This window comes from Solanum dulcamara, chromosome 9, assembly GCF_947179165.1.
Source record: "Solanum dulcamara chromosome 9, daSolDulc1.2, whole genome shotgun sequence".
Taxonomy (NCBI): Eukaryota; Viridiplantae; Streptophyta; class Magnoliopsida; order Solanales; family Solanaceae; genus Solanum; species Solanum dulcamara.
In genome coordinates, this window is record NC_077245.1 from 7,062,588 (window position 1) to 7,307,020 (window position 244,433).

The following is a 244,433-nucleotide window of genomic DNA, read 5'->3' on the forward strand; positions in this document are numbered from 1 at the left end:
AGACAAAGAAGTAATAGTTTAGATAGGAAACTCACGCTCCAGTAGTTTTAGGCATAAAACTCAAAAAAGATGAATAGTTTAAATGTGTTTTTGACACTTATCTCTTTACAAATATATCTTACTATCAATGTCTAAACATAAAATTAAGCACCAAATACCCAATCTTAAAACGTCAAGTTTGATATTACAGAATTTTGCAGAGATAATTAGATTTTCATTAATTAATTAGTTCCAAAAGTAGAAAAGACATCTACAATCAGTAATCCAAAATATTATAAAGTTACATGTGACGATCATCTATTTTCAACTATGCACATATGAATGAGATAGAATTATTGACATGAATATTAAAAAGCTAGCAGTAAATTATGCGAAAGAGCAGGAAGATAAAATTGAAGCAAAAATTAAAGAAATCCAAATGACAAACCAAAACAAAAATCCATCTACAGAAACCTGTTCCAAGCCCCTGATTTCAATACAACGAATTCAATTTTATATTAATTTTCTATAGAGAAACTGAGTAACTTTAGGAGCGACGATGAATGTGGAGAGAGGGATTCATAACAGGGAAGAAGAGCAAAAGTTAAAAGATAATTATGGAGAAATTTGAAATATAACCAGATAAAAGGGTTATTTTTAGAATTAAAATCATCCTAATTTATTTTGTAGGAAGGAGGTACAAATATGTAAAGCAAAAATTTAAAGTTGAATACCTAAAATACCATTACAGCAGCTAATTAAGATTGAGGACAGATTAGATACTTCTTTAAGATTATATTTTGTAAAAAAAATAAAAATAAAAAAATCATCATTTTAAATTTTGCACAAAAAGACATGCTAAAAAATTGTTCGTACCATGTTTAAAAATTATATTAAAAAATAAGTAGGTAGTTTTACTATTATTGATGGGTAAATTTTTATAAAATTATGTGTATTTAAATATTTGTAATCGCAAATATTTATTTATAAAATAAACATGAAGATATATGATTTATTATGCGCGCTTTAGAATATTTTGCTATCTCATTTATAAACTATATTTTGCTCATTTGATAGGATTGTATGTGATTTAACTAGCTTGCTTTCTACCTTGTTTTGAATTTCTAAGAAGATATTTTTGTGGTTCAAGCTTAGCCAAGTTTCGAGCTTCAAAAATGTCGTCGTTAAAATAAATTGACTTCTTCAAAGTTTATTTTTGTTAATTTTTAAAGAAATAATATCTTAGATGATTACTCAACTTAAGATAGTTCACTTAAAAAGTTATCTAATTTTTTATTATAACTCAAAAGTCACTCAACTTAACTAGCATTTGGCCATAGATCAATTCTCAAATACTTTTGCAAAGTCATTTTTGGGTGAAGTGACCATGTGTTTAACCATATTTTTTAGGAGAAATATTTGACTTTTAAGAAATATAATTTATACCATAAGTTTGTATTATCATTTTATAATAAACATATTCCGTGAAAAGTCATAACAACGAACACAAATAATATGAATCTCAAAAGATACCATTGATTTGTATACAAAAACTATTGTTACTACTTATAGTTGAAAGTGACTTCGGAAAGCAAGTTCGGATAAAAACTGTATAAAATAAGTATATAAATGTACACATTTCTTACAATGAACTAGGACTGAAAATCAGTACAAAATTTAAATGATGGATGTTTTATAAAATATAATTTAGGTAATTTTTAAATTTTTAAAAATTCCCAAATAATAAAATATATTTAGCTCAAATACTAGTTTTTTTCTAGTATTTGAAAATTTGATTTGTTTGCCAAAAATACTTGTCAAATAATGAAAAATCGTATGGCTAAACAGTATTTGTCAAGTTTTTTTCCAAATATTGTTGGCAATATATATGGCCAAATAGGTTAGCTCAGTTAGAAAGTCATACAATTTTGTTATAGAACTCAAAAGACAAAGAAAGTCATCCAACCAATTTAAATAATTTTTTAATTAAAATTTGTTGAATTTAAATTTTTATTTTAAAACCAAATTTTTAATAAATAATAAAATACCATTTACATTGATAATAAAAATATATATAAATTGAACTTGAACAAATTATGATTGCCGATTTACACCAAATATTATAAGTAATTGAGTGTTTACACCAAATCAACTCAACTTACTTATCATGATTTAATAATGTAAAAATATATTAATTAAGCATGATTAAGTGATAAAAATACATGTACAATCAATAGTTATTAAAGGTCCCTCCTAATTTATATCGTAAAGGACTTGATGTTTACGAAAATGCTTTTCTGATTTCTTTCTTTTCCTCTTACTCTCTCTTGTGTGGGGGTTGGGGGGTTGGGGGGCTCATGGGGGAATTAAATCATGTAATTTTTCATCGAAAGGAGTTGGAATGAGCCTTTTATATCCTTACCTAGCTCCGCCCAGATGTATATGTTCTTCCTTTTGTACCAATTCATATATTGAAGCACATGCTGCTATGCTACGATAGAATTTTTTTAAGCCGTTTGTCCAATGTTGTGTTTGCTCTAACAAACTAGACATAAAATTCTAGCTTCAAACAAGTAAAGACGTCAACGGGATAATGTTCTCCACAAAACAAACATGAGACGATCGAGGACCAATGTTGCTGCTAACAAATCTTAAGCAGCAAGGAGTAGTTGAAGAGGTAAACAGAGAAATAGCAGTGGCACTATCTACACTTGCTGTTGCTAAAACATGTGATTCCTTCGTCTTGTCATTAATCCTTTTTGCTCCAAACCCAACCTCAATAGTCTCCACTCTCTCAACAGGAATACGAACCCTGTCAACGTGATTGTATAGAACGAGAACAGGGGGCCGGTTTGTGGCCGAAATAACTATAACATAGAGACAAACTTTCCCTCCACGATGGAGTTCGAATTGAAGGAGATTGGACGGGTCACCCACGTGGGTCAATCCAGATCTATGAGAGATTAAATATATAATTATGTATTATATATTAATAAATATAAAGGGAAAGATACAACTATTTAAATGGAAAAGACATAACTATCTGAATAGTTGTATCCTTTAGGCTTATAAAATATTTCTGTTGAAAAAAACAACACATCTTTTTCTTACTAAAATTAGAAAGAAAAAGTTCCTTCATGAAGATTCTTGTGAAGAATTCTTCTAGAAAGAAAAAGTTCCTTCTTGAAGATTCTTGTGAAGATTTCTTCTACGAAAAACATTGTTACTATTCTGTGATAAGGTACGATTCATAAAATGTAATTTTTTGGTGTAGTTCGTGTTTATATACATGTGATTACACTATTAGACGAGTGAAACAAATTCAATAATCCTGCAAACTGTGTGTTTGAATTAGATTCTTCACGAATACTATACCAACGTATGTCGAAATTACTTATTGGTTGATATGGATGTAGATGTGGTCGTGAAACAAATCCAAATTTCTCTGAGCTGAAGTTGAAGTAGGCCAAGCAACTGGGCCAACCGGTACTCAAATTGCTTCGATAATATTATTCCCTCATCATGTGGCAAAGCTTTTATTTCCCTTGTGGTGATATTGTATAAACAAACTTGATGATCTTTATAGCTATACAAGCAAACAAGGCCCATTGCAATGATCTCTGCAAATAGTCATCTCAGCAGCGTGGCAAAAATAATCAAGCTGTAATGAAAATCCTTGCATGTGTTTGTTCATCATGATTAGGATTTGTTTTGAATTAAAACAAAATTCGGATAGCTGATAGGACTCATATTCTATAGCATAACCTAATCATGATCCGTTAAGGTTATTCAGTCCATTTAAAAGGAGAAAATCACACCACAAAACCTTTAAAAAAAAAACTTTTAAATATTTACCATATATAATTTTATATTACAAAACGGTTGAAAATCATTTACACCACTCAATTATTTATAATATTTGTATAAATTGCCAATCATAATTTATTCAACTTCGACTTATATATATTTTTATTATCAATGTATAATATGTGTATACAGGATAAAAAAAAATAGTTGAACCGATCAACTATTTATGTAAAGATTTCTATTATAATCCTTTATTTCACCAACCAAACCAAACTACTTCTTAAGTAGATACTTTTATGGCGGCAGTTTAGTTAATAGGAAAAATGTGATTCAAAAAAGAAATATAAGGTCAAATATGGTTCACTTTTATAACGGTGACTCAGTGATGTAGTGGTGTGTATTATTTGGATTAAACCAAAAAATCAAGTTAAATTAAATCGAATTTTAATTTGAATTAATTTTTTGGTTTGATTCCGGATTAAAAAATTATTTTTTTGGGTTTTTTGGTTTGATTTTGGATTTTGAAAAATAAAAACCGAAAAAATCGAATCATTTTATATGTTATATATATATATATATATATATATTACTAATTACGTATATAATATTTAGGTTAAGAATTAAAGTTATAATTAACCACTTTCATCTCTTTTTTTAGGTAGATTATTTTTATTAGGGTATTAGTAATTTACCGTACTAGGATATTTAGGCCCGATTCACTGGTCATTCTTATTTTACTAAGTATTGTATTTTAAAGTTTTACTCGTGACTTATATTATAAAGTATATTTATGAAATTTAATATTATTACTTCTCACTGTATGTAATTTTTCTTTTTTTTTCTAAGCATATAAGTATAATGTTGATTATGCTATTAATTATTGACATAATCGAATAGCTGAATAAAAAAAACAAATCAAAAAGAGAAAAATCGAACCAAATCAATTTTTTTTATTTGAATTGGATTACACTTTTTTAAAATCGAAAATCAAAACCAAAACCAAAAAACACAAAATCAAAACGAAAAATCGAATGGACACCCGTACAGTGAGGGTAAAGAAATGCCAAATAGGCAAATATTAACGGAGGGCAAATGTGACCCTAGGCGTATAATATGAGAGAAATTTCTACTTTTTCCCATTTTTAAAATAATAAAAACTCTTAATTTCTTAAAACTTGATTAAATAGATTATAAGAAAACAGACGAAAACATTAAGAAATTAAATATGCACTATCAATAAATCCAACACCAACTACTTATTTGACAAGTAAGAAGCAAAAAAATCCCAAAACTACATGAAATATGAAAATATCGATTACTCACGTAATAATTTTGATAGAAAATAATAAAATAAAATAATTATTTATTTCACTAGTGATCCTCAGGAAGTAGAATAGGGGTAAAAAAGGGGGTATTTTAAGAAAAATATGAAATACATCATAGCATACAAAGGGTGATTGTGTAATTTCGGGTTTTCGAGACCCACCGCCTCCTTACCCTATATAAGGCCTTCGCTATGAAAATTGATGTTTAAAAATCCCCGATTCTTCTCCCTCTCTTCAAGGGCCAACTGTCACAGACTTAGACTTCAACTAAGACCTCCGTGCGGCACTTAACAACTTACTCATAAATCTTTCACGATCTTGCAAGCTCAAGTAAGCCTTTGAGATTAGATCGTTAAGGGAACGCTAGATTGTAAGAAAAACAAGAGAACTTGAATGTCCCCTCTATTTATACTACTCCTAAGGGGCTTAAGTGTAAATAAAAATTGTTATACAAGTCCTTCCATATTTACAAAGAAGTCCCTACTCTAGAATTCTCTACACACTCTAGAGAATTCTAGAGCACTCTATGTCTTTCAAGACTTCTCTACAATATTCTACAAAAATCTAGAGTCTTCTACAAACCTCTCCAAGACTCTAGGTTCTTCCCCCTTCTTCAAGATCAAGTCACGGGTCATAACATTCCCCCCACCTGATGTGGCGACGATCGTGGCGCACTGCTGCTGCAAGAACTCCCGGATTTTATCTTTAAATTGTCACGGGTCTTCATATCTCTCTCAGGTGGACTCCTCTAGAGATTGTCCCTTCCAATGGACTAGGAACATAGTAGTGGCCTGTTGTTCCCATTTTTGCTTTGCTTAGTAGTCCATAATGGCCTCGATGTCTCGATCATGGGAGGCGGTAATTGTGAGTGGCGCCCGACTTGATTCTCCTCAACTAGGATCATTCTTGTCCTCATGGTACGACTTGGGGACACTAGCATGGAAAACAGGATGAACCTTAAGATGCGTTGGTAGCTCCAACCTATATGAGATCTTGCCAACCTTGGCAACGATCCTGAACGGCCCCTCATACTTTCGCACCAAGTTTTGATGCATGCCTCACAATGCTTTAAATTGCCTGGGGTTAAACTTGACCAAGGTAATGTCTCCAACTCTGTAATTCGTAGGACGACACTTGTGATCAACAAACTTCTTCTTTTTTTCCGCTGCCTTATCCAAATAAGACTTAGCAGTGTCGAGCTGCTCCTCAAAATATTTGTCCATGTGATAAGCCCCTAAACTCTTGCCTTCAAATGCGGCTGGTAATGAATGAGGAGTTTGTGGTTGTTGGCCTATGGCTAGATCAAACGGTGTCCGCCCTGTGGCCTCACTCCGCTGCAGGTTGTATGAGAATTGGGCTACGTCCAATAGCCTTGCCCAATCCTTTTGAGAGAATCTCACAAAGTGCCTCAAGTAGCATTCTAGCAAGGCATTGATTCGCTCCGTTTGGCCATTTGTCTGTGGGTGGAAACTAGTCGAGAAATGCAATCTCATGCCAAGAATCTCGAACAATTCTCTCCAAAAGTCCCCGGTGAAGCGTGGGTCTCTGTCGCTAATGATGTGCCTTGGCAATCCCCAATAATTCACCACATTTTTGAAAAATAGCATGGCAGCCTCTTTAGCAGTGTAACCTGCTATGGCGGGCATGAAGCTAGCATACTTGAAGAACCTGTCCACCACGACCATAATTGTCCCGTACCCATCGGACTTCGATAGACAAGTGATGAAGTCCATGGTCACGCTCTCCCATAGATGCTCCGCTATGGATAGAGGCTCCCAGGGCCCTTCTAGTTGGCGCTGCTCCACTTTGTCTTGCTGGCACATAAGACAAGTCGGCACATAGCATTAGATAGCGTCCCTCATGTGTGGCCAGTAGTAAATTGCCTCAATCAAAGCCCTTGTGCGATGCTGCCCTGGATGCCCAGCCCATAATGTGTCATGGCATTCCTTCATGATCCGCCGCCTGATGCTTCCGAATGTCGGCACGTAGATCCTTCACCCGGTGATAAGCAGAAGTCCATTTTCTATCCAGATGCGCCTTGTCTTACCCTGAGCGGCTAACTCCATAAGCCTCTTTGCCTCTAGATCATGCTGCAAGTCATCCTTGATTGCATCTTGGATGTCACAACGTGCTGTAGAAATAGAAGTCTGCTCGAACTTTTTGCTCAAGGCATCAACCACAACATTACCTTTTCATGGCTTGTACTCTAGCTCATAATCGAACTCGGTTAAGAAGTCCTGTCACTTAGTTTGCTTCGGCGTGAGCTTTTTTTGTGAGTGGAAGTAGCTAGTGGCCACATTATCGATCTTGACCAAGAACTTGTAACCAAGTAGGTAGTGCCTCTACGTGCGTAAGCAATAGACGATGGCCGTCATTTCCTTCTCTTACATGGTGTACCATCATTCTGTCTCGTTTAACTTACGGCTCTCAAAGGCAATAGGGTGCCTCTCTTGCATCAATACTCCCCCAATGGCATAGTCAGCGGCATCCGGCACTTCAAATATCTTGGAGAAGTCAGGCAATGCTAGGACCGGCTCCTCTGTCACGACAGTCTTGAGGTCTTCAAAGTCCTTATTGCACTCCTCGCTCCAAACCCACGGCTTATTCTTCTTCAGTAGCTTGGTAAGTGGAGCAGCTTTGGTGGAGTAGGCACTTATAAACCTGCGGTAATAGTTAGCAAATCCAAGAAAAAATCTAAGTTCGGTTACCTTTGTGGGCGCCTCCCAATTCTTGATGGCCCAAACTTTTGCCTCGGCCATCTGTAATTCTCCCTAGTGATAACATGTCCTAAGAAGTGCACTTCATGTTGGGCGAACTCGCACTTCTCTTATTTGATGAAAAGCTCATTCTCGCGCAAGACTTGGAACACTTTTTTCAAATGCTCCACATGCTCCTCCAAGGTGTTGCTATATATGACTATGTCATCCAAGTAGACTACCACGAACTGATCCAAGTAGAGGTGGAAGATCTTGTTCATTAGTGTGTAAAAGGTGGTGGGTGTGTTAGCCAAGCCAAAGGGTATCACCAATCACTCGTAAGCTTCGTACCTCATCACACATGCTGTCTTCGGTTCATCTCCCTCTGCTATGCATACCTGGTAGTAGCCCTTCCTTAGATCTACCTTGATAAAGTACTTGGCCTGTCCAAGTCTATCAAACAAGTCGGGAATGAGCGGGATGGGATACTTGTTCTTCACGGTCACCTTGTTGAGCGTCTAGTAGTCTATGCATTGGTGTAACGAGCCATCCTTCTTCTTTTGAAATAAAACCGGCGAGCCATAAGGTTGGATGGACGGATATGACCAGCGTCAAGGAGCTTCTTCAACTGCTTCCTCAGCTCCTCTAACTCTAGTGGATCCATGCAGTATGGCGAGTATTCGGGCGGCCTCAATCCTGTCTCCAACTTGATCTTGTGGTCTACCTCGCACCTCAGAGGTAGGTGTCTCAGCAACTCTTCGGATATCATGTCTTTGTTTTTTTCAACCACCTTCTCTATGCAATGTGGCAATGCCTCTTTAGCACCATTGTATTCATCTGAGCCCGTAATGGTCGCTACGGACGTCGGCTCCCCCTTCTTTGGGCCCTTCACAAGTTGCATGGCTGACAGGTAGGCTTGTCATTCCTTTTTTGGCACCTTGACTAAAGATACCATGCAGGGTCCCTCTTGCTCCATCACCAAGAGTTGTTGGAGATAGGGATCAATCATCATATGGTATCATTGGAAGAATTCCTGCCCAAGTATTATATCAAAGATATCTAAAGGGGCGACAGTGAAGCTGGTCTTACCTTGCCACTTGCCCAACGTGTTGTCTACTCCATGAGCGACTCCACACACGGAAGTCAGTGGGGCATTGAACGTCTTCAGGTGGGTGTTGCTTGGCCCATAACTTAGCCCCAACCTTGTTGCCTCCATTTTGGTCATGATATTGGATTCTACTCCAGAGTCCACCATAGCACGAGATGGTCGTCCGTTGATGGATATGTCAATATACTGTGCAGAGTAATCTTCCACCTTCTAGACTTGCTTCACGATGGCTCCACATAACCCGATCATGCCTAGCTGGGTCATGCCCGAACTCTGCCCTTGGTCCACTTCCTTGCCCTTTCGCTCCAACAGTATGGCACCACGCTTCTTCATCTTCGGTCACTTAGCATAGCCGTGAGTACCTCCACATATATAGCAGCCGCTTCCCTTCGTGGTCTACTCCTTCTTCTCGACATAGCTTGTCGTCCGAACTTCCTACCGTCAGACTTGTTGGCATCATGGCTCTTGGTGGGAGGGTGTTGCTCTTTGCCCTTGTTACGATCTCTCCCACCTTTGGCATGACTACTCTTTGCTTCTTTTCTCTTGCTCTTGTCATACCTAAAGTCCATCAAGGCTTCAGCTTGGGTGATGGCCTCATCGATGGTGCTAACTTGACGACGTTCCAACTCCATCTTGGCCCAACTTTGCAGCCCATCCATGAAATGGAAGAGCATGTCTTCATCCGTGAGGTTGGGTATTTGAAGCGTAAGGGCAGTGAACTCCTTCACATAGGCCTATATGTTACCCGTTTGCTTTAATTCCCGAAACTTGCATTTGGCCTCATAGATGACATTGTTGGGGAAGAAGGTCTTCTTAAACTTGTCCCAAAACTGCTTCCAAGTGTTGATGGTGCATAGACCCGTCCCGATCTCGGACTTCTTATGCTTTCACCATAACATGTCCATCTCCGAGAGATATAGCACGGCTGTGTTGATTCTCGTCTCGTCATTCTTCACTTTGTTACACTTAAAGTAATTCTCCAAGTGTCAAAAAGAAGTTTTCCACCTCTTGTGCATCACGGTCACCTTTGAACATATGTGGCTTGGGAGCCTCAATCTTGGCCTCCCTATTCGCATTGGACATCATGCATCTCTTCGCTTCTCTGTCTCACTTGAGTGCTGTCATCTCGGTCTTCGTGGTCTCTATCGTGCTTAGCACATCCATGAGCTGACACTCCAAGGAAGTGATCGTCTCTTTCATCTCGTACTCAGCCACCTTGCGCACATCCAAATCCTTCTGAAAGTTGTCGTTCTCCTCAAGGGTGAATTTCTCTAGAGACTTGAACTTGTCGTCGAACTTGTTCAAGCGCTTGTCCAATATCTCTACAGCCTGCTGGGCAGCATCTACCCTTACGATCCACTCCATTCCGGGCGTGACGTCCACAGGATCCTCACCTCGCTTATCATCACTTACCTCGATGGTCGAGGGTGAGTAGGATGTTAGGGCCTCGCTTGGTGTAGGCTCGAGTGGCACCTCCTCATTTCTCATAGAGTTCTTCTTTCCTTTGCGGTGCTTCTTTCTAACATCTTGCTTGACGTTGGTGGCGGTAGTGGCATTGATGTCTCCCTGACTTGCCATTCCCCTTAATAGAACCTTGCTCTAATACCATGTTGTCACGGACTTAGACTTCAACTAAGACCTCCGTGCGGCACTTGACAACTTACTCACGAATCTTTCACGATCCTGCAAGCTCAAATAAGCCTTTGAGATTAGATCGTTAAGGGAATGCTAGATTGTAAGAAAGACAAGAGAACTTTTATGAAGAAGGTTTTATATTACTTGGAAGAATGCTTGATTTCTGAATGGTTTGTTACAAATGAATGTCCCCTCTATTTATACTACTACTAAGGGGCTTAAGTGTAAATAAAAATTGCTAAACAAGTCCTTTCATATTTACAAAGAAGTTTCTACTCTAAAATTCTCTACACAGAGTGCGTAGAGAGTTCTAGAGGACTCTATGTCTTTCAAGACTTCTTTACAATATTTTACAAGAATCTAGAGTCTTCTACAAACCTCTCCAAGACTCTAGGTTCTTCCCTCTTCTTCAAAATCAAGTGGCGGGTCATAACACAACGCTTTCTATCTCTGCTTCAACTGAAACTAAAATCCTGTTATTCGGATCCATTTGTATCCATCTCGACTAATTTCATGAAATATCTTCATCGAGTTATCGAATAGATGGAAAAAAAAATCACCATAGTGTTTATATTTTTATTGGAATTTGAACCTATGGGTTTTTTAATTCTCATTGAATTACGCCACATCCTTCCTTGTTATTGTTTTTTTTCCTTGGAGGGGCAGGGGTGGAAGGGTTGGACTTTTTAGTGTTTCAGGTGATCAGTTTGTTTGTTTTTTAACAATTTATTAGTACTTTTTTATTTTTGAGTTAACATTAATTTTTATGGCAGGTCGTGTGGAGGTGGAAAAATGGCGACTTTTGAGCTTTACCGGAGCTCAACTCTCGGAATTAAGTTGATGAAAACACTAGATGAGATGCTCAGTAAGCGTAAGCTTATAAAACCGGAGCTTGCCATTAAAGTTCTTGATTAGTTTGACACGGAGTTACCTGCATTTAGCAGCGAAATATTACTCATTCGTCTTAATTAATGAAATCTAAGTTTTGATGTGACATCTTTCTTTTCCAAATTTAATTTTTTTGACTAATGCTCCTTTTGATACTTCTTTCTACTATATTTTAGTATTAATATATATATGTTAAAAACTTAGTGGTCAAATTAGAATTTTCATTAAAGGGTTCAGAATATGAAGAAGTAATCAAGTTGAAGGGTTTCAACATTTATTATATAAGTACAAAAAAAAATTGTTTGGATGAACCCCTTGATTTTGCCTGACTCCGCCCCGGGTCAATTAATTGAGATGGAAGGAGTATATGTGTTTACATTATCACATATAATTGGATTCCTATCGTGCATAAAAAATGCCTTTTTTCATGTTAAGTTATTTGTTTTGGGCTGCTACCTTCTACATGTTTTCTGATGTTGTATGTTTGCAGTCAATGGCTGAAGCTCTGGAGACTCAAGTAAAGAGCAAGGTTTCCATTAAGGTACTTTTTATCGCTTTTGATATTTATTTGGGCTTAGTTTAGGTCTATAGTTTTGGGTTTATGTACAAAGTTCCACGTTGGTAGGTGAAAAGAAAAAGTAAGCTACTTATAAGTTACTAGATAATTTTAAGGGCAAATTACGCCAAAAGACCATTCGGTAAACTTAATATACCCAAAAAATGGCCAGTTTGTTCTTTGTCCTTCTTCTTCGACCTTCGTTGTCGTCTTCTTTTTCTATTTCGTTCGTCGTCTTTGTCCTCCTTCTCCTTCATCATCTTCTTCATTCTTCTTCATTATGCTTAGTCTTCTTCATTCTGCTTGGTCTTCTCTTTTTCTTTTCTTTTTTTAATTTGACATACCGAAAACGAAAATCGTTTTGAGCAAATTATATGTCAAAAGACTCAAAACACCAAGATGATTTCATATCTAAATTTTTGGGACTGTTTAGAGATGATTTTGAGTTGATCGAGATTGAATAGTCAGTGTATACTTCATTTATAGTTGAACTATATTCAGTTTTTTGAGTGTATCATAATGTATAGTCAGTGTATAGCTCATGTATATATAAGTTGTATATTGTATAGTGAGTGTATATTTTGTATGACTTTTGACAAGCTATATTATATAGTCCGTGTATATTTTTTATGATTTTTGCTACTTTTTATGTAAATAAAATGTGGTTATATTTGTTGTAAACTAATTACTTTATTGTCAGGCCCTTCTCCGGACCCTGCGCATAGCGGGAGCTTTAGTGCACCGGGTTGCCCTTTTTTTTAATTACTTTATTGTATATATTTGAAACTAGCCCAAATTTTAATGGTGTGAGACATTTTAGGGAAAACTATGTCGGTTTTGCCCAAAGCGGATAATATCACACCATTTTAAGCGTATCTTTGGATTGTTTTAGTCCAATAAGTATGACCTCACGGAAATAGACATTAGACGAAGGATCTCATATACTTCGCATAAATGGCTTTGCTTTTAAACTGTGAGGTCTTCCTCTTGAATCTTGCTTTCCTTAATTCCTTGTATCGAAGCTTGTTGTATTACCTAGAGCAACGAGTTTTTTCTGTTTTTGGCTAAGTGGTAGAACTCACAGTTAGGACAGTGTTCCTTTGACATGTTTATTCAATCGAAAACCAGAGGTGTATCCAAAATTTCAAGATAATGGGTGCACTATTACAAAAAAGTGGATCTAATATATAAATTTGACTGATTTGACATTTAGATTTATATCAATTAAATTCGGTAGACATTTAGAATAATAGGTCCAAAATTAATTCTTATTTATTCAAATAGTGATTTTATATATATAGCTATATTTCATGTTGAAGGTGTTGAGATCGTTTGAACCCATTGAATGTATGTTATATCATTGAGTACTAATAGTTTTAATATACGCATTTGGTTTATTTATATAAAAAATTTATATTGCTAAATAAATTAGGAATTTTCAATGTGACAAAGTTGAAAATTTTGAAAGGTTAAAACAAAATATATACACATACATACATATATATATAATGAAAAAGAGAAGATAATATAAGATTTAAATTTTATCCTCACTTAGAGAGGTGCACTCAATCATCATCATGTTATATGATATTTTGTGTGAAGGTTCACACATCTATATTTAAGTATTTTAAAAAAATATAGCACTACTCTGCATGATTTCGGGAGGAGAGCATGGGTCCACAGGAACCTGGTGAACGCTTACTGTATACGCCTCTATCAGAAACAACATTTCTACCCTACAAGAGTAGGGGTAAAGTCTGCGTACATCGGACACTCCCCAGATCTCATGTGGGATTTTACCGAGTATATTCTTAGAGGACTGCATCTTGGTGCATTATTATCTAGGTAATGAAGTCCAACTCAAAGAGGTCTTGACAGGTGTGTAAGCCCGATTGAGGAGGGAAGTTTCCGTTGGTGACTTTGAAAGTTGTAAGTCTTGGTGAATTTTTTCTACTTGCTACTGAGTTGTTAAGAATTAGAAGAAACACTAACTGTACCTGGAGAGTGATTAGAGGAGGAAGAAGTTGTATTTATAAAGAGGTGGCTGAGACAAGAGTCACCAATAGTTCAAATGCAATAAAGTTTTCAAGAGGCGTAGTCCTCCTTGATAACAAAAGATGAAACGGCACAACTGCTTGAACCAATATTTTTCCCTCAGTAGCTCTTTTGGTCCTCATTATTTTTTAGTACTACTCAATTATCGCGGCAGTCCTATACTAATGTTGTTATTCTTGCAAACAAATGACGTTTTACTTCCTCAACATCAATTCTTAAGTGAAAGATACAATCTTCATGTAATGTCTTCTTTGAATTAACTTCCATTCGGGGAGTAGTTTCTCATATTGCTCTAATTTATCATACTACTTTTTAAGAAGAAAAGGTGACAATGCCATTTCAGTACATGCTAAAACATAGCAAATCGGCTTTCTGATTGGCACTTTGGCTCATTGACTGAGATGAGTGATGTCAGTAAATGCTTGGAAAATTTTCCGGTGTCCGCCCTCTGTTCGTTTTACCTCTTCTTGTTGGGTTTATCCTTTCTGTGTGCTATTCTTGAGATCCCACATTTCATTCTGGAGAGCAAAGCTACTTGTTTGTGCCTTTGACCCTGCTGCGTTGGGCCTCCATTTCTGATTTCTTGGTTCCTCGAGTTCTCAATTTAAATTTTTGGCTCTGTGCTTGTATGTGCTACAGAATTTGGCCTCTTGACCTTAGTTGATGCACCCCATTTGAATCAGGGGTGGAGCTAGAGCTAGAGTATTTGTTACTGTTCGGCTAAACTCAATAGCTTTGGCTAAAATCCTGCTTTGTGTTTAAAAAAAATCCATTTAATATGTATAAATAATTTATTTAAAATTTAGTATAAGCTGTCTTTTCTAAAATATAGAACTCATAAACTCAAAATTCTAAACCCGCATGTGATTTGAATGCCATAATATCATTGCAGGGACATCTTCACACCTACAGATTCTGTGACAATGTGTGGACTTTCATCTCGCAAGATGCTGTGATCAAGAGTGAGGAATGTCAGGAGACTGTTAGCTGTGTTAAGATTGTGGCGTGCGACTCGAAGCTGCTCACACAATGAGCAGACACAGATGGAGAAAATTTCCAGTGGTCGTTTGTATATTCCTTTCACTACATCATTAATGTCCAAATCTGATTCAAGAGAAGCAGTCACAACTCACTAGTACATCTGTATTTCCAAGGCAGCAAATTAGCTCTTAACTTTAGTATAAAGTATAAACACAGCTATATCAGTCAGAGCTTCCATGTCTATGAAGGCAGTATATTGGATATTTAATCTATGTTGATTTCCCTTTTTAGTAATATTGATCTTGACATGAGCTTCAACTATTAGGGGTCGTTTGGTAGAGTGTGTTGGCAAAAATAATGCATGTATTAATTAGGTGTATTAGTAGTACCCTGTTTGGTATACTTTTTCATGGCATGTATAATTAATGTCTTGCATTAGTTATACAATCTATTGTGTATTAAGATTTACATTACTAATACCATTGATTTCTAGGTATTAGTAATGCAAGGGAATTTAATGCTTGCATTATTATTGTTAAAGACTCAATTACCTCTCAAAATTCTTTTTACATATTTCCTATCATAATTGTTGAGGATATTTTTATAAATATTTTTAAAATTCAATACATGTTATTTTTTAATACACTAAATCAAACAATGTATAAGAAATATTTTATGTATAATTAATACAAGCATGACTATTACAAGCATTATTAATATACTCTATTTAGCATTATTTTAATACATTTTACCAATCGACCCCTTAGTGTTTAATTTAACTTCTTACTTCCATGCACTTGGTGACTTTGGGGCAGAGCTATCCTCGTTGGAATTCAAACAGCAGGGAAAAAACTCTATTGTGGTAACTCATTTCATAAAATTCAAATAGTAGGGAAAAAATAATGAAATATTCCTTAAAAAAACAAAATGAAGTGATGGAACAAATGATAAGACTAAATCAACATGTCACGTCTACTTTATAGCTGATTCATCAATATTTTGGAAATTCGGTACAAGAAAAGTATAATAGATAGTTCCGATTAGTCAAAAGAGCATTTAATAATAATAATATAGCAAAGTCCAATTATATGACTATTGTAAAATTAGAATTCCAAATATATATACGTCAATGAGACACATAAAAAGGTGAACATTCAGTACAAATATGCTAGTATGCTACCGAATTAGATGAAATGAGTATGGCAATGATAAGAAGTTTTTTCACGAATTGCCTCTTAAACGGATAGGTGTTTAATTTTTGTTCTCTGATGAAAAATATATACTTTGATTAATGATGATAAATGTACTTTTTAAGAGAAGATTTTAGTTAGTTTTTTTTTTTTTGGGTGTTTTCATTCGGTGTTCGGTATCCGTAATGAAACCTGATTAAATATTAACAGATAAAGTACTTCCTAATAAAGGTTACTCCATACTCAAAGGGATTCAAACTCGAGACCTCTGATTAAAGATGAAGAAATATTTACCACTCAACCACAATCTTTATTGGTTGAAGATCGTAGTTATTGTAAACTATTATGAGTAAGTGGCCTAGGGGCGATTTTATGTGCAAATTTTGAGCCACGGGAACCCGTGGTCATCCGACTAGTTTATATATAACTTGTATAATTCTAAAAAAATGTATTAAATATTAGCAAAAGGAACCCATGCTCAAAGTTATGAGATGGTTCATTGGTTTATGGACTTACCTAGCCAACATCACAATTCGCTCATTAATTTTTATTTTTGTAAAAAAGGTAGGCTCCGATGAAAAATTTTATTTATAAAAAATCATATAGGGTTATATTATATCTTTTTGACATAAATTATTTTTTGACTTATTTAATTATCGCTATTTGAGTTTCTTATTCTTATTTCATTTTCTTTCTTTCAAAGGGAAAGAGAAAAAAGTAAGAAAAAAATTATTAAATTTATTTTTTTTGCTGCTATGTTGTAGTTTAAATATTTTTTTTGGCTATATTGTAATTTAATTTTTGTATTTATAAAAAAAAGTTGGGGCAATCATAGTAAATTTTAACAATAAAATTAGTGAAAAAAATTTGACCATCAAAATACTAAATTCGAATTAGCCGTTAAATCAAAAAAATCTGGAAAAAAAACATGTGAGAAAGATTAAATATATCCCTACATGGATTATTTTTATTAATATTAAATTTTGCACTTACATTAGAAGAAAAAAGTATATGTGATCTATATATGTAACAGTAAGAGCATACATAAGTCACTTTTATAATGAGAGGTATATCAGTGTAAATGACAAAGTTAAGGAGTATATAGTTCCCTTTTCCTATAATTTTAGATCTAATCCCTAAAGTAATGATGCACCTGTCTTATTGATATAGTAAATCTGATTATAATCATATATAGGGCTTGGTAATATAGGCATCTAAATCCCATTAGAGACTTTTTGAAACTTATGAACTTATAACATATAGGACTTAAGGCAAATGGGTCATTTAATCTTAACGCTTTATAACATGGAAGATATGCTCGTTCAAAATTTCTCATACAACTCGTTTAGAAAAAAATTGTCCATAATGTCACATATAACTTAACATGTACTAATATTTTTTTAAGCCATTAAATTTTTATTTTATTTAATTTTATATTGAATATCTTAGTCTTTAAACTTTGATACACTCTTATTCTTCCACACTCTTGAGCATAGTCGGAATCATCATAACTGGAGATTAGTTTAGATCATGACAGATTGAGGATAAGTATTTATAATACTTTTGCAATATATAAGGATGGATGTACTGTTTGTGAAGAAGTTCGACATGACTTATTAGCTTTGATGGAATTTTTATATCTATCTTAAAAAATTATTTAATATGTACAAATTATAAATCTAGATTTTAATCACTCAACAAAACAAAAATCAAGATTCATAAATTTTAAATTTTGATTCTATCGTTAATGTACATTGAAATTGTAGATGAAGAGCTTATCAAATAAAAAAAATCGGATCCACACTCTTTTCTTAACTAAGAAGGTAGTTATCCAGATATTGAAAATATTATTTAGATTTTGCTATTTACGTCATAAGTAAACTAGTAAATATATGATCATATTTAAGATTTTTTTTTCCAACGAACATCCTTATCACTTGATAACCTATTTGTCGATAGTATTTAACAGCTAAATTGTCAAGAATTATACAAATACAAATAATATACTATGTAATAAAAGTTATAAGTTCTTTATTTTTTGTGTTGCAATCATTTTATACTTTAATTTGTAATTTATGCAAAAAAATAATAAATAACAGTCTCCACTTTGAAACAAAGGAAAAAGTTATGCCATCAATAATTTTGAAATATATTTTTGTTTTGAGAAATAAATCATCAAGTATTGCAAATATTTAAAATTGAAAAAGTTCACATATTTCTTCTTATTACGAAGACATTAAAAATACTTTTTGAATTTTGTTATTTATATCACAATCTTATATGGTTTTGTTTAACAAATATCTATGATGACTTGAGAACTTAATTATTGTTTTACATAATTAAAATATCAAGACTAACAATTCAAATACGTATAATACTTATAAATTATTTATCATTAATTTTTTTTTTGTGTTGCACTTGCTTTAACACTCAAACATATAATTGAGCAACAACCTCTACTTTTGGTAAAAAATCATGACATCACAAATAATTTGACTTTCATTTACATATTATCATTATTGAGGAAATAAATTAACTAAAATGTGAATATTATCATATAAGTTACCGGTCAACTTACAAATATATGACATTCTATCTAATTTTATATCTTAGCCAAAATTCATAAAAATATGGAAAAACTCCTTCCTTAATTTTTTCCACCACCATGTTGCAATATTTGTCAAGCAGTTAGATTCAATATCCGTACATTAAGGATAATATCAATTTTTTATTACTATTATTGTTCTAATTTTAAATTAAAAACATACAACTCTTGATACATTAATTTGTATTTTTTTATAATTATGAAAAATTATATTTAAAAGAGATGATATATTTTAAGTGATTATTTAACTACCTAATAGACGAATGAAACACACATTTTTTGTTATTGTTGAAATTTGAACCGAAAATATCTAATTTGAACACCTTAATAGAAGTTGAGGTGTTCAATTCAAATTTAACTTAGTTTGATTGTCTAAATTAAATATACTGATAAATTTAAGAGAATGACTCAGTATTAAGCCAAAAATAAGAACTCCAAAAGGATCATTTGATACATGAGATGGAATAAATAAAGATATTCCACAAGTTTAGACAACAATCATACTATATTAATAAAACTAATAAAATAAAGTAATTCCATAATTTAATACCTACAAAAATTAATTTTAAATTTTATTCCAAAATTATTGTACGTATCCCATATACCAAATGACCTTAAGAAATAAAAGGTAAAATTAGAAGAGAGGGGAAAAAGAGAGGACCAAATAGCCAAACCGACTTGAATAGAAGTCCCTGAAATAGAAGTAGACTCAATTTGTGTGCATCTCTACGTGTATATAAGCTTCTCCCTGTCATCGTTCCCAGGGTTAGTACTAGTTAAACCAATTTCACACACAAAAGGCAAAAGGACCCCCCCTTACCCCCCCCCCTCTCACCATTTTTCTCTTTCTTGGCTTTGGGGTTTTCCTTGTTCTTCTCCTTCTTCTTCTCTCTGTAAACCCTATTTTCTGTACAGTCTCTGCAACACTCTCTGGATGAGTCACCCGTCCGTGACTTTGTTAACTCAGGTACCGATGGAAAGAAAAAACTCACTATCGATTATGCTTTTTCTGTGTGTTTATTTGATCGATTTAATGTTCTATGCGTTTTATTCTGATGTATCTGAATGTGTGAAGAGATTTTTTTTTAAATTATTATTTTGGTTATTTTTGCTCTGATTTGTGTGTTGGATTTGTGTTTTGGGCAGTGAATACAAGGAGAGAAAGTAGAGGTTGGATATGACGACCTTAAGATCGAGTTTGCCGTCCAGGTTACGGCAACTTCTCTCCAGCGAAGGAGCCATTGGTCCATCTATTAAACTCGACTCTGAGCCTGTATGTACTTGTTTTACTCTATTTTCTTACTTTTATTTTACATATGGTTGATGCTGTATGTTGTTTAGGGTTTTCTACCAGAGCAGATTGTTTTGGATATGAACAGTTTCTCTTTATAGTTTTTTTGGAATTATTTCACAATGTGCATTTTCTCTAAGTGTTGTTTTATTCCAGACGTGGAATGTGTGCTGTTAGGGTTTTGTCTTGATGTAGAGTTGAGAATTAGAAGTTCATTATTGAATGTTCTTTTGTTTTGTAGGGTTTGGTTTGATTGGAAATCATATTTCACAATGTACCTTTTCTCTATGTGGTTTATTGATTTTAACTGTTTATGCAATCTATACTTCTATTATCAGTCATCTGCCTTTTTTTTTGTTCTTTGAATTTTCTTATTTCTTATGATTGGTACATGGAAATTCTCTGTTTATGTTACAAATGTATTTATGCCATGTGAGTCAAAAATTCATTTTTTTTCCTTGTGTAGCAAGAACAGAATTTATAACATACCTTGAGTTTGATTTTGCATTTGGTATTTGGTTACAAGATACTGAAAATATCTAATTGATTTTATATTTTTGCCTACCTCTGTTTGCCACTGGAATCACATGTATGGTTCTTTGTGCTGCTAAACTTGTTGTTGATTTACTTGTTTTTTTTGTGGTCGCAAAGAATTGGGAATTGCAGCTATTTGTTTTATGATTCCTTTGGGTTCTTTTTGTGAAATTTCTATTACAAGTACCCAGTCGTGCTAATTGTTACCATGGTGGAGTCCTAGCTTTGCGTTACTGCTACATACTCATTTCCTCTTTACCAAGAAAGCATACCTGTCCTTTCTTTCCAGAACTGATATCTACATGGTCTCAAGCTTGTTTGAGAGCTGACACTACTAACTATATTAAGGTCATTTATACTTAATGTATCAAAATTAATATTGAACTTGACTATCTTAACCAATTTTTACCAGTCAACATCACAACTTTGCAACCACTCATATCAAGGAGATGCTTAGCTCTAGATCCTAGGGTTTTAGTTTGGATCCTGTCAGGGTTGATGAGAGTTGAAGTTGTAGGCTAATGTATAAAGGATTTATGGATGGGCTATAGTGCTGCATGAAGTAGTAACTTCTTGTGATATGCACAATTTTTTTGGTTCTAATCACATTTGACTTTTATGTGTGGAGTAACTCAATTTCTGTAGTCAACGAGTGGCAAATATCTGCCATTGCTCAAAGAAGTCCTTGGTTGTAGCTAGTTGGACATTATTAAAGATAAATTGAAAACAAAGAGAACAAGTTGGTACATTATTTAAATGAAGCGGAAAATATTAAGGATAATACAAGGGGTCAAAGCATAAAGTTCAAGATTAATGAAGTTGGTGTTTTATGTGTAAGAATTTAGGTGAAAGTGTAGATCATATCCTGTAGCATTACAAGGTGGCTAGTTGGTTATGGAGGGTGGCCCTCAGTTTGTTTAGGATGCAATGGGTGATGCCAAACATAGTGAAGGTGACTTTTGTTGTACTTAGGAGGTCCATTTTTGTATAGAGGATTGAATCTCTTTTGTTGATAATCATATTTGATGTAAAAGAAAGAATATTTTCCCTTTCAATATTATCCCGAGAATCAGAGAGCTAATGAGAAGGATTGGAGGTGAGAATTGAGACATATTTGGGCGACTTCCAGAGAGAATTACAGCGAGGGGATGTCTCTTGTCTCATTTGATTGGCTTTGATCCTTTGCTCAGCATTTTCTGCCGACTCCGCCACTCCCTTGGTTGGGGGCTATGCCGCCCTGCCTTTCGATCGATACAATGCCCAAAGAAAGGAATAAACTGCCTTGGAGCCTTCCTGAACAGTGCCATATACTTCAGCGCTTTGACAGCGAGCGAGATCTTTGAAATTCAATCAAAACAGTACTGGGAACAGATTGCCATTTTCTGTTATCAACATGCAAGTTACAGTAAGGGGAGAGAACACCCGGACCGACGGTATGCCACAAGGTTATCCGAGTTCACAAGTGTCCTGGGATTGAAGAAAACCAGCATCCACATAAGCAAATTTGGACAAGTAAACTTCTGGGCCCAACCGAAACGAAGGAAAAGTCCTCAAAAATGGACAAAGCGAACTGAGTTGTCCCCATTTAATAGCTTCCATGGACCTACAAAAAAGTATTTGTTCGAGAAACCCGCCAACCCAACCCCTTCCTTCGTAGAGCCCGAATGGCGTGAACCACATGCGGGGAGACCCGCACGTACGGTTTTTAGGGGGATCCGGTCGAATCGCTTCCATTAGGAGCCAACCCAACTTGTTTGGGACTAAGGCGTAGCTGTTGTATTTGTAGCATGAATATTTTCCACGAAAAAGCCTACTAGTGTACATTTCGAAAATTTCATTTCACTTTGGCACAAAAAAGGATTAAATTATGGTAGATTGATGTCTTCCTTTGAGGATGGTTTGAGTATGTGGAGAAGATACTCAGATGCCTCAGTGAGGAGGTGTGAGAGGTTTGTTATGGTAGCCCAAGGAGAGGTAGAGGTAGGCTGAAGAAGTATTGAGGAGAGGTGATTAGTTAAGACATGACATCCTCAACTTATTGAGGATGTGACCCTACATAGGAGGTTATAGAGGTTGATTATTAGGGGTAGAAGGTTAGTTGGTAGTTGAGTGGTGTCTAGTTTCCCTTGTCACTATTATCTTAATTTCCAATTTTTTTCTGTCTGTTGTTTTTATTACTTTTTTGCTTAGGTTATCTTAGTATTTTTTATTGCTACTATTTTTTTCTCTATTATTTTCAGCGTAACTTCTTCACGACCGTGTTTCCTTTTCATACTGTTTTTTATAAGGCTACATACACATTACCTGCTCCAAACCTCACTTGTGGGATTACACTGGGTAAGTTGTTGTTGAATGCCTTCCTTTCCATGCAAATCGAACCTTGGTTTGTGTATACAGGCACATATGGTACTCAATGCTGTTATATTCCTGAAGAAAAACTTCTCTGATCCTACTTATCAACAAAAAAGAGCTCTGTATCTTTTCTATTTTTCTTATGAATCAGGAGAAGGATAGTGCTTGAAAAATGAGCTGTTTGTAGTCATGGATATTAGAAATTTGTTACACGCACTATGCGTATTCACCATTCTATTTTGTGAAAAACATTATTTAGTCATGTTGAATTTTGATTGTGAAAGATTTTAAGTGAGAAATGAACATACAGTTAGGAAGCTGACAGTGGGGGATGATGCTTCAAACTATGTGGAGTGAAATGTAACATAACTTCTATTTTGTATGGGTATAAGCAATTTTGGGTTTGTACATTTGATAAAGGCGGGTCTAAGATTTAAATTTTATGGGTTTGAGATTCTACCACAATTTGTTTGATTTTCTGGGTTCGAAATCTATTATTTGTATGAGTCAAAGCTGCTAGATCCGGATGAACCAGTACCATTAACACTACATAACATCCACTGCTGACCTGAAATGAGCTAAATATTCTTAAAAACATCATATGACTTATGAGGCTCCTATCATTGTTCTTTTTTTTTTTTCAATATTACTTGCAATATGATAACATCAAGCGTGCTGGTTGGATATTACTAAAATTGGGTCTCATTATTGTGATCATTAGCGTGTGATCTTTAGAACCTCATAATGAATTTAATGGCAATAATTACCTAATAGGATGATGAAATGGGATGACTCTGGGATTAGATATGACAGGAGCTGGTCTAATATGACACTGTCAATTAAAATTTTATAATGTACATGTGTGATCCTCAACTATATTTAGATCTCTAAATAAACAAGATCCATTCATCTTGGCCTCCTTTAAGGAGCTGGAGTTATCTGATGTTTCCATTAAAGTAGCTTTACTTTTTCTGAAGTTTTTTGAGTTATCATTTCATCCATCATTACATTTTAAAAATGTTTTAGTACAAACCAAACTGAGACCTATCTGGAAAAAAAAAGATAGTTTCAAACTGATAGTGGTAAGGCTATTACTTTGCCAGCATGCATTTTTTTCTTGAAGTTCAACTTCAATCTATTATTTTTCTTTGTCCTTTTCTTTTCCCTGTTACTTCTCAATATAACAATCTGTCAATGAGCTACTTCTCAGGTCCAAACTAGTTGAGGTCAACAATATGATTCTCTATTTTCTTTTTTGCTCTACTCAGGCCAGTCAGTTTTGTTCTGCTAATGGTAGATATCAATAATTTGATTATTAGTATCCATTTTACTTTTCGAGCCAATTCATTTTCATTCGACAGTGGTCAATATTTGTTTTTTAAAGTCAAATAGGAGCTCCTTAAAACACTTGTCCCCGTAAGATTCAAGTCTAACCAGCAATTTTGGCAACATCACATCTGAGCTAATGTAAACTTGACCAAACAAAGAGTTAATCCTATATGGGCAACTACACAAGTTTTGTGTGCAGTCTATATTTTATATACAACATATGTTACGTTCTCCCAAAAAGATACAAAGATTTAATCCTGACTAGGTGGGTACTGGTAAGAATACTTCTATTTTGCTGCTACCTAAGTTCCTGTTGTTTCTATGAAATTGTGGGAGGTTTTGCGACAATTTTCATCCACTGATTATAAGGCTCTTCTTTAGTGTCTTTGATTATCATTCTGTGGCGCATGTACACACATGGACCATTCATTTTTTTTTTTGAAACTTGTGATGTTGTATTCCTCAGCATTTAGGATATGCTGGCGATCTCCCCCCAAAAAAGCTGTAACAAGCCAAAGCAGAAAAGTAATTACAGTAATCCTAAGAGATCTACTATCTATTCTGCATCTTCTATACATTGTTCTTTACACCAAAAATAGGAAGTTGCAATCCTTTGATTTTCTGAATGCTGTTGAATCCATATGGGCCATTCATTTGGAGGACTACATATAATGTGTCCAAACAATCACAGATGAACTTATCATTTATCCTCTGTATGTGTTTCTTGTACCGTCTTATTGTATGTGCACCTCTTTTCTCATGTCTTGTTGAATCTTGTATCAGTGCACAGTTTCATTTCTACGACAATCATTGAATATGATAGTAATTCTCTTCCTTATTATTTTTCAATGAGTACTCTTTTATGTAGCTGACGATGCTGGTGTGTTTTGAGGATCGTAATTATTTATCATGGTTAAAAATGTTGTGTGGCTCTTATGTTTTCTCGGTGTGTTTAATGTTTCTAGCACTGTTGTGTTCCTTAACATCAGGCAACACCATACCTATCATAAGAAAACAAGAAAAAAGGCAATACCATAGTATATATATTGCACCTTTTACATTTTATTTATTTGGATGAACTGTGGTTATTCTCATAGGAGTATCTCTTAAGTTTGTGCGAGCCATCTAAACATCTTTTCATGGATCTAGTAATATACACCGATTTAGTCATATGCAAGGAAATAATAAAGCAATAAATCATCTGATTAGTGTCTTGACTTCAGCTGCTTGAAAGAATTGCACGGACTTCTGCTTTTCACTACTGTTCTCTCTTGCAGTAGATTCCATTTCTATCTTTCCTGCTTGTATCTTTCTTTTCAAGCTTTCTCTCCATTAACTGCTATGATCTTATTGTGCATTTTATCTGAATGTCAGCCCCCCAGAATAAAGGCTTTTATTGACAAGGTCATCCAGTGTCCATTACAAGATATAGCAATACCTCTTTCTGGTTTCCGCTGGGAGTATGGCAAGGTAAATACATCTTACCTCTGCTTATCCTGCCTTTACTTTGAATTTTTACTTACTTGGCCTTCTCTTTTCAGGGAAATTTTCATCACTGGAGACCATTGTTTCTACATTTTGATACATATTTCAAGACGTACTTATTTAGTAGGAAAGATCTTGGCTTGTCTGATAACATATTAGGAGATGATAGCCCTTTCCCCAAGCAAGCAGTTCTACAGATCTTACGTGTGATGCAGATCATATTAGAGAATTGTCATAACAAGGGTTCATTTAGTGGCTTGGAGGTAAGCTGAAGATGCTAAATCTTTTTGCTCATTTTTAAATGAATGTCTGTAACAAGAATTCACATGTACTGATGATGTCTGAATTATTTACTTTGAACCTGGCAGCATTTCAAGCTTTTGTTGGCTTCAACAGATCCTGAGATCCTCATTGCTTCTTTAGAGACTCTTGCTGTATTAGTAAAAATAAATCCATCGAAGCTGCATGCAAGTGGTAAATTGGTTGGGTGTGGTTCTATAAATAGCTGTCTCCTGTCACTTGCGCAGGGGTGGGGAAGCAAGGAAGAAGGTCTGGGCTTGTATTATTGTGTTACTGTAAATGAAAGAAGTCAGGATGAAGGCCTATCTTTGTTTCCATCCAATGTGGAAAATGATGGTGACAAGTCACTTTATCACTTGGGGTCCACCCTTTATTTTGAGTTGCATAGTGCCAATGCCCAAAGCAATACTGAAGCTGAGGATGGTGCAGTATCAACAAGCATGAGTGTAATTAACATACCTGATCTCCATGTACGGAAAGAGGAAGATCTGTCGCTAATGAAGTTCTGCATTGAGCAGTACAATGTTCCTCCTGAGCAAAGGTTTGCGTTGCTGACAAGAATCAGATATGCACACGCATTCCGTTCCCCCAGAGTATGCAGGCTTTACAGCAAGATATGTCTTCTTGCTTTCATTGTGCTTGTCCAGGCTAGTGATTCCCATGATGAACTTGCATCCTTTTTTGCTAATGAACCCGAATACACAAATGAGTTGATCAGGATTGTCAGATCTGAAGAAACCATCTCTGGAAATGTTAGAACACTGGCAATGAATGCCTTGGGGGCACAATTAGCTGCTTATGCATCATCACATGAGCGGGCGAGGATTTTGAGTGGATCAAGCATCAGTTTTGCTGGTGGTAATCGCATGATCCTCCTGAATGTTTTACAGAGAGCAATCTTGTCACTAAGCAGCTCAAATGATTTGTCATCAGTATCCTTTGTTGAAGCTGTTCTGCAGTTTTACCTGCTACATGTCATATCCTCTTCAAGCTCTGGTAGCGTTATTCGAGGGTCTGGAATGGTGCCAACATTTCTGCCTCTTGTAGAGGACGCTGATCCTGCACATATACATCTTGTTTGCCTGGCTGTGAAAACACTGCAAAAGCTTCTGGATTATAGTAATGCAGCAGTAACCCTTTTCAAAGATCTAGGTGGAGTTGAGCTTTTGGCTAATAGGTTACAGATAGAAGTGCACAGAGTGATTGACGTGGCTGGAGATGATGACAATTCTATGCTTATTGGTGAGCTTTATAAATCTAATGAAGAACAAGTATATTCTCAAAAGAGACTTATTAGGGTCTTATTGAAGGCACTTGGGTCTGCTACCTATGCTCCTGCAAATTCGACCAGATCACAGGGTTCTAATGATGCATCTTTACCCGCCACTTTGTGTCTGCTATTTAGTAATGTGGAAAAATTTGGAGGTGATATCTATTCCTCGGCCGTGACTGTTATGAGTGAAATAATTCACAAAGACCCGACATGTTTTCCTGCTCTGCATGAGTTGGGTCTTCCTATTGCTTTTTTGTCTTCAGTGATATCTGGGATACTACCGTCTCCAAAAGCTCTTACTTGTGTACCTAATGGTCTCGGTGCAATTTGCCTTAACCCGAAGGGACTGGAGTCTGTAAAAGAAACTTCAGCATTGCGTTTCCTTGTTGACATATTTACCAACAAGAAGTATGTGGTAGCTATGAATGAAGGTATTGTCCCATTGGCAAATGCTGTAGAAGAGCTGTTGCGCCATGTATCTTCACTGAGAGGTACTGGAGTGGATTTAATAATTGAGATTGTGAACAGTATTGCTTCACGCGGTGATGGTGAACATGCCGAGTCATCAGGGAAATCAAGTGAGACTACTGCAATGGACACGGACACAGATAACAGAGAGAGTGTTGCATCCAGCTCATTGGCTGAATCAACTTATTCAAATGGGGAAACTATCAGCAATGAGCAGTTCATTCAGTTGGCTGTCTTTCATGTAATGGTACTTGTTCATCGTACAATGGAGAACTCTGAAACTTGTCGGTTATTCGTGGAGAAGTCGGGCATTGAATCTTTGTTGAAACTACTCCTACGGCCGAGTGTTGCACAGTCATCTGAAGGGATGTCCATAGCATTACACAGCACCATGGTCTTCAAGACTTTCACCCAACACCACTCTGCTGCGCTGGCTCGTGCTTTCTGTTCCTTTCTCAAGGATCATTTGAAAAAAGCGCTGTCTGGATTTGATGTGGTTTCTGGTGCTTTTATGTTGGATCCTAAAAGTATTCCAGATAGGACATTCTCTTCACTTTTTCTAGTTGAGTTTCTTTTATTTCTGGCTGCCTCCAAAGACAACCGATGGGTAACTGCTCTTTTAACAGAGTTTGGAAATGGCAGCAAAGATGTCTTGGAAGATATTGGTCGTATTCATCGTGAAATTCTTTGGCAGTTGGCGTTGCTTGAAGAATCTAAGGTTGATGTTGAGGAAGGTAGTGCTGGTGTAACTGATGAGGCACGACAGTCAGATTTGAGTGCAACTGATTCTGAAGAACAAAGGTTAAATTCCTTCAGACAGTTCCTTGACCCCTTACTTCGCAGAAGGATGTCAGGGTGGAGTTTCGAATCACAGTTTTTTGATCTGATCAATCTGTATCGAGATCTGACTAGAGCTTCTAGTCTTCAGCAACGTCAGACCACTGATGGTCCTTCAAATGTCCAGATAGAAACTAGTCATCAATCACAACCAGCAGGTTCTCTTGATGACGCTGGTGCCAGTAATCGAAAAGAGGACAAACAGAGGTCCTATTATCATTCCTGCCGTGATATGGTGAAATCCCTGTCAATCCATATCACTCATTTGTTTCAAGAGATGGGCAAGGTGATGCTACTTCCATCACGTAGGCGGGATGATACACTCAATGTGTCAGCTCCGTCAAAATCTGTTGCTTCAACTTTTGCTTCAATTGCTATTGATCACATGAATTTTGGAGGTCATGTAACTTCTGGATCGGAGGCATCTGTGTCAACCAAATGTCGTTATTTTGGCAAGGTTATTGAATTTATTGATGGTATTCTGCTGGACAAGCCTGATTCTTGCAATGCTGTTATATTAAATTGCCTTTATGGGCGTGGGGTTATTCAGTCAGTGTTAACCACGTTTGAAGCTACTAGTCAGTTGCTCTTTGCCGTCAATAGAGCTCCTACTTCTCCTATGGAGACTGATGAGACACATACCGGGCAGGATGGAGTTGAGGATGCGGACCGTTCATGGATATATGGTCCCTTAGGTTGTTATGGGAAGCTGATGGATCATCTGGCGACTTCATCTTTAATTCTATCTCCTTTCACAAAGCATTTACTGACTCAACCTTTGGTAAGTGGTGATATCCCATTTCCACGGGATGAGGAGACATTTGTGAAGGTTCTTCAATCCATGGTATTGAAGACTGTACTTCCCGTTTGGACTCATCCACAATTCACAGAATGCAATTATGATTTCATTGCATCTGTTCTCAACATCATTAGACACATCTACTCTGGAGTAGAAGTCAAAAACACAAACAGTACTGCTGCTCGTGTGTCTGGTCCTCCCCCAAATGAAACTACAATTTCTACTATTGTTGAAATGGGGTTCTCCAGGAATAGGGCGGAAGAGGCTTTGAGGCAGGTTGGTTCAAACAGTGTTGAGCTGGCAATGGAGTGGTTGTTCTCGCATCCTGAGGAAGTACAAGAAGATGATGAACTCGCCCGTGCCCTTGCCATGTCACTTGGGAACTCTGGATCGGAGGTAAAGGAAGATGTTCCCAAAGAAAGCAGCGTGACCATTGAAGAAGAAGTGGTTCAGCCTCCTCCTGTTGATGAGTTGTTGTCCACATGCCGAAAGCTTTTACAGATGAAAGACTCTCTTGCTTTTCCTGTCAGGGATCTTCTTGTGATGATATGCTCCCAAAATGATGGTGAACATCGGTCAGCTGTGGTTTCATTTATCGTTGAACAAGTGAAGCTTTCTAGTAATGTCTCCGAGGATGAAAACCGCAGCATTCTTTCTAATCTCTTTCATGTTCTTGCTCTGATTCTTAATGAAGATACTGATGCCAGAGAGATAGCTGCAAAGAATGGTTTAGTGAAGGTCTCGTCTGTTCTTCTTTCACAATGGATTTCCAGTACATTTGATAGGGAGAAAGTTCCCAAATGGGTGACAGCAGCTTTTGTTGCTATTGATCGGCTTGCTCAAGTGGATCAGAAGTTGAATGCTGATATACTGGAACAGCTGAAGGGAGACGATGCTACACAGAAATCAGTTTTGATAAACGAGGATAAATATAATAAGTTGCAGTCTTCTTTGTCTCCAAAATATCTGGATGTTCAAGAGCAGAAGCAGCTTGTTGAAATAGCTTGTGGTTGTATGAGGAACCAGCTTCCCTCGGAAACAATGCATGCTGTGTTGCAGCTGTGTGCAACTCTTACAAGAACTCACTCTGTTGCTGTTAACTTTCTGGATGCTGGTGGATTGCAGTTGCTGCTTTCCTTGCCAACAAGCAGCTTGTTTATTGGGTTTGACAATATCGCCGCTACTATAGTAAGACATATTCTTGAGGATCCCCAGACTCTACAGCAAGCTATGGAAGCAGAGATCCGGCATAATGTTGTATCTGCTTCTAATAGACAGTCAAGTGGAAGGCTCACACCTCGTAATTTCCTGTTAAATTTGACTTCTGTTATTCAGCGGGATCCAGTGATTTTCATGCGGGCTGCTCGTTCTGTGTGCCAGGTGGAGATGGTTGGTGAACGACCTTATGTAGTCTTGTTGAGGGACCGTGACAAGGACAAAAAGGACAAAGACAGGGAGAAAGAGAAATCAGAAGACAAAGATAAAATGCAGAATGCAGATCTGAAGTCTGGTGTTGGTAATGTGAGCCATGGAGTACACGGCAAGAGTCTTGATGCGAGTTCTAAGAATGTCAAAGTTCATCGAAAGCCGCCTCATAGCTTTGTAAGCGTTATTGAGCTTCTTTTGGATCCAGTTGTCAAGTTTGTTCCTCCATCGAAAGATGAACCGGCAACAAAAGAGAGCCTTAGTTCAACAGATATGGAGATTGATATGTCTGCGAACAAGGGTAAAGGGAAAGCTATCGCCTCTGCTTCTGAAGCAAGTGAAGCTGATAACCATGAATTGTCTGCATATATGGCTAAGATTGTTTTCATTTTGAAGCTTCTGACTGAGATTCTTTTGATGTATACTGCTTCAGTTCACATTTTGCTTAGAAAAGATTCTGAAGTTAGCAGTTGCTTAGCTGTTCCTCTACGGACAGGGCACCTTGCTGGTGGAATTTTTCATCATATTCTTCATAACTTTTTACCGTATACCAAGTGTTCCAGGAAAGAGAGAAAACCTGATGTGGACTGGAGGCAAAAACTTTCAAGCAGAGCTAGCCAGTTTCTCGTGGCATCTTGTGTTCGCTCCACTGAGGCAAGGAAAAGAATCTTTACAGAGATTAACAGTGTGTTTAGTGATTTTGTTGAGTTTGGAAGTGGTTTTAGGGCACCTGGAATAGAAATTCAAGCTTTTATTGATCTTCTCAGTGATGTACTGACGGCTCGCGCACCTACAGGTTCTTCCATCTCAGCAGAAGCTTCAGCTACTTTCATAGATGTCGGTCTGGTTCAATCTCTGACACGAGCTCTTCATGTCTTGGACCTGGATCATACTGATTCTTCCAAGGTTGTTACTGGTGTTGTGAAAGTTCTGGAGTTGGTAACAAAGGAGCATGTCCATGCTGCTGAGGCCAATGCTGGGAGGGGAGAACAGTCAACAAAAACTCAGGATCATAATCAATCTGGAACTACTATTGATGCCCTTGCAGTCCTGGCTAATGAAACTTTATCACAGCCTAATGTGAATTCAGTGCCAACAGATCACATTGAGCCCTTTGGCGCAGCTCAAAACTTTGGTGGGTCTGAAGCTGTCACTGATGATATGGAACATGACCAGGATATTGATGGAGGTTTTGGTCCATCCAATGAAGATGATTACATGCATGAAAGTACTGAGGACACTAGAAATCTGGAAAATGGCCTTGAGATAAGATTTGAAATCCAGCCTGATGTACAAGAGCATCTTGACGAAGATGAGGATGATGAGGACGATGATGATGATGATGAGATGTCAGGTGATGAAGGAGATGAGGTTGATGAAGACGAAGAGGGGGATGAAGAACAAAATGATCTTGAGGAAGATGAAGCTCATCACTTACAACATCCTGATACTGATCAAGATGACCAAGAAATAGATGAAGATGACTTTGATGAGGAGGTAATGGATGAAGAGGAAGAAGAGGATGAGGATGAGGAGGATGGTGTAATACTTCGTCTGGGTGATGGAATGAATGGAATAAATGTATTTGACCATATTGAAGTTTTTGGTCGAGAGCATAGTCTCTCCAGTGAAACTTTACATGTTATGCCTGTTGAAGTTTTTGGCTCTAGGCGCCAGGGGCGTACGACGTCCATCTACAATCTTTTGGGAAGAGGTGGTGACAGCATTGCTCCTTCACAACATCCCCTTCTGGTGGAACCCTCTTCCTTGCTGCAATTGGGTCAGCCACGGCAATCAGGTATCTGTACTACTACTGGTTAATATCATAATTTTATCTGATGAGGAATCTCGTTACTTTTGTTTATTGGTTTCAAAAGAAATCTCATTGCTTTCTTCCTTCTCATCACAGAGAGTATTCGTGATGCTTATTCCGATAGGAGCTCAGAAGGAACCTCATCGCGCTTGGATTCTGTTTTCCGTTCTCTGCGGAGCAGCCGCCACGGTCAACGGTTCAATTTTTGGTCCAATGATAACCAACAAAGTGGTGGATCAGGTGCCTCTGCTCTTCCACAGGGTTTTGAGGATTTGCTTGTTTCCCACTTGAGGCGACCAGGCACTGAGAAATCAGCTGATCGAGTTACTACAGAGGGGTCTCAGAATAGAGGTGAGGCCACCCAATTTGCTGGATCAGGTGAAATGGCAACTGAAAGTGTTGTGGAGAACAATAGCAACAATGAAGCCAGAGATGCCTCTGCCCCCTCAACAGTTTTGGATGAATCTGGTGGTGCTAATGTGACACCTGTAGCAAATGTGTCTTCTCAGGGAACAGATGCACCAAGTAGCCAATCTCAACCTGTCGAAATGCAGTTTGAACAGAATGATGTTGCCATAAGGGATGTTGAGGCAGTTAGCCAAGAAAGCGGTGGAAGTGGTGCAACTCTGGGTGAAAGTCTTCGAAGTCTTGATGTTGAAATTGGAAGTGCAGATGGGCATGATGATGGTGGCGATAGGCAAGGTTCAGCAGATGCTCGAACTAGGAGGACTAACGTATCGTTTGGAAATTCTACTCAGGTAAGTGCCAGGGATGTCGCCCTTCACAGTGTATCTGAAGCTTCAGAACATCCAAATCAAGAAGCAGAACAAAGTGGACCCAATGAGGAACAGCAACGTAATGTAGATGCTGATTCTGGATCAATTGATCCTGCATTTTTAGAGGCGCTTCCTGAGGAGTTGCGAGCCGAGGTTCTCTCAGCTCAACAGGGTCAAGCAACTCAACCACAAAATTCCGAGCCTCAAAATGGTGGAGATATTGATCCAGAATTTCTGGCAGCCCTTCCGTCTGACATCCGAGAAGAAGTGTTGGCACAGCAGAGGGCACAGCGGCTGCAGCAGTCACAAGAATTAGAAGGCCAGCCTGTTGAGATGGACACTGTGTCAATTATTGCTACATTCCCTTCAGAACTACGGGAAGAGGTACTACTTTAGATGAATTAAGTGTAATCAATGTGAATTTTATTTCATTTACTCTATTACAAGTAGAGATCTTGTTTTCCTATTTCTTTTTTGTTTTTACAAGTTACGATTTAAGTTTGGTTTTTATGAATTCTTTTATTGCTATTATTGGGTCTTACATTTTAACTCGCAGGTCCTTCTGACATCTTCTGATGCCATTCTTGCTAATTTAACACCTGCTCTTGTGGCGGAAGCAAATATGTTGCGCGAGAGGTTTGCACGGAGGTATAACCGAACACTTTTTGGTATGTATCCTAGAAGTCGTAGAGGCGACTCTAGGCGGAATGAACAATTGGACAGGGCTGGTGGAACCCTTTCACGTAGATCAGCTGGAAGTAAGCCTCTGGAGGCCGATGGGTCTCCCTTAGTCGACACTGAGGGCTTAAGAGCTTTGGTGCGGTTGCTCCGTGTATTTCAGGTATAAACTTGGTGAGGTTGAATTACTGTTTTCTTGCCTCTATGATTTGAACGTTGACCCTCTGGTTCTTTTGCAGCCAATTTACAAAGTCCCTCTACAGAGGCTGATGTTGAATCTCAGTGCACATGCTGAAACAAGAACTGCTTTAGTGAAAATATTTATGGACTTGTTGATGCTTGATGTCGGACAGCCTGCTAATGATCTGAATACTGCTGAACCTCCATATCGACTATATGGTTGCCAAAGTAATGTGATGTATTCGCGTCCTCAACATCTTGATGGTGAGACCTTATCATCTTCTTAACTTTTTGATCATGTATTACGTCTAGTGTTACTACTGTTGTATTTGTGTTGTTTTTTGCCTTGGCTAAATTTTATTCATCTCATGGCTTGTAGGAATTCCTCCATTACTATCTCGGCGTGTTCTTGAGACACTTACATACTTGGCAAAGAACCATTCTTTAGTTGCAAAGACGCTACTTGAATTCAGGCTCCCTCGACCAGTGCCAGAAGGGCCAATAGTTCCGGATCAGAGGCGAGGAAAAGCTGTTATGGTTGAGGCTGATGGACCAGATAGATGGCAGCTTGAAGGACAAGTATCTCTTGCATTGCTTTTGGGCCTTTTGAATCATCCCCTTTATTTGAGAAGTGTTGCACATCTAGAGCAGGTAGTTTGCACAAGTAGGATGTCTCTTTGAGTAGTCATTATCTGGTGTTTTTTTGCTGTCATTAACTATTTTCCTTTTTGTATCTAGCTGTTAAATCTGCTAGATGTTGTAGTCCAAAATACCGAAAGCAAATCGAATGCACGTGAAGAACCTGGCACATCCTCTACAGAGCAACCGACTGGTCCTCCAATCCAATCTGCTACTGAAATGAATAATGAATCTCATGCAGCTTCATCTGAGGTTGAGGACAAATCTGGAGCATCATCCTCTGTCGCAGGCAGAGACCAAAGTACTGAAAGTATTCTACTTAGTCTACCACAATTAGAACTTCGACTCCTGTGCTCATTGCTTGCCAGAGAAGGGTAAGCTAGTTCCTAATCCTGTTATGTACTTATTCAAAGCATTAACCTTATGTGGTTCTACAAGCTGATTCCTCTTGGGTTAACTGGTTTTTTAAATGTGTATATAAAATTGTAGATTCTATGGTTTTATGTGACAAGTTCTGTAGATATTACTTCTGTGAGATGCCCCTTAATTTATAGACTTGTGTGTTTGCCAGCAGGTTGATATACTTCACTAATTTTGCACATTGCATATTTTCTGTCTTTTATCAGTCTTTCAGACAATGCTTACTCTTTGGTAGCTGAGGTACTAAAAAAGTTGGTGGCCATAGCTCCCGCCATTTGTCATTTATTTATTACTGAGCTTGCTGGCTCTGTGCAAAGTCTGACCAGATCTGCAATGGATGAGTTAAACAAGTTTAGGGAAGTAGAAAAAGCACTGCTCAGTACCACTTCCACTGATGGCGCTGTGATACTCAGGGTTTTACAAGCATTAAGCTCTCTTGTTGCTTCAATTGGTGACAAGAACAACGATAATCAAATTATTTCTGAGAAGGAGCACGGTGCTACTATCTCCCTGGTTTGGGACATTAACACAGCTTTAGAACCTCTATGGCAGGAGCTGAGCACTTGCATTAGCACAATAGAGAGTTTTTCTGAAACAGCACCCAACCTGTCTCGCTCATCCATTGTTACCACATCTAAACCTGCTGGAGCAATGCCTCCGCTCCCTGCAGGCACACAAAACATTTTACCGTACATAGAGTCCTTCTTTGTGATGTGTGAGAAGTTGCATCCTGGGCATTTGGGTGCAGGGCAGGAGTTTAGTAATGCTACAGTTCCTGATCCAGAAGAAGCTACCGCTTCTGCTATGCAGCCGAAAACACCTACATCTGCAACGAAAGTTGATGAGAAGCACATTGCTTTTGTAAAATTTGCAGAGAAGCACAGAAAACTTCTTAATGCTTTTGTTCGGCAGAATCCTGGACTACTGGAGAAGTCTTTCTCCATCATGCTGAAGGTTCCTCGTTTTGTTGATTTTGACAATAAAAGATCCTACTTTAGATCTAAGATTAAACATCAACACGATCATCATCACAGTCCTCTGAGAATTTCTGTGAGAAGAGCTTATATACTTGAAGATTCATATAATCAGCTGCGCATGAGGACAACTCAAGAATTGAAAGGGAGATTGACTGTACATTTCCAAGGGGAAGAAGGGATTGATGCTGGTGGACTAACTAGGGAATGGTATCAGTTACTGTCCAGAGTAATTTTTGATAAGGGAGCACTATTGTTTACTACGGTTGGCAATGAATCAACATTTCAGCCAAATCCCAACTCTGTGTACCAAACTGAGCACCTCTCATACTTCAAATTTGTTGGGCGAGTTGTGAGTATTTTCCTCCTTGGTCTGTTTGCTTGAGTCATTTAATTTAACAATATCTAATGTGCTTTATGTAAATATTTTTATGTAAATATCCCAGGTTGGGAAGGCGCTATTTGATGGTCAACTTCTTGATGTTCATTTTACACGGTCCTTCTACAAGCATATACTTGGTGCTAAAGTGACATATCATGATATCGAAGCTATTGATCCTGACTACTTCAAAAATTTGAAATGGCTGCTTGAGGTGCATTGTTTTCTCTGTTCTCTGTGATTATGGAAATTATGGTTACATATTTGCTCTGCTCACATTTCTTGCTTTGTGCAGAATGACATAAGTGATATTTTAGACCTTACATTCAGCATTGATGCTGATGAAGAGAAGTTGATACTTTATGAACGCAATGAGGTATGAGTTCTTCAGCGGCAATTGGATTTTCAGCATTTTTGTTACAGAGGCTCTGATTGCAATTTGTGTAATGCAGGTGACTGACTATGAACTAATCCCGGGTGGACGAAATATCAGAGTTACTGAGGAAAATAAGCAACAGTATGTTGACTTGGTTGCTGAGCATCGGTTGACAACTGCTATCCGCCCTCAGATAAATGCATTTTTGGAAGGATTCAGTGAATTGATTCTGCGGGAGCTGATCTCTATTTTTCACGACAAGGAACTTGAGTTGTTAATTAGCGGTCTCCCAGACATCGATCGTATGTTTCACTATTTCCTTTATTTAATAATTCATGTGGTAATCCTGTCTTAGTTAGTTATTGTCAATATCAAGAAAGAGTTGCTTCTTAGGATTAATTTCCCCTTGCTTTGCAGTTGATGACTTAAAGGCAAATACAGAATATTCTGGATACAGCCCAGCTTCACCTGTTATTCAGTGGTTTTGGGAAGTAGTTCAAGCTTTTAGCAAGGAAGACAAAGCTCGCCTTCTTCAATTTGTCACTGGGACCTCAAAGGTAGTTTGTTGCTTTCATTTGATTACAGTTGCATGTTATATATCTCCTGCAATCATCTAACAAACCTTTCTCAACTTCTCCAGGTGCCGTTGGAGGGGTTTAGTGCACTGCAAGGAATTTCAGGTTCCCAGAAATTTCAGATCCACAAAGCTTATGGCAGTGCTGATCACTTGCCTTCAGCACATACATGGTAACTATTTAATCATCTGAAACTACACTATGATTGCCCTTGTGATGCTGAAGATTTCTGTTAAAGATCCGTGTTGCTTCTCTCCAAGTTACTTATCCTTCTTTCATTTATGTTGCCATTCTAATTTACCTGTATTGCTGAAGATACCAGTAGAAGTCCATGTGTCTTCCTCTGTCCAAATTACTTCTCTTGCTTTCCTTTTTATGTGCATCCTAATTTACTCAATTGAATTGACCGCCCTTCTCTCTGAGATGGGAAAGCTTTCTTATTAGTATTAGTATTATCCTAATCCTGAATTACATTTCAACTACTGACAGCTAATAAAAACTTCTTTCTTTGAGATCGGGGGGAGTGTTGTGAATTCTACCTGCATCTCTTCTTTACTTATTTACTGTGAACACTCCTTAACTAATATTTTCTGGGTGCAGTTTCAACCAGTTGGATCTACCAGAGTATCCCTCTAAAGAGCATCTAGAGGAGAGACTACTGCTTGCCATTCATGAAGCCAACGAAGGATTCGGATTTGGTTAAAACACCAGTGGGTCTCTGAATTAGATTCTGTAGATAATTTCCATGTTAAAAAAGAGATTTTTTTTTATACAGGAGAACAGTCCAAGGGCATTTTAAGTCTGTGAGATACCTGTCTATAATGCTGTACAGTCTATTTGCTATGCCAAATGATCCTGGCAGTTCTTTTTTTGCCAATCGTTTCCTTACCTTCTCTTTCCCCCTTTGTTTCTCTACTTTCTGCTTGCGTTTGTTGTCCGTAGGAGAAAAGCATAGAGCCTTGCAAATTTCTTACTCCCATGCTTGCTTTTCTGAACGCTTTGCGAGAGTAAACTTCTTTTTTCTTTGCGATGTTCTCATTATTGCTGTTCATCAAGTACCCTTGAAGGTCAATTGCGATGCAGATCAAAACTTATATTTGTAGTATATATAACTAATGATGCGACATTTTCGTGAGGACGTGTAAATTGAACCATGATATGATGCTTTTACCACCCACACCAGTACAATTTCTTGTGTACTTGTACGATTGTGCTTTATTATAAGATATAAAGTTGGTGTCAAAAGTTGTGCTATTATGAGGATGTCACTACGTTTATCAGTAAAAAGGAGTAACAACTACAGCCCCAAATAAAGGACTAGAGAGAATTTGATCTCAAGGAGGGGGTATGGGGAAAAACAAGAAGTATCAGTAATGGCAGGAAGTATACTCCCTTGTAGCAGCACCTCAACTTAAAACACATTCATTTTTTAAACGAGTTAATAGTTAAAATCATGCTTAAAATTGGCCCACTTTATCAAATGCACATCTAAACTATGAGAAGTCTTAATTACCCCCTCAAACAAAGATTCTTGGAACTATTTACCTCCCTAAACTATGAGAAGTCTTAATTACTCGCTCAAACATGAATTTTTGGAATTATTTGCCCCCTAATATGCCACATGATTTTAAAAAATTATTCTGTTTCAATTTATATGACTCATTTTCTTTTTAAGTAAATTTCAAAAGGAATAACACATTTTTATATTTAGTAAAAAATTTATTTTCGTTCCTATTTATATAATGTAGTTCGACTCGAAATGAAGTTTAAAAAAGATGTGATCTAAAATAAGTCATAAATATTTGTGTGGCAACAATTATTTCATTATGGGTAAAATGAAAATTTTAAAGTTAATTTTTTACTAAATATAAAAATGTGTTATTCTTTTTGAAATTTACTTAAAAAGAAAGCGAGTCATATAAATTGAAACAGATTAATTTTTAAAAATCATGTGGCATATTAGGGGCTGATAATTTCAAAAATTCAAGTTTTAGGGGGTAATTAAGACTTCTCATAGTTTAGGGGGTAAATAGTTTCAAAAATCTTTGTTTGAAGGAGTAATTAAGACTTCTCATAGTTTAGGTATGTATTTGATAAAGTGTGTCAAATTAAGGGGTGATTTTATCTATTAACTCTTTTTTAAACTACGGAAAATGGTCAAAACTATCCTTTAACTATTTGAAATAGAGCACATATATCCTTAAACTATATTCTGGTTCAAAAATACCCTTTTCGTCATACTATTGGCTCACTGCTACCCTTCCGTTTGATGGAATGAAATATGACATTTCGTGTGTATTAATTTACGTCATATAGGATCTCCACACAAGCACCACCTCACCCGATTAATGAAAAGATCAAAACCTACCCATTAAAAGACCAAACCCAACCGTTGTTTCTTCTTAGTTATATAATGTCTCAAAAAAGTTATTTAATCTTACTGGAGATCTTTTTTCTCAATTATTTTATGGCGGTCTTCATAATTCATAGTAAGCCACACCTAAGATTGACTAACAACAAAATCTCCACAAAAAAGGACATTTCCATCAGCAATAAAAACACAGACAAAAAATCAAAGGTAGAATAAACTAGATTAGTATAAACTTCTATCCAAATTGAAAGTGGCAACAGAGAAGCAAGTATAACATATACTTCATCTACAGCTACCCTTTAGAACTTCGAGTTATAACAGTACAAGGCCTCAACCAAGCAACACACTCTGTAGTTAAATTTATTTAATAAATAACTTGGTTCGAAAGAAATGATTTAACTCAAGTGTAAGTTTGATTGTTTGCCCCAACAATGTAATTATTGACTCAAGCATGACATTTACCGGATTGTGTACTTATCTATTAAATAACATTTGTGGGAAAGCTTAGAAATGGAGAAAGGGACAAAAATTAGGGTGTTTTAATGGGTGGGATGAGTTTGAGTCTTTTAATGGGTGGATTTGAGTCTTTTAATTGATGGGGGTGGGTAGGGTGCTTATGTGGAGATTTTATGTGTCGTAAATTAATACACATGGATGTCACATATATGTGCTCTATTTCAAGTAGTTAAAAGATAGTTTTGGCTTTTTTCTGTTTGAACTACTAAAACTTCAGTCAGGTAGACTTTAGTTTAGACTTCAACTTTTATTGCTTTTACTTGAGGTTTGTAGTTGAGTTTTGTCAAAGTCTAACTTCATACCCAAAAATTTGAAATTTGAACTCTCAAATTCAAAATTTTGCACTTGTTTTAAATCAGTTAGGTGTTTGGATCAAATCTAATGAAGTACGAGAGTCATAAACACAAATTAGTGCAAGCATGAATATTTTTATGACTATTTAGCCAAATATAAATGAAGGTCGTCAATAATATCTTCAATTTTAAATAGTTTAGTAATTTTTGTAATAATTGGATAAAGATAGTTTAATAATTTTTAAATTTAAAATTAAATGAATATTAATGAAACGGAAAATTAACGATGATACTAGTGGAAATATTTTCTACAATATATCCCTTTCTCTTCCCCTCAATCCTATGTAATAGGAGGGAAAAAATAAAAAAACATGCAAATATTTGGCAGAAAATTTACGTTGTACCTCAAACTTTATTCACCTACCCAAATGCAATAATTGTTCAGGATTTTATTTTTATTATTTATTTTGACATGTAGGTTTGGACGTTTAGTATGACTTATTTTATTTTATTTTTGTATTCTATGATTATTTTTTTTAATAGAAAGCATTTTGTCCAAATGAGCTCAATATAATAGAAATTAGAATTAATAGCTCTAATATGAATATTTTTTTAAAAAAATTGTTTTTTTCCCCTTTTCTCCATATTGGATAAATGACCAAGCTGTCCAAGCATTGACTCCTTAGATTGAAAGTCTCTTCGTTCCTTTTCTAGTTCCCACTATGATGTTTTTCCCCTTTGCTTTCCCCAAAACCAATCAAATACTAAGACATGCATGAATTATAAAAAATTAATATAAAAACTCAAAAATTTGGTTCAACAAGGAAAGCAAGAACTTGGACACAGCACTTTGTTAGTGACAATGGGTCTGATCAGCTTTATTCTGATTTCAGCCAAAATTTTGCTCTCTTGGTAAGTAATATCCCTTCCTTTCCCAGCAAATCTCTTTCTTGACCAGAGAAAAAAGACAAAATCTTGTTTTAGTTTCTTGACCACAAAAGACAAAATCTTTTTTTTTTTTTTTTAAGATTTTCATATTAAAGACATCATGGGGTTAAATAATCATAGGATAATTTTGGATTTCGATAGTAGTTGTAGCGCATTGTGCTCTTGTGGGTTGTCAATTTTTTATCCTATTTTTCAGGTATTTGTTAAGCCCCTTTCTATATATACACATGTAGAAAGAGAAAAAACAATTTAGCCTTTAAGTTTTGTTTTTGATCAGCTGCTCTTGACTTCATATATTTGATTCTCTCTTTGTTTTTGTAATAATAACAATAATAATAATAATATGATTATTGTTTTCTGTTTTTTGCCACAGTTCTTTCTGGATATTTTGCAGACCATCAGTGACATTGCTTTGTCCTCTGTAAGTTAGGAAAAAGAGATTTTTTTTTCTCTTGTTTGTTTGAATTTTTGTTGGATATGTGAACTAGGATATTTAGGCTTTTCAAGTTTGCTACATTCTTGATGAAACAGATATGCATCAATTCGGGCGATAGAGAGTGATACAGAATCCAGATACCAAAAGTGTCTTCAATATTGGGTCCTATTTGGATTAACCACAGTATTGGAATTTACTCTTGCAAAGCCTTTGACAGGGTAATCTTTTATTTTTCTTTCATCCATATACATGTCTTTAGAATTCTTATGTGTAGGTTTGTTATGACAGAAGGACGCAAATCCGAAAATAGAGAAAATAAATAACACCAAATTTAACGTGGGAAAACCCTTCAAATCGAAGGTAACAACCACGGGATCTTCGAAATTCGAATTGCTCCACTATAACAATAAGATGGTTACAAATATTTTCCTAAATGGCTACACAACAATTGTCAAGCAAGGAAAAACAATAGTTATACCAACAAAAGTAATAGGAAGAAAACCACCCAAAATAGAGCTACTGTTCGGGACTTAAACTGGGATGTTGATGACCTTCAAATCCGATCTCCACCGTTCAAATCAAAAAATAAGATGTTAGGAACAATCAGTAAAAATTTCAGTCCGATCCAACGGTTAATGAATCGGCAAACACAATTGAAGGTTTCTGGTCGGAGAGGCAAAACTGCTGCGGAAAACACCCTATTCTTCTCTCTTGTTGAAAGCTCTCACAAAAACCTCTCTTATGTACCTAATGTCTCTCAAAGCCACTACCAATGAGCAATTGCATAATTCTCTCAAATCATCTTATCTATAGAGTGATATTTTTTCCTAAAACCAAAACCAACTCCAAATAGGATTATAATTCCAAACCTTTTCCAAATAGAATTGGGAACCAAATTAGGAGAATTATTTCAATTCTTTTACAAATAGGAATAGGCCATGAGCCTTTGGATGGAACATGGGCCATAGCCCAACAAACTCAATCTCCAGCCAAGGGGCCAAATGGACTTCAAGTGGAGGAACTTTTGACAGGCTTCATGCCTGTCATTGTTCTACAAAACTCTTGTTTTTCTGCGATCACCATTTTTGTAAGCATATATGGAGGATTGTCATCAGTGTGTATCTTCTCAACCTCAAATAATTTCTCTTCCACGACCATTCTAATCCAATGATACTTTCCACTAATATGCTTGGACTTAGAATGAAATGTGGAGTGCTTGGTGAGATAAATAGCACTCTGATTATCACAGAATAAGACGAACCTTGACTGCTCAAAGTTAAGATCTTTCATAAATTCCTTCATCCAAAGTAATTCTTTGGTACCTTCAGTGATAGCAATATATTCGGCTTCTGTGGTGGATAGAGCTATGCACTTCTGTAGTCTAGATTGCCAGGAAATAGCTCCCCCTGCAAAAGTGATCAAATAACCAGAAGTGGATTTTGAATTGTCAAGATTGCCTCCCAAATTAGAGTCTGTGTAGCATACAAGTTCAGGCTTGCCACTACCAAAGCACAACTCCATATCTGAAGTGCCTTTCAAATATCTTAGTATCCATTTCACTACATTCCAGTGTTCTTTTCCAGGATTAGAAAGAAATCTGTTAACAGTACCAATAGCATATGCAATATCTGCTCTTGTGCAAACCATAACATACATTAAACTACCAACTGCAAAAGAGTATGGAATACATGACATCTCCTTCTTCTCTTCATTAGTAGATGGATTCTAGATCGTACTCAACTTAAAGTGTTTAACAAGAGGAGTACTAACCACTTTTGCTTCTGTCATATTGAATCTCTTGAGTACCTTGTCAATGTACTGCTTTTGGGATAATGATAACTCCTTCTACTTTCTGTCTCGATGAATTTGTATGCCTAAAATTTTCTTTGCTGGCCCAAGTCCTTCATTGCAAATGATTTGCTCAACTCCTTCTTAAGGAATACAATTTTAGATTTATTTCTGCCAACAATCAGCATATCATCCACATAAAGTAGTAAGATAATAAAATCATCAGAGTACTTCTGAAAGAATACACAATGATCTGAAGAAGTTTTGTTGTATCCTTGATTTTCGATGACAGATTCAAACTTTAAGTGTCACTGCCTTGGAGCTTGTTTCAAGCCGTACAAGCTCTTTCTCAATTTGCAGACATAGTTTTCTTTTTCTTTAACCACGAAACCTTCAGGCTGGTCCATGTAAATTTCTTCTTCTAAATCACCATGAAGAAAAGTAGTCTTGACATCCATCTACTCAACCTATAAATCTAGACTTGCAGCTAAGCCAAGAACCATGCGAATAGAAGACACTTTCACAACAGGAGAGAAAATTTCATCAAAGTCAACACCCTTTCTCTGGCCAAAACCTTTGACAACTAACCTCGCTTTATATCTAGGTGCAGATGTATGTTGCTCTTGCTTTACTCTGAAGATCCATTTATTTGTCAAAGCTTTCTTACCTTTCGGTAACTCCACTAACTCATATGTGTCATTCTCATGAAGTGACTTCATCTCATCTTCCATGGCTTCTATCCACTTATCTCTATGAGTATCTAGCATGACTTTATCATAATCTTCAGGTTCTCCCATGTCAGTCAAAAGTATATACTCATTAGGAGAATAACGTGTTAACTTTAGCTTCTCCCTAGTAGATCTTCTACAAGAGGTTTCTGGAGCATCTGGAGTAGTCATTTGAACATGAGTTAGTGGATGATCAATCATAACATCATTACTAGGAGCATCTTCAAGTTCTACACTCTGATGATCATTCTGATCTTGATCCCCATCGACATTTTATCTTGGGTTCCTTCATGTGCAAAAGATGTGTCAGTACTAGGAACTGTTTTCTCAGTCTTGTTAATATCTTCATTTGTTTGGTCTTCAAAGAACACAGCATCACGACTTCTGATAAGCTTCTTATCAATCGGATTATAAAAGCGATATCCAAACTCATCTTGACCATAACCAATGAAGATGCACTGCTTCATTTTAATGTCCAGTTTTGATCTCTCATCTTTTGGAACATGCACAGAAGCTTTACACCCAAAGACTTTCAAGTGATCATAGAAGACATCCTTTGCAAACCAAACTCTGTTTGGAACATCACCATCCAAAACAACAGTGGGAGACAAATTGATAACATAAGCAACAGTGTTAAGCGCTTTCGTCCAAAAGGAATTTGGAAGTTTAGCCTCTGAAAGCACACATCTAACTCTCTCAACAAGAGTTTTATTCATCCTTTCTGCCAAGCCATTCAATTGAGGCGTCTTGGTAGGAGTCTTCTGATGACGAATTCCTTGCGCTTTGCAGTAGTTGTCAAAGGGACCAATATACTCACCACCATTGTCAGTGCGAATACATTTTAATTTCTTTCCAGTTTGTCTCTCAGATAAGGCTTGAAACTCTTTAAACACATCAAGTACTTGATCTTTGGATTTTAAAGGATATACCCACAACTTACGAGAATGATCATCAATGAAAGTTGCAAAGTAAAGTGCACCACCTTTTGATTTTGCTTTAAAAGGACCACATAAGTCAGAGTGTACTAGCTCCAGTAGTTCAGACTTTCTTGAAGGAGGATGACTGTGAAAAGAAATTCTTTTCTGTTTTCCAGCTAAGTAATGAACACATCTTTTCACCTTTACTTGTTTCACACCAGCAAGCAAATTCTTCTTAGCCAAACATTTGATCCCCCTCTCGCTCATATGACTGAGTCTCTTGTGCCATAATTCTGAAAAAGTCTCACTTTCTACCAAATTTATAGAGTCCTCAAGAATTGAACCTTGTCTCACGTATAAATTTGAATGCTTTCTTCCTCGAGCTACAATCAATTTGAGCCTTTGGTGAACTTCCATTGGCCATTGAACAAGTCATTATGGTAGCCATTATCATCTAGTTGTCCTACGGAGATCAAATTCAAAGGAATGTATGGAGCGTGCTTGACATTCTGAAGGACTAACGTTGTACCAAGATTGGTCTTCAAACAAACCGTGCCAACACCAAGCACCTTAACCTCACCAGCATTACCCATCTTTAACACGCCAGAATTAACAGGAGTATAAGATGAAAATAAGTCTTTCCTCGGTGTGACATGCGAAGTAGCTTCAGAATCTACTATCCAACTTGTATCTTGAGATACAAAATTGATTACTTTTTTATCACAAGCAAAGAGAAGGTCATCTCGGACAACATCAACAACATTGTCTCCATTATTTTCTTCTTTCTTTCCTTCTCTAAGGTCTTGCTTCAACTTATTGCAAAATCTTTTAATATATCCTTTCTTTTTACAATGATGACATGAAACATTTTGATACTTGGATCTTGACTTGCTTCTACTTTTACCTCTATTTCTCGAACCTCTTGTTTTACCTCCCCTTGATCTTTTGTAAAGAGAACGTCTGAATATGAGGATGTGCCTTGAGATCTTCTTCTGACTTCTTCATTCAACACACCACTTTTTGCATATTCCATAGTAACCTTACCACCGGAAGCAGAATTTGTTAAAGAAACTCGAAGAGTTTTCCAAGAATCTGGTAGAGTATTAAGAAGCCAAAGTCCGAGTATTTCATCATCAAAATTGACACTCATTCCTGACAATTGATCAAGAACACCTTGAAAATCATTTATGTAATCAAGAATAGGACTGCCCTCCTTGTATTTAAAGGTCATCAATTGCTTTAGCAAAAACAACTTGTTATTGCCAGTTTTTGAAGCGTAAAGCGTCTCCAACTTTTCTCACAATGTTCTACCATATGTCTCATTCACAATATGGTTGCGAACATTATCTTCAACCCATTGCCTTATATATCCACATACTTATTGGTGTGCAAAATCTTAATTTTCATCTGTCACATTCTCGGGTTTATGAGCAGCGAAAATGGGAAGATACATCTTTTTCACGAACAGTAAATCTTTCATCTTACTTTTCCATATGTTGTAGTTACTCCCATTTAAACACACTATCTTGCTCATATTACCCTCCATTAAAAAATTCTTGATAGACAACCAAGGCTCTGAATCACTTGTTATGATGGAAGGATGCAAACCTGAAAACAGAGAAAATAAATAACACCAAATTTAACGTGGGAAAACTCTTCAAATCGAAGGTAACAACCACGGGATCTTCGAAATTTGAATTGCTCCACTATAACAATAAGAGGGTTACAAATATTCTTCTAAATGTCTACACAACAATTGTCAAGCAAGGAGAAACAATAGTTATACCAACAAAAGTAATAGGAAGAAAACCACCCAAAACAAAACTACTATTCGGGACCTAAACTGGCATGTTACTGACCTTCAAATCCGATTTCCACCGTTCAAATTAAACACTAAGATGTTAGGAACACTCAGTAAAAATTTCAGTCCGGTCGGAGAGGCAAAACTGCTGCGGAAAACACCCTATTCTTCTCTCTTCTCTCTTGTTGAAAACTCTCTCAAAAACCTATCATATGTGCCTAATGTCTCTCAAAGACACTACCAATGAACAATTGCATAATTCTCTCAAATCATCTTATTTATAAAGTGGTACTTTTTCCTAAAGCCAAAACCAACTCCAAATAGGATTATAATTCCAATCCTTTTCCAAATATAATTGGGAACCAAATTAGGAGAATTATTTCAATCCTTTTACAATTAGGATTAGGCCATGGGCCTTTGGATGGAACATGGGTCATAGCCCAACAAGGTTATGAGTTATCTATCTTATAATATTGGCGATTAAATTGTAGGAACATCTTAATGCTTGGTATTATGAATGCAAGTCAGGTTATGGATTACTATAAGAGATGGAATTGCATTCTTTGTTAATCTTGGGAGCTATGGTGGCTTTATGTATTGTTGTTATTATCCGTAATTGTTTTCAGTATTGGCTTCTTAGCTATTGTATTTGTTTTCTGGACATGCGTTACTTGAGCTAAGGGTCTATCGGAAACAACCTCTTTACCTTTATAAGGTAGGGGTAAGGATGTTGCGTACACACCACCCTCCATGGACTCCACTTGTGGAATTGCATTGGGTATGTTGTTGTTGTAGCTATGGTGCTTTATACTAAGAATCTAATTCTACTTCATTGTAGCAAGCGTTGCGTAACGCTTATGTTAGACATATATTTGTTTTCATAAATGGCTGGTCATTGATGAAATCTATATGGCATAAGAACTACCAAAAAAGAAGCCAATGCTCATTTTAGGACTACCTTTTCATTCATTCCTTGGATGCAATCTTTACAGTGACTCCATCTTTTTTTGATGAGAAAATGTATGGAGTTATATGTTAGTAATTACAAATTCAGAATCTTTATTGCAAGTTTTAGTTGAGTTTTTGGCTGTTCTTATCGTGCTCGGCTCATGAGTCTCACCAAGGGGTATCTCAAACCTGAAGGACATTTTTCAACAATAATCAAGTTTGACCCAAGTGTGATGATTTCCTCAGGTTCTCTCTTTGGCATTATGCAAAAGGATTAGCATCCCTCTTGCTCGTACTGCCTCAGTTTGGTGTTGCTTCTTATGTGTATATGAACTTTGTTAAGCCTTGTCTTTCCCCGAATCCATGCATAGAAAATGTCACAGAAAAGAACGAGTGCATGCCCATGGAGCTGTGCAGTGATTATATTGATGCAGCACCGAGACATTTGGAGCAGGATGAAAAGGACAACCTGCAAAGTTTTGTTGTTTATGAGGTAATGATAGTTTCTCCCTACAATTGCCTCTCCTATGCTCTAGACGGTGACATGTTCATGAACATTTTGTTTATAATTCTGTTTCAGGCTGAATCTTCTCCTTCATGTCATCGGACAATTCATCCTAAGAAAGTTCAAATGGAGTGGAGCTGCGCGCTCTGTCTGGTGAGCGCTTCCAGCGAGAAAGGTCTAAAGCAACACATCAAAGGTAAGAAGCACAAACTAAAGGAAGACGAAGAAAGGAAACATGAAATGATCATGGCAAGTATAGTAGCTAAATTTGCTTCGAAGTTGGAGGGAAGTTATTTAACAGATTTACTCGAGAGTTTGAACCACTTAAAATCTCTGAAGTTTGTTGAATTAAGAGGCTTTAATTTGCCTATCAGAAGACCATTTAGGTATTGCACTTGGAGAAAGCCTGAGCCTGGATGGATAAAACTAAATACAGATGGATCTATAGACCGGAAAAGAGCTGGTCTTGGTGGTTTGCTTCGTGATTATGAAGGTGTTGCTATTTGCGCTTGTGTCTCTGAAGTTCCATGTGACGATATCTTCTTGGTTGAGTTACTGGCTATATGGAGAGGTCTTACACTTGCTGTCAGTATCGGGATCAAAAGGATATGGGTAGAATCCGACTCAATGAGTGCAGTGAAAGCTATTAACAAACAGCAGCCACATAATCAGAAGGCTGCTAGCTGTCTCCAACACATTTGGAAAATGTTGAACAAGTTTCAAAAGTACCAAGTCACTCACTCGTGGCGTGAAACAAACCGAGCTGCTGATTATTTATCAAAGATGGATATATTAGGAAGTGACATTGTGATGTGGCCTACAGATTTTCATAAATCCCTTTGCAAAATTATTGCAGAAGATGCTCAAGGAAGCGTGTACCTTAGACGATAATCCATGGCTCGGGAAAACCATATATCGGATGGGATTCAGATTCACAAAGAAATTGTTATATGCATCAGCTTTTTGTTGTAACAGAAGACTACCGCCTGAAGTTGCAGGCTTGCTGTCGGTGCCAACTTGTACCCACCTCGACTAATCCACTGGATACCTGCTACCTTCCGCCAATACCAATTAAAGTAGTTAAGGTCCCAGTTGCAAATATGTTCACTAATGCATCTTGTCTACTGATGCGCTTCTTGTAATCAAGTTTCTAATCAATCTTGTCTTTCTTGCCTTATTATATCATGGAAGTACAATGCTTATGAATAGAAAGTATCAAATATTGGTTAAAACTTCCGACTCCTAACTAAATATAAAAATAATTATCATTACATCTATCATATGGTTGAGTCGATCTAATTCGTTCTTATCTATAGATAACGCAAAAGAGAACCTCCAACTTGAAAAGGTACGAATGGAAACTTCTTTGCCATTTGGATCAGAAAAACAGAACCAAGCATCTCAAACACTGACAAGTCGACAGAATTATATTCCATTTAACCAAAATTGGAAACATCTCATGCATCAAGGTTTACTGCTCCTTTTGAGTACTTGTTAGAAAAATCTCATGATCGACTCTGCCAATGTCATACACTCCCTCTGTTTCATTTTACTTGGCTCATGTTTACTTGACAAAAACTTTTATTAGGGTGTATTTTAGTGAATTAATTTTATTATTGATGTTTCGGAACTCCAAATTTGACTACCACCACTACTACTTTATTAGAAGTGTATTTTAGTGAACTAACTTTATTGTTGATGTTTCGGAACCCTAAATTTGACTACCATCACTACTACTTTATATAGTTATTTAATATTAAGGATTGTATGAGGAGAAAAATAACAAAACTCTCTTGATTTGCTAAAATGGACAAGTAAAATAAAAATTCTATTTTTAGTATATGGGTAAAGTTAAATGTAACGGAGGAGTATCTTAGAACTGATCAAATAAAGTAAAAAAAGCAAGGCAAACTCAGGTAATAGAATACCTTGTAGAAATTGCACCCGGTCGCCAGTTTGCACTCTGCTCTATTCAGCTTTCTTAATATTATTTAACTTGTAGCCAGAACTTCAAACATAAGTATAACATAAAATTTGAAAATCAACACTGTATGATCTTATTTTGTAATATGGATCTACAGCAAGATGTATATATCGAGTGCACGTCATGAACTTGGACCTTGTCAGACGATTACTATTAGTATTAAAATATAAGTTGAGAAAAAGTGTGTTTTGTGTCTAAAGTGCTCTGTTAGAGTCTACTTTATGCTATTCAAACTTCATATTTAAGGTCTGAAGTTAAGCATTGGTAATTCAAATTTCATACACGAGGTTTGAACTTCAAAGTTTTAACTCTGAAGTTTGATTCCGAGGTTTGAAACTTCAAATACAAATTCTGAAGCGCCTTAATGTAGAATGTTTTTAAGAAAAGTCGCTATATTTTAAATAATACCCTTAAAATCAACTATTTGTGCCAAAAAGTACGGACTCTTCTTGGGCCAGTGTAGGTAACACAGCCCAACAATTATGAGGAGGATTTTCTTCGAGATAATATAATTTTGAAAAAAGATAATTACAGTAGATGGTAATTCGGTCATTTTAATTATCAAAGAAGGTCATTCGGTGTATATTGATGTATACTCAGTGTATATTTCATGTATAAAATGTATCATAACGTATATTCAGTGTATAACTCGTGTATAAGTAATCTATATTGCATAGTCAGTGTATACTTTCTATGACTTTTGCAAGCTATATTGTATAGTCACTGTATATTTTCTATGATTTTTGGCTATTCTTTATGTAAATAAAACATGACTATATTTATTGTAAACAAATTAGTTTATTGTATATATTTAAAATTGTCTTTTTGAAAATACCTTTCGTGGTTGAACAATTATACTCATCTATCATAAGAAAAATAGTTATGATTCATGGCATAATCTAGACACTCACATTAATTCTATAGAAAATTTAAAACATCAAAATACGGTGTATTATAAATAGGAAGATGAAGAGATAAAGGTAAGAAGAATAATCATGATATTCGAAAAGATGATAGCAAACGCAATGTACTCAAGTAGCTCTGCATGCAGTAGGAGCCATTCATAAATTTATTACGTTGTGAAACCATAAATAAGAATTATCAGAAACTCTACACAAAATGAACTACAGTGGTAGATAAAATTAAATGGCTGTACCAACTACGAACCATAAATGACAACCTAGTGATTAACTTAGAAAAAAAGAGTCAAAACTCCATCCAACAAAACTACTCGTCATCATAATATTATTAAGCTGGTCGTCAAGGTCTAAGAAATCAAGCCACTGTGGTAGAACTTCTGCGACACTCACACACCATATTCATGTAAAACTGACATTTGCTTAGGTCGCCTCCATTATTGAGACACTGCAACAATGAAAGACACCTTATTATCAATAGTTTTACAATGCCAAACGAGAAAAAATTAGCTCAGTTGGTTGGCTACTGAACTCCCATTTTAATTTGTTGGTGAGTTCGATTCTCTGCCTTGTACCCCCAATTTTATAGCATCAACAAGCAAATGCAACAGAGAAGCTATAGGAAATTAGCATATATACCTCTTGGAAAGCTGCCATTGGGGCACCACATCCAACAGCTGTAGAACCAGCTGAGGGGGCAGGATCAGCCACCTTAACCTCATGTTTAAAATCCCGTACGCCTAACACAGCATCCGTTACCGTATGGCCGACTGCATTTCCACTACCAAAGGCCATTCCTGTTTTTTACCAACAAAATATCAGCATTGAGCATATACAGATTAAAGCTATCAGAATCTGACCATGATTGATATCTAGATTTTGTCATAGACCTAATTAATTATTTTCAATTACGTAAATCAATAGTTGTAATTGCACTCAAAGGTAAGGCATTGCCCATTTTAATAGGAACTTTTGTACGAGAAACAATATTATCAGAATCTGCCTATGATCTATCTGAAGCAACTACTAACCATCGGTAAACGAGGAACCAAGACCTCCTGCTGCAGGTTGACTCTGTACCGGAGATGGAGGAGAAGGAGGAACAGGAGCAGCTGCAACATATGGGAACCAAAATTCTAAGTCATACAACAACAACATACACAATGTACGTAATTCTAAGTCATCATTATAGTAATTAATTTGAGGCGCGGCCAAAATTGTAGAAGGAATTAATAAGATGATCATGACTTGCCAGGCTTCCGTGGACTCTTCAGCGGCTTATCAGCAGCAAGACGAGGAGATGAGCGAGATCTTGACCATGGTAACCAACTTCCTGCAAAAGAAGCTGCCATCTTTTCGTATCAAAACTTTTTGATGATATCAGAATATCAGGTTAAAGTAATTACATATGAAAATGGTAGATAATTTAAATTACAGTTAATTTCTACTTTCGTTGTCAGTCTTAATTCACTCCAACTGAATCAACCTCCTTTATAACATTGCCTTTGTATGATTTTTTTCCCTTCAATTTTATAAGTGCCTTTGTAGATAATTTTTCTAGCTAAATGGATAAGTCATGATATGAATTATCCTCCTACCCTTGAATGTTTCTTGAAGTAAAAAAGTCATTATTATTAGTTTCAACTTAATTATATATAGAATTATAAATGTTATGAGAACTTGTATAAGTAGAAAATACTTTAATTATCATACTCAATCGGTTAAGAAGTGTTATTTTTAAAAAGATATATATATATATTTATATTGTTTTTATAATAATTTTAAAAATTTATATACCAACTACGTTATTGTTGGAAAAGAAGTTCGAAACTAAAATCAATAGAATCTCACATTATATCAATAGTTTCAAGAATTTGTACGCAGAAGGTCTTAGATTTTTTGAAATAATATTTCTATATTAGAATCACAATAATTAACAACTTAAAATATTTAAAATACTTGGAAAAAAAAAACTTAATTGAGTCTCAAAATTTCAATTGTGTTGCTTAAAGTCACAATAAAAGCTTCAAGTAGATCAACCTCTTCAATAATATCACGCTATCCGATCCAAACGAAGGACAAAACACACATTTTTTTTCACTTCAAAAGGAAAAACTAAAAAGGAGCAAAGCAACATTATGAGAAATAGTTATACGACATATATACATAAAGTGACGCCATTTTACATGACATGCATGCACACAAGTCACAACGACTAGACCCTATAAACAGTGCAATATTCATTCTACCCACGCATGAGACTGAATAGCAAATGTAATTCACTTTAAAAAAAATATGCATATACATTCCTACATATACTTAACAAATAAAAAAAATAAAAAAACAAGAAAAATAAAAAATTACGGACCTCCGCTGCCACTGGATCTGAACCCACCACCACCACCACTACTTCGGCGACCCATGATATTCAGAAGAGCTGCTGAAGAAGAAGTGAAAATGCCAGACTCAAGCTGAAGGGGCTTGGGTTTATATAAGGGAGTGGGGTTGGAGTAGCTTGGGGAACAAGATGGATTTCTATTGGCCAAGTGCCAACACGTGGCGATATTTTTCTTTTACCACACTCCTCATATTTTTGATATTATCTTTGAGAAAAAAACTATTCATATTTTGGGTCATTTGCACTTTTATCCCTATTTTGCCTTATTTTTAATTTATATAAATATTTTTTTAATGTTCCATAAGTTTATATTTTCGCCAAAGATAAAAATTAAATTTCTAATAAATGTCATATATACTTTTTGGCCGTTCAAAATAGGGTAAGTCACTTAGATATATCCAAGTTCATAAAAAAAATTAAAAGTTTTGTGAATGGAAGTAAACTTTGAAAATATATGAAAATTTGAAAATATGATTAAATTTTATGATCAAACAGATATTTGAAGATAAATTTTCAAAATCTATGATCAAATGCAAGCAACATAAGAAAGCAAAATGAGAATAATTTAAATTGACGATTATAAGTAATCCCATAATTGAAAAACTTTACGCCTTAGCCTTAAGTCTGAACCTTCACAATTTCAACACAAATTTGGTCATCAAAACTAGGCCTAAACATATTCATTCACATACTGCATTTAACTTTAAGATATGTAACTCAAAATATACAGATATAATTTATTCTAAATCAACACTCATTGTCTCAATCTGGTGTCCCACAAGAAGGTGACCTAATGTTATGGACTTAGACTTCAACTAAAATTTTCGTGCAGCGCTTGCCACTAAACTTCAATTTCTCAAGCCATATGTAAAATTTGCATCTCTTTTTTTTTTTGGCAATTATGCTCTCTCTCTATATATATATATTATTCTCTCTTACTTGGGACTGTGACTTTTGAACCTAGAGTCTTTCAAAAACACTCTCTGAGGTAGTGGTAAGATCTACATACATCTTACCCTCCCCAGACCCCACTTGTGGAATTTCACTGGGTATGTTGTTGTTGTTGCTCCATTTATCCTTCTCATTGTGTTTCTATACTTCCATCCACTCTTCTCAAGTCTCATCAAACACAGCAAATTTCCCAACTCCAGCATCTCAGAATGTCGAAGTTAATCACTTTTGCAATAAACATTTTCTTATCTTAGAACAAAATAAGCAAATTCAATACATTAAATTGGAGACAGACCGTCATTGTACAGATTGCAATTGTCTCGCTCACGTGTCTGAAGTAGACAGCACAAGCTGTTATATTACAGCGATGTTAAGCCTATAGTCGATAAGCAAACTACTGTATTGAAATGCAAGAGCTAAAATTTCTATCAAATTCCGAAGGCCATTAACCATGAAGTGGACTATAACCAACAACAGAGACTTGGTAGCCACTTGCCAACCGACAGCTTTTGTAGCTAAATAATCTTAGTTTGCTGGAAAATGTCCTCGGCTATATTGAATCATCAGAATCCTCAGACTCAGTTCTATCAGGATCCTCACCAGCCGTCCCAGGCTCAGAAATGTCAGCCTTTGTTGCAGGTTGAGCCACTTTCTTATTCACATGGCGTGCACTTGCTTCACCTCCTTCCTCTTGCTCAACAACTTCTATATGTAATCAATTAGTTAAGGAGTAACAGAAATGAGAAAGATGAAGTTTACCAAGTCTCCTCTATAATGATACTGAAGTTTTAATACATAATCAGTAGTAAACTTTGTTCTTGTTTACAAGAGCATATGCAAACAGAACCTCATAAAATTTTCTGAAAGCTCAAAGCACTAAAGCTTCCCTGGTATTACCACTATCTCTTCCTGGTAAATGGTCAGACAGAAATTTTCACAAGTTTTTTTCACTAGCAAAAGTTGTCCAGCTGATTGTGGTCTACCAGCTGAAAAAGGTCAATTTACCAACAACTAGGTTTCGTTAAAACTCATGGAAAATTTGTCACTATTTAAACCTTAAATAAATCTACTTAGCTACTTCCATTCTCGAATATTGAACATGTGTCGCTCTATTTAAAACTAGTGGAGAAAGCAAATACGAGAGGATATCAATATTCTCAGCTGTTCCACCGGACATTATGTTCTGCAAGTCTTTCTCAACGCGCCGAACAAGCTCAGGCTGCCAAAAGTATAACAGGTACATTGTAAGTACAAGGATTCTACCAGGAAAAAAAGGGTGATATATAAAACTAGAAAAGGATGAATGAAGGGGCAAGAAGAGCTCTACTATATTTACTAACAGATTTTATTCCAATTCATTTATAGGCAGAGAAGCAGATAAACTGAGAAGCTTCAGGCAGAATAAGACCCCATTTGCTTTCACACACACATACCCCTAACCCTCCCCCCCCCCAAAAAAAAAAAAATATGACCCCATTCCACACAGTAGACAGCCCACACTAACATTCTCTCTGTCGGGACAAACTAGAAAGTAAATGAATGAGAGGTTTTTTCAGAAAAGTAAGATTGTTACATTAAGATCTGGTTCTCTCCGAAATCTTCGTCTTCGAGCATCTCTCATTGGAGGTGTGAGGCCATGTCTATATTCCACCACATCTGGAGCAGGATCACCTTCTTCTCTCACCATAATCATCTGCCAGTTCAACAAAGTTTACATTTTAGGAACAATGACGATTGAAAAATCATATTCGTATAACTGAAGGGAAAAAAAAAGATTAATCCCAACCCTACTTGACCAATGTCTGCGGATTTAATGAGCACGTTGTCGTCATAAGTTTTGTACGACTCCACTATGCAAGGAAGATTCAAAAGTGATGCAGGAAAGTGCTCGTCGCCTATGACAAAAGAGCCAGTCTTTCCATCCTCTGAAAAGCACAAGACTTATTAAAAAAGAACATGCATGGTCTATGATAAGATGCTTAAAACATACTACAACAACAACATACACAGTGTAATCCCACAAGTGGAGTCTGGGGATGGTAGAGTCTACGCATACCTTACCCCTACCTTGGGAGGTAGAGAGGTTGTTTCTGATAAGACTCTCAAATCAAGGAAAAGCAGATTAAAAAAGAAATAATAGGAAGTGAAGAAATCATGGCAAAAAGCTATAAAAAGCATGGCAAAGCACTCTGAAAAAAAGAACAGTAACTACAAGAAAATAGTGCATAATCAAAGTACAAGAGATAGCAGATAGTAACAGATGACTATATATCTTCATCTACAAAGTTCAAGAACATGATGCAATGGTTGCCATTTGAGTCACATTTGAGGAACAATTCAGAAATCACGGTTAATCTCGTAGCTTAGTCGGGTATTAAAAAAATGTAAAAAAGATCCATAAAATGCGGTACTTTACCCCAACTAGCACTAATTAATTTGTGGACAATGACTCCCAAGTCTCTAGAGCTAATTCTTAGTTGTTGGCATATGAAACCTTTTACTAATTGTCTCATACAACTTTTGAATCAGAGCTGTCACAGTAGGATTAAGAAGCACTGCTACAATCTTGATAGAGTAAAGAGATATATGTCTCATTTAACCCAATGTGGATTCCACAGATCAAAGTATACTTCCGTCCAAGTAAATTTTAGGCATTGGAGTATGATTTTGTTTGATACGATGGATCATACATTTTGTATAGCACAAAATCTATTTCAAAAGTTTCTTTGATCGAAACTCAACATAGACAAACAAAATTATAAGAAAAGAGACTAGAGTAACAACTTATTTCGTTGTGAACAAACTTAAAACCAGTACAAAAAAGAGACGAAGTTTACTGAAGTTTTCAGTATTCTGCAAATTTAATAGTGATCTAATTTTCAAAACCATGGAAGAAACAAGCAATGTACAATCAATAAAACGGAAGTAATCTACTATTCAGTAGAGTGTGGAGAAATCTAAAAGTAAATGACACATGGAACACATTTAGGTGGATGAGCCTTGTTTTTCTCTCGAGGCTGGAAGCTATTCCCACTAACAGTACAGAAGTATAGACAAAAGTTAGTTATGTACAAAGGAAAATGCAAAGGTGGCAAAACTAACATGTTAAACCCAAGTTGTGCGTCTACAACTTCTGCGGTTGTTATATGAAAATTCTTGCTAGCTAATAGCATCACAAGAGACAAAAAGTTGCAGAAATGTTCTTTACTTAAGTGAGAAGAGGATTAGAGGCAGGGTAACTTCATGAAAAGACAATGCAGGTAAAGAAGTTGTTCAATCAAAGCACCATCGACCGAGGAACAGGGAGAAAAGGCATCGCGGCACAACATTATAATAATGTAAGCCTCGGAAGGCTAAATACTAAGAGGTAAATCATTTAAAATCTTCTATTTGTGCAGAGCTTCGATGAGGGTGTTAATTCCTTGGTTTTTGATTTATTAAAGTTTCTTCATAATCTACCTATAAGAAAAATAAAAGGCTCTAGCTCTAGATCAAGAACCTGATATGAAATTATCTATCTTTAGATTGTCAGAGTGACCGGTTTCACAATACCCCAAAGTAAAAACAGAAGATCAGAACCTACCCTACTGTACATACAGTGAGATTCATGCTGCGAAGGAGTAATCAATGAATAACTGTTTTCCAAACTCTTTCACTATTCCAAATGGCTTTGTATTTTCCTCTCCGAGAGGAAGAAAGCAAGAGAACAATACAGCATAAAATGAAGAGAATGCCAACTCATAATGAACTAATAAGAACAAAAAGTGTTTTCACACATTGACATAAAACGCAGTTCTATTCCCAATTTAAGAGTAAATTTATGAGCTAAACCAACCTGATTGGTTCTCTCTAACTGGCCTAAAAGCTATTAAAAATATATACCGCCTTCAGAAAAAGAATACTAAATTTGCAAGTGGATAAGAAACCAAGCCCTTTTTTCTTTTTTCTTTCTTTTTGTTGGGGGTGGGGGTTGGGGGGAGGAGGTGGATAAGGTAAAGAAGTCAAGCACTCTAGGTATAATTTTAAGACAATGGCAAGAAGATACCACGAAAAGTTTAGTGTCGCTTCATTCTCATTAACTTGAGTTCGTTGATGCTTATACTACCATTTAGGCATATTTTTTCCCCGGTCAAACATAAAGATAGTAATTAATCTCTATTACATCAACATATTCAATAGAGGTGCAAGACATGGTTCTCCGGTCAATAAACTTCCAGTTCGGTTTTTAGAAACATGTAATACTATGACTCGACCAACTCAAGTTTATTACTCAATCTTCTGCATTAATGTATTGCTTGCTTCAAAAGCATATGAAGGTGAAACCACTGACATCAAGGACAGATAAAAAGTAATCTTACCCTAGGTATAGCGGTAGACGATGGGGAACAAAATTCATGCCTTAGATATCAGATGATGCCATGTAACTCTCGGACACCGAAGCCTATAAACTTACAAAATCAATCAAAACGACAATAGAGTAAATTATGCTCTACTGACAACTTCACACCCCCAATGTTTTGGAATTTCTTTATAGGTATTCCAGATACCCCCAGAGAATAAAAGTTGTTTGGAAAACCATTCAGACTATAATTAACCATTTACATCTCAATCCCAAATTAATTGGAGTCGGATGAATCATCTATGTATTTCCCCTCTATTCAAGTAAACTTCATTCTAGTACTAAATAATTTACCTTTTTAAGACAAATCACGAATTCTCTAATGGGAAAAAAAAGTTCAGCCCTCACAGGGTGGCCTAATGGTCAATGAAATGGGTTGAGAACCATGAGGTCCTAGGTTCAACAGGCAAAAACACTAATGATTTCTTCCCATTTGTCCAAACTTTGGTGGAAAAAGTTACCTAGTACCTGTGCCGGTGGGAGGTACTTATGAAATTAGTCAAGTTGTGCGCAGGCAGGCCCGAACACCACAGTTACCATAAAGATAATAATAAAAGGTTCAAGGAATGACAATATGAACCCATGGGAAGTGAAATATGGAAGGACTACTGTTTCTTTTTTTTAATAGGTGATGTAAGAGTATTATAGATGTGAAACAACATAAAAGGAATGTTGGTGTTAAGTAGGACTAATTTAAATCTGAAAGAGTAAATGCCAACATGTCAAATAGTTGTGCAAAAAGTATATAGATAATGGTAAAAAACCCACTTGAAGTATCACGTTATTGCGAGATTACTACTGAACTATCAAGTGTTCACTTTTCCTACCTGAACTATAACCAGCTATTTATCAAAATACACATCAAACTATTACTAGTTGTTGTTTTTTTCCTACCTGAACAATGGTGATATTTCAAGTAATAAAAGGGAACAACGAACACCTGATAGTTCGGATATAAAACTCACAAATACGTGATACTTCGATGTATTTTTGACCATTTAACTTACAATTATAAGCTCAACAATACTTAGAACTCCAAAAGAAAAAAGTTACCAGAAAAAGACAAGTCCAGTTTGTCTTCTGAAGAAGAAGCATTTTCACTTAAAAGGCGGTCAATTCTTTCAGCAACAGAAGGTGGAACTCTCAGTATAAATTGCTCATCCATGGCTGCACAAATTAAGAAGAAAAAACCGAATCTTTCATCAAACAAATTAACTTCAGAGAGACACCCTAAAGTTAATTCTTTTACTTTCAATCAAGGAACCCTTTTGACATAACTATCTTCTCCACAAGTACCATTGAAAAATTATACAAGTTTCAAAAAAGTAGTTTCTACTCTACTTTGGATAAATAATCAAAATTTAGAGAAATAGATCAAACAAATTCCTTAAGAAAAGGGTTTTAATAATTGGGAATTTTTTATTTTTCTCTCTTTAACAGGGTACAAGGAAAGAATTCGCACACAAAATAAGGCGAATGAGAATTTGATTGTTGTTGAAGCAGAGATGATGATCAAATATCTAGGTTTTTGAGAAAACTGAGAGAATGAAGGAGATTTTAACCGAAGAGTCTCGATATTATGCAAATTGAGTTACTTTTTTAAAATTGTTTTTTATGATTTAATTGTTAAGTGAATTCTTTTTTTTGTTAAAAATAATATAATTAAAAATATTGATAATATTGTTAGCAAATTTGATATAATTTTTTCTATTTTTTCTTATGTCGCAGCTCCCTAATAAATCAAAAGTTAGCTAGTTGCTTAAATTCAATTTATTTTTTTTATTAAAGATGAATATTTATCATTAAAGGTGAAATTTGGACTATAGATTGAATATGAAAACTTTGATTTGAATGTTTGATTTTTGGGTTAAAGAAATTAGAATTAAAATGAGCTCGAATTGGATTGGATTTTTTAAGTTTGATTTTAGCTTAATTGGTCAGATATTTTGAGTTTTTTGTTTTAATTTTTGAACTTTTAAGGCCGACCATAAAAATTAGGGAAAAGTAAGTCAATGTCCCATAAAAGCAAAATAATATAAATAAATACCTCTTTATATTCATATCGCCAAAGCATGCGACTCGCGATCATGATACCATCGCAGTATCAATATTTTGATATGGTATCATTGAGGTTTGCTTCAATCCGTAATGATTTCACCACAGTGTATGATTCAGTGGCGGAGCCAGCATTGTCAATAAGGAGGTTTAAATCTGAAGAAGTAGACACACGAACTAGCCGAATAGAATTCGACATCTACTATTTATACATAAAAAATTATTTTAATCATGTATAAATAGTATAATTTTTCTTCGAAGAGGGTTCGTGAACCCCTAGCTACCACATGGCTCCGCCCTTGGTATCATTGATGTCTAATTCAATACTTCAGCGACATCTGCATGATACCATCATATACTGGCATAGTATCATCAAAAATTGTTTCATATAATCAGTAACACCCCTCAAATCATGTATGATACCATCGCAAGTATGTGAATATACTATTGTGGTAGGACTAGGGTTTCCTTTATTCATTTATTTGCAAAACTACTCATTCATTAATGATACCATAATAATATATTTGTTATACCCCGAAAAATTTTAAACTAAGACCCGAGCCATTCTTCGTATTTGTATAGGCTCAGGCCCGATGACTTCCAATTGTATATATGTTTTAAGATCTATTCCTAAGTATTTGAAGCGTATTAGAGGTAAATTATGGTCATCAGGAACCTCTAGTACTAAGTCGAGTTCAAAGATCTTTTAGCGATTGAGTTTTCGTATAAGATCATATAAGGGTCAACTTTAAATGATTATATCTCTCAGAATATTAAGAGTTAGGTAGCCTACCTATCAAATTGAAAGTCTTTGAGTTATCTTTCCAACGCCATCGAGTTTGCCTTAATCCAAGTTTGAAATAAAAAGTTATGATCGTTTTACCGGAGACTATTGTTGCAGCAGTTTTGGGTCTAGCGCAACGCGCCACCACTGCAACCAAAATTGACTGCAGCAGTTTGGGCCCTGGAGAGCACTCCACCAATGCGCCTGAAATAAGTCGCAGCAATTTGGGGCCTGGGACGGCGCGCCAATAGTGCACCCAAATCCATTTTTCAGATTTTTCTTAATGAAGGACATTTCGAACTTTTTTCACCTTTTCCAAACTTAACCCAAGCCATTTTGGGACTAAAATTTGTCCCTTATAAATGCCCTAAGGGTATTTTCTCTCATTTAACACTTAGAACTTTGAGAGAATAGAATTAAAGATAAGAAAGAAAGCTAGGTTCGAGCCATTCCTTCAAAGTCTCGACGTCCCTTCGATTTTCAGGTATGTAAGGCCAACTAAAATATGGATTGTGTTCGTCCATGTGCCTACTTCGTTGATTTGTTAAATTGAGATTAAGTTGAGTCTCCTATGAATGAGTTCTTGAAAGTTACCCTAAATTCTAGTAAATTCTTGCATGATATTGTACAATTGATAGTTTTATGAGTTAAATACTTGAAATAATTGATTATGTCCTTTTTTCCACATGAACTCTAACTGAATGTTGCATATAACTTATATCTCTATGTAATGATTGAATTTGAAAGCATGAACTGTGAATGCCTTGAATGTGAATGGGATTGAATATGAATGTAGCTTTAATGAAACTTGAAGTTCCTTTGTTTTTTCATAAATTAAACCCAAATAGGATTGAATAGAATAAAAAGTCATCATAAATGCATACCTAAACTACTCTTGAAAGGTGTGATTGGATTGATTTGATAGTATGATTGGTCGAGAGGTTTGATTGTGATAGAATTGATGAATTGATAAGATTCAAATGAGACTTGTCAAATGACTAAATTGAACTGATTGGATAGAGTTTTATGAACATTGAGTCTTGAGAGGAGTATCGAGCACCAAATTGCGTGAGAATAACTAACAACTCGAATTCATAGCCAACGTAGGTGAGGATTGTACCGTAAATCGGATGAATTCCCTTATTGTCCCTAAAATGGACTTGATTGATTGATTATGGATCCTTGATTGGTTGATTCTTTCCTTACCTTGGCAAAGTATTGGACGGACGTGGCAATGACGTCGGCTCATTGTACCTCACCGACTCATAGGTGATGATTTTCAGATAAGAGAAACTCCCAAATGGGTATTGATAGTACTATAACGATTGGATTGGATTGTATACGACTGGTCTCTGTCTAAACCCTATTCTTACTTTAGACTTACGACATCTTGATTGAGTCTCTAATATTTCTAATTTAAGATATCTGAACTAATATTATTTTACCATGATGCATGTTTCATTCTGTCATATTACATACTCGTACATTTCATGTACTGACGTTCATTTGGAACTGCATCATTTCATGATGCAGAGACAGAAAGGCGCACCGTTAAGGATCTGTTCACATTCAGCTGATTGATGAGTCCTTCCCTGCATTCGGAGGATACCACTTATATTATTCTTGCTTTGAGTTTAGTCTTTTCATTTTGATTTGAGGTAGTCATGAACCTGTCATTAGCACTATTTAGACTATAGTTATAGAGGCTTCATAGACTAGATAGAGATGGGTTGATTGACTATTTCTATTCCTTAAATTGTTCTTTTCAGACTATTCTCATGACATAGGTTATAGTTTGATTTGTTTCCCCATGGTCTTTCTTCCTCGAGTGAGATTGTTGATTAGATTTGCCCACTTATTTGTCTCTTTATTTTAAGTCTTCTGTTAATTGAATGAATGAACGGATGTGTGATTAGACCAAGTGGTTCGCTTGGGAGCCAGTAATGGTTTCTGAGTGCCGGTCACGTCTAGGATACTCTCCCGGGGCGTGACAATATTCATATACTGCTATGGTATTATTAAGGTTTCCTACATTCATTCATGTACAACTAAGTCAATCCTCCATAATACAAAGACTTATATATATATATAATAACATGATATCATTGACTAATGAGCAGTCCTTCAAGTGAAAAAATCATAATTTCTCAATGATGCCATCACATAATATCATATATAATAGTATAGTATCATTCACCAATGAGCAGCCCTTCAAATATATATCATGTATCGACATGATACCATCACAAATGTTGAATGATACCATCACAGTATATATAATCATAGTATATATATTGTGATGGTATCATAAAGATTTTCCTAAGTCATACGATATTACATGAATGATACTAGCACAGTATATTCATATATTATCATGATATTGAAAATTCTTAATGAGATACTTTAAAATCCTCTATGATACCATAACAATCTATTGCATATGTTATGTTATCATTAAGGAATCAAACATTTAGAAAAAAATTGCACAAATACTGAATGACACCATCATAGTATATATATATACTGTGATGGTATCATAAACGCGAATTGAGCCTAGATTAAAGGGGTATCTAGGGTATATATTTGGAGCAAAGGGGGTATTTTCTGAAATTACTTTAGGATTGAGCAATTTCGCGTAATTACTTTCAATCTGGGTCTATTTTATGTATTTTTCCCTAAAAATTAATGACTCCAATTCACAATTTTGAATATTCAAACAATTCATGATATTAAATTCAATATTCAATCGAAATCTATAAAATTTAAAAATCAAATCCATAATCCAAGAATTCAAATCCACTAGTCAAAAAGTTTTGATTTCGATCTGAATTTTTTAGTTGGCATGAACTACGCCCATCTCTGCTTTTCACTCCATAAAAAAAATCTATCATAAGCGGGTGAAATTAGTTTTCCTTAATTGTTGAAAGATGTCTTCCTTGAATAGATTTCTTATCTAAAAAATATTTCAAACAAAAAAAAAAAACTTACCAAACGTGTCATCCAAACTAAGCTGCGTTTTGGCCATGGATTAGTTAGTTGAAACTTGAAGATCGAAATATTGAGTTTTTGAAGTTGTGATTTTTGAATTTTGAAGTATTTTGAGTAAAAGTTTGAAAAACTTAAAAAATGATCTGAGTCAATTTTTAAGAACTTGATATTAATTGAAGATTAGTTTTTTAAAATCTGATCTAATTTTATGGTCAAATAAATTTTTGAAGATAAATCTTCAAAAATGTTACAATATTTATGTCGAAAAAACTAGCCAAGAAATGAACATCTAGTCATAGATTTCAAATATTGCTTTTACTTTATTTAAATTTCCTGAAGTGGAGTTCTGTCCGCGTATAGTTTATGCAAATAACTTTTTGATAATGTCATGTTTGAATATATTTTTTTCCTAAAAACATGAAATATGATTTATATTCCATAATTTGTAAAGATTTGCAAAATCGTCAACTTAACTAAATTATCTTAAATATACAGTCAAATATGCTCTAAAAAGTAACATCACATAATAGATATATAATCATATAATGTTCATTTTTAAATGCTATTACAAAGATTTATTTATTTTTATTTTAAGTGTACGTAATAGTGACCAACTCGGCAAGTGAATATTTTCAATATTTACTCGCATATGAGCTTTTCTTTAATATAAAATTTAAATTCTTGAAGATAAGAAGTCGTCATTGAGAGATTTTATAATAGAAAAAGTTGGTAGCTACTGATTGTTGGATATTTTCGTTGGTTGATATAAAAATATGATTAACTTTATAAAATAAAAAAATCAAGGTAAGTTGAATATAAAAAAATAATTTCAAAAGTAAAAAATGAATTGAAAAAACATGTTATACATATTTTTCAAATTTGAATCACCATAAAATCATTTTTCTAATTTTATTATAACAGCATGAATCCTTTCTGTTTGCCACAAATGACATATAAAGAAAAGAATTCTAAAACAAAATGAGAGGTAGCTAACTAATTTCTAGGAGAAACATAATTGATTGCATTGATCTTGGTAGCTATGTCACCCAAGAAATTTAAAGTACCAAAAGGAGCATTAGCTATATATTTCGCGGAACGCTATTTTTGACAAGATTGCACGTCTTTTTTTCAACCTACTCAAGTTTAACCTATTTGAATTCATTATAGATTTTTAACCAAAAAGCACACAAATTTCAAAATTGCATAATATTTTTCTCCAAAAATAATTTTTTAAATTGACAAACATATTAAATATTTATCTAAATCAGTAATTCCTCGACCAAATCTCACATTAGCCTCAAATTTCTTACATAAAAAATCAGAAAAATATCGAATTGCTACCTACATGTAAATTGTGGATAAAACTTCAAAATAACATTTTCGTTTAACTCATTTTTTCCCTCTCATTATCAATAAGAAAGACAAAAAAAATAATTAGAATAGCAAACACTCTCTACAATTTCTCTACTTTAAGTTAAATTTAAAAATTTCATAATCAAAAATTAATTTTTTAAATTAAATCCTAAAAGAAATAATTAAAACAGAAGTTATTAAATCTGTACCAATATAATTTCATATTAATGTACGATAAAAATATCAACATATATAAGATGCTATTATTATTTGAGAAAAAACACACATACTTTCTAAGTAAACTTTGTGAACAAAAACTTTTATACTACATGTTTTTTGGTTGACTTGAAAAATAAACAATAATTCCAAGCCACATAAAAGAATACGGTGTGAGAACTATAAAAATGACTAAAGGAAGAAAATTGAGATACGCCTGCGCATGTTTCATATGTTATTAGAGGTTTTACAATTAAACATATTCATTATATTTTAAATTACTGTGTTAATTGAACATTTAAATACATAATAAAATATTCGTATTAGTTAATTTTCAATTAAACTTTTGAAACTTTTACCTAAATAATTTAATCAATTAAACCTATATGTCATTTTATTTAATTATACAAATTAATCTTAATAAGCCGTAAAAACTCACATATGTGCCAATTGAGGGTATTGTGTATAATCAAAGAAGAAGACTTATTTTAAATAGTTGATTTATTTACGTAACGAACATTTGAGATGTAATTTTTTTCAAAAGTTATATTCTAGGTGGTTAATACATATTTCAAATGTCTAAAGAAAATTGCTCATAAATTTAAGAAGTTCCCCATGTATTAATTTTCTTTCTTCTAACACTTTATTTGAATGTTTGTTACGTGTTATTTCATAATATATGATATTATATTATATTGTATTGTATCATATTATATTATTTTATTGAATATAAATTTGGATAGATTGTATAATTTTCCGTTGTTATATAATGTCACACATCAACAATTTAAATGATAAACCTACAAAAAAGAGAATTATTATGAGAATGTAGAATAAAAGATAAAATAAAATTATTAAATATTAAGAAAAAAATAAAATATTAAGGTAACGACTTATGATACAATAGCAGCCATCCAAACAAGGTGTAAATGCTCATTTGCAAACTAAACAAATTTCCACCTTGTTTACAAAACAAATGGGCTCAGTTTAAAGGTTTGAACTTCCCCTATAAAATGCTCGAGCTTTCCTCATTCACCTACCAAAGGAGCAATTTCATGGAGTCTCACTCTCTCTCTACTCAAACCATTCGCGCCAAATTCCCTACACAATCTCTTCCTCGTGCCTTCAATGGACCAAAACCTAAATCTCTCTTCTTATTTCCTTCTTCTCCAAGTCGCATTTCTCCGATGATGCCTCTTTTCACATCTTCACGGCGACTCGAAATCCACCGACGGAGTACCTCCTTTACTCGGCGGACTTCGAATTCGACCTCAAAATTCCGCGCACGTGCTGTGGGAAGTGATTCCGGGGGCCTATCAGATGTGACTAGAGAGTTAATCGTTCTAAACTCTGCTTTGACTTTGGTACTTGGTGTTGCGAATCGGGTGCTCTACAAACTTGCGCTTGTTCCGATGAAGGAATATCCGTTTTTTCTAGCTCAGGTTACTACTTTCGGGTGAGTTTTGTTGTTTCTCTTTCAATTATTGTATGATCCCCGATCACAGATGTTTACCTGTTTGATTTGAATTTTTTGTACTTCGAAGCTGAAAGCTGTTTCCCGGAGCTAATTTAATACTTTCTCCATTTCGAAAAGAATGGCGCGTACTATTTGATGAGTATGATTGTTTTTGTTTTCCTTCGACTACGAAATTTTCACGCACTTTCTAATACTTTTAACATAAAAACTCATGATGTATAGTCGTACTTTTTGATTTTCTGAATTTGCTATGATGAAAACTCATGACTCTCATATTGAGTACCTGATTCTTTTAGAGTATGTTATAAACTCGCATAGAGATAATTGTTAGCCCAGACTTCAATGTGAGCGGCGAGTATTGTGAAGAAAATGCAGGAAAGTTTAGTTGTATGACTCTCCTGTCTGCCTGCTGTGAGTATAGACTTCCATATAATAACTTGTTGTTAGCTGTTTCAGAGATGTATGCTAGTTGCCTAGAGGTTGAATGAATTGCAATTACATGGTTGATAAAAGTCCTTTGAATGTGGAAAGCTCATAATAACTGCAGCATAGTTGGGCATGGTAGCTAGTCAAAAATATAACACATAAATTTGCAATTACTACAATATGTTGTCCTTAATGACCTTGCAGAGATCTCCATAATCAGCTCCCCTCAAGTATGAAAATAACATATTTAGGGCGTCCCTTAATAACAGTGGAAAATACTCCTTTTGTTACTATTTTTGTTTTTTGAAACTGGTGACTTTCCGTTTGTTACTATCTATTGGAAGATAATTGAGTGGATGCAGGAGTTAAGAGGTTAATTTGATTTGTATATATCATATTAGTGATAGCAGAAGAAAACCATTAAAGTGATTGTTGATGAATAGGTTTATAAAGTACGCATCACAAGAAAAATTTGATTGGATTGCTGAATTTTTGAATTGCTGAAAGCTGTGACAGTTGCATAGGAGTGGAAACATGACAAACATTTGGGAACTTTTCAAATTGAGAAGAGTATTATATATTGGAAAGAAGGGAGTAACACTAACAACCTTAGTCCTGAAGTTTCACTTTTGAAAAATCTGTTTATAACCAAAGGAGGATGAGGATGAGGTGACATCCAATAAGTTTATTGTCTTCTGTATGTAAAATCCAGTTCCAACCTTAGCTTGTGAGTAGTGACACAATATTCTTGACCCATTTGATTTAGCAATTGATCACCTTTGTATTTACAAAGCCCAAAATTATAACTGGACATCGTTCCTAGTAAATTTCCTCTTGCATCGAAGATGCTGGGAGTGGAATGTTGAATAACTATTGTAAAGGGGAGTCAGATAAAGTATGCAGATTCTAGAAGAGTTTTCAACCCTCTGGATCATTGATTGTGTAAAGATATGACACCCGGGCCTAACTCAACCCCAAAGCTCACGAGGGGGGATTGCCCAAGTCCATATAAGTAGACCATCAGTCCATACCGATCGCTCAAATGGGGATGGACCTAGCTCTGATACTAATTGTAAAGATATGGCGCCTGAGCGTAACTCAATCCCAAAAGCTAGCTGATGAGGGAAGTATTGTCCAAGTCCATATAAGCAGACCACCAGTCCATTCCTTAACCAATGTGGGACTTTTACCCACTTTAACATATTTCTTGAAACCAACTCCCCTTGCAGTTGCACAAGTGCAATTACATAGCTCTACGCCATCGTGTCTTAAATACTAGCATACAACAACAACAACAACCCAGTAAAATCCCATAATATGGGGTCTAGGGAGGGTAAAGTGTACGCAGACCTTACTCCTATCAAGGTAGGACGGCTATTTTCGAAAGACTCTCGGCTCAATAAAAGCATAAAAAGAGGTCAGATAAGACTAAGAAATTCAAAGCGATATGGGAAAGAAAATAACGAAAGCGACACAGCTAAAATAGAGTAATCAAAGTACAAACAGTAATAGATAATAACAGAAATCATAGCACAAGGAATTGTAATGCGCTTACTAATAAGAAAGAATAACGAGACTATGTACTAGCCTTCTACCCTAATGTAGGTCCTCCACACCCTCCTATTTAAGGTCATGTCCTCGGTAAGCTGTAACTGCGCCATGTCCTGTCTAGTCACCTCTCCCCAATATTTCTTCGGCCTACCCCTATCTTTTTTGAAACCATCCATGACCAACCTCCGCACTGGGGCATCCGTGTCTCTCCTCTTCACATGCCCAAACCATCTCAGTCGCATTTTCCGCATTTTGTCTTCCACCGAGGCCACTCCCACCTTGTCCCGAATAGCTTCATTTCTAATCCTGTCTCTCCAAGTGTGCCCACACATCCATCTCAACATTCTCATCTCGGCAACTTTCATCTTTTGAACGTGAGAGATTTTAACTGACCAACACTCTGCCCCATACAACATAGCCGGTCTAACCACCACTTTGTAGAACTTGCCCTTAAATTGTGGTGGCACCTTCTTATCACATAGCACTCCGGAAGCGAGCCTCCATTTCATCCACCCTGCCCCAATATGATGTGTGACATCATCTTCAATCTCTCCGCAGGCTTGTATGATAGACCCAAGATACTTGAAACTACTTTTCTTTTGGATGGCCTGGGCACCAAGCCTAACTTCCACTCCAACCTCCTGAGATGTCTCACTGAACTTGCACTCTAAGTACTCTGTCTTGGTCCTATTCAGCTTAAACCCTTTAGATTCCAAGGTATGTCTCCAATCCTCCAGCTTAGCGTTAACTTCGCTACGAGTCTCATCGATCAGGACTATGTCGTTCGCGAAAAGCATACACCATGGCACCTCACCTTAAATTTATCGCGTCAATCCATCCATCACCAAGGCAAATAAAAAGGGATTAAGAGCTGATCCTTAATGCAACCCCATCACAACTGGGAATTGCTCTGAGTCCCTTCCTACTGTCCTTACCCTGGTTTTGGCTCCCTCATACATTTCCTTGATCACCCTAATGTACGCCACAGGTACACCTTTAGCCTCTAAACATCTCCATAGTATCTCTCTTGAAACTTTATCGTAAGTTTTTTCTAGGTTGATGAATATCATATGCAAGTCCTTTTTCCTTTCCCTGTACTGCTCCACCAGTCTCCTTATATGCTTCTGTAGTTGAGCATTCCGGCATAAATCCGAACTGGTTTTCTGAAATAGACACGGCTCTCCTCACCTTCATCTCCATCACTCTTTCCCACACTTTCATAGCATGGCTTAGTAGCTTGATACCTCTATAGTTGTTGCAACTCTGGATATTCTCCTTGTTTTTGTATAGAGGTATCATTACGCTCGACCTCCATTCTTCGAGCATCGTTGTCGTCTTAAAGATGACATTAAAAACCTAGTCAGCCACTCCAAACCTACCGAGCTCGCACTCTTCCAAAATTCCCCAGGAATCTCTTCGATCTACTTCCTATACTTCGATCTACCAGAAAACCAAAGCTTATACCCGTCTACCTCCTTAACTTTAGGACCTACCCATTTGGTCTCTTGGACACAAGCTATATTAATCCTCCTCTTCTTAAGAATCTTAACTAGCTCTATGGACTTTCCCGTTAACGTCCCAATGTTCCAAGAACCTACTCTCAGTCTAGACGCTCCTTTAAATACTAGCATGTTAGATATAAATCATCTACTGTTGTTACTTATTAAAAGAATGTAAATTATCAACATGTTTTGACCTACCTTAGATGCATCGGAAAGTAAGTGACAAGTGGAATTTTTAGTCTTAGGGGTCAGCATTTGCCTACATTCAAGTCAATGACTAGCTAAGATGACAATCTAAATTAAAAACTCAAATACGCTGGTCAAAGCAGGTTGTGGAAAAACATGTCCATTTCTTTGACTTTTAGTAGGAAATGCTATTGTCTAATTTAAGGTTTTTGATCCGAGTTAATCTATATTTGTTTTACTACATAGAGACTGACATTTAACGTGGTTCAATTAACTTCAGGTACTTGGCCATTTATTTATCCATATTGTATGCAAGATATCGTGCTGGTATTGTAACAAAGGAGATGGTGGCCTATCCAAAATCACGTTTTTTTCTCATTGGTTTCCTCGAAGCCCTTGGGGTCATATGTGGAATGTATGCTGGAGGTATTATCTTGTACTTAGGAAGTTCCACGATAATAAATTAAACATTTCCTCTCCCTCTCTAGATTAATATTTCTGCCTTCATTGGGTACAGACGTTTAGTTTAGATCCTTTATGTTCTACTTCTTACTCTACATCTCGTCTTTCAACAAATATTAGTCTTTTCTCAGCTATTTGCTGCTTTATCTAAACCTGGAAAACAATAGTAAGCTCCACAGAGAAATGAATATGGATGATTCTTTGAGTTGTAAATTAATTTCTGATTGCTTTATTTTTGGTATTTTACAGCCATGCTTCCTGGACCAGCCATACCAATACTTAGTCAGGTAACACTAGTAACATTAATGAAATGGTACACCTGTAGCTTATTGAGGACAAGACTCTAGGTTGAAAGATTTGGAGGTCGAGGATTATGATAAAGAGTTAGTAGGTAGTCAAGTGTTGCCTAGTTTCCTTTTCAGTATTGCTTTTATTACTCTCCTTTTATTTATTCTTGGACTTTATTGTCTCCTTGGTTTAGATTATCATATTATTTGTTGTTGTTACTGTTCTCTTCTCTATTGTTTTCCATATGATTTTTTCACTACTGTATTTGCTTTGCTTACTTGATTGTTGATGTGCTTTAGTCGAGCCGAAGGTCTATTAGAAACAACCTCTCTACCTTCTCAAGGTAGGAGTAAGCTTGCAAATACACCACCCTCCCCAGACTCCACTTGTGGGATCACACTGGGTATGTTATTGTTGTTCTTGGTCTATCTATATGGGTCATGTATTTGGGAGCACTCTTTTAGAGGTAAGTAAGAAACTGTTAATGCGTGAAAGTCTCCAGATGAGTTATCGAGTCATTTATCAGCATTCATTGTTCAATGGAGCAATCTATTGTCTTGGTAAACTGAGAAATTTTGTATTACTCATAAGATGATCCAGTACTTTGAAATCTTTTCATTATTTCCCTGTAACTTGCATCACATAAATGCACTTTGCAGTCCCGCCACCCCTCCCAAAAGATTTTTTTTTAATAAAAAGAAACAGGAGGGGAGAGAGTAAATAGGATTTCTTATGTTTTGGGGAAACACGGTCTGTGTGGAAGTATCTATATTATCAGTTTAAGAAACTGGATATCTGTAGGGAATCAGCAAATTGATTTTGGAGTCCTAGGATTCTGTCAGCACAGTGTCAGTAGTAGTTTACTCATTTTTTTAGTTGCATTGTTTGTAGCCTTACTGGAAGCTCTTTTATTTCTTGATAATGGAATCATGAATTGGGAGTAGGCTCTATAAATTGCTGAAATTCATGTCCTAACCAACTCCAAACAAGAAGAGTTATAATTGTATCCTCGAGATTGCTTAATACAGTTCTCGCTCGTCTTTAAAAGAAGCAAAACAAGATCTCTTAGCAAAGGCCTTTTTATTGCAGACCTTCTTGGTGTGGCAGTTGACTCTCTCTGTGTTCATTCTTGGACGAACATACGCTGTGAATCAAATTGCTGGATGCTTATTGGTTGCTGCTGGAGTGGTACTCGCTGTAACAAGGTCACACACTCTTCTCCTTTAGGGTTCTAAAAAATGTTTTTCTTCTTAGGTTGTAAGTCCAATTAGGATTTTGTTGAAGACGTAAGATAAATAATGAAATTGTCCACACTCACAAATTAATCTTTAATATGAGGTGGTCATATACATTTCATGGTATTAGAGTAGGCAAATGTCCTTAGTTCAAGTCTCATTATTACCTATCAACAAAAAAAATTCATGTGTTGACCCAAAGAAAAAAGAATCGGATCTGCACATGAGGAGGTTTATTGAAAACTTGAAACGTCCCTTATTTAACAATTCAGGTTTTTAGATGAAGTGGTCACATATTTCGATATGTTGTCAAAGCAGACAGATATCCTAAGTTCTATTGACATTGATGGGAAAGCCGCCCCACACACAAGGTGTAGTAAAAAATAGAACATTTCAAGCAAAAATATCAGTTCCTAGAAAGAGTAACCAATAATCAATATCAATACTAATAGAAATGCTTTCTCAAAAAAAAAAAAAAAACTTTCTCAAAATTAAATACTAATAGAAATGTCACACGAGTTCCAAGAATCTGCAACAATACAAATTAAACAAAATTCCGCTAGTATGTAGCGGAGTGCTTTCAACCCCTTTAAATGTTGTACGGTTTCTTTCCTTCCATATGGTCCATATGAGTGCTAGAGGACCACCTCCCTTGCTCTACTTCTTGTTTACAGTAAAACTGGTTCTACTTCTTTTAAATTACATCATGTCAGTGCTTAGTTCTCTACCCCAACAAAGGTAGGGGTAACGTCTGCGTATATCCCACTCCTCCCCAGACCCCATTTGTGGGATCACAGTGGGTATACTGTTGTTCTTGTTGCATGTCAGTGATTAATTGCCTATGTTCCTATTAATTGTATAATATCCTAAATTCCACGCTACGAGCCTTGGTATGTGCCACCCTGGTACTTCAGGTGTGTAACTGAGGCTTTGCCAAATCGGTAGCTGCCAAAATCATCTCCAACTTTTCACCCCTCCAAGATCAATAACTGAATTAAAGTTCTTACGTCTATTTAACTCCAATCTCCCAAGCCTCCACCCCTGACTTAGTGAAATTACTATTTTGTCCACATTCTTTTAGTGTATACTCTGATAGATTTTGTATCCTGAACTCATTCCTTGTGATAGGGCCACTTGAATGAATCATCTACCTGAGAGTGCCTATGACTTGTTAGCACTCCAATCTTATTCATAAAGCTACAAGGGAACCTACAGTATTTTACTTCTATTGACAAAATTGACTTAGCTACTTCCTGTGTGTGGTCCTTTTGGCAGATAAACTGTTATAGATAGGGTTAGAAAGTTTGTTCTGCGTGATCAAGCATCTCATATTTTTTTTAAACTGTTATTCTGCTTTTATTTACCATGGTTCTTGTGATTGTGGAATGCAGCGGATCAGACTCCAACCAAATGCTGGCAGGAATTGCATTTGTTTGGCCAGTATTGATGGTAGCTTCGAGCGCATTCCAAGCCGCTGCATCTGTTATTAAGGTATTCAATAAATCACAGTGTACCAATAGCAGTCTGGATCTTTAGTTAATCATTTTAAGGGCTTTGAATGTGTAGGAGTTTGTTTTTATTGATGCTGCCAGCCGACTCAAGGTGCGTATCTCTTTTACCGAACTTTTTGTGTGCCTTCACTTAGCTTGGAATATGGGGTGCATGAAAGATACTCCATCGATCTCTTCTCAATTCTGTTGGTAATGTGTAATGCAGTCCTGATAGATTTTCAATTTATACAGGGGAAGGTGCTTGATATCTTTGTCGTCAATTCTTTTGGATCTGGATTCCAGGTAATTGGTATGAGCACGAGAAATTTTGATACACTAACTTTTGGATCCTAGAACTCTGTTCTTCAGGGTTATTTCAGAGTTGAATGCTTACATAGTACTGAGTTAATTAGCCTTAGAGCCCGTTTGGATTGGCTTATATGTTGCTTATAAGTTGTTTTCAACTTTTTTTAATGTTTGGTTGGCCAACTTAAAACCATTTTGTGCTTAAAAGAAGCCCAAAAAAATAATTGGGTCTGTTTGGCTTAGCTTATCTAAAACAACTTATAAGCCAAAAAAAATAAGTTGGGCTACCCCAACTTATTTTTGTAAGCCGGCTTATAAGCTACTTTAAATAAGTTAAGCCAAACAAGCACTTAGTCAAATGCCAATTACTGGCTCTTGTGTTAAAATAGTTGTATTCACATTTGGCACTATTTATTCAATTCCGTAAGTCGGGTGGAATTAAATACCAACATCTGTCATTTGTATCGACTTAATAGTAGTCACACTCAGCACCATTTATTCTGTTCCAGTCGTCAAGTGGAAGATAAAACATACTTTTTGTCATGAAATCTAGTTCTCGCTGAAGTTTCATTTGCAGCTACGCAGAGCTCATGCCCAACAATTTCTGATAGACAGAGGAAATGTTCAAAATATTGCAGTACAATATGCAAAATCTCTTTTTAATTTTGATTGGTCCCGAGATGTTTTTTCATGGATTTGCAAGCCACTCAAACCCTTATGCTCTTTTATTTGCAATTTATGCTGTTGCTGATGATTGCAGAATCAATTGTAGTTTGTTTGAAAGACCTTCCACACTATAGACAGTGGATATTTAGTCGAGAATTGCTATTTATATACATTTATATTACATATGTGTGTGTGTATATTCTCTCCGTTTCAATTTGTTATTCTTAGTTTGACTTGATATGGAATTTAAAAAAGTAAAGAAGACTTTTGAATTTTGTGGTCTTAAACTACAAATATGTATAATGTACCAAAATACCTTTTAATATTGTGGTCTTAAACATGTCAAGTGGAATGTTGAAATTAAAAAGTTGCCAAATTAGCAAAAAATATTCTTTTTGGAACAGACTAAAAAAGGGAAGTACAATTAGGACAAACAAATTGAAACTGTTAGAAAAGGAATAAATATATACAATCCTACTTAGAGTAGGAATAGAAATAAGAATATTAATAGGAATAGAAATAGTATCCTACTTGGTAAATGATTGTAATATAGTGTCTATAAATAGGGTCTCTATGTAATAATGTATATATACAATTCAATAATATTTTCCCTCTATATTTCTCACATAGTATCAGAGCCTCTATGATCTTGGTAGAGAAGAGCTTTCGCTGCCGACGGGCGGCTATTACCCATATATGCCGCCCGTCTGAGTAATGACTATGTTAGCAAAAGTTGAGGTCACCGTGTATCTTTCTGGTGACTATTTTCTCATATCTAATTTGCATAGCACTGTGCATCTTTTCGATGACTACTTTTTTCATATTTAATTTGCTTAGTATTGTGCATTTTTTCGGACTACTTTCTCAAATTTGATTTGTGTAGCACCGTGCATCATTCTGGTGACTTTTTTTTTCCAGATCTTATTTGTGTAGCATCGTGCCATCTTTTCGGTGACTACTTTCTCATATCTGTTTTGTGTAGTACCGTGCCATCTTTTCGGTGACTACTTTTTCATATCCGAATTGCGTAGCACCATGCCATCTTTCCGGTGACTACTTTCTTATTTGTGTAGGGTCGTGCCATCATTTTGACCCTTTCCATATCATTCTCTTTCTCAGTAGGGTCATGCTATCATTCTGACCCTACCCATATAATTTTATTTCTCAGATTGTGACCACTTTTAGTCATCAAATCGAATAATCCGGTGTATGAGCATGTTTCGATTAGTTTTACGATTTACTTTTACCAAAAAAAGAAAAAGGAGAAGAAGGTATACTCAGATATTTGGGCTAGATTACATTGATATTTTCTCTTCCGTGGCTAAAATAACATATGTCCGTCTTTTTCTATCTATAGTTGTTTTCCATTGGCCTTTTAATCACTTGGACATTAAGAATATTTTTCTCCACGATGATCTCTATGAAGAAGTCTATATGGAGCAACCACTTGATTTTGTTGCTCAACGAGAGTCTGGTAGCCTTGTATGTCGATTGTGTAAGTCACTCCGTGGTTTGAAACAATCTTCTCAAGCTTGGTTTGGGAACTTCAATACTGCAATTCAGGAATTTATTGCTCTGTGTTTTATCGACATTATGCATCAAATCTTGTATTTCATGAGAAGACTGAGCACATTGAGATTAACTGTCAATTTTGTGAAGTCGAGTGATCAACTTATAGATATCTCACCAAGCCCTGCATCGATCCTCGTATTAATTACATTTGTGGCAAGCTAGGTATATATGACTTGTATGCTCTAGCTTGAGGTGGAATGTTAGAATAGGAATAGATATATACAATCCTACTTAGAGTAAGAATAGAAATAGGAATATTAATAGGAATAGAAATAGTATCCTACTTGGTAAAGGATTGTATTGTAGTGTCTATAAATAGGGTCTCTGTGTAAGAATGTATATATACAATTCAATAATATTTTCCCTCTATATTTCTCACAGAAACAAAGGGAGGTGAGTTGATCTGTTGACCATTCAGCAACACTGTATTCTGAATGTTGCATTTGCTATGTCTGTTTTATTTGTAGGCTCTGTTTGTTCTCCTTTTTCTGCCTTTTCTTTCAAACTTGAAGGGCATACCATTTTCTGAGTTCCCTTCATTTCTTAAGAGCGGTGCTGGTTGCTTCTTCAACGTAGGGAACAATATTTCAGGTGCAATCTCTATTCTCTTGGACTTCCGTGTGGCTTGCATAAAAGGTCAATGTGCATCATTTCAGCATTTGTAAAGTGAGTTGGCGAAGGTCATGATCTTCTACAATTGACATATTTTCTTTTAAATTCTGCATCTTTTATTCACAATTAAAAGAAGCTCCCCATTTCTTCCCAGATATGGCTTCTGCAATCCTGCTGAGGTCACCTTGATTTTATTTTTGGGGGGGGGGAGCTGGTGGGAGGAAAAGACTTGAACCTAGAATATTTTGGCCGGAAAGTGTTGCTTACAAGTTACAAATATGCTCCTGCTTTCCTCAGTTCCAAGGATATATTTGCAGCCATCGGAAAAAAGGGTGGAGATATTTTGGATAGTATGAATATATGTACTCGTTAGTTGTTAGTAGGTTGCTCTACTTACATTATTATACTGTCCATAGAACTTTGGGTACTGGAATAATAAAAACGAAGCATAGAAACTGGTTTTAAAAACTTACTGTCGGTTGCAACTCAATTAGTACGTCTCTTTAGATTTAGTCCATAGCTGTACTTAAGCGAAAAAAGTGAACAAAATCTCAACGAGACTGACATCACAATTTTCTGGCAATTTCTCAAATGGGCCATTTACCGCTGGTATAATGTTCATTTCACTAGCATATATTAGTTTCAGCTGTTATGATGTAATCATCACAAAAGTTAAGTATCCAAACAAAATTTTGGTTGTCTTTTCCCATAATAGATGTGAAGACATGATTTATTTATTTTTTGTCTATAAATGATTATCAAGTTAGAAGTTTTCTCCCAAGGTAATGGATTGATGAGTCTGACTGTCCTTTTGGCACCTTTTATTGGTCAGGTTGTGATGGAGCACCATTGCTACCCCTTCTTTACATATTTACAAATATTGCTTTCAACATATCAGTTCTCAATCTTATGAAGATTTCATCTGCTGTAATTTCATCCCTTGTTGTGATGTCATCAGGTACTCTCGCTCTCTCGCAAACACTCCCTGCACATAGTGCTTAGAGGTGCTGATTACATTTGAATTTTATGTAGTCCTATGACCAACCAGATTCTTTTTCCTCTTTTCTTATGTAGTGCCTTTGTCAATGTATCTTCTCTCCATGCCACTGCCATATCTCCCCGAAGGTTCAAGTTTGAGCCCTTTTTTCCTTCTCGGCAGTGCTGTCCTTCTCATTGGTCTTATCCTGTATAACATTCCATGGGCTCAAAAGCGGGACACAGAATTCTGACTCATTTGAATCATTGCAACTGATGTTCTTCTATGGAGATTCTGTTTATAATAGTCATGATCTTGGAAAGGCATGGGTCCAGAAGATTACAACCTCCATCTACTAAGATCCATTCTTCCCTGGTCATACGGCGTGGCCTACCACAAAATGGATCTGACAATATCATGATTAACTTGACTAATCCTTCCACTTCTTGTCATCATAGGCTAAGATATTGTTAATCACCACAAGCAAGGACGTATTACAGATGTACTTGCAATGTTAAGACTGTCTTGGCATTACAAGTAGATTACAATACCAAAGGGCTCTTGCTATGACATGTCTTAGGTGGGTTAAAGAAATTAAATTGGTTTATATGTTACTGAGGTTTGCATGCACAAAAATAGTTGGTCGATTTTTTGGTAGACAGAACTCAGAAGATTCAGAAATAAAACTTCTACAGAGTCCTATAATGATTGCGCAAAAGCCTTTAGGCTTATCAAATAGTGAAATAAGTTGATGTAATTACAATCTTACTGTTCTATTCTTTCAGTGAATGTTTCACCAGACACTGAAACAAGTTATGTAAAGCAAACATCTCTAATTCTATTTTTCTACTGAATGCGAAGAATGTCGATCTGCCATAATCTTGAGCATCTGGCGTGATAAACATTGAGCAGTTGTTTCAATTTCTACGGAATGGTATGAAAGTCGCTCTTTCATAATATTATATTTCAAGCACCTAGGATTTATGGGTTTTGAATTTGCCACCCGACTCATAGTTCGTTTTAGTTACTGAATTTGCAATTAAATACTTGTACATTTTAATGAATTTCTTGTTTAAGCAAAAGCTACTGGATTCGGTCGAAATCATAAATACCATTGAAGCTCCGCCCACGTGGTGAACATTGAACAATACCAATCAGGATCTTTTGGGATGTTTCTAGCTTTTCTGTTGGAGAGTTCCACTTGAAAGACGTAAAAATTTGTTTGCATTTGGTGTTTATAACAAACAATGAATGTTGGATCAGTTAGTACGCAAAATGAATAATTATTTGCTTTCTGTGTTTACACCAAATTAATGTATGCTAGAAAAGAAACATCAATTCTGTCTTCTCGATTTATGCATATTGAATTATTCAAAATTGCTTCTATTATATGTTCTGCTTTTGCATGATCCGGCGTTATGCTCCCTAGAGAACCTTAATAACATTCATCTGGAGATATTGAGATTCGTTCATGCTTTTGCCTTGGAATTTCTAGCTTCCCATCTCCAAGCATTTTTTTAAAACCATACCAAATTCCCTGATTATTACTAGAAGTCTGGTTTTTGAATTTAAGCAGTACCAGGTTTTCTTTTCTTTTGTAATGTTTTGGGAACCAAAACGCTACCTGTAATTGTACGTGCACAGAAAACACTAGTATCTTCAAATTACCACAGAAAATAATCGCGGGAAGAAAAAGGTTCAGACCTTGATAATGCACAGAACTTAGGTATTGAATATCATTATAATGGAGCTAAATCTCACTTTTGTAAAAGAAAAGAAATTCATGACGTGACATCTATCACTAAACTGAGTTTTCCACTCATAGGTGAAACATGCATCATTAACAGCTTACACCACAGTTGAAGCCCAAAATTGGTGCTCACTCTGAAAATATATGCTTACACCGTCCAAAAAGAGTTGATTACCCTATCGACAAGACTAGTGTAGAAAGAAGTGCAATTTCCTTTTGATTTTGCGAAGATGATAATAAGAGGCTTCATTTTACGTATCAGCTGACCCGTAATTTTCAAGAAATAAGATACTTATGAACCAAACCACAGCCACCATGGCACTTCAGCCTTGCAGCAAGTAACTTTCAAATGATCCATCTAGGCTTCAGTCATCAATGTTGACAACAATAACGAATGTGGTGCAAGATTTTAGAGCGATAGAAATTTCAAAAATTAATATCATGACAAAGTTGTACATGTTACATGAGACCAAGGAACCTCTAACCATTCCAAACTTAAAAGTCTCTAAATTGATGGATATTGATGTACTCACACCAGCAGTCATTCAATTCCTCCTCTGCAATACACAGATATCAACAGTTATTTCCAGCAAGTTTCCTCACACAAAATAAAATTCATGTCCATGTACAAAAGATATAGATCAAAAGATAAACCACTACTACAAATAAGCTCCATTTTAATAGTGACTAAAATTGTGTTGTTCATTATACACACTATACTCGGAAGGAACAGAGGGTTGTGAAGCATTGAAAATAACCACAGAACTCACAAGCCAACAATTTCCTTCCAATTAAATCATTGAGCTGAGTAACAAACAAGATAATAAGTGTCCATACCAGAATAACAACATTTCATGCATTCACTAGATCATTTATCACCTAAACGGGAATGAACAAGATTTATATATGTCTAGGACAATTACTACATCATAGCTAAGGCAAGATTTCATATATAATACTCTAAAGTAGACCCAGACTTCAGATTTTGAAAGAAAACAAACTGAGGATTCATGCAATCTCCCTAAACAATTACCTTGCGCTTCTTCTGTTGTTTGATTCCAGCGCCGCCGTTCTCAAAGTTTTCTGATTGTTCAGGAACAGGTTCCCCTAAAGGCAAACTTTTTATCTCATCATAAAAACTATCTGTCAGCCCAAGCAACCTAGCACAATCAAAGAAAAGAGATTAGCGTCCAATTAGTCCATTTAAAAAAAAAGAAATCAGAGCTCCACCTAATCTTCCAGTACTTTCCAAACTACAGATTAAGTTTCTATCTGAAATGATCAAAAGACTCACCATAAATTGCATTTTTTTTAATTAGTAAAGATCGACCACACAGTTCCTAGTGAACTTACCCATTTCTTGACTTCTTCAGATGTTTCATTTTCTTTTTCTCCAATTTTGTAAGTGGGGCACGATCAAACGCCTCCTCTTCTCTTTTTGCACGCTCTTCCATCATAGCCATGTAGTTTGTGAGTTCTCTACTTTCAGTTCCAACAACTTCTCTTACCTGTATTTTTCACCGTGATCAATAGTCAATACAGGATGGCTAATTGAAGTAAGTTAGTATTAACAGTCAGATAGAGAATTACCTCTTCGGGTCTTCCTTCAAGATCATTCAACAAATCTATCATATACGGGCTTTGTTTAGCACTTCGCAATCTCTCTTTCTCCCTCCTCAATTCATTTCTCTCCTGCTTCGACATCTTATCCGCGCCCATAGAAGCAGGTGCAAATTTCGGGGGTCGATATACATTAGCACCATCCTGTAGGTCAAGACAAAAAAAAATTCAACCATCTCTTCATTTCAAGTAATCATATGGGAGATTGAGCGAGTTAAATCATAACTTCAACTTTCAAAATTGCTAAAAATATCGAGCCAACTCTTTTGAACAAGAAGAGAAAGGAACTAAAATGGTCATTTCATTGTCATGTACCAATTACCCACCTCTGCAGTATTACTTGTTTTACTAACAAGCATTTCAGGTTTTGGACGATACTTCAATAGGTCCTCCTTCTGAGTATCTGTTCCCTTCTCACTTATAACTGACTTCTCAGAAGCTGTGTCACTATCCCTTGTGAGCTTCTGAATTTGATACTGTAGTTTCTTGTCAATGGGGCGAATCTGCACAGAGCATGACAGTAAGGACACTGCAATTAAGGGCAGAAAAGCCCCAAGAGGAGCTGGAGAGACAGTATAGCCAGGTGCAGGAAGAGCTCAACATACCTTCTCCAAAAACAATCTCATCTCCACCAGACTCCGAACAACTGGATGCCCTTCAATTGAGAGTCCTTTTGCCTTGCGGAGCAAATAATAGACAAGTGATTGACAATAATTCAGAAGTAGCAGATGCTTCGTTTCAAGATAACTTATTCCATCTGCCGTTGGAAAGTGATCTGCTTTCACCTGCAGACAAATTGCATGAGACTTTGGAAGAAGAAACAGGTATATCAAGTTAATTTAGTGCTATTGTCTTTCTTTCCTACACAGATGACACGTAAAAAATTCAAGACACAGTCAACTGAAATGGATCCAGCAGTTCACTATTTTCCGTGAACTAGTTACAGGAGTGCCCTGCTAAAGGCATTGATTTTATGGATCACTAACATGTGGGGGGAGGGGGGTGGGGGTCACATACATTGTTATATACCTTTAAAAACAGGCAGGTATTTCAATAGCATAGACTTGGACTTCCTGCTAATGACAGTTTGGGATAATCAGAGATCAACGAAAAGTAGCATGAACCCAACATGGATACTAACTGGGAAGATAATGTATTATTGGTGTTAACATCTATCACGTGGCAAACCCAAATAGTTAGAGAATCAAACATATTAGTTCAGAGATAATTTCTTAAACGGGAGAACATTGAATAACAGGCACCCAAAAGACTATTGTTTTCAAAAATGTTTTACAAAATGAAACCATTTACTAAATATTTCTTCAAAGATCGATTGCACATAAGGTAAAATGTAACCTCATAAATTTCCCAAAGAAAGAACTTGAACCTCATAGAGGTGATGGGTAGTGGCATGGGAATGGTGATCCCAGGTGATTATAGGTAGCATATATATATGAAAGTTTCTCTCCTTTGTTTTGTAAGTAGGTAAAAATGTTAAGATTTTGATAGAAGAAAGTGATCAATCGATCAACTATGACTTAATCCTAAACTAGTAATAGTCGGTTGTATGAATCCTCTGCATCCATTCCATGCTTTAAGTCCATTAACATCAAATAATAAATAAGGTAAACTAACTAGAAGTTCTCTAAATTTCCACACTTATCCAAATGATACACATGTCTCTATAACACGAATAGAAAGAATCTAGATAAACACTAAACCCAAATGAAAGTGTATCAGCTGATTTTGAAGATAATAGTAAGAAGGTGTTTCAAATACAAAGGGAATCATATTTTGAGGATAAAAGCTGATAGTAAATGATGTTGAAATCTTGGTAGACTTTATTAGTTTCCTGCACAGTTAGAAGGGGACCATGGTTTCTTCCTTTTTTGATGTAATCTTACAGCATTAACTACTGGTTTCATCAATAAAATTTCCCTTCTGCTAAACGAATTACTAAAGTGTATTGGCAATAACTTTAAACATGACTGTTTGGTAAAATATATAGATTTTCCTTCGTGTTTTTTTTTGCTAATGATTCCTCCAGTTCTGTCAGCCCTTGCTTAAATTGATGGGAAGGATCAACAGAATTTTTATTTTTTTTGTAACTTCACATGGTTTCACCACATCCCAAAAAACACAGCATGTATCCTCACAAAATAAATCGAACTATATAAATTGTTATGCTGCTGAATTACAGAGTATCAATATATAATCAACTATATCCATGAACAACCATAGAATTTTTTTTAAACCAAAAAAACTGACCTTTGCAGTTAAAGCTTGTACTTTTAAGCTCACTGTATCCAATCCTGCTTTCATCTCCTTCAGTACCGTAACTAGTTGCGGAGCTTGCCTGTATATTCATTCACATCCAAAACTATCAATATTACTATGTATGTTCCGTGATTTTCAGAACCCTAAAAGACCAAAAACCAAAGAACTTGCCTGCTTATTCTTTGGCTCGTTTCGAGTGATGCCATAATTCACTACTGATATCGCTCTGAAAAAGATACTCCGTTGGTGTCAATGGAGGCTTCCTCCCTGTTGCTTTAAGGCTGAAGCTGAACGAGGTTTTGAATTATTATTTTTCAAGAAAAATAGAAGGAAAAAAAGTGGGCGGGTTATGGTTTGGGGCTATATGGGCTTCTGAAAGGGTCCATCTTTGAACCTCAAGAAAATAGCTAATATGTAGGATATGGTAAAATCACTATTTATCTTCTATAAAAAGGGAAAAACACATTATTAATCTTGGTTTTTCATCAGTCAAAATAAACTCAATGTAAATATGACCATTAGGGTGGTGCTCCCACCAAAATTGTCTCCATATTTATAATTCAAATAAGAAATCTCTGATTAAGGGTGAACAAATTCCACCACTGCATCACAACTCATATTGATAAAAATAAACTCAATGTCAATATGTAGAGATGCCAATGAATTGGGTGGAGCGGGTTTAGGAATGTGCGGAGCAAGAAAAGTCGAGATGTATTTATAAAGTAAAAATTACACAAAATAGATCTAATTATGAAATTATTTAACCAAATTGGACTCAACCCAAATTATTTATCCTTAATAGATTCATGGCTCAAATTATTTATCCTCTTACCCTATTTTTTTATTTTTAATTTCGTGCATGACATCATGCTGACGTTAGCATCATTGCTACAAAATAATCATCTTTGATACTCCATCGGTATATTGATACCATATCGGTATCATATAGGATTGAACTTAATTCTCTGTGATACGCCGTCAGTATATTTATACCCTATCGGTATCATATAGGATTGAGTTCTTTTTTAAGAAATAAAAATAAAATAATTAAGAGAAAATTATTAAAATCACAATCTTATTTATTAAACTCTAAATTAGTAGAAAATATATTATTTGTGATACTCTGTCGGTATATTGATATCATATCGGTATCATATAGGACTGAACTTAATCCTTTGTGATACTACGTCGGTATATTGATACCCTAACGATATCATGTAGGGTGGGTTGACGTCAGCGCGCGAATTTTAAAATAAATTTATGTCATTTTTAAATAAAAAGGATATGAAAGTGATGAGACATTTAAGGGCAAATATTTTCCCTTATGAGGTATAAGTGTTATTTTCCCATTTATAAAATTGTAACTTTAGATGTTGATTAATTCTTATTCGACCGTCGATTATTGTCCCTTACTCCTTAATGATAAATTCTAATTTAAATTCGCAATCACAATTAATTTTCTTCTTGATTATCATACAAATTTAATTTCTAATTATTTGCAGAAATTTTATATGCATAAAACACCTTAAAGAAGTACAGAGCACACTTTTCAATGATTAGAAATATTAAATTGTCGTCAAAGAAATTTTTACTTGAGCGACTAAATTACAACATAATAACGAACATAGTAAATAAAAAGTAGAGAGAGAGAAAAAAAGGGAAAGCACTTATATCGAAGGGAAAGTATTTATCTTAGTCTCATTATTTTCATATTTTTTTTTAATTTTAAAATAACATAAATTTATTTTAAAATTTGTGCGTAACGTCAGAGCCCATCCTACATGATACCGATAGGGTATCAATATATTGTTGGAATATCACAGAGGATTAAGCTCAATCCTATATGATACAGATATGGTATTAATATACCAATGATGTATCACAAATAATATATTTTCTACTATTTTTTTAATAAATAAGATTGTGATTTTAATAATTTTTTCTTAATTGTTTAATTTTTATTTTCTTAAAAAAATAGTTCATCTCAATCCCATATGATACCGATTGGATATCAATATACCAATGGAGTAACAGAGAGAATTAAGTTCAATCCTATATGATACCGATATACTGATGGAGTATCGTAGAGGATTATTTTATAACAGTGATGTTGATGTCAACATGACTTCATGTGCGAAATTAAAAGAATAAAGTGGGTAAAAAGGTAGATAGTTTGGATTGGGTCCCATTTGGATAAATAATTTCACAATTGAGTTTGTTTTGTGTAATTTTTTCAAAAATATTTGTGAAAATGTTAAATTATAAAATAAAATAAAAAATTGTGTGCGGCGGGGGTGGGGGGAGGGGTTAATTTCACGTGTTAAGCGGAATTCACACCACACCTGCACCGCTGCCATTTCTATCAATATGCTCACAGTTCACTATTCAATTCATGCTTGGACAACATAGATCACATATTTGTCTCGGGAAGCTTTGCTAAACACATCTGGACATATTTCTCCAACTGGGGGGGAATCAGGCAGGACCACAACTCCATTAGAGACATCTTGATGAGATGGTGGACCTACAAACCAAACAATGCTGTACATAGACTCATGTTGCAAGCCCTCCCTATATTTATTTGCTGGAATGTCTGGAAGAACAGGTGTGCAAGTAAATATGGAGGAAAGAAATCTAGTACTACTAGGGTGAAGTTCAATATAATCAAAGAAATATACATGCTTATTACTACAGCTTTTCCATATATCCAATGGCCACCAGCTTGGAAGGATCTAATTATTTGGATAGAAAACTGTAAGCATGACATAAAAGTAACCCAGGTTAAATGGCTCAAACCCCCCCTAACATAGTTAAACTTAACACTGATGGGAGTGCCATAGGCAACCCAGGAAAGATAGGAGCAGGAGGCATAGTAAGTGATCATAAGGGTAATCTGATATATGCTTTTGCCTCTCCTTTGGGAGTTGGAACAAATAATCAAGCGGAAGTGCAGGCAACCAGTTTTGGCATTAATTGGTGCATTCAACATGGTTATAATAGAGTAATATTGGAAGTAGATTCGGAACTTGTGATCAAGTGGCTGAATCTGGACATCAAACCACCCTGGAACATTCAAAACTACGTTAATGAACTCCAACAACTGGTCCAACTGCTAGAATACTTCCAATGCAAACATGTTTTTCGGAAAGCAAATTTTCCAGCTGATACATTATCTAAGTACAGCCATACACTTGATAATACACAACACTTCTACAGCCTTCAACAACTTCCACAAGAAACCAAGGGCTACATAAAGCTAGACAAGATAGGAATGGCAAGCTTCAGGAGAAGAAGATTAAAAAGGATAAAACAACCTTCTTGAACATTTTTTTATCTCTAATTTTCCTAACTTGGCTACGATTGGTGTTGCTGCAACTTTCCTTGGACCTACTTGGTACGACATGTCTAAAAAGAGCAAAGATGAAAAGAATTTCCCCAACCCATGCGAGATAGAAGGTTCGTATACTTGTTCTTGAATAGGACTAGTGTAGGCTACTTTCTTGTATTCTCATGGAAGGGGAGAGTCTCCCTCATTTATGCTTTCTTAGTTGATTTGTACCGAGAGGAGTCCTCTCACAGGTTTAATGCTTTCTAGTTATAGTTAGTCTCTCTTTTGTATCGGGGATGAGTTAGCCGACCTTAATAGGTTAGCCGACTTATGAACCACCATAGGATCGGAGGTAAGGTTTATATCCCCCTCCTTGTATTTTATTTTGATTATTTATGTTAAGGCTTGGGGGTGCTGCTCAACCCCTGACTGTGCACGAGAGGTGGGAGCCTCGTGTAGGGTCTGTTCCCATAAAAAAAAAAAAAAAATCATGCTTGAGCCTATCCAAATAAATGCAATTAAAATCACATATAAAAAGAAAATATCATCAGCACCACTACTAATTGTCCATAGAAATTTCAGCATTCCATCCTTTGTTTCGTCAAACAATTCAATCTTAATATTTATATTGAAAATTTTAGTCAGAACCAGAAAAAACAGACACTATATGATTTATCGATACTAATATGACACTTATTAGCAAAAGATAATTCTGTTTGAGATTCAACATGATTTTAATATAGCCTTCTTTTTCATTCATATACTTATGTCGAGTGTCCAATTTATTCAATGTACCGATAATTTGAATAAAGTATACTTCTTAGAACATTTCAAGTTTATTTACGTCAATGTTTATTGCTTGTAAATTTATATTTGTGTCCACTAAAATTTCCACATAAATCATATCATTCTCCATGCTTGATTGAATAACCTCCTCATTGATGTCTAAAACATAAGAGATTTCAAGTTGTTGGTCAATTAACACAACCTCGGTATAGCTTCCCTGTTTAGTAAATGCTACACTTATTATTTTGACCTTGTGAACATGTCCTGTAATAGCAACCAAGCTGATTTTTAATTTGACCATCATGTTCCACGTTAAAAGTAATAAATCTTTGATGTCAACTTATCTAAATCAAGACAAATTTTTTGCTCCGGTATTTTTATTTCATTATCCATGTAATTCTTTGTGTCATGTCTCTAAAACAGCGAACTCAAATATAAAAAGTTGTGATTCAAAATTCTCCGTCCATTAATTGCACAAAATTCTCTATTGAAGCTATTCATCAAACTTTTGATGTTAGAACGACTTTTATAAAATCAAACAATTATTAATAAATTGATGTACATTTTATGGTACAAAATTCATGATCTTAAAAGTTGATGGTAATTTTGTTTTGTTAGTGATAAATAAGTAGAATTGATATTTGTAAAAGTTTTTATTTTTAATCATGAGTCATTAGAGTAAAACCTCGATAAAGTAATAATTTCGCTAAATGAATATTTTTTTTGGTTCCGACTTGAGCCAGTTATATTAAAGTAATATTCTCGCTAAATGCATTAAATAATAATTAAAATTAAAGTATTAAAGGCCCAGAAAAAATATAAAGTAATAATTACTATAATATATCAAATATTTATATATATTTAATCAATCAATAATATAGATCAATAACTATTTCTTTTTAAAAATATGATTCTATAGTTGAATTCTCTTTCTTATGCTCACATATTGCGTTTCTTATTTTATTGGTTAGAGAACGATTTTTGTACGTCTTTCAAATGATGATAAGGCATTATACTTGGATTGTGATTTTTAAACATCTAGTTTTGTTTCTTTTATAGTTAACATAAAATCTCTTCATATTTTATACATATGAATATAATTAGAAACATTAAACTTCTCTAAATTTGTTTAGCTTTCCTAGATTTAAATAATAAATATGCAAAGACTACACTTTTTAATTTCCTAAATTTAAACTTTTGAAATTCTTAATTCAAATATTTTTTTTCTTTCTTATGGTACATACTGCAAAATACTCTCTAAAATAATAAATATTTATTTATCGATAAATAAAAATTTTATGCATTTATCGATAAACTAATAATTTTGATAAATGAATATATTTTTTTGGTCCCAAACATATGCATTTATAGATGTTTTACTGTATCATGTTTCTTTACTATTTTTTTCTTAATTTATCCTCGTAGGCGAAGCTAATATAAATATTATTTCAGCATAGTGTAATTCGAAGACTCAATATGCAATTAGATGCAATAAGACACTTGTACTAACACATGATTTATTTCATGGTCCTAAATGAAATGACACTTTTAAGTTCAAGTTATTATGGGTCTATAATTGTGATTATTCATCCACATTCTATATAAGATATATAATTAAGCAATTGTGGTGGAAATTTATCCAAATTACAACTAATATCTTCAATCAAACACATAACAAATATAATTTCAAATGGCACACTAAAATAATCCACTCAATTCGTCGGGCCAAATAGTACTAACTCCTAAGGGTTAGTCAATTACAGTCAAACTCCATCAAAATAATCATTTATTATAACAATATTTTACTATAAGAATCTGATATTCTCCGAAACAAATTTCACATTATGTTTACTTCTTTATAACGATATTATACTTATAATAATATTAACATTCACTACATCGGTATAATCTTTGTAAAATTACTTTTTTTATAGCAATCATTTACATTTCAATATTGCGTAAGAAATATAACACGTATAAAATAAAAATATAAAATTTTTATGATAATCGTCATTTAATGTCATGCACATAGTAAATTTCATGTATGAATATCTAAAATTAAAAAAAAATGTATTTCAATAGTGCCTATCGTGACCGAAACTGAACTATGACCGAAATTTCAGCGACACACCTTAACTTAACTAGGGTCCTATTACCCCCGAACTCATTTTTTTTGGCATTTTCGTACACCTTTTGTGCTGACGTGACACCTTCAACTAAGTAAGTTGGATGTGCTTGTACACACTCACTGCCACGTCATTAAATGTTCTTTTAATTTATTTTTAAGGTTTTAATTCTTTTTAAATATTGTTATTTTCTTTATCTTGTATTTAAATTAAATACGTAATTTTTATTTTTTAAAAAATATTATATTTAAACTTTTTTTATTTTTTTATCCTCTATAATTGTCTTTTCTCTTTTATTTTTCTATTGATTTTTTTTTATTTTCTTTGTCTTTTCTTTGTGATTTGATTTCGATTTGAATTATAAAAGCCTTGTATTTTAAATAAGTTAATTTCGAATGAATATCCAAATAAGTGAAAAAAATCAAATAAAACATAAAAAAAATTAAAATGTTAAAATTAAACAACGCTTTTCAATTTTTTTTAAAGAATCCACATAATTTATTAAAATAATTAAAAGTGAAACAATAAGAAACCAGTGAAAGAAAAAAATAAAAAATTTAAAGTGAGGAAGAAATTAAAATAAATATTTTACATAGAAAGAAATGATAATAATTAAATATATATGTTGATTTTAATAGCAATAATTGTGTGTACTAACTAATTATAGAGTTACTAATTAAAAAAAGACATGTGTCCAATTTTTTCACCCATCACTTGTCTTTACGAGAGTGTGTACACTTTCTGTGCCACGTAAGCTTTTAGGGCATATTTATTCTATTTTAAAATAGTTCAGGGAGGTAATAACACCCTAGTAAAGTTAAGGTGTGTCGCTGAGATTTCGGTCATAGTTGCGGATGGTACTTATGCATTATCTCTTTTGTTTTGATACACAAAATTATTAAACTAGCTTTTTGCATATTTTTATTTATAACAACTAAATAAAATTTAAAACATCAAATATTAATATAAATAAATGTAGAAAAAATAGCCTACCCCCCCCAAAATAAATAAATAAATAAATAAATAAATAAATCTATACTCGAAATCCAACTATACACTCTAACTACATGGGTGTCCTATCACCCCCCTTGAATATTTTCTTTATCTATTTTATACACCCTTGAAATGTCATAACCAGTTATGTATCTTGGGGTGTAATACACATGCACGCCACGTCATGCCACATAATAAATACAAAAAATTTATAATTATTTTACTATTTTTTTCTCTTTTCTTTTATTTTATATCAATTACAAAACCTCGATTATAAAAAGGCATCATCATCTCCAAATCCAACTCATAAAACTCGTGAGATTGAGGGATGATGTCCGTCATCGGTGGTGGTGGCTGTGTCATAGTTCCGGCCACCAATGCTCAAGGAGGAGGAGAGATAAATTGAAAAGATGATTTTTTAGGTTCCATTTTTAAGATATCCAATTTCTGGTTAAGAAATTTAAGAATGAGACATATTTTCTGGTGCATAATCACAAGTTGAGCTTTAGAATTTGAAAATTATTAGTGAACCCAATTAGTAAAATTAATAATACTTACTCGTCTGATTATATTACTTTTGGATCTTGATTTATATTTTATTTTAGAATTTTAATTGAAAAATGATAACTACTTAGTTGTCAATGTGAAGAAGAACGAGATTAAGTGTGGAGAGCTTCCTCAACAAACTCTCCTTCACATCCATTACAATTGGTACACTAACACTTCTCCTCTTTTACCTCAAAACCCAGAGACATACATCAATCCCCATTCAAAACCCCACCAAAAATTCCTCAAATCCACCTGGGATTTCACCCATCGGTCTTTCACCACTATAAACAAACACAATGACCGTATATGGTCTACCAAATCATGGATCCAAACAGTCCATTCTTTTACAATCCAATTCCAATCTCTCCAGGCCCAAAATTTCTTCTCCAACTATTCTCACATCTTAGTTGTGTCAGCCGGGGTGGGTCATTCTGTTATGGCCCTTAACAACATAGGAGTTAACAGTGTCTCCGGCTTCGAGCTAGTTGAATCGCCTTCTCTCGTGCGCCGTGCGAAACCACACAATCTGCCATTTTTTGATGAGGTGTTTGATCTCGGGTTCAGCCTGTATTTAAAATGGGCCTTGTTTCTGCCCCGATACGTGGGGGAAATGGAGAGAACGGTTTTAGATGGCGGCGCGTGTGTTGTGGCTGTGGAAGAGTGTAGTGGCGAAGAGGTGGTGAAATTGTTCAAAAAGTCGAAGCTGTTGTTGGTGAAGAACATGACTTTGGGTGGAGAAAGAAAAATAAGGAGAGATCATTAAAATAACGATTTAATATTTAATTTTGGTGTTCATTCTAAAGAATAGAGTGAAATACACTCACTTCGCCACATAAGCATTAAGCTGAAATTAATTACAATTTTAAATAGTTCAGGATGATAGAACATTCATTTAATTAAAATGTGTAGTTGAGATTTCGAATATAAATTGAGGAGCTATTTGGCTATTTTCTCATAAATGTATATAATAATACCTCATTAATCACTATAATAGTGATGAAATTTTCAAACAAACCTACCCCATAACAAAGTTTGATTGTAATTGAATTAAGGAGCTCAAATCCCAAAAGGGATTATTTAGTCAATTAACACACAACAAAGACATTTCATGCACGTCCATCAAAGAAACCAATAAGCAAAAACAAACAAATAAATAAATTAAAAAAATAAAATTCACAATAGTTCCCCGTACATCCAACCACACCAGATCCAACTCAATAGTCTCCTCCATTTCTCCAAGTTAAAAAAAACAACACAGAAAAGAGTGATACACCACTTTCTCCCCCATTTCTTCTTAAAATCGCTTACAACACAAATATCTTATTCCCCGGATCCATCTCTTCTTTTTTCTTAAATTAAATATATTTATATATTTAATTGTTTTATTAATCACTTCGTTTCCACTTTCTCCACTATTTTTTCACATTCTTCTCCCCATTCCCTTTTTCTTCTCGAATCTTCTCTTCCAAAATTCACCAATTTGATCTTCGTTTCTACGCCATGAACATCATGTAAAACTTCAATTCATTGCTTTATCTTCGAGTAGTTCAGTTGTTTCGGGGGCAGAATCGGATTTTAAGCAAATGATATAACAGTTGAAGAAGGGGATAATTTATTAGAGGATCGGACGGACGGAGGGACGCCGGTTGGCAATGGATGTTTCACCGGCGAAGTTTCTGTTTGGATTCCTATTTGCGTCTATAATACTATGGAGTATTTTCGTGTAAGTCAATCTGAGTCAAAGTAGTTTTGATTATCAATTGACTGGTGCTTTGTGTGTGCGTTAGCAATTAGCATGTGTTGTTGATGATAATGTATTGTGATCTTGTTTGAATTGATTGATCTGATATGTTCTATATGTTGTTGTTTGTTGAATTGTGCAATGGAAAATGAGTTGGCGCAATTTGTCTGAAATATACTTTATAGGTTCCGATTGAACTAGCACTTTGTAGTTTTTACTAGATTAGAGCGAGCAATTTCCTCTTGTTTTTGTGGTAGGAGGGGTTGGGATTTGAACTAAGTAGAAGAACCTCTATGTGGCTTTCGATATAAGGAAATCCAAATAATCTCTCATGTGAAAGCATGATAATTATTGTTGAACAATATCTCCTTGTTTCACTAACTAAACGCTTATCATATTTGTATTTGCCCTTCAAGATTTCTTCGGTAGTGAACTTACTGATGCTTGTCGTGATCAACTCTAGTTGCCTTTTGGATCCATTTGAGAAGGTGAATGGACAGTGAGATCAACTGTAGTTGCCTTGGTTTGGAAACTGTGAATAGATAACACCAGAAATATAGTTAGAGATAGGGGTGTTCATGGTTCGGTTTGGGTCGGTTATTGATTAAAATCATAACCAAACCAATTTAATCGGTAATTAAATATCTAAAACCATAACCAAACCAAGTAAAATAATAACCACGGGTTTGGTTATTGTCGGTTTGGTTCGGTTTGATTCGGTTATTCGGTTTATGACTAGCCAAGATAATTCAAATATTCTCTCTCTACATTCTTCAAATTCTTATGAAGCTTTTTTTTCCTCACGACCCACAGAGGTTCAAAACAGAAAAAGAAACAACTTAAACATTCGGAAAAAAAAAGAAAACAACTTAAAATCAATTTAAAATTTGAAAAACTCCTTACAAACCTTCTCAAAATTTGACAATCTTATACTTGGGGTTGAGGAGTTGAGGTTGCTCTTGAGCCTTCACTGTTAGTCTATGACTGTGAGTTTGTGACTTTGTGAGAAACCAACGTGAGAGGAACAAAAATGTAAAAGGAAAACACATACTAGGGTTTTAAAATTTTAACTTTTACTTTATGTTGCTGCCTGCTGCTCAAGTGCTTATTAGAAATTTAGGATTTAGAATTTAGGATTTAAAATTGGGCTTGAGAGTTGGGCTAATGGGCTTGGATTGTTGGACTTGGACCGCTGTTTAGTGTTTATTAGAATTTATAATTGGGCTTGAGAGTTGAGTTTGAATTGTTGGGCCTTAAAAATAAGTATATTAATATTAAATTAATAATTAAAAGGTATAAAATATCTTTAATTATTTATGAAAAACTAATATTATACATATAAATAATTATAAATTTTAAGTATATAGTTATCGGTTTGGTTCGGTTATTTATTCGGTTATTTTTTTCTATAACCATAACCAAACCAAATATTATCGGTTATTCAAATTTAAAACCAAACCAAACCAAACTGAATATTAGTTTTTTTATTCGGTTTGGTTAAATTTTCGGTTTGATTTTGGTTTTAACCAAAACTGTGAACAGCCCTAGTTAGAGACACTTGATCGATGACTCAAGGTCCAAGGATGGGCTGCGAGACTCAAGTAGCAAAATTACTGGTTTCAGCAACATAGGTTGCTTGTGTATATATGTCTGCTTACTTGCCTGTTACTGGAGAAACTTATTGTTTTATCTTTGACAAAAATAAGAGAATATTGGGTTAATGGTTACACTTGGTCAAAGTTTTCCAAAATGGCCTCCATCTGATTCTCTAGTCTTGAGGACGAAAAAAGCGTATGCATGCATCAACTGGATGCAAAATTAATAAAGATGATTCACCTTATCAACAACAACAACAACAAATCCAGTATAGTCCCACCATGTGGGGTCTGGGGATGGTAGAGTGTACGCAGACCTAAGCCCCATCTTAAAAGGTAGGGCGACTGTTTCCGAAAGACCCTCGGCATAAGAGATGATTCACCTTATCAAACAAAGATTATGTAGTTGTGACAATATGAGATATTAGGGCAAAAGAGCTAGTTGTGATAAATCACCATATGACTACATGGTGTAGTAGAGCACGATAGGCAAGAGAAAAATTCATCAACTGTAGGAACTATAAAACTAGCCAAAATCTGGCCAGGCAGACCTCTTGTAAATTCGGCTAGTGTTGATAACTAAACCATCTTATATGGTTACTTTCGTTGTTTCTTACTGCCGATGGTGCATTGTTGTTAAAAGCCACTACTTTGTTGCTTAAAACGATGGAGTGATGCAAAGCGAGGGGTTATCGCTTCATGGGAGAAGGCTGCGTTTTAGAGAAATGTGCACTCTAAACAATGACCCACAAAGTGATCCAAACAAGATGCATCTAGTTTTTGGATCTCAACTTTGAGGAGTTGGACAAATATAAACGTCATGGTATTTTGGATGGGGAAAATAATTATTTAACTTTAATCTAATCTTTGTTTTTTCATAAATCATGCGTTTCACTTCTCTTCAAAAAAGCATGCTTCACTTCTCACCTTTCTGCTTCAACCCTCATAAACCTTGTCATCTTTTTTTTTCGCTTTAGTTTTAAAAACATTGTGATGGCGAATGGCATAAATTTATCAAATTCTTCCATAACTGTGCATACAAATAAGTAGAGATGTCCTAATTCTTGCGTCTTTTAGTCCGTCATTTCAAAAACAACACCATAAAAGCGAGAAATATCTTTAGTATACAAGGTGTGAGCCTTTTTTGGAACTGATCTAGAATAGTTGAAACAATACCATCAACTTAGTATTAATAGATTGCCATAAATGGCTACACAATTGAGCAACAATCTTCTCTTCACGTGTTGGGTCCCTCACATCAATATCTACAACTTTCTTAATGAGGTGATCAAACACCTTACCAGTTAGCAGTTGCACCATAATTCTAACTAGGGGTGGCAATTGGGCGGGCTGGGTCAAATTTAGGCGAGTCATAATGGGTCAAGACAACAAACGGGTCAAGACTCAACCCAATTTTTACTAAGTTTTACTTATTTTATTTGTTCTTTTACAATAGTTTAGTACTTATGGTTATATATAATATATCAAGTTAAAAAAATAAGTTTTTTAAAAATATTTTGACAAGATTTCTCATGAATCAGTTTGGGTTGCATATCAACCCAATTTTTAATGGGTTGAAATAGGTTGGGTTGAAATAGGTTAACCTAATAAATGAGCGAGTCAATAACCTGCCCAAACTTAAACGGGTTGGGTGGGTTGGGTTTGATTTTGCCACCCCTAATTCTAATAGAAGAAAACTAACAACAAATACACCTCAATTCCAAGCAAGTGGAGATCAAGTGTATGAATCCTCAAGAGAGAAGCACAAGATAAATAGTTTGCACATATGGTCAAGGGTTCCAAAGTGATCATGGGACTCAAAGAAATTTGATGTTTCAAGGTTTGAAACTCGGTGGATAGTTGGTCTGCTCCTCCAACCTTTTATACAAACTTAGTTCCCACAAAATTGAAATCGTGACGCACGTCTACATCACGTACTTAATAACTTCACAAAGGAACCAAAATATTGAGGGCACCAAATGCTATAATATGGAACCGGCCTCATTCATGTCGAAGTGACATGTTGGAGTGAAGGAGTTCAACTATAAATATAAAATTAGTTGAAAATATCCTTATAAATAGATGAGATAAACTAATCAAATACATTTAATCCTAAAAGGCTACAGAAAAGCTGTTGGAAAAGGCGTTTGAAAAGGGATGAAAAGTACTGCTATCCTGAAAAATGGTTGGAAAGTCATTAGGAAATAACCCGTGATCGCCCAAGAATTGCGGCAACAATGTCTTTTTCATTTTCCCTACTTCACTAGTGCCTGCACAATAATTATTTTTCCACCAATAATTTATTACCTTGTGAGAAATAGGGATGAGCGTTCGGTATTCGGTTCGGTATTTTCAAAGTTCGGGTTCGATAATTCGGTAATCGGTAATTCAAAGTATATACCAAATACCGAACTTTCAAACTTCGGTTCGGTAATTCGTTAATCGGTTAATCAAACTTCGGTTCGATACGGTATTCGGTAATACCATATTGAAGTTGAAGTCCACTATATTAGAATGTAAGTATACTATGTAAGGGGTCAATGTAATTAGTTACAACAACAACATATTCACATCTCTGGCAACAGTCGTGTACATCACTTTCTCCAATTTGGGAAATTTAAGGTTCAACAGCAACATATCAATCCAGTTCTCAAGCACATAAGATTAACTCTTTCCAATATATTTTGATTTAGAAACAAGAAAGCAAATCCACATACTCTTTGTTGATCATTGAGTGAGAAACAAAGGGAACGAAATCTGTATAGCCAAAATTTATACCAGTTTATGAAATAAGTAAACAACTGAATGCCCCAAGTTGGCTATTTTGAAGTAATATACGGTAGGAATTCAAGAAAATTGCTTAGTAATTAAACAAACCACTTTGCTTTTATCAAAGTCTAGTTTTTTAACAACAAAATTGTAACTCATGTATTTGATACTTAAGCAGTAAAGCTGCTTATGTATCAGATTCTCATGTATCTGAAACATAAGCAGTAAAGCTTGATACATGTATCAGATTCTCATGTTATCAGAAGTAGTAAAGCTGCTTATGTATCAGATTCTCATGTTATCAGAAGCAGTAAAGCTGCTTATGTATCAGATTCTCATGTTATCAGAAGCAGTAAAGCTGCTTATGTATCCGATTCTTATGTATCAGATTCATAAGCAGTAAAGCTTGATATATGTATCAGATTCTTATGTATCTGATGCATAAGCAGTAAAGCTTGATACATGTATCAGATTCTCATGTTAACAGAAACAGTAAAGTTGTATCTGATACATAAGCAGTAAAGCTGTATCTGATACATAAGCATTAAAGATTGATACATGTATCAGATTCTCATGTTATCAGAAGCAGTAAAGCTGCTTATGTATCAGATTCTTATGTATTTGATATAAGCAGTAAAACTTGATACACGAATTGAATAGATGAATACCCCAAGGTCCAAGCTCCCAACATGAACCACAAGATAAAAAAAACAAATCAAGAAAGGACCCAAGTAAGTAGACAAAGAACAGCGGATAACAAAAATTTAGCAGTCACTTCACGGTCCACAAAAAAAGAAGAAGAAGGAGGTACGACCGTACGAAGATGGAGCAGAATCAGAAATTAAGATGGAGAAATCACAGGCTTTGGATGAGAAATTTGGAAGAAGACGGTTGCTGTCCAAGTTAGGATTTACCGATTTGGATGAATAGAAAGGGAAATCAGAAATGAGATAAAGGTGGTGAAGTACTGAAGGTCTTAAGACTCTTAGGGTTAGGGATTTGGGCTGGACTTAAAATATTTTTACAATGGGCCTTTAGCCCTGTACTCCTTTAGGCTCTACAGACGTATAGTATTGGTCATTTAATTTTGATATTCTGTATACCGAATGTCGAACGGTATAATTGTAAATACCGAATACCGACACCGAAATACCGAATTTTATATTTCAGTACCGAATATCGAATCGAATACCGAAATACCGAAATAGCCGGTTCGGTTCGGTAATTCAGTTTTCTATATTTTATGCCCAGTCCTAGTGAGAAATAAGAAACACGAGAGAGAATGAAAAGGCTTTATCAAGACTAACGCCACAAACCTGATTCATTTTATAGGTGCATTTTACAACGTGCATGTGCATATGTGTACGTTTTCAGTAGGGGGAACTTACACTTAGGGTCGTGAAACGGGAGAAATTGGTCTTTTCGGTTAAGTCCTTTTATGTGAAGATTTTGGTGAGAGAGGAGATCCCCACATACCTCAATATGCATCGTTAGAGTATCGAGAAAGGTGTGCTTCTTCACCTGGCTAACTACAAGGGGGGTGATCTTGACAATGGAGAACTTGAGGAAAAGAGAGATTACTTGTGTTAGTTAGAGCTTCAGGTGCAAAGAATCAGGGGATGACGTAACTCACCTACTCTTACGTTGCTGGGTCGCATCTTCGTGATGGGGGGATGGGGGGAGTTGATGAGATAGTTTGATTATGAGTGGGTTATGCCGAGAACTGTGAAAGAAACAATATTTAGCTGGGCTCGTAGAAGACGGAGTAGGAGATGCAGGGCATTTGAAGTTGCACCTTTAGCACTGGTGTGGACCATACGGAGAGAAAGGAATAGGAGAGCTTTTGATGGAATAAAGAAAGATGTTGTACACTTGAGAAATAACCTCTTTCCTCATATTTCTTTTTGGTGCACCCATGAGGTTACTTTTTGTATTGATGATTGGTGGCTTTCGTAGAAAATCATGTATATTTGTAAGATTATCTACTTTTTGGTATACTTTTGTAGACGGGCTAGTTAATGCTCTTTTATCAATGATATTCTTACTTCATCTAAAAAAGCTAAGGGGTCGTTTGGTTTATAAGCAAGTTATGCAAGGATAATGCATGAATTATAATGCAGAGATTGTAATGTAGGGAATAATAATTGCTTTCTTCTTTCTCCCACCACCGATCGGTATGCATGGATTATATTGAAATTACTATTTAGTGTATATTTTAAAATACTTTTTTATTTTTTTTAACAAACTATTGGTTACTACATGTAGTTTGTTTTGGGTCATTTAATAACTTTCACCTATGTATTGCTGATTCCCACATTCTTATTGCACATTCTCTCCCTCATAAAATAATACATATATTCCTGGATAAGTTTTGTCGATATTTTCAGGACAATAAAAATTTATGTCGCTCGGACTCTTCAAAAATGTCAATGGGTGCGTGTCGGATATATTATATGTATAAGTATGTATAGTTATGTATATTAGTATAAAGTATAGACTACCTATACATTGTATACATATTTTGTAAACTAGATGGTCCAAAGGTATTAAGCTGTAATTTTCTCTATATTTATATTATGTGTGTAGTATACGTATATTATATGTATATTTAGTATTAGTATGCACAACCTATACATTTTATACATCTTTCGTTAATTAGTTGGTTGAAGTGTTTAGGGATGTAATTATCATTCTTAAAGAAGGAATATGGGGTAGCTCTAGCTAGCATGGAAACAGTGGGAAGATTTCGAAGGAATATCATTCTTAAAGAAGGTAGTAGAATTACAATCAGTTAATGGTGAAACCTTTGATCTTTCCAGCATCTCCAGCTTATCAAGTAACAATATTGGCCCATACAAGGAACAGATAGATCAGAGAAGTACTTTTGTGTTTATATTTTAAAAGAAACTTGTTAGATTGGGAAATATAAGAACTTGAAAGTTTGCTTGAATTACTGTTAAGGAAAAATCTAACTCATAGAACTAATATAGATATGGTCATAATGGGGAGGGCAGAAGTATGATCTTCATAGTGTATTATTTCTATAGAATATTCATACGAGTCCCCAAAGCACGAAGGGAAGTTTCCTTTTTTCTTTCTCACACGGACAGCAATATGGGGAGCCTTGGAATAATGGAGAATGTGAGAGAAAAGTGACAATTTACATTAGTTAGTGCTTCATGTGTAAGTATGATGGAAGATGTCAATTGTCTATTGCTTCCCTTCCCTTCCCTTCCATTTGTAGTAAATATGTGGAGAAGAAGAACATGAGAAGTTACTCCTCTAGCGCTCATGGAAACATGTGGATAGAGAGAAACAAGAGCCTCTGAAGAAGTAGAAAATTGTATTGTACATATCAGTGCTCACTTTTTTTAATAACATTTTCTTTTTAGAGCACAATTGATACCCTCATCAAGATAAATTGACACTCTTTATGAAGAGCTACATTTCTAGTTTGTGTATGCCTTGTTTCGTGGTTTAACCAATCACATCAATGAACTAGTGACTTTATAAACCAAATTGTTTTGGAAGAATTTATAGCTTTTCGTATGCTAATGTGTAATGTGCTGCTAGGTAACAAAATCACCAACTCAAGAGTCCTTGAATCACATGTTGAAATGTACTTATTTTCCTTGCTTAATTTAGTGCATTATATTCTGGGGTCTTTAATCCAAGGAAATGAGGAGATTGCCGGCAATTGTGGATGTCGTATTGGTGCGGCGTGGATGAAATTGGTACTCGCCTTAGAAGTCTTATGTGATAAGAAGATACCACTAAAACATAAAGGTAAGTTCTACAAAGTGGTGGTTAGATCGACACTGTCATATGAGGAAGAGTGTTGGCTAGTTAAGAACTTTTATGTTCAGAAGATGAGAGTTGCTGAGATGAGGATGCTGAGGTTGATGTGTGGGCATATAAGGAGAGATAAGATTTGGAATGAAGATATTTGAAACAAGGTAGGAGTGACCTCTGTGGTAGACTAGATCAGGGAGGCGAGACTGAGATGGTTTGTACATGTGAATATGAGATGTGTACATGCCCTGGTAAGGAGGTGTGAAAGGTTGACATAAGTGAGTTTAACGAGGGGTAGAAATAGGCTGAAGAAGTACCGGGAGAGCTGATTAGACAGGACATGACACGATTTCAGCTTATCGAGGATATGAATTTAGATAGAAGGATATGAAGATCGCGAATTATGGTAGAAGGGCAAAAGGTAGTTGAGGGTTGTCTTACTCCCCTTGCGGGGAGGCTTGGTGGGTAGATAATATTAGCATTTTTCTCGTAGTTTCTTGTTCCTTAATTACTTACTACCTGATGTTTCTTGCTCTTTGTTTATCACATTATTCTGCTCTGTACCATATGTTACACTTTCTCTATTATTTGCTATGCCTTGTTCTACCTTTGTATTGTCTTTTTCAAATTGCCTTGTTATGTGTTGCTTGAGCCGAGGGAGTTTCAAAAACAACCTCTCTATCTCCATGAGGTAGGGGTAAGGTCTGCGTATACTCTACCCTCTCCAGATTCCACTTGTGGGAATACGTTGGGTATGTTGTTGTTTGTTGTAGTTTGGTGCATAAGTGAAGTGCTTCACTTGGCTAATGATAAAGAGGGTATGTTTAACACAAGTACTACAAAAGAAAGGTAGACAGCTGGTCCCTAGGTGCTTTTTATGCAATTTGACAGGAGAAACTAACCACCACCTGTTCTTGCACTATAATTTCACTGCTCAAATCTGGAATTTGTTTCTTAGCATCTCTAGTGTGAACTGGACTATGCCAGAACATACATCTGAGTTGCTAAAATTCTGAGTTAGGAGAGGAGGCAGCAGGAGTCAAAAGAGATGGTGAAGGCTAATACCATCATGCATATGTGTCACGACTCAAAAATCGAGGTCATGATAACACACATCCCAAAACCCCACTTGATCTGTAAGCTGAACAACAAATCACATACGAAACTCCCAAAGGGGAAGTCAGGCCATAAATGTAACAGAAAGAAATACAACGAAGAATTTTCCAAAACCGGGCGTCATAAGTATAACGAGATCTAATTCAACTATTGAATTTGAAATACATCATAAGTCTTCGAGTAATAATAAAGACTGAAATAAGAGATGGAACTAATGATGATCCGAAACACAGGATCTCACGACCAATCCGAAATGAATCTATCCGCTAGAGGTGATCAACCGTCACGTGTGGTACCCTAACTAGAATCTGCATCAAAAGTGACACAGAAGTAGGGGTGAGTACAATCCAAATGTACTCAGTATGTTTGACCGACTGAGTATAAAGAATTAATCATACTTATAAAATAAACTAAGGAACGCTTCCACATGCATATAGAAAAGTCCCATTCTGTCATTGATGCTGCCAATTTATAAGAGACGACATGAGTAAAGTAAACACATAAGATTAACAATATCATATATCATCAAACAAGTCAAATAACTCACAAATCAATGCAATGCAAGGAAATGATGCAATAATGTGGTGGTATGGTGGAATCAAGGCTGTCGCACAACCTGTCGTTCATACCCTGTCAAGCTAAGGCTTCCAGACAAGGGCCCATGGGGGACTCGCAGTTCATATACCAAATCACAATCTCAATATCTCATCAATTCGCCACCCTAGCTTGTGGTCAAGGATATAAAAAGGTGTCTCATTTTCTTTCTCAAAAAGAATTTCCACATTTCTGAACTTCCCAAGAGCCATGATATGATGAATGAGGATGAATAGGTCTCAATACATAGCATGGAGGCAACAATAAACTCAACATGTACAAAACAGTTCAAAGTTTTCAAAACTCAACCTAAAAATGATATACACCCTCATATAGATAGTAGTGTGAAGGAATACATTGAAATAAGTGTTTACCCTGTTTGGAAAGCGTTTCACTTATTCTAAGTATGTCAATACCCCAACTCAACCCTTCACGCGGGTATTACAAGTCAAATAGTGTTACAAGCCTCTCTTATAGGCAAATCATGAATCACATGCTCACAAGCAAATATAATAACAAATAAGGCCCCCACACAGGCTAAACCGCACAAATAAGCCCCCACATGAGTAACACAATATAATCAAGTCCCCACACGGGCATCTCAATATAAACAACGATCCCAATTCACATTATGATACCATCCCAAAGCCTATAACATAAGAACAATCAATTATTCAATCCCTGTTTCAAAGAAGAATAGCCAGACCTACTTCGAAGGCCGAAAACTTCACTCGAACCCTCTATCGGAGCTTCAACCTCAAATACCGACTCCGAAATGATTCCCAACTATCAAGAATGGAAATAGTTCATCAAAAGGACTCCAACAATACCCATATTGCAAGGTTTAAGAACCGGGATCAAAATCATCCAAAAATCACTTCGGAAAAAAAGAGGGTAAAACTAGAATTTTATTGGAAATTCAGATTCTACACATCAAGAGGAGTTCGTGGTTGAAAAATCCATTAAAATCGAGAAAGAAATGGATTCGAAATCATGAAATTACCAACTTTGAAATTTGGCAGAAAACCCCCCAAAACCCACATTAAAATCTTGTTTTGAAATGTTTTTTTAAGATGAATTCACTAGAAAATGATTCAGAAATTATAAAGGCACTTACTCCAACAAATTTCTTCAAAATAAAGCTTCAAGAATCGCCCTCCTCAAACTCAAGTGTTTGAAAATGGTGGAAATGGGAAAACTGGCTAATTTCTCGTAATTCACTGTTCAGGGAATGAAACTTGGGGTCTGCGAACACGGTCGGCTGACTCGGGCCCTTTTGAGAATGGGCTAGGGGACCCGCGATTGCTGTCCCTATGCACCAGACACCAGAAACTGTGTAGCCTCAAGATTCAAGTCTCTGAGCGGACCCTCGAAAATCTTTCGGGGTCTGCTAAAAATAAATCGGATGTGCTTCCCCACTAATTTCAACATTCCGGATTCAATGGAATTGTCGGATTTTCGAAAAAAGGTCGTTATGACGAAAATACCCTCCCGGACCTCTTTTTGACCTAAACTCAACTTTTAGCCTAAATTCCCAAAACGCATTCTATGGTCTCGGGCCTCCAACTCACGAGACCAAACTCGACGTTCCGGACCCAATGAAACTGACAGAATTCCCATCCAACACTCGGATCTTGATATGTTGACCAAGGTCAACTATTTCATTGAAAATTCACTCCAATGCTAAAATTCACCAAAATCTCACCCGATTTGCATCGGGAATGCACCAACCACCCCCACAACACAAACAAAACATGAAAACGCTAAGGAGAAGGGCAAAATGGTCATTTCACACTAAAACATAATTTCTCCAGAATTGGGACATTATACTATGGTGGTCAGTTTGGAGGGAAACGAATGGTAGATGTTTTGAAGATAGATCCAATTCCATACACAAGGTCAAATGGAATTATATTGTATCTTTACTTTTTTGGTTTAAACAACTATGTATAGTAGATACAGAGCAGATACTAGATTTGATAGGAAGCTTTTAATTGACACTTTTTGGTGGTGGCAGCATACCCTTAATGCTGTAGAATACAATCTTCACCAGTTCAAAAAAAAATGATGCTTATTATATGTCATTGACTTTGATTAGGAAGCACTATTGTGTAAATCAAGCCATTTCTCTTACAATGGGCATTTAGAAGTCTAGTTCTTTAAGCTTGCTAAAACAAACAAGGTCTATTTCTATACTTCCATATAGCAGAGTTGGTACTTAAAGTTGAGAATTTAGGTTTAATCTCAATTTCATGATGTTGAATAATTACACTTTTTTTTCTTCAACTTTATTGAACTTTCACAGTCTGCTTATTTGTGCACTTTCCTGTCTTAGGTTTGCTTCCCGCATGTTGGCTTGGATTCTAAGCCGAGCCATGGGAGCATCTGTTTCATTCCGTGTTGGAGGATGGAAATGCTTGAGAGATATTGGGGTGAAGTTCAACAAGGTGCTCCCCCCCCCCCCCCCCCCCCCCCGTGTTTGATCCTGACGTGGGTTTATCTGTTTTATGCTGTGTGGTTTCAGGGTTTTGTTCGATGGTCCACCATATTTGCTTTTCTTTTTATCTTTTTATTATATCTTCTGGTTAACTACATGTGAAATTCATGTGTAACAATTACTACCATATATTGCTTTGTTGTGAACCTTTCATAGGTACACTTTGAAGTTGTATTGAATTAGTTAGCAAATCATCTGCCAGCTTTACACTGTTTAAATACGTGGTACAATCTGACACAGTTGCCTTACAAGACAGTTATACAAATGTGATCTGATTAAGAGAATACGAATAGGCATTCATGAGATATGTTCAATCTTACACCAAGGATTCCCTATTTGTTTCACGAGCTACATAAAATATATTTTTCATTCTTGAAATGTATGTAAGGGAATGTGGAGGAATTAGAGGAACTAGATGGCAAAGCAAAAAGAGCAGTGCCAACTTGGATCCAATTTGGTCAAATGTCTTGGGGTGATATCACATCTCATCTGGTTTCCGTAAGGTGAACTGACTTGAAAAAGAGTCTCTGTTAGGAGAGATTCTGCAAACAATGTCGGCAAGCATTTTTCTTTAAGAAAATTTGGCGTTCTGAAATTTCAATTAATTTTATCATTTTAGGTTCATGTCTTCGTGTTCCAGCATAGAAATTTGTGTGCATGTGGATCTCTTTTTTTGTTTCTTTTCTTTTGCATCTTGTCAAAAGAAAAGCTGCCACTGTAATTACACCAAGCACAGAAGTGCACAGTGACTTGGGAGGTCCTTCATTTAGGGAATTTGCTGAAGGGAGTGAATAAGTTGCTGTCAGTTTATCCTAGATTCAACTTTTGACTACTGACTTAAAAGGCAACAATTAACTGCAAGATTTTCTCTTTGTTCTGGTTGATCAGTTGTATTTATATGTGATCTCATGTCACTTTGAAAATAATTTACAGGGTGCAGTTGAAAGTGTATCCATTGGAGAAATTAGACTCAGTATTCGGCAATCCTTGGTCAAGCTTGGGGTTGGTTTTTTATCCAGGGATCCAAAACTACAGGTGTTAATATGTGATTTAGAAGTTGTAATGAGGGCTTCCCGTAAAATCTCAAAAAAGGCAAAATCTCGTAAATCTCGCAAGTCAGGTAGAGGGAAGTGGATGGTTGTGGCTAATATGGCCAGATTTTTGTCGGTTTCAGTGACTGAGTTGGCTGTGAAGGTAACCATTGTTCTCATTAAACTTGGTCTTATGATTGGTCATGATTGGTTGAATTTCCTCGCATCCACTTTACTCATGAACCCAGAAAGACTGCTAGCTATTGTTGTCAGCTCTTCCCTTTATTACATTTTATGACTGGTTGGATGCTGAAGATTTTGCTTACAAGTGTATATTTAAATCATCTTTGATTCGTGTAGATAATTTTTATTTGCATGCAAGTTCATATGATGAGTCATGGAGAATTGCATTGCTTTTGCTTGTGGTTGGCAGCTGGCTAAGTTCCTTTAAATTTTAACTCATACGTGTCAGAACTGCAGTGTGATATTGTAAGATTTCAGTCAAAGTATGCATTGACTTGTGGTAACATAAGCATATCCATGTTGATTGATAACAACAAAAGATGCCAAACTAGTGATCTACTGCATACTAATGCTAATAATGCAATCTGCAACTTACAGACAAGATCTAAATAGCTGTAAGATTCAGATTTTCAGATTTTAGGGTGTTCTTGTTTGTTATTCCTCTCTCTCTCTCTTAAGAATTTCATACAGATAAAAATGGAAGGAGACATTTTACACTTTCCTTATAGTGTTTTGACTTTTGGGCATTGAACATTAGAAGGGATCACCAACTGGATATTTTGGGAGATTCTTCTGATGGTGGTGTAGGTGAATATTGTATATACATGCTTATTGCGTTAGGTGCTTGAAAATCATTGCACTGAATGAATGCTTTGTCAAGTTAGGTGTCATGAACTTGATGGAGGAATTAATGTCCTGCTTACTTGTTGTCTTTGTGTAGTATCTCACTGTAATGATAGCTAGATGAAGTTGTTCTTTAGTGGACATTATGTTACATTGCTTATTGCTCTCTGGTGCATTTGTTTAACTAGTTTAGTTGTCTCTCATGATTTTCACATACATGCTGATTATCTGTATAAACTGTTTAGACACCAAAAGCTACTGTTGAGGTCAAAGAGTTGACGCTTGATTTGTCTAAAGATGGTGGATCCAAGCCAGAATTGTTTGTCAAGTTGCTGCTTGCTCCTATCTTTGTTCACTTTGGTGAATCACGAGTCAGTTATGATCAATCATCAATGCATGGTGGATCTTTTCCCTCCAACGATAGATTATTAGCCATGACTGAAAGGGTTTCTGCTCCTTTCAGTTGTGAAGAATTTTCCCTCATGTGTGAGTTTGGCCATGATAGGTATACCCTCTTCCAACTGTTCCATTTGTTTCAGTTATTTTATGTAATTGAATCAGCTTCTTCAGTAATTGACAATTCATGGGACTCTCTAGCTTTTTTAATTCGACTTCTCCTGTAGTTTATATATATGGTGTTTCTGTTGGTATGTATTTGCTGGTCGAATTTCGTCCCTTGATTCTGGCTTTTAAAACACATGTACATATTCCATACCCAAACACTAACAGCATGAATCTCATTAGTATTTGATGTTCTAAAACATCTGTGTTGTTACATTGTCGAATGATCAGATGGAACATCTCTACATCTACATGTTCTTTTTTCGCCATAACTCAACTTTAAATACTTAAATAATATATGCCCATCTGAACAATCATAAGTCAAGTTTGGTTATGCACTATTACAGAATCTGTTCCTACTCATGTATCTAATTTTGTAATGGAAGTAGTATGAATTTTGTTTTCATTACCTTGATCAAGATTACTGTAGTAAATATAGTGCAAAAAGAAAGAAGAAGCTTTTGTGCAAACACCAGCAACGAGCTATATGTGTGTGTGTGTGTATATATATTCCCTCAAATCATCAGCAGTCATTTAACTCAAAATATTAGCCTCTTAAACTTTAGCCTCTAGGAATGCCTATACAACCATTTTTGGCAGTCAGCTTTTGTAATTTGCATCTTCTTGATGCTTTTCTTATGAAACACCTTACAGCATAAAAAAAAAGAGGAATGCTTAAACAACCAGTCTATCCCATATTCTGCTACTAATAGCGTGGTTATGAGCTTATGACAATGCTTGCATATTTATTAGTATATTGTTGTTGTTGTTGTTGTTCTCTTTTTCACATGCAGTTATCTATAGGTAATAATGTATAAACTAGTAGGATCTCCCTTTATTAAAGTTTACACAGCTCCCAAAAATTGCAAGGGAAATTCCATTAAGCATCCTGATATGAGCTAAAATTTCCCTAAGAGGGGAAATGGTTTTCATTAACTGCCTTAATGTGTGCAAGATGAGTCTTAACTCTGATTATACTGTGAATGAATGACCAAAACATCCTAAAATCTTTTTACCCTCATGTAAAATACATCATCTTTGGCCAATCTTAAGAAAGAATTTTGCCAAATTCTTTATTTGTACAAAGAGCAGCAGTTGCACTCACAACGTACATTGGAATACAGAGTACTGGGTTTCCAGCTTGTTGACCATATTCAACTACATTGAGATAAAGAATGAAAGACTATCTGAAGCTTAAGAAGACAGTGTGAGTTGGGAAATAATTTTTCGTTGATCATGTCAAAGCTTAGTTTCTAGAGGGAAATAATGAGAGAACCTTATAAGTGGATTGTCTTTAGCGATCCTGAAAGTTCTTTGGAAAAAAACTAAGTTAGAGGCAAATTTTCATGATGATTAGAAGACATTTATAACTACAAAGATGGATCTGATAGATTTATTTAGGAAAAGGAGACTCTACAATTCCCATTCTTCGCTACTAAGATTTAGTCTTGTCAATCAAGTAATTGCTTGCAGGAAATAGAAACTCCATAAATTCTAGGAGTTGGATAATGATAAATTTCTCATGTTAGTTAAGAAGCATGTTATGATGATGTCAATATTTGGGCTAGAGCCCCTGAAGCATGAACAGCAGTTTTAATTGAACATTGCACATGAATGTGACTTAGAGCCTGTTTGGATGGGCTTATTGCTTTTGACTTATAAGCCAAAAACCATAAGTTAGAAATTCTAACTTATGTCTTTTGGCTTATTTTTGTCTTTATAGCTTAAAAATAAGTGCTTATAAGCATTTTTTAAATTTACCCAAACACTTCAAAAGTGCTTAAAAGTTTTTTTTGGCTTAAAAGCACTTAAAATAAGCCAATCCAAATCTAACTTATGGATTTTGGCTTACTTTTGTCTTTATAGCTTAAAAATAAGTGCTTATAAGCATTTTTAAAATTTACTCAAACACTTCAAAAGTGCTTAAAAGTTATTTTGGCTTAAAAACACTCAATCCAAACAGGGCCTTAGTCATCCAGCTTGGTTCTTTTGGCTTAAGTCCTCCTGCGTCAATGGAGTGTGTATTTTTAGCTTTGCTGGATGAAGAGCAGGTTACGGTTATAACAATCATATTTTTTTTGAAACTTTATTGGACAAAATCCATTGAAAATATACCTCAATTCTTAATTTTTAGATGAGCTGGAAAGTTTTTTCTGATAGGGCCTTTTTTGTACTATGCTTGTGCTTTGTACATCTGATATGTGTCTGTTGCAGATCTTTTCTCCTGTAAACTAGAATTGTAGCTTGCTTACTTCTCCCAATAATGGAAAAAAGAACTAGCTCTTTGCAATTGTGGACGTTCAAATGAAAGAAGCTTTGGTATACATAGTGTATACTGGGTTTCTCCAATTGTTAGTAAAATTATTCACCTTATCAAAAATAATGAAAGAAGCAGATTTTGGCATTTTATCTGAGCTTGACTGTGCGTTGTTACTACTCCGCTGTGTTCTATTCTTTTTCATTTTAGGGAAGCAGGAGTGGTTGTTAGGAATGTGGAGATTGCCACCAGCGATGTCTCCATTAATTTGAATGAGGAGCTGTTACTTAAAAGGAAAGGTGAAGATGGCTTTTCTTCTACAGATGTAGCTATAAAGGCAGTCAATGAATCTGGTACTGCTGAAAAGCCAGTGAAAACCCCAGCTAATTTGGCTGTTATGAAATACACGTCAATGTTCCCTGAAAAGGTTAGTTATTTCTCTATTCTCACTCTCTGCAACAAGCTTGATAATACATTTTTTTTGTTTATGGCTACCTTATAAAAAATAAGAATATTTGTCCTTTATAGCTTTGTGCTTGTCAAAGTCACATTTGATTTGTCTATTATTAAGTGTTTGATTGTTATAGGGTATAGGTTTGAAATAATTGCATTTTAAGCTTTTCTCTAGAATGATTAGGAGAAAGAAGTTGGAAGTACAATGATATGAAAGGAAGGAGGGTCTTAGGCCTCGTTTGTTTTCATTAAGATTTAGACGTCTGAATCTGAATGGTTAAGATGTTGTTTCAAGATCTGAACACTGAATGATTAAGACTATTTTTTTTCAACATTTGGATGTACATAATTTACTTATATATACATAATAAAGATATAATTCAAATAAAACTTAATTAAATATTAAAGAAATTAATAAAATTAAATTATTATTTGATTAAATTAAATACAACTCTTATGCTTGCTAGTAATGATGGAGATAGTTTGTAGTGGTGGTGGTGATGGTAATAGTTGTTTAGTGGCCATTAATGATGGTGGTGATAGTTGTGACGGTGGATGTGGTTGGTATTGTGGTGACTGTCATAATGGTGACGATTGGTAATGGTGTTGGTAGTTGTAATGGTGAAGTTGGTTGATGTTAGTAGTTGGTGGTGTTGATGGTGGTAATTGAAGAATGTGTGGTGGTTGATAATGTGTTTGTGGTAGTTGGCGGTGGTGCTAATCATGATGATGGAGGTTGTTGGTAGTAGAGATTGACCACAATGGTGATAGTGGTTGAAAGTAGTGGTGGTGGCGGCAGCGGCGACGATGGTGGTGACCGAAGAATGTATTGTGGTAGTTGACGGCGGTGCTAGTTGTGATGGCGGAGTTTGTTGGTAGTAGAAATTGATTGTAGTGGTGGAGGTGGTGGCGGCTGCAGAGATGGTGGTGCAATTTATTATAATGATGAAGGTGATAAGTGTGGTAGCAACTGACAGTAGTGGTTAGCAACGGTGGTGGTTATGATGGCAGATGATGGTAATGGTAGTTGACAATAGTGGTAGTGGTGGTAGTTGTTATGGAATAGGTGGTTAGTGGTGGTGGCCGGTGATTGTGGATAGAGCGATGGTGAATATTATCCATACAGAATACCTCTTAATGATATTAAGAATATGTTCCAGATCTTAACGATTAAGATCTATTCAGACCAATTAAGTGCTTCAAATCTTAATAAAAACAAATGCACTTAATGGTAACCATTCAGATTTAGACCTCCATTAAATGCAAACTAATGAGGCCTAATGAAATGGTTCCCCCCTTTTAGGAATAATTAACGAAAAATGCATATAATAGTGCATAATGAAGTGGGGAGGAAATATCCTTTGTGCTGGCTTTGATATGTAATGCATAGATCGTTACTTCCTTTTAATAAATTTAAGTTTCTCAAACCATCTTCAATTCCATGTATTTTGAGTTATATAATAGATTGATTTAAATTAGTTCCTTGAGCTTATTACTTGTTTTGGAGGAAATAGGAATGAACTTCAACTTCTAATGATTTTCCAAAAAAGAGAGTTGTTAGAATAGGAATAGGATTGTATATAGTGTACTACGTGGAAAAGAATTGTTATGTAGTGTTTATAAATAGGACTTGGTCTATAAAGGATTGTAGTCTAATAGCCTTGTATGTTGATTGCGCCGGTCATTCTATGGTCTGAAACAGTCTCCTCGAGCTAGGTTTGGGAAGTTCAACACAGTACTTCAGGAGTTTGGCATGATTCGTAGTGAAGTTAATCACTCTGTGTTTTTCCGATATTTTGCTCCAAATATGTGTATTTTTTGGTGGTTTCTGTTGATGATATCGTTATCACGGGTAGTGATCAAGATGATATCACTAATATAAAACATCTCTTTCAACATTTCCAGACTAAAGACCTCGACAAATGAAGTATTTTCTAGATATTGAGGTTGCTTAATTCAGAAAAATAAGGCAACTTGTTGGTAAGTTGAATTATCTCATAGAGACTAGACCGGTCATTTCTTTTCCTGTGGCTGTGAGTATTGTAAGTCAGTTTATGAATTCTTCTTGTGATATATTGGGTAGCGGTTATCCGTATTCTGCGATATATAAAGTCAGCTTTAGGTAAAGGATTATTTTTTGAGGATCGAGGCCATGAGCAGATTGTTGGATATACTGATGCTGATTGGGCTGGATCACCTTTTAATAGACGTTCTAGATCTGGATATTGTGTTTTAGTAGGAGGTAATTTGGTGTCTCAGAAGAGTAAGAAACAAATTATGGTTGCTCGATCTAGTGTAGAAGTAATTGAGCAATGACTATAGCAACATGTGAGCTAGTTGGATTAAACACTTGCCCAGAGAACTAAAATTTGATATGGACATGATGTTTAAAGATGCGGAACCAAGACACAGAGAGAAATCTATTTCTCTTCAATCAATTAGAGTTCCGATTGCTTCCTGGAATGTTAGGGGGTTCAACGTGGATAGTAAGCTCTGAATAACTAGTTCAACAATAGGCTCAATTGTTCCTATGTTACCTTGTATAAAAAAGTTCAATTGTTCCATTACTTGCTCCTCCATTTGCTGGGATAGGAAGTATAGATAGAAAGGCTTAGAAAAGAAGGTGTGGGCTCTGAACTGATGGAAGATTGAATCATTCCGACACAGATCCATGGTGATTTTGTCTTTTCAAAATCCATAGCTGATTGGTTCTACTTGTTTCCTTTGACGTTTGACACAAATTAAAGCTTACAATTTTATAACTAGGGGCGTCAAATGGCGGGTTGCATGAAATTTGTCGGTTAAAAATGGGTTACATCAACGGATGTGTCATTACTCACCCATCCACAATTTGTTTGGGTCCAAATGGGCTCTGTTCAGATGGGTTGAATTGTGGTCCATAATATGCCGTGGTTTATATTGTGGTATCCATAACATAGCCCACTGCCTGTCCATTTTTGAAATTAATTCTGTTTGCTGTTTCCAGTTCAATTTCTTACTTTCTTCTTCTTCTTTTTGTTGTCAGACTTATTTCTTGTTTGGTGACTGTCTTGTCAACACCAGTTTGTCAAATAGATCATAGGATGACTTGTTTTGGTTCAACATACCTTTTTGTTTATAACAATTCACTACTTTCCTGCTTCCATTTTTTTCCTTCAAGTCGTTCCTTTCTACTTTAACTATAAACTAAGGAGTCGTTTAGTGTGAGGTATAAGGTATAATAATCCTAGGGATAAAATGCAGGACTATTTTATCCTGCGTTTGGTTGGAGGTATTAGACAGTCCTGGGATTAGTTATCTTATCATTTATACATTAGTGATGGGATAAGTTATCCCATATACATGGTGGAATAACTTATCATGGGATAATTAATCCTGGATAATGTGTTCCCAACCAAACGACCCCTGATATTAACCTTATAAAAAAAGTTAAACTACTAAAAGGTTTGGGTTTCAAATTCTATCCACTTATTGTATAAATGTTCAAATATTTATTAATGAATAGATTTTTTTCTTCTCAAAAAATTCTATTCACTTATAAATATTTGCCCATCTAGTAGTTGGTATGTGTGTGTATGTATAATTAGTTATTGTACTGGAAGCAAATAGTTACACTTTTTTGGTGAACAGAACAAACATAGTAAAATTCGTAAAAAAATATAACATAACATTGATAAAAAGAATACATAAATATGAATTCATTAAAAAAAAAAAGAAAAAAAGAATACATAAATTTGTTAATTACCTCGTGTCCAAGTGCCAGAGAGTGGGAAACAAACAAGAGAAAGAAGGATTAGAGTATCAGCTCTATCAACACCAGGCAAACTAACTCCCTGTTTCTTGTCAATGAAACTCAGGGTTGTGCTAGACAATGTATGCTACTTCATCGTTGAGTAGCTGACCAGTTCAGCAGCCCAAGTTGACCCATTTAAAAGGTGGGTCAGCTTGAGTTACAACCCAATTTGACCTGGCAAGAAAATGTTATCTACCCACCGTTAAATTTTGGGCAGGTTACACATCTATGGATCAAATTTGACACCTCTATTTATAACTAATTCCTTTATGTTGTTCTCCAGTTTCATTTGTGCTTACTGCATGGCATAATGTTGGGAAGTTAGATATTTTTTTCATAAGAATGTTAGGAAGTTACATATAGTTTGATTGACATAATTATTGTATTTGTTTGATAGCTTAGCTTCATGTTACCCAAACTGGATATGAAGTTTGTGCACCGTGAAGTGGGTCTTATGGTTGAGAATAACATTATGGGCATCCAACTGAAAGGCACAAAATCTCGATCCTTTGAAGATGTTGGAGAAAGTACGCGAGTTGATGTTCAGATGGAGTTCAGTGAAATTCATGTATGTTTGTAGTCAGCAGTTGTTCCCAATTTTTCATGCTAAACTTTCTGTTTCTCAGATGTTTCTCCTATTCTTACTAAAATGGTACCTTTTCTTAAGAAATGAAAGTGACTTTTATACTGCAGCTACTGAAAGATGGTGACATATCAGTTGTGGAGATATTAAAACTTGATGTCGTCTCTTCCGTATATATTCCACTTCAGGTGTGTGATAATTTTAATTTGACAACATCATTTTCTATTCTCTCTTGTGCTATTTTCTGGTAACTGCTGCACAGAACAAAATACAAAGCAGTACAGTTGCTTCGTGCAATGTTTTAGAAGGTAAACTTGGACAGACTCTAGTCATCTGAACCAAGATTCTTGGATTTTAGATACTACAATAACCATGATTGGATAATTAACCCCCGCCTTCCCACCCCTCAAACTTGTTGGATGATACCTAGGATTCGGTTCTTGGCCGTTGTATGTGCCTTATCCTACACTAAGCATTATTTGAGAATTACACCCATCCCTCCTCCCCTCACGCACAAAACATATTTACTGATACCTGGGGTTGGGGTCTGGTTACTGTATATGCCTTTTCTTGTCTTTATTACTTGCTCAATGCCTTAAATTACATGTAAGGGTTAGTGTCTATCAGTGGGTTTCTTGAGCGACACCCAATCATATGGTTACTGTATATGCCTTTTCTTGTCTTTATTACTTGCTCAATGCCTATTGCCTAAATTACATGTACAGCCTCTTTACCTAGTAGTTCATAGATGTATGACTCTGGTATCCATGGCTTTTTAGTGCATTTACTTCATCTCTTTAATCTGGGATTGTTTATCTATATCATAAATGGACAAGGGAGTAGAGTAACTTTTTGTAAACTCCCTCAGCTCAAAATGTACTGTTTAGAAGATGATTTTTTTTGATTAATGCTGTTTAGAAGATGAATAAAAATGCCAGTTATAACTGAAAAAATAAAGAAATAAAGAAATTACATGTAAGATGTCTATCAACGATTTTCTTGACCAACACCCAATCGTATACACATATTTACTTCACGGGTGCACCCAAAGAAAATAAATGATACGATGCTATTTCTCAAATGTGCGAAATCATTTTTTACTCTTTCAAAATCTCTTCCATTTTGGTGGGAGAGATCATGGATGCAACATTCTTAGGGGTCGTTTGGTTTGAATATGAGTTATGATGGGATAAGTTATACTGAAATTATTTCTTATTGATTATGTGGTTTGTTATATTCAAAATAATATGCATTGCATAAATTTTAAGAACAAATTATTTGTTTACAAAAATATCCTTCACTTTATTTCATTTTTTATATTTTCTTTGCAAGCTTTAGTTATTCATTCTTAAAAATAAAACTTTCATCTTATTTAGCTTAAATATTTTTGTGTGTGCATTCCAATGATGATACCGTATGTATTTAAAAATAAAACTTTCATCGTATTTAGCTTAAAAATAGAACTTTCATCTTAAGTTTGTTAAAGTAAAAGAGGATTTATTATTTATATCACTTCATTTAAGCACATATCACTCTTAAATTGTAAAATATTAAAGTTATCTTCATTTTAATTGATATATATAAAATACAAGGTTTCAAGTGACTAAAAGAATAATAATTAAAGAGAAATCAAAATATAAATAAAGGGCAGTCCGGTGCACTTAAGCTCCCGCTATGCGCAGGGTCCGGGGAAGGGCCCGACCACAAGGGTCTGTTGTACGCAGCCTTACCTTGCATTTCTGCCAGAGGCTGTTTCCAAGGCTTGAACCCGTGACCTCCTGGTCACATGGCAGCAACTTTACCAGTTACTCCAAGGCTCCCCTTCAGAATATAAATAAACATAAAAATTAGTCAAATAAATTCATAAATAAAAATTATATTTATATAGTATAGTTTTTTCATAGAAAAATAGGATGAATTATCATAAAAATAAGGAGTAGTGAAGGTTGTGAATGCTATTATACATGGTATTAAAAATAATGTGAATATACATGAATGTGAAAAGTGATGTATAAAAAGGGTTTAAAGGATATCTTTGTTATTTTACCCATTTTATCCCTTATCTCTGGATTACTATTCCATCCAAAGGTTGGAATAACTTATCCCAGTACTAATTATTAATCCTGGGATAAGTTATCCCAAACTTTGTAACCAAACAAAGGATTAAAGTTTACTCAAATTTTTTCCCGGGATTAACTCTCCTTATCCTTTATACCAAACGACCCCTTAACTGTAGAGCTAAACAAGAAAGACCTGGGATCCTTTGCGAACTTGACATCGAAAAGGCTTTTGATCATGTAACTTGGGATTTCTTTTTGAAGATTCTCAAAGATATGGGATTTGGAGATAAATGGATTAACAGGATACATTTCTGTATCTGAAGTGTTAAAAGTTTTCTATTTTGGTAAATGGAAGTCCGGAAGGTTTCTTTCCTTCACATAGAGGCCTGAGATAGGGTGACTTTGTCACCGTTCCTTTTTGTCCTTGCTATGAAGGGCCTAAATCATATGATCAAAAGTTGCTAACACAAACAGATGGATCAAAGGTTTTGCTATCACTTGCTATACAAATATCAACATGAAGTTCACACAGCTGCTATATGCTGATGGCTCTTTATTCTTCTGTGATGCCGAGGTGGGGCAGATCAGACATCCAAGAGCTATCCTCACTATTTTTGAAGCTCTCTCAAGCCTTCATGTCACTGGAGTAAGTCATCGATCTGCATATTCTAGTTGGAAGGGTTGCCAACAGGGCCTTTTGCCCACTAAATACCTGGGTATGCCTCTTGGTACCAAAAGTAAATCATGTGTATCCGGAATGAGGTGATGGAAAGATGTGATAAGAAGCTGGCTAGATGGAAAGCCCAATACTTATACTTGGGTGAGAGACTGACCCTGATTTACTCGGTCTTGGATGCCCTCCTCACTTACATGATGTCCTTATTCCCTATCCCCTCAAATGTGGAAGACATGATTGATTTTTTTTTTTTGGATCAAGTAAAAGATTTCATTGATATTAACAAGGCCAACTTGGCCATAGGCAAGAGATATACCAAAAAATAAGAAATCTACAAAATATGATTCTCTCCAAAAGAATCCTCTATACAAACAGGAACTACATGGGTGCACCAAAAGAAAATAAGGGATCAGAGACTACTACTCAAATTGAGCAAAGCTCAACTTCACCCCTTCAAAAGCTCTCTGATTTCTCTCCTTCCAAATGACTCACATTGAAGCAAGAGGGGTAACATTCCAAGCTTTTTGCCTCCTTCTTCTAGTTCCACTCTTCTAGCTAAACATCAACTCCTTCTCTGATCTAGGCATTTGCCAAGTAATGCCAAACCATCTACAAATATCCCATCATAAACTTGTGGCTATTTTGCAATGTATTAAAATATGATCTACGTCCTCACCTGCTTCCTATGGAAGAGACTTCCTATGGCATGGCAACAAAGAGAAGAAAGGTTTCAACCTGGTCAAATGGGACAACCCAACTCTCAGCAAAAAACAGTGATTTGGGCATCAAGAATCTCAAGTTTCAGAATTAAAGTCTGCTTCAAAAATGGCTTTGGAGAGTCTGTTCTGAAGTTATAGCCTTATGGAGAAGATGTATTAGCCAGGGATATGATAATTTGAACCACTGGGTTTCCAAGGAAACCAACAACCCATATGGTTGCAGTGTTTGGAGAACTATCAGAAATCTCTAGCCAAATTTTAATAATCACACCAACATAGTGGTGGGCAATGGTGCAAAAGGCCTCCTTTTGGGAGGATCATGAGAATGGACAGAGCAAACTTATACGCCTTTTCCCTGATCTTTACTCCGTTAGTTCCCAAAACGAGGCAGCTGTCTACCAAGTCTGGTCCCAACAAGGCTGAAATTTAATTTTCAGGAGAGCACTCAATGATTGGAAAATTGACAGTTTCATCTCTACTTCAGATTCTTAACACCTTCACTGGGGCTCAGAATCTTCAGACAAGCGTAAATGAACTTTAAGCAGCAAGAGCATTTTCACTGTCAAAAGCATACTGGAATCTCAATCACAGAACCTCTCTCACAGTTCTTTGGCCCTGGAAACTCATTTGGAAAACCAAAATTCCCCTGAAGGTTTCCTGTTTTGCTGGTTGGTAGTTAAGAGAGCATGCTTAACACAAGAAAACTTATAAAGAAGAGGTCTTCAGCTTTGCTCAAGATGCCTTCTCTGTGGTAATGATGGGGAGAATATTGGCCATCTTTTCATCCACCGCAAGACAACCACAAATCTGTAGCACATGTTCTTTTGTATTCTAGTAGTGATTGGGTCATGCCAAAAAATACTTTGGATCTTCTTAATAGCTGGAAGGGAATTGGCAGAAGAATGGGAGATGAAAACTGGTGGGAAGCCATTCCAGCTTGCATTTAGTGGGCAATCAGGAAGGAAAGAAACCCTAGACAGTTTGAAGACAAATGCAGTCCCTTACAGAAGATCAAGATGAACTGTCTGTCTTTCCTATTTTTGGGGTAAACAAACTTTTTGGGGGAATGTAGGAGATCTGTTAGAACTGATAGGAAGCATTTGAATTCTCAGATTGTTCATAATCTTGTTGATAGTTTTCCCCCTTTCTTTTGCTCTCTATAAAACTGTAACTATCCCATACAAGTTGTTGCCTATTAAAAAAATGACTTAACAAACAACACACCGTTTTTCCTTCCTTCCTCCATTCATTGTGCCTGCTTTGCTTGTGAATTAATTCAGTCAGGCTTTTTGTTGGTTAAACTGAAAATTTTATTTAACTAAGTATAGCAATTTACACGACTAACTCATTGGACTCTAGAGTTAGTTCTCACAAAAATAACCAAAGAAGAAAAACTGTAATCAAAGAGACTACTATCCTAGGACTACTTAATGAACTCAGCACCTTCTAGGAAGGATCTGAGTCATTTTACATCAGGCTTTGTAGAATGACTAACAGGGAAAATTGTTGAGTTTCTCTAGTATACTCCTCCATTTGGTATGTCGCTGCCCCACAATATGTAATTGCAAAACGATCTCTTTGACTCTAACAGTGCTACCCTTAGCCACCTGGGTAAATCCGCGGCTGTTTCTTTCAATCCAATAATGGTATACTACAGCAGCCAAAATGTATCCCAGGATCATAGTCGTAGCTCTTGCGCTTCGTAGAGAAGATAGCCAATGTACCTCAGAGTCCCAGTCAGTAAGCTGTCTATTTATGCTCATCCAAGTAAGTAGTGTCTGCCACAAGTGTCTAGAACAGGAGCAGTTGAAGAACAAATGTGAATGAGATTCCACTGTATCTGATTGACAAAGGATGCACTCTGAGGCTACCTGAATACCCCATCTACTGAGTTTATAAACAGTTGATAACCTGTTGTGTAATGCCAGCCACAACACAAAGTAATACCTAGGTAAAAAGCCTTTATTCAAGATCAATCTCTTCCATGGAGCCTTTGGATATTGAGGAAGAAGAGAATTATAATTCTCTTAATACTGAATTTACCCAGAAAGTGAATCTGTCCCAGAATTTGGTTATATCTTCATTATCATTTAGCCATCCTCTAGCATCAAAGACTTTTCCTACCAACCAGCTAGCTTGTTTAGGGGAGCTAATATCAGCTAGGCCTCTTCCTTTTATACAAAAGTGATGGATCCATTTCACTCGTAGTGCCTCTTTTTTCTTAGGCACAGCCCGTAGAAGCTTACAAATTGCAGCTTTGTTCCACTAGGAAAAATTTCAGTAGATATAGTTCACCAGTGGACGTAGGTTGACATAGAGTACTCGGTACTACCAGTCCACAGGAAGTTTGACAAACACTGGTAATCAAGGACAATATCTTCTTAGGCAATAAGCAGACTTGGACCCAATACATCTGAATTTCAAACAATACACTTTTGATCAAGGGTCTTTACACATATAACCGACCGGATTTCATCTATACTTTTCCTTGCCAATATACATAGTTTATACTCTGGTTATACACTTTTGTCGGCTATGTTTAGTTTTAATGGTTTGATGTGCGCTATTTAGGTTAATTCTTCTTTGATCAATTGGAGTCTACCACCATAATATAGGAATTTTGATGTCCAGCATTCTACTCTAGTGAGAGTTCTATCGACAATTCAGTGAGGCTTTATTAACAAACAACACACCATTATTCCTTGCCTTCCTCCATTCATCATGCCCGGGTTGTTTGTGAGTTAATTCAGTCAGTCTTTATTAACAGGCAACACACCGTTATTCCTTGCCTTCCTCCATTCATCATGCTTGCCTTGTTTGTGAATTAATTCAGTCTGGCTTCAGAATTCTGCCACCTCTCACTGTTGAAAGTTCCTCCTAAACCTCGTGTCCCAAAGGACTCCCAACACGTTTTAGCCTTGTATCTATTTACATGTGACTAAATCTATTTGTTTTGCAGACCACTATTTGAACTGGTTCTATACATAGCATGTTCTCATTTGATACTGTATCATCTTTGATGCTTTCTCGATGGCGTTAATTTTTTTCTTCAAGTTGTATGTTTACCTTTTCCTTTATCTATTTAATTGTTTAGGATGCTTTACTTTACAGCCTGCTTCACCCATCAGATCAGAAGTTGATGTCAAGCTTGGAGGTACTCAGTGCAACATGGTGATGACTAGATTACATCCGTGGATGCGCCTCCATGCTTTGAGAAAAAAGAAAATGGTTCTTCGAGGAGAAAGTACTACTACTTCTGAAAGATTTCACTCATCTGATCATAAAGCATTCATGTGGACCTCCACTATTTCAGCCCCAGAAATGACTATAGTGCTCTATGATTTGAATGGCTCTCCACTCTATCATGTAAGACCCTTTTACATCATATCCACATCTTTTACCCTTGTTAAATGCTTTTTTTTTTGGTTCCCGACTACTTCTCTTTTCTTTTTAAAAAACCATCTGTATCTTTGTGTACACAGGAAAACAACAAAGTTTTCAGAGTTCTAATTTAAATTTTCTGCTTGTCATCTATGTTTTATACTTGTTTCCTTTTAGCCTGAGAGAAATGCTAGGTAATCTTAGTAGTACATTATGCCGAATGTGTGGGCTGAGTTTGAGGAAAGGTGATAGAGGCCTTTGTAAAGATTGTAAGGTTATCCCAAGTGAAAATCTTACTACTCAACATAAGCTTTTGGTGATGGACTTGGAGATTAAGCGAGGGAGGAGAAAGAAGAGTGTATATGTCCGGCATAGGACTAAATGGGGTGGCTTGACACCTTTCCTCTCTCGTGTGGAGTAGTGGGTATGCGGAAAACATGTGGGATAAGACAACTAGTTGCATTCGGGAAGCAGCTAGAGAGGTGCTAGGGTGTCGAAGGGTAACTTTAGTGAACGTCGAGGGGATTGGTGGTGGAATAGAGAAGTTCGAGGCAAAGTAGAAGCAAAGAAGGTTGCGTATACGAAGTGGGTGGACTGCACGGACGAGGATGAGAAGTGGGCAAATAGGGAAAGTTATAAGGCGGCAAGGATGGAGGCTAAACTAGCAGTTACAACAGCTAAGACGACAACTTTTGAAGGATTGTATATTGAACTAGAGGACAAGGGTGGAGATAAGAAGCTGTACATGCTAATGAAGGCGATAGAGAGGAAGTCCCAAGACTTGGATCAAGTGAACTATATCCAAGACGACAAAGGCAAAGGTGTTGACGAAGGAGACCCTCATTAAGCAAAGATAGCAAGCGTATTTTCACAAACTATTGAACGGAGAAGGGGACAAAGACATTGTGCTAGATTACTTGGAGCACTCTGAGAGACATTGGTTATAGAGGGTACGAAGAGAGGCAAAGGTAGGCCGAAGAAGTATTCAGGGAGAGGTGATATGACATGATATGACGCAACTTCAAGTTATCAGGGAAATGACCTTAGATAGGAAGGTTTGGAGGACATGTGTTAGGGTAGAAGGTTGGTAGGTAGTGTAATATGCTTGCTTAGGGTGTTTGGTGTTTGCCATTGTACTAGTTGTAGTATTAAGCAATTGTTTTTGGTATTTATCATTGTTTAGTATTGTTTTTAATAATCTATCCTAGTATGTTGTTTATTGTGTTTCGATTATCACACTACTTTATTGTTTTTGTTCTCTTCTTGTAGACTTTGCACTGTTTCCTTGCTACCTGCTATATTTTCTTCACCGTCTCCTTCTTTTTGTACCTGGATTTGCTGCACTTGAGCCTAGGGTCTTTCAGAAACAACCTCTCTATCTACACGAGGTAGTGGTAAGGTCTGCGTACGTTCTATCCTCCCCAGACCCCACTTGTGGGATTTCACTGGGTATGTTGTTGCTGTGTGGGCTGAGTTTTTTTTTGTTTCTCTATTATCTAAAGCTGTCGTCTTTTGTGTCTTAGCATAGAGAACATAAAATGGTCTGATTTAACTAAAGAAAGAGAAATCTTTTCATGTGCTTTCTAATTTGGCTATTTGGATAGTTAGCTTGAGAGCAGTGTAGGATATCTGTAACAGTATATTGCCTCTGATAGGTGTGGGGTAAGTTCATGTTTTTGACTTCACCATTATGTAAAACAAATTGTCTTTGAACTCTATCCAACAACTTATGTCTTCTCAACTTACGAGGGAACTGCTGAGATTTGCTTGAGTTTACTTTTTTTGGGGCCTTTTCTATGTAATCGAGGGCATGTTACTCTTAAATTTCATTCTTCCCTTTTTACAATGAATTTCTTTTTCCTTTTCACATTGCAGGGTTGTTCACAGTCATCACATGTCTTTGCCAATAATATATCAAGTACAGGCACAGTGGTGCACATGGAGGTTGGTGAATTTAATCTAAACATGTCAGATGAGTATCGAGAATGCTTAAAGGAGAGTCTCTTTGGGGTTGAAACAAACATGGGTTCACTTATTTATATAGCCAAAATCAGTGTTGACTGGGGCAAGAAAGATATGGATTCACCTGAAGATGGTCTAAAGTATGAAACAGTTCTCTCTGTTGATGTTACCGGGATGGGTGTTCACTTAACCTTCAGGCGCATTGGTTCTCTGATGGCTACGTCTTTGTCTTTCAAGCACTTACTGAAGAGTCTTTCTGGTTCTGGTAAGAAACCACACAACCGGGTGACAAAATCATCCAAGCCATCAGGGAAAGGGATTCAACTCATCAAATTCAATCTAGAAAAATGCTCTTTAAATGTTTGTGGAGAAGTGGGTTTGGAAAATTCTGTTGTTCCTGATCCCAAACGTGCCAATTATGGATCTCAGGGAGGTCGAATTGTAGTTAGTGTTTCAGCTGATGGTACACCCCGCACTGCAACTATTACACCTACAACTCCAGTTGAACTTAAAAAACTCAAGTATTCTCTGTCCCTTGATATTTTCCACCTAAATCTATCCATGAACAAGGAGAAACAATCTACTCAAATGGAGCTTGAAAGAGCGAGATCAATCTATCAAGAGCATTTGGAAGACAGTGAACTCCCTGGAGCAAGAGTTACATTGCTTGACATGCAGAATGCAAAGTTTGTGAGGCGATCTGGTGGTCTTAAAGAGATTGCAGTGTGCTCACTCTTTAGTGCCACTGATATATCAGTCAGATGGGAGCCTGATGTGCATATAGCTTTGGTTGAACTTGGGCTGCACTTAAAATTACTTCTGCACAATCAGAAGCTTCAGGAACTTTCTAAAGGTGACCTTAAAGTAAATGGGCCGGGAAATGAGATTTCGATGGAGTCAGTACCACTGGAGAAACGCAAGAAAAGAGAATCCATCTTTGCTATTGATGTGGAAATGCTTAATATATCTGCAGAAGTTGGAGATGGTGTTGAGATGACTGTCCAGGTACAGTCAATCTTTTCTGAAAATGCTCGGATTGGTGTGCTTCTTGAAGGGTTGATGCTCAACTTTAATAATGCAAGAATATTTAGAAGTAGCAGAATGCAAGTCTCTCGCATTCCAAATGCTTCTAGAAGTGCACCAACTTCAAAACACGAGATAGGCACAACATGGGATTGGGTTATTCAAGCCCTTGATGTCCACATATGCATGCCATACAGGTTGGAATTGCGGGCCATCGATGATTCTGTTGAGGAAATGCTTCGAGCTTTAAAGCTTGTTACTGCTGCAAAAACCAAACTTTTGTTTCCCAATAAGGAAGAGAAATCAAAAGCTAAAGAGACCAGCTCATCAAAAATTGGACGAGTTAGATTTTGCATAAAGAAACTCACTGCTGATATTGAAGAACAACCTATACAGGGATGGCTTGACGAACATTATCAGCTGTTGAAGAAGGAGGCTTGTGAAGTAGCTGTCAGATTAAACTTCATTGATGAGCTTATTTCAAAAGGTGGAAAATCTCGTGGTGTTGCAAAAAGAAAGGATTCTCTTGAAGATGGTAAAGTCCATTTCAATGGAGAAGAGATTGATGTGGAGGACACTTCAGCCGTTCAGAAACTGCAAGAGGAGATCTATAAGCAGTCATTCAGGTCGTATTACCAGGCATGCCAAAATCTTGTGCAATCACAAGGATCAGGGGCTTGTAGTGAAGGGTTTGAAGGGGGTTTCAAGCCTAGCACTGCAAGGAGTTCTTTGTTTTCAGTTTCTGCTACAGAGTTGGATGTAAGTTTGACAAGAATTGAAGGAGGTGATTCTGGTATGATAGAGATTCTGCAAAAGCTTGATCCAGTATGTCGTGCACATAGCATCCCATTTTCCCGATTATATGGTAGTAATATCAATTTGTATACGGGTTCCCTTGTTGTTCGGATAAGAAATTACACGTATCCACTTCTTGCTGCAACTTCAGGAAGATGTGAAGGACGTGTTATACTGGCTCAGCAGGTTTGATCATTGTTCTTTTCCTTTTTTTTTTCATCTTCAATCTGTCAAACAAACATTTTGATGAAAACTTGTTCACAAGAACTATTTGCATTTTTGTGTAACATATACATATCATTTTTGTCTGAAAGATGTGACAACCAAATTGACGCTCATCACAAAAAAAAGGCAAACCATCGAATATGTTCAATACAACTATTGAATCTATTACCATTGTTCCCAAGGGTGGATTTACATAAGCTCAGAGGGGGTGCCACGCCACCCCCGGTCTCGGTTGAAAATCTATATATATGTATATTTGTATATATATTTATAAAGAAAGTATAAATATTAAACGTGACACCCTTAAAAATAATGAGCCCTGTGGTGTCAGTGGTTAAAGCTCAGGTTTACCACCGTAGGGATGCAAGTTCAAATCCTGCAAGTCTGCAAATTTGCTAATAAATATTAAGTATTATCTTGCTCTACGCTAGAGTTTTTGCCATATATACTATTCATATATTTCTATTCAAAGAATCGTGGCACCCAGAGATTCAAAATTCTGAATCGGCCTCTGATTGCTACTTATTAAAAAAATAATCTATTACCATTACTAAAAACGGTTCTGTTTTAATTTTAATTTTATCCAAGCCTTGAAATCTAGTTACATATTTTGGGCTTGTGTAGATTTTCTTTGCTCCCTTGCATATTTAAACTTTCAGACTTTTGGCAAGTCTGAAGCATATCTATAATATTTTCTTGTACTTTAACACCATCTAATATATTTTAACAAGACCCATGAATATATTACCATTGCTTTGATGTGGATCAATTCAAACAGTTCCTTTTTTTAAAATTTTTTTTAGTTCGAACTTTGAAGCTAGTTACATATTGTAGGGCTTGTGTTGATTTTCCTTGCTCTTTTTCATATTTGAACTTTCAGAATTTTGGGAAATCTGTACATACTGGTAATAATTTCTTTTGTATATTCAACACCATATTGGCGTGACTTAGTAAAATTTAGTGTTATTACTTTCTTTTGCAGGCAATAGTAAAGACTGCCTTGAAATGATTATTCTGATAGATGCATAAAGTTTGCCAGAAAATTCATGCAAATCAGTTGCCTTTTTCAATGTTAATACTGTGAAAACATGCTATCTGAAATAAAACTGATCTTGTGGTCTTACCTGTACTTCCCTGAATATGGATGCTGTCATATTAATGCCACTTTATGTTATATTTTTATACAGCAACAACTATGTCTTAGTTCCAAACAGTTGGGGTCGACTATATGAATCTTACTTTCATTTAAGCTCATTTCATTATCATCATCATACTAAATAAAATAAAAGTGAAAAATAAGTTAAATATATATAATAACAATAATATAATAATAATAGTAATGACAATAATAAAATTAGAGCTCTCTAACAAGTCTAAAATCTATCCTCAACTAGTAGCTATTTCCTAAATTAATCTTTTTCTTCCATTGTGCCCTATCTTTAGTTAAGTCTGCATTGATACCATTAGACTACTTTTCCAACCAGGACACTATATTACAATCCTTTTCCAAGTAGGATTCTATATACTATTCCTATTCCTATTCTAAGTAGGATTGTATATATTCTTCTTCTTCCTATTCCTATTCTAACAACATGAATACACCAGCTTGAGTGGAAGTGTGGAGATTAGTTTGAGTGGATCTAGACTGAGTAGGTTTGATTTGATCGGTTCGATTTGGCTGTTGTAATTTTGTACAATCTTTTTTAGAATCAGTAGTTCACAAAACTTAAACATATGTAATCTTTTTATATTCCTACCTAGACTCTGTACTGGAGGGACCAATCAAGTTTTTCCCACATGTAATCATTAATCACTGAAGTGCTACATTCTGAAAGTTAGCATTGGAAAAATGTCAATGTGGTAAGCCTCCAATTGAGATAGCATTACCAATTTGAATATCTATGTTTAACTTTGCTCCTTTGTGTTGTATATTGTGTTAAACCACTATATATATTATATTCCTCATTCTACTGTATTTGACTCTTGAGGAGCAATCTAAGTTTGTTTTAAATGCTTTAAATTTCAACAATAGACTTATCGACACAACTTAACCTTTTTATATCTGTCGGGTGCAGGCAACTTGTTTTCAGCCCCAAATCCACCAAAACGTATACATTGGGAGATGGAGGAAGGTCCGTTTGCTTCGTTCTGCTAGTGGGACAACTCCACCAATGAAAACATACTCTGATTTGCCCTTACATTTTCAGAAAGCAGAAATTTCCTACGGAGTGGGTTTTGAACCAGCTCTTGCTGATATTAGCTATGCTTTCACAGTGGCCCTGCGTAGGGCCAATTTGAGCATCAGAAACCCAAATCCAGATCCTCCTCCACTGAAAAAGGAAAAGAGCTTGCCATGGTGGGATGAAATGAGAAACTACATTCATGGAAACACCTCCTTATATTTTTCTGAGTCCCAATGGAATATTCTTGCCAGTACTGATCCTTATGAAAAGTCTGACAAGCTTCAGATAAGATCTGCATATATGGAACTCCAGCAGTCAGATGGTCGTGTTTATTGTTTTGCGAAGGACTTCAAGATTCAACTGAGCAGCTTAGAGAGCTTGTTGAAGAACTCCAATATAAAGTGTCCATCTGGTTTTTCCTCTACTTTCATAGAGGCCCCGGCCTTTAGTCTTGAAGTGATAATGGAGTGGGAATGTGATTCTGGAAACCCTCTAAACCATTATTTATTTGCATTTCCCAGTGAAGGAGTGCCCCGTGAAAAAGTTTATGACCCGTTTAGATCAACTTCTCTGTCACTAAGGTGGAATCTGTTGCTTAGGCCATCTCTTCCTATTCATGATAATCAGTCAAACTTATGTTCTGTGGGTGATCAGGGTGTCTTGGATGCAGCTGGCTGTGGTGCAATGAAGCCTGACAGCTTGTCAGTTTTCCCAACACTGAAACTCGGTCCTCATGATTTGGCATGGGTACTGAAATTCTGGAGCTTAAATTATTATCCGCCTCACAAATTGCGGTCTTTTTCGAGGTGGCCACGTTTTGGAATTCCAAGAGTTAATAGATCTGGCAATCTGTCATTAGATAAGGTGATGACAGAATTTATGTTCAGAGTTGATGCAACACCAGCATGCATAAAGCATATGCCTTTAGACGATGACGACCCAGCTAAGGGGCTGACATTTTCTATGAATAAATTAAAATATGAACTTTATTATGGCAGGGGGAAGCAAAAATACACATTTGAGAGCAAACGTGATACTCTTGATCTTGTATACCAGGGTCTTGACCTCCACATGCCCAAGGCATTTATAAATAGAGATGATAATAGCAGTGTTGCAAAAGTAGTTAAAATGACTAGGAAAACATCACTATCTGCATCAACAGAAAGGTCTTCTAATGACAGCAGCATGGAGAGACAGCGTGATGATGGCTTTCTTTTATCATCTGATTACTTTACAATCAGAAGGCAAGCCCCAAAAGCTGACCCAGATAGGTTGTTGGCGTGGCAAGAAGCTGGTCGGAGAAATCTCGAGATGACATATGTGAGATCTGAGTTTGAAAATGGGAGTGAAAGTGATGACCATACAAGATCTGACCCAAGTGATGATGATGGGTATAATGTCGTGATCGCTGATAATTGTCAGCGAATCTTTGTCTATGGTCTTAAGCTTTTGTGGACACTTGAGAATAGGGATGCAGTTTGGTCTTGGGTAGGTGGAATATCTAAAGCTTTTGAATCTCCAAAACCATCTCCTTCAAGGCAATATGCCCAAAGAAAGTTGCTGGAGGATAGTGAGGTAATTGATAGAACTGAATTACCTCAAGATGATAACCAGAAGTCTCCAGTCAGTCATGGTGCAACTTCCTCTTCTCCACAACATGTCAAGCCATCAAAAGCTCAAGTAGAATCACCTCCATCAAGTGAAGTTAAAGTAGAAACTCTTCCATCTAGTTCCTTTGGTAAGCTCTAACTGGACCTTAACTCGGTATCTTGACTTAGAGCATTAGATGTATGTATTCTTCTTTGAGAATTAGTGAAACTTAATACAGTTCTAAACTGGTTGTATTCTCTTGTATAGTTGTTAGTTATTATACATTACTCTCTCCAGTCCACATTAAGTGGTGCTTTTAGCTTGGGCATACCCCTTAAGATACTCACTCCTAGAAAAGATTGTTTTTACCAACTTTACCTATTTAATATAGTCCCTTGGTTAACATAAACCCTACTTATCTAAATAGGGGTACATTTGGAAGAAAACAATTGGTACCTTCTTGATTATGTGAAACACCACTTATTTTGAACCTAAATGTAAAGGTAAAAACACCAATTAATATGGACTGGAGGGAGTAGTAGTTTTAATTTATGATCTAATATTTTACTGCCTAAGCTGTGGAAACCAATATTTGGCACATCCAATCTACCTTCTGGATTAGCCTTTTTTTTTGACAATTGATTAATTGTTGCAGCTTGATATGGCTGCATTTGCACGATAGAAATGTTTGTATGATATTTGAGATATGGGTCATAATCTTTGTTGTCCTTCTCACTGCAAGATGTTAATTGTTGAAATTAGCCTTTTTCTTTTTATCTATTACCAGCGAAGCTTGCCGACATTGAAGACAATGAGGGGGAGGGCACTCGCCATTTCATGGTCAATGTCATTGAACCACAATTCAATCTTCACTCAGAAGATGCTAATGTAAGTTGATTATCTGCTAATACTTCAAAGCTGTGTTAACTAATTGGATTGGTTATGGGTCATAGATTCCTAGTTTACTGTGTTCTTATTTACTCTTGAGTCATCGGCATTTGTTTCTTTTTCCTTTTTGATTGAAATCCTCTGATCCTTATGCTTGCTTATAGTATTTCCCTTTGAAGGAAGATCTGCATTGAGGTGTTTAACCATTCATGAGACTGGGTAAAAGCCACACTTATTAGTTATTTGTTCCTACTCAATGACATCTTTACCACGTTGTTAGCTTCTAACGATTTTTGTCCTTCATTCTAAAACCTAAAATCACATGGAGGAAAGTTGTCTCAAATGACCTACAATCTCTTTGAGTATATGCAGACGGTAGATCTAGCAAAAAATAGGATACAATGGAAGAAAAAGCTCCATATAGGCAAGATCAATTAGTTGGGATTATGTTTTAGTCTACTTGGTACGTTTATTTTAGGTCTTATGTTCTCCGGGAGTCTTTTAGTCCTGTCAGAGATTTATATGTCAGTAGAAAATGTAGAGAACTATTAGTATTTTTTCACTTTTTTTTTTTGTATAATGTTGTTGGTCTGAGATGAGCTTAGATGAGTGACAATGGGGTTGTCAATGGTTCAGTTTGGCCGGTTATTTTAAGAATTTTATACCATAAGGGATAACACTGGGTATGTTATTGTTGTTGTTTTACCATACCGCTTTTTCGATTACACCATTATGTTTAACCAAAATTAAATTTTTCGAACTGTCTTAATTATCTTGGTTTGTCTTCGATGTCAGTACAACTTGATTAATTTTCGATACCCTTATCTTTAAAACGTCATGTAAGAGTTGCACTGTTGTTAGAATGTCTTATTTGTTATGTGAAATAATGTTAAGCCTTATAACACATAAACTATAGATTAAGAGTACCATATGCTCATTGAGTACAACTTTGACTACAAGAGCTTGTATACATGCAATCAAAAGATTTGATTTATTGGGCCTAGTTGCAATAATGCAGGTTGTGCACACCCAACACACTATTTACCAAAAAAAATATTGTAATATATTGGACCGACTACGGAGTTGCTAACTGAGAATTTGCAGTTCAAATGCTATAAAATCTGAAGAAGTAAGGTGTAGCATCACTAGTATTTCGAGGAAAAAAAGGAAGGCAAAAAAAGAGGAGAAAACATAACTTGGTGACTTCTACTGTAATTTGCAGGAATCAATTTAGTTTTAATAATTGTATAGTAGGTTTGGGGGTTGTAGTTATTTATATTTGAATCTATCCCAAGGCAAAAAAAATAATGTTTCATTATCTTTGAACTCAATATATAAAATACATTTTATACGATATAATTTATTCAATTCGATTCAGTTCAGTATTTTGTCTTTTATTTTTATAAATTAAAAACCTACCTAATTATTCGGTACAATTATAGTTTTATATCAACACTTACAGTTTTATTAAAACAAAACAAAAAAAACCTTAATGATCAGTTTGGTAATGTTCAGTTAGGTCGTTTTGGTACAATCTCTGTAGTGCTTCTTCTGTTTCCATTTTTCTAGTTTTCAGAATAATTTTACCATGTCTTCTTTATGTACTATCTACTTATTTTAGTTTTTTTAAAAAAGATTGACATAAAGCCAAAATCATGTAGGCTATTAGTTCTCGAATATCAAAGAAAGGAAAAGAATTCAACCTTGAGAATTCTCTCCTGGATTGTGCTTGATGGCTTGGGGTTGGAAAGGCTTTGCATAAGTCCCTTGTTGTGGCGTTAAGTGTTAAGCATGCAAAATAATTTGAGCATTCCACCCAAAACCTTAAGGCAATGGGCGGAGTAACCTGGGACATTATAAATCCCTTCAAAATCCTTACACAACCAAGGAGGGACAAGTATATTCATTAACACCGTCTTACATGTATAGCTCAGTTCTAGGGTTACACATGGATATGATTTTCTTTTCTGACTTAGGCCTTTCCCTTGTGAAGTAGATAGGAGGAGGCTCAATATGATTGAGTGACTCCGGGGAGACAAACGATCTCAACAGGCTAATGAGTGTGCTTGGGGCAATTTCATAGGCTGAATTGAGAAAGAGAAGCCCAGAATAGCTCCGCGGGCTGAGTTGAGAGAAGTTTAGAGTAATAGAAAATAAAAAGAGGAAGTAGTTGTGAAACAGGCTCACCATAGTTTGACCATAAAAAGAAACTCAGCATCCAATTAGAAACCTAAGCCAATAGGAGGCACTTTGAAAATACGTACACAACCACATGAGGGATAATGTTATTCCTTAACGAAGCACTTTCCTTGATCTCTGTAAGACTTATGCTTCCCATATTTGCCAAGGTTGATGGGCAATTCCCATTGTACGACAACTTCTGTTAAAGCAGTTCTCATAACCTTTTCAAAACCAAAATGTGTTTGCAATTATTAATAATTGAATAGATTTTGAATACTACTCTCTACAGCTTTTACTGTTGTCTTCCCCTCCGAAAGGTCATTCAGAGCCTAGTAAGTAGAAACCACTATGCAGTAACGTACGCAAGATTATTCATAACGCTGTCACATTTTAAAATTAAAAAAATAAAACACAACGTCATATGGGAGGGGGTTGGAGAGCTATAGATATCACTTTGCCTTTCAGTGGTCTGTGGAGGAATATCAAGAAGGAATGAGATTATTTTTGGGAAAATGTCTCATTCAAGGTCGGAGACGGAAGTAGAGTAAATTTTTGGGGATATATAGCTGGTGTGGGGAAATATTATTAAAAGATGAATTTCAGAGATTGTACAAAATATCTTGCCAAAGAGACTCAACAATACAACATATTTAGGGGGACACAAAGGTGGTCTTTTGGGGACTTTGAGATTTAGAAGAGAATTTCAAGATTGGGAAGTGTTCGAGTTTCAAAGTTTGATAGCCTTACTTCTTTGGCAAGTCAATCTGGTTGATAAACCCGATGCTTGGTGGTGGAACCCGGGAAATAATGTTCTATGCAAAGTCCTACTCTGAAAATTTTTGGTTAGGGAGGAATATGTTTTCTCTTGTAATGCAATATGGATACCAATGGTGCCAAGGAAGGTGTGCTTTTTCACTCGGCTAGATGCTAGAGAAGTGATTTTGACAGCGGAAAATCTTAGAAAGCGGAAGGCTGTTTGCGTTCAGTTGGTGTTACATGTGTAAAGAAGGGAGGGGGGGGGGAGAAGGCGTGAATCATCTTCTTCTACATTGTGGGCTATCTATGAGGTTATGGCGGGATATGTTCAAATGGTTTGACACTCCCTGGGCAATGGCAAAAACTGTGAAAGAGTTGATGTTCACCTTGAAAAGCAGGAGGAGAAGGAGAGAAGATGAAGGGCTTGGATTGTGGTTCCACTTGCGTTGTGGGTTTCTGGAGAGAGAAATAGAAGAGCTTTTGAAGGAGTGGAGTTGAGCTTCTCCCATTTGAGGAGAGACTAGTCTCTATTCCCTTATTTTCGTTTGGTGCACACATAGAGTGCCTTGTTATATCGATGATTGGGTGGAGTTTGTAGATAATCATATCTTTTTGTAGATGCATTACCTTCTGGTATACCCCTTGTATACGACCAATTTGGCCATGTTTATGAATGTGAATATATTTACCTGGTAAAAAAAGAAATTAAAAAAGAAATATAAATAAATCACAACTCACATAAATTACTATACTCTTCACGATGAATTTTCATTTTTGAAATTGTTCAAAATAATCTCATTAGAAATTTTACCAATTTTTTTCTATGTAAGACGCCGAACGATCACTAAAATAGTCATCATTCATTTGATTTCGCAAATCGACATAAGTCGATTTTATTGACGAGAAAGAAAAAATCATAGCACACAACTAACTAGGGAAGCAACAACATCCTTTCTTTAAGGAGTCTAATATTATCTTGTCGCAAATAAATGAAATCATTACTTTGGACTGGTTGGTTCACAATTTTGTTAACTTCTAAGAGGTCCACTGTTTGAACCTGGACAGCTTGTGTCCATATCCTTTTGTAGGCGTGAAAATTTTTAAAACATAAATGAAAGAGATGAGATGCTACTGAGTTTCGAACTCACGACATCCAACTGACAAATGAGGCGCCTGACCAAATGAGCTGCAGTGCTCTTTGTGTCAAGCGGGGTCACTTTACTATATTTTCTTCTTTTTATTTTTCTTCTGCCTTCCAATCATGTATTCATATTTAATAAAAACTTCGGCGAAGCAGTGTCATGTGGCACCCCTTGGCCTAAGGTAAATCCGCCCCTGCCACTATGAGAGACACTAGGAGAGAAACTTTAATAGTTTACAATTACAGGTAAAAGTGTGTTCTGTATCCTACTTTTTCTTGTGAGGGGTACACTTTATGCACACTGTAAAATTGTGTCATGTGAGATTGTTAGCTGGGTGCTCTTGTTGAATGTTTGATTTCCTTCTCTTGGCACCATCTCTTGAAATTTCTGGATATAATTTCATGGATGAAACAAAAAAATTCAAAATATGCCAAAAGAAACATGAATGTATCTTATTTGAATACTCCGCTGCAAGGCCTCTTGTCTGCAGAAACATGTTTCGGGTCAGGACTAACGTGGACCACCTCTTTCATCTTTCTGCTTGCAGTAGATGTATCTTGTAGATCTCAACTAACATTTTGGATGGAATTTTTCTGGTGATGCAACTCTTACTTATGCATACACTTTTTGTATTCACTGATTCAAGTTTAAGCATGAAGCTAGATGAAATTTTGGTCAAGTTAAATTTGTTCGACTGGAATATGTGAGATGTATTTCATGCCTAAGGTTTTTGAATAATCTGCTTCTGCTAATTAAGAAAAAGTAGGGGAGAACTTTCCAAAATGTGAGCATCACCAGATGAGGACACTTTTTTTTTTGATGAGGTAAATTATTTTGTTAACAATTGTGGGAACCTCATATTTTAAAAAGGAACCTACACCATAATATCATTCTAAACAAAAGAGGTCCAATCCTCTATACAAATAGGGACCTCGAAAGTACACCAAAAGGAAACTAGAGACAAAAAACTTGCTCCACTCCTTCAACAACTCTCATATTTCTCTCTTTCCAAATAACCCACATAATTGCTAAGGGGGCCACTCTCCATGTCCTTGGACCTTTTTTCTCTCTAATGAGTCCAACTTTTCAAAAGCTCCTTCACTGTGCCCAACATCACCCATTGCATCCCAAACAAGTTAAGGGCCACCTTCCGTAACCTATTAGCCACTTTCAAATGCAATAGTAGATGATCTACAAGCTCGCCTCTCTGTTGCACATAAAACACCAGCTGACATAGGTAATCCTCCTCTTCCTTAGATTTTTCGCTGTTAAAATCATGCCCCTTGCCGCTAACCATGCAAACAAACACACCTTTCTTGGATCTCTAAAAACCAAATGGATTCGTGAGGGAAGTCCTTTCTCACAAGCAAACTCTAATAAAGAAAAAGGGGGATGAGGACATTATTTTCAGGAAAAAAATCTTAGGGATTTCGATATCATGGAATGTTACTGGTTAAAGAGTGCACAATGTTATTACACAACACCAGTACAGGAGTAGCAGAAAAGCAATGGAAATAAATAAGAGGAAAGAAAGAAGAGAAGAATAAATAGATTGAAGAAGAAAAGGAGAAGAGTAAGAGAGAGAAAAGGGGGAGAGAGAAAAGGGGGAGAGAGAAACACAGTAGGATTTTAATTCCAAATCAATATATCGGATGTTATGCATCAAGTCTCCTAATGGAGGTCTATTTCTATGACAGCAATTTCTTAACAAGTTTGAACTCTCAAAAATTTAGAGCTCTATATTTAACGGAAGATATTAGACTATTTTCCGTATATCTATTTCATTTCCAACTAATGGATAAAGATAACAATATTAAGTGACAGCAATATGTTCATGACTGCGTCATGTTTACCAAATGCCTCTTAAATTTGTTTTATCCTGCAGCATTGACTCCTTGAAGGTCTTAGAAGTACCCTACTCTTGTAAGACTAAGAGCCTGTTTGGATTGTCTTTAGCCTTTTCTAACAAGCCAAAAGTCAAAAGTTAGAAATCCTAACTTATGACTTTTGGCTTATTTTTATCGTTCAACTTAAAATAAAGTGCTTATAAGGAGTTTTGGGCTAAAATTATCCCTCATCTATGGGAGTAGGTTCATTTTGGTCCTTCAAATATAACTTGAGCATTTTTAATCCCTTAACTTTGCTAAAGTTGAGCACTGTTGATCTCCTTAGCAGAACCCGTTTAAAAGTAACAGTGTTAAACCCATGTAACACTCACGTGACTTTTAAAATATAAAACCTATCAGAAAAACTCATTCTCCTTTTCTAAGATTGTGTTGTCGCACCTTAAGGTCATTTTGTTACTACCGTAAAATGGTTACTATTTTCGAGTGGGGCAGATTGTTTCGTTCTAAAGTATTGTCTTCTGATATAAGTAGCTACTACTATATTAATTCTAAGAAATAAAGAAGGCAAGAAGAAATAAAATGTGCATCAATCAAGAAAAGATAGCATTGTCAGTTGAAATTTGCACCGTTAGAAAAATCGTTCTTGCCGTTAGTTTTTAACATTATGTTAGGGAGACCAAAAGTGCTCCACTTTAGCAAAGTTAAGGGATTAAAAATGCTCAGGTTATATTTGCATGACCAAATAAACCTACTCCACTCCCATAGATAAAGGATTATTTTAGCCCAAAACTCTGCTTATAAGCACTTTTTAAATTTACCGAAACACTAAAAAAGTGCTTAAAAACACTTAAAATAAGTCAATCCAAACAGTCTCTAAGTCTCTAATTTCTTAGCCATGCCCAATTGGAAGTGGTTGCCAAATCATGACTCTAAGCACAAAAGAAAGGGGAAAACCTAATTAACTCTATTGCAGTTCTTTAATTTTTTATTGATGCTAATGCTGTTTGCACTTTTTTGTTTTAACAGGGTAGATTTCTGTTGGCGGCTGTGAGTGGCCGTGTTTTGGCTCGTTCATTCCATTCAGTTCTATCCATTGGCTATGAAGTGATTAAACAAGCTCTAGGTGGAGGAAATGTTCAAATTCGTGAATCTCAACCTGAAATGACCTGGAATCGCATGGAGTACTCTGTGATGTTAGAACATGTACAGGCACATGTTGCCCCAACTGATGTAGATCCAGGGGCTGGATTGCAGTGGCTTCCTAAAATTCGAAGAAGCTCACCAAAAGTGAAGCGCACTGGAGCTTTACTGGAGAGAGTCTTTATGCCTTGTGATATGTATTTCCGCTATACTAGGCATAAAGGTGGAACAGCCGACTTGAAGGTATTCCCTGTTTCTAAATTTTCTGATGACCTAATCATGTCGGCTTATGTTGTGAGAACTGTATTCGACTTCTCAGATCAATTTTTTGTTACGTCATATGTTTTCATCCCTTGATTTTTATGTCACTTGATTCTCAATCATGACTATGTGCTATACTATTGTCACAGGTGAAACCTTTGAAGGAGCTTTCATTCAATTCACATAACATAACAGCAACAATGACATCTCGCCAGTTCCAAGTTATGCTAGATGTCTTGACCAATCTTCTTTTTGCCCGGCTTCCAAAGTAAGGACTGTTCTTAAGATCTTTAATCATTAACATTACTAAACTTATTATTGTATTTAACATACTTTCCAAGAACTGCAATCTATTCCTCATTTTGATCCTCAGAAGCCTCTATTATTGTACTTGGTTGTGATGAGTTGCATCTCCATATTTTATCTTAAATCTTTGAACATAATTAATTTGAAATTCCTAAATCAGGCCTCGAAAAGTTAGTCTGTCATATCCGGCTGGTGACGATGAAGATGTTGAAGAGGAGGCTGATGAAGTTGTGCCTGATGGTGTTGAAGAGGTAGAGCTGGCAAGAGTGAACCTAGAACAGAAAGAAAGAGTGCAGAAGTTGATCCAGGATGATATTAGGAAGTTATCTCTTTATAATGATGCATCTGCCGACAGGAACTCGGTAAAGGAAGACCATCTTTGGATTATAACTGGTGGAAGGTCCATATTGGTAAGACAAGAACTTTCTGAAGCACTTCAAGATTGTTTAGATGTGAAGTATGATGTAATTTCTTTTCAAGTTTGAGAAGTTGATTCTGAAATGATTTCTTAAGTCTTCTCCTATGATATGCACTCCATACTAGTTGTTTCTACGAGGTACAGTTCCCACTATACCGTGGAATATCCTTCAATGCCATGGCCTGTCAATATGGCATTGGACTTCTATAGGGAAAGCTAAGTTTTTGAATTTGGCAAGAGTTTGAGATCCATGGCCATGGTTTAGTCAAAGGTCATATGACATGGAATTATGGGCATTAGGGCCCATGAAGGGCTCCGTAATTGTCCTCCTTTACATACCTTGGTTCTTACATCATGTCCCTTTGTTGGGCCTGGACACTTGTCAATCAGATGATCCCAAGGAAGAGTTGAATACATATTGTTCACCTAGGCTGATCCCTTCTTATTGTCTTCCATATGTCATTAGTGAAAATAGGTCACAAATCATCTTGCAATAATTTCGTCCCATCACTACCTGATCCTAGCAGATTCGTAAATTTCCAATGTTCTTCCTGTTGAATTAAGAAGTTTTACATTTCCCTCTTTTCCCGAGCACTATCATTTTTCACAGACTTTAATAAGTAATACTGGAGGCGATTAATGAGCACAATCATGACCCAGTCCAACCATATGCCTCCACTGGTCCAACTTCCTATAAATTACACATGGTCAATGTGTGCTTACAGGCTAAAATGATTTGTCTGAGTTGGATGTCAATAATGATGGATCGTGGAAACCCTCTCAATAATGAAAGAAGCCAATAATAGACGTTATCATGATCCTCTTGACTTACTTTTCTTATCCATAGTTTCTCCACATATCATAAAAAAATCAACTCCAATTTACCAATTTTTGTGAACAGTATGTCATGAGATAAGCTTGCTGCACCTCTGTCCAAGTTTCAGGTTGCTTTGAGAATTCTCCTCCCTTTGGAGGTTTTAAAGCAATCTGTTCCTGTGCACTGTAGTGATACAAATGTGGTTTTGTGTAATAAGCCTTACAAATACCTTGATTTCAAGGCTTCTCTTCTCTTGATTTAGTTTTACTGTTAAGTTGTCGTTGACTAGTTATAGCTGAGTCGCACGTGCCTATTACTTTTTTCTCAGTTCTTTGGTAATTCTCGTTGATTATTTCCAGGTGAGAAGTGACTGGATGTAGCTTTTTGTTGTTTGCTTTGGAGTGGTGTCATTCTGATACTATATGTTTTAAATTACAGTCTCAGTGTGTCAAGGAATTTCTTGAAATGCTGTATAGAGAGGCTCTATCTGTAGATATGTGCCCTTATTTTCCGTTGTTTTGGAGAGTGCAGTTACCAGTGTAATTTAAAAAGAAAGTAATTAGAAAAAGATGGTAAAGAATTTTGACAGTCTACTGTCTTTTTTTGGTGAAGTAGAAGTCTTGGTGGCTCAAAGGTAAAAGATATTCTTCAAAATGGTTCAGTGGTTATTTCTACCCACTTGAACCTACACTGTTTCAGTGTAAATAAAATTGGTATGTGTGCTTAGACTCCATGTTCGAAAAACCATATATGCAACAATATGCAATCCAGTACCATAGATTTTGAAGAGCATACCTGCTTCTTATAGTTTGCATGTGGTAAGTCACTAAGTTGTGTCCTTTGGTAGTGAAGCCTGTGAAGTTCAAAAATTTCTCGGAGTTCTGCTTTGAAATATATATTCATTACAATAAAAGGAATAGAAGGTACATTAAGTTGAAGGCATAAAAAAATCAACTTTCTGCAGGTGCAAAGACTGAAGAAAGAGCTGGTAAATGCTCAAAAATCTAGAAAAGCGGCATCTTCTTCTCTCAGGATGGCTCTACAGAAAGCTGCACAACTCCGATTGATGGAGAAAGAAAAGAACAAAAGTCCTTCTTGTGCTATGCGCATCTCTTTGCAAATTAATAAAGTGGTTTGGAGCATGCTCGTGGATGGTAGATCATTTGCTGAAGCTGAGATAAATGACATGGTGAGTCTCTACATTGGCTTCAGTGCTTTTGGTTTTATCCTTTCTTGGATAAGTTCCTGTAGAGAGTTCTTGATCAGGGTAACACCAGTTTAAGGATGATGATTATCAGTAGGATCATCTATCAATCTAACCGGCTGCAATATTCCTGACATTCTCACAGGAAACAAATAACGCATACATGTATTGCTGGCTTGTAGGTCTGACAATGTTTAGAGTTTATGCTTTTTGTTTAACCTGTCTCATTGCGATCTCATTTTGGTTCTTGTACAGCCATATTTCCTCCAACAAAAAAGAGAAGAATCTGAATTGTTAGCACTCGAAGGTCTACACAATTACATAATTACACTTTAGAGTAAACTACAGCTAAAGTTTCATTTATTTTGGGGGGTTAAAAGTTGAAAACATTAAGGTCATATTACATAAATTGGAGAACTTTTGTTGCAGGGTTTCACCTTCAAATAGATCAGTTGTAAATCCATGAATTTTGTATCTCACTAATTGGGTGTCATCATTCAAATCTTTTATTTAGTGCCAGACTTAGGGTTTATCAGATATTGCATTGCTGGTTCTAGTCATTTTAGATGGAAATAGATTCCAATACCACAGTGCAACTTTTTTCTACAGTTTTATGTAGACAATTACATGATAAAAACTGAAGTGGTGTTAGTGAAATTCAATACAGGACCCTGACACTTGAACTTTAAATTACTGTGTCCTTTATGCAATCCCTGAGGTGTTTAAAAAGTTATCTTGCAACCAGAAACTGTTCCATTGTTAATAAACTGTAAAGTATCATGTCAGAGGTGTTTAATAAGATATCTTGTGACCAGAAAAAAACTCTTTCATTGTTTTAGAACTTCCGTTATCTTCCTTAATGCTCCTACACTTTTTTTTGCAGACGTTAATTTATCACCTTTAAAGTTGGGGTCACTTGAATCAGAAGGAAAGGAATATAATCTGCTGTTTCTTTATGCAGATATATGATTTTGACCGTGACTACAAAGATGTTGGAGTTGCTAAATTCACGACGAAGTACTTTGTTGTGAGGAACTGCTTACCAAATGCCAAGTCTGATATGCTTCTATCAGCATGGAATGCTCCTGCTGAATGGGGAAAGTATGCAACAATTTCAGTTTATTTCCTGCTCTGTATGTTGCATATCTACACTGTATATTGCTTATGCTTCCATTTCTATGGGTTGGCGCCATGTTGGAATGACAAAGGGAAGGCTATAGTAAAATTCACTTCAACTTATGAATTAGTGGTAGCTAAGACATATTTTAAGAAGGGGGATCTTGCCGAATTACTTATAAGATGGGGGTAACTATAGGCAAATAACCTTTATCTTTACAAGTAGACGAGATTGAAGTACATGCAAGGACTATAAGGTTATCTTGGGAGAAGTGATGACCACCCCAACATAGGTTAGTAGTCTTAGATGTAAAGCTAAAGAGTAGAGTGAGAAAGGTGACGACTTGCAAACGACCGCGAATTAGTGGTGGGCATTAAGCGGTGCTAACCAGTTAGTGTTTCAACAAGAAACTACAGGAGAAGGAAGCTTGGGACGTAGAGGGAGGAGACACAAACATCCTATGGAAGGAAATGTTAGGTTGCATTTAAAACGTAGAAACTTAAAGTGTTAGGTGTGTTTAAAGGTCTAAGACCTCGACCACAGGAATCCTGATGGTGGAATGAGGAGGTACATGAGTAATGAAAGCTAAAGTAGAGTGTTATAGGAAGTTGTTAAAAGCAGAAGATGATGAAGCTTTTGAAGAATACAATAGAGCTAAGAGGGAAGCTAAGAAGGTTAATTAGTAAAGGCGGGAAGCTCTAGATGGCTTGTATCAAAGGCTAGGGACATGAAGAAGAGAAAGAAATGTTTAAGTAGCACGATTAGGAGAGAAGAAGGGTAAGCCATGTGACGTGTATTAAGGATGAGTCAAATCGAGGGTTGACCGGAGATAACGAGATAAAAGAGAAATGGAGGGACTACTTTGATCAATTGTTCAACTCGAACCAAGAGAATAACATTTTAGACCCCCACATGTTTGTGAATGATAGTAACTTTAGCTACACTCATAGAATTAGGATGTCATGAAAAATATGAGGATTAGTAAAACTTGTGGTGCTGATAGTATTCCATCATAGGTTTGGAAGTGTCTTGGAGAGGTCTGATGGGTCTCCAAGTTATTCAATGTCTTACTAACAAATGGTAGGATGCCCAATGAGTGGAGGAAGATTACCTTGATTCTGATTTATAAGAACAAGGGAGATATCCAAAGTTGTGCGAACTATTGTGGTATAACTCCCAAGTCATATGGTGAAACTCTTGGAAAGAGTGAATGAGAAACACTTTTTTTTTATCCCTGGTAGATCTACAACAGAGACTAATTTGTTGCTAAGATAGATGGAAATCTATTGCAAAAATTTGAAAGATATACACATGGTATTTATTAATCTAGACATATGATGGAGTACCACACAAGGTCCTTTGGTGGATAATGGAGAAGAAGGGAATTCATATCAAAATATAAGATGCCATAAAGGATATGTTTGAAGGATCATCACTAGCGTGAACAGTAGATTTACACCAGAGATTGTCATTGAGACCCTACTTGTTTATCCTAGTTATGGACGAGCTAACCAACAGAATGTAAGATGAGGTCCACAGTGTATTCTATTTGATGATGACATGGTGTTAGTTGACAAAACTGGCGAGGGTATCAACCAAAAGCTTGAACTATGAAGAATCACTTTAGAGTGCAAGAGTTTTTAGGATAAATAGAAGTAACACTGAATACATGCATCACAGGTTTAGTCAAGCATCAGAAGAGAGACGTTGAGGTGGACTGGATGGGATTGCGATGCCAAAATGCAAACAATTTAGATATCTAAATGGAGACAAATAATGGATGCGGCCCTGGTGGCAAATAAAGTGGTTAATTCCATAAAAAAGAATGGTGAGCCCGAAATTTCATGTAAGCTAGATCTTGAGAAAGCTTACGATCATATGAATTGGGATTTCTTGGACTACATCATGTCGAAGATGGGTTTTGGGGACAAGTGGAGAAGATAGATCAATTGTGATTCTTGTTGAGAATACTATTAAATAATAAAAGTGTTCTCTCTCTAACAACTTAAGCTTTTAGATGAGATGGTCACACACTTTAACATGGTATCAAAGCAGGCAGAGGTCCTGAGATTGAATCGCATTGCTACCCAAATCAAAAAGAATTTCCGTGTACTTGGCCCATGAAAAAGAATCAAGCCCGCATGTGAGGGGGTGTGTTGAGGATACAATTAAATTATAAAAGTGCTCTCTCTAACCGCTTAAGCTTTTAGATGAAATGGTCACATGCTTCAACAATTCTACTGCCAGATTCTTTGTTATGGTGAATGTGAGTCCATGTGGTTTGTTTGGGAGATCGAGGGAATTAAGACTAGGGGATCCTTTATCTCCTATGTTATTCGTTTCGGTTATGTAGGCATTGAGCAAAATGATGGATTGGCCAGTCAGTGGAGATTTTTTGAAGAGTTTGATGCTTCATTAGAGGTCATCGGAACGTGACAGTTCCACTTCTCACAGATGATACATTGGTTTTTATCATTGGTGACAGATCCTTATTTGGTTCCAGGTTATGTCAGGCTTTAAGATTAATCTCAATAAATGTTTGATTACTCTAGTGGGGTTAGTGGATAATGTTGAGGAGATGGCACATGTTATGAATTGCAAGATAGGTACTCTTCCCAGCTTAGGTGCTTCTAACAAAGATATTGCAGTGTGGAATTCAGTGATTGAGAGAGTGGAGAACCGGCTAGCAGGTTGGCAGAAAAGGTATTTATCGAAAGAGAGAAAATACTATTGTTCAAAAGTACTCTTTCCAACATTCCTACTTATTTCATGTCATTTTTACAGGCTCCTGGCGAAGTGATTGAAGGTTGGAAATACTTCAATGTAACTTTTTGTGGGGCACAACTGAAGGTATTAGGAAACATCACCTCGTGAATCAGGAAGTTTTCACATCTCCAAATGAATGGGGAGGTTTGGAGTTAGAGATCTCAAGGTGTTCAACAAAGCTCTGTTAGATAAATGGATATGGAGATGTGGTGGTGCGGGAGAATGTTTTTTGGAGGGGTGGGTGGGTAGCAAAGAAGTATGGCCTAATGGAATGAGGATGGAGGACTAGTAACATTACAACACCGTTTGAGTGTGGCTTGTGGAGGAGTATTTTAAAGGTGTGGGAAGACTTCTGTATACATATCCTTTTAAGGCTAGGGATGGTAACAAGATTAGTTTTTTGGCACATAACTGGTGTGGGGAGAACATGTTGAAGGAAGCCTTCCCTAATTTATATCGTGTATCTGGCCAAAGAGAGATGCTAGTCCAACAAATTTGTAAGTCTCATGAAGGGGTTTTCTCTGGGACTTAAGATTCAGAAGGAACCTTAGGACTGGGATATGGAAAATTTTCACAATTTGATTGAGTTTGTGTATGGGCTAGATACACCCAACAACTTGTCGGATGTATGGAGCCAGAAGGAGAGCAGAGATGGTCTATTCAGGGTTAGCTCTTTTCATAAGAAGCTACTAATGAGAGAGGAATGTTATTTATATGGTTGGCGGTTAGAGGTGCAATCTTAACTATGGAAACATGAGAAAGAGGAGGATCAATTATGTCAGTTTTTTTTTTGTAAGAGTGCAGGTGAAAATGATGATCATCTTCTTTCATACCGTAAGGTGGTTAATCCGTTATGCAGGGTGACCCTGCATTTTTTTGGGGATGTAATGGGTGATGTCGAGTACAATGGCGGAGGTTGCAAAGTTGGATTCATAGGAAGCTAAAAAGAAGCCAAGGGCATGGAGTATTGCCCCTTTAGCAATCACATGAGTTATTTGGAAAGAGAGAAGTAGGAGGGCTTTTGATGGGGTGGAGCAAGATTTTGTAAAATTGCAAAGAGTTGTTTTGTCTCTAGTTGATGTACTTACGAGGTCCCTATTTGTATACAAGATTGGATCTCTTCTGTTGAGAACTACATCTTGTTGTAGGTTCTCTTCGTTTTGGTATATGGCTTATATACAGGGTTCCCATTTGTTAATAAAATTATTTACCTTATAATAAAACAGGATGATTGAAATGGAGAAGTGATACCGAGATTGGATCTCCTTTGTTGAGAACTACATCTTGTTGTACGTAGGTTCTCTTCGTTTTGGTATATGGCTTATATACGGGGTTCCCATTTGTTAATAAAATTATTTACCTTATAATAAAACAGTATGATTGAATTGGAGAAGTGATACCAAGGTGTTATGTGATAGATAGATACCTACAAAGTGAAAGATAAGTTCCACAAAACGACTAAGACCGGCAATTTCATATAGTAGTGAATGTTGGGCTGCTAAAGTCCAACATATCCATAAGATGAGTGTTGCAGAGATGTGGATGCTAAGATGGGTGTGCGGTCATACCAGATTAGGTAAATAAGATTAAAAAAGACTACATTCGCCAAAAGGTGCAAGTACCAGGGGGTAAATGTTCTACAATGCAACTTTTTGCCTCTACCTCCATAGTTTAACAATTGACTTTAGCATGATCATTGAATATTTGTTAATCATTTCTTAAACTTCAGTAGCTAGTCGATTTGGTGCCATATCTTACCATATGTGCCTCATACGGAATATATGTGTTTTAGGGAATGCTAATCTGTGGCCTTAGGTGTTGCAAGTATTCTGAAACCACAATTTGCTTGATTTTGTACCATTGAATCCGACCATGTAGTTTCACTTTTCTTGTTTACAGAAAAGTGATGCTTCGAGTGGATGCTAAGCAGGGTGCTCCAAAAGATGGAAACTATCCTCTTGAACTATTCCAGGTAGTAATGCGTAGGATTTTAAGCCTTTGTTTTTATTTTGACTAGGCTAACTTGTCATGGTCTGGAACTTTACACTTATGTGGTGTTGGTCATGACGTTCTTCACACTGAATAACATGCCAAACTTTTCTCCTGGCTGTTGAGTGGGAGATTAACCCTTTCTCAAATTTTGGCTTCTTTTATATAATACTATAACCTGTTTAGATTCCTCCGTTGCACAGGTGGAGATTTACCCCTTAAAGATTCATTTGACTGAGACTATGTATAGAATGATGTGGGAGTACTTTTTCCCTGAAGAAGAACAAGACTCCCAGCGAAGGCAGGTCTGTGTAATGTCCATGTATCAGAAATACGGTGCCAATAAGTTTTTCCTCAGGTGAAGATTAACGAATTGACAAGATATTGTTGTTAAATGTTTCTGTGCTTACAGGAAGTTTGGAAGTTTTCCACTACTGCTGGCTCCAGGCGTGCACGGAAAGGCTCATTAATGCAGGAAGCACCAATGTCAAGTAGCCATCTAACAAAAGATCCTCAGGTCTCCACCAAATCAAGCAATTCTGCATTACCAGTTACATCGGCAAATCAGTTGTCCTCTTCTGCTGATTCCTCCCAAGTGAGTCCCTGATCCTTGGTTGGTTGTGGGTTGCTTCTTAGCTAGATAGGTGAAGAGTGGATTTTAATCCCTTCGGTGTAAATTTATCTTACAGATCAGCAAATTCTTCAGTATTTATGCTTAAATCCGATTTTCTTTATCATTATTCTCACATATTTCTTCTTAATAAGCATGAATTTCACTTGCCTGAACATTGCAGGTGTCAAAGTTGCAGAACTTAAAAGCTAATATTGTTTGTGGTTCAACCCCTGAGCTAAGACGAACATCATCCTTTGATAGAACATGGGAAGAAAAGGTAGCTGAATCTGTTGCTGATGAACTTATGCTGCAGATGCACTCCTCAAGTGCTACTTCTTCAACAAGTGGGCCCTTTGCTGGTATTGAGCAGACAGATGAAGGTAACAGAAACAAATCCAAAGAATCAAAACTAATCAAATCTGGCCGCTCCTCTCATGAAGAGAAAAAGGTGGGCAAGACGCAGGATGAGAAAAAATCTAGGCCTCGTAGAATGAGAGAGTTTCACAATATCAAGATTAGTCAGGTCAGTCCATTATGTAGGCTAATAACTAATTGTAGTTTCGTCAGTTTTTTCTGTTTCGGAACTGATACATGTTTAATATGCATGGGCTAGGTTGAGTTACTTGTTACATATGAAGGATCAAGATTTGCTGTGAGTGATTTAAGATTGCTGATGGATACATTCCATCGTGTTGAATTTACGGGAACCTGGCGGAGGCTATTCTCAAGAGTTAAGAAGCACATCATCTGGGGAGTCCTAAAATCAGTAACAGGAATGCAGGTTAATTCTTTTGAAATTATCTTCATCTAGGTTTCATGATCTGTAATTATTTGATATTTCACCACATTAAATATATTTTCCCATTGATGTTTTAAGTATCTGCAGACTCTTAGGTTGCCTTACGAGAATCCAATACTTGAGTAACCATGTCCTCGTATACTAATGCAGGGAAAGAAGTTTAAAGATAAAGCACATAATCAAAAGGAAACTTGTGCTCCTGGTGTCCCTGATATTGATCTTAATCTCAGTGATAGTGATGGTGGTTCAGCTGGAAAATCCGAGCAGAATCCTTTATCCTGGCCTAAGCGTCCCGCTGAGGGTGCAGGTGATGGTTTTGTCACCTCTATAAAAGGCCTTTTCAATTCACAGCGTCGGAAGGCCAAGGCGTTCGTGCTTCGGACAATGAGGGGTGAAGCAGAAAATGAGATAACTGGTGACTGGAGTGAAAGTGAAGGAGAGTTCTCTCCATTTGCTAGACAACTAACCATAACAAAGAAGCTGATTAGACGGCATACAAAGAAGTTCCGTTCAAGAGGACCAAAAGGTTGGTGAAGCTTTTTCGATGTTGAAAGTATCCTGTTCTCTCTTTTGGAGTCCTATTATTTTCCTCTTGAGAAGATCTAATGTCGGATGCCATTTTTCCCTCTCTCCTGAGCCAGCAGAACCCAGCATTCATAGTTTGTTCAAAACACACAATTTTATGATGTCTAGGTTGCGTAGTCACAGTTGATATTACAGTCCCTAGTTCGGTCTTACAGTGTGGTCCATTACTTTTTAAGCTATGCTTTAAAGTATATTTTTGATTTCCTATCTGAATCTCGTTATCTATTGAAAGATTGTTACTGACAGAAGACCTTTCCAGGTTTAACTTCTCAACAAAGAGAATCACTTCCTTCGTCGCCAAGAGAGACCACCCCATATGAAAGTGATTCATCAAGTGAATCTTCGCCTTATGAGGATTTCCACGAGTAGATGAGCTTGAAGACATTGAAAGGACATGTGTTATGGGATCCAAAGTGGACTGGAGCAATCCTTGGTTATATATAATAGTCTGCTATGATAGCAATTCCAATTGATTAGGATTTGGTGACATCCTTGTCTCCTACTTAGACAGTATGAGATGCTCACATGTTGTTCCAAAATCCTTAGGCGAATATTGCGAGAACATGCGAAAAGAAGTCTACAATTAATAACATTTCATTGCCTTCTTAGAGCTCTGGACTCATCCTGGAAACCTAGCAAAGGTGAGTCCCTTTTGTTGCGGTCAATTCTTTTCTTCTTTAGCCTTGCATTTATTGTATTACCCAACACAAACGACATTAGGACTTGTAAGAGTCCATATTTTTTGTAACTGCATACCTATCTTTAGTGATAGAGAAAAGGTTTATAGTTTCTACTACATGTACAGTAGACACAGAATAGAATTAGAATCTGTTCCCTGGAAAAAAAAAAATCTGCATTGTAACAGTGGAGATAAAATGGAAATGAAAGTCCAACTCTTCAGTCTCATCAAAGCAAAGAAATAGTGCATGATTTCTAGTCTGCCTGTGCTTTGCTTCTATTATTTATAGACTTCTGATGTACTGATTCAAGTTCTTCATATGGAGTCAAAAGAAAATAATGTAAATACAAGCTATCAGTTATGTTTAAACAAAAAACATGTTAAACACCACTTTGATGTTAGAGAGAATTTGATCGTACAGTGTGGTTACAGCTTTTGGTCGGTGCAAAATCATGTGATTGAGGTAGTTTCTTGATGTGTGGTTACCATGTTTAGATTCATTTTTCCGCAATGTAATTTTGACGTTTCTATCTTCATTGTTCAAAAAGGCACTTATCAATTCTTTTTTTTGAACTGTCAAGTAAAGAGAAAAAATGAATGCCTGTCACGCCTCTACCACCAGCTTCTGTTTCGTTCTAGCTCTATGCTCTATCTGTTATAATGGTTTCTTTATCTGCATGTCTACCTCTAGATAATTTTCTTTTTGTTATATATTACAGTTACGATAAAAACATATTTAGTTTTTTTTTTTTTGTAATTCTGCGGGCTGATATTCTTCTACTGTTGAGTTTCTATTGGTTTGTCCTTGGCATGAACAATCCAGTGATCAAAAGGTCACAATTCTACAGTTGAAAGAAAACATTTTTGTCAGTTTTGTCCACTTAGGTTCTTTTGTTCTGTGAGATCGTATAGTTAATTCTTTTCCAGCAGGGTGGTGAAGTTATACACAAGTTAGATACAAACAAAGATGAGCTCACCATTTTATAACGAGAATTGTCTTCCCTGAAACATGATGCTACTGAAATTCCTTTGTCATACAGTGACCAAAATCCGTGCAAAAAGAAGTCATTGGGGGTTCCAGTCCCCATGCCATGTAGGCACTAATAACATAAGCTTATAAAGATCTTCAGATTGTCCAGGTTTACAATTAGTTGAGAAAAAGGTTGACAAGATTAAAAAAATATGATGAACCAAGTCCTCATTTTTATTGATATTTTTTAACCGAAAGATGCATGATGGCACACCAAAACCAAGAGCGAATGAATCCACATATTTATACAAAAACTTCAGACCTAATTCTGTCCTAGAATTATCCCCCTAATTAGGGACTCCCAAATCACAAATTTTGATAGATTGTGAGAGGAATTAAGCTGTAAAATTAAAAATTATTTTTGTTCTTCTATTTAGTGGTAAATAATTGAGATTAATAAGTGCTACAAATCTTCAAAAACATCGCATTAACCTCGAGGGTAAACTTAAACCGTAATAGTACTCTAGCCAGTATAATAATAAGATTTAATTCTTTTCCAAGTGCATTTAAAGATGGGAGCATAATTGCATGTCAACTTACATCCTCTTCTGCATGAGTTCCAATTTTAGTTTGTCTCCTTGTTACTTATTTATTGTGAATCGTTATTGAGCGGATATTTTTTAAAAAATAAATAAATACAACACCTGCAAAAATTATATATATACACACACTCGCTGAGTCCGTCAGAGAAATTGGCAGTAAACACATCCTACCACAAAGCGCCACTTTTGGCCTATAAAATTTTTGGAATCCCCTTTAGGTCTTTTAGCTTTAAAAAGTGCCCTTTAGGCTCCGGACTCTACGATAATACATGCATAAAATTCGACATTAGCAATTCAGTGTCTAGTTAATCGATATTTGTACAAAATTCATCATTACTTGTAAATATTTGGTTAGACATTTTCTATGTTCATACAAATAAGTAGAGACCCATTTTCGTATCAGGTGGATTAAATGGGTATAAGAGACCTGGGTTAAAGAAGTCAGAAAACCAAAGACACCTTATCAGTATTAGCAACTTGTTCCAATATACAGAGTCAAACTACATATATATACAACCAAAAAGTGTAGAATTCCAAATAGTTCGGGATGTACAGGACACAATTAATCACACTTCGTATGGATTGGTTTGGCACCAATAATCTTTACTTACTCATTTACAGCCATCAAATTTTACACACCAACAGCAACCATTCCAAATTTAACAGGGTCAGTTTGAAATAGTAGTCTCTCCAGAAAGGTTTTCACTTCAATCAGGTAAGTCACAACAACTTACAGGCAGTCAACCTGTGCATGGTTTAAAATGTTAGCAAGCCAGAGACTCTGTTCAGCTAATGGTGTCTTCAAGAATCAAAACTTACTAGTCAAAGTTTGCAGGAATGACGAGCTCAGCTTTGGAAGCATTTCCAAAATCAACTAGAGTTTCCTGCAGACCCAAAATTTCAGTGACAAAAATGCATTTTACAGATGTACAGCCATCTTTTGGACTAAAAAGATCCAAATAGTCTTCTCATGAATAATATTAAGGAGAACATTGATAATAAAGCCGTGCAATAGTGAAAAAAAAATCAGGAACTACTCTCACCTGCTCAACAAGATTGCTAGAAGAACTAATGATGCCCACAGGAATATCATTCGCAAGATTGCTACCAGAGCTGAATAGGTTCTGAACCAAAACAGTGAAGTTTCCATAAGGTAAAATGTTATAACATGATGTTTATATATACACTAGAAAATGTTACCTTCTCAAAAAGAAAAAGAAAAACACTGAAAATAACACAGTTACAGTGTCCAGTTTTTATTGCATTTGGCTCAATGGAATTAGAACTAAATAAACATGTTAAGTTTTTGTAACTGCACCTCATAAAGTGAGTCCATTCTTTCTCGTTTCACCGTCTTTTGATCATTATATTTTTGTGTTATTTTCAATTAGATTTTAACGTGTACTACAATATAACCTATGAGGAGGCATTTCAACCTTATTATTGAAAAGTGTGGTACAGTATAACATACGAGGAAATAGTTGATCATTGATACAGAGTCTTACAAAACCAAAACATACTTTTTCCACATCAGCACAATGACCAAGGGATCCTTCAGCAAATGCCTTCACGGGATTGTCAGGAGTTCCCTGCATGCAATATAAGATGCCTGAGAGATGATTAAGCTCATATTTGGTGGAGTATTTTGTAACAAAATGCTTTCATATATGTCCATCCTGGCAATTTGAGAAGCTTCCCCCTTTAAAATTGGACGTGCGATATCCATGGATGTCTTCCCCCCATGGACAATGCAAAACTTTGATCTTCTCATGTATCACGAACACTAAGATGAATGGATAAGTTCAAAATTTTCAGGAGGTCCTTTTGGTGAAGGAGAAATAGCATGTATTCAGCCAAATAACAGGATACTATATAAAGCATAGAGGATTAAGTTCTTCAGATCATTAACATATTTCTCATTCTTGCTGATGGAACATACCAGTTCGTTTGGTTCAACTGAAATTTTCCTCCCTGCCTTGCTTAGGTCTCTCAATGTTCCCTATACATCCAACAACACAGGGCCATTAAAAGCTTGAAAGAAGTTAAGTCCAAGAAAATAGAATGAACAAATATTGGTTAAAAGAATTAGAATGTACAAATCAGCTGACATGATTTGGCAAAGGCAAATCTATTTGGTGATTCTTGCAATTTTAGAGAGCAGACCCAGAATGTAGGTGATAGCAGGTTTATTCAAACCTCTCTCCCAAAAGAAATGAGAGGAAAATCATCAAGTCGAGTATCAAGAAGAGGTGGGGGAGGGAGAAAGATGAATAGAATGCAGGAATGCTGTCACGTGAAAAACCAAACGATCAGAACTTCATGACAATTAAAACACAGAAAAAGCAAAGGATGTCTTGCAAACCTTGTTTGCCCACTTAAGTCCACATGCATTGCAGAGTGTCCTTGGTCCATATGGCCCACGTCGCATTGCTGGTGTGCAATTTTCACTCACACCACAATGGCGACACTTTCCAGGACTAATAATCCAAAAAAGAAATCAAGCAGGAAAAAGCATTGGTCTTTAGACGTTATAGTAGAAGCAGTTGCAGTTACTAGAGGCTGAAGCACTAAAAGTGAGAAAAAATGTAAACTCACATAGTTTCAGAATGTTGTGTGCCATCTCCTTCAAGGCTACTCTTGGCTGAATCGCAGCTAGAAGTTCCAGAAGTTGATTTCAAGGATGCAAATTGACCATTCTTCCTATGCATCCTAATATACATGGTCAAGTAAGTTCATTACTCAAAACCTCAGTATCTGTATCAATAAATGCTCTAATTAAACAGTAATAGACTCTGGTTTTCACATAGACATACACTTTCAGGGATAAATTCTTTAAATTCTACTTTTACATAACAAATCGACCAAGTCCATATTTCTTCTTTTATAAAAACTAACAATTAGTTCCAATCAAAATTATTGACCTTTTCATTTTTCAGTTTGGATGAATACTACACCATCTAATATATGCAAAATCCTTGCATGAGAAACCAATGATACAGACAGGATCCTTACGCAAAACGTAAGATAAGAGACCAGCATTTAGCTGATGATATGACATCATAAGGACCGATATTGCAAATACACTATTAGATAAATTCTATCAAAGAAGTACAAAAAAATAAAACATTGAGGACAAACAAACATCATGTTAAATTGGTCAGAAAATGACATTGACATCAGGGTACCAAGTACCAACACTAGAATATGAAAGAGTTTGTGGAATAAAATAAATCAAAAGAAAGCGCGCTAATAAAAATTTCTATTACCAATGTCATCTTTTATTTATTTGTTTGTAAGTGACAATTTCACATTTTCAGATATCATTGCCAGGTTAAAACTCAAAGAAAACCAAAAAGGGAAACAGGGCATATCATTTTACCTTTGAGCGACCTCTTTTCTGACACTATATCTAATTTTCTTGTCAAAACATCTCTCCTTTCGCTTCTCTCGGAACCTAACCAAAGAGGCAAATCTTTTCGAAAGATTAGCTTGCTTTGGCAAATCCTCAACCTAAAAATAATACTGGTCATCCAAGAGTATCATCAAACTATGTAGTGCAAGTTAAAGAATTAGTATAGAATACCTTGTTGTCGAATGGAAGTTCAACAGTGGGCACAGCAGTAGGAATGTCACATCCCCCCAATAGTAAGAGCACTGCTTGCACCTGTATTTACCAAAAGTAAGCCAGTGTCAATTTCCAGAAATCTCCCAACTATATTCTTAAGAAATATGTTTTTGAAGTAATATCTAGTAAACGGGCACAGTAGAAGGAAATTCTCAGCCAAGTTACTACATCCAAATTTATTCTAGGATGTAGAGAGTAGAGTTATCTAGACACCATTTCTATAAATTATGTCATTCCTTAGTTGGACTGGGAAGGGCCAAGAGACTAAAAGGGGGATGGAAAACTTAAAGAATAACAAAATTCTGTTAGAAATATGATAAAAATGACCTTTTTCCACTTGTAGGCCGCTTTTAAGAGACGGATAGAACAAAAATGAATCTTGCGGCAGAGAATCAGAATTGAAAGAGCAAAAACGACCAAGGAACAATTAACTCAGATGCCTCATCAAGAAGCCCTTGATGTGCAAAAAACAATTAGAAGACTAGAGTAGAGAATTAAAAGCAAAATATGTTCTTAAAGGAAACAAGACATAAATCTGTCCTGAAGAGGGTGGCTGATGTTGAGAAATACAAAATCCAAGGTTTGAATCCCAGCTACAACACTAGAGCAAAAGTTGTACTCATTGCTGTAGTAGGCTGTTTGGTGGGTTAGTCAAGGTACGTCCAAGTTAGTCAGCCACCAAAATCATCCGAAAATAATACATAAGACATACAGATTAAAAAATTTGTCCTGAATCATTCTCAAATCCGGCTTCAACAATTTCCGATACTTCAACTAATAAATAAATAGCAGGACTACAAACAATCGCAAAATTTACTGAGTGCAAAATATATGAAGTTACCATCATGTCAGTAGCTAAGAGTATACTCAAAATGCACTACATTTGCACACAACAATTATTGTATTTACAAAAACTGATGAAGCATAACACTTTGTTTGGATAATTGTTAACATGACACATCTTATTGTATTGTATTGTATTATTTTGATGAATACAGCATTTGAATAAATTGTATTATTTTCCGTTGTTACATAATGTCCCAACACATCAACAATTTAAAGAACAAACCTATAAGATATATAAGAAAAATATGGTATGGGGTAGAGCTATTATAAAGGGTAGAGTAAAGGATAAAATAGGATTATTACCACACCAAATCGGTTGTTGCATAAAATGGAACTTTTCGTCATTAGATAACAATGATTAAACAATAAGATAACAATGATTAAACAATAAGATACGATAATACTTAAATAACAATCAAAACCATCATAACCGCACAATAATAAAATTGGCAAAGCACCTAATCTATGATTTGACGGGAAGTTCCAAAAACAGAAAATAGAAGAGCAACTAAATATCTATCTAAAAATAGAAATTACCTTATCAGGAGTGACTGCAGGGAAAACATAGACTTCACCTTCAAAAGCAAGAGTAAGCTCACTAGTTCTAGAAACTTCCACAACTCCACCTGCTCCTCCGTACAACTGTTTGCTCTGTCCTCCATATTGATGGTGGTTCAATACCTTCATGCTTACATCCTCCACCTCATCCATAGTCTCTTCCCCTCCATCATCCTCATATGCGCCGTCTACATCGTCGTCCTCCTCCTCCTCCATCACCATCCGTATCGACTGCAGCGGCGCGTGATCCTCGTACGGACGCGCCTGTAGTGGCCGTGGGTTCTCCACCATCATGATAATCTTATATAAGCATACACACCATGAAATCGAAAACCTAATCCTTCAAAATCACGCTAATTTCATAACAAAAATCTCTTTACACAACCAAAAATTTCTACGAATTTCTTCGTTTACCTGCAACATATGAATTCCTAAATTGATTTGCGATGAATTTCTCGTTCGAATTTCATGAGCAAATTCAGATACAGAGAGCGTTTTTTTATTATTCTTTTGGTGCGATGGAGAAAGCAAAGAATGGTGATAATAAGGATGACCAGGAAAGCGTGAAGAAGAGAAGGGTCTTTTTAACAAACAGAAAAAAAACACCCTGAAGATGGTAAAATTTACAGCTTCTGCCATTCTTGTTTAATTCTCTCAAAGAGGACTCTAGAGAATTAAGGATACGAAAGCAATATAACAAAAATGAAGTAAGTATGTTAATAAGTGTGAAAACACTATAAATCCTTTAAAATGGAGGGTAAAAAAAAAAAAAAAAAAGTAAGCATGTTAATGTCGAAAATAATGAAGAGAAAGAACACTAACAATAATAAATAATATAAAAAATAAAATAAATGAAATAATAGATAATATTAAAATTAAAAAGTAATAAGATAGTAGAAACGTAATAATAGATTAATTGTGAAATTATTTATTCAAATTGGATTCAATCCAGATTATTTATTCTTAATAGATTAATGGCTCAAAATATTTACTCTCTCACCCCACTGACGTAAATACATATTTGATACCATCAAAGTATAATATATTCTTATGGTATTAAGAAGAAAGAAACAGTGTTTTAGCGAAACTGTTTAATAAATAATTTCTTTTTTTGAGATATAACAATAATTATCTCTTATTAATATAATAATAAATAATAAATAAAGTAGATAACACTCGACTAGCTATTAATATTCGATCATAATCTTTATTCCATTTGTCTTTATATAGAGGTTGATATATATCATTAATAAATTACAATTACGTCATGTCCACTATATACATTATAGGATTATATCCGGAGAAAATCTTGGATTATATTGTAGTGGATAATATATTAATGATTATATCTGGAGAAATCTTGGATTAGATTTGGAAGCATAAGTTGCTATTTGATTAAATTAGGCATGGGGAAAGAGGTCTGGTCTCATGATTTTTTTTCTGGAAACTATAATACTCTATGTTATCCAAGTCTATGCTAAACTGTAAGGAGTCACTTCATTCGTATACAAGTTATGTAAGGAGTCACTTCATTCGTATACAAGTTATGATGGAATTAGTTATGTTGGGATAAATTATAATAGGATTAGTTTTTATTGCTTGTTTGATTTATTATATTCAAAATTATATTCATTACATAATTTCTAAGAATAAATTGTTTGTTTATAAAAATATCCTCCATCTTATTTTAGTTTTTTTTTATATTTTCTTTGCAAACTTTAGCTATTCATTCTTAAAAATAAAATTTTCATCTTATTTAACTTAAATATTTTTGTGTATGCATTTCCATGATTGTGCCGTGTATTTTAAAATTAAACTTTGATCTTTATTTAATTTAAAAAATAAAACTTCCATCTTATTTATCTTTAAATAAAATTTTCATCTTATTTAACTTAAAAATAAAACTTTCATCTTAGTTAGCTAAAAATAAAACTTGCCTCTTACTTAGCTAAAAATAAAACTTCTATCTCATTTAGCTTTAAAATAAAACTTCCATTTTAAGTTTATTAAAGTAAAAGAAAGTTTATTATTAAAATTATTTACATTTTAAAGTTATCTACATTTTAATTGATATATAAAATATAATTTTTAAGTGAGTAATAAATTATTTAATTAAAAATATGTAATTTAGTAGTGGAGTGAACATTTTAAGAGAAATCAAAATATAAATAAACATAAGAATTAGACAAATAAATTCAATTTATAATATATTCATAAATACAAATTGTACTTATAAAATATAATTTTTTAATAGAAAAATATATTATCATAAAACCAATGATTAATTAAGGCCGTGAATGTTATTAAAAATTATATTAATATACATGAATGTAAAAGCAGTATATAAAAAAGAGTTTAAGGAGGGTATTTTTATCATTTCACATACTTTATCCCAAAATAAGCTATCCTGGAATTACTATTCCACCCTCAAGGAAAGATAACTTATTCTAGTACTAATTGTTAATTTTGGAATAAATTATTCCAGCCTTTGCAACCAAACAAAGAATTCAAAGACACTTAAAAATTATCCCAAAATTAACTACTCTTATCCATCACACCAAACAACCCCTAATAATTGACACTTCAATTATAATTAAAGGTCACATGTGTTTTTGTGTATGGATGTTCTCGTAAATAAAAAAAAAATATATTTTCTTTTTATTGGGAGTGGGGAGTGGGGTGCGTGGATTTGGGAAGGGTATACACATGATTTGAACCTCCACCTCCGTAACTAAGATGAAGGTGTGAGCAACTCTCCGACTGAGCTACACCCCACTTGTAAATAAAAAGTAGAAAGATAAAATAACTTTAGCGTGTCCATACCAAACTAATTATTTTTTTAGCAAACTAATTGTTTAGCGAAGCTTGTCATAAATAATGATCTTTCACTTAAAAATAACTCTGATTAATTAATTTGTTGTGTTTGCATGTAATGGTAATGTTTTTTTTTAACTTACTTTTCTACTTTTATAAAGGGTAATGGCAAAATAGAATACAAACCCCATATTGTTGAAAATAAAAATAAACATACTGTATCATTTCCAATATCTCCCTCTCTTCATCCAACTTAATTCTACTAATATTCCTAAACATATTGATTTTGATTAAATACATTTTCTAGCATTTCTGAGCTGAAAATAAAAAACAAGTAAGAATCATCCCATGTTCATGCAAGGCCCGAGGAAGAGTTGCACCCAAAGGGGTGTAATGTAGTCAACTTAATCCAGGCATCAAATTTCACAACTTGGACCAATGACTTATAAGTGGCACAGAGACAATTTTACCGTTGCGTTGCTCTAAGGCTCCCCCCTCATGAGGGAGCTGAGGATATGAAAATAATATGTACATCAGTCATCACATGTGAAAGTATAGATAATATGATCGTTCTTCAGAATAAGATTATGATTATCCAAAGAGGCCAACTTCAATATACAAAAGGTTCAAACATGTTTGGTTAAAGTTAATAATAAGCTTAATCTAGATGCTGGATATGTAACAAGATCAAATATAAATTAAAAAGACTGTTTAATATATCAGGTCTTGATGCGAGAAACTGCAAATCCCTATCGAACTTCAGCTATAGGACCGGTAGATACAAGTGCATGAGAGAGATCCTTTGCTTTCACCAACAAATTTTAGCTAAGTTGTTAATCTGTCAATATAAACTTCAAAAGAAATTAACAAAATGTGTGATAGTCTGAATTGTGTCACCAAGCTGTTTAGAAAGTTTTAGTGATGAAATGTACCTGTAGTAAGTATATAAAATCTTCCAGTCGGATGAGAAGAAGACACGTTGATGTACTATGGCTCTTTCTAAGGCATCAAAGTCTTTGTCGAGGTGCCAGAACTGAGGAGTCACTGGCAGGCTGACGAAGGAACTTGATAAGAGACGGAACATGGTGGAGATCTATAGTTAGTGTTGTTGTGATCTTCATCCTACATGGATTAAGAAGTAGGCCATGCAAAACAGCTTTAGAAAGATTCACTTTTTACACCAACATAGGACCGCTATTCAGCCAAAAGATAAACCAATTACCTCTAGTTCTGTGAGCTCAGTATTGTCATAGGATGCCCTATAGAGAGTCCTCATTATCCCCTGCAGAGTGATATAATAAGAAGTAAGGAACCAATAGTTTGCAACTATTTTCTGCCTAATAGAGGAGCCGCATACCAAAGATAGGAAAGGCTGGCAAAAGTAAAATCAAATAGGACAGAAAACATTATATGGTAATTTACAACGGTAATTTACATATGCACGCATTGCAGTTCCTAGTCCTACCACATATGGACACCATTCTTTCCATAGAGACTAAATCCAAGAAACTTAACATGATGGCTGGTTGTTCAGATGTATAAAGGTGAAATTATCTTAAAAAGACTAGGAATCCTTTGAGTAAGTAATTGATGCTGGACATGCCAACCTTATTTGCCCAAGTGAGGCCACATGCATTGCAAAGACTCCTTGGGCCATCAGGACCACGCCTCATCATAGGGGTGGCCTTTGAACTAGTTCCACAATGAGTGCACCTAGGAAACGAGTAAAGAGATTATTCATTCCGATTAATCTTCCTTCCTATTAGGAGCTAGCAATCGTCAATATGCTCATATTGGTGACGTTAAAAATCATTGGCTTATCAAATTATCTATCGAGCCGTGAAAAAGATTCAACAAAAGACAAGAATCAGATGTGAAAGAATTTTTTGAATTGTATATTCAATGATGTACTAATACTAATAATCTAAATTTGGAGATAGAATTAACATTTGCTTAGGCATCCAACATCCACCAATTATCTCTAGCATACAAAAGTAGTCTTGAACACTAACCAAACCATACACATCAACTAATTTTTTAGAGGAGATTATTCTTCAAGAAAAAAAGCAGAACTATTGCTCATATTCGAAAACATACCAAGTTTCTTCTGGAGGGATGTCCTCCTGTTTTGGTTCAGTCGAACCTTTTCGAGCAAATAGGCCATTCTTACGCTTCATTCTGATTATTTATAAATGTGAATAATAAGCAGAGGAAAATCAAAAACTGAAATAGAAGAACAGCTGTTAAACCTTCCATGCATATTTTGTTGACATTCCACAACCTGCTAAAACAAGAACAAGAAACTGTGGAAGGTGGCAGACGTGTGTGCGCGCGTGCAAGAGCTATTGTCACTTAGGAAATGTTTTGCCTTGTCTTGCAGCATTTCACTTCTTAGAACAATGAAATTCTTGCACATCATTTTTTATACTAAAAACACACATAATGAATGAAATGTCATATTGATCAGGAATGTTACTTGTCAGAATCAACTTTCTAAAGGAATTTTTTTACGAATCCAGTGTTGCTGCAGACTGCCATATGACTATTATTAAAGATAGCACATCTACACAATCAACACACTTTGTTTACCTACAGAAGTAAATCAGTCAATTTTTCCCAGCATATTAAATAGCCAGTTCAAATCGTTTTGGCTCGAGATGGATATCCCCACTTAATTGAATCAGGCAAAGCTATCTTCTTGATTACTTATTTTCCTAACTTAAAATCAAAAGAGAAAAAGGTCTGGAATGAAGAAGTTTCCAAACATCAGATTAGGGTAATAATCAAATAGTTGTGTGTTACAGGAAACTGAATGAGAAATACATCACGAGTTATTTTTCCGTCCAAACTAGGAAAAATAGACAGAATCATGGTTTCCCAATATATGTTACAAGGAAAAGGGAGACGTAATTAGTAATAATGGTTTCATGGAGGCTAATTTAGTGATAATGGTTTCATCAAGTCATGGAGGTGAACAGAAAAACCTTATCCAGTCCAAGTCAAGTAAACTTCATAGTTCATATGCAAAGCTTTGAATTGAAAATGTGATTGCAATATATTCTAAATTTTTGACCTCACTTATCATCAGTGATAAAAACTTTTGGTTTTATTGATAAAATTTGATCAGTCCTTTTTTGCTGATAATCATGGTGTCCGGGCCAAAAATTTGATCAGTCCTGATAGGGCTTAATTTCATAGAGCAAGCTTGCGCATAAGTTCATTGGAATATTAAAATTTCTACTCTTATTGAAACAAAAAAAGAGGAGAGAGAAATCTATTTTAGGCAATAGATCAGTCAAATTACCTGAACGCAACTTCTTGTCGGACACCATATCTGATTTTCTTTTCATAGCATCTCTTTTTCCTCTTTTCATAAAATCTAATGAGGGATTCAAGTCTTTTTGGATCTGAACAGTGCACTGGATTGTCCACATAATCCTAAGGCAAAAGGCAACCAAATATTACAAGGATGCAGATGCAAACCAAAAGAAAAACTTGCATAAAAAAGGATACCTTCTGGTTTGCACTCGACAATCCTAAAGCCTGTGTGCCTGGAGAATACTCATATCCACCCAAAAGTTGAAAAACCGATTGGACCTATGACAATGAACCATCATTATCCAAATGCTTCACGATCAAATTAAAGAAATATCCAGCCAAATGCAACAGTTAGTTTTCCAATTTCCATTAAAGACTAGAGCCAAGAAACAAGCCAATAGAGACATAATTAGTATTACTGTTGCAGGCTCATCAAGAAAGTTTCTTGTTCATACAACCCCGCCACTCTCCACCCCGCCCAGCAACAACAACTACTACTACAGATTAATCCAAACTAATTGAACTCGTCTATATGAATCCTCAATATCCATCCCGGCTCGCTAAACCCCTAAAATCTTTCCTTTATTGCATCAAAGAAAAGGAAAGCCCTAAACCTTGAGACAATCAAAGAGATAATATCACAGATGGTCACTCAACTATGGGTTCTTTACTCAGAAAGTCACTCCACTATGATTTTTAACTCAAAAATTCAAAAGAACACATCGTTGAGTGACTTTTGAGTTAAAAACCAAAGTTGAGTGACTTTCTGAGAAAAGAGTTCACAGTTGAGTGACCATCTGAGATATTATCTCGACAATCAAGCTACAAACTTCAAGGATAAGCAGTAAACACTGATCATTGATCTCATGCGTTGCCTTTCTTGAATCTGAGTGATCAAAATTAGACTGGTTTCAACACATTTAAGCACGCCAAACACATTAACACTAGCCCAATCTCTATGAAAAGGGAGAAAAATAGACAAAATCATCAAACATTACCGGGAAAAAAAGAACAATAAAATCAATCAATATTAATCTAACTGCACCTCAGCTACAAATTAGATGGTGTCATATATAAACCCGTACATACAACTCTTATTATAAGTGGATTGAGAATAATCTCTCAGTTCAAATCCCAACGGAGACAAAAACACTAGTGATTTCTTCCTTGTCTTTCCTAACTTGGTGGACAGTGTGGAATAAGTTGAGTTGCACGAAAGCTAACCGAACACCGCGGTTGAAAAAAAAAAGTTAAGCATTTTTATACTGACTCTCAACTTATACATACACTTGACAAATTACATGTCAAAGAAGAGTAATTAAAGGACAATAAAACAATTAAAAGTCCTCACCTTATGAGCAGTAACACCATCAAAAACGTAAATTTTGCCACGAAACGATAGAGTGAGTTGGTCTAAATTAGCCTTTCCATTTTGAATAACAACATCAGAAGCACTATAAACTGTGTAATGAGGCATCGTGACCTTATCACCATCCACCACAGCTCCATACCCAACCGGAAAATTTCCAACCGCATCTTCATTTCCAGCCGGAATTTTTCCGCCGGCGCCGGGAAAATGGCTATCAACATTCATCGCTTGCATTTGACAGTTCGTTTTTGCACTTAACAACAACCGTATTTGTAGAACCATTTACGATATAGAAATTTCGATTTAGTACTGACATTTTTCTGCTGTATGGGAAACAGGGGAATGGAAGAAGAGCAGGGTGTGAAGAGCGAGGGAAGAGAATTTGCCCCTCAAAGTTGGATATAATTACGTGATTTACCAGCTTGTTAAGAGCGGGAAAGTGGGGATATTTTTGGAAATTCAGGGAGAATGCGGGAACGGAAATCCTCGTCCGTACCGGAAAGAACAGAGTGCCTTTCCGCGCTTTTTTTTCCTTCTCGTTATATAATTCAATAGAATGCTTTAGAGTATTAATGTAATTTTTACAGTAAAGTTTCTTTATAGAACATTTTGATTGAGACCGAAACTAATATTTATTTGCAATCGGTGTTTATATCAGGTTAATGGGTTTGAGAGTGAGAGAGAACGGTGGAGATGATAATAAGACAGTGTGTGTTCATTTTTCAGAACCATCTAAAATTCATAATACGGTGGTCACCTCTAGAAGTCATTCATCGTGTGAGAAAACAGGTGGAGAAATATAAAAAGAAGAGGACTCACTCATTACATAGAAAAGGTCTACAATAAAGTCGAGCATACAAGTGACTTACATATGAAAGACATGTATGATAGAGCCAAGATTTGAATAAGAATAATGGAGGAGACTCGGAGCACTTCTCAATCGATATGGGGTTGCCAAGGATAAACACTTAGCCCATTTATGTTTGCCCCGGTGATGGATTAGTTGATGCAACATATTTAAGATAAGTTGTCATGTGTACGTTACTTGCAAATAACATAATATTGATTGATAAGACTCGCGACATAATTAGCAATAAGTTGGAGCTGTAGAGGCAAACTCTAAAGTCTAAAGGGTTCAAGTTGACTAGAACCAAAATAGAATATTGCAAATTCAATGATGCAATACATAAGGTGTGTATGAAAGTGAAACATAATTCACATATTGTCCCTAAAAGGAGAGTTTTAAGTATCTTGGATTTTTCATCTAAGAAAATGGGGAGATTGACGATATCGTATTGATGCAACGTGGATGAAAAGCGTACCTCCGAGTCTTATCCGATAATAAGGTACTATCAAACTTAAAAGTAACTTATACAAAGTGGTGGTTAAACATACTTTATTGTATAGGGTGAAGCATTCAAAAAATGCAAATTGCGGAAATAACAATATTATGTAGACATACTAACGGTGATATTATGTCATCAAAGAAGAGACACAAACCATATGATTGTTACTTCAAAAAGGGGGAAATCGATCTTTTTTTAAAATGCCGATAACAAATAATAAGAATAATAACAACAACTATTATTACTATTACTAAATTTATCACATTTGTGAGTTAAAGGTTAGATCATCACTTAACTTTTGGTAATTGACCTACCATAGTCACTCACTTTGGACATGGATGGCGCAAATTTAAAATTGATTTGCAAAATCAATTTTAATTTTTTTTTCAAAACTATGAAACCTATTTTAAGAAAACTGCTAGCATAAAATAAGATGATATTAATTAGTTACATAAAACACGAATTTGACTGTTTGAATATATCTCGATAACATATCTAAAATAGTCATATTCAAAAACAACTTATTAATTCAATTCAATTAATGAAGCATAACGTGAAATAAAAAAATTCACAAAATTGCTAAGGTTATATGATATAATCAGTTATAAAAAACACAGATTTGATTATTTGAGTATATTCCGTAATATATCTAAAATATTCATACCTAATTGATGCAACATATTTAAGATGAGGTGTCATGGTTTATGTTACTTGCACATGCCATAATATTGATTAATGATACTTGAGAAGAAATTAGCACTAGGTTGGAGGTGTGGAGGCAAATTCTAGAGTTTAAAGGGTTTAAGTTTATTAGAACCAAATGAAATATTATAAATTCAGTGATGCAACACATAAGGCGTGTGTGGAAGTGAAACTTAATTCACATGTTATCCCTAAAAAGAGAGTTTAATTCACCTGTTGTCCCAAATAGAGTAAATCAAATACCTTAGTAAATTTGATTAATGAAGAATAACAAGCAAAACAAAAACAAATTAAAGAACAAGAAAGTTATTATAATAAATATGATCTTATTCTTTTAAAATTATCCTTATTTTAATAAATTTGATATATATGTATATAGAGAGAGAAATCAAAACATATATGGTTTCCCTTACCTAATTGGCTGAGGATTCTAATTCGACAGAAATTACTATAATTGAACCTACAATATGACCAATTGACTTCCTAATACTTGTAGGAATACTAAAATTAAGTCTATAATAAGTATGTTGATTAGTTCCCTCATACAACGAAAACTCAGTTTTTGATTACATGCAAATTAAGTTTACACGCCTAACATTAGGGTTCTTCATCTAAAATATGGATATTACTGAAGTTGATTATTATGCTGTTTTGGATTTACCCTTTGGTGAGCAAGGTGCCAAGCTTTCTCAATGCGAAATATCTAAAGAAAACGAAAAAAAGCATTAGAGTTGCATCCAGACAAAAGGCCCGACAATCTAAATGCTCACGTGAACTTTCAAAAGCTCAAGACTTCATTCTCAAGGATGAGAAACAAAGGAAGTTATTTGATAGTATTCGAAAGATGATGTCAGATACCGAAGAAAGAAAGCGTGCTGCTGCTGGTGCACGTGATGCTCGACGAGAAGAGGAGGAACTAAGAATGGCAGAGATAAATGTTCGATTTACTGGACAGAATATGCGCCATTATTCAAACAGTGTCACGAAGATTTGCAGGACGAACACTTAATGAGGGAAGTACTGCTCGAATTCATGCAATGCATTATGTAAAGAAAGTGTCAACAGGTATTAATTCTGGACGAAAAACTAAGAAGGAAGCTGCTCAAATTCTTGCCATGTATCTATACTATCTTAAAAGCATAAACTTCCTAAAATAAAAGTTAAATTACGTAAATATCCCTAACTTAATAGAAATACCTAACTGAAAATACCCATACACTACAAACTCCTTGTCACGCTTAAACTCCTGCGTGAAGAGTCACCACTTGCAGTTGCAAACGTCCAACAAATGCAACTTCTCATCTTTCTCCATTTAAATCAACAAAACACAGAACGCAGACTGTCTTCGTTTTTCAACCCTCCATCTGCACTGTCTTATTTGAATTACCTTTATGCGCAGATTTTCCAGGTCAAGATTGTTCCTTCTCCCGCAAGGCGAAATTGCTAGGCAAAATTGCTATACACCCTTCACGAGTCGTAAGTTCTAAACTATTTGTTTTATACTCATCTTTATGTGCAGATTAAATCTATTCCCACAACTACATTACAGTCGCTTTTAGACACCCACCACATCAGAGTGCTGATACTCTATAAATTAGCAATTGACTTGCTTGAAATCTTGCGCCTCGAAATCCACCGCACTTCTTCACTTTAATTTTATTTAATCTGTTGAAGAGGCAATAAGTGAAGGATGCAACGTCATTTGATGTCATCGACTATTAATCATTTTTAGAATTTGGACATGTAAACAGAGTAACACTTTATGTTTGAACACAAATAATACTCTAATTTATATTCTCCTTTCACTTTTACTTGTCTATTATTTTTAAAATAGATTTTCATTTTTACTTGTCATTCATTCTCGCATTAGATAATTTGTTTTCAACTTTGACATTCTCGCATTAGTATCTATATATCGTCCACACTTTTAAAAAACTAAACTCCACGACACCATGATCATTCTGAAACAAATCCCAAATGAAATGTGGCCTGGAACATAACATTTACAGTGCACTTATTAAATTAGGTGTTCACGAGTTGTAAGTTCCAAACTATTTGTTTTATACTCGTGTTTGTGTACATATATTAGTTTTGACTCAGAAAAAGAAGATACCTAGAACTACTATCAAGAAGAATACCTCAATACCTTAACACCAAATGGGTTGCCGCCAAATAGGTACATCATCGAATCCATTCTAACGTTTGCACTCTTCTTACTATGTTACTTATCATTGCAATAAAGAATGAAAAACATAGGTGATTATAAATAAAAAACAACTGATTAATAATTCAATACTATATATTAGGTTAGTTTTGAAAGAAAATGCGCTCAACATGTTCTGCAGAATCTGGACCATTCAAATGGTTTGTGCAATGGACATGATTGTAATCGTAGAGGTTTTAACAACAATATCATACACGCTGAAATAACCACGGGTCAATATGCTATCAAGAAGGGATTTATTCCAAGAATACAACTATATCCACCCGAGAATGAAGGATATCCTTTTAAAATTATTCCGAAGCAATTCCCAATATGTCTATGTTTTGCGATGACTATAAATAAGAAACTTTGTAAAAGATGTTCTCAAAACTTGGCAAACGCGTGCAACGCACGTGTGGTGAATGTATATATATCTTAAGATTCACTTTTTTTGTAATAGTGCACCCATCATCTCGAAATTCTGAATACGCCTCTGCAGCTAGTTCAATAATTTCTAAGTTGGACGACTGGTATTCTCTGGATGCAAAGTGAATCTATGTATAGGTATGTTATCCTGGGCTTCTCTCCTAACAAATTCCCCTTTGTTACTCCCCTTCGCTACCTGGAGCTAGATTTTTTCTTATTATAGATAATATGCGCACATGTAATCTATCTGATATATGGACTAGATTCACTAAGACTCATTTGATCTTCCACAGCGACTTTCGGACCATTCCATTCATTGTATACTTCTCCATCTCTCCTCGGTCACTGAACTCCACCTTCCAAAGGTACCTAGAGAACGGGTCAGACGCATTAGAGAGACGATCGAGGAGGGGGGTTCCCCACTAGGAGGGGGATGGGAGACAGTCATCTCAAGGCACATCACGACCTACAGGCAACACCGGCGAGACCTAGGAAAGCAACCCGATTAAGTGTCAGAGGATTCATAGTACTTATAGCCTCCCGGATTAATAAGAACTCTCTTTTTTGACAAACTTAATGCACTCAATGTTTTCTTGCATTTCAAAACAAAGAAGATCTCTCTATTTATAGGAGAGGAAAGCATTCAAAAGATGAAAAAATAATGAAATGACATCATTAACATTTAGTGCACCACTTACTAGTGATAATTATGTTAAAAGAAATTATCATTTGGTGCATCACTTACTAGTGATAATTATGTTAAAAGAAATTATCATTTAGTGCACCACTTACTAGAGATAATTATATTTTTAAAAAAACATAATGGATTGAGTAATATATGCACTAATACAAAATAGAATAAAGATGACATTAGATGCCATCAATGGATAATTGCTAAGGCGATTACTTCCACTTCCAATGGGCAAAAACAAAAGAAAATGTGGCAATGTAAAATTGCAATTTAATAAAATATTAAAATGTCACACTAACATAAGGATTTACCATCCTTACGGAAAATGGATATAGATGATAAGAAATTAGGTTTCTTGTGGCTCCGACCCTGGTGACCACCTAGTTGCAACTTCACCTTGCCTTGCTCACAGATTAGTTTTAAAGCAATAGCAAGACCAAGCATTTGAAATCATTTTAAACTTTTATTGCAGGATCCCTTTTTCTTTCGATATCCTTCCTTCTCGGATAATTGGGAGTCCTCTGGCTGAAAATATTGAACTTGGAGCACAATGCTTTGGAACTATATCACTACCATCTGATTTAGCTGAATTGAACAGCTTGATCAGTTATTTCAAATGTTAATGAACAACAGAGATAGCCTGTCATGACCCAAGTCCATGGCAGGTATTGTCCGTTTTAGTCCTTAGGCCTTCACAAATTTGTTTTTTGGGTTGAGCCACATCGAGTCCCAAAAGTGCACATACCATATGAATTTGAGTTATGTTTTGTAACGCTCTCATCACTTTCCTCTTCCATTCCTCAGATGGAATAGGGATGTCATGTGCACCTCGTCTTCAGAAATCTGTCGGCCTAGAATTCTATCAATCCTTCTTAACCCGCCTGCCTGACGGCCGGCTTGTATAGTTATTATGCTCTGCATCTCAAAGGGTGAATTAGGGAAAGGTTTAAGATGTCTGTTTGTAGATGGGAAATGAACATTTGCCACTTTATTGCCATCATTCATATTAATCTGTGATTTATCCTATTTAATCAGGCAACTCCACAGGTTTCTCACACCTACTTGGTATCCCTCCCTCCAAATATATTTGACATTTTCGAATTTTTAGAGTTAAATGAATATTTCTTTGATTACGATTTTTTGTATGTCTTTTAAATATTTTAAATTATCAATTATTATGATTTATAATAACTTTTTACATAATTTTCTGTAAATTTTATTTTAAAAAAAAATTAAAAATTGTATATCCGAATCCACCATCAAAATTCAAAAATTTGACTTTCAAAATTCGAACAATGCCACGTAAAAAATTGAGACATAAGAAGTATATATCAGAGGAATTATGAAGAAATCAAGACATGGTTCCATCAACAAGATCATGGTTCCATCAACAAGATCGTGCTTATAGTATGTTGGTGGAAGATGCTTGTAAAGATTAATTTTGAGAATCAATGTGCTTATGGATTTCGTCCAATCAAATCTTGCTCTACACAACTATACGGTCAAACCTTGTTATAACGGTCATTCGTTCTAATGACATGTCATTATAACAACCTAATTTTCTTCAAAACAGATTTTTTATGTTATATTTTACTTTTTCTATTACAACATTCTACCTATAACAAGAATAACAGTTCGTTTTTTGTAAAATTACCCATGTATAATAATCATATTCAAATTAAATATTGTGTAATAATATTTTGTAAGAAATATATTTATGTATAAAATTAACTATTAAAATATTGATGATAATTATTATTAATGTCATGTAGCTAGTAAATTTCAAATACAAATATCTAGAAAGAAAAAAAATTATATTTGAATGATGGTCATTAATAGTTATGGTATAACCTGTGTTTTAAAAGGCGGGGGCTTGAGGCGAGGCGTTTTACTTAGTATAGGGCAAGACATAAGCCTCGAGACGTGGGGCGTAAGTCCTATGAATCTTTAAATTTTTAATTTACAATATGGTATAATAATACAATAACACAAAATTATAAAAATACAACAATAGTTTGAAATAATTACAAAGATTAAGGAAACTCATAAAAAATAAAACTTCTAACATGACCATACAAGTATAAATAATTTAATATCTTAACTTTCTAATAATAAAAGAAATATATCATTATTTCTCAAAATATTTTTTATCATACTATACAATTTACTCCCCTAAAAGAAAATAATCAATAAAACTTACTAGTATTATAATAAAAACATCACTCCATCATGAAGTACTTTCAAATAGCTAAATAAAATGTGATAATTTTGAGACATATGACAAAAATTATGAAGACCAATGACAAGTGAAAAAATAAAATTTGGTTGCGTATTTTTAAAAGAAATGTTACGTAATATATAATCACCTTCACGGTATTATCAAATAGTAAAGATGTGATACTACAACTTGTTATTTGAGTTACTCTCAACCTTCTTATCTCTATAGATTAAAAATTATTAACTATCATTCATTTATTCAAGAATTATGAGGGTCAACAATGTTAACTAAAGATTTTAACACATAATTTGTGTAAGATATGTTAGGCGAGCCCCGAGCGTTGGACATTGAGCGTGTTTAAGGAGTACAGTCGAAAGCTTAGGACGTAAGCCCTAAAGAACTAAGTCCCGCACTTGAGTCTTGGGACGTTTTGCTAGAGCCCCGTTCCAGTGCGAGTTCCGACAGAATCTCTTAAAATACTGGCTACAACTAGTTATGGATTTATTAGTAATCTATTAATCTTTCCAATTTTTAATTAATGAAATATGAAAATTAATACAATATGACTGACTTCCTAATCCTTGTAGAAATCAAAAAAATAAAATAAGCCGCCTTAGTCTATATATACTTATAAAGTTATTAGGCTTCTTCTTCTCTCTTTTTGCCATTGATACTGTTGGTGCTCCAGTTCAATTTTCGCGTAAAAATATGAATATTGAAGTTGATCATTATGTTGCTTTTGATTTACCATTCGGTGAGGAAGGGGTTAAGCTTTCGCAGAACGACATATCTAAAGTCTATCGAAAGAAAGCATTAGAGTTGCGTCCAGACAAAAGGCTGATGATCCAAATGCTCACGACAACTTTCAAAAGCTCAAGACTTCGTATGACATTCTCAAGGATGAGAAAGAGAGGAAGTTATTTGATGATCTACTTTGTGTGAAGCGTAGTCAGAAGATGATCCAACGACAACAACAATTACAAAAAGTAACTAGGACAGCCGAGGGAGAGAAAAACTTTCTACAAAAATTAAAACTCCCAAACAACCGGGTGTTCTTTTCTTATCCTCCAAAAAAACATCTTTTTGGATGATGAAACCGCGTATTCTTCGACAGTGAAAAGCCTCCCCTTAAAAACAGTGAAGTAAACGGGGAATTTATAGGGGAGAATGGAATCGAAATGGTGGGAAATTCGAGTAGAAAAAATGGGGAATTTGAAATTCAAAATTCAAACCTTCCTTAGGAGATAAGGAATATCCCAAAATCCCAAAAGCATTATCTTCAAATGTTCAACAAAATCGGATGAAGGAAGATGAGGTGGACGGTAGAGATCGATTTGAAACCTCTCGAAGCTAGACGTGGCGGAATCACGCGAGCTAGGACGATGCAACGGCTTGTTGGTTCTTGTTGGAGAAGACGACAAGGGATGGGCAGTGGTGGTGGGCTGTAAACTGTGGGTCATTGATAAAAGGGGTTGTAATTGAAATGGTTATTGGGTTGCTGTTGTAGTGTTGGAATGGACTTGGGAAGAAAGAGATTTGGGCTTAAAAATAAGAAGGATCGGTGGGTGTATTGTGTAAGGTGCACGTGTTGTGAAGTTAGGTAGGTTTGGTGTAAGAATGACTAGAATTGTAAATTAGCAAGATGGCTATTAAATTCAATGAATTCTGCACTTATCAGTGCTATGAACTCAAGAGTAACCTTCTACCATTAACAGAGAGGAAGAAGCTAACTGAAGAGCTGATTTGTGAAATGTGAAACTTGGCTTCATTTCTATTGAATCAAGATAATCAGAAGAAGAGAAGGAAAATATTTAATCTAAACTAATTAACTGATCAGGTGTGAAGTGCTAACTAACTGACTAACTAATTAGCTTAACTAACTAACTTGCCTAACTAAATGTGACAGCTGTACAATAATCTCAACAATGGCCATATATTTTCAATTATAGCCAATTGAATTGAAAAATTAGTCAAACTGAGTTTAATTTAGTAAATTTGGCTAGTAATTAAATAAGATGAATTATTATTAATTAATTAATGAGCTTCTTAATATCGACAAAGTAAAATATTTAACTCAATTTTTAACTAATTAACTAAAATATAAATCTATTAACTAAGCCAAACTAATTAACAAAAATTTAGTTAAAAACAAAATCTTTTTTGAGACGATTTTTGAGTGATCATAAGAGGTAATAGTTAGATAAAAAACCATATAAGAATATATATTATAAAACGACAAAATACTTTTTTTTAAAATGACTTGAAAGTATTTTTTTAATTTTAAAAGGTAATTATTTCAAATTGTTTGAAAATTGAAGAACCTCGATAACTAATTAACGTTGTGAAGGGTCAAAATTGGGTGTCAACACTAATTATGTGGTGTTAGTTGGTATGCGTGCTGTATAATTTATGTATAAATTTTGAATACATTGAATTAATCGTATGGATTATATATAAATAATATATAATTTTTGTCTATGGTGGATTAATGGTATCCGTGTTGTATAAATTATGTATAAAATTTGTATATAATGTAATATTTTTTTGATTTTATCCGGTATGCGATCTTAGTTTATATGCGATATGTATAGGTTATGTATATATTTTGTATACAGATAAATATGTTGGGTTTGAAATGGAGGGTATTATATATGAAGCTAGTACTCTATAGATGGCCTTGTTAATGCAATATCTTTACAGTTAGGAGTAGACACATCTTTAGATGGTTTGGAGATTAAGTATCTCCTAAACGAGAGGTGTCCACCAATAATGATATATAATGATGTGGGTGTACGTGTGTATTTGGACCAAAGAAAAGTTCACGGTGATTTCTCTTCACAGGTGATACTTTTTTTTTTGACTGGTGTTTGGGTCAATATATTAAAATTTGGTGGCTCAATATCTATCGGAGTTTTTCTTCTATAAATCAGGGACTCTTCCGAGTTGTGTAATCAATTTTTTTGTGCTTTTTTCATCTTACAGAACTCCTCTATACACGAAACTGAAAATGGCGTATTAGAAAATCTTGGAGGCTGTGGGATTCTTGTGGAAGACAGGGGTTTTTTTCTTTGACTGTGGTTGAAACAAAATGTAGAAAGAGAAATTAGAGAGAAATTGCCGGAGTTTGTTGTACATTAGAGACGTGGGGGTGTGGGAGGCGTGTGTCAGTTGAAAAAGAAAAAGTGATCCCTTGATTGTAGTGAATATCATTACACATAATTAATGCGCCATTTTTTACTTTCTCTTTCTTATTAAAACTGAAAAAGTTTAATATATTAAAATAATTAATTTAAATAACTAAATTATAACAATCTGTTAAAGCCCGTAATTAATAACTTATAAGTAGTAATTGCACAAATGTCCATTTATAAGTTGTAATATAAAACCTTAAATAGATGCTGTGGTGTTATTTTTCCAAAAGTTAATTGTCTACAACATTCAACAACTTTGAGGCATTCACTAGGACTATCCATGGCTCGTGGGATGATCCATGGCCCTTGGAATCCCTCGTGGAACTTGGCAGTTTTGATAACTCTCTGTTTCTCATCCACAAATTGTGTACTGATCTACGGACCGTGGAACTCAGCCTTTTTGGCAATCTTCATGATTGAGTTTATGATGTCCTTCCACGGCTCGTGGAACTTTAGACACAAAGCAGACTTTCTGATTCAATTTCACAGTCATTATTCACGGCTCGCGGATGCCTATCGTGAAACCTGATACTGGATTTACTGGCTGATTTTTCTACTAAGTGCTAAGCATTCACAGGTTCGAAATCTAAGGTGTTATATAATGTACGTAGATCTAAAATCGATGGGAGCATAGTTGGTCATTGCATCGATTTAAATGGAAATCACAATTTCAAATGAAGAAGACATTATTATTTTATGAATCCATTCAGTCGCAAAACATAACACATCGAAAACTTAAGTATGGCTAAATAATTTTAAATTATTTTTAGTTATTATGATTAGGACCACGTGAACCAATAAATTAGTAATATCTCCTTTGTCTATTTTCACTTGTCCAATATTGACATGACACAATCTTTATGAAGCAATAAATAAAATAACAATTTACTGTAAGAATATAATAATTCAATGATTTGAAAAATAACTATAATTTATAATAATGATAAATTAGAAACTAAGTGATAAATTATCTTTGGTTTTTCAAACTCAATAAATAAGAATAAATATCTATTTTTAATATAAATGTACTTATTTCTTACCTCCTTATAATTTATAGGAAAATATTATTACCCCTTTCGTCCATTTTAATTGTCATGATTTTCTTTTTGAAAGTCAAATTATATGAATTTTGACTAATATTTTAAGATATATTTTTTATCATATTGATATAAAAAAAATTGTAACATATAATATTTTTCATATAATTTTTGAATTATGTAATTTTTTATATGTTAAAATATTGATAACCTAATCATGGAGTCACTCCACTTTCAATTATTCATATCACATCCCTTCTTAAAAGACAATTCCAAAAAAGCTGCTTATTTGTCTCTTTCAAGAAACCTCACATTCTTCATCATCATTAATGGGCTTTGAGTGGAATAAAAACGAGTTGTTCATTCAGTTTTGGTTGGTGGATGACTGATTTATGAATGGATGACTCTCACCCAGTTCAAAGTCACATCAATCTGAATTGGGTCTTTAGCAATTTTGCACAGGAAAGTTGATTTCATTTCTCAGTGGGCGGAATTCTGTGGAACCAAATGAGAAAGTAAGATTTTCTTGCTGTTTTTCAGTATGGGTTGTTAGATCTTGCTTTGCTTTATAGCCATAGCCCCTTTCTTGTGTTTTTACCCAATTTCTATATATCTTTAAGTTGATTAAGTTGTTGCTGCAAAATCTTGAATCCCAATTCAAGAAAGTTATGGTCTTTTCCCCTCTTGAGTAAATGAGTTTTGATGGGTCGTTTGGCAGATCAACAAAAACAACAACATACCCAGTGAATTTTGATGGGTCGTTTGGCAGATCATTCTCTAGTTTTTTTTATGAATTTGGGAAGTTATAGCAAAATCTTGAATCCCAATTTAAGAAAGTAGGGTTCTTTGTGAATGATTACCTCTCTTGAGTGATTGAGTTTTGTTGAGCTGTTTGGCAGGTCATTCTGTAGTGTTTTTGTTAAAAATGAATTTGGGAAGTTATAGCAAAATCTTGAATCTCAATTTAAGAAAGTAGTGTTCTTTGTGAATGATTAACCCCTCTTGAGTAATTGAGTTTTGATGGGCTGTTTGGCAGGTCGTTCTGTATTTTTTTCTTAATGAATTTGGGAAGTTATAGCAAAATCTTGGATCCCAATTGAGATGTGCGGAAGTGGTACTACTACTACTACTATGTTGCCTGACGTTTGTGGATCTAGCTTGCTTTTAACACTGCCTGATGACGTCTTTGCATTAGTAAGTAGATCACTTTCACCAAGGGATGTATGTAATCTTGGTTTATGCTGTAGAAACTTGCATGATTTAGCTTCCTCTGAGAAGGTTTGGCTTTCACAATGTGATATGCTTGGGGTGGTTCCTTATCAGGACGTTATTGAATGGAGAAAGGGAGTTTGTTCCTACAAGGCGCTTTGTCACTTCCTTGTAAGCATAAAGCCTTTGCTTGGTATTTGGGTTCATCAAAATCCTGAACTCGGCAACGTTGTTTATGTTATGCCTGGTTTTATCTCCGCAGTTGGTTGTCGGATTATTCCCCAAGAACTCGGTCCATTAGGCCTTGAAGATAGTCCAATTTTGTGGTCGCCTGTATTTGAAGTTGTTTCTGATTTTGAGGGCTCTGCTGCATTTTTCCTTCATGGAAGGGAGAATGGAACTGACTATGTTTATCCTGGTTTGCTCAAGAAGGTCGAGAGGACTTGCAATGTGCTTCTGTTAGAGGTTGAGCCTCAGCAGTACACAAGTGAGGGTAAGTTGTTCCACAGCAAGAGCTTTATTCATCCTTCAGAGAATGAGGCATCACAGATATGCAGGTCCAATAGTGGGGTTTCTTTGTCAAAAAGGGTAACGGGACCGCATGCAACAACAGTCCCCTTTGGTCGGCTTGCATTTGTTGATAGGAGAAAGTTGCTTGACACAGTTACTAAGCAAGTTCGTCAAACGCTGCCAGATGCTAAAGATGCCATGTTATTTCCTCATTTGAGAAGAGAGGAGGCTGATTTACGAGAGAATATGAAACTCTTGTATGAAAGGAGATTGCTCTTTATTCAAATGTACGATGGTGGTGGTGGTTTTACTGTCTGGAAGGCTGGTTCGGAGTTGCCTTTGCATCCTTCTCATGTTGGATTGAGTGAGTTCAGACAGAATCTTGATCTGATAAGTGGCTGTCATTCATCACAAACAGCTACTGATCATGAGAGTCGGAGTCGGAAGACACTGGCTGAATATGTTAGACACAGTCTAAAATATATACTCAAGAAGTCAAACTCTATCAATGGCAAGCGTGATCTTCTTAGAAAGAATTCGTCTCGCCACGGAAGTAAGCATGCCCAGCTTCACGAGTTCCTGCAGCCAGGTGATGCAATAGGGCTGACGTTACATGCTTCAACTGTGAAGTTATCCTCTTATCGTGCTTGGCCAAATATGCATGAAAGTAAATTTGCTCTGTACAAGTTGCCTATGCGGGCACCAGAAGTGGGCCAAGAATATGCTGGTGTATGGGGAGGGACTTTTGGTTGGCCCCCGGGGAGGCCTTCTGATGATAAGCCTGGAAAGGCATTGTTTCTTCTTTTGCTGTCTTATGAGGAGTCCCAAGGGCAGAAGCTACTTATAGCGACCAAAATATTAGAAGGTACACATTATGTTTTGCATCCTAATGGCTCAGCTATGTTTATAGTGAATATTGAAGAGCCTTCAAATGATCCATTCCCCTGGTGCACTGATGAACATGATTCCAACCCTCTATATGTCAAGCATGCTTTTATGGGTGAAGGTATTGCTAACGGGTATGGTTTCCGATATCCTGGCTCAAAACCTGGTTCGCTCTTTGTAATCCACGACAAAATGCTTGCTTTTATATGGAAGGAGTCCCGGGCTGTGTTGGCCTTGCAGAGGCTCGATTTGCAAGAGGTTTTAAGCAAGGGGGAAAGGATTCCTGCTCTACCTCCAGTTTCCAATTTTGCATACCTTACCAGGTCCTATTCAAATGTGTTTGCTAATGGTCTGACTTCACCAAGGCAGAATCATCCGCAGGGATGACAAGCAAGCAGAGGAAAGAATCTTTTGTTAGAAATGTCCGAAAACCAAAAAAAATGGGTGGAAAACAGCTTAAGTTGGTTGTACTTTTAAGTTCGTTCAATTCATACAGCAGGGTGATTGAGGTGCATGGTTTGCAAGTTCTTTTAGTTTCTTCACAAAACAAAACAAAGGCATGATAGTACTGTACTCAACTGCTCGTGGCGTATGGCGAGATTCTTCTACATTCTATCTATGATTTCTGGCAGGAATTAAAGCTTCTTCAAACCATTCTGTAGTTTTATAATGAGGGTACCATTTCCATATTTCTTGAACAATCTTTGTGCTGTTGTTAATTATGAAAGAGTCATAGTTTCCTTGAAGCAGGAATGAGGCTGCACCTTCTCTTGATATTATTTGTTGTAAACTTATCTTCTATGAAAAAATTGATTGAGTTAATGTTCTCCATTGGAAATTAAGATTTGCAAATGTATAGGTTGATATGATTAAATTATTGAAATAAATTGGCTTAATGCATTATTTACTTAAAGAACAAAAGGGGCACTCATGCACCTTGATGAATTCTAGGGTGGATGTAATTCAGTTCAAACAAAGCGTTAGAGGGGAATATTAACAAACAAAGAGGTAAGGGGGGAGCAGCATCCTGGTCCTGGCTCCCCTTGAAAACAATCCATGGAAAGGAACATGAGTTTCTTGCATCTTAAGAGTTCTCTAATAAGGTTAAGGCGTGACCTAGAAAACGAAAACAGCGAGACCTAGGATCTCATTAAAAAGTAATTTCGATGTTTGATGGATAGAACGAAATTTTTTGGGAAAGAGCTGGTCGAATTTGCTACCCCCAAATTTGAGAAACAAAGTAGGTAGTCCCCAGTTTCGTTTTACTTATTTTCTATATTAAAAATAGATTTTCTTGTTATCTTTTCCATTTTAGTAAATGAAGAGATCCCCCCCCCCCCACCCCCCTACTAATAAAATTAGATTAGTAAAATACTTTCTTAATAAAAGTTTTCTCAAGGGTTGTATCATGTATGAATTCAACATGGATAAGTAAAATGAAACAAAGGCAGTATTTTTGAGTTAAAAACGTTGGTGTGAGTATGAAGACACAAAACCACAAACAATATTTTCACAATCTAAAACCATCGTTCACACCAAGCAGATGACTCCCACACCCCCACCCCTCTATGTGCCAAAGAAAATGCATTAGAAATGGTTCAACTAACATGTGAGTTAGTTTGAACATAAAAATTGTGTGATTTCTACAAGAAAACATGGGAACAGATTACCTGTTAAAAAGTACTACTAATTTTATATGATAATCCACCTTTAGTTTCAAAATGACCTTTTCTTTAACAAAATTTTAATTAAATAATTTGGATATTTTTTTTAAATATGTGGCGGTCATCTATTGGTTAAAATTTAATTATTTAAAATTAATTATAAATCAAAATTTCTTTAACATAATTTTAATTAAATAATCTGAATAATTTTTTTAAACACATGACGGCTATCTATTGGTTACAATTTAATTATTTAAAATTAATTATAAATCAAAATTTATTTAATAGAATTTTAATTACGAAAAAGAGCCTAAAATGCCCTCGAACTATTGAAAATGGTATAAAAATGCCCCTCATGCCCTTTTCCGTTAAATAAAAGGTCATTTTTGGACCTAAAAGTGGATGTCAAGGGCATTTTAGGCCCAATAGATGGATGAGGGGCATTTTTGTACCATTTTCAATAGCTCGAAGGCATTTTAGACCTTTTTTCCTTTTTTTTTAATAAAGATTTTGAAATAAATAAAGGATATTACTGAATTCATATATTTATACGTCAGTGGCACCTTTGTAAGGTAGAAAGTTTGTTCTCCACAGATCACCAGTTCAAGAAAAATTGTGTTTGAGAATATGTTTGTAAAAAAAAATATACGAGTAAAATGCTACCATGAAATGCTGAAGAAAAAAAATCCTGACAGTAGAAATTGTACTGATAACCAAAGTAAAAGGACACCTGTAGTAGTGAAATGGAAGAATAAACTAATTGCTAGAATAAAGGCATAATAATAATAATAATATTGGTAAGAGAGCATATAGTTGCTCCAGAGTCTAGACTAGACCCTGTTCTACCACCCGGAATAGGAAAATCACTCGACTATCTATTAATTGTCCATCCTAATCCTCAATATGCTTTCCTATCTAGTTAGGATCATATCCTTTGCAAGTTTAAGTTATATCATGTTCTACGTCTCTTCGGATCTATTACCGTCAATCTCTTCATACCTCCTCACTAGGACATTTGTGCTCCTTCTCTTCACATGTTCGAACCATCTCAAATTGATGAATACCAACATTTTTCCACTGGATGATGTTCCCTGTACCATTACCAAGATGGACATTGTAACTTTGAGAAGCCTTACATCCATTATATCAACTGTTTTACTCCCTAGCTAGCGCAGTAAAGGTTAAGTGTCGGAACCATTTTTTGGTTAAATTAAATTCTCCGAGATGCAATATGACGGGACACATCCAATTGAAAATCTAATCCCAATACTTGACTTCAAAGCGGGGAATATTCCTGATGACGTTCAAAACTCTCCCTACATTCTAATTTGTTTTGAAGAATTTGACAGTGAGATTAAAGAAGACTGGAACCATGTGAGTTACTAACTGGGTCTAACTTCACAAGTTCATTTCATTGTTCAAAAGTATGGTTGTAAGCATTTCACTAGTAATAAGGTAATTAAGTTTTCAGTGGTAGTAATCTAAGCTTTTATATCCCTACCCCTTGATCCCACAATGTACTAGAAAAATTATACATTAACCAAAAAATATAATAAATAAATAAATAGGGTAAGCTTCACTTGCTTATATAAGAAAATTTCAACTAGAAGAGGAAAAATACAGGCTCAAAATCATGCTCATAAATGAATGAAAAAGCTTAACAAAAGTGGAGACAGAGATAAGGGAAATCATAATGAAATTTTCATTTAATAGTACTTACATGGTTTTCCTTGTAAGGGTGTGAAGCCCATCTATACAAAAATCATTTGGGGCTAAACACCCAATGATCACAATCACAAGGTGCTAATTTCAACGCCGTTTAATTACTGTTATCGCTTAATACAACATTTGAGGCCTATCATATAAGGAAAATGTGCACAAAATGCTGTACACTAGGTGGTGGCAGCTGCATCCACAAGTAGCTGAATATCACAAACACATCATGTTTGGATGGTGCTATATTCTGTCATTCTTGGTCTTTCTACAAGTTGAGGCTCAAAGAATCCCTGTCACGGATACAGCGATTTGAGGGCACTGCTATAATAGCTACTGAAGAAACATCCATATTTTCCTCTTCAAAAATGAAACACCAATCAGGTACTCATACTCCATAATATAGCTCGTTTGACGACATAATATGCTTCATTTCACCCTGAATGCCAATAGAAATGAACCAAGAAGGTTATTACAAGACAACAAAACCAAACATCTGGGAAAATGATGCTTAGATTAGCTAACAAGGGTAAAATAACAACCGGCACTTGGTAATACATTTAAGAACTGGGATACAAGAAGGGCGGGCACTTCACTTAGCATAGCTCAGGATCTTGGGTACAAAAGCAACAAAAGCATAAGTGGAAATAATCCGAGTATTTCCATCCCCTTATCTCAGGTAGCTCTACCTAGATTGAGATTCATCAGTTCGATTGTTTAGTTTGGTCCAAAATCAGATGCACTGTGCTTTTGTGCCCTAGTTTGGCTCTAGAATAAGATGTGATTGCACGAGATCAATCTGGAGATGGACACTCAAAAACTCCTAATGAGAAATGCCTTGTCCTTGCTATACATGATCTTGCTATAAATTTCCCCATTCATGTCCCTGGCTTGCAGCAACACTGCTCTTCGCTAAGCACGCTAATAAACTAATTATGAGAACTTGCACTATGTACAAGAAATTGGAACGATGATGTCCATCATGTAATCTAGCACCTCTATGTTACCAGTCCCAGTACAATTAAGAGCACAATTATTTTGCTATTAAATGAATGATGGCAATAAAGTGGGACATATCCATTTTCTATCCATCAAACTGACATCTTAAATCTCTTCCACCATAATATCCTTCCATTAGGACCTTTTAGGGCTACTTAGGCACTGATTATTGATTAACCTCACAATACGCTTGGTTTCTTCAAATGGCCCAAAAAGTAGCAAAACATAGCAGGAAGTAATACATGAGACCAGCTAAATGCTGCAAACTGATTTCTACTAACCAAATAACTACTGTTTACTTTTCCTGACAACTACAATTGAAACTTAGTAAACAAATCTTTTGTAAACCAAACAGTCTAGATGGACCCTCTGCTAACAGTTGTGCTAGAAGCCTAAACCTAACATAGTTAAAATCTTAGAACAGAATCTATTTTTCTTGGTAAACCGAAGTCTTAGTTCAGAATTAGAAACTATCTATATTTACAACTAGAAATGGCAGGAAACAAAGTAGTTCTCATCAGTAAATGGTGTAATTCTTCTTTCCCAATCAAAGAACCCTTCTAGATTCAACACGTTTTGAAATTTATCAAGGAATTACTAATTTAACATGTTTTAAGTTGTTTCATGAAACAATATCAAATTTCACACTTTTAATGTGCATCGATAGAGGGATATTGGGTTGACACATAAATCATTAGGTGCCATTGGTGAATCATCTGATATGACTTCTTGGCAGAGATATTTGGCTCAAGCTTGCATCTAGTGCAGCTTCTTGAGGGCAGAGCAGGGAAATATCCTTAGTGGTGCAGCAACAATAAAAAGGAAAGAATACGGAAATGTACTCAATACTTCACAGTTCACTGCCAGGAAGCTAACAACAGACAGTAATGACACATCAAACCATATGAACTTTTCTAAATGAAAGATATAGAAACATACCTCAATTCAGCATCACTTTCAGTGATGGTATTGTTAAATTTACACCGCAGCCCTGAACTGCAAATTAACTAGTCATACAAGCTTTAGATTTTGAATTTTTCGGAATGCTAGTCTTACGAAGTTGAGGGTTTTCTATTGAATAAACAAGAAGACTTCCATCCTTAGTCCCAGCTATAAAGCATTCTTCCGGTGTCACAGTTAGTGAAGTTACCATTTTCCCAATACCATTGTATTTCCCCACAATCTCAAGTGAGTTCATAGAACGTACAATGATCAGCCCTTGATCTCCAGCACAAACCAAGAACTCTCCACAGCTACTGAGTTCAAGACAGTTCAGGCGGCCATTGGATTCAGAAGAGGAAATGTGTTTCCCATTTATAGAGTAGAGGTGCAAACTAAGATCATCATCAGAATAAAGAACAATCCTTCCATGACGTGATGCAACAAGCTTTGACAGTGGACTGCCAGATGGATGTTGTAGGGATCTAACATATCTCCCATCCCGTAGCGTATGGAAAACACAAGTTCCATCTTTTGATCCACTTATAACTATATCAAGCTCAATACTTGCATACAAGCACGTAATAACGTCATCATGACCACACAAAATATGGAAAGGGGCTTCAGCAATGATACAATCTTTCCGAGGAATCTCTGCTTGAGTGTGCTTTACTCGCTTTTCAGGGGTTCTAATGCGAACAATATCCCAGATCATTACTGTTGTGTCGTAACTTCCAGTAGCCAGGATGCTTCCATCAGATGTAACTGCAACAATCAAAAATGGTTTGGAACTTAGCATTACTGGAAAATATAGAATTAGGAAATACGTCTTTCCAGTTCTGTAACTGGGCAGTACATTTTGATTTAAAAAAAAACAATTTTATTGATGTTGGGAGAAGAAAACTCCTGTAAACAGGAAGTATACCAAAAAAGTAGAGAACCTATCCCAAAAATATGGTTTTCTACAAAAGACGGGATATTTAAAGAAACAAAACAAAAGAGGGTTGCTTATTGAAAAGTTCACTTTTTTTATGTACTAAATTGCATTAGTTAAGGCATCAAGAAGATGCCGGTCCTTGGGAGATCTAATTTACAAAATAGTTACAGAATGTATAGGTCTTGTGTATTTAAGTATAATATACATAAGTTTGGCTGATGGGCCAAAAATGAAAGAAGCCCAGTTACATCAAGGGTCAAAAGGCTAGCTCCAGTACAATTCCTACAAGGAGCTAAAAGTAAAATAACTGTCAACAGCAAAAGGCTAGCTGCAAGACTATATCTATGCTAATATCAGGGAGCTAACAAAATCCAAAAATCATCAACACCGTTTTCCTTTTTTCTTTTTTAGATGGGTAGGATGCTTATGGAAAACTCTGAAGACTTGCATCAACTATCGAGGCCAGTACATGCTTATTCTGTGATAGTATTTATCCTAGACACTCGGTGAAGATCTAAAAGTCATAAAGACAGAGATACCAAGTTGACATTCCAACCGTGGTAATGAATATTGCGCCTCATCTCAGACCATTCCTATAGGAGAAGCCAAGGAAAGACAAAAAGAAAGAAAAAGTCTCAGAATTGTGCCCTGTCCTGCTCGTAGTAATGAATATTGTCCCTCTTCTGAGACCATTCCTACCGCCTCTCAAGAGGGAAAAACAAAAAAAATGCACAGAGAAATACACCGCCTCCAATTGTTACGGAGCTCTACTCCACATTTCTTGTTCCTCCTTGCCAAGGTTGAACCACAAGTGTTTGATATTTTGGTGTTCTTCAACGTCAAAAAGTTGTCAATTCACTGTACCAACATGACAGGAAATACCACTCTCAAATTTCTCACACAGATAAACCATGTAGGAGTATTTAATGTTAATGGTAGACAAATTCTTATTTTCGACCTGATTTGCAACCCATAAGCATTCTAATATAAGTACATAATTACTGTTATCACGTGTGATGAAAGCTTTCCCTTCTTAATTTGAAGTCCTAGTTCCCAAAAATATTAAATTTCACTTTTTAGAAAGCTCACAAGTCTCCTCCCTCAGTGGATCAATATAATTTAACATAGATGCGGGGTGAAGGCTAACATTCGATGGTTTGTTGCATTATGAAAAGAAGATTTAAGTGGGAAATCAAGAAGTTTGGCATAGATGACAAAATGTGCTGGCAAAACTTTGGAAACATCTTTTCAGTTGTTTTCTGCAGTTTTCCCAGAACTCAAAACAATTTTCAACTATTGAATGAGAAAACCCTACTTTCTGTTTATGCTTCTTCTCTATGAAACAAAAAATAGAAAGAGCTGAGCAAGAGTATCAAGAACCAGTAGTACCAAGCAAATTACATGCTGCACGATAATTTATTTAACATTTTTTTGACGTGTGAGGTCTCAAGCATATTATTAGTGCCGAGGAATATAACGTTACCAATTACAAAAGAAAAAAAGCATTTTGACATGTCGCCTTGCACCAATATTCAACAGAAAGATACTATGAGCACCCAATAGCCAAGAGGTCTGCTGTTGGCAAACAATTTTAAATGCACAAGAAGATTTGTACTTTACATCCTTGAACAACAAAAGGATTCTCTGGAGCGCTCAAGTCAGTTAAATGTCGATGCTTTCAGTTCCGCAAATTCAATTACTATCCCATCACAAGGATCATCTAGATTTAGCCTTCATTTTTCCATATAATCAATAAAGAGTGTAGATTTGTTAGCTAGAAGCTCCAACCACAAGCTTTCATATCTTTCAGTCATGAAAATTACCTGAAATGCAGCTCACAACATCTTTATGTTGTCTAATGCTCTGTACCATTCTTCCATCAGTTAGCGAAATAACCTGAAAGCTGTTTTCGCAGGTACCACATGTTATCAAAAAGTTTTCAGATGACGTTGATAATGTTCCAAAGCATTGTGCTCCAAGCTCAATATTTTCAGCCAGAGGACTCCCAATTTTCCGAGGAGGAAGGATATCGGAACCAATCCCGAAAAAAGGATCCTGCAAGAAAGTAAAAAATGACTTCAAGGTTGACTAGCTAATAATGCGTGACTTGTTATTGCGCTAAAACTTACCTGTGAGCTAGAGAAGGTAAAATTCCCACCGGACTGCAATTGGGTGGTCACCCATGTCTTAACATACATGCTGAGGCCCTGGTTCACAAGGACAATGTTTGAGTCCAGCACATTAACATACAGAGTAGCTGACGGATAACTGCTTGCGCATGAAGCCATTGACGTTAGGTTAATAGAACCAGGGGCAAATTGTAGAGGATGAGCAATTGGAATCGGAGGTCCTCTTCTAGGATGTTTCTTCCGGAAAAGTTGAATTGGTGTTTGACCAAAGTTGGCAATTTGATCTTCTATGGCAGACCTTTGCAATTCATCATCCATGGTATCCAGATCCACAGCACCTTCATATGTCAAATAATAAAAAATATTTGCTGCCTGTATGAAAATATCTTCAAAATTTAGTAAAATTCAAAACCTGCAACTGGTTTAAGAATTATTTGAAGTCAAAGCTAACTCCCTATACCTCAACTGCTGGTTTTCCCCGCTGTTTGTAACCAAATACCAAATCAATCCATTGATGGAGATTTGAGCTCACATATTCACTTTCAAGGGCCTCTCTGTTCTTACTAATAAATTCCTCAGGACAACCCTGTACATGCATTTGAAAATTAGTTCCTAAACATTGTATACACTAAATAGTAAAGAAAATAAATAGAAATTCGGCACAAAGGTTAGCTCCTCAAACTAAGAGGATGTCCACTTATATTCAAATGAAAATCAATTTGTGCCAGGAGGGAACTAGGAAATTCCATATCACTTGTCTATATCATATACATCTTTCATTTTGCCAAAAAAATCCAGCCATCGATGATGAGTCACTAATCGCATTGGGGCGGCGTGGATGAAATGGAGGCTTACCTCTGGATTCTTGTGTGATAAGAAAGTACCACCTAAACTTAAAAGTAAGTTCTACAAACCGTCCTTGTTGTATGGAGTGGAGTGTTGGCCAGTCAAGAACTCACATGTTCAGAAGATGCATGTTGCGGAAATGAGGATGTTGAGATGGATGTGTGGGCATACTAGGAGTAACAACATTAGGAATAAGGTTACACTAGAGACAAGTTAAGGGAAGCGAGACTGAGATAGTTTGAACGTGTGAAGAGGAGGTGTGATGACGCCCCAGTGAGGAGGTGTGAGAAGTTGGTTTTAGAGGGCATGCGAAGAGATAGAGGTAGGGTGAAAAAGTATTTGGAGGAGGTGATTAGATAGGACATGGCGCAACTTTATACCGAGGACATTACTCTAAATAGAAAGGGTAGTTTGTTGTCTTGCCTTGAGAGGTTGTTGCGTAGTCACACTAAAAGTCTGAAGTTTCTTCTTTGAGATTAGCCTAGAAATATCTCAAAATCTGGTTAAGATCTAAGAATTTGACCATTTTGATTCTTTTTTTTTGAACATTGGTAAAGTTATATTCTTCAGCATTAAGGACATGATGTCCACCTTCAAAAATTTACGGCCCTAACCAAAATTACAAGCTCCCTATTAATTTTATAATTTGATCTAACATCTTCTGTACAGAGCTGTTTACACCAAAAAAGTAAAGATACCAAACAATTCCATTTTACTTTGTGAATGGAATTAAAACTATCTTTAAAGCATCTCCCATTTCATTCCTTCCACACTAACCACCATATGCATGATGGTATTAGCTTCCACCACTTCTTTTGAGTCTTGCAACCCCCTCTTCTGATCCAGCAACTAAAAAGTTCAGAAGTGTGTTCTGTCTTAGTCCAGCTGAAGCCTGTGATGTTGAGGAACAGCTCCCAGATCTGTGTAGTGATTTTGCAATGTATGAATAGGTGTTTGTTTGTTTCCCCTGTCAAATTGCATAGGCAACATCTAAGGACTAGTTGCATTCCTTTCTTCTGTAGGACTTCTTGAGTTAAGCAGGCTCTTTTGATGACTAACCAAGTGAAGAGTTTCACTTTGGTGGGGATCAGTCCTCTCCAAATACTCTTCCGTGATGATGGTAGCCGGTAACCCCAACTTGTATTCCTTTCTTGTAAGCACTGTTTACTGTGAAATTACCATCCTTGTTGTGCTTCCATATAACTCTATTTGGTGCATTTGTTACTAGATTGGTTTCCCCCATTTTTTCCAGTAGAGAAGCCACCCTATCCACTCCCCAATCATTCAATAGCCTCCTGAAAGACAGGTCCCAGCCTTGAGTTGACCAGCATTCACATACTCTTGGCTTCAGGATTGTTGCAGATTGAGTAAAGATCTGGGAATGACTCACTTAGAGGCATTTGATCAATCCATCCATCTCTCCAGAACTTAATCTTGTTGCCATATCCAACTTTGAGAACACATTTTCTTCCATGGAGTTCCATAAAGCTCTGATTGTCCTCCATACTCCCCATCCACAGGGTTCTAAAACTATCTCTGTACACCATGGGTTTAATTCCTCATACTTTGCCACTATCACATCCTTCCATAGTGTTCTTTCCTCACTAGTATACCTCCACAACCACTTCATCAAAAGGCTCTTTCCTTGCTCAGCATCACAGTGTTCCATTTCACTAGACAGTAACCCTTGCCCTCTCTCTCTTTGCCTCTTTTCCAGAGGAAGTTTCTTCTAAGTCTGTCCAGTTTTTCGACAACTTTTGGGGGAATTGGAAATACTGACACAACATAAGTAGGTAGTGAATCTAAAACAGAGTTTATCAAGGTCACCCTACCCCCCAAGGATAGATATTGAGCCTTCTTAATTCCATTTTGATTCTTAATTCCATGAAGCTTTTCGGGTGACAACAAACTGATGAGTTCCAATTATGGAGCAAATTCTGCAGGATTACACGTATCCTTTTTGTACTTAAGGAGGCATCACTGAAACAGTGGCAATTGAAAAACTAAGATCTCTTCACCACCTTCCTTAACTGCTTTTTTCCATTGCTTACTTTGAAGATCTACTACTGATTTTCTCCAGCAAAACTAAGTTGCAGTTTCCCACTGACTCGCTCACACCCTATATCTAGATTTGGGTAGGGTTGACTTAGGGCTAACTTGAACCCGAGTAGTCAAAACCGAAAAGCACAGAAAAGCTCCAAAGTCTTTTGAGTCTTTAAGGAGAAAATCAAAAGCTAATGAAGAAAAAAAGATGTAATACAACTACAGAGTAGCTAAAAACACATAAAATAATGGGAAAATAGCACTTTTGGTCCTTGCATAATTAAACAATGAATGTGTTTTTGGTTCCATCACTAACGGAACTTAAAGAAACAAACTGTCAGTTTAATACTAAGAAGGGCAATTCGGATATTTAAAAATCTCAGCTTGATTGTAATTAGTGCCTCCTTTCCTGTATATTGGTAAGTAGTAGGTTAGTCATTAGCCATTTACTATTAATATTATGTGGTAACAAAATAAATAGGTAATGTAGTACACTTCCTTCTCCCCCAAGTGATCTGTCGCCTAAACGAATGCAATGCTCATCTGAGTTGAATTCATGGCAGAGCATATTTGACTGTATTTTGGTGTGATTATTTGTCAAAATTCTAGTAGTATGCACCCAAGGTTGTGGCCCAGTGGTCAAAGAAGTGGGTTGAGAACCATGAAGTCTCAGGTTTAAATCCTGGAAGAGACAAACACTAGGTGATTTCTTCCTATCTATTCTAGCTTTGGTGAACAGAGTTACCTACCAACCTGTTGTTGGTGGGAAGTGACAGGTGTCTCGTGAAATTGGTCGAGGTGCACGCAAGCTGGCTCGGACACCACGATTATCAAAAAAAAAGTTCTATTAATATCTACTCAAATTCTCTCCAATTACAACCGACATTTGTTACAATTTCTTTTTGATCTTTCACTTGTTTTCTTGATGGAAAAACCAGAGTAATAGTACAAGGGAAGAAGAGCAAACCCTATATCAAGGTGGCCGAAGCCTCCGAATAAAATGTGAACATGTGAAACGTAATTATATCTCCATTTCCACCCAAGAAGAAAACAAACAAACTAAAAGACGAAAGAAGATGTGCAATTAAGTAGAATTAATATTATCCGCTAATATGTTGTATAGTATTACCAACTGTATTGTTGTATAGTGTGCCCTATTAAAGGTAGAGAATGGGTAATGAGGCGCACACTTTAGCGCTTACACTAAACCGTCACTTAAGCAATATAAACGGGTTAAATTGAACCATGAGAAATTCATTTATGTTTGTACCAATGCTCAAAATATTCAATTCATGGTTTCCGAATTATTCATTTCAAGCAAAAGACAAAAATGAGAAAAGCCAAAAGTAGTTCCTTTTCATAAAAAAAAATAATTGATTTTCTGTAGAACAGTTGAGGTAACTTTCAAATTAGAGGTGAGGAGCACCTGACATCGTTATTTGATGACTAATGAAAAGAGTAGAAGAAACTGAACTTTTTTCCAACCCAACCATACTTCTTAGATTTGCAAGGATCATGTCAATTAGGTAAATCCAACTTATTAGAAATATCTCATACCTGTTACCAGGTATACAAGGCATCAGAAGTGTTTAGAAAAGTCCTAAACTACTCCACCCACTATTTTAAGATTTTGAGTTGGTATGCTTAAACTCTCACATATTATCAGAGAAACTCTTTTGGTTAACCTAGCTCTTACCTATAAATTCAGTAGTTAGTCCATAAATGAACAATAGAACTAGTTACATATGACGGAGTGTCTTTGAGATATCTACTATCTTTCATCGGGTATATAGGCGCATCCAAAGGGGTTATTAAACACATGCACTATGCCATTAATACGTTGATTGCTCAAATTTGAAGATTTAAATCCTCTTTAAAATGGGCTTTAAGGCATTTGAATCTTCAAATAAGGTCATATAGGTTATTCCAATCCCAGCATATCGGGAGAGCTTTTTGTATCTGATAGGCCACACATGATATAGAAATCATCTGTGTTAGGCTGGATTCCATTTATAGGCACAAGATAACCTGGTTCCCTTTCTTAGGTACTTTTTCATATTTTCCCACTCAAGTGGGATACAAACACATCATATTGTGATGAAGAAGAACTTAACTAACACTTTCAGTTTAAATAAGCAGTAAGACAATACCTTAGCCCATGGAGGAAGGCAAATATCACCTATTGGTTCTCCATCTTGTTTGACACCAAAATGATATGAGTTTGAGTTGATAAGAAATTCTGGCATGTAAAAGAATTCAGGAATCAACTCTTTCACATCACTTGTATTAGAAAGGCAATTCCGATATGCTCCTCCAATGCTATGAAAAAGCCGGTCAGCATGATCAAATTTTCCACCCTAAAAATTGAGAAAACAAAGAAGACAACAAATTTTATTAGTCTTAAAAACTTTGGTCTAGGTAGAAAACGTAAAATCACACACAATCAAACTCGACCCTGCCAGATAGACGAATCACTATTGTATTTGACGACTTCAACTATAACTAGTGAAACCAGTGGTCAATAGTACGAACAATCTCCAAGTACCTGAAGATTACGGTGGAGGGCTGTAAAAGGTTCCAGTCTCAGGAGGTAAAATAGCACAATTCCCATGCTAGAGTAATGAGAACCATAGTAGAAACTGTTGAAAACAAGAATGATTGCACATCATGTAACATATCAAAGGTAAAGTTTTGGAGGACATACCAAAATGTAATTTCAAATGTTACCTGGGAATATCAGGGTCACAGAAGTTGCGATATCTATCCTCAAAAACCTGCAAAGGTCAACACAGATTGCATCACAAATAGAGAGAGCTATACACTATATGAGAAATTAGTTAACAAATAAGTACTAACCTCGAACCTTTTAGCATCCAGTGCTCCAACAGGTTTTGATAGATCCCTAAAGGTAGAAGATTTGTTAAAATCAAGAGTCTCCGAGGAATAATCAGCCAGAACCCAAGGGAACACGGGATACTGGGTCAAATCATTGTAAGATCTCCCAGCTAGAGTGTTCAGAACCATCAAATACTCAAAGTTTGTTATCTCCCTCCTCTTCCAGCGTTCTCTAGCATTTTCTGCCATCTCCAATGTCACACGTCTGTCCACAAAAGAAATAACTCCAGCCTTGTCCCTGTAACCCTTGGGAAACATACTTTCATTTCTGTTTAGAACTATTAAGCTTCCAACGTCTTTGGCATCCTTTGGCGAAGCAAAGTTAAAAAATACAGGAGCAGTGGAATCACTGAAGAAAATTTCAATTGCTGTATATCTTAGCAAATATCTAGTCCAATGGACAGCCTTTACCTACAATGAGAAATGTTGGAGAGGATAACATTTTGGATAAAGAATATGAGATTAAATCATACAGAAAAGCTTCATCTCCAGTACCTTGAAGATTGTCCATCTCCTGTGCCGATTTATATTGTTAGGATGCTTTTGATGCTCATCATTATTGACAGCGCCAATGCTATTAATGGCTCTCCCTCTCTCGCAATCTAAATCATAACTCATGGGCCACTTGAGAAATTTGTGATTTTGGAGTCCCCCTAACTGTTCTGACTTGTTGATATCAAACTTCCCAGAAGAGTCAAAGTTTCTGAAAACAGATGACCCTCCTGTACCTTCGACAAGAAACTCACCAAAGAAATGCAAAAATTTCTTTTTCACTGCTAAATGTCCAGCTAACTTTCTCTTTGGTGTAACAAGGACACACAGGACTGACATGAGAACCTGAAAAAAAATCCAAGCATGAGAAATGCTGAATTAGTTGTTTTCTCAAATAGATATAGAGGTAAATTTGTACCTCACTATCCTCTGATTCCATCTGGGTGGAGGAGCAATCTAAGTCTTCCTTAGCAATGTCCTTCAGATCACCACTTTCTTTTACGACCTCCAAATACTGTCTATCTGACAAGTCTTCGGAGCCAGGCTTTTGCCCACTAAGTTCGCTCTCACTTTCATTCAATTCAGATGAACCCTCATCAGTAATCCTCCTAATTCCCTTCAGCAAGAACCTCTTCATTTGCTCTGGAATATGTGCCGCAAAACCAGATTTGGCATCATTAGAAGGATTAAGAGCCTCAATACTAGGTGTGGTAGAGGTAGGACGACAAAGCTTTTCATCAAAATGATAATTTCTCCTCAACTTTTGTCGGCGACGCCATGCGTCCTCTGTTTTATCAAGTTTCCAGTGTGTTAATGTGCAGTTCGGGAAAGGATCAGCCGACCAAGGACCCCTTTCATCAATGAGAGAGCGAAAAGTGTGAATCCACTTGCCCTATAAGAGCAAAAAAAGGATAGTTAGGAAAAGCTCAATGTGGAAAGCAGGAGAGAAGCAACAAACCAGCGAAAATATTTTGTATACTCACAGCAACAATTTGCTGTTGCTCATCATATGCTAGTTGGAAAGAACTCCTTCTGTTGTCATCAGAGGCAAGAATGACATTTAAACTGCTCTGTATTTCATCTTCAAAAGTTTTCTTTTGGTTGGAGTCTGTGATTGTCGTTTCATCCAACCTCGCACGAAGCTCATGCAACTGAGTGGTCCTATCTGCTGTTGAACTCTTGACATATTTTATTTCATCAGCAAACTAGACAGGATTGAACAAAATTTCACTAGGTATGAGTGAAGAAACAAATTTGGGAAAGGAAAAAAGACAAATAAAACTCAGCAAACAAGCTCATGAAATAAAATATTCTAACCACACACCATCCTTCCAATGTTAGACTAACATAGATGAGGAGCTTCCTGTTTCATCATTAAGCCCCAACATTTTAAGTGTTAGAACAGAAGTCGTCAACAGATGAGTTCTAAACAACAAACCTGTTCATTTTGATCACTGACATACTCAGCAAAATGAAGGAGAGTAGTTATTGGAAGTTCTTTCAGGGGGTTTTCAGCAAAAATTCAGGTGTCTCATTTGTTATTCGCAGAGATCACACTTGTTATACCAGGTTGACGAGGATCAGCTCCTTCGACCAAGGAACACATTGTAATTGTTTCAATTATTCTAATACTAAAGAAGAGATTAGTAGGACGGCAAAGAGGTAACTTGTCAAAAGGAGGGAAAGAGAAATCAATTAGAGTACTTTATCCAGCATTCCGACTTCTCAAAATCCAGTATCCCAACTTATTATATGTTATTATTGCTCATTCCTCTGACCTTGTTTTCTCTACACATTTGGAGAATATATGATTCATTTCAGTGTTGATTATTTGCGCTTTGTAGAATACCACATTCATTTGTAAGTGCCCCTACTTTATGTATAGAATTTGGATATAGGGATTTTGTCCCCTTTTATCAGTAACTTGTTAAGTTTTCATTTGACAAAAGGTTAGACAACAGTCTATTGGTAACAAAACAGCAAGCATGTCAACCCCTGGGAACAAAATACATAAATGGAATCCGAAAACATCAACTACAAGACAACCCAAGGAATTAGAGATACAAAAAAGAAGTCAGGTAGACTACAGAAAAATTGGACGAGATTTCATGGACTATGAAGTGGTCATGATGGGAGAAATAACAGAAAATCACAATTTTCATGAATGTACTCACCAGAATGCCCTAATTGCAACGGAAAACATGCATATAATAAAATTCTTTTCTGAAAAGTACAAAATATTAAGTGACATAGCACAAGGTTAACCATTCCAAGACGCACCGCAGAAACCACACGATCCTTTTGAATCAGATTCTGAATGGTGCTTCCCTCTTTAGTACTGCTCCCTGATTCTAAAGAATCATCTTTGCTCACTATACTTGTAGCTAGCATCAGTTTCCCGCAATTGACAGTTTCCCGAATTATGTGAGCTATAACATGAAATCTAGCCCCATCATCCAGTGCCCCATAATGAGACCTAACGGCGAGTAATGCCCTGAACATGTGTTGAATTGAATGTTATATCTTGTCAATATAAATGATAAGTCAGACAGTGCTACATGGTTTAAGAGACATAGGAAGGATCAATGAATTATGAAACATTACCAAATGAAAAGCTGCAAGCGACTCTTGCTTTGCTCATCATCAGCAGTCAGAAGGCAAGGTAGAAGAGGGATAATCTGTTGTACACATTGAGATGCTCGTTCAAGCGATGATTTACAAAGATATAGGATAATCAACCGAAATACAATTCTTGGACACTTTTCCCCTCTTAAAAGCATAGCCTTATCAACAGGCTTGTTGGGTTTTCCAGCCAAAGCATTGCTAATTCCCCCTGATACAACAACTGCAGCCATTTCTGCAGCTGGTATATTCAGTGATTCTACCAAGCCACGGGCTCTTTGGCTAAGTGATGGTGCTACTGACTGTGAGGACCTGGGTAACATCTTGCTTGGTCCCTTGCCATTCATCTCACTAATAGCATTCCAAATAGTGTCACATAAATTCCACCACTCATCGTCAATTTTCTCAACTTCATTAATGTCAGGCAGCTTGAAAACATGACTCCTGGAAAGAAAGAAAGAGTCTTAGATTTTAAAGAAATGAAAGCAGTGGAAATGCTGCGTAAATTCATCAATTTGGCAACGCCAACCATTAATAAACTGCTGCAACATCAGGTTCCTGTAAGAAAAGCCAAACTACATCTGCAGTACCTCGATAGCTTCTCAACAGGTTCTCCTTGGAGGGCATCAAGTAAAGCAGAGCCAAGGTCTTTCAGCTGTTCAAGTTCTAAGAACTCTGAAGAAAATTCTGTGTTGCTGGCTGGATACTGTTGCCAGAAGAGAAAAAAAAAAGTTTAACACACTTGTAACAAGAAATGGAACAACAAAAACCACATTCCACTTCTATTAAGAAAATTCATCAAGCCTCCATTTTATTGAAATGATCCCATGTTCTCTACCAACAACTGTCATCTTATATTGAACCAACAGTGATGCTGCGTTTCAAACAGAAATGTCCCAATGGATCACACCCTCATGAGACCTACAAATTTGCTGGACTGTCATCTCTCTTTGGCATGAAACACGATATAAATTAGGAAAGGCTTCCTTCAACTCGATCTCCCTGCACCATTTATGAGCCCAAAAACTAATCTTGCTTCCGTTCCCAACCTTAAACAAAATATATCAAGAAAAATCCTCCCACCCCTTCATGAAACTCCTCCACAAACCACGCCCAAACAGAGTTACAATGTTCCTAGTCCTCCATCCACCCAAACTACTTGCATTAACTTATTATGACATTTATGATTTGGGAATAATACCAAAAACTGTGCAAGTAGCTTGTGGACCGGGTAATAATGGGTACAGTGTGGAGGATAAGAAAAATTACAATAATCACTTACACAGCAGTTAATTTCAGGTGAATAAGAAGAGAGATAAATAATTGGGTAGAGAAGCTAGAATATATATAAAGCAAGACATGTACCGGAAGATTAAACTTCATTTCAGAAAGAAGCATCTCATCAACAAGTTTTAAAAGATACAGCATGTTATCTCGACAAGGCTGAGTTACAAGAACATTCTCCACTGCAGATAAGTCTAACAACTTGCGGACCAAGTCCTCATACAGATCACGAAGAAAGTGCCTATAAGCAATGCCACCCTAGGAACAAAAGCTTGCAATAGTCAAATCGTTGACAGGAAAACTCAAGCTGTAAAAGGATTGTGTCACAAAGTAGAGGTAAGGACACACTTGTTCACATTGTACAAGGAGAAAGTTCACAGTCTCCTCCAAGTGTTGCCAGCCACCTTTTATAGAATGCATATAATGACAAAGAACAACACAGTAGAAACTCCTCAAAAGATTTTGCTCACTCATTTCAGTGTCATCATTAATTTTGGACTCCAATTTGTAGGTTTTCAACGCATTAAGCTTCACGGAGGCATCCAGCCATGCATTCCAACCGTGTTCCTAAACAACAATGTTCAAGCAATGAGAAGAGTCATTACCACTGATAAACAAAGTTAGAAGGGAGCTATTCTAAAGCAGTAAGATCAGATTTCTACCATTAGAGCCTCAATGTTTGTAGTATTTGAATCGAGAAGATCAAGTAGATCGCTAATAATTTTTATTCTTGTAGGAGCATCCTTACAACCTGACAAGAATCTGAAAATAATGGCTAAAATCTGAGGAAGGAAAAACTGAGAGCTACTTCTGCTACTTTTTTGACGGTCTAGTTGATTATGCTTCTGTAGAACCTGAAACAAAAGATCCAAATGGTTCAATGAGCTTATGCATGTGCACAGACTATTGAAAAACTAATCAAATAAAGCAAACTTCACAACATGACCAGCAGCTAGTACATGGTATAGCAGCATGGACTTGCTAAGTGAGACTGTTATCTGGAAACGAAAAACAAGAACACCAATTTACATGCATCACCTGTTTTGGGCTGGCACCTCCAAGCAGAACATCAAACAATGTCGCACATAAGAGATCTGTCTGAGGAAATTTAAACAGTCTGTCAGATATAACTGAGAAAATGGGCTGTGTCCTTGAATTAACTTTCCTAAGGCCCTCTAGAAGAGATTTAGATCTGCCAACAGCAATACTGAAAAATTTTGATCCTTTCTTCTCTAACGGAAGACCAACCAGTAGTCGTCCAAGGAACTGCAGACCTAGTAGCCTGATGGGCTCGAAGTCCCTGCAACAAGTATAGCACAGTACAGACATATGAAACAGACTGTGTTTTTGAATAATTCCAACAAATTAATTCAGAAGGCACATTCACAGATTCACTACAGCAATTTATAAACATGGAAACATAAATATAATGCAAAGAATTACTAAGTAATTACAAACGATACAGATTATGTTGTTACCATTAAAAGAAATTGAAATGGTAAAACATATAGATCTCATGCACCGATCAAATCCTACTATTTCCGGCGACAGATTCTTCACGCACAGAGTGTGTGAGCCATTTCTGGACATTTTCCCGCAAGAAGGCTTGGCTCTTAGGTGTAATTTCCTCGTTTCCCAATCAATCCACCCGTTGCTCAATTCCAACCACCGGATTAGGGTTCCGGCAAGTCTGGTCAACTTTTCCAGCCACTTTTACAGTTTTCCAGCACCTTCAGGTGAAGGTCTCTATTTCTCAGGGCTTGCATTCTCTTCTCCAAACCCATCCACGGGGAAAATCTCTGGATTCTGAGCACCAGCATAAAGGGTTACATAAGTTTCAAATTCTGCCAACCACCACGAACTTATTTTCCGGCAAAGAATCTCAGGTGTTTTAGTCATATCTGAGTCAATTTTCCAGCAGCTTCCTGGAACTTGAGAAAATTGGTAGTCGCAAAATGGGATATAATACTCTGAATGATCGGATGGTTTCTTTACCCTGATTATATTTGAGTTCCTTTTTTTATCAAGTAAGATGTAATTTTATTTGTGATGGGAAAAACTCCTGTGTAGAAGAGGTAAACCAAAAAAGTAGAATTGGTTTACGAAGATCAACGTATGAGTAGAATGTTATGTATACACATGTAGATTGGGTAGGTTCACTTCCAACAGGCAATCTACTTCTGGAAGCGCCGGTAGTGCATTTTTTTGGTTGGAAATAAGCTAGTGTCAGTAAAAGTAAGAAGCAAAACATAGTTCCAAGATCGATTGCAGAAGTAGAATATCGAGCAATGGCAATGGCAACCTTTGAACTCATATGGATCAGTTTCAAGATATTTGACCGAATGTAACTTGTGTGTCACATACAAGTTGCATATTCATATTGCAGCAAATTTGGTATTTTACGAGATGACCAAGCACATAGACTATAATTGTCGAGAAAGAAATACTCCAAGGAGCCATTGTCACAAAGTTCATAAAGTCAAATGATCAGCTTCCATATATATTCACCAATTCCCAAGCAAGTTATATATGCGGCAAGTTTCGTACAATTTTTTTATGAATGACAGCAAGCTGGGTATATGCGATTTATATGGACCAGTTTGAGGGAGAATGTTAAGTATACCGATAATATATTATATCCTTTAGGATCAGGTAGAGTCAATCAGTTTGTTTGATTTCACGTAGTTGTGAAATTCTTGATTTTCCTTCTAGTTTGGAGCATGAATACTTCAGAGTATTTCAACACAACAGCTTCAGGAAAAAATCAAAGCTGAGTTTCTCAGAATTCTCATTTTTTTGTTTCATTTCTCACAATGGTATCCCGTCTAACAATTTAAGCTTTTTAGATCAGGTGGCCGCAAAGTTTAACATTTATGATAATCAAAATATGTGCTTCAACTAATTGAGGTCATACCTTTCAAGAAGATTTACAAATATGTGACAGCCGCCAATCGAATTGACTTGTTCAAGGAAAGAAGCAAGCAGCTGTTTCTGGGAAACAGCTCGAATAACCATATGTAGAACATCTTCAATGCAAGCCATGTCCTGGCTACGCTCAAAAAAGGCTATGAGAGATTTTATATCTGATGCTGAAATATTCTGCCTGCATAAACAAAAAGGTAGAAGAACATCTTCAAAAGGTAGTCCACAAAAGGAAATAGCTCTATTTCTGAAAAACTAAAATAGGAAAGCTGAGCAGAAGCTAGAAAGCGTACATAGTAAAGAAGAAAACTCAGTCGCTACAACAGTCAAAAGAATAAAAGCTTTATCCTCTCCAAGAAAAAGAAAACTACCTGAGACTCATCTCACCAAGACTCAATAGAAGGAGACGAATTTTATGTATTTCATCTTTGCTAGGTCTCTCCCCTATAACTTGCTTTGTTACAGGATGTAAAAGAGGCTTGCTTCCAATAGCAAAACGAGTTTTGATATCATCCCAGTAAAACTGCCGAATTATGTCAAGAATACGTGGGAGCCTACATAAACTTCTCAGCAACCTTGGATCATTATCGAATTGCTGGATGAGAAACATATACAGTTCACGTTGAACCCTGTAAACTGAGTAGACCCATATAACAGGGCTGAGAAATATATGGGATATAGCATCCTTGACTAGCATATCTGACAGACCTGACAATAAATTTAAGAGAGTTACATAATAGAAGATTTGGTTAAATGTGTCAAACTGAGAGTTGTAGAATAAGTAGTTAATGAACTCAAAGATAACAAAACCGAACACACAAGCAGCTTGAACAACATACCACCATTTGCAACCACATTAAACAAATGTTTCAAAGCATGCAGTGTATCCATATTTAATTGCTCAGGTGGAACTGACTGCAGCAAGAAACCCAGTATTGGAAATCCGGCAAGAAGTAGCATCTGCTGTTGATTGGCTAAATTCTCATCCAGAACAGAAGCTATAAGTTCAATAACTTCAGCAGTTAAGCGCTCCTTTGTAATTGGGGTAAGTAAAGCTTGGCCAGCTTGCTTAGCTTCTTCTATTTCATACAAATCAGTTTTTGTGAAAAGAGGGAAAAACACAGAGACGCCCCCAACACAATATATGATCTGTTGAAGCAGTCGTCTAGAACACAGCTGTGTCCCAACCAATACAGTTGCTTCAAATGAACTTTTATCTATTCCAGAATCCACCAAAGGTGAAACATTAAATAAACGCCTTCCATTACGTGCCTGATACAGAAATTTCAATATTTCAGTTGCATTCGAACATGCAAAAAACACAATTTACAGGTAAACAATTCAAGGAAAAAGAGAAAGAACCTGTGAATTAAGTCCAAATATGATTTTGGATGCAAGACCATCTTTAACATCAAGCACTCCACTGGGCAATGGGTTATCCACATGAACTGCAGTTTCATTATCCAGGAAGGAATACATGTAGCTAGGTCCTAAAGAATAGATGCCTTGCACATGTTCTGAGGCAATGGAATCGTTGAACAAGTAAACTGGACCAATCTGACCATAGAAAGCAGATGAATCTTTCGAAGAAAGTGTAGGACTCTCTTCCTCATAGGAAGGTATACTAACTTTCGTGCCAATAGTGCAACAAGTCAGAGGCTCATTTACCTTTGCATATCTGCAACCAAATTGTGAAAATTCACGAAGCTCTCCTCAATTGGGAATGGATCGAACAAACTATTCTCTAACAAGATCAAACATCAGGGGGGGAGACAGAGAGAGAAAGAGAGAAAAATACCTGCATTTTTCAGAGGATACAAGAGTTCCATCCAAATAACACTTCAATTGGCTACCTCCAGAAAATGTCCTACCAATTGTATGTGTTAAACACAAAAAATGCCACTTCTTTCTAACAAGATTGACTTGCAGCACAACAGATTGCCTTTTCTGATTAATTGACTGTAAAAGTAACAGAGAGCTATTAATAGCAAAGATATCAGGATAACGTGGCTTAACAAAGAAGGTTGGTGTAACCTATGCAATATTGTATTGCAGTACAAACTCAAGATTCACAGAAATGTAAACAAGCCCCAAGTTTTAAAAAAAAATGGCAAATAGCAATTTTTATCACCTCATATATAAGCTTATCTTTTCCAAGAACACCAATGCATCCTCTTCCACTTTCAGTGAGAAAACTGAAAAGTCCCACTGATCCACTACCTCTAGGAAAGCTTTCTACCCTTAGCCAACAAGTAAAAGAGAACCCCTTATTCAATGGCCACTGAACTGGAGTCTTTATCAAAATTCCCTGCATGAGGGAAAGGGAAGCATCACATAATTTGCTACGTGAAGTTACCCGGAGCAAGTAGAGAAAGGAAAAAGAAGAGACAACATTCATTCTGTCAAACATATTTCAGATGGCTACAAAGGTCATCGTTTCAGTTACCGATTCCACCCCATTGAGATCAAAGAAGGCAGTTGGTCCCTTCTCGTTGAGCATTGACAGCATGCTGGTCAAAAGCAATGAGCTGTACTGCTGATGTGATCCGACTTTCTCACTCCGGAGTAGAGCAAAGATTTTGCGTATATCTTTTCCAGAAATGCTATGCCCACCAATGACCTGAATTAATTGGGCAATTTTCAAGACTACGGTGTCCTTGCCCTCTTGGGGAAACCAATCAAGAAGAAAGTTTAGCATCCCTGATTTGACACAAGAAGCTTGATTGGACATTGAATCTCTTATAAGCTGGAGAAAAACATCAAGCCCCTGATTCCGCAATGAGTCACTGCTCTGCCCAGTTAGCAAACAGAATATCATTATTCAGAATACTGCATTTCCAAAAAATAAAAAGGAGATAATTGAAGAAGAGTAACAGTAGAAGCACATCAGCCAAAATCATAGTAAGAAAAACATTAAAGAAAATGTGACTGATACCAACCTTTTGCAGGACACTGAGATATAGCAAGATGACATCTTCATTCTGAAATATGAAAAGCTGACATAATTTACTAAAACCATGAGGAAACAAAAGCTGCTATGTGTTTTTTTTTGTAACAAGTACAAAAGGATGCTATTACTGTTGGTGTACATACAAGATTTCGGACTACTAACCTTTATCAGAGGGCTTGCCTTGAGATCAAACTTCCCATCAACCAACATATCAAGCAGAGCATCTAAAAGCGCCTCACTTGGTTGCCATTGGCAGAAGTCCAACAGCAAGCTACGCAAAGTCTGATAACCTGTGCCCACAAGAGCTTGAAACGCAGCCTTTGAGACCAAAAGAATAACGAACAAATGAGTAACAAAAAATGAACCAGCTTCTCATGTTAAATCATGAATTTGGCAGGCAAAGATATTCTCCACAATTTGGACATGGAAAAACATTTTTTTCAGAGGAGGACCAGTAATCATGGTAGAAGAGAGACATGACTGGGATAAGAAACACTTTGATGGATTGAGATACTGAACCTGATCACATATATTAGAAATATCAGAATAATATAGTAAGATAGGGTTCAATCTACTTTTCATTCTAGATAACCGGAGACATCTTTAGTTTTGATTAGACACAGAATTGACTCAAGAGAATAAAGTGGATCCCATAGGATTAAGCTTTTTAGTGGGGAGTAATGTTGCTGCTGCCTGTCAACTAACAGTTTTCTGTCTTCCCCAAGAGTTTTCGGGAAAACATGGTCCTAATTCCCTTCAAGATATAGCTCAATATTCAATTGAAATAAAAGACATGCCCCAAGTACCATGCAGCACTTGATCTGAGTCTTCGGCACCAACTTTGGTTCATCCACTCTAAAAAATTTACTGCTTGTTTTATCCATAATGTACCAATTTTAAACATACTGATACATATATCCAGAAACGTTTTTTTTTAATCGTTACATGCAGAAATTTATGCCTAACCAGAAGAAAGTGCCAAAGCTACACTGCCTAACCAGGAGTAGAGTACAAAGGTTCTTCAAGAGCAGTTAACAGAAGCTTTCACACATAATCAACGTTACAAAGGAAAAGACAGTGATCTCCTTACCATAAGGGAAATACAGATTCCTTTCATATGAAATTTTAGAATAACACAAGATGGCAAAATACTAGAGTAATACAAATGTTCTTTATTACAGAAATTTACAGGGTTCACTAGAAATTAATTAGCGACAACGGAAATGATAAACAACTTCGAGTTGGCACTACAATGGAAATGAGGCCAAAGCTAGGAAATAAGAAAGAAGAAATCCAGTACCGTACAAGATGATCCAAATGATCAGATTCATCAGAAAGGACGAAAAGATGTGAAAACATGATTAGACAGCCTGCTTATTTAGGAGGAAGTTAAAAGTACACCAGTTTTCATGTTCTCCATAATTTTGCAATCATTACAAACAAGTTATGCAACTAATTGCACAAAAGAGAAAAATTCTAACCGGCAGAAACAAACGCACCTTTGACACATCGTTCCCAGAAAGCAAGCAGGTTAGCGTTTGGAGGACATTCAGAACCAGCTCTTCACCTTTGGGCACGTCAAGATTCCCATTTAGCAAGGATACAACATGTATAAAACACTCGCCATCGCGAAATAAAGCCTGATAATACTGACAACATAGAAACCACTCTCTGTCAACATGATAACAGAATATGAATAGCAGACAACACATAGCTATATTTTTTATAAAAAAAAAAACATAGCTATAGAATTGTGGAAAAGCGTAGATTTATCAAGTATACCTCTATATCTGTCAAAAGTAAATCAATCATCCCAACCAATAGATCAATAGACAATTCTACAAAGTTCTCCCGGTCCTTAACATGAGTAAATGTTTCCAGATACTTGGAACATAAATACAGTTTAGCTTTCTGGTCCTCCTCAGAAGATGGAACAATCTGTTCCCCCAGCAAAGAATTCACATTAAAGAGGTAAATAAATGAAAGATAAGTAGTAGTCAATGCAAGAACAAAAAAAAATGAAAATAAGACAAATACATTGAAGGTTATTCATTCTACCTTCATCAAATCAAGAATAAGAGGAAGCATGCGATTTCTCAATGTTTCTTCCCAAAACAAATCAAACAAACGATCAACGCAGGTAGCACTGTGCAAAGTAGAGTTTTTGGCATCATTCGTAAGAGAGAAAAATTCTGCGAAGAGTTCAATAAAAGTTTCCATGCTGTTCTGCCAACTACGAATCATCTCGGAAGAATTCACCATGTCTTGGTTTAGAGAAGGAACAGGATCATTCTCAGTGTGAGGACTAGCAATCCCATGCCTTCTAGACTCTTGGGCCTGAATGCAGGCAACTTTGAGGACACGAGGAACTGCATCGAGCGTTTTAAAAGAAGAAAGAGTTTTCTCTGATGAAGACCGCATTATTTGACGTAGGCCCTTTGCAAGAAGATTTGCGACCCCAGGATTACAAGCAGATTGTTCAAGAGCCTCCAGCAAAATGGAGCATTCAGGCTGCGACCATAAGAAGAATAAGTTCCAGGATAAAAGGGAAACTGAATTGAGTAAGCTCACATCTTATGGGGAAAAAATGCAATACTAGCACAACCAAGCATTTTATGTTCTTTATTACTAAACCTTTTTAATCTGATCGAAAGTACATGGAAGGAAGCTCAGTAAACAACCGGGAAGATGAAGCATTACAGGAGGCCCCAACACATAATTGACAATGCCATTAAGACTAAAAATGCCGTCCAGCACAGTAGCTTAACATAAACAAAGGAAGAATTCTATCCAGACTCATGAATTGACAAATTTCACCCAATAAGCAAACTGAGGAGAAAAAATGTTACACTTGCAAGATAATAAGTCTAAGAAAAGTACCAATACCAGCCACCAAGGCTTAGTTCAAGTGGCAAAGATTGACGGACTTGCGACTTAGGTCACATGTCGAGTCTTGCACCATGCGAACTAAGCTTGGTAATTTAAGTGGAGAAGGGTTGTGTTCTGAAGGCTTCATTTGGTACCAAGGATTGGCCCCCAACAGATTTCTCGATCATCAAAAAAGGTACAAAATAACATTTTGTATCTTCTAAAGAAATGCATGAAAAAGCCATTTGGAACTCAAGTAAAATGCAACATTATGTTGAAAGCTAATAATTTTATGCCCAAAAATCCTACACATACACAACTAAGAGCAAGCTAGAGTTGAAATAGTTTTCACATTGAAAAAAATTGTGATCTAATCTATTTTTCTAATATTTAGGATTTTAGAATCACGTCAGATTTTGTTTACTAAATCCCTCCTTATTTGAACTATGTTGGAAGTTCTAATATTTATAAATTACCTTATATATACTAATTCAGATTATGTTATATATACGGAGAGTGTAGCGAAATTTTATATCATCGTGTCACTTTTACCTATTATGGCAGGTAACTTGTCTTATTTTCAAGATTCAAATCTCACATTTTAAGGAAGCTCACCTGTAGATATCCTTTGAATGACCTAATACTGTAAAAAATTCTTTACACTAACATTTATAACTTAAACTCCCCCCCGACTCCACTTATGGATCACACTGGTATGATGTTGTTGTTGTTGTTGTAATGTTTATAACTTAAACTCATAACAATAACATAATTACAGGGATGATAAAATACAAGCGTAATATGTATGATGTTGTACTCGAAAAAATAAGTTTTTAGAACTTCTTCAAGTACAACATCATACAGATTTTTTCAAAATTCATTAATTTCAAAAAGAACCAATTTTAATAGATTTTGTATTTTTTTATCAAGTAAATGTATTTCATATCATAAACGAGGTCATAAAAAATCGTATACAAGTGGTATACAAAAATATCAACTAATTTTCTACAAACTCCAACCAATCGTATATACAATAGTGGAATTTCTGGTGCACCAAAAGAAAATAAGGGAACGAAGGCTACTCCTTAACCAAGAAAATACGACTCTACACCTTCAAAAGTTTTTCTATTTCTCTCACTCCAAACAACCAACATTAATGCAAGTGGCACCACATTCCACGCCCTTCGTCTTCCCTTTTCCTCCCACTCTTCCAACTGGCCATCAACTCTTATCATCTTTTTGGCATCACCCATGGAGTGCCAAACCATCCGAACACATCCCACCATAATCTCATTGTCACACTACAGTATTGGAGAAGGTGATCCGCATCCTTGCACATGTAACACCAGCTAATGCATATAACCTTCCGCTTTCTCAAGTTCTCCGCTTTCAAAATCACCTATCTTGTGGCTAACCAAGTGAAAAAGCACATCTTCCTCAGTACCTTTGGAATCCATATTGCATCATATGGAAACACTTGCTCCTCTCTAACCAACAGATTCTCATAGAAAGTCTTCACATAAAACACACCATTATTCATTAAACACTCATCTAAAACTCTCAAGTCCCAAAAAGTTTCTACACCATATGTTCCGCTAATTTGTTGAAATGTCATCTCTCTAACAAGAAATATTGTACAAACTCTGGAAGTCATCTTTCAAAGTGTTGTCCCCGCACCATCTATTTTTCCTCAAAAGTTAAGCATGCCCCGTCTCCAACCTTGAATGAGATGTTTCTCCATAACACATCTCATCCCTTCAAAATATTCCTCCACAAACCACACCCGAAAGCCAAAGTGATGTATTTAGTTCTCCACCCTCCTTCCAAAATTCCATATTTATCCTTTATTACCCCCTCCACAAAGTTTGTGTCTCCAATCGAACCTTCATAACTATTTTCCCAATAAAGCTTTATTGAATACCTTTAAATCTTTAATTCCAAGGCATCACCACATTTGGGAGATGTAACAACCTTCCACCACACCAAATGAAACTTTCTAGCCTCATCTGCCACAGCCTATAGAAAATTTCACTAAATCTTTTCCACCTTTTCTGTGACCGCAGTTGGAGCAAGAAACAAAGACATATAGTAAGTGTGAATACTCAAAGAATTCTCTTAATAAGCACTTCCTTCCCTCCTTTGCACTCGAAAGAGTTCTCCCAATAAGCAGTCGGAAGAGCCCCAACCCTACATTTCAAAACTTGAGCGAGAACTTCAATGTCATTCACCACCCCAACCGGAATAATCTCACTTACTCAAGTAAGGACTTGGCCAAAATAATCCAAATGAGACTCAACTGCTTCACAAAAAAGTAAGGTGTTTTCCATAAACAACAAGGCGACATTGAAACTGTCCTTGCACCCCAACTGCAGCATTGTATCCTTTCAAGTAACCTCCCAAAGCAGCTTTATCTAACATTCTGCTCAAAACTTCTATAGATTTTGTGTTCTGTAGAACAACTTCAACCAGAATTTCCTTAAGTCGTACCATTAGTAGATGCTAAACTATAAACAATTCCAGCCATTGAAAATCCATGTGAGCATATGTAATCAATCTAAGCTACTTTTGATAATTATTGGAGCAGAGCAGCAACTGATCCCTCGTGTAAGCATGTTGTATGTTTAACTATTTAATCAGGAGGTTAGCAAAGGAAAGGTTTGACAGATGGCAACACCGCTCATAATTTTGGTAGCCAAAAGAATTAGTCGGCAGTAGTACTTTTCCCTCTTGTCTCTCTTTATCAATTTATGCTAATTACACTTTACACCTATCCTCTCTTTTATTGGCTACATTTTCTTTTATAATTTTCAATTCTCTTCTTGCATGTTTTCCCTACTGCCTTTTCACCTTTAAGAATATGCATTTGATAGATGTATTGAGCTAATTAAAGTCTTGTCTATTAAATATTTTCTTATTTGAACTATGTAGGAACTCCTAATATTTAGAAATTTAAAATTGAATAAGATTTTAACTTACCTAAATCTTATTTTTTGTAAGGTAAATAATTTCATAAACAATTGGGTAAACCCCGTATACAAGAGATGTCAAAAGAAGAGAACCTACATCAAATATGGTTCTCAACAAAAGAGATTCAATCCTCTATTTTTTATCTTTTGATCAGGTAAGCAATTTCATTTCACTAATCTAAAGGCCAAAGCCCCTGTCGTATACAAGAAGTACACCAAAACATAAAGAACCTACAAAAAGATATGGTTCTCTACAAAAGAAACCCAATCCTCTATACATCCCAGAACTATATGGGTGCAAAAAAAAAAATAAGGGATCAGAAGCAGTTTCCTCAATTTCCCAAAGCTCATTTCTACCCCTTCAAAATCCCTCTTATTTCTTTCTCTCCAAGTGATCCACATCAAAGCCAGAGGAACAACATTCCATGTTGTGCACTTTCTCCAGCTTTCCAACAAACAACGAATCCTCCACGACCTTTGCATCACCCTAGACATATCAAACCAAGTGAACATATCCCACCAGAGTCTCGTGGTCAGGATGCAGTATAGCAGAAGATGATCTACATCTCGTGGCCACGGATTTTCAATTGTCTCGCAATGCAAAAAAAAAATTGTTCATTGATCTCAGCTTCCGATCCACAAAGCAAACATCTTGAGCAAATATGAAGACCTCGTCTTTGTAATTTCTAGAAAGGGAGCCTTGGAGTAACTGGTAAAGCTGCTACCACGTGACCAAGAGGTCACGGGTTCAAGCCTTGGAAACAGACTCTGACAGAAATGCAACGTAAGGATGCGTACAATAGACCCTTGTGGTCGAACTCTTCCCAGGACCCTGCGCATAGCGGGAGCTTTAGTGCACCGGGCTGCCCCTCTTTCTTTGTAATTTCTCTTGAGTTAAGCAAGCTCTTTTAACTACCAGCCACACAAAACAAGATACCCTGGTAAGAATTTTAAGCTTCCAAATAAATTTCCACGGTCAGACCATTGTCACAAAGTTTCTCCTATTCATATTTCCAGTAAGCAGGTTTGACTGAGAATGACCCTTTGCTGGATAGGTTCCACAAATTATACTCAAAGAAAGGGGTACACGCGCAACGCAAGTACCAGAAAAGATATGTGTAGTCATATAATGTCTATTATCGGGGGGGGGGGGGGGGGGGGGGGGGATATGCCACTATATAATGCCAATTAATGAATAAACTATACAGGACCACAAAATTGCACCACGTATCCATTCTAGACTTTAGAGTAGAAACAGTGCTTTTTCTTTTATTTGATAAGCAAAAGGCAATAAAACAGGACATAGATATTGCTTAGTGATAAACTTTACAGTAAGACAATATATGTCATAGATAATCTTTATAGGAAATTGCCTAGCCAGAAAACGGATGGAGAAGCGCGATGCCAAAATGATAGATAGACAAAAGACGCTTACCATTATGACAAAAAGAAGAGCAAAACACATAGCCATAGTGTTATTAAATGTATCTGAAAGAATGAAAGATCAAATGACTAACCAAGTTGTGAGAACTTCCAGTTAAAGTTGCTGCAAACTCCAAAAATGAAACCACTTCTGTCTGAAGAGCTTCAAGCTCATGAAGGTTTAGCCTAGTGGTTCTGCCATTTGAATCACAATACTGTTCATTACAATCATCAGGAAAACCTTTTTTTGATAAGGAATCATCAGAAGAACCTAGCGATTCTAGGCCAAAATAAAAAAAATTCTCCGAGAAGATGAAGTCCCAAGCTCCTTCTGCCCGGAATACGTGTAGCAAAGATGGCAACAACACCAGAATTTTCTTGAATGCAGACAGAACATGATGCTGAAGGGTGTAGATAAACATCCTGAAGAAATGAGAAGAACAAATCAGAAACAAGAGATACAAGAACCACCCCAAAAAAATAATGAAATCAGGGAAACAACAGCTAAAAAATAGGCACTTTGGTAATTCCAAAAATCAAATACAGGACCTCAAAAACATCTCCACAAATGCAAAAACAAGACTGATGGAAGAAATGGAAAATAAAAAGATCAGAAGATCTAAATACTTGCTGATTTACCTCAAGTGACCAGGCAGCTCCTTCTGATTTGAGCATGCTTTTATGCATGGAAAAACTGTGAGGAGAACCCTAATGATCCACTTTACAGAAAGTTCTCCATATGCTGAAGAGACTGGCAAGCTACTTCTTACAGTGGATGCTTGGTTTTTATCCGCCTTTGCATCTTCTGGTGAAAGAAGGAAAGAGAAAAGGACAGCACTAAGCTTGGAAACATAGTTGTGCCAATTCTTTAAGTAAGGTGTACTGGATTTACTAGAAAATTTTGTTTCTAGAAATTCTTTCCCAGTTGTATCTTTATCACTAGAAACAGTTATTTCCTTGTCATCCTGGGCAAACAAGTTGTCACTTTTCTCCTTGTATTCTTGAAGCATGAATGCAAGTGAACAAAAGCTATTCGCAAACTTTTGCACTCGTCCATTTTCTGATAAAAATTGCAAATTATTCAAATTCCCAAAGCTGAGATCAGGTTAAGGAATACCAACAATCATTTGGAATGAAAAGTATTCTCCAAGATAGAGCAGTAAGATAGGAGTCAACAATCTTGTGCTCAACTATCAGTAGCTTAACCAAAGGGGACTGTGCAACGTATAATTGTTCAAAATGAACCGATTGTTTAAGCAAACAAGTTTACTGGGATGAAACTAGTGGGAACATGAAAGTAGTAGAAAGGATACACCGCCTCTTTGAGAACCTCCAACGAGAGAACATGGAGCTGGAACGTACACGTTAAAACATTGGCATTCCTGCAAGGATGTAAATGTACCAATACCTTAGAAAAGAATTTAACTAATATTTCGACCAACATGGGTTGTGGTGCAGTGGTGGGATTGTTTCACCCCTAACCAAAGGTCTCGGGTTAGAGCCCTAGGTATGGATAAAATCCTGTTGAGAGCGCCACCTCCGAATGGGCCCTGCAGTGGGCAATTCGGATTTAGTCGGGGCTCCAATGCGGAGCCCGGATACCGGGTGTGAAACCAAAAAAAAAAGATAATATTTCTGTATCAGAAGCATGGTTATAAACTTTTTTCATTTGCTTAATGAAAGTTCCCAAACCATTTCAATTTATGTTCATCAAACAAAAAGAGGCTAGAGACCATACTACAAACATAATATAGCATAAATATGATCCTAGCAATAGCAGGGAAGGACAAACACCTGTGTAGAGAATCTAGCTTTAAATGACAGAAAGAAAAGGAAAAACAAGATATCATGATGCAGATAGGCATTACTAAATTTGTTGAAAATAGGACCAGATACAAGTCCAGACTCAAAATTCTACAGATCAGAAACTAAAGCGGCTTAGACATTAAGATTCAAACTGAATTTTAAGGCAATTTGACGTTTGTAAAATGATTTACAAAATGTAAAGCTCACCCCATTTGACACATATGTCAAACCTAAACCTTCAATTATTCCTTCCACACAAGAAATGTGCAAATAGCAAGGGAAACTATCCGCTGCATATCAATTTGTCCCAATTTCTCTTCGTAACATTAGAAGTACATATGATCGCCGAGGTCGACTACTAAACTTAGAACTAGTTTTTAATCTTAGTTCAACATATGTCAACCATTATTAATTAGTTCTTAACTTCCAAATGAAAAAAACAGCATAATATATTAGATTCGATTAACATTTAATTTGATTCAACCAGAACGTAATTTTAGCTAAATTTGATTTGCCTTCATGCTATTTTAAGAAAAAGATTTGATATACTTATAACCTTTAGCCGCACATGGATTGTGAAAAGAAAAGGACATGACACTCTGTTTTAGCCAAACAAGAACTAAATATTCTGGTCCAGAATTTTTTTTAAAAAACACAATCTACCATCACACATAATAGCAGGATCAAACCAACAATACCCAACCACCGTCTAGGGACTTCTTTGATTCATTTGTAGCTTGAAAAAATAAAGATATAAATTTTATCAAAAGTGTGCAATTAAGTCAGTTACCTTGCTGTATCTGAAGTTGAGAAGTCTTTCAATCTCAAAGCACAATTAGATGCAACTCCCAGTCCATCCAACAGAACTTCCAGTCCTCCAATACTTCGAAAATGATTCTGACCTCGAGGATTATCAACTAATGCTAATTGAAGAGCTCTAAGATTTAGATAATGAAGTGAAATATCTGTATCCTGTTCCTTCATATTCAACCTCTTCATAACACGCAACAGCTCTGAAATAAAAGAACTGTATGAAATGACCATAGTAAAATGAGAGAAAATGCAGAAGGTGCAACCTGACAGGAACACAAACCATCTTAATAATTTTGTGCCACAGGGAGACGTGTGAAATGCACATTTCAAAGTTACTTCGCTCTACTGAGGGGAAATACTACTTAGAAAAGTATGTACACTTCTAATTGATGTACTGATACTACACATAGTTAGTTCATTACTTCTTTTTCTAGTTATGACGGTGGTGACCGGGCCAGCTGTCCACTGTCACAAACAGGTTGCATCCCTATTGGATATTCTTACCTAATAAATTATCTACCTATTAAATTATGCCCTGCATCACCTTACCAGGTATATTGGTACAAGCTTAGGCATACAAGAAAAGGGTGAAGTCAGTAGTCAGACGGTCCCTTAGGAAAGTAGGATGAATACCCTTCACTTAACTTCTTCGCGTAAGGAAAAAATACAAACTACTACAACAACATACCCAGTGTAGTCCCCACGCAATGGGGTCTAGGGAGGGTACAGTGTACGCAGACCTTACCTCTACCTCAGAGGTGAGGTGGAGCAGTTAAGAATACAAACTGAGCTGTATAATAAAAAATTAAAAAAAATACACATTTAAAGAGGTTTAGTGCTAGAAAAGAAAATTGAGACTGCCTACCTTACCTACTAACCAGTTAAGACCACCAGCTTCCATTACAGAGACAATTGCCTTTTGACGCCACCTTATCATTGTTTCAGAATCAGACACATCTACTCCAGTAATGACATCATGTATTTCAACACTTCTAGGCCCAAAAATCTCCATGCAACCACTATTCAACCAAGCCTTTTCGGGTGTGCTGAAATGCAAGTTAATAAAGCTACCAATTATAGACACCACATATAAAAGAATGTTCTGGAGAATTGCAGTCTTCTCTGCAACAGGGTTCGACAAAGATTCATCTACCGAAAGAGCACTAGCAATAGCCTTCAGTTGGACAACAGCAGCTGAAATAAATAAACCTCGTAATTAAAAATGCTAGACACCAATATAATGATCCTAATGGCAGGGGAAGAGTTAACAGGATAAAGGCACATTGCAAGTATAAAAGTCTAATGTATTTCAGGAATGAGTGACTAAGTAGTAACTAGTCTCAGAAATGATCTTAAAACCGACAAAGAAAATATAACAAAATAGTGCAAAATATGAAATACTGTTTATTAAGAAAGTATTAAACTCATTCGAATTTCCTGATTCAAAAGATGTCTGTACTTCCTTTTTTCTTTTTTGATGAGGTAAAGATGCCTGTACTACTTCTGTACAGAAATGCAATGTAAGATCTTAAAGCAAGCAAGGGCTCAAAGAACAGAGAACAAGACATGCTCAAGACATGATAAAATAGAAACAATAACAAACCATTCCATCAGACTGCATCAATGACGTGATGATCTTGGAACAAAGTATTCCCCCTCAAAATTCATAACTAAATGCACCTATCAGAATGAAATAAATAATAGAGGTCCCAATCTCGAAACATATCTTATACTTGAAGCCCCTGATACTCTACTTCCTTTTTCATTTATTTCTATTCAAATCACGCCCAGCTTCCTTCATACTTATGCTCTATTCTCTTCCACTGGAGATTTCTCTAATCTGTTTCTATTCTATTTCCATATCAAAAAAAAAACCAGACTGCAAATCCGAGCCAAAACAATACTAGCAGAAGTGCATTATTACCAAGTGAGCTTCATTACCATTTAATAAATAACAGGTACGAAACACCAGATACCACCAGGAATATCTCTAAACAAGTTGAAACCACAACCGCTTTATGCTCTTCACTGACTTTTTTCCCGATTCCCATAAAACAAATTGTAGTTTTAAGTGAAAACATAGACTAGGTACTAAAAGAAATGTTATTAGCAAGGAAATAAACAATTTTCCCAATTAATGGAGGAACAATATTCAAACCGGAACACAGAGAATGAAACACATGACTCCAGCCTTAGTAAGACCCAATATGTTTCACCAAACTGTACAGACAGAAAGCAACAAACAAATAAATTTGCACATATAGAGGCAGCTATAAAAGTAAAATACATAAAAGAACGAGTTCAGCATTGCTTGATGGAAATAATACCCTTCATTAAAGCCGTAAGCTTCTGAATGCCACCATAGTAGCCAAAAACTCTGCAATTGTGCATTGACCGAGTAATAACAGTCAACGCATCCAAGATAGGCAGCCCTTCGGAGGTTATTGTAGAAGAATTTCTTGATAGGTCTGCAATTCATTGCATTGGTACGGTAATACTGAATTATCATCAGTAGAAACAAATGTATAATTCATGATGTAGTAACAAAATATCTGTCGGAAAGAAGTACTTGCATTTTAATAAGAACATTTTCCATACAGCATTCATGGTACAAGTTAGCAGACAAGAGAACTTCAGGAATAGAACAAAGAATTTCTTACTGAAGTTAGATGCACCATTCACCAACACAACATTCTTTTTAACAATGCAAGAGGGCAAAGAACCAACTTACGTTCATTAACAAGCCCTATCATTTGTGCAACTTCCTCAATGAGGACAGCTATAATTTCAGAAGGATGACCAAAAGAACAGCCAACCACAACATCTCCAAAATGTTGTGAATCCACCGGCTGCACAAAGCCATGATCCTCAGGAGATTGAAGATGGTTAATTGGTTGCCAATCACGGTATACAATTAGGAATTGCTTCAAAAAGATGTGAAATAATCTTCTCTTTTCAACCTGAAAATAAACACACAAAGGCACAAAAGATTACAATGCTTAAACAGACAAAGTTGGGAAAGAATTAGAGAGACTACAAGTACTCTTCCCACCTAGCTACCTAGAGGCTAAAGTTGATTCACATATTATACGATCATAATATTCTCATAGGAGAACAAGGTATTGAGAAATAAAAATCTTTTAACCAAAAACAAAAGGAAATAAAAATCAACTTATGTAAAATTTCCATGCACCAAAAGCCAACTGGACCCTTGATATGAGTATATCCCCCCCAGATCAATTCCAGAAAGTTAGCCAGCATCTCAAAGCCCAAAACACATATAACACAACATGTCATCCATGCCAGACTAACAATATAGAAAGCTTTCTATATAGATTCGGACATAGTTTCTCACCACTAACAGGCCAATACAGCACTATCATTTTGGCTTAGCTATCAAGGATTTTATTCAATCACCATTCAGTATCTAAAATGATCAATTCTAAGAAATTAGGAAAATGGAAGGCAAAACTCTGAAGTTAATAAGAGTTAGCTCAATTAGCACTACACTTGGACAAAATGGCCAAAGCTTGAAAATCAAAGAGATCGCGTTTATACAAAAAAGAGTACAGACCAAAAGAACAGAGATTTAACTTGAAGATCACAGGTGAACCAATAATCTTTCATCTATATTTCAGAAAGAGAGAAAAATAAATTGCATGATTATCTGTTCATCACTATTGAGAAACGCACTTCTGAGGTATGTATGTTGGGGTGTAGGTTATTTGCATTCTGAAAAGATGAACAGAACACATAGAAACCAATGATTATAACTTATAAGTGAGCATATCCACAACAGACAGCTGGTACAGGCATGCACAAACAAGCATAGAAGAAAGAAATCAGATTCTCCCAGCCCCACAAACTGATTGAGGAGCTTGTTTTGGAAGCTGAAAGATTAGTCGTACAGTACAAAGGTAAATCCTAAAGAATGCTTTAGACGATGAGCAATTTCAGAACAAAGTTGGTTCAAAAGGCTATAACGATGAGAATAAAGAAGTAAAATCACATACAGCTGTCTCAAACAGAGACAGAGAAGTTTTAACTGAATCATCTCATAAAGAACCCTAATGACAGTCATCATTTAGTCCTTGATGCTTTACTAATAACTAACAGGGCATTACAAAGACATATTACGAACAATAAAATCAATATAATTGACCTAACTAAGGAAACGAGACCATGATAACAGAAGCAACATCATCACTTTCTGGCATCATCGGTTCAATTAACATTCAAAAGGAACTAGGTACTTTTAACATGTATCCTATTATCCTGATCTATCCTCCATCACACAAGCTAGCCTTGGAAAACAACAAATTCTACATCTAAAAGCATCTTACCACCAAAGGGGACACAAACTACAAGTTGCAACAACTCAACAAGTGAAGTTCACTGTTTCACAATTATGACTACCTTAGGAACACTTGGAAGAAAAATGGCATCCCCAGAATTTTTTGGATATTTAAGACATACCTTATCAGGGGCATTCTCGTATCTTGACCAGAGTGTATTCAGAATTGCCTCATCCCCAACCTCACTGAAAGCAAAAAATGTCATATCTAATCATAGCCTAGAAAATATAAACTGACAAGAGAATTACTAAATATCTAATTACACATTCATAGGCTTGAAACTCATAAGTGGGAGAATAAAAGCATGTGATGGGGATTGGTCATGCTTGTGTCATGTTAATGGCAGGCTTTACATGTCAAAGATCAAATGTCTCTAGAAGTGACTAACATTAAGTATAAATTTAAGTCAACTTTAATAAATATATGTGCTATGCAAGATAGATCCCGAGCTACTCCAGCCATCATCGCCCATCAGGTAGGTTTGTCTTTGGTGGTCAATATGAAGATTCATCTCACGGTATAACCGTGCCAGCTTTTTGGTACCATTCAAGCAGCTAACGTGTGTAATCAAGCCTCATGCACCAAGTCTGTCGTAAGTCCTTCACAATAAGGAAACCTAAGTCATGCTAATCCCCAAAAGTCATGTGAAGAAGAGCCGAACACGTTCACAATAAAAAAAAGTCAGATGAGGTAAGTATTTTTTTTATAAGGTAAATAACTTGTTTGATGTTGTAGAAAGTAGAGAACCTTGTTCTCTACAAAAGTCACTGAATCATCTAGACAAATAGAGGCATCACGGGTGCACCAACAAAAACTATGGACAACAGGACATTCCTCGACTGTACAAAATCAGTCTCAGCAACCCTCAAACAGTCTCCTGCTTCTCCTTTCATATAACACACATAAGAGAGCTAGGGAACCAATTTCCCATATCATGGGTATTCTCTTTCTTCTTATGAAACCTCAACTAAATAGAATCTCCTTTAGTGTGTTTGACACTTCAAATAATTCAAAGACACCCACTACAAACATGCTGCTATTTGAAAGTGTGACAGGAGGTGATTCACATTCTTTTCTCAAGCCTCTTCAAAAGTAGCACCTGCTACTATGATCCTCCTCTTCCTAAAACCTTCAGCTGTCAGTTTATCATGGCTGAAGCCACCACAGATGAATTTTGGAATTCACATAGTTGGAATCTATCCTTTAGAAGATTGCTTAATGATTGGGAGGTTGATAGAGTGGCTGAAATGCTGAAGATTTTGGAAGTCTTCCAAGGAACAAAGGAAGTAGAAGATTTAATCTCTTGGAAGGGGGAAAAAATAAAATTTTCACAGTCAGGTCTGCCTTCTCCAAGCTCATAGACCCATATCAGGTGATGGAATGGTCCTGGAAGACCATCTGGAAATCAAATGCCCCTTACAAGGTGATTTGTTTCATCTGGCTGGTTGCATGAAAGGCTTGCCTACCCCGTGAATTTCTCCAAAAAAAGGGGAATCCAGCCAACCTCCAGATGTTTCTTATGTCATGAAAGGGATGAGACCAACACCCGTCTTTTTCTTCATTGCAAGGTTACTGACATTTTGTGGCAGTTCTTCCTTGCATATGAACAAAATGAGTGATGCCAAAGGAAACCAAAATCCTCTTGTGGTGCTAGAACAACATTAAGACTAAGAATAGACAGAAGAAGTAGTGGTCAATGGCACCAGCTTGTATCTGGTGGCCCATCTGGAAGGAAAGGAACAGAAGATATTTTGAAAACACTAGTAACTCTATACAGAGAATCAAGCTACATTGTTTTGTGTCATTTCAATTATGGTGTAAAGAGAATTTTATGAAGTAGATTCAGATTAAGTTGATTGGACTCGGGTGCGGATGTCCGATAAGGGTGCGGATCTAGAGGTCGGATCCTCTATGATCTAAAGTTTAAGATTCGGGGATATGGATCCATATATGGATACGGGTGCGGGGATTCGGCTACAAATAATTCGAATATCTCAAAATAGAGTTAGAAAACCTAAATTATGAGATATTATGTGGAAAACTTTAGGAGAAAATATTGATCAAGAGCAGAATCCTGGAAGGAGATAAAAGAAAGGGCAGTGGCAATAAAAAGTTACATACAAGATATTTCATTTTTTTCAATTTCAACTTAGTTTTTGTTTTGCTTACAAAAATCATTGAATTTGTTCAGAATTTTTCTCTCGGATTCGGTCAAAGTATCCAAAACTGGTTGGCCAGATTGGGTACGGATACCACACCCACACCCACGTCGTGTCGACACGGGTGCGGCACAGAAAGTGAAGAGTCCGAGCAACTTAGAATTTCAGACTCACTTGTAGATTTTTTTGCTTCTCTATAGGGTCTTAAGCCTTTTGTAATTTCATACCGCCAGTATCTACTTGGTACTGAGGAATACAAAGTTACCTTTATCAAAAAAAAAATAATAATAATAACTTTCAGCTGTCAGTATCATTTCCCAGGCTGCTAACCACACAAAGAAGCAAACTCTTCTAGGCACCCTTGGGATCCAAGAATATGCGGAAATCTATTATATGAGGTTAACTATTCTAACCCAAGAAACCAAAGATGATCCTAGGCTACCAATTGGCAATTAGATTTTGGTAGATGTGTGGAAGTTGAGTCACTAATGATTTGGTCAATGAACTCTTATATAATAACCTGTTTCACATAGCTTATATCTTTATTCTCAAACAATGGAGATAAACTCCTTTGCCACATAATTTACCTAAACACAGACAGATGGGATTAAGAAAAGAACCTAACTCCTTTTCCAGATAATTTACCTAAACAAGGACAAATGGGATTAAGAAAAGAAATTAGTAATGCTATTAGCTGCTCATATGTTTCAAGATAAAGTTAAGTAATAGCTATTGATAAATCTATGCAAGCTTAACATTTATTAATAAGCCTAAAGTCTTATTAATTATAGCTGAAATTATCAATGAAAGTTTTCATTTGTATGTGCAAAAGGTTATGTATAGATAGATAAATAACTACAAATCTAAAAAGGGCAGCCCAGTGCACTAAAGCCCCTACTATGCGCAGGGTCCGAAAAAGGATCGGACTACAAAGGTCTATGGTACGCAGTCTTACCTGCATTTTTACAAGAGGATATTTCCACAACTTGAACCCATGACATGGTCAAATGGCGGCAACTTTTTTTTAAGATAAAGGTAACTATGTATTCACAATAGGCTCGTCATCAAACAAATGATGACCATTGGTCACTTACAATCTCATCAGAGCATGTCAAAACTACACTATGGGAGATTACAAAATTCCTATGAAATCAACAAAAAGTTCTTATCCCCCGCATATTTTGCTTACACCAAAAATACAAAAGGCTAAGGCAATTCTTTCTAATCTTCTGGGTGTTGTTTCCCTAATCCACATAGCATCTTGCATTTCTTTCTTTCCACAGAGTCCACCAGATGCAAGCTGGATTAACTCCCACCAATCTTCACCAGAATCTCTTCTTCCTATCTCCCCCAGCTATATAATAATTCCTTAGTGGTCCTTGGCATTACCCAATACACACCAAGTATACAGAAAAGCATGTTCCACAGATCTATAGCTACTTTGCAATGGAGGAAAAGATGTCCATTAACTTCTGCATCTTGATCACACATGAAGCACCTTGAACATATTTGTCTCCCTTTTTCCTGAAGCACTTCATGAGTCAAACATGCCCTTCTGCACACCCACCAAGCAAAACATGAGATTTTTAAAGGTATTTTTATCTTCCAAATTAATTTCCATGGCCAAAAACTAATCCATGATTGGTCATTATTGCTTCTCCAGTAAATTACTTTACTGTGAATGTCCTTTGTTATGTAATCTCCAAATAGGTTGTCATGTTCATTGGATATGCCTGGAAAGTCGTGAAGGACCTGAAACAGGTTAGTTACCCTCTCAATCTTTTTTTTTTAGGATAAGTGACCCTCTCAATCTTCAAATCATTAAATGCTCTCTCGAACATGAAGTTCCAACCCTGAGGACTCCATAGTTGGGAAATTGTGGCATTGTTCTGTAGACTGAGCGTAAACAGATCTGGGAATAGTGATTTTAGGCACTCTTCCCCAATCCATAATTTCATTCCAGAATTCAATTTTCCTGTCAATTCCCACCTTTAGTGAGATGTTGTCTTTGAGCTGGTGTCATAGCCTTCTGATAGTCTTCCACATACTGCATCCAAAAGTTCCTAGAACCTCCTCAGTTGACCAATGGCTTTGCAAGCCATACTTCTGTGTGATGACTCTCCTCCAAAGTGGTAACTCTTCATTGCAAAATCTCCACAACCATTTCTGGAGAAGACAAGAGTTCTGTAGGCTAAGCTTTTTAATTCCCAGCCCCCCATGATTCCTATTGAGAGTTAGTGTGTCCCACTTAACTAGCTTATAACCTCTGTTCTCCTTATTTCCATCCCATAAGAAAGACCTTCTAAGTTGGTTGATCTTTTTTCAAATGCCTTTTGGAATAGGGAATAAACTCAACATATAGGATGGAAGGCATCTAGGATTGACTTGACCAGAGTCAATCTACCTCCCAAAGATAAATATTGGCTCTTCCGCCTTGCTAAACTCATGTCACATCTCTCCAAAACTTCACTCCACACTTCTATCTCCTTATTTTTTGCTCCCAGTGGCATGCCCAGATACTTTGTAAGTAAAGTTGCTCTTTGACATCCCAAATTATTAGCCAGAACCTCCATGTTGTCTACTTGATTGACGAGATAAAGGAAACTTTTTTGCCAGTTCACATGAAGCCCAGATATGCCTTCAAATATGGTGAGAATGGCTCTGATGTGTCTGAGTTGTGGCAGCAACTTTATAATGGGGAAAAAAAAGAAATTTTCTAGTTATTTTCTGATGAACCTGTGAATTAACTGTTGTTGACTATGTTTCTCTTTTTTCTCCCATTATGTTAGTTACTTTTGTTGTCTGATATTTTCCTTCAAATTTTCCTAAAATAATTGTTTTACTTTAAATGCCAAAACAAAAAACACTAGACAGATAATAGCTACCACAGACTATGGTTACCTGAAGTGGATGAGTGGAGTAGGAGGGGAGAACTTCTCTAGTGGTGACCCTGAACTGGATTCACCACCATGGCTACCCGAACTCCTCCGGATAAGTCCCGCGACACCCTTTACAATGTTCATGCTTCCCCCAAGTACACAATCAATACTTGAAAAGCCAACAATCAATGCAAGAAAGACTGTTCCAGCTCACCATCATTGCATCAAACTCAATACTTGCACCTATTTTTTTCCCACCTAAATGAACAACTTAGAAAACTGTTCAAGTAAAAAATCAATAACAATGATTAGCTTCTACAAGATCAAAAATTCCGAATTCATCATTCAATTTTTCGATAACAAATTCGTAACAATTTAAAAAAAGAAAGGATCAATGATGAAATTAATTTGTTAATTCAATAAGTCAATACAGGTCAATGATTGAAGAGAGAAATGCAGAATTGAAATCTACCTTTGTCGAAATCAATTGGAAGAACCGATCAAAGTTGGTTGAAATTTTTCTAGGGTTTTACGAAATGGAGAATCAAGATCTATGATTGCCTTTCAAAGAGTTTATAAAAATAATAATAGCGTGATAAAATTAAAAGCAAAAGAGATTATGGAAATCGCCTGTAGAAAAGAGGATTTTATTTAATGTCGAAATTGCCCTCCGGAAAGTTTTGCATATCTATAACGTCGTTAATTGCAGTTATATTTGACCGCTAAGCAGGTTGGGCTGTTCTTTTGTCTATGTTAAGCAAGCTTTCTTTTTTATTTTTCATAAGATGTTATCCGATCATAAAGCCACGAAAGTAATCGCTTGGGGCTTTAATTTTCTTTCAAAGATATATAATATATATATATATATATATATTGTTAAAAAAATCTCATATATTGATAAATTTGAAAATAAATTTTTGGGTAGAAAATATAATATTTTTTTACCTTATTTAATATAGGGATTGTTGTAATATTTGAGAAATTGAATAGTGTTTTGTTAATTGTAGCAACATTTCTTATGTGACTATCTATTTTGTTGACTCATTTATATTTTGACGATTATTATGAACCGACATTATTATTCTTATATTTACTTTTTTTATTCTCCTTTTATTATTTTATTCTCTCGTTATTGAATATTCTAAAGTCTCTCAAACCCTCTACATTGAAAAAATTTATTGTTGTGTGTTTATAAAACGATCAAATTTATTTTTTGATTTCTTCTTCAAATTTCAAGCACTGAACCTAATAAACACTGTTTTTAATAACATTCTATCAATTTATCAAATTCAGCGCAACACTAATTTGATATCATTATATAAATTTTTCAAATTTTTGAGTCAGATTTTATTATTCTAACTTTATATTATATATTTTTCATCGAAAATTTACATTCTTACTTCATAACCTCCGCATATACTCTTCAAACCTCATTTATATGATTACACTGAGTATGTTATAATTATTCAATTTATATATGTCAACTAAAAAATAAGGCCCCTCTATGATGTTTGACTTTAGACCCCCAAACATGTTGAGACGACCCTGATGTTACCTATTTTATGTAATATGTATGAATAGCATTTTATTTTAACTTCCAATAAAAGCATTTTTTTAACTATGTAATATAACTTTGAGGGGGCATATGTTGCTTATTGAAAGTTGAAACTATTTTTATTTTTAATCAGATGTCTCAAGTTCGAGTCTTTTGAATACGAAGTTGTCTCTGTTAGAAAACGTTTTACACTAATATTTTATTATTTTCAAAATGAATTACTCTTTTTTCATAATCTCTTTCTTTCTCTCCCTAGTTTTTCTTTATTAATTCATTTTTCAACCCACCACTAAATAATCACCATGGGAGCCTCCTTTTCTTTTCCGCCCAACTATCACTTCACCGCATCAAATTGTGCCACGAATCAAGAATATGTGTATCGAATATTTATTGTTACTAACCAAACATAGCCAAATGACTATGTTTTAGTGGACAGAATTATTGATATTCATGTTAATAAGAGATAATAAACACTCAAAAAAACAATCAACGTACGTACAAACTAACTCTAAAATAAAATAAAAAGTAATAGCATGAGTAACCATGAGAATGAATGGATCGAAGGTACTCGAGACTAAAGCTAAGGGGTTGAAAGAACTGCAAATCTCCACTAGAACACGTATTAGCGTTATCATCTTTCATTTTGGACTTGTTCTACGATATATACCTACGCTAAATTCTTAAAACCATTCACATCAATATCTATTAACATGCAATACTAGAGTCACAGATTGAAACTTCCATGGTCTTAATAATTTTGTCTGTCAACAAATTTTTGCCGTTAAAATCAGAAAACGTGAAATATATGAAAACTTCCTCTCTTTAATCAAAGCCCAAATCCATTAAGAGGATGGGCCTAGATAGACATAAGAGGCCCAATACATAAGTGTTGACCACAAACGTAAAGGAAAATTTTCAGAAATGGCAAACATATTAAGCTTAATAATTCCCTATGGATATGATTTCTGTAATTACTCTTCATATCTATATTTATGTTTGTCATGGTCATTAATATTTGTATATCTCGCTGCATTATACAAATTGAGCTTTCCCGTTTGTAAATCTCGTTACATTATACGAATTGGTCTTTCAAAAATATTGTATATATTCGCTTTCAGATTTGTGTATTCGCTTTCATATTTGTATATTCGCTTCCAGATTTGCTTTAGAAATTGGTATATTCGCTTTCAGAGTTGTATATCAGGCCCATATTTGTATAATAACAAATTTCATTAAACTATAGCCAATTCGTGTAATTAATTGAAACTATACCCCTATCGCATAACTATGATAATAATTTTTGCCAATCCACATAATTTTTCAAAACATATATCCTACTAGGCTAACAAAGCCCAAACTATATCGAAAAGCTCCAAGACAATGTCCTTGAAGGAGCTAGTTCAAGCTCCATAAAAATCTTGGAGTTTGACCTAATAAAGGTTCAAAGTCGATAAATAATTACACATTTCAATCTCAAAAACAAACACGATGTGTTGAAAATTTCACATGTAAATGTTTCGAACTCCAAATATTGTGCTAGATTCGCCATAAAAGGTCTAAAGTCAATACATACAAGAACACGCTCTCTTTTGAGACTATATGTGCAAAAATCAATTGAATATTTTCATTTATCTGCTATTTTTCTTTTCTTATTCCAAAATGATTTGAATCGAAGTATGCCAGTAAGACATGTTAGTACTACTATACTTTTTGATTTTGCATTTTCATTATTAGAGAGTTCAAGATTTGGTCATCCAAACAATCAGGTACACACTTTCCATAAGGGATCAAACTAATGTCAACTTGTCACTTATAAAATATATATAATCTATTATCTTAATATATTATTTAACAAGAATTTAATTAATGGATCATAATTTCTCCTATCTACTTCCTACTTTCCAATGATAGATCAGTAAGCAATCTATTGTCTCTGGTAGGTCCATATATGCATGCTAGGCTAGCTAATAAATAAAATATAAAAACTTAGTATTAATTAATTTGTGAAACACAAAACAAGTTGGTAGATTGATAATGTATAAAATTATATAGTATTAGATTAAAACTATGACCCAAATTTCAAAGTCTTAGGTTTCGGAGTATTATCTTATGAATTTAATCGTGTACGGTATTTCTAGTAGTTTGTTTGACAAATCCTATTTAATTAGCTTCTTAGTGGGAAATATATAAAAGAAAATTTCTTATATAAATATTATTACGCGTATTTAAGAAAGACTTATCCATCATACAGAAACGACTAGGATCTACACATAAAGATCTATCTTTGCATTATTAGAAGGGATATCTAGTATGTGGACAAAGGAAATTCATTCGCTTCTTAAGGATTTCCGACCATTGATGACAAGAATCACGATTGTTGTATATCTATTTTCGCTGAAGAGAAACCCGTAAATCTCTTAATTAAATGAAAATATTATAATGTATTTTAAAAAGTAAAACTTAATTAGTTCAATATAGAAAACTGGTTCACTATCTTCATTGATTATTGATTTCTTGTCTATTTAAGTCATGAGTGAGTTTCAAGTGAAAGTTACTAGCAAATAGATATAATTACAAAAAAATAGTTAACATTTTAGTATTAATTAACTAATAGTCTATTTGTTTTATTTCATGTAACACTATTTTTTAAATTAGTCCGTCCACAAAATAAAGACATACACACACATACATACATATATATATATATATATATATATATATATATATATATATATATATATATATATATATATATATATATAGTTCGAATTGTGTTCAGAATTTCTTTAAAAAGATAAAATAAACCCCACAAGCTAATGTAAGGGAGGGTTTATCCATCCAATTAATCACAATCATAATACATGAGATATATTCTTACAAAAAAAGGTAATTTTCTAGTACTTAACTTTAATCAATTCCTTATATTAAACAAGAAGCTGCAATATGCGACTGTTTTAAGACTTATTAGGGATCTTCAAGGTAGTATATTGTGTTAATGAAGAGAGTGTGTTTTTTTTCAAAAAAAAAAAAAGAAAACAATTCAAATTGTCTATAGCTTTGTCAACCTTACCACAATGTCACCTACAAGAATTGTGGTGGAGTGGTAAATACTCATTCATCCTTAACTAAGAGGTCTCGAGTTTGAACTCCTCTTGGGTACAAAGTTGCCTTTGTTAGGAAGCGCTTTACCCCTAATGTGAGGCTTCTCGACGCGAATCCAAATTTAATCGGCTCCAATATAAATATCGGACACCGAATGGGAAACCAAAAAACCTTATCGCACTGTCAAAATCTTTTGTGCTTTTTATCATTAGTTTTATTATTAATTACTCTTAAATACTGCAAATATTGTATTTTGTAGCCCACCAACCTAGTAATATATGTAGTAGAATCTTAATCATCTCCCGCTTTTGGGTTTTTAATTGATGAAAACAGTATCAAAGTCTTTGTTTTGGTTATAAGGTCCAAAATTGTACTGTTTTATTTTTTTTATTTTTGTTATTGATTATTACTATAATTATCATATTTATTTTATTATTATTATTACTATTGAAAAAGGATTCTCTCTGCTTAATTTATATCTGTTGTTCCCTCATCGTACACATATGCTCTACAAAACTTTTTAACTTTTTTAAAGGATAGAATAATTAGAATGATTAAATAGACATTAGAACATGATTTGATTAAAATTTCGAAAGAAAAACAAATATCTAAAATTAAGTTGAAACAACATTTCTCTTTCTTTTTGTGTTCAATTCCAACCAAACAATCAGTTAGAACAAAGATGACATAGTATATGTAAGAACTATAAAATACTTTTTTAGTTTACAAATGGTTTAAAACATTTTTTTTTGGAGATAATTAGAGTCTCTTTCATGAGCAAAAAGAAGAATAAATAACAATTTTATCATTGAGATTCAACTAGCCACAAAATAAATAGCATTCAAAAGCGTTGCTTTTCTTTTCTAAATCTATGAAATTTCACCTTTTGATCAATGTCTCTCAAATATTTTCAAGCAAAAGTACTTGTTTTTTTCAAAGTGTTTATAACCTTTTCAAAGAAAGTAAACACTACTTATAGTAGGGTTATTTGAAATCAAATCGCAACCGATAAGTCTATCGCAAAATTGAAATTGGTATTGAATTATCGGATTAACAGTTGGTGAACGAATTAAAATTTTATAGTTAATGGTTTATCATTGTGGGGACAAATTATTCAATTTTCTTATTGAAAAAATCGTTAATCCGTTAAGAATTATCATAGTTACATTTTTACCTATAAGTATATTTGTTAAATAAATGCTTATCATGTGCATACACCCTCAACATTTAGACTTTCACATATTTCTCACTGTGATTTGCAAATACAAAATTATCAACTTAAGTAGGGCTAGAAATATGATTTTGTTTGTTGGAAGATCAATATATTGGTGAGTGAAAGTGAAAGAAGAGAATATGAAATGATTGATCTAATACACCGCCCGGTAACCGTCCGTTAATTACTAATCTGATACTGAATCAACTTATAGCTTATTGGTTGGCTAACGAATTAGTATATTTAAAATCAGATGTTTGATAAACCAAACTATTAAGCATAATTATTCTCCTGATCCGTCCTATAAGCAACCTTAATTTATAGGATAGCTATTTTTGTAGAAAAGAGTTTTCATTAAATAATATTTATTAATAGGTTCACGAATTTTATGTAAAAATATATTTTCTAAAAAACCTAACATGTAAGAACTATATAAATTAAAGTAAATTAAACTCTAAAATTCAAATTCATTCATCCTGAAAATCAAATTTGTATTATTAATTTTTTTGGTGGAATGCATTGTTAGAATCCAAATCCCACTTATACCATAGTGAGCCAAATTTAATCAATATTATAATAAATCTACAAAGTGAACAAAAATTCCTCTTCATGATTGAGATGTTGAAGAGGCTATCACCAGTTAGTATTTGATAATAATTTCATTATTTAACTAATTAAGCCAAACAAGTTAATCCAAGATCTTTGTACAAATATTTTATTTTCTTAACTAAAGAATAAAGAGTAATACAAATATTTGAATTTCTTCATCGAAATTATCGCATATTGAATGAAATTTTCGTCCTCAATTCTTTCTTAGATCATTCTTGTTACTTTAAATATGATATTTATTTTAATTATTACTTAAATTTTATTATATTATATTATTAATTTATTGTTGTATAACGAAGAAGAGTGCCAAATAGCGAGTAGGAGCAGTGCTGCCCTTTGTGGTTGTCAACGGGAACAAATGAAGAGGAGTACAATTCTACTCTACCCCTTACCCTACTTCAAAAGATAGAGAAAAAAGAATGGAATGATCGTCCCTTCGAGGCTGGCATTCGTCAGCGTAGAAAGGCCAACAACCGAGCAAAGTGTTCAAGTTCTTGCTTCATAAGATGCTTTCCCAAACAGCTTTATTAGTGCTTCATTGATTAGTGAATATTATATCTAACTACAGAATCTAGGCGCTCACATTTTTTAGTTGACTCATATCGTATCTTGTTGGTGTCATTTTTTGTAACAATCGATTTGATGTTGTTGCGTTGTTATTTTTTTTCTCTTCTCACATTATTTAATTATATTATTTAATAATTATATTTTATTATTTACTTTTTATATACATATAATACTTTATAATATAATAAGCTTATTTTTCATATATTCAGTTATGAAATGACAATAGAATAGAACCGAGAATATAGTATTAATCGTGTTTAGGTTCTATTATTGGCACACATGACACATCCATATAATAGGCTTCCAAGCAATCGACAAATTAAATTATAAAAAAATATTTTTTCATAAAGTCATTGATTCCTCTTTTGCAGAAAAAACCTGCGTGCAGAGATCCATTCCATCTTTCTATAAACAAAAAATTATTAGTTTTATATAAACATTTCACAAAGCATTGCTTTCTTTCGTCCCCAAAAGCCAATCCACTAAACTTTCATGTGCAAGTTGCTTTTTTAATACTAGGAAATTCACCAATAAAAAACTAAAAAAATATGTGCTCCACTTAGTAGGGTCCCTCTGAAACTAAATTTAGTTGGATCAACATTATAATATTAATTTTCGTTTGAAAAAGTCTCCTCTAAAAGTCAAAAAAATTGAAGAAATGAATTAAAAAAGAGCACCTACATTATTAAGGAAATGAACACTTTTAGTCCCTCAAACATTGATAAATTTTGATTGTATCTTTGTGATTTTTGGTTGAGTAAATTTAACCTTTAAAATGAATAGATATATGTACTTTGGAACCCTCTAATTGTAAATCTTCGTAAATTTGATAAATTATTATGCGCTAAATGTCACGATCTAAAATGGGTCATGAGTGACACCTACACTTAACCTCCTAAATGGGAGAACCAACGACACAAACCCCAACTTACATTAGCTATTCAACTTATGATATACGATAATAAATGCGGCAGCTCAAACTTATGAAATTAAGAAATAAAACAATTTTCCAAAGTCTATTACATAGCGTTCCCCAAAATCTGAAAGTCATCACTTCAACGACATCTAATTCTAAAATACTAAGTCTGAAAATATCAATATCATAATAAATAAATAACATAATGTGTTTGAAAATTAATGACATCATGCCATGCCCGAGAGAATCCAACACGAACTAGAAGGAATAACTCACCCTAGAACCTAATGTGCTGGACACTGGCTAGAGCTGAGGTCTAGTCAAAGTCAGTGGAACACTTGATGCACTCCACAAAATAAAACAAAGAAAAATACAAGTAGGGATCAATATTGGACAACATGTACTGAGTAGGTATCATCGGCCGACTCAAAATAGAAATTAATATGCATAAAGTAATAACAGGAATTCAACCATATCACTTAACAGGTGGCAACCAACAAAATCAAAATCAAGTGACAACACAATGAACTATTACATAATCAATCAGCAACATCAAAAGTATACACGAGGCATACCACGATCTTTTGGGAAGTGAATTATTTGAGATTGGGTAGTATTATGTCATTTTAATATGTTTTTCTTTAATACTATCATGTCAGAATGTGACACACGATCCAATAATATCATGCCGGCTCATGGTACCCGATCCAAATATATCGTGTTAACTCGTGACACCCGATTTAAATATATCGTGTCGGCTCATGACACCCGATCTAATTATATCGTATCGACTCGTGACATCCGATCTAATTATATCGTGTCGGCTCGTAGCACCCTATCCAAACATAATTAATTCAGCATTTTTTTGTTATCACTTTCCACTTCATTAACAATACTTCATCAAGCCTTCTTTATTCAAGGCATCACTTTTGATAGAGCAAGTTCAAGATTATGGATTTCATGATCTTGAGATTGCAGACCAATCACAACAATATATCAATCATCCAAACCACAACAATTAAATGCATATCAAACTTCAAAACATTACTCAACGGATATTAATCACTATTAAGAGTCTATCTATGATATAGAATAAACCATAACCTACCTCAACCGAAGAACCGAAGTCAAGCAAGCTAATCCACCAATGTCTTTCCTTTCTTCGATGCCTTAGAACGTTTTCAATCTATCAAATATTAGACACCCATATTATTATATATCTAGTCTAGACTCAATAACTCATCCAAATCTATAATCAAATTCCTAAATTTTGATATCAACTAATATATCAAGTCTCATATTCCTAAATTTTAAACAAGGGTTAAGTCTCAATTTCCCTAATATCATAAATCCAATGATCTCATATAATATAATACACTTGATATTTAATTACCTATTTCAATATATCAAAACTTGAATTATGATAATTATAGAAAGAAAACCGAAATAAAAAGTAAGTTACAAATCGGTACTAAGCACGAACTAATATTTATTCACGAAATTCTTTCTGGCAGAATGTATTAGTGCATCTATACTATAATATAACATCCTCAAATGATTGTATATCATCACCAATAATTGGCCATAATCAACCATATTAACCATTAGTGCTTATTTACAGTAATCAATAGAACAATATATATCTACTAATTTGGAAACCAATATTGCAACAGTTCACAATCCAATTCCTTATTTCATTAAATATTAGTATACTAACAATTTTACACTACCAAGATTATATGTCAATGATTTAATGGAGGAATTGGAGGTAAAACCCTCACTTGATTGTTCCAAGGTCGCCGCACTTCGCAACAGGTAGTTCCTTCCCTTAAAAGTGATAAATACTCCCAATTTATTTTAATAAATATGAATCAAGTAGTATATAGTATTAAATAAATTACCACTTTAATCCATTAATTAAATTAATTATCTAAATTTGCCCCTTAACTGAATAATCGTAATTATCGAATAGTCCAAAATACCCCTTAAAAAGTTATGGAATGAGTCTTTTATGAAATAAAAAATTTTAATACTCAAAATGACCTAATAGATTGTTACACTAGATTATTAAATTATCGATGTATTATATTATATTTGTATTGTTAATCTATTTTGAGGATAATATAGTCATAAAAGAGTCTAAATGTCACATATTTTTTATATAGAAGGTCTAAAAATACAAATGATGGATAATTAAAGATTAAGCGTGCTTAACTAAATATTATAAGGACAACAAAAACAACATCAACAAAATATGATAAGGATCAAAGCTAAAATTCATCATTAATCAAGGGACCAAATGTGCAAATATACTAAATTATGTATAGCGGATGATTAATTTGGGTGTTAAACTCTATCTTAATTGGTTCATAATGGACCACAAAACCCTAATTATACTTTTAATTAGTGCTAATAAACAATGCTTTGTTGTTCCATGCATCATTTTGTGAGATTTAACCATTTATGTTGTTATATTAAACAACATTTTATTATTTCATATATGTTATAAAAGTAATAAAATTATACGAAAAGTAAGCAAAAGACAAGAAAGTGGAGAGAATTGTTTTTTGTGTATTTTTTGGAATGAACATATGGCTACTTATAGCCAAACTTTCATTAAAAAAAAGAGTCACATAACCTAATTTTGTTATCATGTGTAATGTGCATCATAATTTTTTTTACAAGAAATAATATACATAGTTATCTTGAACACTCATAGATGTTGTGCTTCGTTAAAATCTTACTAGAAAAAACCTCGTCGGAAAACGCCTAGTGAAGAAAAAAGAGTATACACATCTGGTAATACGCCTTAAGTGCTTCCTTATTAAAAATCTTACCAGGAAAATTCAGTGAGACAAAATCTTGGTTAAGGAAAAAAGAGCACAACGCATATTTTACTCCCCCTAACGAAAACTTCATTTGATATTTTGGAGATGATGTATTCCAATTTTATATCTAAGCTTCTCAAATTTTTTTATTGGTAATGCTTTTGTGAATAAATTTGCAAGATTATCACTCAAACGAACTTGTTGTACATCTATTTCATCTTTCTTTTGAAGATCATAAGTAAAAAAGATATTTGGTAGAATATGTTTTGTTCTGTCTCTTTTGATGTATCCTCTCTTCAGTTGAGATATACATGCAGCATTGTCTTCAAACAATATTATTGGAGCGTCTTTTTTTTAAAAAAAGCCATATGTTTATTGAATGTGTTGAGTTATTGATCTTAACCAAATATATTCTCGACCTGCTTCATGAATGACTATTATCTCTGCATGATTTGAGGAAGTGGCAGCCATAGTTTGCTTTGTTGAACGTCATTATATAGCTGTACCACCACATGTAAATAAGTAGTCTGTTTGCGATCGACCTTTATGAGGATTAGACAAATATCTTGCATCTGCATAACCAATCAATTCTGATGTGGATTCATTTGAGTAAAATAATCTCATATCGATGGTTCTCGGAGGTATCTGAATATATGCATAATTCCATTCCAGTGTCTTCGCATTGAAGAAGAACTAAATCTTGCAAACAAGTTTACAGAGAAAACTATATTTAGTCTAGAATTGTTGGCAAGATACATTAATGCACCACTTGCACTAAGATATGGTATTTCAACACCAACAATCTCTTCATCATTTTCATGAGGTCGAAATTGATCTGTATAAATATCAAGAGATCTCACAACTATGGGGGTACTCGGTAGGTGTGCTTTATCCATGTAAAATCTCTTTAAAATATTTTCTGTATATATTGATTGATGAACAAATATCTCATTTGCAAAATGTTCAATTGTAGACCAAGACAAAATTTTATCTTTCTGAGGTCTTTCATTTCAAATTCTTTTTTTAGATATTTTACTGCCTTTGAAAGTTCTTTAAGAGATCTGATAATATTCAAATCATCAATATATACGGCTATTATGATAAATTCAGATCCAGATCTTTTTATAAATATACAAAGGCAAATTGTATCATTTTTATGTCCTTCTTTTAGCAAATATTCGTTAAGACGATTGTACCACTTGACCCTGATTATTTCATCTCATATAAAGATTTTTGAAGTTTTATTGAACAATTTTCAGGGAATCTTTATATATTTCAGGCGTTTTAAATTCTTCAGGAATTTTCATAAAAAATTTCTTATTTGGTGTACCTACTTTAGCCGGATGAAAGGAAACTTTCACGTTCGATTTTGAAGGGGTGGAGATCCTATAAAATCCAGATCTCACCTATCCTGGACAAGTACATAGGCACAATGGCAATAATCTATCTCTCTAGGGATGCAAAGAATATTTGAAAATGAGCCCTAGCTTTTGAATGTGAATCAGACTAACCATATGTTCATCTTTTGAACTGACTTTATGGCGAAGAAAATAACCATGGTAACCGATTCGCAGAGAAGAGAGAGATTTTGTTTACGGATTTTGGATCGAACTAATCCATTGACCCAAATAGTTCATGGGAGAAAATTAAGTTATTTGGACCCTGGAGGACTGACAGGGCGCACTGTCACAAGAATTGCAAAAACCTTACAGAAACTCTAATATTCTTGCAGAATTTAAAGCTGGACAATTGATTTTTATTGACCAATCAGAATTGTCTTCCAGAATATATAATTACCTCAAAATGTCCAATATATATACACTTGATATTTTTCTCATTGAAAGTACCCCCCTCTTATTGACCAGGTAAACTTCATACGAAAAACTTTCTTTTTGAATAACAACCCATAATAAGGCAAGAAAGCGGAAAAAGCACCGGCTATACGAAGTCAGAATCGAATCTTTCTGTTGTATTTCCCAATCCAATATTTTTTGCCGACTGTCAACCTGTTCAACTGACCTTAGAGGATTCCTAATATCGTTATACAGAGAGCCATATACATAGGCTGTAACGACATCCATCAGATGCATGCCAAGTTTTTCATGAACTGTCAGATTTATAAGATACCTGAAAGTGATTGCATCCACCACAGGAAAATACGTTTCCATATAATTAAAGTCAGGTCTTTGCGAAAATCCTTATACCACAAGTAGTGCTTTATATTTTACGACTTCATTTTTCTCATTTTGTTTTCGCACAAAAACTCATTTATACCCACTGGTTTTATACCTTTAGGTGTTCGGACTATTGGTCCGTAAACTTTGCGTTTTTCAAGAGAAGCTAATTCAACTTGATTTTATTTTTCTATTTTGGCCAATCATTTCTTTGTCTACATTCATCGACAGATTTTGGTTCAACATCCCCATTTTTTTGTATTATTTCAATAGCAACATTATAAGCAAAATTATTATCGATAATTACATTATTTCAGTTTCATATTTTCCTGATGAGACATAATTTATTGAAATTTCTTCATCATTTTTAGGCCCTTAACCTCTTTCAAGGTTTTATCAATTGTTATGTCTCATCGCTCTTGTTGAGCAGGTTCTTTCATATCATTACCATCTTGATTGTTTGTCCCTTTTCTTTTTCGAGGATTTTTATCTTTGGAATCGATCGGTCTACTACGTTTTAAGCATGGTTTATACTTATTTATATTAATTAATTAATTGTCTTACTGAGACATCAACTCAAATTAGAGCATTAGCAGCTGGAATATGAGATTTAGTAACCCTTGATAAATCAGTAAATGCATCTACAAATTGATTTACAATATTTTGTAAATAAATTATCTTTTGAACTTCCAGTTCACATTTATTTATTTGAGGATCTAAATGAGATAGTGATAATGCAATCCAATCTATTTTCTTTTTCAATGGCTTATTTTCTCCCTCTAATGCTGGGTATACTGATTCATCAAAATGACATTCAACAAATTTTGTAGTAAATAAATCTTCAGTCATAGATTTCAAATATTTTATGATAGAAGGAGATTCATACCCAACATATATCCACAAGTTTTTGGAAACCCATCTTTGTACATTGTGGTGGAGCAATTGGAACATATACTGCACATCCAAATATTTTAAGATGGGAAATGTTCGGCTCATGACCAAAAAAAATTATAATGAAAGACTTTATGATAACTTGTGGGTCTGATCCGCACAAGACATGCTGCATGCAAAATAATATGACCCCATAATGAAATGGAAAGTTTTGTTCTCATAAACATTGTTGTAGAAATTAATTGAAGACGTTTAATCAGTGATTTCACTAAACCATTTTGAGTATGAACGTGAGCAACCAGATGCTCAACTGTTAATCCAGTGGACAAACAATAATCATTAAATGCCTAAGATGTAAACTAACAGCATTATCAAAACGAATTATTTTTATTGCATAATCTGGAAATTGTGCTCTTAACTTAGTTATTTGAGCAAGTAATCTCACAAATGCAATATTACGAGTTGATAATAAATACGCATGTGACCATCTTGTAGATTCATTTATTAAACCATATAATATTTAAATGGTCCACATGATGGGTGAATGAGCCCACATATATCACTCTGTATACGCTCAAGAAATGTTAGGGATTCAATTCCACTTTGATTACTGATAATCTAGTAATGAATTTACTTTGAGAACATGCAGCACAAGGGAATTCTTTAAATTGAAAAATCTTTTGGTTCTTCAAAGAGTATCCATGTGAACTCTCAATTATTTTGCGCATCATATTAGAATCGGGATGACCCAACCAATCATGCCAAATAATAAAATCATTTGAATTAGTAGCCCAAATGGCATGTGTTTCAACAATGCTAATACTTGTGAAGTATAAGCCGGATGAAAGAGCGGGTAACTTTTCAAGTATAAATTTCTTGCTCGACCTCATTGAAGTAATGTAAAGATATTCATTATTTTCATCGTATTAGGTTTTAATATGATAGTCATTTTGACGAATGTATTTGAAACTTAATAAGTTTTTTTAAGACTTACTACAATATAATGCTTCATTAATTGTTAAATTTGTCCCTCTGATAAGTAAAACTTTAGCTTTTTCGAATTCTTCAATTAATCTTCTACTACCAGATATTGTATTAACATTAGTTTCTTTCATAATCAAATACTAAAAATATTTATTATATCTTAAAATAGTGTGTGTTGTGGCACTATCAATAAGACACATATCATCATAATTGATTTTGAATCCAACTAATAACTGAAAATCTCCATATTTTTTTATAAACAAAAAAGATACATTATAAGAACGTAAAAAACTAATAACATAAGAAACTTTAAGAAATTGCACTGCCTTAAGAAATATTTTCTTTACGAAGGACTAAATAATATCAAACATAATAACTATTTTTATTATATTTATCCCTAGTTAGATGATCAATTCTTTAGTCAATATTCATAGAGTCTTCAGTTTCCAAATGAGTAATATTTGGTAGAGCTTTAAAATTATTATTTTTATAAGTAAGATTTGCCTCAATATTGTCACGATCCAACTCCGTAGGCCGTGACTGGGGTCCAACCTGGACACCCTATACATACGTATCAGATGTAGTCAGGTTAAACTACGAACAATATGATAACTTAGATAAGAACTCCAATGGATCATAACGTCTTCATATAAATATATCCCTATCATTTGTCTCATGAGGAGTCGCCACTAATCACATCATGAAAGGACACATAAGACGACAAGGCCACCATTTTATATTAATATTCGCAACACATCGTATAGATGCGGCTAAACAAAACTTACACACAACCCCTACACATATGTCTACAAATCTCTAAAAGTGTCAACGGTATCATATGGCGGGACAGGACCCCTGCCGTACTCCTGAATAAATGAATATATACATCAGAAAGATCAATACCAAAAATCTAGGCTCCAGTATAATAGAGCACTTCAAAATAGTTGAGTGGAAAATCCTAAGCTAGCGGATCCCCAAAATGCGTGTCTGTACCTGCGAGCATGAAACGCAAGCCCCAAAGAAAAAGGAGTCAGCACGGAATACGTATTAAGTATATAAAGCATAAAATACCACAAAGGATATTATATCTGAAATAAGTGGTCAAGACACAAGTATAGTAATTAATAAATCATTATACCTGCTTCTTATGAAATGAAGTCATGCATATCACTATCATATATCATACCAAGCCCATTTTGGGACTCGATGTTACAATTATATCATTATATTATCATATATAAATATATACCGTACCCGGCCCTCTAGCAAGGGACTCGATGAATAGAGTAGTGTACACTTATACTGTATCCGGCCCATTATGGGACTCGGTACCATAACCATATCATTGCATCATCATATCATCATATACATATATTATACCATACCCGGCCCTTTAGTAAGGGACTCGGTGAAGATGTAGTGAAGCTGTGCGCGATAACATACTCGGCTCGGGACTCGGTGAAAGATGTATTAACGATATACACGAGTAAAATATCATGAACAACCATATACAATTAGATCATTATCTAAGATTCAATAGAACAATCATAATGAACTATCATTTGAAGATCAGAATAGTCATCATCTCAAGTACCCTCTGAATGTCATTAGGGACCATATCAAATAGAGCCTCAAGAATCATAGACATGTATTAAGATAGTGCTAAACAACTTACGGAATCAGAGACATTTGCCATCGTAAAGTCCTTATGAATAAGTGCTTATACATCCATTTACTATTCAACATATAGAAGGCTCAAGGGCAATAACTCAACTACTTTAAGAGTTTTACCGTCAAGAAGTGAATAAGAGTCATGAATCATACTCGGAGCTTATGAATGGAATTACCCCCGAAGCTCATATCATATATCACTTATGTCTAAGACATGCCAAAAGAAAAGAGGGATGGCTTTACATACCTTTAGCACTTATTTGCCACACGACACGTATACGCTGCCCGAAGCATCTCAACCTATATTAAGATGTCAAGAACTATGCTTAAGTTACGTGAAGGTCCAAAACATATTCTAACGTTAGTAACTCCTTTCTAGAAAATTAGGCGACGTTTTCCTTATATTCAAATCAACTTCGTAACAACTAAGCCAACATCAATACCCACACATTCATGTACTATATCATATCGAGTCTATTTGAACCGTGACTCAAAGACACATTGGATAGTCCACATGCTATTTCGAATCAGCCCACACATAACATTTGATCATAACCCTTTTACAAAATAGCTCGGCCAACATGCAACACAACGTGTAACTTTAGCTACTATTAATCCTCTGAGCTCAACAAGAATAACAACGTACCAAACCAGTCCCTCAACATGGCCCAAATGGAAAGTCAACATTAACATATACAATTTCCTTTACTTTTAACACATAATCTATAACCATAATAGCAAAACAACAATCAATCCAATTTAATTTACACAAATTTTGATTCTGCCCGTTTCAACTTCATTACTTAATCATGGGGTTTTCTCATTTCAATTTCATTTAATTCCTTCATCCCCATATAACAATAACAATCACGGCGTTAATTAAAATTGATTCATCCTTTTTACTTCAAAACAGCCCATTCACAGTTTTCAGCACCTTTCAACAGTAACATGTATAATTTCATATTTTCAGCCCTTCAACATACACTAATTACCTTCAAATACAATACCATAATAATGACAACACTAATCAAACTTTAATACACCTAGAACAACTTCAATTCTGTCCATTTACAACGTCAACAATACTCATGTAATTTTTTACCTCCAACCCCACTTAATACAAAGTAATCTCTCCATTACAACATCATTGACTCCAATTTCAAAAGAAGAAACCCTACCTTAGAAACTTGACTTCTCAGCGTGGCTGAAAGTTGACGGCTTCGATTAACACGACGTTGATATTCCTAGGATCACCCCACATTGTTGTAGACTTTATAAGGGTGGAATTACTTTGTAAATATTAGGTTCGGATCACTAATTTGGGCTGCAAGTTTAGCTAGCCATGGTAGAAGTTCTAAGTCTCTCTATCTCTCTATTTTTCTCTAAGTTAGGAAGAAGACTAATGAACTAAAAATGAGCTCTTAGTCATGAGTTTAGACCTATATACACCACTATTGAGAGTGACACGTGTCATCCCCTGAGAGTGACATATTTTTAGCCTATACACGTGTCCAACCCCAAGAGTGATGCGTGTCCAGCTCCTACATGTGTCCACCTCATCCATGCACCAACCATCTACTGCGTCTTGGTGGGGTCCACTTCAGTAGGTGCATCACCTACTCATTCCAAGTAGGTGCATCACCTACTCATTCCAAGTAGGTGCATCACCTACTCATTCCAAGTAGGTGCATCACCTACTTACTCTTTTTCATAGGTTCGAAATCTAGTCTCACCTTAAGAACCTATGTGATCCTTGCTACTTAAGCTCGACATATACTCAAGTAGCTTAATTATGTAAAACATTTAAATCGGTAGCTTAAGTAAGTAGGTCGATTACCACGACTCATTATTTGGCCTCCAACTCTTTTCAAATCCTTCCAAACCTATTTCCAACCATCATTATTCAAATAGAACTTGTTTATACAAAATATGGGGCATTACATCCTCCCCTCCTTCGGATCATTTGGTAACGTCATGGATAACATAAATCACATGGAAACTTTTAGGGAACCGAACAAATGTTCCCATGTACAAAAGATTTTACTCCCTAAATTCATTTCCCATGGATTTCCATGCTTAAGGTAATGATTTTACTCCCTAAATTCATCCTTTGAATCCTAGAACCTAGAAATTATGGTTGGTAATATTTAGGGAAGGGTTTGACCTGAAAAATAACAGTGAAAAATAGCCCTAGAGTGGGGTTAGGATCATGGATTTGACCTAGGATGAGAATTGTGTTAGTTTATCATGATAGTTAGGCCATTGGGTTGATCTTTTATATGTATTCACTGTTTTTAGACCAAGAACAAGAGCCGGAAGGAATAAACCCGGAAAGGGAAGACTTTTGCATTGTAAGATTGTTGAAACTTGAATTTGAAGTAAGTGATGGTCTTGTTTCCCGTATGTGTTTATATACTCGTTAAATTGCTTCATGATATGCATATGTATATTGTTGACACCCAATTTTGACCCTCCACAATGCAAATTAGTTATCGAGTTTCTTTAAATTTCTAACGTTTTTGAAATAATTGGTTTTATAAAAATAAAGATATTTTTATTTTAATCTTAACTATTTTTATCTTTTTATAAATTTTAGTATAATATACCTATTTCTATATAACTATATCTTTGATTACTATTCATGTGGTTATTCGAAAATCATCTCAAAAGATTTTATTTTTTATTAAATACAATGTTAGTTAGGTTAGTTTAATTATACTTTGTATTTTTTGTTTTTTCTAAAAAAAACAAAAAAAAAATAAAAAATAACATTTTCCCACATCGAAAATTGATGATGAGTTTAGGGTTTTTGGAGCATATATAAAAGCTTAAATTCTTATTAAGAAAAGGAAAGAAGTGGAGGTCTTTTAACCACCAAAGTTAGAAATTTTCGTAACTTGGCTAGGATTTTGGACTTTTGTCCCTAGCCTAGAAGTTATGAAAATTTTTAGATTTCAATCTATATTTTTCTTCAACAAAAATATGAGATTGAAGTCGAAATTTAGGCTAAGAACAGTGTTCTTATAACATCGAACCTACGAAGGTTCGATTCTAAATTTTTAATTTTTTTTTGTAGATTGGAGTTCCATCAAGCTCTTGTATGGTGGTAAAGTTGTCTTCCGCTCGTCGTCTTCAGTCTCGCTGCCCGAAAATAGGTAAAATCTTTTTTCAGCTTTATTTATTATAATTATTTCATGTTTTATATTTAGTTGATTCGTAATCTTATTTTTTTTGTTAGCATATATTAAGAATAATTAAATTAATGATTGAAATTTCTTATAGTTAGCATGTGTTAGGATTAATTAGTTATCATGTGTTAAGATTATTTTATGAAAGCTCTTAGTTTTGTTTATTATTTGTTCAAGCAGTTTTTTTTGACAATATAGATTTTTCATGTTTTCAATTTCTTTTTTTTACATGATTTAGATAACAAAAATATGCTTAAAGATATTTAATTAGAACTTTCAAGGCCTAATTGATTTAATTCTTTCTTTAATGATATACATGTATACAGGTGGAAAACAGTGTCGTATACACTGATATACAGTATCTATATAGTCTGATATATAAGAGAATAATATTGTATACACTGATATACAGTGTATATACAGCCTGATATACAGTGATATAGCATATACAGGGAACAAACAGGTGGTATACACTATGTATACAGTTTGATATACAAAAATAATATTGTATACACTATATATACAGTCTGATATACAGTATATATACAACTACAATATACATTGAATTGTTCTTAAGGCCCAAAATGCAGATGACCAACAACTTAGTTCAGTCGTACACAAACTAAGTGTCGGACTATATTCTTATGTGTCATTTATTGTTTATTTATATTGATTCGTATTGTAATAATTTATTTACTTATGTTATTTATGCTTTCTTAGATATTAATTTTAATTTGTTTTAACTTAATTAGATTTTCCTAAATATAGACCAATTCATGTTAATTAACTATTTAAATGATTTTTTTACCTTTACTTGTTCATTTGATAAAATTTTACTCTTTTTTTATATACATGTATATTAATTTTAATGTTTAAGTTTGATAATTTTTTAAAATATAAATAATTTTAAATTCTTCGTTTCCTTTTAAATTAACATTTTCAAAAGTTAGTCAAATAATTTTTTTAAATAGTTGGATAACCGTGCGTTAGCGGCTACTTTGAATGCATAACATTCTCAAAGTGGAAATAAGAACCTCGTACATTTTTTCTCTGAATTTTTAAGACTTAAATCTGTTAGGGTCTTTTAAATTAAGTTTTCTTAATTTTTTAAAAAAATTAAGTGGCGACTCTTTTTTTCTAAAATTGTTTTTTTTTCTCTAAAAAGTTGAAATTAATTTTAAATCTTTTTTTCCCGACATTAACATGTATATGAATAGGGAGACATGCTAGATTGTGTATAAAATGATCACTTGCTGACTTTTTTTGGGATGAATCTGTTCTTGGTGATAAAATGTTGTAGGCACTGAATGTATTTGTAATTGTGGATAAACTGGATCGGGTGTTACGTTCCGACACATATTTGGATTGGGTATCACATTTCAACACAAAGTTGATTATTTGTAGGTCCCTTTGCGAGGATCTTTGTGTGAAGTTATAGCATGTTGAAGATATTGAGTTGTGACCTTGCTGAATATGGTTGAACATGAGATTGGTTGACTTATTCTATATATGTATATGTTTGTTATATTGAGTTTACTT

General features: G+C 35.4%; 11 protein-coding genes and 2 pseudogenes across 24 annotated transcripts; 7 read left to right on the forward strand and 6 right to left on the reverse strand.

Annotated features, from left to right (window-relative positions):
• Positions 1–11,342: 11,342 nt before the first annotated feature.
• Positions 11,343–15,082, forward strand: LOC129904722 (transcription initiation factor IIA subunit 2-like; annotated as a pseudogene).
• A 4,513-nt stretch (positions 15,083–19,595) lies between these two features.
• Positions 19,596–38,605, forward strand: LOC129904331 (E3 ubiquitin-protein ligase UPL1-like). The gene is made up of 17 exons (XM_055979891.1): positions 19,596–19,792; positions 19,972–20,098; positions 25,706–25,801; positions 25,873–26,079; positions 26,185–32,716; positions 32,828–33,891; positions 34,064–34,348; positions 34,425–34,629; positions 34,745–35,016; positions 35,104–35,378; positions 35,631–36,750; positions 36,845–36,991; positions 37,073–37,153; positions 37,230–37,455; positions 37,571–37,710; positions 37,794–37,900; positions 38,329–38,605. Exons 2-17 carry the CDS (start codon positions 20,003–20,005, stop codon positions 38,429–38,431), a joined length of 10,956 nt encoding a protein of 3,651 aa, XP_055835866.1. The 5' UTR covers positions 19,596–19,792; positions 19,972–20,002; the 3' UTR covers positions 38,432–38,605.
• Positions 38,606–41,596: 2,991 nt separating this feature from the next.
• Positions 41,597–50,156, forward strand: LOC129903372 (uncharacterized). Its single transcript, XM_055978906.1, has 5 exons — positions 41,597–41,820; positions 42,230–42,277; positions 42,388–42,510; positions 48,721–48,967; positions 49,055–50,156. The coding sequence occupies exons 1-5, from the start codon at positions 41,771–41,773 to the stop codon at positions 49,868–49,870; spliced, it is 1,284 nt and encodes a 427-aa protein (XP_055834881.1). The 5' UTR covers positions 41,597–41,770; the 3' UTR covers positions 49,871–50,156.
• Positions 50,157–51,991: 1,835 nt separating this feature from the next.
• LOC129904253 (uncharacterized) lies at positions 51,992–54,334 on the reverse strand. Its single transcript, XM_055979795.1, has 4 exons — positions 54,249–54,334; positions 52,912–53,213; positions 52,520–52,677; positions 51,992–52,328 (listed from the first exon to the last, which is right to left on the reverse strand). The coding sequence occupies exons 2-4, from the start codon at positions 53,123–53,125 to the stop codon at positions 52,239–52,241; spliced, it is 462 nt and encodes a 153-aa protein (XP_055835770.1). The 5' UTR covers positions 53,126–53,213; positions 54,249–54,334; the 3' UTR covers positions 51,992–52,238.
• Positions 54,335–55,490: 1,156 nt separating this feature from the next.
• Positions 55,491–61,200, reverse strand: LOC129904027 (transcription initiation factor TFIID subunit 7). Its single transcript, XM_055979556.1, has 6 exons — positions 61,093–61,200; positions 60,682–60,795; positions 57,021–57,154; positions 56,803–56,922; positions 56,375–56,448; positions 55,491–55,936 (listed from the first exon to the last, which is right to left on the reverse strand). Exons 2-6 carry the CDS (start codon positions 60,791–60,793, stop codon positions 55,780–55,782), a joined length of 597 nt encoding a protein of 198 aa, XP_055835531.1. The 5' UTR covers positions 60,794–60,795; positions 61,093–61,200; the 3' UTR covers positions 55,491–55,779.
• A 6,784-nt stretch (positions 61,201–67,984) lies between these two features.
• On the forward strand, positions 67,985–80,658 carry LOC129902136 (protein CLT2, chloroplastic). 5 transcript variants are annotated; one of them, XM_055977191.1, is made up of 10 exons: positions 67,988–68,480; positions 72,447–72,592; positions 72,878–72,915; positions 74,006–74,121; positions 75,543–75,642; positions 75,718–75,753; positions 75,894–75,944; positions 78,653–78,776; positions 79,630–79,755; positions 79,872–80,658. In XM_055977191.1, exons 1-10 carry the CDS (start codon positions 68,038–68,040, stop codon positions 80,024–80,026), a joined length of 1,335 nt encoding a protein of 444 aa, XP_055833166.1. In that variant the 5' UTR covers positions 67,988–68,037; the 3' UTR covers positions 80,027–80,658. The 5 variants fall into 5 exon arrangements, with proteins under 5 accessions (XP_055833169.1, XP_055833170.1, XP_055833171.1 ...); XM_055977194.1 differs by lacking the exon at positions 79,872–80,658 and having other exon boundaries at positions 67,985–68,480; positions 78,653–78,851; positions 79,630–79,727; XM_055977195.1 differs by lacking the exon at positions 79,872–80,658 and having other exon boundaries at positions 67,985–68,480; positions 78,653–78,865; positions 79,630–79,715.
• An 824-nt stretch (positions 80,659–81,482) lies between these two features.
• Positions 81,483–85,782, reverse strand: LOC129904384 (uncharacterized). Its single transcript, XM_055979949.1, has 8 exons — positions 85,592–85,782; positions 85,412–85,499; positions 83,749–83,928; positions 83,470–83,646; positions 83,114–83,287; positions 82,877–83,031; positions 82,557–82,683; positions 81,483–82,080 (listed from the first exon to the last, which is right to left on the reverse strand). The coding sequence occupies exons 1-8, from the start codon at positions 85,624–85,626 to the stop codon at positions 82,069–82,071; spliced, it is 948 nt and encodes a 315-aa protein (XP_055835924.1). The 5' UTR covers positions 85,627–85,782; the 3' UTR covers positions 81,483–82,068.
• A 2,423-nt stretch (positions 85,783–88,205) lies between these two features.
• On the forward strand, positions 88,206–93,965 carry LOC129902494 (uncharacterized; annotated as a pseudogene).
• A 475-nt stretch (positions 93,966–94,440) lies between these two features.
• On the forward strand, positions 94,441–151,230 carry LOC129902341 (protein SABRE). 2 transcript variants are annotated; one of them, XM_055977559.1, is made up of 23 exons: positions 94,441–94,925; positions 107,145–107,256; positions 108,240–108,500; positions 109,450–109,709; positions 112,233–112,449; positions 116,666–116,836; positions 116,962–117,039; positions 123,418–123,672; positions 125,563–127,653; positions 129,768–131,613; positions 132,253–132,353; positions 139,306–139,662; positions 139,830–139,948; positions 140,147–140,396; positions 142,186–142,410; positions 143,387–143,526; positions 148,208–148,280; positions 148,501–148,602; positions 148,710–148,892; positions 149,092–149,433; positions 149,524–149,691; positions 149,860–150,235; positions 150,554–151,230. In XM_055977559.1, the coding sequence occupies exons 1-23, from the start codon at positions 94,855–94,857 to the stop codon at positions 150,661–150,663; spliced, it is 7,908 nt and encodes a 2,635-aa protein (XP_055833534.1). In that variant the 5' UTR covers positions 94,441–94,854; the 3' UTR covers positions 150,664–151,230. The 2 variants fall into 2 exon arrangements, with proteins under 2 accessions (XP_055833534.1, XP_055833535.1); XM_055977560.1 differs by lacking the exons at positions 94,441–94,925; positions 107,145–107,256; positions 108,240–108,500; ... (1 more) ...; positions 112,233–112,449; positions 116,666–116,836 and having other exon boundaries at positions 123,401–123,672.
• Positions 151,231–152,977: 1,747 nt separating this feature from the next.
• LOC129903339 (GATA transcription factor 19-like) lies at positions 152,978–158,121 on the reverse strand. 2 transcript variants are annotated; one of them, XM_055978871.1, is made up of 10 exons: positions 157,554–158,121; positions 156,129–156,209; positions 155,925–156,055; positions 155,141–155,254; positions 154,908–155,022; positions 154,485–154,544; positions 154,051–154,134; positions 153,589–153,669; positions 153,365–153,429; positions 152,978–153,290 (listed from the first exon to the last, which is right to left on the reverse strand). In XM_055978871.1, coding segments are annotated over exons 1-10 (1,047 nt in total). In that variant the 5' UTR covers positions 157,869–158,121; the 3' UTR covers positions 152,978–153,289. The 2 variants fall into 2 exon arrangements, with proteins under 2 accessions (XP_055834846.1, XP_055834847.1); XM_055978872.1 differs by having other exon boundaries at positions 154,066–154,134; positions 157,554–158,119.
• A 2,753-nt stretch (positions 158,122–160,874) lies between these two features.
• LOC129903352 (GATA transcription factor 25-like) lies at positions 160,875–165,667 on the reverse strand. Of its 3 annotated transcripts, none has more exons than XM_055978889.1 (8): positions 165,058–165,667; positions 163,902–163,985; positions 163,693–163,826; positions 162,486–162,566; positions 161,996–162,101; positions 161,611–161,670; positions 161,321–161,510; positions 160,875–161,239 (listed from the first exon to the last, which is right to left on the reverse strand). In XM_055978889.1, exons 1-7 carry the CDS (start codon positions 165,355–165,357, stop codon positions 161,430–161,432), a joined length of 846 nt encoding a protein of 281 aa, XP_055834864.1. In that variant the 5' UTR covers positions 165,358–165,667; the 3' UTR covers positions 160,875–161,239; positions 161,321–161,429. The 3 variants fall into 3 exon arrangements, with proteins under 3 accessions (XP_055834864.1, XP_055834865.1, XP_055834863.1); XM_055978888.1 differs by having other exon boundaries at positions 160,877–161,226; XM_055978890.1 differs by lacking the exon at positions 162,486–162,566 and having other exon boundaries at positions 160,876–161,226.
• Positions 165,668–177,124: 11,457 nt separating this feature from the next.
• On the forward strand, positions 177,125–180,335 carry LOC129902704 (F-box protein At5g39450-like). 2 transcript variants are annotated; one of them, XM_055978074.1, is made up of 3 exons: positions 177,125–177,404; positions 177,926–178,083; positions 178,213–180,335. In XM_055978074.1, the coding sequence occupies exons 2-3, from the start codon at positions 177,991–177,993 to the stop codon at positions 179,878–179,880; spliced, it is 1,761 nt and encodes a 586-aa protein (XP_055834049.1). In that variant the 5' UTR covers positions 177,125–177,404; positions 177,926–177,990; the 3' UTR covers positions 179,881–180,335. The 2 variants fall into 2 exon arrangements, with proteins under 2 accessions (XP_055834049.1, XP_055834048.1); XM_055978073.1 differs by having other exon boundaries at positions 177,926–180,335.
• Positions 180,336–182,836: 2,501 nt separating this feature from the next.
• LOC129904684 (BEACH domain-containing protein B) lies at positions 182,837–223,780 on the reverse strand. Of its 5 annotated transcripts, none has more exons than XM_055980263.1 (41): positions 223,669–223,775; positions 223,219–223,439; positions 218,280–218,343; positions 216,535–216,763; positions 216,131–216,271; positions 214,674–214,997; positions 213,781–214,003; positions 212,498–212,566; positions 211,824–212,279; positions 211,280–211,607; positions 205,987–206,439; positions 205,711–205,866; positions 205,428–205,577; positions 204,091–204,246; positions 203,918–203,959; positions 203,425–203,769; positions 203,110–203,286; positions 202,777–202,937; positions 202,341–202,656; positions 201,818–202,250; positions 201,350–201,686; positions 200,971–201,159; positions 199,095–199,356; positions 198,719–198,910; positions 198,405–198,623; positions 198,138–198,314; positions 197,363–197,478; positions 196,755–197,216; positions 196,431–196,644; positions 195,134–195,355; positions 194,569–195,042; positions 194,154–194,495; positions 193,620–194,069; positions 193,491–193,537; positions 193,309–193,402; positions 192,914–193,120; positions 188,335–188,460; positions 187,875–188,246; positions 187,569–187,800; positions 184,809–185,573; positions 182,837–183,309 (listed from the first exon to the last, which is right to left on the reverse strand). In XM_055980263.1, the coding sequence occupies exons 2-40, from the start codon at positions 223,338–223,340 to the stop codon at positions 184,873–184,875; spliced, it is 9,780 nt and encodes a 3,259-aa protein (XP_055836238.1). In that variant the 5' UTR covers positions 223,341–223,439; positions 223,669–223,775; the 3' UTR covers positions 182,837–183,309; positions 184,809–184,872. The 5 variants fall into 5 exon arrangements, with proteins under 5 accessions (XP_055836238.1, XP_055836237.1, XP_055836236.1 ...); XM_055980262.1 differs by having other exon boundaries at positions 223,219–223,454; XM_055980261.1 differs by having other exon boundaries at positions 223,219–223,475.
• Between the last annotated feature and the right edge of the window lie 20,653 nt (positions 223,781–244,433).

What these genes read in the sequence shown, in the direction of transcription:
- LOC129904331 (XM_055979891.1), top strand. Translation starts at nt 20,003, where the DNA reads ATGACGACCTTAAGATCGAGTTTGCCGTCCAGGTTACGGCAACTTCTC. An exon ending in GGGTCAGCCACGGCAATCAG is followed by an intron (nt 32,717 to 32,827) that starts GTATCTGTACTA and finishes TTCTCATCACAG; the next exon opens with AGAGTATTCGTGATGCTTAT. An exon ending in GCGTCCTCAACATCTTGATG is followed by an intron (nt 34,630 to 34,744) that starts GTGAGACCTTAT and finishes CATGGCTTGTAG; the next exon opens with GAATTCCTCCATTACTATCT.
- LOC129903372 (XM_055978906.1), top strand. Translation starts at nt 41,771, where the DNA reads ATGGGTCTGATCAGCTTTATTCTGATTTCAGCCAAAATTTTGCTCTCT. An exon ending in CTTGCAAAGCCTTTGACAGG is followed by an intron (nt 42,511 to 48,720) that starts GTAATCTTTTAT and finishes TGATTTCCTCAG; the next exon opens with GTTCTCTCTTTGGCATTATG. An exon ending in AAAGTTTTGTTGTTTATGAG is followed by an intron (nt 48,968 to 49,054) that starts GTAATGATAGTT and finishes ATTCTGTTTCAG; the next exon opens with GCTGAATCTTCTCCTTCATG.
- LOC129904253 (XM_055979795.1), bottom strand. Translation starts at nt 53,125, where the DNA reads ATGATCATCTTATTAATTCCTTCTACAATTTTGGCCGCGCCTCAAATT. An exon ending in TGGTTCCTCGTTTACCGATG is followed by an intron (nt 52,678 to 52,911) that starts GTTAGTAGTTGC and finishes GGTAAAAAACAG; the next exon opens with GAATGGCCTTTGGTAGTGGA. An exon ending in CAATGGCAGCTTTCCAAGAG is followed by an intron (nt 52,329 to 52,519) that starts GTATATATGCTA and finishes TCATTGTTGCAG; the next exon opens with TGTCTCAATAATGGAGGCGA.
- LOC129904027 (XM_055979556.1), bottom strand. Translation starts at nt 60,793, where the DNA reads ATGGATGAGCAATTTATACTGAGAGTTCCACCTTCTGTTGCTGAAAGA. An exon ending in AATCCGCAGACATTGGTCAA is followed by an intron (nt 56,923 to 57,020) that starts GTAGGGTTGGGA and finishes TTGAACTGGCAG; the next exon opens with ATGATTATGGTGAGAGAAGA. An exon ending in GGAGAGAACCAGATCTTAAT is followed by an intron (nt 56,449 to 56,802) that starts GTAACAATCTTA and finishes TACTTTTGGCAG; the next exon opens with CCTGAGCTTGTTCGGCGCGT.
- LOC129902136 (XM_055977191.1), top strand. Translation starts at nt 68,038, where the DNA reads ATGCTCGAGCTTTCCTCATTCACCTACCAAAGGAGCAATTTCATGGAG. An exon ending in CCATACCAATACTTAGTCAG is followed by an intron (nt 72,916 to 74,005) that starts GTAACACTAGTA and finishes TTTTTATTGCAG; the next exon opens with ACCTTCTTGGTGTGGCAGTT. An exon ending in CGTAGGGAACAATATTTCAG is followed by an intron (nt 78,777 to 79,629) that starts GTGCAATCTCTA and finishes TTTATTGGTCAG; the next exon opens with GTTGTGATGGAGCACCATTG.
- LOC129904384 (XM_055979949.1), bottom strand. Translation starts at nt 85,626, where the DNA reads ATGGCATCACTCGAAACGAGCCAAAGAATAAGCAG. An exon ending in TACAAGCTTTAACTGCAAAG is followed by an intron (nt 83,929 to 85,411) that starts GTCAGTTTTTTT and finishes ATTTGTCTGCAG; the next exon opens with GTGAAAGCAGATCACTTTCC. An exon ending in TTGAAGGAAGACCCGAAGAG is followed by an intron (nt 83,032 to 83,113) that starts GTAATTCTCTAT and finishes TGAAAAATACAG; the next exon opens with GTAAGAGAAGTTGTTGGAAC.
- LOC129902341 (XM_055977559.1), top strand. Translation starts at nt 94,855, where the DNA reads ATGGATGTTTCACCGGCGAAGTTTCTGTTTGGATTCCTATTTGCGTCT. An exon ending in TTCACTCAGAAGATGCTAAT is followed by an intron (nt 132,354 to 139,305) that starts GTAAGTTGATTA and finishes TTGTTTTAACAG; the next exon opens with GGTAGATTTCTGTTGGCGGC. An exon ending in CCGTTCAAGAGGACCAAAAG is followed by an intron (nt 150,236 to 150,553) that starts GTTGGTGAAGCT and finishes AGACCTTTCCAG; the next exon opens with GTTTAACTTCTCAACAAAGA.
- LOC129903339 (XM_055978871.1), bottom strand. Translation starts at nt 157,868, where the DNA reads ATGATGGTGGAGAACCCACGGCCACTACAGGCGCGTCCGTACGAGGAT. An exon ending in AACTTCCATTCGACAACAAG is followed by an intron (nt 156,056 to 156,128) that starts GTATTCTATACT and finishes TATTATTTTTAG; the next exon opens with GTTGAGGATTTGCCAAAGCA. An exon ending in GACTTAAGTGGGCAAACAAG is followed by an intron (nt 154,545 to 154,907) that starts GTTTGCAAGACA and finishes TTGGATGTATAG; the next exon opens with GGAACATTGAGAGACCTAAG.
- LOC129903352 (XM_055978889.1), bottom strand. Translation starts at nt 165,357, where the DNA reads ATGGTTCTACAAATACGGTTGTTGTTAAGTGCAAAAACGAACTGTCAA. An exon ending in CGACAAGAAGTTGCGTTCAG is followed by an intron (nt 162,567 to 163,692) that starts GTAATTTGACTG and finishes ATAAATAATCAG; the next exon opens with AATGAAGCGTAAGAATGGCC. An exon ending in CTGAGCTCACAGAACTAGAG is followed by an intron (nt 161,511 to 161,610) that starts GTAATTGGTTTA and finishes TAATCCATGTAG; the next exon opens with GATGAAGATCACAACAACAC.
- LOC129902704 (XM_055978073.1), top strand. Translation starts at nt 177,991, where the DNA reads ATGTGCGGAAGTGGTACTACTACTACTACTATGTTGCCTGACGTTTGT.
- LOC129904684 (XM_055980263.1), bottom strand. Translation starts at nt 223,340, where the DNA reads ATGAACATTGTAAAGGGTGTCGCGGGACTTATCCGGAGGAGTTCGGGT. An exon ending in AAGATAAGCTTATATATGAG is followed by an intron (nt 202,938 to 203,109) that starts GTGATAAAAATT and finishes TTACTTTTACAG; the next exon opens with TCAATTAATCAGAAAAGGCA. An exon ending in TCCTTGTACAATGTGAACAA is followed by an intron (nt 198,315 to 198,404) that starts GTGTGTCCTTAC and finishes TTTTGTTCCTAG; the next exon opens with GGTGGCATTGCTTATAGGCA.